At 41.1% G+C, this 263,700-nt stretch overlaps 8 protein-coding genes and 1 non-coding gene across 16 annotated transcripts; 3 read left to right on the top strand and 6 right to left on the bottom strand.

Annotated features, from left to right (window-relative positions):
• Positions 1-5,069: 5,069 nt before the first annotated feature.
• LOC130019801 (putative tRNA (cytidine(32)/guanosine(34)-2'-O)-methyltransferase) lies at positions 5,070-6,046 on the bottom strand. Its single transcript, XM_056110473.1, is given in 2 exon segments — positions 5,070-5,137; positions 5,140-6,046. Coding segments are annotated over 2 exon segments (975 nt in total).
• Positions 6,047-23,730: 17,684 nt separating this feature from the next.
• Positions 23,731-44,994, bottom strand: KLHL23 (kelch like family member 23). The gene is made up of 3 exons (XM_056110294.1): positions 43,674-44,994; positions 39,938-40,090; positions 23,731-25,775 (listed from the first exon to the last, which is right to left on the bottom strand). Exons 1-3 carry the CDS (start codon positions 44,884-44,886, stop codon positions 25,465-25,467), a joined length of 1,677 nt encoding a protein of 558 aa, XP_055966269.1. The 5' UTR covers positions 44,887-44,994; the 3' UTR covers positions 23,731-25,464.
• An 18,757-nt stretch (positions 44,995-63,751) lies between these two features.
• PHOSPHO2 (phosphatase, orphan 2) lies at positions 63,752-71,912 on the bottom strand. Of its 3 annotated transcripts, none has more exons than XM_056110298.1 (4): positions 71,760-71,912; positions 71,179-71,212; positions 69,158-69,333; positions 63,752-64,512 (listed from the first exon to the last, which is right to left on the bottom strand). In XM_056110298.1, exon 4 carries the CDS (start codon positions 64,486-64,488, stop codon positions 63,763-63,765), a length of 726 nt encoding a protein of 241 aa, XP_055966273.1. In that variant the 5' UTR covers positions 64,489-64,512; positions 69,158-69,333; positions 71,179-71,212; positions 71,760-71,912; the 3' UTR covers positions 63,752-63,762. The 3 variants fall into 3 exon arrangements, with proteins under 3 accessions (XP_055966273.1, XP_055966275.1, XP_055966274.1); XM_056110300.1 differs by lacking the exon at positions 71,760-71,912 and adding an exon at positions 71,711-71,731; XM_056110299.1 differs by lacking the exon at positions 71,760-71,912 and adding an exon at positions 71,677-71,697.
• Positions 71,913-72,153: 241 nt separating this feature from the next.
• CFAP210 (cilia and flagella associated protein 210) lies at positions 72,154-102,819 on the top strand. The gene is made up of 9 exons (XM_056110296.1): positions 72,154-72,217; positions 76,222-76,442; positions 79,420-79,593; positions 80,574-80,767; positions 81,527-81,683; positions 86,434-86,573; positions 92,527-92,719; positions 94,114-94,278; positions 102,388-102,819. Exons 1-9 carry the CDS (start codon positions 72,154-72,156, stop codon positions 102,727-102,729), a joined length of 1,650 nt encoding a protein of 549 aa, XP_055966271.1. The 3' UTR covers positions 102,730-102,819.
• An 8,838-nt stretch (positions 102,820-111,657) lies between these two features.
• On the bottom strand, positions 111,658-155,953 carry PPIG (peptidylprolyl isomerase G). 4 transcript variants are annotated; one of them, XM_056110288.1, is made up of 13 exons: positions 155,825-155,953; positions 141,629-141,739; positions 141,460-141,534; positions 140,955-141,062; positions 139,454-139,498; positions 135,254-135,341; positions 127,941-127,970; positions 127,709-127,848; positions 120,864-121,077; positions 117,445-117,612; positions 115,886-115,973; positions 113,166-113,302; positions 111,658-112,998 (listed from the first exon to the last, which is right to left on the bottom strand). In XM_056110288.1, the coding sequence occupies exons 2-13, from the start codon at positions 141,687-141,689 to the stop codon at positions 111,894-111,896; spliced, it is 2,259 nt and encodes a 752-aa protein (XP_055966263.1). In that variant the 5' UTR covers positions 141,690-141,739; positions 155,825-155,953; the 3' UTR covers positions 111,658-111,893. The 4 variants fall into 4 exon arrangements, with proteins under 4 accessions (XP_055966263.1, XP_055966265.1, XP_055966264.1 ...); XM_056110290.1 differs by having other exon boundaries at positions 141,629-141,707; XM_056110289.1 differs by lacking the exon at positions 155,825-155,953 and adding an exon at positions 155,433-155,583.
• An 8,322-nt stretch (positions 155,954-164,275) lies between these two features.
• FASTKD1 (FAST kinase domains 1) lies at positions 164,276-199,632 on the top strand. 2 transcript variants are annotated; one of them, XM_056110314.1, is made up of 14 exons: positions 164,276-164,643; positions 168,052-168,120; positions 170,002-170,127; positions 171,905-172,303; positions 176,152-176,262; positions 177,817-177,948; positions 183,469-183,955; positions 186,278-186,392; positions 190,783-190,911; positions 192,498-192,629; positions 194,267-194,380; positions 196,827-196,965; positions 197,555-197,669; positions 198,902-199,632. In XM_056110314.1, exons 1-14 carry the CDS (start codon positions 164,309-164,311, stop codon positions 199,001-199,003), a joined length of 2,505 nt encoding a protein of 834 aa, XP_055966289.1. In that variant the 5' UTR covers positions 164,276-164,308; the 3' UTR covers positions 199,004-199,632. The 2 variants fall into 2 exon arrangements, with proteins under 2 accessions (XP_055966289.1, XP_055966290.1); XM_056110315.1 differs by lacking the exon at positions 192,498-192,629.
• Positions 170,819-170,940, top strand: LOC130019839 (small nucleolar RNA SNORA40). The gene has a single exon (XR_008791907.1). It is a non-coding gene; the product is annotated as a small nucleolar RNA SNORA40 (small nucleolar RNA).
• Positions 199,633-199,680: 48 nt separating the features above from the next.
• Positions 199,681-217,969, bottom strand: KLHL41 (kelch like family member 41). The gene is made up of 6 exons (XM_056110311.1): positions 216,700-217,969; positions 212,241-212,398; positions 212,017-212,124; positions 207,132-207,317; positions 205,718-205,864; positions 199,681-200,305 (listed from the first exon to the last, which is right to left on the bottom strand). Exons 1-6 carry the CDS (start codon positions 217,807-217,809, stop codon positions 200,194-200,196), a joined length of 1,821 nt encoding a protein of 606 aa, XP_055966286.1. The 5' UTR covers positions 217,810-217,969; the 3' UTR covers positions 199,681-200,193.
• A 3,218-nt stretch (positions 217,970-221,187) lies between these two features.
• On the bottom strand, positions 221,188-249,389 carry BBS5 (Bardet-Biedl syndrome 5). Of its 2 annotated transcripts, XM_056110313.1 has the most exons (13): positions 249,290-249,389; positions 247,433-247,526; positions 247,237-247,319; positions 242,499-242,564; positions 241,452-241,501; positions 241,163-241,290; positions 236,529-236,664; positions 232,598-232,693; positions 227,798-227,860; positions 225,711-225,845; positions 222,612-222,695; positions 221,728-221,751; positions 221,188-221,574 (listed from the first exon to the last, which is right to left on the bottom strand). In XM_056110313.1, exons 3-13 carry the CDS (start codon positions 247,313-247,315, stop codon positions 221,473-221,475), a joined length of 963 nt encoding a protein of 320 aa, XP_055966288.1. In that variant the 5' UTR covers positions 247,316-247,319; positions 247,433-247,526; positions 249,290-249,389; the 3' UTR covers positions 221,188-221,472. The 2 variants fall into 2 exon arrangements, with proteins under 2 accessions (XP_055966288.1, XP_055966287.1); XM_056110312.1 differs by lacking the exon at positions 247,433-247,526 and having other exon boundaries at positions 249,290-249,383.
• Positions 249,390-263,700: the final 14,311 nt, after the last annotated feature.

The raw sequence follows: 263,700 nt of genomic DNA, 5'->3' as shown, positions 1-263,700 counted from the left end.
GTGAAGATAGATGGTCGGCAACTACACCACCTCCGCTTTGCTGATGACATTGTTTTAATAACACCAAACATCAGCCAAGCGGCACAAATGCTGGCCGACTTTGACCGTGAGTGTGGAAAGGTAGGACTACAGCTGAATCTTACAAAGACAATGTTTATGAGAAACAGCCTTGTTCCTGACGCCCCATTCGCTCTCAATGGAACGACCATCTCCGAGTGCAACAGCTATGTGTACCTAGGTAGAGAGGTCAACATGACAAATGACCTGGCACCCGAGCTGCGCAGGAGAAAGAGAGCGGCTTGGAACGCCTTCAAGAACGTCGGAAAAATAGCTAAGAGGACGAAGAACCTCCGGCTCCGGGCACATCTCTTTGATTCCACTGTTCTTCCTGCATTAACATATGCCTCAGAGACCTGGGCCCTACGCAAACAAGATGAGAACGCTATTCAGGTCTCCCAAAGAAGAATAGAAAGAGCTATGCTTGGAATATCACGTTTCACTCAAATGAGAGAAAGAATCCGAAGTTCTGATATCCGTCGACGATCAAGGATCAGGGACGCTGTCTCATTTGCCAAGGTGTCGAAAATCAGATGGGCTGGTCACGTAATGAGATTTAAAGATGACCATTGGACTAGAGCTGTTACTGACTGGATTCCATGGGATGTCAAAAGACCGCGTGGCCGCCCACCTACCAGATGGTCAGACTTCTTCGTCAAGATCATGAACGATCGGTTTGAGGCCCTTCATGTTCCCGGAGCGAACAGATGCCATTGGGCTACACTAGCACGCGACAGGGACAAATGGAGACGTTACTGGCGCCCGCTCGAGCAAATCGCCGACTAACGGGAAGTTAAGTGATTAAGTGATTAAGTGAGGGGGCTAAGGGGACTGGCCAGTGGGGGGAGCAATAATGGTGGAGGAAGATCTTGACACACAAGTAGAGGGATTGGTGTAGCAGCTCTGCAAGTATGACACAATCATTGTAGACTATGATACCTCAATAGAAATTCTTTAAATATAAAAAGTATAATTAGAAATAATTAATTACAAAAGTGAATATTTAAAATGTGAAAAGAAATCACAACAAACTACTATGGACTTGAAAATTCAGTTATTATTACTGCTATCATGGTCTTCTAAGATCTTTTTTCCTGAGATTTTGATTGTGTTTGAAGGGCACACCTAGAGGTGCTCAGGAGTTAGTTACTCCCCAGTCTGGGTTTAGGGATCATTCCTGGCATTGCTGGGGATTGAACCCTGGTCAGTCATGTGCAAAGCAAGTGCCCTACCCACTGTACTATCTCTTCAACACTCTAAGATTTCTTTGTTAAAAGAGTTTGCCAGTTTCAGCCCTTTTGGAAAACAGTATGGATTATTCTCAAAAAATTAGAAATTGAGCTCCCATTTGACCCAGCAATACCACTCCTGGGAATATATCCTGGAGAGGAAAAAAAAGTACAGTCAAAATAACATCTGCATGTCTATGTTCATTGCTGCACTGTTTACAATAGCCAAAATCTGGAAAAAACCTGAGTGCCCGAGAACAGATGTCTGGTTAAAGAAACTTTGGTACATCTACACAATAGAATACTATCCAGCTGTTAGAAAAGATGAAGTCATGAAATTTACATACAAGTGGTTCTACATGGAAAGTATCATGCTAAGTGAAATGAGAGGGACAGACATAGAAAGATTGCACTCATCTCTGTGGAATATAAAGTAGCAGAACGGGAGATGAACACCCAAGAATAGTTGAGATAATTGAGATCTGGTCCATGGCTTGGAAGCCGGCAGCACATGCTGGGGGAAAAGGCAGCTCAGATAGAGAAGAGAACACCAAGTAAAGGGTATTTGGAGGACCCACTCAAGATGGGGGATGCACGCTGAAAGTAGACTATAGACCGAACACGATGGCCATTCAATACCTCTATTGCAAACCACAGCACCATACAGGAAAGAGAGAGCAAAAGGGAATGCCCTGCCACAGAGGGGGGGTAGGGTGGGGGGAATGGGATGTGGGGTGGGAGAGCTACTGAGATCATTGGTGGTGGAGAATGGGCACTGGTGGAGGGATGGGTACTTGATCATTGTATAACTGAAACCCAAACACGAAAGTTTGTCTACAACTGTACCTCATGGTATTTTCCTAATGGAAAAAAAAAAAAGAGTTTACCAGAAATCCTCCTGGAAGAATGTATAGTGGCTGCAATCTGGCTGTCACTTAACATGTAGAACATACTATGTTAGCAATTCCACATCTTCCCTGGAACATTGTGAGAAATCTGACTTTGCATTTTATATATTGATTTGATTACTTGAAAGCAAAGCTGTGTCATCTCTCTTCACAGCTTTATGCCCAGTGTCCCCAAATGATGCTCAGCGCAGAGGGTTTTATTCTACGTGCTTACTGCATTTTGTTCCTCACAAGAATTTAATTTCGAAAAAAAAATACACTCTTAAAGTAGCCACTGTGTTCTCTTAAATGCTGATTTGTTTTATTTTCAGAACTATTGCTTTTTTAAAAAATGTTTCTTGGAGCAGGGGAGCTTTTGCTTTTTGGGGGGTCCTGGCGATGCACTGAGGTTACTCCTGGATCTGCACTCAGAAATTACTCCTGGCAGTGCTCAAGGGACCATATGGGATGCTGGGAATCGAACCCAGGTCAGCCAAGTGGAAGGCAAATGCCCTACCAGCTGTGCTATCACTCTAGCCCGGAGCAGGGGAGCTTTTTTAGCCACACCTGCACTGCTCCTGGCCGTGCTTGGTGGATCATATAGTGCCAGGGATCAACCTAGGCCTCCCACGTGCAAACCATGTGCTTAAGCTGTTGAGATAACTCTCGGCTCAAGCATTATCACTATCACAATTTCCCCTTCACTTTTAATTTACATACCTTTGAATAATAAAGTTTCAGGCATTCAATGTTCCAACACTATATCAGAGTGATCAATGTCCTTCCACCATGTCTCAATGTCGTCTGCCATCCCCACCACCCACTCCAGCCCCCTTCATAAATTAATTTTTTGTTGTTGAAACCCCAGCAACAAACACACATATAGATACAACAATACAAATAAATAAACAATAGCTTATTGGGCTGGAGATGTGACTCCCTGGGTTTACTATTCCATACTGTAGGGCTTCCCTCTCGCCCAGCACAGCTGAGTGTGACCCTGGTGGGCCGCAAGCACCACGAGATATGGCTCCCACAACAATTAGAATGGATACCCCCCCCCCCCCCCCGCCGCCTTCTTGCTTGCTGATCACTGTGTCTGCTCCACCAGCAGAGACTCTCGAAAGAATAGGAGGGGCTGGAGAGATAGTACAGCAGGGAGGGAGTAACGCATGAGTAGCACCAGTTGTGGGACCCCTTTCTCCCCCTGGCCCCCCAAAAGAACAGAAGTATGTCCACTCCCTGCTCCCTCTGTTTTCAAATTCAGAGAGAGCCTAGAACAGAGGAAGTTCTCAATGAAGAGTTTCCTAATAAATGAAAGCAAGCAGATTTGTGGGTACTTAGGCAACTGGGCCATACCAGGAAGGGCTCAGAGAAGTCGTGGTACTCGGGGTTCAGTTGTGGGATCAAACAAGGGCAGTCGCTTGTAAGGCAAGCTTCTTAATCTCTGTGCTAGCTCTTTGGCTCAAAACTCAAAAAAAAATTTTTTTTTGTTTGTGGGGGGGACTTACTCCTGGCTCTGTGTTCAGGAATCACTACTGGTAGGGCACAGGGGACCATATGGAATGCCAGATTGAACCTTGATCTGCCACATGCACGGGAAACACCCAACCCTCCAAAATCTTTTTGTTTGTTTTAAAGAAAGTAGAAAAGTTTATTGGACAGTAGAGGAAAAAGAAAAAGGAACTCCCCACGTGGGGAGTAACTTAGTATAGGTCTAAATGACCCCAAACCTTTTTTAGCTTTCTTTTTTTTTCAATGCAAGGGAAAGTGCAAACACAGTACCCCACTACCACCAACTATGCAGTGAAGTTTCCCACATGCAGAGAAACCCCAGGAGTTAGCACATTTGTGGGAGTGCTCACCCTGGGAAAACCACCTTTATGACCATGGTACGCCCCCACCCCCACCTGCCAGGGAAGGATATAAAGCACTACTCACAATGACAATGGATGCATATTTCAGTACTTAGTGCTTTTATTCTATTTACTGGAAACTTTCATTTCACTAACTAGAGTCTGACTACTCAGATGCAAGTTAAGCTTTAAAAAAAAAGTCAAATTCTAATCATCTTCGCAATTTACATGGCTAAATTCACATGCCTAAATTTACATTTATTCTGATGAACTAATCCATTGTTTAACTTATAACCCATCTACAGGTTTGAAAGAGATATTCACTCCTAGTTTGAATTGTATTATTTCTTTAAAATTTGTCTTTGTCTGTTATATTTCTGAACTTAGGACAGACAAATTCAAATCATGTAATAAGGTCCCCAATTCTTTGTATTTCTTCCTGAAGTATTTTATAAATTCACAAGAAAATATATGACTTTTCTTTCTGTATGAATTTTTTCTATGACTCACATTGTTGGGGGAAAACTAAATTTTAGTTCTATCAGTAAAAATAAAGATGTAATATTTTCCTTTGTCAAATTCTCAGATACCTGATTCTCATCCAGGTGAATAATTTCTACCGACGGTGAAAATCCTGGACATAATGAGGGCACCCTTTGAAGGGTTGAGAGAAGAAGGAAAGTCTCACTCAGCAATTCCTGTAGCACAGACATTCTGTGATAGTCGTTGCAGATTCCTACTCAGGGCTGGAATGTCTGGACCACATGATGAGTTTAATACTTAATAAGTTCACCGTCAGGAATGATGTAGAGTGGGTAAGATGCTTGCCTAGCACCCCAGTTCGATTCCCAGCATCACATATGGTCCCCCCGAGCCCTACTAGGAGCGATCCCTACAAGTAGCCCTGAACACCGACGAGTGTGACTCCAAAAACCCCAATGTCCTCCCCTCCGCAAAAAAAAAAAAAACAAAAAAAACCAACAAGTTCATCCACACAAAATCTCACTTTTCGGAGTGCCGACAACTTCTGAATCTCTTATTTAATGTGTTAGGTTGAACAAATTCATTTCACTGTCTTCCAACTCCAAGGATGGCAAGGTGTGGGTAGTGGGGCAGCGGGGGGTTGGGTCAACGTGCCCGCTGCGCTGGGTGGGAGGGCCAGTCTGGAGGACTCGACGGCATGACCGCCTGCCCCTCCTTCACCGTGCAGGTCTCGGTGAGCAGAGCAGCTGTGTGGCTGGCTGTACTCGTGCTCAGAGCTAGCCGCCGAGTCTCGGGGGTTACCTGGGTCCAAATCATAGGGGCTCAGGTCCCCACAGGTAACAAATGGCACAAGGATGCGGCTAGGGCCGCTTAACTGGCTGAAAGAAAGATAGGGCAGAGGTGTGGTCAGATCCGGCAAGGGGCCCGGCGGGGGGTCGTAATGCTTACAGACCAAGAAGGCTTCGATGCTGGACGGGCGGCTGCTCCTGGGCTTGGCCCAGACCACGCTGGGGAAGAAGACGCGCAGCTGGCTGTGCATCAGCGTCGCATCCCGGCCTCGGAAGATCTTGGCCACGAAGCAGCCGCCGGGCTTCAAGACGTGTGTGGCGATGTTGAGCGCGGCCAGGAGGAGCTGGGCCTGCAGGAACTCATCCACGTCGTGGAGGCCGGTGACATCCGGGGCCCCGTCGCACACCACGAGGTCGGCGGGGCAGCCCTGGAAGTGCTGGATGATCTCCTGGGCTGTGGACATCTGGGTAATGTCCCCTTGGATCTGTAGCACGCCCGGCACCGGGGCCATGGCCTGAACATCCACGGCCACCACGTGGCCCAAGCCCGGGGCCCCAAGCTTGCGGCTCAGCACCTGGCTCCAGCTTCCTGGCGCCGCACACAGGTCCACCGCCCTGCTTACGCCCTGGAACAGCTGGAACTCCTCGTCCAGCTGCAGCAGCTTGAAGGCACTGCGCGCCCGCCAGCCCTTCTCCTTCGCCAGGCGGTAGTAGCCGTCCCGTTTGTCCTTGGTCGTGCGGCCCATGGCGCACAGCTCTTGGCCCAGGGAACTGCCAACCGGAAGCGTTCCTCCCGCCTCCACCCCCACCCTAGCTTGGTTTCCGGTTCTTATTCAATGAATAGTATGAGTCCTGGGGTTTGTCCAACACTGGGGTTTGTTTTCTAATTGTTTCTTAATTTTTTTTTAGATTTTATTATTATTTATTTATTTATTTATTTTGCATTTTGGGTCACACGCAGCGATGCTCAAGGGTTACTCCTGGCTCTGCACTCAAAAATTACTCCTGGTGGTGCTTGGGGGACCATATGGGATGCTGGGGATTGAACTCAGGTGGGCCGCGTGCAAAGCAAACGCTCTACCCGCTGTAGTATGGCTCCGGCACCCTTGTTTCTTAATCTTAAGCACTCTTGAGTCTTGGTTTGGCATTACAGCTATCTAGTATTCCATTGTACAGTGGAATTTAAATAAAAAAAAAACTAGACACGAACATTTAGATTACTCTAATTTTTTTTTTAACTACTGGGGCATCCTGCACTCCAGAGTTTGGAGGTCAAACATGGCTCAAAGAGCCACCAGGCCCCTGGCACCCCCATACCTACAATGTATGTGCTCCAGCCCTTGGAACTATGGCCCCGTCCTGATTTGGCTTTTTACTCTTACACTGCAGCAAAAGGAGTGTTGGTACCCATTTTATGTCATGCATATGTAAGTATATCTGTAAGATAAATTCCTAGATCTATCTTTGGATCTTAGAGCAATAGATCCTCATACAACTTCCGAGATAACTGGAAAATAAGACAAAGGAATTGGGTAGGTGTGTGTTCAGATATGGTATTTGTTTGATGATCAATGTGAGATATTAGCTTGTTTTTTCAAATGAGAGGATACCCTATATTTGTATTTCATTTAATCATAGAGAGTGTTGGCATGCTCTAGAGACTCCCAGAGCAGATTTTAGGCAGAGTGGAGTCTTCCCAATTTATTTATTTTCTTTTGTTTTTTGCTTTTTGGAACATACCCAGCGATGCACAGGGGTTTCTCCTGGCTCTGCACTCAGGAATTATTCCTGGTGATACTTGTGGGACCATATGGGATGCTGGGGATTGAACCCCAGCAAATGCCCTACCTGCTGTACTATAGCTCCAGCCTCGGTCTTTCCAATTTATTCCTTTAAAATTTAATAATAAAAAGCTATCCCTCCTCTAAGGATCAGCCAGAGAGGTCTGAGATATTTGTTAATTCCAGCAATTCCTCACCCTTGTTTATATATTCTGTATTATCACCACCACCACCACCACCACCACCACCACCACCACCACCACCACCATTTTAGCCTCTTTTGCCATCTGGTTGCCTGTGCCCTATTTCAATGAGGTACCAGAATCTGACTGATTTTAAAATTAGGACCAATCAGCACTGCAGCACTGTAGCACTGTCCTCCCGTTGTTCATCGATTTTCTCGAGTGGGCCCAATAACGTCTCCATTGTGAGACTTCTTGTTACTGTGTTTGGCATATAGAATACACCACGGGTAGCTTGCCAGGCTTTGCTGTGCGGGTGAGATACTCTAGGTAGCTTGCCAAGCTCTCCGAGAGGGGTGGAGAAATCAAACCCGGCTCCACTGGGCCGGCCACACACAAGGTAAATGCCCTACCAACCACTGTGCTATCGCTCCAGTCCAATCAGACTCCCAGCAAGTACCACCCAGATAGTAAATTTAGGGGTGCCTTCCTCACTTCCATTGTAAAAGAGCCACTTCCTCTTTAGACGATATCTCAAAAGACGCAAGGAAGTATTTTCCCCCTAACGAAGTTCAGATCCAAAAGACTTTTTCATTAGTAATCTTGACATATTTCTCTCAGTTGTCCTCAGAAATGTCGCAGCAAGTTGAGGAGGTAGGGCACCCCAGAACTGGGCAGGTGGCTTTCTATTCCCTCATCCTAATTCCTCTAAATACCTAAGTTTTACAGAAAGGGAAGGAGTGTGATGAGAACTTTCCTGATCCTGTATTTATAAGACAGGATGCTCTACTGCCACACATATTTTGTTACATTTTTGCAGTTGTTTTCTCATAAAACTTTGATCTTCCTCCCTAAAAAAAAATTGACTCACCCATTGCAATGACTAAGAACATCTTTATTTATAATTTATAGAATGAAAACAGAGGTTCAAAGAAGGTGGATGTGACTATGGAAAAATGCCCAGTCAGAACTATTCAAAATATTATAGATAGGCAAGATGAAAAACTCAAAGACACAAAATGTAATTGAAGACTGAAGTCCTTCCAACCAAGAGAATAATGATCACTTTTAGTACATACAATTTGTGTTTTAATTTTCTACTAATTTCACAGACTAAGTATGAAGTTGTGATAGAATAGTTGGGATTTTGGAGAGACCCAGTAAATATTTAGACTTGGGGCTTCCGAACGATATGTAATCTCTGCCCCAAACCATCATAGAGAAGTTTCCTAACTTATTTTGTAGGCAGAGATTGGAATGGGAAAAAGAAAAAAAGATGTAGAGGCCAAGGAGGGGCTGGAGCAATAGCACAGAGGGTATGGCATTTGCCTTGCACGCAGCCAACATGGCCGACCTGAGTTCGATTCCTCTGCCCCTCTCGGAGAGCCTGGCAAGCTACCAAGAGTATCTCGCCTGCATGGCAAAGCCTGACAAGCTACCCATATTGACGTATTCAATATGCCAAACACAGTAACAACAAGTCTCACAATGGAGACGTTACTGGGCCAGCTCGAGAAAATTGATGAACAACAGGAGGACAGTGACAGAGGCCAAGGAGATAACTTAAGGGTTTAGAGCACATGGCTTGCATGTGAGAAGCTCCCAGTAGAATCCCTGATACCACATGTCACCTGCTCCAACACTGGCAGGCCCTAGCAGCACAGTGTCAGGGCCAAACACCAAACTAATCTTCCCTGACATTAAGAACCAAATATCACCAAGAGGGGCCCTCAGTCTGTTCATTGCCCTCCCAGGGAAATGTAATTTGGAAGAGCCTTCTATAAATTCTTGGCGAAGTCTTCAAGAATAAAGGCCTAATATGAGAAACTGGAGGGTGGAAATCAGAAGGAAGTCTTTTCAAAGACTGTTTCAAAGAAATATGTTAAGAATACTGAAGAAGGGGCTGGAGTGATAGTACAGTGGGTAGGGCGTTTGCCTTTCACACTGCTGACCCGGGTTCAAGTCCCAGCATCCCATATGGTCCCCTGAGCACCGCCAGCGGTGATTCCTGAGTGCAGAGCCAGGAGTAACCCCTGTGCATCACCAGGTGTGACCCAAAAAGCCAAAAAAAAAATATATTGAAGAAAATACTCTAAACTTCCTAACTTTCAAAACTATGTTTATGTTTAGAGTTTCTTGTTTGAATTCATTATCATTCTTTCCTCTGTCTAAAAACCATGATCTTTGGTGGTATTTGGCCAGTTTCAATCTGTCTCCTCTGCTTTCTATTCAGATTCATTTATTGATTTTTGTGGAGCCATCGATCAAAGCAAGGCTTCACATACTGGCATGCATATATTCTAAACCTGCCAGACCTTTTTCAGAATTTTGAAGAATTCCATAATTGTTGAACATTTATAATCAACTGACTGCCTATTAGTATATTTATTCTGAGAATGATGTGTGAAAGATAAATATGCAAATTAGTTATCTATAATGTTATAATTCTAATAAAGTTACAATTTTATTATGCCAACTGACTTAAGATCTGGTACCACAATGAACACTACTGTAACACTATTACCTGCCTTGCATGCTTAAGGTTAAGACACGGTCACAGTCCTCCCATTGTTCATCGATTTGCTCGAGCGGGCCCAGTAACGTCTCCATCATGAGACTTGTTGTTACTGTGTTTGGCATATCGAATACGTCACGGGGAGCTTGCCAGGCTCTGTCGCGCGGGTGAGATACTCTCAGGAGCTTGCCAGGCTCTCCGAGAGGGGCGGAGGAATCGAACCCGGGTCGGCCATGTTGGCTGCGTGCAAGGCAAACGCCCTACCCGAAAATACAATAAAAATAAATAGAGCTCTTAGTCAAACAAACAAATAAAACTACAATACTATTTTTTATGAAAGATAGACATCAGGCTAGAAGAGGTTAGGTATACCCCTGAAGTATTTTTACCACTTCCCTGACAAAGCTAGGGACACAGGAACAACAAGTCTCATAATGGAGATGTTACTGGGCCATGTGCATATAAATTCATGACACAGTAACACATAGTAACAACAAGTAAGTAACAACAAGTCTGGTAATGGAGAAATTACTGGGCTGCTGGAGCAAATAGATGAACAATGGGAAGATAGTGCAGTGCTACTATATGGTACTATATGGTCCAATTGTTTCAATGCTGGATATATATATATATATATATGTGTGTGTGTGTGTGTGTGTGTGTGTATACACTTTTAACTCTAATCACCCCTCTTTTGTCTTTGTGTTATTGTAATTGGGCTGGAGTGATAGCACAGTGGTAGGGTGTTTGCCTTGCACACAGCCAACATGGCCAACCTGAGTTCGATTCCTCCACCCCTCTCGGAGAGCCCGGCAAGCTACCGAGAGTATCTCGCCCACACGGCAGAGCCTGGCAAGCCACCCGTGATGTATTCAATATGCCAAACACAGTAACAACAAAGTCTCCAATGGAGACGTTACTGGGCCCACTCCAGGAAATCGATGAACAACAGGAGGACAGTGACAGTTATTGTAATTATGTGTTTTGATTTTTGGTATAGCAACAACAAGCAACCCAATAGTATAAGCATCACTAACACCCAGACTATAGTCTTGAAATATTATTTCTCACTAAGAGAAACCAGGTTGGAGAAATGCTGATTTTAGGTTTGTGGCAAGAAAATGGGTGAGATGAGACAGGAGTGTCTTGTCATACTGGTTGGCAAAAAAAGCTACCAAAAATCATTGGGGCTGTTCCTATAGGGATTGGAAAAGAATCTGGAGGCTCCTGCTGACTCAAGATGGAATAAATTAACCTTCAATAAAAGTAACAGTATGAACTGACACAAGCCATGTGCATATAAATCCATGAAACTGAATGCTTTTTGTTTATTTTAGTTTTTCAGTACCAAGAAAAAGACCCAGTTCCTCACACATGCATGGCAGGTAGAAATTTTACCACTGAGCCATGACCCCAGTCCCCAAATTTACAGTTTTGTGATTTAATTTTACAGTGGGGGATAGTTTGGGTCACATTCAGCAATGCTCACGGGTTACTCCTGGCCCTGCACTCAGGAATTACTCCTGGAGAGGCTTTGGGGGACCATATAGGATGCTGGGGATGGAACCTGGGTCAGCTGCATGCAAGGCAAACACCCTGCCCATTTCACTATCTCTCCAGCTCTTTTTGTTATTATTTTAATTGAAAGAACCCTTGTATACAGTGGTAGGAATGCAAATTGGAAAGATTAGTTTGAACTTTAAAAATTAAGAAATACCATATATACGCCCCTCTCGGAGAGCCTGGCAAGCTACCGAGAGTATCTCACCCGCACGGCAAAGCCTGGCAAGCTATGCGTGACATATTCGATATGCCAAACACAGTAACAACAAGTCTCATAATGGAGATGTTACTGGGCCCACTCGAGCAAATCGATGAACAACAGGAGGACAATGCAGTGCAGTACTACCATATGGTCCAATTGTTTCAATGCTGCATATATATTTGAAGAACACACACACAAGATCCCCCCACCAATTAATATTTATATGTACTCCATGTTCATCTCAGCATTATTCACAATAAAAAAATAAGTGCCATTGATAGTTACACTGATAGAAAATATATGGTAAGATGAAATCCTGCTGTTTGCAACCACTTAATTGTAACGAGGTGATTTTTATGACTAAAATCAGTCAAATAGAAAAAGTCAAATACCATATGATTTCACTCACATATGATATATAAAGAAATAACTGAATGAACAGAAAAAAACCTACAAGAATAAAATAGTGGTTATTGGAAAAGAACTACGAAGTGTGGGTTAGTAGGGTTAAAATACACATTATGCAGGGTCTGAGTACAGTGGGTAGTGTTCTTGCCTTGCATGTGACTAACCAGGTTCTATTTCTGGCAAAACATATGGTCCCCTGAGCTCTGGTAGGGGTGATCTCTAATCAAAGAGCCACGAATAGCCCGGAACACTTTGGGTGTGATCCAAAAAAGACAACCAACCAAACAAAACAACATTGTGTAGCTGAACTTTTGCGTTAATTTTAATTCTTCAGCTAGATACTTAAAAATTGGGTTATTAGATCATATAGCAGTTCTAGCTTTCCCTTAAGAAAGTTCCATGGCATTTTCCAAATGGTTACATCATTTACAGTTCCATCAACAATGTGGGAGCATTTATTTCCCCCCACACCCTCTTCCATACTTGTTACTGTGAATTTTTCATTATCACCTTGGAGGTGATATCTTGCTGTGAGCTTAATTTGCATTTTTCTGATAAATAGTGATGATCATTTTTCCTCATTTACCTAATGTCTGTAAAATGGTAATGGGTGTGACACCCAGTGCCAGGATTGCTGCCCTGTAAATGCAGGTGCTGCCACGCCGCTCACTCCCTTTTGTCCCGGAAGTGGGGCAGGTCCTCCCCTCTCACTCCTTCCCAGTCTTGCCTTTCCCCGCACAGAGCTGCTGTGGACTGCAGCTGCCAACTGCTGGGACAGCTCCATGGGGTGGAGCAGGGAGGGCAAGGCCCTTTAGGATGGGCTCAGCTGGTGCTCCCAGCTCTGGAGGTCAGCGACCCCCGCTGGACCAGCCCCAGGTTAGCTTGGTTCCTCTGGGAGCTCTTGCGAACCTCAATCTGGAGGTGTTGCTGCCCCCAGAACCTTGCCTCTTAATGTCTGGATTTTGCCACATGGTCTCAGTACTTCCTGGCTCAGCCCCTCCTGCTTACTCTTAGGTCTGTCGTCTTACAGAAGGGTTCCTGTAGAGGCTTGTGGGGTACAGGACAGTCTATTCCCAACTGCTATTTCCTTTACTAATAAGTCAGGTCTATGAACAATTGGCTGGAGCGATAGCTCAGCAGGTGGGGCGTTTGCCTTGCACGTGGTGAATCCGGGTTCGATTCCTCCGCCCCTCTAGGAGAGCCCGGCAAGCTACCCGTGAGGTATTCGATATGCCAAAAACAGTAACAACAAGTCTCACAATTTGTTGTGAGACGTTACTGGTGCCCGCTTGAGCAAATCGATAAACAACAGGAGGACAGTGCTACAGTGCTACCTAATGTCTACATTCCTACATTCTCTTTGGAAAAGTGCCTACTTAAGTCTTCGGTATATTTATTGATCAATCTTTTTTACACGTTTTTTCCTTTTTTTGTTTTGGGGCCACACCTAGGGGTGCTCAGGGATTACTCTTAACTCTGGACTCAGGAATCATGTATAAATTTGGAAGGCGGGTATAGGCCAAACACAGTGTGGGTTATTCCTGGTGGTGCTCAAGGGACTCTGTGGTGCTGGGGTTCTAACCTGGACCTCCTGCATGCAAAGTAAGTACTCTGTCCTTTGAACTATTTCCCAAGCCCTGAATAAATTTTTATATTTTTCAAATATGATCAATGTATTATGTACAAATATCTTCTTCCATTCAATAGTCATTTTTTGCTTGTTTATAATTTCTCTTTTAAAATTGAAAAGTTTTTAAATTTAATGCAATGCTAGTTGTTTATCTTTTATTTTCCTTGTTGGGTTGAACCCAAAGACAGCTCTAATAATAAAGTCATGCAGTGCTTCACCGATGCTTTTTGTTTTCATTTTCTATGTTCATTATGATTTCAGGTCTTATTACTGAAGTTTTTAATCCAGTTTTGAATTTGTTTTTACATGTGGGTTAAAGAGCTGTCTAGCTTTGTTCTTTTGCATGTGACTGTCCAGTTGTCCCAGCATCACTTTTTGAAGAAACTCTCCTATCTCCGTTGCATAATCTTAGATCTTTTGTTATAAAATAAAGAGTGCTACATTTTTGGGCTTTCAGTTCTAGCCCACTGATACTTGTCTACTTTTATTCCAATAAAATGTAGTTTAATAACTGACACATTGGGAGAGGGGACGGGAAAGAAACTGGGGACGTTTGTGCTGGGAAATCTACACTGGTGAAGGGACAGGTGTTGGAATGTAATATATAATTAAAACCTAATCATGAACAACCTTGTCATTGTGTATTTCTGTGACTCAATAAAAAAATTAAAAACAAAACAAAACTGTCACACTGTAGTATAATGGCTCCATTTTTACTTTTCTTCCTCAGGATTACCTAAGCAAGTTCAGATCTTGTGTTACTCCATATCAGGCTGTGTATGACTGTATAAATTTTAATATCTTTGTTTTAGTTCCTTTAAAACTGTCATTGAAATTTTATAGGTACTGCATTAAATCTATCACTTTTTGGAAGAATGGACATTTTTTATTATATTAATTCTTCCTATCTATGTACATAGAATGTTTTTTTCCTTCTAATATGTCTTTTTTTGTTTGCTGGTGTTTGTTTTGGAGACACACCCAATGATGCTCAGAGGTTACTTCTGGCTCTGCACTCAGGGACCATTCCTGGCAGTAGTCAAGGGACCTTATGACATTCTGGGGATGGAATCTGAGCTAGCTGCATGCTAGGCAAGTATTTTACCCGGTTGTACTCTCACTCCAGCCCCCTTTGCCTTATGTCTTGTTCTGTCTTTTACCTGTGCCTTGTAGTTTTTGCTACACAAATCTTTCATCTCTTTTGTTACATGTATCCCTAGGTACTTGATTCTTTATCATTCAATTACAAATGGAATTGCTTTCTTAATTTTTCTTGTTATTTGCATATAGGAATGCAACAAATCCTATGCATTGATTTGTTACCTGCCACTTCGTTGTAGTTTTTATTTCAAATAGATTTGGGAAGGTGGTGCTTGGGCCATCCTGGTATTGCTTAGACGTGACCCAAAGAGGTGCTTAGGGAACTATCTGTGGCCCCATGAATTCAAAAGGTCACAACCACCACAACTGCATGTAGGGCAAGTGCCTTACCTTCAGTGCTATCTCTCCAGTCCCTCTGAGGTTTTTTAACTTAAAATTTTTTAATCCCTCCTCCCCGGCCCTTCATTACTGTTGCTGTTGCTGTGATGACTGGGGATTGCATACAAGCCTCACCGTGCTTTTCTTGCACATTTTTAGCTGTAGTGCTTGCCGTGACTTGCTTGCCCTCCTTTTGTTGAGGTGCCTCCCTCAGACACACAAGTTGTCTTTGTGATATTTGCTAGGGGTCGCTGCGGTGCTCATGCAAAAGCATTGCTTCTCAGGCTCATACTTCTGGATGGGGCATTTGCTTATCTTTCTTGTTGTGATATTTGCTGGGGGCCACAGTCCTTTTTTTTGTAGTGCTCCCACATCCCTAGTTGTGGTGCAGCTAGAAATCACTTGAGGTGCTGGGGATCTCAGACAGCAGAGTTCTGAGGCTTAAAGAGCAGAGCTACCAGGTCTGTGCTTGGCACAGGTAGGTCATCAAAGATTTGAACTTGTGACCACATGCTTGCAAAGCAGGACTGTAAACATCTGCACTATTCCTCTGGGCGCCTCTAATAGCTTTTGGAAAAAGTCTTTGTGGTTGCTACAAATATTAATTATATCACTTATAAATAATGATTATTTCATTTTATCTTTTCTGATCTGAGGCCCTTATATTTCTTGTTTTTCTCATTTCTCTGGCTAAGATCTCCAATATTAAATTAAACAGAAGTGGCAGTAGATGGCCTTGTCTGTTCCTAGTGTGTGTGTGTGTGTGTGTGTGTGTGTGTGTGTGTGTGTGTGTAATGTTTGAACCACACCTGGGAGTACTCAGAACCTACTCCCAATTCTGTGCTTGGGGACTGTTCCTGGTGATGCTCAGGAGACCGTGCAGTGCCAGGGACTTTCTGCCTGAAAAATATGCATTCAATCCATTGATTACCTCCTCAGCCCTTGTTCCAATTTTCACAGAAAGGCTTTCAGTCTAGCATATGTGTGTCAGGGGGTGGGGGTGGGGCCAAAGGCACATGCAGAGCACATGTTTTGTATGTGCAACCCTGCGTTTGATACTGTGGCACCACAATGATGGTACACTAGCACTGCTGGATGTAACCTCATAACAAGAGCAATGACAAATATATTTATATATATGTTTTCTATTTTCTACCAGTAAATATAATATCTGTGGGTTTATAGTATCACTTGTATCACTTGTCAGCCCGTTGGTCTTCAATTTGCTCGAGCGGGCACCAGTAACGTCTCTATTTGTCCCTGTCGCATGCTAGTGTAAGCCCAATGGCATCTGCTCACTCCAGGAACACGAAGAACCTCAAACCGTTTGTTCAGGGTTTTGACAAGAAGTCTGACCATTTCGTAGGTGGGTGGCCAGGCGTCTTTTTGATGTAGCATGGAATCTAGTCGGTAACAGCTCTAGTTCAGCGGTTGTCTCTAAATTGCATTACATGTCCAGCCCATCTGATTTTCAATGCCTTGGCAAATGGAACAGTGTCCCCGATTCTTGATCGTCAACAGAGGTCAGAACTCTGGATTCATTCTCTCACTTGAGTGAAATGTGATATTCCAAGCATAGCTCTTTCAATTCCTCTTTGGGAGACCGGAATAGTGTTCTTGTACTGTTTTCATAGGGCCCAGGTCTCTGAGGCTATGTTAGTACAGGAAGAACGGTGGAGTCGAAAAGATGTGCCCGGAGCCAGAGGTTCTTCATCCTCTTAACAACTCTTCAATGCTCTTGAAGGCATTCCATGCCGGTCTCTTCCTTCTGCGCAGTTCTGGCGCCACGCGGTTCCTCATGTTGATTTCTCAACCCAGGTACACATAGCTCTGCATTCGGAGATGTTCATTCTGTTGAGAGCAAATGGAACATCAGGGACTAGTTCGTTTTTCATGAACATTGTTTTGGTGAGATTCAGCTGCAGTTCGACCTTTTCATACAGTCGAAGTCAGCCAGCATTTGTGCCGCTTGGCTAATGTTTGGTGTTATTAGAACGATGTCATCAGCAAAGTGGAGGTGGTGTAGTTGCCGACCATCTATCTTCACTCCCATTCCAGTCATCGCATGATGTTCTCGAGGGTGGCACTGAAGAGTTTCGGTTAAATGATATCATCCTGCCAAAGCCCTCTCTTTATGTTGATGATCATTTCCTTGTAGAATGGTGAGCTCCTGGTGGTGAATCTGTAATACAGCTCGCAGAGGATCCTGATGTATTGAGTTTGAATGCCCTGTTTGGGTAGGGCTTTGATGACCACTTCAGTTTCAACACGATGAAAGGCCTTCTTTAAATCGATGAACATTAGACAGAGCGGCATCTTGAACTCCTAAGAAACCTCAATAAGGTTGGTTATCGTGTGGATATGGTCGATTGTGGTGAATCCTTTTCAGAACCCAGCTTGCTCGCATGGTTGTCCTTTATCTAGTGTTCTGCTAATTCTATTCAGGATGACTCGAGTGGACAAATTGTGGACGATGGACAGCAGGCAGATCGGGCGATAGTTGCCAATGTTGTGGATGTCTTCCTTCTTGTACAACAGAACGGTCCTGCTGGTTTTCCATTGGGACGGAACCTTGCATTCAGACAGGTATGTTGTGAAGAGCCAAGCCAGTGTATTGACGAGTGATTGACGATAGATTCTTCAGGTGACTGATGGCAGATTCTTCAGGTGTTCGGGTCTGACTTTATCTGGGCCAGGTGCTGTTCACTTCTTCACCGATGAAATGACGTGTCGGATTTTGGAAGGGAGAATGTTGGGAATGACCTATCCATCCTGTGGAATTTGGTATGTGGGCAGGTGGACGTGGCTATTGAAGAGATCTGAGTAGAAGTCATGGATAATCTTCTCCATTGCCCTCCTGGAAGATGTGATAGATCCATCAGGACATCAGAGGGTAGTCATCTCGGTCTTGTAGTTGGTGAAGGACAGGTGGGCATTTCGAATGCTTTTCCCGGCTTCTGCGGCATCAGCCCGCACTGTTACTCTTCTCTCTTTGAGGTCTTCCTTTATGGCTTTTCTGCACTATTTTGCAAGCTCGGGTGTTAGCTTGTGATTGCCTGAGGCTCACACCAAACCATGTTGGCAAATGAGCTCAAGAGTTTCCAAAGACAACGTCTGTTTGTGGATTTCCCATGCTCGGCATTCCTCGTACAGTCATGGAGGTGCTGAACCAGTTGATCATATTCCTTGTCGATGTTGTCAATGATGGCATCTTCCCACGGTGCCGCAATAGTGCCAATAAGGTTTACTATACCCCCCCTTTTGCTGGTTTATAGTAAATGGCATTTATTATGCTGAGATGTTTCTCTATCCCCATTTCTGAGCTTTTAAAATGGATGCCAAATCTTGTCAAATGCTTTCATTGCCATTGTTGCTATTCTATTTTTTTAATTTTCCTTTTATTGATATTGTATATTACATTGAATCGCATGTGTTGAACTGGTCTCTTGTAACTGCAGAAACCCCACTCTATGCCCTTGATCTCTGCCCTTTTAATGCATTGCTCAATTAACTTTCCTAGTATTTTTGTTAAGAAATTTTGCATCTGTATTCATCTGGGCTGTCTGATTTTTAGCTGTACTCCTATCTGGCTTTATCAGGGTAACATCAGTCTCATAAATGCATTTTTATTGTGTCCTATTTACTAGCTTTTCAATTTATTTTCTAGTTATTTTAACTGCAAATTATTTGTCATTTTCTTGTATCCTTATAAAGGAAAATTATTTGTCATTTTCTTGTACCTTTGTATCACTATTAACTTCCCTCTTAGGCTTCATCCCATAGGTTCTGGTAACTTTTGTTTTCATTTGTTTCCTGGTGTCTTAAAAATTTCGGTTTAACTGCCTGTTGACTTAGTGGTTAATGAGAAGTATATTATTTCTCTTCAGAAGTTTGAGGTTTTTCTTATATTCTTTTTGTGACTGTGTTCTAATTTTATACCATGGTAATCAGAAAAAATTATAATTTTAATCTTCGTAAGTCTACTAATACATTTTTGTGTCCTTGTTATGATCTATTCTTGAAAACGTTGAGTGCACTTCAAAAAATGTAAATTTGGGGGGGATATGTGGGATGTTTTGCACTGTTTGGGATGAACTGTTCTAGAAATGCCTGTAAAACTCATTTGTTGCCGCCAGACCCCTCACTAGGCTGTTTCACTCAAAGTGCCCTTGAGGGAGGCAGGTGAGACCCCTTCCCTGCCCCAAGGGACCCAGCGCCAGCAGCCAAAAATCTCCAGAACTCAACTGCCACCATGCTCGTGGCCACTCTCCACACACTTGGGCCAAGTCTCACCCATGAGTGAACTTTTTCTACCCATACTCCAAGAGTACTGCACCACATTTGATGGGATTCAAAGTAGGAAGCAACCAACCTTAGAGGAAAATATTATATTATTTTGGTTCTGCTTTGGGGCAAGGATTGGGATTCGGGATGGAAAGACATGAAATATGGTGGTGGGAAGGTGTAATGGTGGTGGGATTGGTGTTTGAATATTAAATGTAATAAAATATTGTAAACTACTTTATAAAATAAAAAATTTTAAAAACTCATTTGTTCTAGTTCATCATTTAAGGCTATTAATCCCTTATCTTAGTTGATGTGTCCATAGCTATAAATGTGGTTTTAAAATACCCTGATGTTGGGGCTGGAGTGATAGCACAGTGGGTAGGGCATTTGCTTTGCACGCGGCTGACTCGGGTTCGATTCCCAACATCCCATATGGTCCCCTGAGCACCGCCAGGAGTAACTCTTGAGTGCAGGAGTAACCCCTGTGCATCGCCAAGTGTGATCCAAAAAGCAAAAATAAAATAAAATATCCTGATGTTACTGTCAATATCACTTTCTATCAATAATTGCTTGATGTGTTTTGGTACTTCATTAAGTATATTTAGATTAATATATGATTATATAACAGGAAGTAAAATTTTCTTGTACTACATTATTTTTTAAAAAAATTTGTTTTGTTTTAGTTTGGGGGCCACACCTGGCAAATGCTCCTTGTTCTGTACTCAGGGATCACTCCTGGCGATGCTCAGGGGAACATTTGGGATGCCAGGATTGAACCCTGGTCGGTTGTGTGCAAGCCAAATGCCCTATCCACTGTACTAATGCTCTGGCTCCCCAAATTCTTAATCATTATATAATGTTCATCTCCACTTATTATCTTAGTTGGGAATTTATTCTTTTAAGTATAGATGCCTAACGATTGGATTGACTGATTGGATCACGTCTGGGTGTGCTCTATTCAGGGTACCTGACTACCTATAGCCCTAGTTTTAACACTCTGAGTGGGATGAGATGCTCTAATGGTGTGAGTGTCCCAAAGGCAGGAAATTAGGGTGGCAGTACAGACAAGGTTTCTGGGAACATCAGCATAAGCAAGCCCAGGCTGAATCTATCATGACCTAAGAAAAGAGACTGTATTTATAGCAGCTCAGTCATCACCAGAATAACAAGACAGGTGCTTCGTCTAACTTTCTATGTGTGTGATGGGGTTGGGAGACAGATTGTTTACTACTGTCTGATTCAGTCCTGGCACTGTATCAGAGAAAGGACTAGCTCCTTTGCAGGCTAGATGAGTCAGCTCAGGCTGCCATAACTCATAGATTGGGTGACCTGAACTACAGAAATGAATTTCCATATAGTTCTGAAAGTCAGAATTCTAAGATCAGGATACCCATATGGATGGGTGCAGAGCACTTTCTGGCTTGCAGATGACTTCTTTACTGTGTTTCCCGTGTGGACACAAAGTTCTCTGGTGTCTCTTACAAGGACATACATCCTACCAGATCAGAGTTCTAAATTTATAAACTCAAGTTTCCCTTATTTCCACAAAGGGCACTAAAGCTTCCAGGACAGTCACACTGGAGTTGAGAACTTCAACCTGTCAGTATGGTGAGGAGGGGGAGGAAGGGGACATGGACACTCAAACCGTAACAAGCAGCACATATTTACTGTCCTCCCGTTGTTCATTGATTTGCTCGCGCGGGCCCAGTAATGTCTCCATTGTGAGACTTGTTACTGTGTTTGGCATATCTAATACGTCAGGGGTAGCTTGCCAGGCTTCGCCCTGCAGGCGAAATACTCTGGTAGCTTGCCAGGCTCTCTAAGAGGGGCGGAGGAATCGAACCTGTTTCTGCCGGGCCAGAGGCTTGCAAGGCAAATGCCCTACCGCTGTGTGCTATCGCTTCGGCTGCAGTAGTGGTCACGTGATTTTGAAATTATGAAATTTTAACAATTAAATCTGGAGGGATTTCTGCCAAAACCTGCTTGGTTCCAAGATTTGTTCCTGAATCTCTGGGATCATGGCCATTAAGCAGCTTGATCAGGAGCCAGAGAGCCATTCATGGGCGGCAACTCGGGGTCTTGTTGGGACGGGGAGGAAAGGGCCAGCTCCACCCCCATCCCATGAGGCCCCGCGTGTCTTGTCACTGAGGGCCCAAACCTGACTGTCCAATGGCCTCTGAAGGATGGCGGCCACCATGCTGCCAGGGGGAACAGGCCAAGGCACGAAACCTATTCCCACATATTTACAAGAATCTGAAAATAAAGGTCAATGTTTCTTTATGCAAGAACCCGATATTGAGCCTATATCCGCTGCAAATCAAAACAAATATAAGTAGAGCAGGAGACATACACAGGATCAAAGCACTTATCCTTGCATAGCTAGAGAGATAGCACAGTGGGTAGGATGCTTGTTTTGCCTGTGGCCAACCCAGGTTTGCTCTCTGGCATCCAATATTATCTATCCTCAAGCCCTGCCAAGAGTGATTCCTGAGCATAGAGCCAGGATTAAATCTTGAGCACCACTGGGTAAAAAAAGCCTCAACTGTAATTGATGGGGCTGGAGAAATAGTACAGCAAGGAAGGCACTTGCCTTACACATGGTTAACCTAGATTCAACCCTTAGCATGTCATATGGTCCCATAAACTCTGCCAGGAATCATCCCTGAGTGCAGAGTCAGAAGTCAGCCTTGAGAACCACCTGATGTGTGGCCCAAAAGTAAAAGAAAAAAAAAGTACAGTGTTTGCATTCCCAAAGAAATGCTTGCATCCAACTATAATAAAGTAATTAAAATTCATAACTTGGGCTGGAGCGATAGCACAGCATTTGCCTTGCATGTGGCTGACCCGTGTTCTATCCCCAGCATCCCATATGGTCCCCCGAGCACTGCCAGGAGTGATTCCTGAGTGCATGAGCCAAGAGTAACCCCTGTGCATCACTGGGTATAACCCAAAAAGCAATAAATAAATAAAATTCATAAGTATAGTAATTTGGAACTTTGGGAATTTTGAGTAATTCTGATGGAAATGGTTTTCTTCTGTAATCCTTTCTTGTGTACATAAAAGACAATTTTTACAGAAAGAAGAAACTACAAATTAAGTCTCAAATCACAAACTGGTCTCAAGACCCCTCAAACACTTGTGGAAATTTTTATTTTAATATAAATAATAGCATGACCCTTAAGCGAAAGTATACTAGATATCTTAGTAAGGCCGGAGACCTTGAACCTATTAAGAATAAGATAGTTTCCATGATCTCAGTCAAGAGACAGTGTGTGTATTTAAATGCTAAATTCTTGAAATGTGACAGAGGGCATTATGTTGTAGTTACAGAGTCAGGCACTAACTCCTAGAGGTTGGAGTTTAGTTAGAATTTTATAGAATCTAAATAGGCTAAAAGAAGGGGAAGATGATTGGAATTGTCCTTCTCTACTTCAAAAAACAGATCCCTAATGCTGCAGCACTCAGTACAATGCTGCAGCACTCAGTACAATAGTTAAGATTAGGAATTAACATACATGTCCAAAACCAGACGTGGATCATTTATACAAGTAAATATACACAATGGAGTATGACATGGCTCTAAGGATTGATGAAACTATGCAATCTGCAGCAACATGGAATGAACTGGAAGATACTAAATGAAGCCAGAAAAAGGACTAACACAGAATGGTATCATTTAGATGTGGCATTTAGAGTAACTAAATGATGAAATGCAATGATTTAAAGGGGGAATGTCTAGGTTACCCTTAGCCCCAGAGTGTAGGAAGAGGAAGAAAAGAAATAAGGTATGAGCAAAAGAGATAGATGAGAAGCAACAGGGGCAGTGTCAAGGGGATTCAGGTACACTGGTGGTGTTAAGGAATAATAGAGCTAAGTACTCTAACCACAGAGTCAATAATACTGAAATCATGAGATTCAAACTTTAATAATCACCAAACACAAAAGGTGTCTTTTAAGACATCTGGCTGGGGCTGGAGTGGGGGGTGGAGGGCAGGAGAGGGAATCTGAGAACACTGATGGAGGGTAGTTAATATCAATGGTGGGATCAATGAAGGAGCACTGTATGTCTAAAAACCAACTATGAATAGCTTTGTAATTCACAGTGCTTTTTTTTTTATTTTGTAGGATTACTGCTATTTATTCAGCCACTGATTAGCTGATTGAATTGAAATTCACAGTGCTTTAAGAAAATAAAATTTGGGAAAAAGGTAAAGCACTATGATGCAACATGCTTTTGGTTTAACATTAATTGCTAAAATGTTCCTGAGTGTAATAAAATAGTCTATAATTCAACTACAGCTTGAAATAGTTCAGTTTAATTCTGTCACTAATTCTGACATCCTTCATATTGATTAGCCCAAAATCAAACAGCTTCACCATGTATACAGTGACTTGTTTATTTTTATTGAAAACACAAAGTAATACTAAGGAAAAATGTGTAAATAAATTAAAAAGCATTCCATGTCCCAGTACACTAACAGTGAATTTTTGTTTTGCCTGTTACCTTTCACATGCACAAGGATTTTACAAAGTCACAATCAGTGTGTGCATGCCATTTGGTTTTGCAGTTATTTTACTCACCACAACACATCTATATTTCTAGTCTTCCAAATTTTAACAGCAATATAGTATCTCACTATACTTATTAACTCACTTTCTCCCATGACATGCACAATTATTTCCATTTTTCTACTATAAATGTAGACATAAACATCCTCATGCATTTATACACTTTTAAAATGTTTCATTTTTATATTATTCTTTAGGTTGCAAATCGCTAAAGTAGAATTTATGGGGCAAAGACACAGTCATTTTAATGGCTCTATGTAGTACCATACTGCATTCCCCAAAGAGTGTGCCTATTTAAAGTGACACCTTAGAACTGCATTAGACCATTTAAATAATTAAAAAAAAAATCAAAGCCTTAGGTAGTATTAAATATCAGTATTGAAAGTTAAAGATAATTACTGTATGTACTTTTTAAAATAAAGAATGTAGTAAATAGATAATCTAACAAGTCAGGAAACATTTAGATGAATTTAACAATGCTTCCCAACTTTCCTCAAATGGAAAATGATCCTGCAGATACACTGAAGAAGATGGATGGAGGTTTTCTGATCCAGAAGGTCCAGCTACCCAGGGCATCTCTGCCTACCCCAAGAAATACTGGGACCACCATATGTGGGTACCGTTGTGACCCAAAAGTACCAGTGTCAGGGAGTTCTGATTATGGGAGGTCAAGGGACTCCATCCACGCCATAAGTTCCACTTAGTGGCAGAGAAGGGATGAGTGCCTATTTCTTCTCATCAGTGTATTTTCTACTACATCACAACTCTTCTTACATGCTTACTGGCTCTAAAATTTAATTTTATATGTAGATGTATATCTATACTTCAGTAATAAAGAGAATTTCCTAACATGCGTAAACTAAAGATAGCTAAACTAGCATTTTATATCACAGCCCAAAAGGATCAGCAAATAGGTCAGCAAATGTTTTGACAGTTTTCTCTGAAAAATTTCAGATTTGTCATCCTTTTAAATCGTAAACCCCGAACATTAATAATCCTTCGCACGTATCATCGTATCTCTCTGATAGACAGCAAAGAATAATAAATTACACATACTACAAAGGAAAGAGATTTATAGTAGAACTACAATCTAAATAATTAAAAAAGTCAAAAAAAAGTAGTGTTGATTTTGTAGAGGTAGAGATTTCCTCCTCTAAACTTTGAATTCCTGCTAGCTGACATACCATGATTTTTACATTACAAGGTCATGAGAGACATTTCATTTCACAGAACAACTCTTACTTAAAACCAGTGTTGATGCTACCAAGAGAAAAAAATTCCATTATTTTACCTTTTATCAAGTATTCAACATTATCAGCTCAGAAAAGCAGAGACTACTGGTGTTAACTCCACTGATTCAACTGCAGATTTACTAAGAATTTTCTTGACCATTAATCATTGTATCTAGGAGTTCGGGGGAGTGGGGCAGTGATAAAGAATGAGAATTTACCTGTTATGTACCAAAGCACAGTAACAAGAACTCCAAACTCCACATTCCTGATGACTACTTCCTGGACAATAATTATTTGGTCATTTTCATCGATATAATCAAACATTATACACACAAACACATCCATGGGACCGCATGGCACTAGGAAGATTCCCCACAATTTCCCACTTATTGAGATCTGGATCGTATTTCTCAATGCTTTGAAGGTATGTTCCCTTCGAGTATGAGTAGCCGCCGGTGACATAGATACAGCCATTCATGATGACGGCCCCACACTCCATCCTCCTTTCCATCATGGAAGCGATCTCTCGCCATTCGTTTTGCTCAGGGTCATAGCATTCCGTGATTGTAGTTTGTCCACCAACGAGATAGAGTTTATTTTCAAACGGAACAGAACATAAGCCGTATTCTATTAAGATCAAAAAAGCAGAGAACAAAATGTTATTAGGATGATGAGAGAGCTCAGCATGGCGATGCAATAATATCTTTCACAATTCATCAAACTGAAGCAAAGCAGAGGTGGTATTCTGACTCTAGCACTGAGCAACAATGAGCTTTCTCCAGATACCGTAGCTGGAGCTAGATGGGAAAGTGCCTGTCTGCTTTCCCTGGATACTGCCCCTATGTGTGCAACCCCAGACATTCCAACAGCCACGACAGCCAAAGAGAGGAAACATTTCTGTCCTCCCTCACCTGACTCAGGTGATATGTCATTCTTTCTCAGTTCACCTGAAGCTGCACTACCGGATGCCAGGGAGAAGCTCATTCCTAGACCACTACCTTTCGGGGAACTCCTGGTACAGATGCCTTTTATTCCACATGCTTGTGCAAGATGGCCGCAGTGGAGTCTGACGGGAAAACCCATGCAGGAACTTCTGTAGGTTACTTCAAATCTTTGCCGCTCTGAGTACTGGAGGCTCAAATGTCAACTGCGCCACACAACATTACTTGCCCATCTCTCTGCTTCCCGGGCAGGTTAAAGAAACGAGATATTTAAGAAACACATCCCCAGACTGTGGGGAACTCAGTCTATGAACCTAAGGAACTTGGAGGGCATCCAAAGGCTCCTGTGAGTCTGCAGTCGCCCTGTGGGGGCTCTCTGCGAAGTGCTTTCAGCTGTTCTGCCTTTCACCTGTTGCCCTCCTTTGCAAACCTGCTGGCTCCTAAGGCACCGGAATCTTGTGCAACACCCCATTTTACTCCCCCTTCCAGGCAAGACTTCCAGGCATCCAGAGGCCAGGGTCAGGAGGGGCTCTATAAGGGACAACATGAGAGGCGCCAATTGGTGTTTTGGTTTGGTGCCCACACATGTCCCTCGCCTTCTCTTATTCTCAACTGGTTTCTTCTCACATCCTATTTCTTTTATTCTTCTTTTTTCCCACAACATATTTCTTTTTAAATTTAGTTAAGTTTTTGGGGGGCCACACTCAGCAGTGCTCAGGGATCACTCCTGGTGAGGCTCGGGAATTATATGGTAGAATGGGGAGGGAACCTGGGTTGTCTGCATATAAAGCAAAGTGCCTACCCACTGTACTCTCTCTCCAGCCCACACCCCATCTCACGCCTAAAATGTTCATTCTTTGGGACTATCAGCCACAAAGTTAGGCTTGCAGGTACAGACTGGAGGAGAAGACCCAACAGGGCACTTCTCTGACTGCAAATAAATAAGCATTTCACTTGCTGTCCCTTGGTCGTTCTATCTGCTTGAATCTCTTCTTTGCCAAATCTTTCACATCTTCCTCTTCTTTGTCACTCAGGTCTCATACTACGGTCATTTCCTCCACTTCTTGGACGATCCAAACAGAAGTAGCCAGCCAAGTATCTCCATCATACACCACTTAATTTAATTCTCCCCAGAGAAATTTTCCAATACAAAATATGTATCTTGGTTACTGTCCCTCTCCCACTTCAAACAGTTCAAGAACTCTGTCCTACCCACTACTGTTTCTAGCTGGAGAATGACAAGTGGCTGCTGCCTTGGAAGGACTCAAGAGGTATTTGCTGGATTTTGTACCCTTTGCGTCCCAGGGTCCCAAGATAACATCTGCATCCCATGTGTGAGGCCTTTAGTTCGACCCTTGGCACCATAGGGCTGGAGCGATATGTGTCCCATTAATGTGGGAAAGGAAGCTCATAATCTCCTCTTTAATGTGATCCCATTTAAGAACTGAAGAGAGAGCCAGGGAGCTAGCTTAAAGGGTTAAAGCACATGCTTCGCATACAGGAGCCCCAGTTTTATTGTTTGTGCTTTGGGGTCACACACTACTGAGTACTCCTGGCTCTGCACTAAGGTGTAATTACTGGCAGTGTTTGGGACCAGATAGGATTTCAGGTATCAATCCCAGGTCAGGTGAGTGCAAGGCAAGTGTCTTACCTGCTTTAACATCTCTACAGTCCCAAGGAGTCCCAGTTTGACCTCTTGTTACATATGATCCCCTATCCAGCACTAAGAGTAGTTTTCTGAACACCACCAGCTGTGACCTCAAAACCAAAAAGCAAGATAACATCTGCATCCCATGTGTGAGGCCTTTAGTTCGACCCTTGGCACCATAGGGCTGGAGCGATAGCACAGCGGGTAGGGCATTCGCCTTACAAGCGGCCAACATGGCCGACCCAAGTTCGATTCCTCTGCCCCTCTCGGAGAGCCTGGCAAGCTACCGAGAGTATTCGGTATGCCAGACACAGTAACAACAAAGTCACCAATGGAGACGTTACTGGGCCCGCTCGAGCAAATCGACGATCAACGGGAGGGCCTTTACCTTTTACCTTTACCTTGGCACCATATGCCCTCGTCTTCTGTCCAGGATTGTTCTGTGTGGCCCTAGTAGCTGCCAGCACCTCTGAGCCTGAGGCAAACCATTCAGGCTGCAATGCCAGGAGTGCTTCTCCTCTCAAAAATATTTCTTTTGAGGGGGTATGGTGCCACCAGCAGGTCAGTGGATACCTGTGAGGCGAGTATATCAGCAGCCTCATGGCACCTTCAGACTTCCAAATACCCCAAAATTGCTGCCGTGCCTTTGGCCAGACCCCAAAAGCTTGGGCCAATGTTTACCAAGAAAGTAAACGGCCAAAAGTTAGGTATGTGGGAGACACACCCACAAACCACCTCTGGCTCAGCTATATAATTGGAGGCATGGCCTCTCTGGTTCCTGATAGAACTGCTTAATGGCCATGATCCTAGAGACTCAGGAACAAATCTCAAAACCCAACAGCTTTTGGCAGAAATGCATCCAGTCCCTGCAGTAGGTTACCAGCACCGGGCCACCCCAGGTGGGAATAGGTTTTGTGCCTTGGCCTGTTCCCCCTGGCGGCCTGGTGGCCGTCATCCTCCAGAGGCCACTGGACAGTCAGGTTTGGGCCCACAGTGACGAGACAAGAGGGACCTCATGTGATGGGGGTGGAACCGACCCTTTTCTTTTCATCCCAATGAGACCCCGAGTTGCTGCCCACGAATGACCTCTCTGGTTCCTGATCAAGCTGCTTAACAACCACAATCCCAGAGATTCAGAAACAAATCTCGGAATGCAGCAGGTTTTGGCAAGAAATCCCTCCAGATTTAATTGTTAAAATTTCAGAGTTTCAAAATTGTGCGGCCACTACTGCAGCTGCATGACATATGTTATTCATAACCAGCAAAAGAAAACAAATTGTCTACTGTTGCCTTTTTGGCAGATCTGAGTGTTGGGATAAAATCCCAAATAATAATGATGGGTCTGGTGTCAAAATATTGAATGTAATCAAAGTAGAGAGAGAGTAATGTGGAAATCATCTGCCCCACAGGTAGGGGGAGGGTGTGGGATGGGGGTATTCTGGGGCATTTGGGGGTGGAGAATGGGCATTGGTGAAGGGACGGGTGTTTCACTGAATGACCAAGACTTAAACCCAAAAGCTTTGTAACTGCTTTCATGGTGATTCAATAAAAAAATTATAAAAAATGGAAAAAAATACAGTGGAGTTCATGCAGAATTCAATCAGCTAATCAGTGGCTGAATAAATAGCAATACTCCTACATGAAAAAAATTCTTTTGAAAAAATATTATTATTATTACCTTTTAGGTTGTTACAAGATTGCTATAGTACCAGAGAAATTCTTTTATGTTTCTCTTCTGGGCCACACCAAGTGGTGCTCAGGGCTTACCCCTGGCCCTGCACAGGGATCACTCCCAGTGGGTCTCAGGGAACTATGTATGGTACAGTGGACATAGGCAAGGCAAGCACCTTAATCCCTACACTACATCTCTTGTCCCCAAAGGTGAAACTCTTATCAGTAAAATTCTTGCTATTAGGCTCTGAAGGCTAAGAAAGATCTCACAAGATGGGCATTTTTCCCTTTAAATCCAATTCTATGCATGTAGAATTTTTATAGGATTTAACAATCTTCAATACCATGAAATATTGCCTTTATGAATTATCTGAATATTTCCATCAAATGTTTGTGAACATTAGTAATGATTCAAAATTGTTTCTCAATTTGTATGATTCGGTAATGGGCTTACAAATGATACCAAAAAAAAATTTTAGGGGCTGGAGTGATAGTACAGTGGGCAGGGTGTTTGCCTTGCACACAGCTGATCCTGGTTCAATCCTGGATCCCATATGGTCCTCCGAGCAACACTAGGAGCAATTCCTGAGCACAGAGCCAGTAGAAACCCCTGAGCATTGCTGGGTGTCCCCCCAAAAAAAATTTTAATAGGGGCCACCCTCAGCTGTTCCTGGGGGCAGGGGCAGTGCCAAGGCCAGGTTGTGTGAGCCTGATAGTTTGCTGCTCAGGGCCACACGCATCAGCACTGGGAAAAAGGGAGTGGGTGGCACGCAGTGCTAGGAATTGTAGAAAAAGACATGCTGGACCAGCATTCTTCACCTTTTCTGTACATGCAGACCTGCATGACTCCACTGATCAGTGGCTGAAGACCCCTTTACTAGACCACTTGAACTCTCTCTGGCTCACTTCTATTCTTAAAAGGGAAATCACTTTATTTTTTTGACTTACAAACTTTTGTGGGTTGGAGTGATAGCACAGCGGTAGATCATTTGCCTTGTGCACAGCCATCTTGGCTGAGCCGGGTTCGATTACTTCGCCCCTCTCGGAGAGCCTGGCAAGCTACCGAGAGTATCTCGCCCGCACAGCAGAGCCTGGCAAGCTACCCGTGACATATTTGATATGCCAAACACAGTAAAAATTGTCACAATGGAGACGTTACTGAACAAAATCAATGAACAACGGGAGGACAATGACAATGACAAACTTTCATGTTTGGGTTTCAGTTATACAATGATCAAGTACGCTTCCCTCTACCAGTGCCCATTCTCCACCACCAATGAATCCAGTTGCTCTTCCACCCCCCCAACTCCTCCCCATCCCACCCCCACCCCACCTGTATGGCAGGGCATTCCCTTTTGCTCTCTCTGGGAAATCACTTTTCTGAGCATATCGAAGCTTTCTTAAATTATTCAAAGTTTACAAGTAATCATTTATTTGATTTAGGATTCTCATACTAAGTATCAAAATCTTCACACAGCAGTCAAAAAAAAGAGCTTAAAATACATTGATTCTTGGGGCTGGAGCAATAGCACAGCGGGTAGGGCCTTTGCCTTGCACTCAGCCGACCTGGGTTCGATTCCCAGCATCCCATATGGTCTCCTGAGCACTGCCAGGAGTAACTCCTGAGTGTAGAGCCAAGAGTAACCCCTGTGCATCGCCAGTTGTGACCCAAAAAGCAAAATAATAATAATAATAATAATAAAATAAAAAGTTCTTAAAAAAATAAAATACATTGATTTGTTGATTATTTTTCCAAATCATTGAACAACACAATGTTCTTTTATTGCTGATACAATTTTTCCCCCTCTACTGTAAGGGCTTTTCCCATGTTGGTTACGTTGGGAAACTACTGAGGCAAAGGGACCATATCTTACTTATTAAGCTCCTAGCTCAACACAGTAAGAGAGAATACTCAGAAAGATCTGGCAAATGAATGTGCGAACACTTTTAAACCAAGCACAGGAATGACACCATCTGTCATGGGTCAGAGTTTACCCACAAGTATTCCACATAAAGACTTGGAAGTGGCCCCCCCACGAGCAGCTCTCCAGTACGGCCATGGCTGCAAAGGCAAAAGGACTTAATCTAGAGCCCAGCAGCTTGCGGCAGAAAAGTCAATGGACCATGCGTTAAACTACAGTGCTATGCCTGCCTGGGAGGGAAAAGGTGTTGCTCCCTTCAACGGTGGTGCTCCCTTCAACCTTCCCTCCCTCTTCCCCACCTCCCCCCCAGCAAGGTAGCCACTGCCTCAGAGCTTATTGGAAAGCCAGGTATGAGCCGGCGGTGATGGGGCAACTGCAGTCTCATGGGAAGGAGGATGGTATCGGCTTGTCCTTCACGCCCTACCGAGGTAACGAGCTGCCCCCCACGAGCGGCGGCTCTCTGGCACAGCCATAACACCAGACGCACAGAAACCAATCTCGTAATTATCTGGCTCTCTGCAGAAATCCCTCCAGACTTACCTTGGAAAATATCAGAAATCCAAAATCATATGGTTCTCATAACCAGCTATAGAAAACAAATTATTTCACAATGCCTTTTCAGCAATTCTGATTGTTGGGGGGAAATTCTAAACAATAATGGTGCATCTTTTGTCGAAACAATGAATGTAGTCAAAGTAGAGAGAGTTAAGTAGAAACCATCTGCCTCATAGGCATTGGGAGGAGTGGGAGGGGGGTATATTGGGGTTCTTGGTGGTGAAAAGTAAGTACTGGTGAAGGGAAAGGTGTTTGATCATTGTATGACCGAGAATTAATCTTGAAAGTGTTGTAACTTGTCCCACAGTGATTCAATTAAAAAAAAAAAAAGGAAAGAAAGAAAAAAAAAGATTTGGAAGCCTGTATTCAGTGTTACAGGAGTGAAGAACAAAGCCATGGAAGGACTGAAGGACAATCATAATATTTTCAGGTTTCAACATCCATGAAAATGATTTCCATTTTTCTTTTTCAAGGATGTGGTTCAGTGATAGAGTACATGTACCTCCCATATGAGACCCAGGGTTCTAGCCTCAGAAAAAACACTTTTTTCCTAAGATTTTTCTTGTTTAAAGACAGTAGTGGGTAGGAGAGATAGTACAGGGGATAAGGCACTTCCCTGCACAGAACTGTTTCAATTCCTGACACAGTACATGGTGCCTGAGCACTGTTGGGCTCACCCCTGAGCACCTGGCTTTGAGCTAATACTACCCTTTCCCACCTCAATCTCACTTCCAAAAAGAAAGGACTATAAAGCTTATCTAACTGTCCCTCATTTTACTAGAAAATAAGAACCAAAAGCTTAAACCACTTACAAAGATGAGGTATGTAAATAAAGGCAAGGGCCAATAGTCAACTCCCTCTCCCACCTGACACAGGACTTTCTCCTTGATGACTTACTGTTTTTTCAAACTGTTTCATGCCCTCAGTTCATCTCTTCTCTAAAGCTGTTTCCTAAAATTCTGCCTCTAACAGCATTATTGGCCCTACAATCCAAGGTATCTCTTCAGTGCATCCTCACAGCCATCCTCTAAGCAAACAATTCCCCAGGCATCTCTCCTGCATCATCCAACCAGCCCTTCACACTGAAATGCACAACGAACTCATGGGGCCAGAATGTGGTGAGAGCAGAGTGCATGTATTCCATGTATGAGGCTGAGTTCGATTCCTGGCACCCACAGTTCCATAAGTGACTCTGGGGATGACGCCACAACAATTAAGAAACAAACAAACTGAGCTCATCATCTCTCCTCTCCTTTCTTCCAACCAGCTTCTCCTCCTGTGCTCCCCTCTTTCCAGTCAGTTAAAGCTGAACGACTGTCAACTCCTTTCTTTCCTTTATTTATAGCCAAACAACACAGCCATCATACAATACTATTAATGTTGTGTCTCTAATAATCTCTCCTATCCCATTTTCTACTACAACCACTTCCTTGGGTTTCAGCATCTCTCCTGGTTCATTACATTAGCATCAGCAGATCTCCCTGTCCCCATCTCTCTCCCAGTGTATTCCACTTCACTTCTTTACAAAAGTAAACTTTCTATTGACGTGTGATTAACACTGATCATTACATTAATTTCAGTTGTACACAAAATTGATGCATTATTTATATACATCTGTGAAATAATCTAGAATCGATGACCCATCCTTCCTTTGCTCTGAAACTTCTGTGATAGTTCTCCAATTAAAATATTCTCCAGAGCTCTAGGAGACTGCACAACCGTTAGTATACATGGTAGGTCTAGACCTGGGTACAATCCCTGGCACCACATGGTCTCCTAAGGTTGGCACAAGAGGGACTCAAGTTTTGAACTGCAGGCCTAGTTGGCCAAGTATCACTGGCTGTGGTCACCAGAACTCCTGAATGCTGCCTGGGAATCCCCAAATAAAAAGTTCTTCAAACTGCCACTTAAATCCCTCCATATGTTCTCATGGAATTCTACCATTCACCCTTTCACATCTCATTCATATAGTCTCCTCTTCTGCCAGAAAATCCTTTCTCAAAACGACTTTGCTTAATTATAGCCATTCTTTAAGGCTTAAATAATTAACAACCTACTTCTGGAAACCTTTAATGATTACCATATTCCACTTAATTACACACAAGCTTTTTCTGCCCTCAATTTCAATAGCACTTATTTTCAAGACTGTCCAGCATATTCCTGTTATGTAAACATATTCGCTACTAATTTGGAACTTCTGTGGTAACTGAGATGTGCTCTTAATTATTTTGCGTCAGAAAATAATTGGAATGGTAATTTACCCAGATAAGATTTTACTAAATGTTATTATTAATTTAATTATTATATAGTATTATCTAATGGAATATCAGTACCTTATTTTTCAACTATATAAAATTACCTCACCTAAAGTTATAAGAAAGAAGATAACATTAAATTCTCTTCACTTCCAGGGTGAGATACAACTATTTTCACACACTTTTTTTTTTTGGCCTTTTGGGTCACACCTGGTGATGCACAGGGGTTACTCCTGGCTCTGCACTCAGGAGTCACTCCTGGTGGTGCTCAGGGGACCACATGGGATGCTGGGAATCAAACCTGGGTCGGCCGCGTGCAAGGCAAACGCCCTACCCGCTGTGCTACTGCTCCAGCCCCCACACACTTTTTTTAAGGAAATTGTTTTGGATCACTTTTAGCAGATTAGTCATAACAAGAAATACAAAAAAATTACTTAGCACCTGCTTTAGGGGCAGATTTGGGTGATGGTGGTGGTGGTGGTGGTGGTGGTGGGAAAATTCTACATAATGGTGGTGGAAAGGTGTAATGGTGGTTGGATCGTTGTTGGAATATTGAATGTAATAAATTATTGTGAACAACTTTTTAAAAATAAAATTAAAAAACAAAGAAACAAAAATTGCTCTAGAAAATACAAAACTGTGCTTAATAATGCTGGCACTACATTTTTTTAATTTGTTAAATAAATTAAAATTTCTTTATACTTTAAAATAAATAAAAAAATAAAAATGAAATAAATTCTCTTCACAAATAATAATCATTTCTACAGCTAAAATCATAGTCAATGATGAAAAACTGAGAGGTCAGGAACAAGGACAGGATGCCCACTCACCGCTGTTACTCAAGACAGTATATTATGTCAGAGCAGTTAGAAAAAGGCAGTTAAAAGCATTCAAATTGTAAAGAAGTAAAAGTTACAATTTGTGCATAACATACATAAGAAACCTTAAAGAATACACTAAAAAACTGTCACTGTCACTGTCCTCCCGTTGTTCATCAATTTGCTCGAGTGGGCCCAGTAACACTGTGAGACTTGCTACTGTGTTAGGTATATCGAATATGTCACGAGTAGCTTGCCAGGCTTTGCCTTGCGGGTGAGATACTCTCGGTAGCTTGCCGGGCTCTCTGAGAGGGGTGGAGGAATCGAACTTGCCGGGCTCTCTGAGAGGGGCGGAGGAATCGAACTTGGGTCGGCCGTGTCGGCCACGTGCAAGGCAAACGCCCTATCCGCTATGCTATTGCTCCAGCATAACTAAAAAAAAAAAAAAAAAAAAAAAAAAGGAAAATCCAATTTACAATTGAATCAAAGGGTATAAAATATCTGGGAATAAATTTAAGTAAGGAAGTAAAGACCAAACACCAAAAGCTATAACGTATTGCTGAAAGAAACTGAAGAAGACACAAAGAAATGGCAAGACATTGTGTTTATCTGGACTGGAAGAATAAATATTCTTAAGAGTTTTGCCTGTAACTGTTCTGCAAATTCAAAGTATCCTCCTCAGAGCACCAAAATTTATTTTTACAGAAGTAAAATTTTAAAAAATCCTAAAATTTTAGGGCTGGAGCTATAGTACAGCAGGTAAGGCATTTGCCTTGCATGCGGCCAACCCAGGTTCGATCCCTGGCATCCTGTATGATCTCCCGAGCACCAAGAGGAGTAATTCCTGAGTGCAGAGCCAGGAGTAAGCCCTGTGCTGGGTGTGACCCAAAAAAGCACGCACAAAAATAAATTCTAAAATTCGTATGACCCCCCCACACACACCTCCCCCCATACCCCACAAATAGTCAAAGTAATGCTGAGAAAAAAGACAAAAAAATGGAGGAGTCTGGGGGCTGTCCTCTGTGTTTGTCCCTTCATATGCTGCCTATCTATTACACTACTTACTCTAAACAGTATATTTCATCCAAGTGCAGTAATACAAAAGTCACTTTTTCTGAACTGTTGGCCTATTTTATTTCTTTTATATAAATGTGATTTTTCAGAAGTTGCTTTTAAAGCAACTAGTCCTATTCTGCATGTAGTAACTTTAATAAAAACTTCCAATTGTTACAAATAAAAAGGAGGTATCAGGTTCTCCAACTTTAAATTATACTATGAAAATAATCACAACATCATGGTACTGGAATAAAAAAGACATATTATCAGTGGAACTGATAACGGATGGCAGAAATTAATGCACGTTGTATAGAAAACTAATTTATGATAATGAAGCCAAGATCATATAATGGAGAAAGAAACATCTCTGAATAAATGCTGCTGAGAAAACGTGGATAACCTGTAAAAGAGTGTAACTAGACTACTACCTATACCATCACAAAAATTAATACAGAGGCTGGAGCAACAGTACAGTGGGTAGGGCGTTTGCCTTGCACACATCCCAGATGATCCCCTGAGCACCACCAGGAGTGATTACTGAGTACAGAGCAAGGAGTAACCACTGGGAATCACCGAGTGTGACCCCAAAAGCACAATAATAATAATAATAACAACAATAATAATAATACAAAAAGGATTAGAGAATTGAATGTAAGACCTAAAGCTATGGAATACAAAGAGGAAAACATTAAGTGGGAAGTTTCTCAACGTCAGCCTTAGCAATGTTACTTGTGGATTTAACTCCAATGGTCAAAAATAACAAACAGGGCTATATAAAACTAAAACATTTCTATTAAGCAAAAGAAACCATCATTAAGAGCTGGAAAGTGTACGGCACGTCAAATGCCTGCTGGCACATGGGTGACCTGGGTTTGAACTCCAAGCATCACACTTGGTTCCACAGTGATCCCTGTCCACAGAGCTAAAAGTAAGATTTGAGCACATCCAAACGTGGCACAAAAACCAAAAACAAACAATAAAAGAAACCATCATCAAAATTAAAAGACAATTTATGAAATGGGAGAAGATAACTTCTAAATCACACCTTGTCAAGAGGCAAAAAATATTCAAAACTTCAAAATACAATTGATTCTTAAATAACATGGAAGTCTAAGGCAGGGACCCACACACAATTGAAAATATTTGTACAACTTATAGTGGCACTCTTAAGTTCCGATCTGTGTATTCAACCTATTTACACATGAAAGTGGTTAATTCTGTGAGCATGGAATCCTTAGACAGAAAAAACAAATTCTGCATGTTTATGTACCTACTGGAGCAACAGCATAGCGGGTAGGGTGTTTGCCTTGCACGCAGATGACCTGGGTTGAATTCATCCTCCCCTCTCAGAGAGCCCAGCAAGCTACCCTGAAGTATTCGATATGCCAAAACTAGTAACAACAAGTTTCACAATGGAGACGTTACTGGTGCCCGCTCAAGCAAACCGATGAACAATAGAAGGACAGTGCTACAGTGTATGTACCTGTGAAATTCAAACCTATGTTGCTCAAGAGTCAATTGCCTATAAGTACAGCGGGGAGGGCATTTGCCTTGCACGTGGCAGATCCCAGTTCAACCCCCGGCAACCCTGAAGGTCCCCCAAGCACCACCAGGAGTAATTCCTGAGTGCAGAGCCAGGAAGTAACCCCTTGAGAATCGCAGGGTGTGACCCAAAAAGAAAAAAAAAAGTCAATTGCCCATAAAAAATACTTACACCAACAACAGAGAAGACCACCAGGCTCAATGAGTCAACATGATAACACCAACACTAATGTCAGACTTTAGGAACATCATTATGAGATATAGCAATTGTCACAAATTGACTCATATTCATCTAAGCTTCGATAATTCTATTTGTGTTTGTGTTGTAAAAACAAAGTGAAGTAGATTTATTTGTGCCTGTTAAGGGGCAGGCTGGGGTGGTGGGTAGAGAGCTGGAGGACACTGGTGGAGGGAAGGGCACATTGGTGGCGGGATTGGTGTTGGAACAGTTAATGCTTGAAACAACTGTATTATGAACAACTTGGTAAATAACAATGTTATAATAAAAATTGTTAAAAAAAAAGATAAAAAGATCATGGGGTCTCAGCCTGGCTATGTCTGGCTATGAAACTAATTTCTAACAGCACCAACCTTGGGCAGCCCTATTTACTCCCTCTGCACCTCCGTGACCTGTAAAATAAGAAGCAATCAACTCAGGATTGCTGCAAGATTTAAACAGACTAATATACATTCACTGGAATAGTTAGTGCCTGGCACATACTGATTGGATAAAAGCTAGCTGTTACTCACTATGAGCCGTTATCACTGCTTTTCATTATAACATCATTACTCATAGCAAGAAAGGCGGTAGTGTTTGGGCAAAGACATCTGGGCAACTATTCCAAGATGTCTTCAGAGCCAGGACAGCCAGCAGCTCAACTGTCCGTTATGCTAGCCCATGGCACATGGAGTTGCACCATCATATCCAGCTGTTCACCCACTGAACCAGGAGACCAGACAGATGACATATGGAGAGAGTACTAAAGCAGGCGGGCTGCACCCAGAAGGTGAGGCAGAATGCTTAGACTTTATAGTACAAGTTGTACAATCAGATGGTCTAAATTTGAACCCTGGTCTACCACTCTGAGACCTTAAGACAACTTACTCTCCTTTCTAAGTTTTCATTTCAAAATATGGGGGAAAATATGCAAATAATACCTATTTAAGAGTTGTAGTTAGAATACAAGTTGCAATATCTAATCTATTGCAAGTGCTCAAGAAAGTTACTTACTTTACTATTATTTCTAGATGGATCACATTTTGTGAATTTCAATTACACTCTCTAGTGAACTATATAGCTGATCTTATATGGGAAAATGTTTTGAAGCAGTATGGTGACATGAATCTCGCCTAATGAAAAAACTTAAACACATGATATAACTATAACAAGATATAATGTATGCTTTCCCCTGAGCTCCTGACAAAGAGACAAGTCAAAGACAAAAGACAACACAGAAATAGGTTTTTCCATGTGGGCAGACAAAATGTCATTTATGACTGCTATGTTAAGGCCAGCACAGGGCTCTGCACATCGTAGGAGGGAGTACTCAACTGTTATTGAAATCAGAAAGAACATGCTTCTAAAAGAAGAAACCACCTCCTGATCTGAATTAACAGGTACCCTTCTCAATTATTGATATACTAGTGCTGTTTACCTACTTCTAAATAATTGTGTTTTATATTATGCACACAGTAAATGAAAAAAAACAAAGTAAGTGAAAAGGAAACACATGAAAAGAATCAACAAAGAATCAGAGGCTTAAAAGGTATGTTACAGAAAGATAACACGGCAAGTATTTGTAGATGTCACTGTCCTCCTGTTGTTCATCGATTTGCTCGAGCGGACCCAGTAACGTCTCCATTTTGAGACCTGTTATTACTGTGTTTGGCATGTTGAATATGTCACGGGTGTGGGCTAAATATTCTTGGTAGCTTGCCGGGCTCTCCGAGAGGGGCGGAGGAATCGAACCCGGCTTGGCCGGGCTGGCTGCGCGCAAGGCAAATGCCCTACCGCTGTGCTATCGCTCCAGCCCCATTTGTAGATGTAACCAGAATAAACTGATTATTATTAAATTTCTTTTTTGGTTTTTGGGTCACATCCAGTGGTACTCAGGGCTTACTCCTGGCTCTGTGCTCAGAAAATCACTCCTGGAGGTGCTGGGGGACCATATGGGATGCCTGGGATCAAACCCAAGTTGGCCACATGCTGTATAATCTCTCCAACCCCACATAAATATGTACTATTTTGAGACTCCTAACTACAATCCATATTAGACTATTATATATTTAGCATTTTCTATTTCCAGTACATTTTTTAACCATCTTTTTATGTTGATGGTCTATACCACAAACATGTCCTAATTACGACAGCATTTTGTTACCTGGATGTGGGCTAGAAGTGATAAGGCTCCACTCATTGATGTCCGAATTGTAGCTCTGGACTTTGTCATAGGTGCAGCTTCCTCTGTAGCCACAGTGACCGCCAATGACATAGATGACTTCATGTAAGACACAGGCAGTAGCATTCCCCACACCTGTGTGTTCATTAAAAACCACATCTTTAAGAGATCTTTCATTTTGCAGTAAATATTGGGTCTTACAGCAGATGTAAGGTACTAACAGACAAGAACAACAAAAATACATGCTTCTTTTGGGAGGACCACAGTCATCACTCCTGGTGGCACTTTGTGAAACATGTCAGGCCACAGACCAAATCCAAGCCTTCTGCATGCCAAACAGGTACTTCAGCCCTTTGAGCTATCTTCCCAGCCATACTTGTACTTTTTTAAAAGAGGGTAAGACATTCACACAAGTAATTAGAACACTGAGTACGGAATGGAAGCACTGTAAGAAAGGAATAAATGAACTACTGTGCATTTCACAGCAAGGAAAAATTGTTTTCTATTAGAGAACTCATGGCAGAAGTAAAAAAATTTAACCTAGACCTTCACAGAAGGATGCTAGGAGGTAAAGGTGAGGGTGACATCCTAAGGACAGGGCAAGGCAAGGCCAAGGGTAGGTTGCCCAGTTGGATTCCAGCACCTCTAGAGTTGCTGTAGGGGAATCAAACTTGGCAGAGAAAAACTTAAGACACGTGGCTAAGATTCCTGATGCCCAACTAAGAAATCTGGAATGAAGTCAGTCAGATTTTTTAAATTCTTTAACAAAGAAGGGGAGGCACTACAAAGAAGAAAGGTAAAACCGGCTCCACTGCCAAGTATTGAAGGTCAGATGCAGACGAGGACTTGAAAGGGAAGGGCATGGAGACACAGTTTAAAAGGACAGGTTTCCATAACTGAGTTGGAGACAAACAAGAACTTATTCTAAGGTTCTGAGATCAGAAAACTGGAAAATACTGGGGCTGGAGAGATAGTACAGCTGATAGTACCAAGATTCTATCCCCCAGCACCCATATGGTACCCTGAGCCCTGCAAGAGTTATCTGTGAGTGTAGAGCCCTGAGTACCACTGTGTGTGGCTTAAAATACCAAAGCCAAAATCCAGAAAACTGGGAAATAATGATGTGGGAGGAGGAGGAAGAGGAGGAGGAAGAGGAGGGACTCAGAGGAAAAGAGAGGAAGGAAGATGAAGTTTTTTTTAGCTGAAAAGGTAGATTTGGCCTTTCAACCAACTTTTACTCAACAGTGTTCTGTCTGTGTGCAGTTCAATGCCTTTGCTCTTTTTTTTTTTGCTTTTTGGATCATACCCAGCGATGCACAGGTGTTACACCTGGCGCTGCACTCAGGAATTATTCCTGGTGGTGCCTGGGGGACCGCCATACGGGATGCTGGGGATTGAACTCTGGTCAGCCACATGCAAGGCAAATACCCTACCCACTGTACTATATAGCTCCAGCCTCAACCCTTGCTCATTTCTATGCCAAAATAAAAGTGAATTTATTTGCAAAGCAGTTATATTAGTGGGGCAGGAGTTTCTAAAGAGTCAAGTACATATTTATTTCTTTTCTATATATTATTAAACCTACAAAGGAAATGAATCTGAAATTTAACTATACCCAATTCAAGATCTCTGTATCAAACGAGGTAGTTGCTTCACTACATGAGGACAAATTAAACAACTGGAGAAATGTCCCTTCTCCAGATGTCCTTTCTAAAGGAGTTTACAACATGTCCTTTCTCAAAGTTCTGCACAAGGCCGGTCACTAGAAGTAGGATTCTCCAAACGAACCAAGAGGGAGTCTCCCAGAGCCTACAGAGGCCTTTGGCACTTCAGACTTGGTTGTGGGAGGGATGGCCTCTGGGCAAGGAGGCTTCTCCTCCACTCAAGGCCACAGAATCATCCTAGGTGCTTCTTTCCAGCCCACAGGCATACACCTCCATCCTGAAAGAAGTCCTTAAGGTTACAAAGCCACCTGAAACTCGTTTCACAACTAAGAAATGGAAGCAGGGACTGGAGCAATAGCACAGCGGGTAGGACATTTGCCTTGCACGTGGCTGACCCTGGTTCGATTCCCAGCAACCCATATGGTCCCCCGAGCACTGCCAGGGGTGATTCCTGAGTGCATGAACCAGGAGTAACTCCTGTGCATTGCTGGGAATGACTCCCCCCCCCCCCCAAAAAAAGGAATAAAAAAAAAAAGAAATGCAAGCAGCAGTGTCTTCATGTTTATAACAGCTGTAGAATCACTGGAACTAACCTTATTCCCTTTGTAGTCAGGAGATTCAGAATCATCCTGGGGAGGGAAGTAAAGGCAGGGGCAGAGCTCTAAGACACCCACTTCCAACCACTGCTGGACTTTGGGGGCATAATGAGAGCTGGAAAAGATATTTCTGGTATAACAAGGCTGATGTATTCTTCTCTCAGGATGCTCCTGACAATTAATTCCTAACACCGACTGACTGATTACTCTGTTTTAAGTGTTTCACGTGCACAAATTCAGTGAATACTCTCCAAACCCTAAGCTGCAAACTGTCATCTGCAGTGTACAGGGGGAAAAACTGGAAATGAAACAAAATCGTCCTGGTCAGCAGCAAGGAAGTGGGACACTGGATTTGGCCCCCAGCAGCGCGCCTGATCACAAGGCCCCTCTGCTTCTCTGGCTTCCTGCTTCCTGCGAGTTGTCCAAGGATCATACCAGGTCAGATTCCCAGGCCAGGTCAAATTCCCACACTCTCACTAGGATTAAAAAAGCAACAGAGAGGCCTGGGAAGAAACACTTGGGGTAAAATGACACAAATTTGGTAACAACCTACCAGTTGTTTTTTTGTGCAACTCTCCAGCACCAAAGAATAAATGTAATTTAATAGGATTCCAGTTTAAAGTTTCTTTCCCATTGGGAGACAAGAATAGGCCGACCCAGCATTGACCACAGCAGTAAATACAGTGTTTAAGTGTTTATCAGACAGATAGAGGGAATCAAAAGTGTTCTGTGGGATCCTACGCCGGAGGGTATGGAATGTGCCCTTCTCCTTTACCCGATGAAACAAGCCTTAAACCACAAAAGGCCCAGGCTTTTCAGTTACTGTCTTCGGTTACTGAGGGTATGTAATTTGTTATACCCTATAAGGCTCAAATCTCTTTTTGGGGGGCAATGAGTGAAGAGTGAGACAGAAAATTTGATGTCAGGGATTAAACTCCAGTCTTCATACATGCAAGGCCTGGGTGTTCAGATAAGCTGGGGATGTTCTACTCTGTTGTTGAAATAGTCTGGGAAAGACTTATTTTCATAAGCCACTCCAAAGACAACACTAGATAAGACTCCAGAGTGCTAAAGCCCTTTGTGACAACATGGAAGGACCTTGAGGGAAGCAAGCCACGTGATATAAATCAGAGAAAGACAAACAGCACAGATTTCACTGTTGTGGCAGATAAAGTAATCCAAACAAAATCCAAACCCTTAGATTCTGACTAGGGTAAGGTAGGTACCAAGCAGGGAGAGGTTTGAAGGTGGAGAAAGCAGGTTGAAGTGTCAATCGTGCAGTGGTGGACCTTAACTAGATTTTTCTGTGGATGTTGACAATGAGATACATACAGATATAAAATTGTAAACCTGACAGACAATATTATCCACAAGTTTTTTAAAAAATGCAAGAATAGTAATTTTTCTGGCTTAACTGGAAACATCTACAAATGCAGAATTGACATAATCTGTACTCACCTTTTATCATGTTGGCAATTGGAATCCACTTCTCTTTTAAGGGATCATAGAACTCAGCCTCTTCGGCTGGAGCCCCTTTCCTGTAACCACCTAGAGCATAGACACAGCCACCCAAGGTGACAGCACAGTGGTAATACCTGGCATTGAGCATCGGCAAACCTTCTGTCCATTCGTCATTTTCACTGTTGTAGATCCACACCGTGTCAAGTGCTTCGATATTATCTGTCCTGTAACCCCCGGTCACATAAATGTTGGGTCCCAGACATGTGACACCATAGCTCTCCCTAGTATAATCTGGTATTTCTGCTCCCTGAATCCAAACATTTGTCATAGGGTCCCAAATGTGGACCTCTGATAAAGGATGCCAGTAATAGCCCCCAATTATATACATTGTGGCTGTGGACCTCTGGGAAATCTCCTTATGCATAGGATTCAAAGCATTGTATATGAGTGAGCGTATCTTATTTTCAGTGAGTAAGCAGCTTCTTTGAAGGCTTAAAGCTGTTTTTAAATACACTGGATCTACATCCATATTGATATAGCTTAGTAGATTATAAAGGCATTCAATTCGATTTTCTATATCATGAGCTGTCCATTTAATAACTGGCTCTATGATCGCTTCTTCTTTCCAAACACTGAGATTCTTTCTGGATAAGATAAAGAGAAACTTTTCAAGGTTGATTTCTAGAAATTCTTCTTGTTGCCATACTTCCTTAAACCTTGAACACAGAATTCGTCGGGATTCCTTCTCTAGCTCAGGGCATACATGAAACTCTGCAAAGGAGTGCATGCCAATACAATTATCAATATCCAGGTGCCTTACCAAAAACTGCTCGCAAGCTTTCTTTACCGAAAGGAACTGGAGCAGATCAGCTGCTTCAAGCAGGCTTTGAACATTTCTTTTAGTTATTTCGATTTGGGAAGTGTATGCATAATTTACCAGGGCTTCCAAAATATCATGGTGGATGCCAGAGATTTTTATTTTATTTTTAAATTTTTCTTTCATGTCAGCTGTGAACATTGCCTTAAAATAATTGCTGCAAGCAGCTAAAACTGCTCGGTGGCAATGGAAGATGATGCCGGAAGGACACTGAAGGGTAATATCAGTAAATAATCCATCCAAGTAAAATGTTCTGAAGGCATCCAGAAAATCCACTGGATGCGCTGAATCCTTGAAAAGATAAATATAGTCTTCTTGTCCTTTTAGAGCCATGGCTGCAATAAACACGAAACAATAAGGTTTTCAATTTTGCATGGGACCTCAATGGCACATACTCCAATCATGGCAACTGATTGGTAACGGATCTGCTTCAAAGCTAGACTACATTCAGCCCTTTACGATTTTAAAAAAACAAACAAACAAAAAACAGGAGCCGTGGAAGGGCTGAATAATTAATAAAGCAATCAATTTAAATTCCGCGTGGCTCAGCATCTAAGACGAGGCCCCCAGAGAGTCCTCTGCAGAACCCACGGTGCCTTGCACCCCCACTCGCACCCGCCTCCGCGGCGTGCCCGGGACGAGACCCCCCTCCCCCCACTCCCCCGCCAACTCGGCAAACCGAGAGTTCGAGGGGGTCGCCCCGCTCCGGGCCCGGCTCGGGTGGGGCCGGCGGGGGGGGGGGTCCCAGTTCTCTCTTCCTCCCCCCCCCCCCCCCCCGCTCCCGTTTCCACGCAGATGCCAAGAAAGCGAGGAGAGCGACCCGGCGGGCGAGAAGGCACCTGGGAGAAGGGCCGCCTCGTGCCTGTCCGCGTGGGGCCGGCGGGCTCGGACCACCCGCCCCCCCCACACACACACACACCCCACCACCACCACCGCGGCCCGCGCCTCGGTCCCCAGCGGCCGCCGCAGGCTGTGGGCGCTGCGCGCCGGGCCCGGGGCCGCCTTCCCGCCCGAAGAGCGCCCCGCCCCGCGGCCTGGCGCGGGGACCCTGCGGGAGGGCGGTCGGGCCGCCTCGCCCCGGGGTGGGGGGAGGGGGGTCGCCGCGCTCCGCGCAGGTGTGGTGGGGGGCGGCGGAGCGCCGCGGAACGCCCCGCGCTCAGCTCGGCCCCGGAGCGGCGCGGCCCCGGCCCCCGGGTGTCCGCGCCTCCTCCGCGGCGGGCGGGCGGGCGGGCGGCGCGGCCTCGCCTTCCCGCCCCCGGCCTCGCGGACGGTCGGCCGGTGCCCGCGGGCGGCGGGGCGGCCCGGCACCTACCTCGGGCGGCAGCGGCGGCGGCGGCGGCGCGGGGCGCGGGCGCGGGGGGCGGGCGCGCGGGCTAGCGGCGGGCGGGCGCGGGGGCGGGGGCGCCTCCGGACCCTCTGACCATCTTTGGAAGCGGCGCGGCGGAGGCTGCCCGGAGTGCGGCTCCAGCCCCCCTGCGGCTCCTATTTTGGTGGCCCGGCGGCTCCCCGCCTCCACGGCAACGGCCCCCCACGCGTCCCCGGCGGGGGCGGCTCGCGGTAAGCGCGGGCGGTGGGAGCGCGCGGCGGGCGGCCCCTCCCCGGACGCGCCCCCGCAGCAGGTGGGACGGCTTTCCCCGGGTGAAGCCGCCGGGAACCCCCACGCTCCACACCCCCCAGCGTGCCCGGGACCTCGTGTGTGTGTGTGTGTCACTCGCTCCCTCTCACACATACACCACACACCCGCCTCCGCTCTCTGGAGTATGAGTGTGTGGCGCTCTCTCTCTCTCTCCCCCTCTCTCTCACACACACACATCCGCCTCTGCTCTCGAATATGAGTGTGTGGGTCGCTCACACACACACACACACACACACACACACACACATAACCTGCCTCTCCTCTCTGCAGTGTGTGTTGCTCTCTCTCACACACACCCGCCGCTGCTCTCTGGAGTATAAGTATGTTTCGCTCATTCTCTCACACACGCCTCTGCTCTCTGGAATATGAATGTGTATGTGGGGGAGGGGCTTTCTCTCACACCCCCACCTCTGCTCCCTGGAGTAGAAGTGTGTGTGTTGCTCTCTCTCACACACCTGTCTCTGATCTCTGGAATGTGAGTGTGTGTCACACACACACACACACACCTACCTGCCTCTGCTCTCTGCAGTGTGTGTTGCTCTCTCTCACACCCCCACCTCTGCTCTCTGGAATATGAGTGTGTCGCACACACACACACACACACACACCTACTTGCCCCTCTTTGCTGCTGTGTGTGTGTGTGTGTTGCTCTCTCACACACCTGCCTCTGCTCTCTGGAATATGAGTGTGTGTGTTTGTGTGTGTGTGTGCGCGCGCGTGTGCACGCGTCAGAGAGAGAGAGAGAGAGAGAGAGCGCTGCTCTTACACACCCCCAATCCCCCACCCCTCTTTGCTCTCTGGTGCATGTGTTTGTGTGTAACAAGCAAGGGCATGGGTCTGCTCTCTGGAGTGTGTGTGTGTGTATGTGTGTGTGTGTGAATCTCTTTCAAACACACCATCTTCCACCACAAATACCCCTTAGTGTCTGTTCTTTGGAGTGTGTGTGCGTGTGTGTGCGTTTGTGCATGTTTATGTGAATCCCTCTCTCACATACCCTGTACATTTTCTCTCTGGACTAAGTGCTCATGTGTGTGTCCTAAAGTGTGTTTGTGTGTGGGAATCCTCTGTAAACCAAGTGTATACGTGTAAGGGGGTAGGAAAGATGGATATGTGTGTGTGTGTGTATATATGCTACTTCCCTCATCCCTATTCCTTGCAAAATTGTACGTGATTGTGTTTGTTTGCTTGTGCACAATGCTTTTCCCTCCTTAGATATCACTCAGCAGAAAGACTGCCTTTAGCGTTGCCTTCAGAGTGTTAGAAGTTGCCCAGTATGGTTTTCCCAGAATCCCTAGCTGATGAGGACAGGAGGGGACTTGGGGCCCTTAGGCAACTTAGTCTTGACTGGCTGCTTGAGCACAATTTAACACAACTGGGAGCACTCCAGCCCCAGATTCAGGTTACAACAGGGAAAGTCAAGTAACTGGATGGAGAAGCCTTCAACCGTTCTTTTATGTGACAGCCAATCATAAAAAGAGATTTGCACAAAAAACCATGTGCAACACTAGAAAGTCCTCTCCCCACCCCAAAGAGAGTATCAAATAAGTTTATTTTTATTTTATTTTATTTTATTTTTTTGCTTTTTGGGTCACACCCAACGATACACAGCGGTCACTCCTGGCTCTGCGCTCAGGAATTACCCCTGGCGGTGCTCAGGGGACCATATGGGATGCTGGGAATCGAACCCGGGTCGGCTGTATGCAAGGCAAAGCCTTACCCGCTGTGCTATTGCTCCAGCCCCTCAAATTAGTTTATTGGGACCTGACCGATAAATGCAGTTGGGGGAAGGGTTCTCACCTTGCAGGCAGCAGACCTGGGTTTGATCTACAGATGAGTAGCACCACGTATATTTTTCCCCTACACATTGCCAAAAGTGATTCCTGAGCAGAGCCCTGAGCACTGCCAAGTGTAGTCACCCATCCCCCCGCCAAAAAAAAAGAAAAGAAAAACAATCTGGATAAAATAGTAAGTAAGTCCATCATTTGTTCATTTGCAAGATATAGGAACTGGTAATAGAATGGTGAGATTCATAGTCTCGTGGAGTTTACAATTAATTCACATTATGAGAGAAAAGATGCCCAGGAGGGACTCAGCACCAGAGACTCAAGCCAAAGAAATGAAAAATGGCCAGACAGTGTAACACAATAGAATTCTGCACCAGCTAAGAAGCCCCAGGGAGTCAAACCATAACCCTTGCAGCAGTTGGAACAGAACCATCAAGACATGGTCAAGTGACTACCAGTTTCCTACTTCTAACCTTGCTCTAACCCTACTTTCAACTCAGCACCAACCAGAGAAAGCCAAATATGTTCCCCAAACCAATCACATAAAATACCCTCTAATTCTAATAACCCACCTCCAGTTTTTCCAGCCAACATTAAGAGCTCTGGACTCCTCTTCACTCTCCACCACTCCAATTTTTTTTTAGCTTTTGAAAATCTTTCCCTCCAACCACTGTCAAAGAAAACTAACATGACTGATTCTCCTGCCATAACAAGAGCTGAAAAAAAGAGCATCGGTCTGTTCTCAGTTGGTGGTTTGGTTCCACTTGTTGGAACATCTCAATTAAATGATCTGGGATGCTGCTTATGAAGCAACCCCCCAAAAAACTAATACCACCCATACTTCTCTGGGGTGGAGACTTTCCGATCTAGTTTTATCAAAGGCATCAGGTACGGAAGGAAAGAAGGAAGGAAGGAAGGAAGGAAGGAAGGAAGGAAGGAAGGAAGGAAGAAAGGAAGGAAGGAAGGAAGGAAGGAGAAAGTAAAAATTGTGTGTGTCAGTGTATATCAGACAGGTTCACAGTGCCAAGAACCAAGCAGGTCCTGAAGGGCACTGCCAGGCCAGTTCCTCTTTGCCACTCTTTATCGATTTGATGCACTCAGAAACCTATGATTAACATTCATAAATTAAATCAATTAATGACACTGCTCAAGACAGCATGTGCCATCTGTGAATCCAAGTCCTAGGGAAATAAAGAGCCTCCACAGAGATGAAACATAAATGACTCTTGGCAGATACTGTGCTTGGCATGGACTTAGACGTCTTGTTGCCATAACACTTTGCCTTTCAAAGGACTCTTGGTTTCTAAAATTAATAATTTCCTTTATTATCTTTATCTTACTAGAACATCTTTCCACTGTTGTGGTCTTTCTATGCTTGATATGTCAACAGTGATATCATTTTTAATGTGTGTTCCTGGTAGATATATTGAAATTTTATATCCTTCACTTACATACTGGATATAAAGTCACTCTTGAGGCCAGAGAGATAGAATAGAGGGCGAAGTGCATGTCTTGCATGCAGCTGACCTTGGTTTGATCTCTGATCTCCAAGGTCCCTATGGTCCTCAAATGTTGCTGAGTGCAGTCGCGGAGACCCCTGAGAACTAGCAAGAGTGTCACTGGAGACCTGAAGCAGCTGTTAGGAAAAATGAAGTCATGAAGTTTGCTTATACATGGAGAGTATCATGCTGAGTGAAATGAGTCAGAGGGAGAGGGACAGTCATAGAATGATTTCACTTATTTGCAGAATATTTTTTTAAAATCCACAGTATGTGAGTAATATCCAAAGTCAGTAGAAACATAGACCAGGAGGACTGGTCTATGATAGGAAGCTCGCCACAAAAGGGGAGGGGAGTCCAGGTAGAGAGAGAAGGGACCACTGACAATGATAGTTTGAAATGATCACAATGGACAAAAACTGAGTGCTGAAATGAGGTAAAGTGATATGCATGATACCCTTTTGGTAACAGTTTAACAGTACTTCAAAGCACAGGGCTGAAAAGGAAAATGACAGAGAGAGAGACAGACAGACAGACAGACAGAAGAAGAAGAAAAGTGTCTTCTATAGAGCAGGCTGTGGGGTTGGGGAGTGGGGATGGGCAGGAATGAAACAGGACATTGGTGGTGGGAAATGTGCACCAGTAAAGGAATAAGTTTTGGAACACTGAATGACCGAAACTCAGTCATAAACGACTTTGCAACTATAAACTATGTCTCATAGTGAGTCGATAAAATAAGAACTGAATCTTCTAAAATGTCAAAAGAGCATCTTGCATTCTACCTTCCACCCAGTTCCAGACATAACAATGCTTAGCACACCAGGGTTTGTGGGAGATACCATCTATCCAGTCATATCGCCTAAAACAGTCACAAGTTAGGGGGAACACAAGTATTAACAGACAGACAGGGTGTCCTCTGACCACAGATAAGCCACAGTGTAAGTGGTGCCTTACAGGAGGGCAGAAGAAAGGTCTGGGACCAAGTAAAGGCTTCCAACCCTTAAGTTGACCTAAAGTTTTAAGAGATTTGTACAATTTTTGGTGACATGTGGTGAGATCTTGCTGATGAAGGATAAATATGTACATGCATACAAAGCTGAAAAAAATAAGAGTACAATGAATCTACGTAAGTCTATTGTTTACCTCCCCCCCACCCCACAGACACCCCAGAGCATGTTTACATAACTGCAAAGTTATGAGAAGCTTTTTGGAGACAGACTCTCCTGGAGAACCTGACAGGAGCAGCCTGCTGCAGATCCCAGAGTATGATGATAGCATTCAATGATGCATACCGTTACAGCCCACTTCCAAAGAAACCATCATTTTCTGAGCAAAATCCTTAGAGCACGGTGCCAAGATATCTGGTCAGTTTTCAAAACAAGGATTCAGGCCTCAAGTGACAGTCCTTGGTGTTTCAACAGCAATGATGGGTATATTGGTGATTGGTGTGGGGCTGGAATTTTATCCGTGAAAAAACCATTATTAATAGTATTGTAAACCAAAATTTAATTTGAAAAAAAAAAAACCAGAAGCTGGTCTTCAAATAAAGAAACAACACCAGGAAAAGGAAAAGTTTCTGGAAAACATAGATTCATTTAACAATTAATTGAAAGGATTGTGCAGTTTGAAAGTACAAGTGGATATGTAAAAATTGCAGCTGAGATTGCACCAGCAGAGGAACAGGCTCACAGAAAGCATGGGGAAAGGCAGTAGAATAAGTCATCATCTCTTTTTGTTATGATTATGGTTGGTTTTGGTTGGAACTACCTCTGGTGGAGCACAGTAACTACTCCCAGCTCTGTGCTAGAGGGGGTTGCTCCAAGAGATGTGCAGGGGACTAGAAGGTACTGGGGATGAAACCCAGGCCTCCCCCATGCAAAGCATACACTTTTTAAAATGTAATGGTATGACACAGAAAAATTAAAGGATAGTTTTAAATTAAAAAAATAGCCTTTTCATTTTTGGCTTTGTGGCATACCTTGTGGTGCTTGGGGATTACTCCTGGCTTTGCTGTCAGGGACTATTCCTGATGGGGAGTGGAGTACCAATATGGGGTACCAGAGATCGAACTTGTGATGGTCATGTGCAAGGCAAGCGCCCTACTCACAGTACTCTCAATCCCCATAAAAATAGCACTTTTAAGGAGACTAAAGTATCACCATTGAAAAGCAAAGAAATAAGATAAAGTAGCTGAGATACAATTCAAAAATTATTCAACAAAAATATTAGGAGAGAGAGGGAGAAAGCTCAAAGGACTGCAACATGTCAGAGGCCTGGGTTCTATCCCCAGAACCACAAAGCTTCTCTAGTACCACCAGGAACAACCCCTGAGCCCCAAGTCAGAAGTAGCCCCCTGAACACAACTAGTGTGGTCCAAAAACAAATAAAAGAAGAATCAGGATGATAGGAACCATTTTCAAAAGGAAAGACCAACCTGAATTGTAACAAATGCTGAAAGAAATAATTCTGGTATCTACTATGGCTGGGCTGGAGTGATAGCACAGCAGGTAGGGCATTTGCCTTGCACACAGCTGACCAGGCTGACCCGTGTTCGATTCCTCCGCCCCTCTTGGAGAGCCGGGCAAGCTACCGAGAGTATTTTGCCTGCATGGCAAAGCCTGGCAAGCTACCCGTGACTCTATATGCCAAACATGGTAACAAGAAGTCTCGAAATGGAGATGTTACTGAGCCCACTTGAGCAAATCAATGAACAACGAGAGGACAGTGCTACAGTGCAGTGCTACTATGGCTACATTTACTGATTATGGGAAGGAAAATATACTAATAGCAAGTGAATATATGTGAAATGTCAGCAGAAAATAAGATCTATTTCAAAAGAACCAAATAAAAATGATAGAACTGAAAAATGCTTCTGAAATTTAAAATTCTCTAAGTTAACAGAATGGATGCAATAAAAAATCTGTAAACTTGAAAATTATTGGTCACCATTATTAATCTCTTTATGTCATAGAAATCCTGCAACTGGGAGTTCTTGCCCTTTTTTTGAAAAAAAATCATGCAACATGGCAGGGACACAGGAAAGCTGGTTTATTTCTTTCAAGCTTAGATGGAACAGTTGAATGGGGAAACCCAGACCTACTGTTGGTTTCCAAGATGGAGGCACCACAGCAGGTCTCTGGAGCTTTCTGGATCTGGGTCTCGGTGCAGGCAATGACATGGATCTTGGTTTGATGCCTTGTTCTCACAAGGGCCTACAGAGGAATGAGGAAACGGGAAGAGAAGGGGTTAGACTTTGAAAAACCTTCATTAGTTTTCCCACTCTATGGGGAAGGGAGTAATGGTTCATTAGAAAATCTCCATTAGCTCAGCCCTGGTGTCTGACTGATGCATCCTAGCACTGTAGCTATAGCAGAAACTGTAACCATCGAAAAGGATCCACCCCCTTCTCTCTCTCTCTTTCTCTCTCTCTCTATTTCTCTCTCTCTCTCTCTCTCTCTCTCTCTCTCTCTCACACACACACACACACATATACACGCACACAGGCACACATTTGATACTTTCACTTATTCATCAGCTGTTATCAAGATCACTGCTTGTAGACATGCTCACAAGGCCCGAGTATTCACTGACCACCTACACATGAAAGTACTGGGCACTGGCAGTCTCCCCGGGTCTCTCTGAGAAGTCCCAAAGAGTGCTCAGGAGGCGCAGAGGCCACTCCAGACCCACTCAGTTAAGGACTAAATGGTCCAATGCTGAGTCCCGAAGTGCTAGGGCCACCAGGGTCACACCTGGCCATGCTCAGGGGACTCCAAGGTTCACTCAAATTGTGTTTGGGGCCCTGCAGTATTGGGGATTGACCATGGGTCCTTGAACATGAAAGGCAAGCACCTGATCTATCCCCCAGGTCCTCAAATATAAATCCTTTGATGGGTACCCTTCTTTGCTAAGCATAGTATTACACTTCTTAGACTTCTACAGCTTTCTGTTTTGTTTTGATGTGATTGTTTATACATAGTATGTACCCCCAAATATTTGTTTAATGAAACATCTTAACTCCCAAATTGTGAAATAGAATAAATCTGGAAAAAAATGTTCATTCATATTGAATTGAAGATAAAAAATATCTGTTGGTCATATAATGAAGAAAGCTGTGATCTGAACATATAGAAAAATCTGGAGTGTTGTAGAATGGTAGAGAAATGTGAATGAGAAAGGTCTTCATTTTGTTCTGATTATAAAATCCCATGCAGTAAATGATATTTAGTTAAGTCGTAAATATTTTTTGCTAGTTGTTTAGTTTCATGTCAGAAAATTTATTATTTCATTATAATAGACTACTCTTTTGCTAAGTAACATCTTCTGTAAATAAAAAAGTTTCTGAAAATTCCTGTGTTAGGAAACATGTTAATATTTTGTTTCCATATGAACCATCATCACACAGACATCAGTTTATCCAACACAAACAAATAGGACAGATTTAGCTTTTGGCCTAGACTATATAAGCCCTTAGTGAGAACATCAAAAATATATCTTCAAAAGAAATTTCACTGTCAACAAGAAAAGAAGAAACCCAACGGAGAACATAAAAATGATAGGTTATGAGGTAAAGAGTTTGGTAAATATAAATATTGTTTATACATTCTCTAAAACTGGCATCATCTGAAAATACACTATAGGTCACCAGGTCAGTGAAAGAACATTTATCTTATGGCCTGAGAAAAAGCACATCTGATGCTGGGGATAGGAAGTGCCTATAAACTCCATCCCACTCACACTACAGACAGAGATGCTCTGCTCCACCCAGTTGCCATAGCTACCTACTGTTGTCCGTTGAGACAGTGTCCTCTGAGCCTGTAAAGGAGAATCTTCTTGAACTTTCTTTCAGATCTGTTATAAGCTTATATATAGCTAGAAAAAAAAGCACCCTTCTAGGACTGGAGCAATAGCTCAGCGGGTAGGGCTTTTGCCTTGCATGTGGGTGACCCGGGTTTGATTCCCAGCATCCCATATGGTCTCCTGAGCATTGCCAGGAGTAATTCCTGAGTGAAGAGCCAGGAGTAACCCCTGTGCATTGCCGGGTTTGACCCAAAAAGCAAAAAAAAAAAAAAAGCACCCTTCCCCCCAAAATATTTTTATATTTTTGAAATATTAGAAAATTAGACTATCAGTTCCTTGATGGAGTGAATAGCCATGTTTGTTTTGTATGCTACGTAAAAAATTAACAAAAGTATAGTAGCTTACAAATATTTATCATTCAGGCCCAAGAAATAGTTTAACAGGCTGGTGTGAACGTCTTGTATGCCAGAGGCCTGGGTTTGATCCCTGACATCACATATTCTGGACTGACAATAGCTCCTGGACACCACCAGATTTGGCCCCCAAAACAAAAACATGTATGACCTGACTGTTTCTGCAGGCCTGAATTTTGAGAATTATGTGAATTAATTCCCTTCTCTGGAACTCTCTAAATAAAATAAATAAAACTCTAAATAAAACTCTCTAAAAAAGTGTCAGCCTGGTCTTTATTTGTCATCTGGGGCTCGGGTCTCCTTTCAAAGTCACACGGCTGTTAGCAAAATTAATTCCTTTGCAGTTGATATAAAGTGGATATAAAGTTTTTGGGTTTGTAGGTTGTTAGCTAGAGGTTGGGATGAATGGAGACGTTACTGGTGCCCACTCAAGCAAATTGATGAGTAATGGGGATGTCAAGAGATCAAGTATCAAGCTAGAGACTACTTTTAGCTCATCGAGGCTTCCCTTACCACACGCTTCCATCCATCTTTATTTTTATTCATCTATTCTTGTTTGGGGGGCCACACAGGTGATGCTCGTCTTACTCCTGGTTCTGTGCTCACAGATCACTCCTGGTGGTGTTCAGGAGGCAATATAGGGTGCCAGGGATCGAATCTGGGACAGCTGTGTGTAAGGCAAGCGTCCTACCTGCTGTACTATTGCTCCAGCCCCTAGGTGTTTACATTTGAAGATGAGGACCAGATTATTTAGAAATAATACAACACAGAAGTTTAACATAGTATGAGTAATATTTGTCACAAACATAGCAAGCATCAGTTATTCTGAAAGACAGATAAGCAAAAAAGAAGGCCCTAGAAAGTGGCAAATACAGACATTTGAAAAATGAAAATAAGGCTCAGGGATATAGCTCACCGATAGGATACATTTTATTTGTTTACTTTTTGCTTTTTAAAAAAATTTTATTTTATAAGGTTGTTCACAATATTTGGTTACGTTTAATATTCAAACACCAGTCCCACCATATTTACATCCCAAGGTGTAAACCTTCCTACCACCATATTTCGAATGTTTCCTTCCGAAACCCCAATTCCTGTCTCAAAACCGAACGCAGAACCGAAATAATATATATTGTATTGTTTGTTATGAAAAACCACTGAAAATGCTACAAAAAAGTATCCTTGGGGGAAAGAGTGTGAAAATTGTTTTATTTCTTTTTTTTTTTAATTTTTATTAGTGAAACACCATGAGGTACAGTTGTAGACTTAGAAATTTTTGTGCTTGGGTTTCAATTATACAATGATCAAGTGCCCATCCCTCCACCATTGCACATTTTTCCACCACCACGGATCCCAGTATCCCTCCCCTCCATCCCCCCCCCACCCACCACCACCATATTGCCTCTGTGGCAGGGCATTCCCTTTTGTTCTCTCTCTCCTTTTGAGTGCTGTGGTTTTCAAAAGAGGCATTGAGGGGCAATCATGTTCAGACTATAGTCTACTTTCAGCATGCTTCTCCCATCCTGGAAGGATCCTCCCAACACCCTTTATTTGGTGCTCCCCTCTCTATCTGAGCTGCCTTTACCCCTAGTATGTGTGGCTGGCCTCCAAGCCATGGAGTAAACCTCCTGGTACTTATCTCGGCTATTCTTGGGTGTTAGTCTCCTATTTTGTTACTCTATGTTCCCCAGATGAATGCAATCTTTCTATGTCTGTCCCTCTCTTTCTGATTCATTTCGATTAGCTTGATACTTTCCATGTAGTACCACTTGTACGTAAATTTCATGACTTCATCTTTTCTAACAGCTAAATAGTACTCCACTGTGTAGATGTACCAAAGTTTCTTTAACCAGTCATCTGTTCTTGGGCACTCAGGTTTTTTCCAGATTCTGGCTATTGTAAACAGTGCTGCAATGAACAAACAGGTGCAGCTGTCACTTCAACTATACTTTTTTGCCTCTCTGGGAGATATTCCCAGGAGTGGTATTGCTAGGTCAAATGGGAGCTCAATTACTAATTTTTTGAGAATCGGATAGGACACATTTTGAATGTGTGAGGTTCTGGGTTCAGTCTTTGGTACCATCACAACAAAAATTAATAGAGAAAGTGAAGTGACTAAGATGACAGTGGCTAGCAGTTACTGAATACACAGTAAGTATGTGAGGTGCTGGCACATATGTATTGTGCTACTGTTTAGTTATAGGGACTACTGTGTTTGTAGTCAGCATCACTCTGCTGATTGACGCTTCTGCTCTGACTGATTAGTACCTATGCTAGAGAGTCTACTGAATATATCGGATATTGTCATTGAGGATACCCTATTTGTTACAGTGCAGTAGGCTGAATAAGGGGGCCAAGATATCAGGTCCTAATCCCTGGAACCTCTAAGTGCTCCAAGGAAATGAATCTGTGTAGCTATGATTAAGTTAAGGATATTTTGCGGTAAGGCCGTACCCAGCAGTGCTCGGGGGACCATTTTGATGCATAAAATCAAATCCTGTGCTCCCTCATGCAAATCATATGCTCCAGCCCTATGAGTCTTCTCCCAGGCTCCTAAATTAAGAAATTATTTGGTTTATTTTGATCCACACTTTTAAGTGCTGAGGGGATACTCCCTCCGTGTTCAGAGGTAACTCCTAGTGGTGCTGAAGAACCAGGCAGCCCTTGGATCAACTGAACCTGGGCCTCTGGCATGTAAAGCATATGCTCTAGACCACTGAGCTACATTTCAAGTCCCTAAATTAAGGATTTTAAGGTTGCCCTGGATTATCTGAGTGGAGACTATATGCAATCACTGTGTCCTTATGAGAAAGGCAGGAAGGGAAATTTGATACAGACAGAAGAGGAATTAATGAGACCATGAAGACAGAGAGAGTATTATGCAGCCACAGCCAGAGAGTATTAGACGTTGGATGACGCTGGAAGAGACAAGGAAGAGATTTGCTCCTATATCCTCTGGTGGAAATTAGCCTTGTGATCATCTTGATTTCAGTGAAGCTGTTCTGACATTTAGAACTGTGAGATAACAAATCTCTATTGTTTTAGTCACGTAACTTGTTACAGCTGTCACTGTCACTGTCCTCCCGTTGTTCATCGATTTGCTTGAGCGGGCCCAGTAATGTCTCCATTGGAGACTTTGTTGTTACTGTGTTTGGCATATCGAATACATCATGGGTAGCTTGCCAGGCTCTGCTGTGCAGGAGAGATACTCTCAGTAGCTTGCTGGGTTCTCCGAGAGGGGTGGAGGAATCGAACTCGGGTCGGCCATGTTGGCTGCGTGCAAGGCGAACGCTCTACCGCTGTGCTATGGCTCCAACTTGTTACAGCAGTAAACTTAATGCAATATCCTATTATTCAGCAACTCTTTACAACAATCTTAGGAGGTAGGTGCTATTATCTTCATTTAGGAGATAAATTGAGGTATTGAGCGGTTAATAGTTCATCTCTCCAGGGCTGTAATTCACATTTAGACCTATCTACTAGAGAGCATAGTTTTGTTTTGTTTTTGTTTTCACTGCTATATTGCAGGTGGAATACAAAACGAGAAGTTCTAATATTTACTTCCAGAAGGCCTGGGACCTCCCACAGTAAACAAGAAGCAAATTGGATAACGTCTATGAAATAACAAGTTTTCAGGAAGTGGGACCACAGACTGTGCAGAGCAATGATTCCTTACAGAAGGTAACTGTTTCTGTCTGGAGACACCAGCTGTAAGAGCAGCCAGGGGAATGGCATGCTTAACATTATGATCTCAGTGGAGGTGATGGAACTCACTCGCCGGGAGCACAAATTGGGTACTCAGCGGTGCAGAGTATACAATTCTGTTCCGATTCCAGATGGGAAAGAACTGAATTGGAATTTCAGTCTGTAGTGGTGATGTTCCCTTGGGTCTGAGTTTGAATACTATGTCACACATCAATAGGGCAAAACTTCCTAAGTTTAGGCACAGACTGACCTTAGGAAGTATGAAATGAAATTATTCCTTAAGTTCATATAAAGCTGGAAGACTTTTGAATTCCAACTCGATTTCAAATTTAAAATCCAATCAGTTCCGGAACTAGTTTTCAAGACTTCTTGGTTTCCTCTTTGTCCTTTCTCTTGTATTGCTAAGTTGATAGAAAATCATGTCCTTTTTTTTTTTTTTCTGGAGGAGGGAAGGTTCGGCCATACCCAGCATGCTCAGTGATTTCTCCTGGCTGTGTGCTCAGGAATCACTCCTGGTTGAATTGTGGGAACCATATGGGGTGCAAGGGGTCCAACCAGGGTACTGTGTGAGACTCAACCAGGATAAGCATTTAAATCCTTGTTCTATCTCTCCAGTCTTAGAAATAATGACTTTGTGACATTCAATAAACTTTTTGAAGAGGCTGATCTAGTTGAAAATTAAGACCGCTTGTCAACAGCCAGCAATAAACTGAGATTTCCTGATAGCAATCAGTGAGAACCTGAGGCTTCTAACAAAAGCCCTGTGAGTGAACCACCTTCAGATAGATCACTCAGTCTCCATCAGACTTCTGTGACTACACCCATAGCCCATATCTTGACCCATTTGAGAATCAAAATTACTAGAATTAAATACTAGAATCAAAACTACCCAGCTCAGCCCTCCTGAAGTCCTGACCAACAGAAATTCAAGGAAAGTAATGAAGCTTACTCAAAAAACAAACCGAACAAGCAAAAAACAATTAAAAAAAAACCCCTCAAGACTAAATAGCCCTATAACTTAGATAAATTGAATTGGTAAAACTCTTAGGAGACAGAAATGTAGATCTGAGGTATTGCGCATACTTTACATATGAGGCTCTATGTTCAATCCCTGGCACCAAAATACCAAACCAAATATACAAACCCCTCCAGCAAAGAAAAATCCAGGTCTAAATGAACCCACTGTTGAATTCTTTATTTGTTGTCTTTTTTTTTTCCCTGAGGGAAGGGGTCACACCTGGAAGTGCCCAGGGCTTACTCCTGGTCTTTCACTCAGAAATTACTACTGACGTTGCTCAGGGTGACCATATGGGATCCTGGGAATCGAATAATCCAGGTCAGCCATGTACAAGGCAAGTACCCTACCCGCTGTACTCTCTCCAGACCCACACAGTTGAATTCTATCAAACATTCAAGGAAGAACACAATGCCTTCTTTTGGGTTTGTTGCTCCTTTCAAAATAATCTTTTCTAATTTGGCTGTTTTATACTTTTTTTCATCTTTGGTTATCAGCAGTTTACAATGTGAATTACATTGTGAATTCATTTGATTATTTATATTGTTTGTTGTTCCTAAGTGCTCTTGACTCTGGCTTGAAGTTTTCCCACAATTTTGTAGTTCAGCCATTATCTCTTAAAATGCTGCTCATTTCATTTTCTTTCTTCTCTCCTTCAGAGACCCCACTTTCCTACAAGGATCTTTCATCTCTCTTAACTGCTATATTTTCATTGTTTTATCTCACTGCATCATTTTGCATATTTTTTGCGGTGTTCACTCCTCTCTCTTCAGCTATGCTTATTTTAGTGTCAAATCTATCCATCAAGATTCTGTCATGGTAATCTTTAGATTTAGTATTCCTCTATTGTTTATATAAAAATTTCCTTTGGGGAGAGGGCATACCCAGCAATACTCAGGACTTACTCCTGGCTCTGAACTCAGGAATTACTCCTAGTGTTGCTCGGGGGACCATGTGGGACGCAGGGGATAAAATCGGGTTGGCTGTGTGCAAGGCAACTGCCCTACTCTCTGTACTACCACTCTAGCCCTGTTTTTCAACTTTTCCAAAATTCTCATGAATTTAGTTTATATCACAATACTCCAATATATGTAAGTCCTAAAGGTCTGTTTTGAATAAGAGCTCCTAGTGGGATTTGTTCATATTTTTTGTTGTTTTTTAATTGTGTGCTCTACAATGTACTTGCAAAACTGTTCACAGATTTATTTTGAAACCTACTGATTTAGCTTTCTGCTGCAACACAGAATCATTATCACAAATTTAGCATCTTAAACCGCACACATTTATTATCTCAAGGGTTTTCTGGGGCAGGAGTTTAAATACAGCTCAGCTGGGACTCGTGTGACAAGGCTGCAATCAGAGTATCAGTCCAAGTTAAGGTCTTAGCTGAGGTTCCATTAACAAAGGATCACTGGGGCCAAGTACACAACAGTGCAGTGGGTATGGCATTTGCCCTGCATGTGGCCGACCTGGGTTTGATTCTTGGAACCCTAAGTCACATGAGCCCTGCCAGAAGTACACTGAGCACCATTGATTGCTGAGCACCATCAGGTATGACCCAAAAACAATGAAAAAAAATCAATTTCCAAGTTCACACTGTGACAGAACTTAGTTCCTTGCAGACTGAGAGACCAGGAAAAAAATCTTAGAGCTGCTGGCCTTTGGTATTTTCTAGAGGTCATTTCCCGAAGCGGCAACTTGCTTCTTCAAAATCAATGAGAGACTTCCTAAACAAGACCTGTATCAGACCTGGTATAGCTATGTTCATATAGTCACATACATCCTATTATCTTTGCAGCATTAGATTACTTTATATATATATATCTCACACACAAACACACACAAAGACTATTAGGACACAGGAACAAGGGTTGCCATTGTAGAGTCTTATTACCATAGTGAGTATGTTAACTTCCTAAGAGAATTTACATTTGTTTCTACCAGTACTTATATTTATCTTCAGCTTGAGCTAGTCTGATGACTCTTTTTTGTTTTGTTTTGGAGCCATACTTGGGATTGCTTGGGGGTTACTCCTGGCTCTACTCTCAGAAATCACTTCTGGTGGTGCTCAGGGGACCCTACTGGATGACAGGATCAAATCAGGTTCGTCCTGTATAAAACAAGCACCCTACTGGTTATACTATCACTCTGATCTCTTTAGGCTCATTCTTATAGAAGACTATTTACATGGTCTACCATAATTTTACTTTAATCATTGTTTTTCCATAATTTGTTACTGGCCTCAATATGTACAGAAATAATCAACTATTTAAAAAATGTGCTTCAACTTAATATAACCTATTGAATAAAATTTATTTTTTCAACTTGGAAAAATTTTTCCTGTTAAATTGTGTTGAATATTTCTGGAGGTTTTGCATAATTAAAAAAATTCTAATTTTTTGGTGTTTCTGGTGATTGAACCCAAGCCCTCATATATGAGACATATGCTCTATCTCTGAGCTATATCCCTCATTCCCCTGATATATATATATATATATATAAAGCAATATATATATTTATATATATATTGCTTTTTGGGTCACACCCGGCAATGCACAGGGGTCACTACTGGCTCTGCGCTCAGGAATTACCCCTGGCGGTGCTCAGGGGACCATATGGGATGCTGGGAATCGAACCCAGGTCAGCCACGTGCAAGGCAAATGCCCTACCCGCTGTGCTATCGCTCCAGCCCCTCCCCTGATATTTTTATATAATAGAAACATGAGACTCAGATATTAAAGAGTCTAGAAATTAGCATGAAATTATATGCATTTGCATTTTGTAAATATCCTTGTCTCTTAAATGTCACATATCCTTATGAATTACATATTATATCATTCGAGACTGTCCTGCCAAGTAGAATTAAAACATGCATTCAACTACCAACTACCAAACTGGAAGTTAGAGTCTGTGATGCTAGTAAAAATTTTAAAAAGAACATTTAAATTTTCCTTTTTAAAAGTGAAGTTTAGGGGCTGGAGCGATAGCACAGCGGGTAGGGCGTTTGCTTTGCACGCAGCCAACATGACCGACACAGGTTCAATTCCCAGCACCCCATATGGTCCCCTGAGCACCGCCAGGAGCAATTCCTGAATGCATGAGCCAGGAGTAACCCCTGAGCATCACCAGGTGTGACCCAAAACGCAAAAAAAAAAAAAAAAAAAAAAAAAAAGTGAAGTTTAAAATTGATCAAGAAACGTAGATAAAAATTAAATCCTCTCCACCCCCCTCCCATTCTTTCTGTTTGGGTCACATCCATAGATGTTCAAGGGTTACTCCTGGCTCTGCACTCCTGGCAGTGCTTGGGAGACCATCTGGGATGCTAGGGATAGAATCTGGGTCGACCGCATGAAAGGTAAATAAATGCTCTACCCAGTGTACTTTCATTCTGCCCCCATATGGTAGTTTATGTACTATCACAAACGCCTCCAAATCCTTTTTTTTAAGGTATTTTCTTTAAGGTATTTTAAGCACTGATTTGGGGAGTAGGATATGACATGCATTTGGGAACTTTTTAGAATGTGAATAAAGCATGCAGATAATTTTTAATATCTGTAACTACTGTACACAGTAGTTATAGTTACTAGTTATATACAGACTATTAATTAAACATATAACTTATAATTAAGAAAAATGACTACTTTTTCTATAATTTTAATTAAAAATATAATTTAAAAATTTATCTTTAAAAAAAGTACTTGGGATCAAACCAAGGTCTCATGCATGGGAGACAGAGATTTGTCACTGAGCCACATTTCAAACTCTTGGCCAGAATATTGATGTGAGGGACAAAGCCTTAACAGCATTTTGGATCATGAGGAAGGATGAAGTGCTTAATAGCAAAGCTATATAGCAGTTTTGAGATACTTCTATTAGTCTTTCAGGCAAGGACAAAAATCTTTTCTTTTTTTTTTTATAGCTGTAAGCTGATGGATGCTAACTAAACATACTGCAGTAATAATTTCACAGTATACATAAGTCATTATTTTGTAGGCCTCAAACTTACACAGTGCTCGTATGTGAATTACATCTCAATAAAGCCAGAAATGGAGGTTATTATTTTTTTTAAAGTCTTTGCTTAAAGCCAATGGTATTTAGGGCTTTAGATTTTTGTGTGAATTTTGGAGGGACCACACCCAGTGGTTCTTAGGGACTACTCAATGCTATGTACTTGGGAGCTGATCTTGTAAGTGCTGAAGGTGACACAGGTGGGGGGTGAGGACCATGTGGTGCTGGCATTAAAACCAGGTCAGCTGCATGCACTTCAGCCAGCTGAGCTATCTCTCTGGCCTTTGAATTTTAGTTCTAAGCTGCTGCATTTAATTTTAACTGATAAGACATTTAAGTTGTTGGCATATTATTCCTTTATTAGAAATTGTAAATGAGAAATTATTTCAACACCCGAAGACCAAGTTTCAACAGAATATTCCATAGGTTCAAGATTTTGAGACATCATGGTAAGAGTTTTCTGTAGGGTATATCCTCTCCGTGGCATGGCAATATCATTCTTCTTTAAAAAGGTTACCGGACAGACATCATTTCCACCATCTCCTATATAAACAATGTGGGTATAATTCACTCCCTGTCTTAACTGTTCACCTACAAATTCTTCCAAAACTACATTTTTGCAGAGATTCTTTGGGCACCTTTTGCAAGAATGAGCATGATAATTTTCCACAATGAGATAACCATTACTATCAAAAGCTGCTGGATTTGTAAATACTTTATCAAACACATCAAGAAAAACTGCAGCTTCTAAAACCCAATCTATGAAGACTGAATTCGAATCTGAAATAATGATGCAGTCAAATTTATCCTTATTTTTTCTTATAAAGTTAAAAAGTTCCACCATTCCCGGAGTGAAAGACATTGATGTCACTGCTCTTTTCATTTCTTCTTCTCTTATACCTTGATCTCCCAAATATTTAAAGACTCTACCCATAAATTCTGTCCAAAATCCCTTTTTATAAGAATTCTGTAGGTCATTAGGAAGTTTTTTCTCTGGAGCACACTGTATAATCCAGGTGTCACTGTTTTCATCTATGATTGTATTGTCAAAATCAAAAACCAGCAAAATTTTCATGGTTCCAGAAAGATTTGAGTTACCCTGAAAAAAGAAGAAATATTATTCCCTAAACATATTGTGTTTTATATATCTACTTTCCTAAACAACAGTAATGTACGTTAAAATAATTAAGCATTTTTACGGGCAAGGGATATGGCTCATTGGTAGAATGCATGCCTTGTGTGCTAGAGATTTGAAGACCGAGGTTGATCCCCAGAATAAAAACAGACTTGGGTTTGATCCCTGGAGTGATCCCCTGAGCCAGGAGTAAGCCATTTTTTTGGCCACACCCAGTGGTGCTCAGTGGTGCAGAGTTTACTACTGGCTCTGTACTCAGGAATTACTCCTGGCGGTGCTGGGGGACCATATGGGGAGGTGGGAATTGAGACCTAGTCGACCCACTAGACTATCTCCTCACCCCACCAGGAGTTAAGCCTTGAGTACCTTTGGGTATTGCCTCCAAACAAAAACAAACAAAAAAAAGACTACAACTTAATTAAGCACTGTACCCTGGAAGCAAAGTTCATTTTGAGTACTTTAGGTAAATGGAAAACAGGATATTCACAATATTATTTTATTACTGAGAAGATAAGTCCTTGACTATTGGGCTATCCAGTGAGAGAAGTACTGAAACAATAATTTTTCTACATTCTCATTTGGAATACAACAAAATTTTTAAAAAGCTAATCATTTAATTATCTTCAAATTGTCAACCATAACCACTTATAATGATAAGATTAAATAAGTCCATCATTTACAACATAAAGCTTCCGTGTATTAACCAAAATTAGCTAAATCTAACATGAGACAAAATCTTGAAAAATTTAAGATTTTTAAAAAATAGCGTCAGGGCCAGAGCAATGATACAGAGGGTAGGGTCCTACCCTTTTACACAGCCAAACTGGATTTGACTGGGTCCCGTGAGCATCATCAGGAATAATTCCCAAGTTCAGAACTAGGATTAACTTTGAGCATTGCCAGGTATGGCTCAAAAAAACCAAAATAAATAAATAAGAGTAGTTAGCACAGCGGGTAGGGCGTTCGCCTTATAAGCGACCAACATGGCCGACCCGAGTTCGATTCCTCCGCCCCTCTCGGAGAGCCCGGCAAGCTACCGAGAGTATTCGATATGCCAGACACAGTAACAACAAAGTCTCCAATGGAGACGTTACTGGGCCCGCTCGAGCAAATCGACGATCAACGGGAGGGCCTTTACCTTTACCTTTACCTTTTAGTCTAAATTTATAATGCTAGTGCTAATTTAGAATTAAGTGATTACTTTATGATATACCTATCAATTAATTTCTACCAAAAAGTCAATTTATTTCTACCAAAAGTAATTTTGTTAACAATTTTCACATTTCTATTTTCTCTAGTTTATTCTGCAGTGCCACATAATCTGGAGATAAATATAAATACATGTAATCACATATTATAGGTCTGTTACAGGTTTGTTTTCATTCAAAGATAATGAAGATCATTAATTATCAATTAACAGTAGAGGCGAAAGTAACATGTGAAAAATAGAGAAGTAATGTGACTGGAGCAATGATACAGCAGGCAGGGCACCTACCTCGCATGCAGTCAACCTGAATTCCATTTCTGGCATCCCATATGGTCCCCCGAGCACTGCTAGGAGTTACTCCTGAATGCAGAACCAGGAGTAACCCCTGAGCATAACCGACTGTGGCCCAAAATCAAACCAAGACAGACAAAAAAAACCCAGAATTATATAAGTAGGACAAGTTATAAGTATGTATAGCACTGCACTGTAGCAGTGTCTTCCCATTGTTCATTGATTCGCTCGAGTGGGCACCAGTAACATCTCCATCGTGAGACTTGTTGTTACTGTTTTTGGATATCGAATACACCATGGGGAGCTTGCCAGGCTCTGCTGTGTGGGCAGGATACTCTCGGCAGCTTGCTGGGCTCTCTGAGAGGGACGCAGGAATCGAACCAGGTTGGCTGCGTGCAAGGCAAATGCCCTACCTACAGTGCTATCGCTCCAGCCCATAAATATGTATACACAGAATTCTTTCGCTCCTCTCCGAGAGCCTGGCAAGCTACTGAGAATATCTCGCCCGCACGGCAAAGCCTGGCAAGCTACCTGTGATGTATTCGATATGCCAAAAACAGTAACAAGTCTCACAATGTTACTGGGCCCGCTTAATTTTTAAGAGAATAAATTTTTTAAAGATCCCTAGTATTGGGGCTGGAGTGACAGTACAGCAACTAGAGCATTTACCTTGCATGTGGCTGACCCAGGTTTGACTCCCTTGTATCCTATGTGGTCCACTGAGCACTGACAGAAGTAATTCCTGAGTAAAGAGCCAGGAGTAATCCCTGAGCATCATCAGGTATGCTTCTCCACCACACCAAAATAAACTGGTAGAGCTAGTAGAGGTCACTCCTGAGCACAGAGCCAGGAATAATAGCTCTTGAGCACTGCCAGGTATGGCTCAAAAACAAAAAAAAATAATATTCAATTTTAAACAGTTGAGTTGGGAAGAGAGTAAAGTGGGTTAAAAAAGCAAAAGAAGTGGCAGAGCTATGCAAGGGAGACAACTAAAAGGGTTGGCATACCTGCCTTCCATTGGCTCAACTGATTAAGATTCCTGAATACAAGAAATTTGCAATGAATAGATGCAAAATGCACAATGAACAGATGCAAAAGCACATCCATGGTCATAAGGTGTGACCCAAGGGAGCATAATAATTAGCATGTGCACAGACACCAAAATAAGAGGAATACAACCTGTATGCAGCCAAGTAAGCAAGCACAGCAAAAAAATATGTGACTCCCAGTATGTACCAACACCAAACAATGTGGGAACACTAAAGGCATGTGTGTGTTTGTCACTGCATTGACAATACCTGAAAATATTAATTAATCTCATCAGAGTATGCACTAACAACAGAGCATCGATGAGTTCTATCTTTTAACTACTCTGTGGTTCTAAGGAAAGTCCAAAAAAGAACCCTACCAATAAGAAAAAAGAACGTGGGACAGGAGATAGTATGGAGGTTAAGGCACTTGCTTTGTACATGGCCATCCCCAGTCTGATCCCTGGTACCACATAGAGGTCCTGAGCACTGCTAGGAATGAGTCCTGAGCTAGAGCTATGTATGTCCTCAAAACAAAGAAAAGTAAAAGAGATCAAATAAAAATGGAAAATATGGTTTTTAAATTACATGTACCATCTGGCTTATAATAATACTTAGTACTTGAAGGATGAGAACAAGGCTGTGACTCATATAAAAATATTCTCAGTGCATTTTCTGTTGCCCATAACATAACCTACCAAGTGCGCTTTCAGTGGTAGAGCACTTTTGTTTTATCTGTGTGGGGTAGATGGCTGTGTGCTTGGAATGAGTGGCCCTTACCCCCTTTGGCTCAGTCACTGTGTTGCTCAGGCCCAGGATGCTTGGGGCCACTGGGGCAAGTTACACCATGTGGCTCTCAGGGGTATATGTGGTGCTAGGAATTAACCGTATCTTGTCCATGCCAAATATGTGCTCCAACCCTTCGTTCTACTTCCCAGGCAACATTAAGCATATTTTTTTTCTCTGCCAGGGATTGAATCCAGGACCTTACAAATGCCAGGCAAGTTAAGGGGCTATAATACAGTGGGCAAGGCACTTGCCTTGCATGAGGCCAACATGGGTTTGATCCCCTACATACCATATGGTTCCCTGAACATTGCCAAACGCAATCTCTGAGTGCAGAGCAAGGAGTAACCTCTGAGCTTCGCCTGGTGTAGTCCACATACAAAAAAACAAAAAGTGCTCTACCACTGAGCTCTATTTCTACCCCTCTAAGGCATATTTTATTTTTAAAATTGTTTTGTGTTGGGGTCACACCAGTGATGCTCAGGACTTATTCCTGGCGTTGCATTCACTGATCTGTCCTGGCGGGCTTGGGTGACCGTATATGGTGTTGGGAATTGAACCCAAATCTGCTACATGCAAGGCAACTGCTCTAGTCACTGTACTATTGCTCTCGTCCTTAAGCACATTTTAAATTAAACATGCTTTTCAATGATTTTAAATTCATGCATAACTGGGGAGGGCTCAATCGTAGCTCAGTAGCAGAGTTCATACTTAATATGTATGAGGCTCTAAGTTTTAGCCATATCAGCCAAAAATAAATGAATTAAAAATATGACTTTTTTAAAAAATATAACTACCAAAATCTACTTTGAAACTTGTTTAACAAAATCTCAAACTTGTTTAACAAAATCTCAAAATAGTTATTAACTATTGCCTACAACTATCTAAAAGCTAGACAATTAACCACATACTTCCAAAATTTCTAAACAATTAACCTCAAAATAAGATGTATCATAATCACAAGTGTGATCTCAGGTGCCGCAACAATAAAACAATGTACCATGATCTAGAAGTTAGTTTCATAGCTGGCTATTAATTTCTATTCTAAAGTTTTATTTAGGTCTGAGTGATAGTACAGCTTGCCTTGCATAAGGCGAACCAAGGTTTGATCTCTGGCACCCCATACAGGTCCCTGAGTAGGCCAAGAGGGATCCCTGAGTCCAGAGCCAGGAGAAAGATCTGAACACTTCTGAATGTGGTCCAAAAATCAGAAACAAAAAGAAATACTTAATTTCAGGTGTTTGTCTATTAGTTTTTACCCCCTTAGCGCTCAATATTAATCTACTGAAATACTTACCCAGTTTTCGTATCTGCACAATAATTGAGCTTACTTCAGCATAGAGATAAGGTTAAACTGTTATAAAAATCTTCAGTTTTAAACACAAGCCAATTTCTAAACAACATTACTCTCAGTCTATATGCAGGGAACAAAATCTTCTGGTTTGGAGTAAAGCACTGTAGACTTCTTAACTCCTAAAATTAATAAAAGTAAAATATTTTAAAACTTTTAAATAGTTTTCTAGTTATGTTATTTTTTTTTATCAGAATAGCATCTATTATATGGAAAGCATTACTGGTTATCAGAGGGGAAATGTTCTGGGAGGGGTAAATGAATCAAGAGGATCAACTGTATGAAAGGAAACAAGAATTTTGGCAGTACTGATGATGTGGTCTACCCAGTATCAAATTATAATGTGGTTCACCTGAAACATACACTATCAGTAATACTGGAATAAAAATTTATACGTCTGAGTTATTGAACAGCAGGTAGGGCACTTGCCTTACATGCAGCCAGCCAACCCAGATTCAATTTCTGGGATTACATGTGGTCCGCCAGCCCTGAGCACTCTCAAGTGTGGTCCCCAAACAAAGACAAAAATCTATATATAAAATTATTAAAAAGGAAAATTTCTAGTGGAATAAAATCTTCACTGGAAAAAAATGCCATTAACTATAAAATAAGGAATACATGGGAATAGTTTTTATCCAGAGGATAATCAAAGTGACTTTTTTGGCTTTTTGGGTGACACCCGGCATTACTCAGGGGTTACTCCTGGCAGTGGTCGTGGGATGATATGGGATGTCAAGAATCAAACCAGTGTTGGCCCAATGCAAGGCAAAAGCCCTACCCACTGTACTATTGCTCCGGCCCTATTTTTTTTTTTAAATTGTGAACAACAAATGCGATTGTTGTCAATAAACATTCAAAAATTTGAAATAAAATCCTCAACAAATAATGGTGTGTTTTAAGTGTGAATCTACTTCAAAACCAGTTAAAATCTCCAAAGCAGTTATTAGCTATTGTCTACAAAAGTGAGAGCAATGCAATTCCTCTTTTGCAAACCAAGCACCCCAAAGGAGAGAGAGAACAAAAGGGAATGCCCTGCCACAGAAGCAGGGTGGGATGGGGGGGATGGGGGATGGGAAGGATACTGGAATTAGTGGTGGTGGAGAATGGGCACTGGTGGAGGGATGGGTACTCCATCACTGTATACCTGAAACCCAAGCACAAACATTTGTAAGTCTACAACTGTACAAATGATGGTGCCATCCAAGAACGTAGACTTGGTTAGGTAAAGAGGTCAGTGATAGGGGGCCACGCTGGTAAAGTGCTAAATTTACAGTCAGCTGATGCAGGTTCAACCCCCTCTCCTCCCAATATGGTTCTGCCAGTGGGTCAGGAGAGTTCCCTCCTGAGCACACAGCCAGGAGTAAGCCTAGGCTCTATTGGTTGTGCCAAAAATACCAGGGGGTAGGGTAGGGCAGAAAGGCAAGTATGTGATAGCCATACTGTGATAGCCAATGGAGTATTTATTTAGCTAGTAAAAGATGCTCCGTTCAAATAAGCAAGCAAGGCACTAACCACAGCATAAAACTGTGTGTGTGTGTGTGAAAACCCAGAATCTTTTTGTTTTTTAAAAATAAACACCTATGTGCACTCTGGTATGAGTGTGGATCTTGTGGATGTTTCCACTGTCCTTTTCTTTTCCCACCTGGATGTTATTACAAAACGTGTTTCCCCAGTCACATAAGCTGTTTCCTTTCAAAGTGTCTACTACCTTCTTCAATTCACAGCTTAAAGGGGGAAAAAGGAGCTAAGATCGGCCAAGGTTCCCCAAGCTCACCCGGAGTGGCTGGGCTCAGTCACTGTCTAACCACCACGTCCAACCGGCAGGTCAGGGAGGGAAGCAACACCCGTTTCCAAAAAAAAAAAAAAAAATCCGTAAAAAACAAACAAATAAAACCCCATCAAAGTCGCCAAACACTTCAAACACTTATTTCTGCCAAAGATTATCTTGTGAATCCTTTCTCGCTTACCAGCATTATGGCAGTGGAACATCTGATGGAAAACCTGGGGGAGGGAAACAGCACAACGAGGTGTTAGAACATCCGGGATGAGGCGGGAGCCCAAGACTTCGCGCCCTTCCGTTCGGAGCCAGGCCGAGCCCGGGCCGAAAGCGTGCGGAGGGGGGGGGGGGGGGGGGGGGCGGCGGTCCCGCCACCGAATCGTCCCCGCGGGGCTGCGTGAGCCCTGGGGGCAGGAGTCAGGGGGAAGGCGGGGATCCTGAAGGCGAGGCCGCCGCCGCCGCCCCCGCGCACATTTCCGATTCCGCGCCCGTCTCGTGGGGAGGGAGGGGGGTCCCCAAAACACTGTCCGCTGCAGCTACAGAACCCGACGGCTACAACGTCTCCAAGCCTTCTGACTGGGTTCTGGGGCATTCCTAGTTTCAGAAAACGAAGCCCTCGAGCCCGAAGTATCCAAAAAATAAATAAATAAAAATAAAGTGTTGCTGTCCCTGGACGGCGACGGCTCACCGCGGACCGCGCCCTTCACCGTCCACCCGCGCACAGCTCTGAGGGCCGCAAACGGCCGGCCGAGGCCGCGTTCTTCCACACACCTGCCGGGTTCGCCCCCAAGTGGGGAGAGGGGGAATGCCGGGACCCAGTTGGGGGTCGTCCCCTCTGAGAAGCGCCTGGGGCGAGGCGATAGGGCCCCCCGATCGGGGCCAGGTCCGGGGACTCCTCACGGACCCAGGAGAGGCATCGGCAGCCGAGCCGGGCGTAGCACGCGTGGACTCGGCGCCAGCCCCGTCAACGTCCCGTGCTTAAACGCCGGCCTCCGCTTTCGCGCAGGCGCAGTGTCCGGCCTCCAGCGCCCGGGCCGACGGCGACGCCGTCCTCGTTCCTCGGCGACCGCGGGCGTCATTTCCGGTGCTGTTGCTAAGCGACCGCGCGTTGCGGGGCAAACCTTCCGCGGGCTCCTTGGCTGAGCTCTGACCTTTCCGCAGTGCAATGGGCTCGTCAGCTACGCAGGTGCGATTCGGAAGGCGCTGCGGGCAGGCGAAGGAAGGCACGGGTGAGCTCGGCGAGCCGTGCGAGGAGTACAGGGACTGGTTCTGGCCTTTGGGTGTAGGGAGCGAGTCGAGCAGAGACCACGTGAGAGCTTCAGTTGCATTTTGAAATGGGCCGCCTCCAGCCTAAAGCAGACCCTATCTAGGCTTTGTGCAAATTAGACAACCCTGTATTCAGGTGAAAGAGTGGAAAGTGGAAAGGGAAGGTAGGAGTGGGTGGGGAAATTTTACAAAAAATGGGAGTGGAGAAAAGAAGTCACAAACTCCCAGATGATCAACTGGTCCAATCCGAGTGCAGTTCCCAGCCTAGTGTTCACTGATATTCTCGAGCTGTTGAGCTTTGTGAGTTTAATCTTTGGGAAATATTAATCATCTCTAGAGTCGTGGCTCTTATCTAAGCAGGTGGTCTTGGAAAAGGTCCTGAAGTTGTAGCAGACACAGGCGCTCAGGTTCTCGTCTTCAGGCAGTCAAGATTGAGAACCAGCGATCAGAGATCCAATGGACACATTCAGGAAAGACTAAGGGAAGGGAAAAGAAGGTAAAGAAATGCAGGGAAGCTTCCAGGTTATGGGAAGGGCCTCTTAAAGGATTCCATAGAAAGGCAGGAGTCATTTTCCCTTTTATAACTTTTTCACAAAGGGAGTTGGGGGTGGGGGTGGGGGTTGTGAGCATTTCTTTGTTGTGTTCCAAGCATGTGGGCCATTAAAACAAGGGAGAAGGACTGGAGCAATAGCACAGGTGCTAGGGCGCTTTCCTTGCATGGAGGCCAACACAGATTAGAACCCTGACACCACATATGATCCCCTGAACCCTGCCAGGAGTGATTCCCTAAGCCAGAAATAAGATCTGAGCATCACCAGGTGTGAGCCAAAAAGCAAACAAACAAACAAAAAAAACATACGAAAAACTAAGGGAGAGGATGCTGAGATGATTATTTTCTAGGGTTCAGTCATATAGATTATCAGAGCCTAGGTCATCCAGGTTATCAATCACCATCTAGGCCTCCCTTGTGACATTCCATTCACTAGTTCTCTCTCTTTTAGGGTCACATTCCTAATCTTCTCCTGCCTGCTTCCTCCTTTGTTCCTATCAAAGTCTGAACTTTCTGAAAAAAAGTTTCTAAATTCTCAATTTTCTCACTTCTGAAGTGGAGATTAGGTCTCTCATCTCTCCCTATTGTAGATTCTTCGAGTGTGCATAATGTATTGTAACTTAGATGACCTGGTATAAAATTTTCGGTTATTTTGTTTTGTTTTGCTCAGTGGTTACTTTTGGCTCTTCAATCAGGAATTACTCCTCTAATGTTCGGGATAGAACCCGGGTTGGTGGCATACAAGGCAAGCTCCCTTCCCACTGTACTATCACTCCAGCCCATGGTTTTGGAATAGGAATAAAATTGGGATGGGATATCTCAAGGGTTCTATCAGTTTCAATCATTTTTGTTTAGAACTACACATTCCCAGATAATGTTGCCATGGTGACAGCTGGGATTTCGTACTATCTTCACGTTCCTGCCCCATCTTCTGGAGCAATAAAATCCCTTGAACTTGAAGCATAGTAAACATAGAAACAGATCATAGTGAAAATGGAAGCCAGCCATTTTTCCATCAGTAGACACAACAGAGATTTGTAGAAAGGGGGGAGACTGAGATAGGAGCACAGGCTCCCAGTAGGTGGCTTACAGACTAAATGCTCCCATCTTATAGTTATGAGGTCATGACTTTGATCCCCAGAGCCCACATATTCCATTTGTGGCCCCAGTGACTCTATGGTCCAGAACCCCCAACAACAGCAATGTGTGTTCTCTGAAGAACCACATCAAGATAGATGTGTGAGAGCACCACAAATGAAATATGCAGACCCCGCCAATTACTGGTTAAAAGGATATTTAAGCATTGCAACTAGGAATGTGAGCTCCATCAAGCATTGCAGAAACACCACAGCACTCACTGTGAGCACTGAAGACTTGGCTAGATTAAGATTGCCTATTTATAATAAAGAACTTCTGTTTGAGGGACTGGATCAATAGTATAGTGGATAGGGCGTTTGCCTAGCATGCAGCCACCAGGCTTAATTCCTGACACCCCAGATGGTCTCCCCAAACATCACCAGAAGTGATCCCTGAGTGCAGATCCAGGAATAATTCTTAAGCACCACTGTGTGTGGCCCAAAAGCAAAAATATCAATGGAAGCAAAAGAACTTTAAGGGGTAGAAGCATTCTTAAAGAAGAGCTCTTATGAGGTTGGCTATGTAAGTTGGGATGGTTTTGAAGTCATATAATGGAGACCCAATTCAACATGTTTTAAAATATGTAAATTTGCTCAAGCCACAGCACAATTGGTAGAGCGCTTGCACCACCAGGACTGATTCCTGAGTGCAGAGCCAGGAGTAATCCCTGAGCATTTCTGAGGGTGGCCCAAAACCAAAAATTTAAATTTGATCCGGGGGGACAATACAGGGATAAGGGATTTTGTCTTGAATGCACATGACCTGGCTTGGATTCCCAGACCACATGGCTTCTTGAGCACCACCAGGTGTGACCCAGGAGGCCCACAAACACTGCCAGAATTGCTCTGCTGATTCCCAGCACTGCAAGACAAGAGCCACACTGAATCTTTGGGCCTCAAAATTCAGCCTGTTTAGTTGCTTATTCAACAGAAACTCCAGACTTTGTGGTGGACTGATCTAATAACATCAATGAAACCATAATGAAACATCCCTGTTTCAGGTTCTGTTTTCATTTCTTCTTTGCAGTTCACAGTAATGTCATCCTAAGGTTGCTTCTTCTTGTGGTTACACATTGGCTACCTACCTGGCCTTTATGCTTCTCATATGTAGTTTGAAGACACACTTAGATGTCTCAGACAAGAGAATAAAAGAGACCTTTCCTTAAAATCCCCCTTTTTTACTTTTGCAGGGGTAGAGGTCATGCCTGGCAATGCTCAGGGGTTACTTTTGGCTCTGCAATCAGGAATTACTCCTGGCAGTGCTCAAGGAACCATATGAGATTCCAGGGTTCGAATGTGGGTGGGCTGCGTGCAAGCCAAATGCCCTATCCCGCTATACTATTGCTCCAGTCCCCTTCCCCCATCTCCCACCCCCGCTTAAAATCTCAAGTAGGTATTTTCTCCTGTCATTTTATTATGGAAATAATTATTAGCAATTAAAATGAGATTATTAAACTAATAAGGTTTTTCCTGGAATTAGCCTTCCAAATTATGTTGCTATTGCTTAATTAGAAAGAATTTATTTATATGCCTTACCTGGTTGTGATTAGGGTTTACTCCTGGCTTTGAACTCAGGGACCACTCCTGGAAGTGCTGGGGATCGACTGTGTAGTGCTGGAGATTGAACTGGGTTCAGCCATATGCAGGGCCTTTTCCCCCTGTACTATCTCTCTGGCCCAAGGAAGGGGTTTTAAAGGAGTTATTCTTAATGACTAAAATATGTATATCCCCAAAGTTATCCATTTATTAATGGCCATTGGCTAACTTTGAAAAGTCCCTTTATAACAACTGATTGTAGTATTACCAGTAATATCATCAGTCTTAGTTTTAAAAATGAAGGTACCAAGGTGCCAAGAATTTAAATCACTTGCCTAAATTTACCTGTAAAGAAATGAACCAAGACAAGATTCATAGCTATCATTTTATTTTAAGGTCTATATTTTTCACCTAATCCAAGCTAGTCTTTTTTTTTTTCTTCTTTTTGGATCACAGCCAGCGATGCACAGGGGTTACTCCTGGCTCTTCACTCAGGAATTACCCCTGGCGGTGCTCAGGGAACAATATGGGATGCTGGGAATCAAACCCGGGTTGGCCGCGTGCAAGGCAAACGCCCTATTTTGTGCTATTGCTCCAGCTCCCATCCAAGTTATTCTTAATAACAAGAGTAAAATTATTTTTATTATTATTTGAAACAATTTCTGATATCATGTCATATAGATATATCTGAGAAAAATTTAACCTGTCCTTGAACATCTCTGAATTTGTTTTTAAATTTTATTAGCAGTAAAGAACCATGAAGATCAAGTTTGTTACCCATCTCTATCTAACAAAGTAGATCTCCAGCAGATCACTGTAATTCCACATGATGAGTGGAAGAGGATTCGAGACAGCCTTGATAGTTTGACAAGAGAAGCAGCTCGCCTTCGTGCAGAAAGAAAAGCAAAAAAACAATTGCATATTCGATCGCAAGAAGTTGTAAGACATTGGACTAATACATCTGCAGTAAGTATCAACTCAATAGAATACCCAGCATGCTTAGGGCTTTCACCTGGTTCTGTGCTTAGGGATCACTCCCAGTGGTGCCGTTGGGGTTGGGGGGGACCATATCGCCATCGGGGTTGAGGGGGGGACCATATATAGTGTGGGGGAGTCAGCCAGGGCCACAGAGCAAGTACCTTAAACTGTGTTTTTCTATCTCTTTAGTCCCAGGAAATTGTGTCTTTGTGGCATACAGTGACTAGAGCACATACTTGACTGTGGTGTTCCCCCACTTGATATCATGCTTTCCAGGGGTCATACAATTTATTTATTTTGGTTCTTGGACCATGCCTGGTGATGCTCAGGGGTTACTTCTGTCTCTGTACTCTGGTGGTACGCAGGTGGAAGTATGGACCATATGGAATGCCAGGGATTGAACCCAGGTTGGCTCTGTGCAAGGCAAATATTGACTGCACTACTACTCCAACCATGGGCTCATACACCTTTTTTTTTCTTTTTTAAAAAATTTTATTTTTATTTTCTTTTTAAATTTTATTTTTATAAAATTGTTCACATTGATTTATTACATTCAATATTCCAACACCAATCCCACCACCTTTACACCTTCCCACCCTAATAGAAGGCCCTGAATGATTTATTTTGTATTGCTTGTTATGATTAATTCACTAAAAATGATCAAAACAGATTTCCTTAAAAGAAACTGTGAAGGGCTGGAGTGATAGCACAGCGGGTCGGGCGTTTGCCTTGCATGCAGCCAACCCAGGTTTGATTCCCAGCATCCCATATGGTCCCCCTGAGCACCGCCAGGAGTAATTCCTGAGTGCAGAAGCAGGAGTAACCCCTGAGCATCGGCTGGGTGTGACCCAAAAAGCAAAAAAAAAAAAAAGGAAGTGTGAAGATTGTATTTCAACCTGGAGTCATTAAGCTCTTGTATAAAACAGTTAACCTGTTGTTTACAGGTTAAGCCTTGTTTACAGGTTGCCTTCTACTTTACATCTCGTCCAATGTGTTATGCTGCTCCTGATATGTCAGTGATGTGGATTATGAGATGTCGCACAGCTATGAAAGTGGCTGTGCGCTTCAAAATTCTAAAATTTTGATGGGGCGATACAATTGGGGTTGAATTATTAACTGGATGGTAACTTTGGACTCTAGAAGCATCTCTGCAGCTCTCTTTTCTCTTTGAGATTTATTTATGAGTCTCTGGATCATGGCCAATTAATGAGCTTATTTGGTGCATGCTGGAGGCAGTTCATGGGCGTGACAACCAGGATCTTGAGAGAACAAGGGAAGGGGTGGGGTGGGGGAAGGTCACCCATCCTCGACTATATTTAAGCCTGGAGATTTCGGTCACAAAACCCGCATACCTGAGTTTTTCAACAGATGTTTTCATGCAAGAGGCTCACCCAAGCCTGTGGGGTCCAGCAATGAGCATGGCAGTGATTGGGTTCTGGAGGTTTTCAGCTGCCAGGCTTCTGCTGGAGGGAGTGGAGGGGGGGACTCACCCTCTCCTCCCCTTCACTTTAGTTGCTGTGCTTGCACATACTTTGTTGCGATATGCCAGAAATCACATTCTCTATTTTGCCTCTTGAGGATCACAAATGGCAGTCTGATGGGATTGCACTTGGTATGTGGGGTGATGCTGGGGACTGATTTTTTATTTCATGCCCGAAAGGCAGGCACTCTGCCACTGAGCGATACCAGCAAGTATTTCTGTTTTTGAACATTGCTTGTTTCCTCACTATATGTTTATCTTTGGCAAGGGACATAGAAAACTTGTGGTACTTTGCTTTAAGACTCAGTATTTCTTAGTTTTTTCTATTTTTCTAGATGAGGGAAGAATTATATCATGACTGACACCATAGATATGTAATAATATAACATTCTGAAAAAGTCTAAACTATAGGAAGAGAAAACAGTTCAAGTGGGATTAGGGGTTTTAGTTAATGATAATAGAGTGAATTTTTTGAAAATAAAATGTTTTATATGTGACTAAATATTGTAAAAATGTACACTTAGAAGAGTGTATATAACTTATACTCCAAAAACCTTGATTTTTAAATAAGAGAGGGGGAGGAGTGGAATCTTTTTCCTCTCCCTTTTTACACAGAAATTATTTATAGACCTACAATAAAGAGTAAAGTTATGTAGGTAAAGTAGAATATCTTCAGGACTTCTGAGTAAGAACATTACTTAAGATCTGAAAGTATGACCTGTAAAGGAAGACAAATCTCCATACTGTGAAGTACTAGATAGATCCTTCAAGATAGATCCTTCTAATCTGGCAATTAGAAGAAAAAATAGTATGTTTTTGATTTGGGGTCACACCGACTGTCAATATCTTACTCCTGAATCTGCATCTATGGATCACCCTGACAATCTCAGGGACCATATGGGGTGCCAAGGATTGAACCTGGGTCAGCTACATGCAGGGCAAGCGTCCTACCCGCTGTACTATTGCTCTGGTCCAGAAAAAAAAAATAGTATGTTTTTGCAAGTATAGAAAATAATTATGAAGGTAGATGAAAGAAACCAATATTATTGATTATTTTAGAGATTGTAGATAGGAATTAGGATTATAGGGAGAGATTCACTGTATAATAATATAAATTTTATAATTTGGGGGATTTTCGACCAAGTTAATATGTTACTTGCCTTAAAATTCAATAGAAACTTGTAAATATATTGGAACTCAAGCGATAGTCCAAAGAATAGGGCATTTCAATCCCAGGCATCCCATATCGTCCTTCAAGCATAGCCAGGAGTAATTTCTGAGTTCAGAGCCAGGAGTAACCTCTGAGTACTGCCAGGTGTGACTCAAAAGCCAAAACCAAAACCAAAAAAAAATTCTTATATTTTATTAATGACATAATAAAATGGAATTCCTATTAATGAAAGCCCAAATTACCATGTTATAATGTTAAATTTGGTAAAATTAAATTTCAAAGTGAAAATAGATGACTATTTTTTCCTTTTACAGGGAATTAGAGATCAGAATCTTAAAGCCAAAAAGAAGCGTGCTGAAGAATTAGAGGCAGAAGGAAAACTTCTTGATTTGGAAGATGAAATTTACCAACAAGGCGAAAGGAAAAAAGCCATTGAACTTGCAAAACAATATCAATTTTACCAGACAGAAAGAGTGAAAAAACTTCATGTACTATTTGTATTTTCTTTTTTTAATGTTATTTTTATAAAGTTGTTCACAATAATTTATTTCATTCAATATTCCAGCATCAATCCCACCACCATTATACCTTCCCACCACTATTATTTCAAAATTTCCCACCACCATCCAAGGCTACCCCAAAGGCAGATCCTAAATAATTTATTTTGTATTACTTGTTATGAATAATCTACCAAAAATGATGCAAAGAGGAAAGTGTGTGAAGATTATTGTATCTCACCTTGGAACCATTAAGCCCTTATGTGAGGAGATTACTAACGTTGTTACAAGTTGGACTTTGTGTGCTAATACATATATTTTTTGATTGAGATCGTTTGCCTTCTACTTTACACCCCATCAAATGGGTGTGCTACTCTTGGTATATTAATGTGGTAGAGTATGAGATATCACTCCAGGAATTCTAAAATTTTAAATAGGGTGATAGAGCTAGAGTTAAGTTTTTAACTGGATGGTGACCCTGGGATCCAGAGGATTCTCTGCATCTTGTTGCTCTCTTCCAAGATTTATTTGTGATTCTCTGAATCATGGCCATTAGTGACCTTATATGGTGCCGGAGGCAGTGCGTGCATATAACTGCCTTGCTCCCAGAAGAAACGGAAGATGGTGGGAGGTTGCCCATTCCCAACTCCATGCAAGCCTGGAGATTTTAGTCACAAAATCCGCATACCTGAGTTTTTCAGCAGACTCATTCTCATGTGTGAAAGGATTTTCCTGAGCTTATGGGATCTGGCCATGAGCATGGCAGTGTTTGGGTTCTGGAGGTTTTTGGCTGCTGCAGCTCTGTTGGGGTGGGCATTGTGTTCACCTGTTCCACTCTGGGGTACCCCAGATGGATTCAGCCTGGCACAGGGTGTGGAGGTACCTCTTGGATTTTCTTATATATTTGTACATATTATATATACATATATAATTTGACTATTTTCATAAAATATTGCAATTTTTTTTTTTAGTCAGGACTTCTTCTTAGTAGAGTTTTGAAAGAGCGGGATGCACAGATTGAATTCAAAAAGAGCAACATAAAATCAGATAAAAAATGGGAGGAACAATTGAAACTCAACAGTGAAAAAGCTTTTAAAGAAGAAAAAGAAAGAGAAGAAAAACGACGAAGAGATAGCATGGCTCTGGCCCTTGATCAATTAAAACAGTATGTATAAACAAATTACATTTTAAAATATTTATTCATTTTTGTTCATATTTATTCATTTCAAAATATACACATAGACTGATGAGAGATAGTACAGTGGGTGAGGCACTTGCCTTGCACAAAGGCAAACCAGGTTTGATCCTTGGCATCCCACATGGTCCTCCAAGCACTGCTAGAAATTATTCCTGTGTGCAGAGCCAAGAGTAACAATGATGTTTGCTGGGTGTGGCCCCAAAACCAAGTTAAAAAAAGAAGAGAGGCTGGAGTGATATCACAGCAGGTAGGGCATTTGCCTTGCACGTGGTCAACCCGGGTTCGATTCCCAGCATCCCATATGGTCCCCTGAGTACCACCAGGAGTAATTCCTGATTGCAGAGCCAGCAGTAACCCCTGTACATCACTGGGTGTGACCCAAAAAGAAAAAACTAAAAGAAGACTATGGAACCAGGAGATAATATAGTGGTTAGAGCATATGCCTAGCATACCCTGAGCCAGTTTTGATCCCCAGCAGTACATGGTCCCCCAATTATTGTTGGGTACAGCCCTGGTGGCCCCATCACTGCCAGGGTGTCCTGAGTTTCTCACCAGCATGGCAGTGCCCGAGCAATATTGCATCATTAGACCACTGGCTTCATTGACTGAGAAATGCTGGTGAGTGCCCCCTGCCTCTCCCCACGACCTCCTTGGTTTGGGAGGTCCCACAATAGAATATAACCTGGGTTTTTGTTTGTTTTCAGTTTTAATGATGTTTTGCTTTAGAATTAGAGAACGTGAAGAGGAAGAAGAAGTAAGAAGAAAATATGAAGAAAAGGAAGCTGAGGAAATAAAGCGGCAGCATGTATTATATGAAATAGAAATAGAGAAAAATAAAGAAAAGAAAAAAGAAAAGATCGCTGAGAACAGGAGACTGCTTTTTGTAAGTTAAAAATCAGCATTTCTACAAAGAAAGGTCAAAGTACCTAACTTTGGCTTTTTTTTTTAGTAAGCTCATTCCTGGGCTTACTCCTGGCCCTGTACTCAGGGACCACTCCTGGTGGACTCAGGAAACCATGAAAGGCATACATACAATAGTATCTGTTGTACTATCTCTCTGGTCCTGATTTTGATTTTTATATTGATAGACATAATGTGGTTTCCATGTTCCCGTATTATAGTTTTGAAATTATAGTGCTTCCTTAACACTCCCACCTAAGGAGTCTGTTAGTGCCTAACTTTTTAGTGGTCTTTTTTGTTTTGGTTGTTTTGTTTTTGGTTTAGAAATAAGAGTAAAGTAGAAAATTAATAACTACTAAGTTTTTTATTTCTAAGAGACTACACATTTGGGGGAGCTACAGTTTTTCGTGAATGTGATCTTATGCATGAACAGGAAAAAATGAAGACAATGAGAACCCAGAGAGATAATACAATGGGTAATGTTCTTGAACTCAGGTATCACTCCTGGTGGACTTACGGGAACATGTAGGTGCTAAGGATCAAACTCAGATAAGTGCCTTATCAGCTATATTCTGGTTCTGTACCCCTTAAATACGGTTTTATTTAAGTAATATGTGCACAGTTAAAATATCAAATAGCACCAAAAACCTTTATTCCACCCCTTCTACTTCATAGAGCCAACCACTTCTAAGTCATTTTAGCTTGCTCTTCTGTTATACAATGAAAATGTAAATAATCTAAAGTTTATAATTAAAAATACATGTTGAATTTTAAAGATCTATATCTTGATTTTTTAGTTCTAGACTTTTTGTTTTGGTTTGGTTTGGGGGCCACACCCAGTGATGCTCAGGTCTTACTCTTAATCCTGAGTAATGCTTCCCATATGCTCAGGGGACCATATGGGATGCCAGGAATTGAATGATATCAGCCCCACACAAGGTAAATATATTCCTTCCTGTAGTCTCTCTTTCTCTCTCAATTCTAGACAATATATATATATATATATATATATATATATATATTTTGCTTTTTGGGTCACACCCAGCGATGCTCAGGAGTTACTCCTGGCTTTGCACTCAGGAATCACTCCTGGCGGTGCTCGGGGGACCATATGAGATGCTGGGAGTCGAACCCGGGTTGGCTGCATGCAAAGCAAACGCCCTACCTGCTGTGCTATTGCTCCAGCCCTGACATTTTATATCTTTTTGCACTGCAGTTGAAGATTTGGCTCTTTTCTGACAGTCACTTTTTCATCTTTTCTTCCTCCAAAATAATTGTCATCATTTTTGTTATATCACTAGGATTATATTTGTATATTATTCTATGGATTGCTGAGCAATATATTATGATTGTTACTGTGTCTGGCATATCGAATACTCTTGGTAGCTTGCTGGGCTCTCCGAGAGGGGCGGAGGAATCAAACTTGGGTCGGCCATGTTGACCGCGTATAAGGCAAATGCCCTACCCGCTGTGCTATCGCGGTAGGGCGTTTGCCTTGCACGCAGCCAACATGGCCGACCCGAGTTCTATTCCTCCGCCGCTCTCGGAGAGCCCGGCAAGCTACCGAGAGTATCTCGCCCGCACGGCAGAGCCTGGCAAGCTCCCCGTGACGTATTCGAAATGCCAAACACAGTAACAACAAAGTCTCCAATGGAGACGTTACTGGGCCGGCTCGAGCAAATCGATGATCAACGGGAGGGTCTTTACTTCTTTGCATGTGTAATTGTTTTATGGTTTAAAAAAAGTCCTTTCATTTGCTTTGATGACTGTACACCTCATTTACCCCATATGTTCCATCAGTCACTCAAGTATAAAAGCTACTAATATAAAAGTATAAGTATAAAAGCTACTAGTTTTTAAAATTTCAGTCAAGAAGTGGGAGGGATAGTACTGCAGTAGGGTGTTTGCCTTGCATGAAGCCTACCCAGGACCCAGGTTCCATCTCAGGCATCCCATATGGTTCCCTGAGCATCGCCAGGAGTAATTCCTGAGTGCAGAGCCAGGAGTAACTGAGCATCGCTAGGTGTGTCCCAGAAACTCCACCCCCCCCAAAAAAGAAAAAACAATAAAATTTCAATCAAATAATATGAAACTGGTCTCTGTAACTGGTTTTCTTAGTTTCCACCCATACTGGAATCTTCCATCCTTCTCTCCTTCTGGACTGCTTGTGGTCTCTAGACTGCTTCTCGGCTGTCATTCTGGAATGTTCCTGTGCCACTAGCCTGAGGGGGCAGTGCCTCTTTACTGAATGTGATGTCTTCTTCCTTCTTGGTTTAGTCCTTAATCTTGCCGCAGGACGTGTTTGAGTAACTTCCTAAGAATGATTTTACAGGAGGTAATTTTTTTTATTTCTTACCTAAAGTCATTGTCACCTAAGATTAATAGTTTTACTGTATATAAAATTCTGAGCTTACAAATCTGCATTCTTTATTCATGCTTCAGTCAGAATCCTCTGCTTCCAATATTACAACTGAGAAATAATGGTGTTGCTTATGGTTTTCATCTTTTCTATTTGATCTGTTGGTGATTTCGCCCTTCATTTGTCTCTGTTCATTTGCATATCATTTGCATATAGCAAGGGGTGGAGGGGGCCCTAATCACTACCTGGAGTGATGAGTAATGCCTGAACAGAACCCTGAGCACTACCAGATGTAGTCCAGCCTTACCCCCAAATATTGGGGAATTAAATGTTTCGTATAGTAACTTTCATGTTGAATCGGATTCCACTTACAGTAATAAAATAAATCAATATATTGATTTTTGTGTTTATTTACTTTGAAGTAAAATAGTCTTATTTAGGAAATAAGAGAAGAGAGAGGGGTATGAATAAAAGGGAATTAGATATGCCAGCCTGTCTAAAGTTACCAATTTTTTTCCAGTGGAGGGGCGCACTCAGACTGTGCTCAGGAGGCCCAAGGGCTCCTCCCAGCAATTCTTAACCAACCAGGCTGTAGTTCAAAGCTAGGGTACAACGATGTGTTGTTCCTTGATCCCTGCAGAACTGAGAATTGCCTGGGCCACTTCAGCGGTGCTTGAGATCCTCCAGGGCCACAGCTGATGATGACCATGTCAGGGATAAAACCAGGGTTGGCTGTGTGCTAAGTCTGGTGGTCTCATTGAGTGTATGCTAATATGAGAAAATTTTTGTATTTTGCTTTAAAAAATAATTAAGTACTTAATCAAGACATATCTATACATTCTAATGTAAATATACAAAAAGAAAATCTGGATAAAGAACAAGTTTTACAGCAGTTAAGCTCAGTGGAGAAAATTAGTAATAGGCATATAGGGCATAGAATAGGCAGGACCTTAAAAAAATTTTTTTATTGAATATCCGTGAGATAGACCATTACAAAACTGTTCATGATTGGGTTTCAGTCATACAGTAATCCAACACCCATCCCTCCACTAGTGTATCTTTCCCATCACCAATGTCCCATCCCCCTGCCTCCCCTGTTTTCCTCCCACCATCCTCCAACTCCACCCCCCACCCCCAGTCTACCTCTATGGCAGGCACTTTTCTTCTTTCTCTCTCTTTTTTGGGGGCATGATGGTTTGCAATACAGGTACTAAGAGGTCATTGTGTTTGTTCAGTGTGTTCAGTATTTTCATTGGGAAGGTAAGGCTGGAGTAGCTTTTTTAACTGGGTGACAGCTTTTGAGTGTGGATGTGACTGGAAGTACAGGGAAGTGGGGAGGTAGCTCGCCCCGACCCTGAGAAAGCCTGGAGATTTCAGTCACAAAATCTGCATACCCAAATTTTCAGCAGATAATATCCCAGGTTTGGGCAGAGACATGGTGGCGATTTTGGATTGTGGAAGCAAGTGGCTGTCAGGGGCTCTACTTGGACAGGCACCAGACAGACTCTAGCAGGATATTTCACGTAAAGTATATATTTTAAATATTTTTTGATTTGTGTCTCTAAACTATTCTAATACTTAATGAAACGGTATGGCTTAATGTATTTTTCTTATTATTTCTATTTATAAAGAAATGAGATCTTTGAAAAGAAATACAGAAAACATTAAGAATATATAAAATCCACCCAATAATCACATACCTCAGAGGTAGCTACTGTTAAAATTTTGTATGTTTTCTGGGGCTGGAAAGATAGTATAGCATGTAGGACACTTGCCTTGTACCCAGATTCAACCCACGAAGAGTGATTCCTGAGTGCAGAGCCAAGGGTAACCCTTGAGCATTGCCAGGTATGGCCACTCCACCAAAGAAAAATTTAGTATTTCTTCCAGAAAACTGGAATATGCTATGTATATTTTCATATATTATTTGTATCTTACTATGTCAGTTAGAGTTTAATCAGTTCTCCATTATTGTATATTTAGAGATAGTTTTTATTTTTTTTGTAAAGGTAAAGGTAAAGGCCCTCCCGTTGATCGTCGATTTGCTCGAGCGGGCCCAGTAACGTCTCCATTGGAGACTTTGTTGTTACTGTGTCTGGCATATTGAATACTCTCGGTAGCTTGCCGGGCTCTCCGAGAGGGGCGGAGGAATTGAACTCGGGTCGGCCATGTTGGCCGCTTGTAAGGCGAACGCCCTACCCGCTGTGCTTATGAGATGAAGCATCTATACATAAAAAAAAGCACATTTGGATTATCACAATGGGATAAATTTCCAAGAGAAAAATAAGCTTGTCCATTTGGCAAGTTCTTATTAGATACTTGTATGCTAAAAGGTATTTTTGTCTGTGTGATCAATACACATTCTCTCCTCCAGGAGCATATAAATGATAAAAATAACATTAAAGCTCTAGAACAACAGCAGAAGGAAGATGAAGAAGAAAAGATTAGAAGATTTATCAAAACAAAAAAATATCTTGCAAAAGTAGGGTTAGAAAAAGAAATTGAAAAACAAAGGTAAGCCTTTAAAACAATACATGTAACTAAAAATATACTGTCTTAAAATGGTGTTTTATAAATCATAAATTGTGGTTTCACTCACTTCACTTCACTAAAGACTAAGAGTGAAATTCATTTTTATGTATGAAGTCCTGGGTCTGAGCCCTAGCATAACTAAATAAATCAGAAATTAAATGAGAGCTGCCGTGAGAATTAAAGGCTCATTTTATATGTGAATGGGACAGTTTACTAACATGATTTAAGTTTAGGACACGTGAGTTGGGATTCCCTTGGAATAACTAGGGCATCTATCTGGTAGATGGCTGGCAATACTGTAACTCTCTGCTCTAGAAGAAGGATATGGAGTGGTGATGGCTTTATTCACAAATTCATGTGTAGGTAGAAGCTGTGGATATGGGTGAACTAATCTCGAGTGGGTAGGTAAGAAATGAAGGTGGCATAGTCCTGAGGGAAGTCTATGTGTAAGGGTCAAATGAAGAAAGAAGGTAATGTGAAAATCAAAGAATCGTATACTAAGATTGGAGGAAAACCAGAGAAATAGAAAGGGAGCAGAGTTTCAGAAAGAGGAGAGTAGTCATCAGGTCTTTCTACCCCAGCTACAGTGAAAGCTCCATGAGGATTTTGTTTTGTTCTCTCATATGTCCCCAGGAACTAGTAGCCAGACAATAGCACTACTAAAGTACTAAAATAAAGATAAATTGTTACATTTTCTAGAAGACTTCCTTTTTCTCCCCCCCCCCATCACTTTTTAACTCTCCATGGCATATATCATCCTTTGCTTGTTTAATTTGTTTGCAGAAATATCCTTTCTCCATTTTAGATTCTGATTTCCTTAGGGTTACTTACCATAAACTTTCTCATGGTTTTGCTCTCACCTTGCTTTGCCAAGTCACTCCATAAATTAGTGAAGTTTCTACAACTAATTTTAAAAGAAGCTTTGGACCCAATTTTCCAAATAAAAATGCCCTTCAAAAATTCCCTTGATCTGGGCTGGAGCGATAGCACAGCGGGTCATTTGTCATGTTGAGTTCTCGACCTAGGTACACATAACTGTTGCATTTGGAGATGTTTGTTCCATTGAGAGCAAATGGAACATCAGGAATGAGACCGTTTCTCATAAACATTTGTGAGATTCAGTTGTAATCCGACCTTTCCACACTCACAGTTGAAGTCAGCTAGCATTTGTGCTGCTTGGCTAATGTTTGGTGTTATTAGAACAGTGTCATCAGTGAAGCGGAGGTGGTGTAGTTGCCAACCGTCTATCTTCACTCCCATTCCTTTCTATTCCAGTCGTTGCATAACGTTCTCGAGGGTGGTACTGAAGAGTTTTGGTGAAATGGTATCACCCTGCTGAACCCCTCTCTTTACGTCGTAGTTCCACATGGAGCTGGAGAAGTTCTATAAAGAAGACCACACCTTCTACAAGATCAGTTTCAGTTATTTTAATGTCAAGATAGGACCAAGAAGATCAGCCGTTGAGCTCCCATTTGATCCAGCAATACCACTCCTGGGAATATATCCCAGAGAGGCAAAAAAGTATAGTCGAAGTGACATCTGCAATTGTCTGTTCATTGCAGCACTCTTTACAATAGCCAGAATCTGGAAAAAACCTGAGTGCCCGAGAACAGATGACTGGTTAAAGAAACTTTGGTACATTTACACAATGGAGTACTATGTAGCTGTCAGAAAAGACGAAGTCATGAAATTTACATACAAGTGGTACTACATGGAAAGTATGTTAAGCGAAATGACTCAGAAAGAAAGGGATAGACATAGAAAGATTGCATTCATCTGGGGAACATAAAGTAACAAAATAGGAGACTAACACCCAAGAATGGCCGAGATTAGTACCAGGAATTTTACTCCATGGCTTGGAGGCCAACCACACATGCTAAGGGAAAAGGGAGCTCAGATATAGAAGGGAACACCAAATAAAGGTGTTGGGAGGATCCTCCCAGGATGGGAAAAGCATGTGGAAAGTAGACTATAGACTAAACATAATTGTCACCCATTGCCTCTTTTGCAAACCACAACACCCAATAAGAGAGAGAACAAAAGGGAATGCCCTGCCACAGAGGCAGTGTAGGATGGGGGGATGGGGGGTGGGAGGGATCCTGGGATCCGTGGTGGTGGGAAATGGGCACTGGTGGAGGGATGGGTATTTGATCATTGTATAATTGAAACCCAAGCACAAAAATGTGTAAGTCTGCAACTGTACTTCATGATGTCTCACTATTAAAAAATTTTTAATAAAAAACAAAAGATCAGCTGAAGAACACCACATCGGGCCCCCTGGCCTAGAATGGAATGAATAGGGTGAGAGACTGTCTGAGTTCATCATATCGGCCAAGACCATCCATGGTAACTCACAGTTCCAGAAGGCCGGATCTAAACGTTGGACGTGGGAGTCTCCCGGTGGATGGTTCCACAAAAAAATTGACATCATATTCAATCGGCCCCGGAACCCGCGTGGCTTTGTCCCTCTGCCAGTACCTTCATGTGTGCGGAGAGTGGTCTCAGCATGGTGGTGGCTGGTCCTGGAGGTCTTCGGCTGCCATCTTGGGCCCGAGAACTCCAAGCCTACTCGAATTGGAGTCGAGCATCTTCCACCCAGGTCCTCCAAATTCCAGTAGGCGGGGGTCACACCCACCACCTGGCCCCCTGGCGCCGTGTAATCCCATCAGCGGCCAAGACTCAGAGACTATAAAATCCAGATCCCGGACGAGAACAGTGCAGTCTCTGCCCCCGCGCCTGGGTGTTCCTTCCCGGAGTCCCTTGGAGGGGAGCGGGTTGAGCTTTCCTCCCCGCCCCGACCAGGGCTACGGCAGCCGAAGACCTCCATTCGCGGCCTCCATTCGCGGCAGCGCGACATCTTATTACCTCATTCCTACTTTGGACAAACTTGCAGGCTATCCGAATGTAGCCTGCCCACAGGGCAGAGTCTGGCAAACTCCCCGTGGCCTACCAAATATGCCAAATACCAGTAACAATGATGGGTCTCATTCTCCTAAAGAGCCGTGAATATAATCTCAGGGCTAGGATGAAAGAGACGTTACTGGGGCCTGCTCGAGGCAATCGACGATTAACAGGATGATGAAATGAAAAAAATGAAAATATTCAATCAATAGTTTTGCCTGACCGATGTCCCTGTTGTCCCAAAATTCCAAATGGGATTGGATCACCTTCATGCAAAATTCTACTTCACAGAGCGGGGAGAAAGGGCTTCAGAGTTTAAGAAGAGAACTCTCAGAATGACCACCAACTGCGAGCTCTTTGACACTATTGTGGCAACATAGGAAGATGCCATCATTGACAACATTGACAAAGAATATTATTGACAATATTGACAAAGACTGGTCCAGCACCTTCGTGATTGTGAGAGGAACGCTGAGAGAGAGAGATAGCCACAGAGAGACGCCTGTCTTTGAAAACTCTCAAGCTCATTCGTCAATGAGGCTTGGTGCAAGCCGCTGGCAACCACAAGCAAACATCCGAGCTCGCAAAGCAGTGTAGAGAAGCGATAAAGGAAGTCCTCAAAGAGAGAAGACCAGCAGTGCTGGCAGATGAGGCAGCTGGGAAAAGCATTCGCAACGCCTGCCTGTCCACCAACTATATGAACAAGATGACTGCCCTCTGATGTCCTGATGGATCTATCACATCTTCCAGAAGGGCAATGGAGAAGATTATCCATGACTTCTGCTTGGATCTCTTTGATAGCTACGTCCACCTGCCCACATTCCAAATTCCGCAGGATGGATATGTCGTTCCCAACGTTCTCCCTTCCAAAATCCGACAGGCCATTTCATCCATAATGAAGCGAACAGCACCCGACCAAGACAAGGTCAGACCCAAACACCTGAAGAACCTGCCATCAATTCTCATCAATACACTGGCTCGGCTCTTCACACGCTACCTGTCTGAATGCAAGGTTCCATCCCAATGGAAAACCAGCAGGACCGTTCTACTGTACAAGAAGGGAGATAGCCACGACATTGGCAACTATCGCCCAATCTGCATGTTGTCCGTGGAGTATCCTGAATAGGATTGGTAGAACACTAGATGAAGAACAACCAAGCTGGGTTCCGAAAAGGATTCAGCACAATCGACCCTATACACACGATAACCAAGCTCATTGAGGTTTCTCGGGAGTTCAAGATGCCACTCTGTCTAATGTTCTTTGATTTAAAGAAGGCCTTGATTCTGTTGAGACTGAAGCAGTCATCGAAGCCCTAGCCAAACATGGCGTTCAAACTCAATACATCAGGATCCTCCGTGAGCTGTATTACGGATTCATCATCAGGAGCTCACCATTCTACAAGGAAGTGATCATCGATGTAAATATGTAGTTATTACTGATGAAGTTTTAGGCCTCCATCCTTAGCTCTCGCCTTAAGAGAGGGACCTTGGGACTCATACAGTAAAGGGAAAGAGACCAATTAAATCTCTCAAGTGCCACACAAAGGGTGCATTTTTTTGGGGGGGCCATGATAATTTTTACTAGGTATTTCTGAGGTTTTATTTAAAGAAATGTCCTTGATTTGCTTTTGTAAGCTAAGTCTCCAATGTCACAGTAGGTAAAGGGAGCTAATAAGTATTTAAAACATTTTTTATTGTGGAATCTGAAAGTAAACACTTCATTTTTATGCATACACCTAACACTTCTTTTTCACATTTAACATGTACACACCCAAGATTGTATTACATGTATAGTTCCCCTTGGAGTTATAAAATACATTAAAAGTATAATATATATTTAAGAGTGTATTATTTTAAATTTTTCACTTAAGGGGCCAGAGAAATAGCTCTGCAGATGAATTGCATGCTTTGCATATAGGAGACCTAGGTTCAGTTCCTGACGCTACATGGTCAAGAGTAATACCTGAGCCCAAAGTGAGGAGTAGCCCTCAAGCACCATTGTATTTGCCATAAAACAATAATAACACAAAAAACAAAAGAACCCCCCCCCCACACACACCACCAAATTCAGTCAAGTGAGAAACCTTCATTCACTGTTGGAATGTTGTCTGGTTCAACCTCTATGAAAAGCAATATGGAAATTTCTCAAAAGTAATAATAGAGCTCCTGTATGACCCAGCAATACCACTTTTTAATATCTATTCCAAAAACACAAAACATTAACTTGAAAGAATATGTGTACCCCTGTGTTCATTGCAGTGCTTAATACAATGGCCAAGATATGGAAACAATTCAAGTGCCCAATTATGGTTGAATAATTCGGAAATTGCAGTTATATGCATGATGGAATACTATGCAGCTGCAAGAAAGGTCAAAGTCATGCAATTTGCTGCCTCATGGAAGGAACTGGAGGGTATCATGTTGAATGAAGTTAGTAAGGAAAGGGACAGATACAGAACAATTTCTCACATAGGTGAGATTTAAAGATACATAATAAGGGTGCAATATATATCAAAGCAACAGAACTGAAGAGTTGCTCCATAAAACTGAGGTGAAGGTGGGGGAAAGGTGATGAATGAGAGGAGTCTTTGAGGCCTTGGTAAAGGGAAGTGGGTACTGTGGTAGCTGTGTGATGTTGGAATACGTATGCATGAATCCATCATTAACATTATTGTAAATTATAATACTTCAATAAAGATTAAAATATAAAACAAATCATTTTAACAATCTACTTAAAACATTCAATACAGGGTTGTGTATGCATGCTTCGCACATGCTTGCGTCTGCATGTGGGCTGGAATACGTGCTTTGCATGGGAGCTACAGGAATGATTCCAGGCACTACATGGTCTCCTACACATGCATTGGGAGTGACCCCAAGCACCACAAAAATACAAAAGTCACTCAACATATATAAGGATCAATGGGGATTCTTTGAGTTTTGTAAAAGACTATGAGATTCTTTCTTAATTAACTTGTCTTGGCTTCACAATAAATCTATGAAGATTTGACAAATGATGGGTATTTTGTTACAGGCTAGAAGAAGAACGAAGAGAAAGAATAAATAACTTCCTGATTGCACGAATGAGGGAAAGACTTGACAATGAAGATTTGATTATCGCCAGAGATATTGCAGAAGCTGATGCTGAATGGGAAAAAAGAGAACGAGAAAAACAGGAACTAAGAGAAGCAGAATTAAAGGCAATTGCAGAACATAGGGATATTACAGTAAGCAATTCACTGTCACTGTCACTGTCCTCCGGTTGTTCATCGATTTGCTTGAGTAGGACCAGTAACGTCTTCATTGTGACAGTTGTTACTGTGTTTGGCACATTGAATAAGTCACGGGTAGCTTGCCAGGCTTTGCTGTGCGGGTGAGATACTCTCGGTAGCTTGCCGGTGTCTCCGAGAGGGACAGAGGAATCGAACCTGGGTCGGCTGTGTTGGATGCTTGCAAAGCAAACACCCTACCCGCTGTGCTATCGCTCCAGCCCAAGCAATTCAATAAACAAAAAACCAAAAAGAAACCTAAGCTCTTACCCCTAGTTTCCACTCCCTTTCTCACAAAAAATTAGTAGAGATTTGAAAAACAGTGACGGAATAATCTTCCTGTAGTCTTGGAAACAGTTCTGCAATTCTAACAAAGATGTGAATGTGGACTGGAGAGATAGCACAGCGGGTAGGGCGTTTGCCGTGCACGCGGCCGACCTGGGTTCAATTCCCAGCATTCCATATGGTCCCCTGAGCACTGCCAGGAGTAATTCCTGAGTGCATGAGCCAGCAGTAACCCCTGTGCATCGCCAGATGTGACCCAAAAAGGAAAAAAAGAAAGATGTAAATGTCAAATATTTATAAATGCAGAGTAATAATTTATTTCACAATAATATTAAATACAATGTTTTTTTATTCATATACTTTTGAGGGGAAGGGGTCCAAGCAGCACTCAGAGGCCATAGGAATTCTAAGTTCATGTCTAGGCTTGATGGTGCCGGGGGCCATCAGGGCCATACCCAGTGGTGCTCTGGGGGCTGTGTTGTGCTGGGATCTAAACTAGAATCCCTGTGCATATGAGACATGTGACCTAGATTCTGACTTATGTCCCTGTCCCCCATTTAATATGCTTTCCATTTAGATGCTGTTAAGACATACCAAGTGAAAGTTATATTTCTGTATTTCCATATTAGGATTTTTGTTTGTTTCTTTGTGGTACTGGGGATCAAATCCTAGGGCCTCACAGGTACAAAGCATGTATTCTACTGCTTAACCATATCTCTGCTTCCCATTTCCATATTTCTTTGTCCTTCAAAATTTATCTACACGAGTGCAGCTCTAACATTTCAATTGAATAGTTTCACAAATATTGTTAGCCAGTTTTACTTTCAAAGATTTTCCTGCCTTAAGATGTTCTTTTTTTTTCTTCCTGTATTTTCCTTTTAAGACCAATAACATTTTACTTGCATTTTTATTAGGTGTTTCCTGATCTTCAGAAAATAGAAAAAAAAAAGTACACTGCCTCCTTTGGGACTGTGCTGGTCTTGCTCCTGTCTGATTGTGTGCATCATAAGGAAACATGGTTGCTAAAAACTGGTTTTAGTTCTCTTCTTTGCTTTTTAATCATCTAGATGAAAAATAAAGAGGAACAAGAAAGACTAAGAAAAATAGAGAATAAAGAACATCTGCTAGCCATGAAGAAAGCAGATCAGATTTTCCATGAGCATGAAAAGGAGAAAATACTCAAAGCTGCCAAAGAACGTAGAGATATTCAAGAGGCCCATATTCAGCACATTGTAAGTATCTTTAAATATTTCAACCTGATTCAACACCAAATAATGTAATGGAGAACTCCTCTTTCCCAAGCAGTTGCCCTGGTTGACAAAGTTTAGTTTTTATGATTATCAGATAGTTTTTATGATTATGACACAAGAAGATATATTAAAAATATGATTACCTAGTCTATATTTTTTATCAGTATCGGAGTCCTCATGGCATATTTGTCACTTTTCACAACGAATTATCTTTAGTGTAGATTGTGCTTTAGGAGACATTAAGGAAAATACAAATGCACGTGGGTAGGTCATGATGTTCATTGCACTTCTCTTTAAAATTTTAAACCACAAATTATCTTACCTGGTGAATCACGTATTCAGCAGCTTTGGGGTGAGGATGTCAGTTTTCAGAATACAGTCTGGCAGAACTGGGATCCAGTCAGCTCTATCTTAAACCTGTTTTCCAAGCAGCTGTGCCATGACCCGTTCCCAGCAATAGTGCACACAGGGACACAGGCCTCCACTCCCTTGTTTCCTCTTGAAATTGCTGCCCCCCTCACTGGCATGGGCTAGTGCTGTGGTATCAGACCTCTTGACAAGTATTCAACAGGTTAATTAAAAACTTAACTAAAAAATTCCAAGCTTATTGTGTTTCTTCCTTCCCTTCCCTTTGTAGTTTTGTTGTTGTTGCCAAGTCCCAGGTTTGCGTCCCCAGATGTGGTGCCAGGATAATAGTGGCAGTGCCAGTGATCACATTCGGTGTTGCTGGGGATCCAGCTCACAGCTTTTGTGTGCAAGGGACATGGTCTACCACTGAGCCACTTACCTGGGAAACAAAAAAGGTTTCCTTATTTTTGAGCTTCAATTAATTTTGTCTATTCATTTTATTTTTATCAATTAAATTTTATGTTTTATTTATTATTAATTTTAAATAATTAATTGGTATTTCGGCCATACCCAGCGGTGCTTAGGGCTTACTCTGTCTCTGAGATCAGGAATCACTCCTGGCAGTGCTCAGGTGACCGTATAGGATGCTGGGGATCAAATTCAGGTCAGCGAAATGCAAGGCAAGCACATTGCCTCTGTTTTATTTTGTCTTATTTAGGCTTTTTTGGATCACACTCAGCAACCCTTAGGAGTGGGTCATGCCTGGTTCTTCATGCAGGAATTACTCCTGGCAGTGGTTGGGGGACCAAATGGGATGCCAAGGATTGAACCCAGGTTGACCACGTGCAAGGCAAATGCCTTCCCTGATGTACTATTGCTCTGGCTCAACCAATTTTTTTAATATGTCTAAGTGTAGCACTGTAGCATCCTAAAGTCGTTTTAGTTATTTTAAGTGTACAGTTCTTGGGGGCTAAGCTCATTCACGCAGATGTGCAGTTCTCACAATGATCCGTCTCTGTAACTTTTTCATCCTGAAACTGTACTCTTTACTTGTTCGCCCTTCCTGACCCTGGTAATCACTTTCTGTCTCTAATGATTTCATTTTTCCAAGTAGTTCATCTTATTAGAATCATACAAAATTTGTCCTTTCATGTTTGCTTTTTCTTCAGGGGGGCTCCTGTGATTGAATCCAAAGTCCCACATGTGAGGCATGCCACTGAGTCACACCCCAGCCCCTGTGTATGTCTTTTTTTTTTCTTTTTGGGTCACACCGGGCTATGCACAGGGGTTACTCCTGGCTCTACACTCAGGAGTTAGTCCTGGCGGTGCTCAGGGGACCATAGGGGATGCTGGGAATCGAACCCGGGTCGGCCGCGTGCACGGCAAACGCCCTACCCGTTGTGCTATCTCTCCAGCCCCTGTGTATGTCTTTTTTAGCATAGCATAATGTCTGCAAATATTAGAGGTGTTTTTCCTTAATGAGGCTGAATAATATTCCACTACTTGCAAATACTATATTTAACTTTCCTTATCATGTACACACATTAATAGACATTTGGGTGGTTTCCATCCTTTGCTATTGCAAATATGCCATAAAGATGCAGAACTTTCCAGTTCCTGCTTTCAGGTCTTTTGTTTATATACCCAGAGTAGGGGCTGAAGCGATAGCACAGCAGGTAGGGCATTTGCCTTGCACTCGGCCAACTGGCCAACTGGGCCAACCCGAGTTCCATTCCTCTGCCTTCGATTCCTCCGCCCTTCTCGGAGAGCCCGGCAAGCTACCGAGAGTATCTTGCCCGCACAGCAAAGCCTGGCAAGTTCCCCGTGACGTATTTGATATGCCAAACACAGTAACAAGTCTCACAATGTTACTGAGCCCGCTCTAGCAAATCAATGAACAAAGGGAGGACAGTGAGAGTGACCCAGAGTGGAAGTGCTAGATCATAGGGCATGTTTGTATTCAATTTTTTTACAACAATGCTCAGGGCCAACTCCCGGCTCTGCATTAAGAAATCACTCCCAGCAGGCTTGGGGGACCACAGGGGATGCTGGGGATCTAAACCTGGTCAGTTGTGTGCAAAGCAAACAAACACCTTACTTCCCTCTGTATATTCAATTTATTGAGAGGCCATGCATACTTCTACAGTGACTACAATGGTACCATTTCTTTAAATTCCCCTTACTTGTTTGGGGGTCTGTTACTGTTTTTTTTTACAGTAGTTATCTTAATGGATTTAAAGTGGCATTTCATTGTGGTTTTTATTACATTTCTCTAATAGTGAATTATGTTGAACAACTTTCTTTGCTTCTTGTCCATTTCTTCCCAGTCTTAAGATTTTTTTAGTATGTCTTATAGCACAATTGTGCTAGCAATTTATTTCACTTTATTTTTCTGGAAATGTCTTCATTTTTTTTTTCATCTTACTGGATATAAAAGTCATTAGGTATCATTTTTAAAGGTCTGAATATGTTATTCCATGACCTTTATGATCAGAAATATTCATCACATCGTTGATTTTCTATCTATGAGGTGCCATTTTTCTCCTTCTGATTTTAAGATTTTCTCTTTATTTTTGGCTTTCAGTGGATTAGCAAAAATGTGTTTTCCTTGTGCTTATCCTATTTGGAGATTGTGGTACTCTTGGACATTTGACTTAATAAAGACAAACGTGGGAAATTTTGCCCTGCTTTATCTTAGTGCTGCCAGGGCGTCACACTGTGGCTTTATGCATGTGAGGCTGTGCTGTAACTGCACATCTGAATTTTTTTCCTTTTCTTCCATATTCTCTCTCTCTTTCCCACTCCACACTCCCACCTGCCTCTTTCTCTTTCTGCAATGCTCAAAGATTCTTGGCTCTGCACTCAGGGACTTGGGGAAACCATGTGGGATTCTGGGGATCAAACCTGGGTCAGCCTCATGCAAGGCAGACACCTACCTGCTTTACTGCCACGCCAGCCCCTGGTCATTTATTTCTTCAAAAACAAATTCCGGCTTCTCTTTGCAGTTTTTGTTAGGGGCCAAATTTACATACACAGAGACATATTTGATATTATACTACAGATTCCTGAGGCTCTATTTATTTTTCATCAATCTTTTTTCCTGTTCAGGTGGTGCAATTTCTTTTTTAAAAATTTTTATTGGTATTGGTGTTAGTACCCCACACTCACCGGCAGAGTGCACTATTACCCTGCACACCTCGAATGCAAGGCCCTTTTCCCTCCACTTTCTCCTAGAGGCCTCAGTCCTATTTATAGAATCCCAGGCAGGGTTCATTGGTTGTAGTGTACTCCCTTGCTGTGTTCATTTTGTTTTTTTGGTTTTGGGCCTTACCCGTTGTGCTCAGGGGTTACTCCTGGATCTGTGCTGCCGGGACCATATGGGTTGCTGGGACCTATGGGGTGCCTACCCCACTGCACTACCTCTCTGTCCCCTCCCTTTCTATATTCCTTAATGCTATGCATAGGAGTAAGGTTATCCAGTATTCAGGGGCGATCATTTCTATTAATATACTTTCAAATCCTGACTGTAACATTGAACTTACTCTTCGTACATTTTGTCATTTCAATTACTGAACTTTCATATCTACAACTGTCATTGGTTTTTCCTTTAAACTTACTTTGTTTAGATTTCCTATTCACTCATTATGAGAACATTTCTTTTAACTCATTGAATATATTAAAAATAGCTGTTTTAAAATCTGATCATTCAATATATGGTTCTAGTCAGTGATCTTTTCCCCCACTGAGTTTATTTTCCCTCTGAGGATAGCATTAGAATACTTTCCTGTTACTTTGCAGGTTTTTGTTAAAAATCTGACATTGTATTGAATATGGTATAGGACAAACATATTCCAAACAGGACAAAATCTGTTTTGTCCTAAGAGTTGTTGCTGCTTCTTTTACTAGAAATTGCTTTCTCAGGACTTAAACTATAAATAACATCTTCACGGGCTGGAGTGATAGCACACCGGTAGTGTGTTTGTCTTGCGCGCAGCCAGCCCGTGGAGCCGGGTTCATTTCCTCCGCCCCTCTCGGAGAGCCCGGCAAGCTACCGAGAGCATCTCCCCCACACGGCAAAGCCTGGCAAGCTACCGTGAAGAATTCAATATGCCAAACACAGTAACAACAAGTCTCACAATGGAGACGTTACTGGGCCCGGTCGAGCAAATCAGTGAACAACGGGAGGACAGTGCAGTACAGTGCTACCACATTAGGAAGTTTCTGATAATCTCAACACATATTTTTTTATAATTCCTTTTTACATAGGGTTCCTGACCATACATATCAGCATTTGATAGTCAACCACTAATGTGGGCATAGTTGAAGTCCATGCACCCTAAACTAGTAAAGATTTTTAAAACCCCATTGCACATGCAGTTATGGGTTAAAGATGTTATCCCAAAGAACATCAAATTCACCATTTCCTCAAGGCTTTTAAACACTTGCTGAGCTCCCCTCAGGTCACCTGTGTCAATGTGTTGCAATTAGCAAGGGATTTGTACAGATATTGACTTGATTATCCTTTTTAATACTCTCATTTCTAGTAAAGTAAAAAGTAAAGGCCCTCCCGTTGACCATCGATTTGCTCGAGCGGGCCCAGTAACGTCTCCATTGGAGACTTTGTTGTTACTGTGTTTGGCATATCGAATACGTCACGGGGAGCTTGCCAGGCTCTGCCATGAGGGCGAGATACTCTCGGTAGCTTGCCGGACTCTCCGAGAGGGGCGGAGGAATCGAACTCGGGTCGGCCATGTTGGCTGCGTGCAAGGCAAACACCCTAATGCTGTGCTATCGCTCCAGCCTCATTTCTAGAAATTTCTTAAATTTCTAGTTGCTTGGTCACTCTACCCAAATGGAATTTGCCACTGTCACTGTCCTCCCATTATTCATTGATTTTGCTCAAGTGGGTCCAGTTACGTCTCCATCTTGAGACTTGTTGTTACTGTGTTTGGCATATTGAATACATCACGGGTGGCTTGCCAGGCTCTGCCGGGCGGGCGAGATACTCTCGGTAGCTTGCCGGGCTCTCCGAGAGGGGCGGAGGAATCAAACCCCGCTCGGCCAGGCTGGCTATGCTCAAGGCAAATGCCCTATCACTGTGCTATTGCTCCAGCCCAAACAAACACTGTCCTCCCGTTGTTCATCGATTTGCTCAGGTGGGCCCAGTAACATCTCCATTGTGACACTTGTTACTGTGTTTGGCATATCGAATACGTTGCCGGGCTCTCCGAGAGGGGCGGAGGAATTGAACCCGACTCGGCCGGGCTGGCTGAGCACAAGGAAAACGCCTTACCCGCTGTGCTATCGCTCCAGCCCATGGAATTTGCCATCACTATCTAATCTGTATCACCACCTGAGCTGGAAGGTTAAACTTGCACTTCTTACTAATAGCAGTCTCTCAGGAAAACAAACAAAAACACCATCCACTTCTCAGGTAATTGTTCGCACATGGTCACCTACTACTGCTCTTGAGTGCTGGGTGGGGTGGGGGTGGGGGTGTCCTGGACCACTCCTGTCAATCCTCCGGCCAGTGGTGCTGGGCCAGCCTGACAATTCTCTGCTGGTAGTGCTAGCACCAACCAGGGCAGTACTCGGTGGTCAAGGGAGCCATGTGGTTCCATGAACCAGGTTGGGCCCTCAAATATCCTGAGTCTGTGCTCCACTTCTGTGAGCTGTATCTTCAGACCTTTTAATAATTTTTAATAATAAATTTGTTTTCTTAGGTGATGAGTTCAGTGACAAAGTACTTGACTTGCATGTGTAAGGCCCTGGGTTCAATCTCTGGTAACACAAAAAAAATATGCAAATTAAAATAGAAAATATTTCACTGTCACTGTCACTGTCCTCCTGTTGTTCATAGATTTGCTCGAGTGGACCCAGTAACGTCTCCATTGTGACAATTGTTACTGTTTTGGCATATCAAATACGTCACGGTAGCTTGCCAGGCTTTACCGTGCGAACGAGATACTCTCGGTAGCTTGCCGGCCTCTCCGAGAGGGGTGGAGGAATTGAACTCGGGTCGACAATGTTGGCCACTTGCAAGGCAAATGCCCTACCCGTTAGCTTCAGCCCAGAAAATATTTAAATACACAAAATTGTTTTCTGTGGAGAACTGACCAGCCTCCTCATGGAATCATTACTATAAGAAAGATGTGTCTATTGTTTTGAAGCAAATCCCAGATAAATTTTATTGATGCATATTTTTCAAAGACTGCAGAAATTAACTTCATCAAAATTCCATGATGACACCCATAATAATTAACATTCAGTTAACATTTTAATTTCTCCCAAAGTGTCTCATGAGGGGCTGGAGAGATAGCACAGCGGGTAGAGCATTTGCCTTGCACGCAGCTAACCCAGGTTCGATTCCCAGCAATCCCATATGATCCCCTGAGCACCACCAGGAGTAACTCCTGAGTGCAGAGCCAGGAGTAACCCCTGTGCATTGCCGGGTGTGACCCAAAAAGCAAAAAAAAAAAAAAGTGTCTCATGAATGTAATTTAGAAGTTTGCTGTTTGAATCAGGCTCAAATAAGGCCTTCCTTTTCAGTTTGGTTGATAATCTTTTATTCTTTAATTCTTACAAAGTATTTAAAAGAATCTGTGTTTACCTTTTAGAATTATTAGTTTTTGCTGGTTGGGTACCTAGTTAGCACTGTTAGCACTGTCCTCCCGTTGTTCATCGATTTGCTCGAGCGGGCACCAGTAATGTCTCCATTGTGAGACTTGTTACTGTTTTTGGCATATCGAATACGCCATGGGGAGCTTGCCAGGCTCTGCTGTGTGGGCGGAATACTCTCAGTAGTTTGCCAGCCTCTCCGAGAGGGATGGAGGAATCAAACCCGGGTCGGCCGCGTGCAAGGCAAACGCCCTACCCACTGTGCTATCCCTCCAGTCCAGAGTACCTAGTTAATTTCTGTATTTCATATAAGGTCAGTTCTTGTCAGTTTCAGGTACACATTTTGGCAGGACTTTCCCTGATGTACTATTTGTATACTTTCCTTGGCATGCATGTGACTGTTGTCTCACTTTCTCTGATTGTGATGATTATTGCCTAAATTTTTTAATTCACGAAGTGACAGTGTTGATTTGGTATTTCTTCTGATGCAATAATGAAGTCTTCAGAGAACTTTTCATGATAAACTTATCGTGATAACTATATCTTATTTCCCTAAAATACCTTTTCTTTTTAGCCAAAGTCAGTATCTTATAAATTATAAAAACAGGCTTGGTCAGTTTGGTTGATTGTTTAAATGTCATGCTTGAACTGTTTTGTTTGTTGGAAGTAGTATCACATATGGCCATTAGGGGTCACTGTCACTGCCACTGTCCTCCCGTTGTTCATCGATTTGCTCGAGTGGGCCTTGTTACTTGTGAGACTTGTTACTGTGTATTGGCATATGGAATACGCTTTGCCGTACGGGCAAGATATTCTCAGTAGCTTGCCGGGCTCTCCGAGAGGGGCGGAGGAAATGAACTCGGGTTGGCCATGTTGGCTGCTTGCAAGGCAAACGCCCTATCCCCTGTGCTATCGCTCCAGCCCATTAGGAGTAGTGTCAGTGAATGGCGAGTCCGAGCCTGGCCAGAACTACTAAGTGTGGGAATTTCTGAGATACATTTTGAAGTCTGAGCTTGTACACTATCATTAAGGTTAGAAAATGATATTTAGAACTTCAGCTATTTTGTGTATTTAAGAAGTTTAACTTGTTCACTTATATAAAATTTTCTTTTCTTTCCCAAATAGGCCAAAAATAGGTTGGAATCAAAACTAGCAAAACAAGCAGAAATAGAGTACTGGCAAGATACTAATGCTCTTATGAACGAAAAGGAGAAAGAATTTCAGAATTATGCCAGAGAAGTAATTAAATCTGAGGCTGAATCAACAAATAAATATATTTACCCTCTTGTAAAAGCTGTACAAGATGGATCTGGAGGTGGCCATGGACCAATTCTTATGGACAGAGCTGGACTAAGACCCAGCTACCAGGCAAATGATGCTACTGGAGTTCAACTCCCTTTTTATAACTCTCAGGGCTCAAAATATAATTTAAAAAAATCCAAAGGAAGGCTAGGTTTTATATGGTAGAACAAGTTTAAAGATTCAGAAGACCAATTTGTAGCTAATATATGATCTACAAGTGTAAGAGAATCATATGCTTACAATTTGTTAATAAAGCTGCTCATTATTTTAATGTCTGTTCTGATTCTTCACCACCTCAAAGTTAATTCAGATTCTGTTTCTTTTTTTTCTTATTTTTTTTTGGGGGGGGGAGGCGCATTTGCATGCTGCTAAGGGTTTACTCTTGGCTCTGAGCTCAGGGATCACTCCTGGTGGTGCTCAGGGGACCATGTGTGGTGTTGATTTGAACCCGTGTCAGCTGTGGTATGCAAAATCCTATTGCCCTACCTGCTATTCTATCTCACCAGCCCTCCCTTTAATCTTGACAAAATACACTGAAAGGGAAGGAGCGAGCTCAAAGGGACTAAGTGCGTACTCTTCATGGAGGCCAGGTTTTAGTCCCAGCACCACTGGGAGTGACCCACACACTGAGCCAGGAGTAGCCTCTGGGCAACGAGTATGGTTCCAAGGCAGCAACAGATAAATATACTACATGCAATGTATGGCTTTACCTATTTAAAAGTTTTCATTGGCACCTTTGTTGTGGAAAATCATGTAACCCTTTCCCACAACTTTTCCATTGTGCCAAATAAAAATCCTGCACCTATTAAGATGTCACCCATTTCTTCCTCTCTTCATAACCATGGAAACTACTAGTCTACTTTGCTTCAATGGATTTGTCTGTTTGGGACAGTTCAGAGAAATAGAATCATACCAGGGATATGGATTTGGACTTCTAGCTTACTTCTTTCAATATTTTTTCAAGACTCATTCCCGTTGTATCAGGTATCATGAATAATATTCCAAAGCATTTTTCAGCAGAAGTTTATGTATTTGTTGCTTTATTATTCAATGCTTAACACTTTCAATTATTTTAAAAATGATTATGTAGTTTAGTACTATTTTGTGATTTATTTGATGTTATATGCAATTACCAAATATTTTACTAGTGTATGAAAATTATGTTTTAGAGGCACTTGAAATAATTCTTCCATATATAGTACTATGATTTACCTGATACATTTATTTTAAAAAAATTTTTTATTAGTGAAACACCATGAAGTGCAGTTGTAGACTTACAAATTTTTGTGCTTAGGTTTCAATGATATAATGATCGAGTACCCATCCCTCCACCAGTGCCCATTTTCCGCCACCACTGATCCCAGTATCCCTTCCACCCCCATCCCCCCTGCCTCTGTGGCAGGGCATTCCCTTTTGTTCTCTCTCCTTTTGGGCACTGTGGTTTGCATTGAGTGGCAATCATGTTTGGACTATCGTCTACTTTCAGCATGCATCTCCCATCCTGGGAGGATCCTCCCAACACCTTTATTTGGTGCTCCCCTCTCTATCTGAGCTGCCTTTCCCCCTAGCATGTGCAGCTGGCCTCCAAACCATGGAGTGAACCTCCTGGTACTTATCTCGGCTATTCTTGGGTGTTAGTCTCCTATTTTGTTACTTTACTGATACATTTACATTTTACAAATTGCATACCCCCACTTTTTTTGGATAGTGGCAGTGGTTTGGAGCACACCTGGCAGTACGCATGGGCTATTCTGGCTCTGATCTCAGGAGAACATGAGTTGCTGGGACTCATGAACCAGGGTGGGCTGCATAAGACCTTAATATCCAACCCCTACTTCTTTTAATTAAAAACTCTGTTGAAAATGCACAGCACAAATTTTACCATCATTTATATTTCTAAGTATACAAAAGTTAAAATCATATGGCATAACCAATCTCTGGTTTGTCATATTTTTCAAAACTGAGCTGCAATTGACACATGTTAATTTTAGGTATATGATACAGGCATTTGTATATGCTGCAGTGATCATCAGAAGTAGCTAACTTCTATCACTTAACAGTTACAGAAGACTATTCCCTTAGCAAACTTTTTTTGGCTTTTGGATCACACCTGGTGATGCACAGGGGTTACTCCTGGCGGTGCTCGGGGGACCATATGGGATGCTGGGAATTGAACCCGGGTCAACATAACACCCTAACCGCTGTGCTATCGCTCCAGCCCCTCTTGTAAACTTCTGATACTGTATTACTAATCATCATGCCATACATCCTCAAAGATTTAATTTATAACTGGGAGTTAATTTTGGTAAGGAGAGAAGGGTCCCGGGGGTGGGGGGAGTTGTACTTTTGGCCACACTGGCAGTGTTCAAGGACTTTTCCTGTGTGTGAGCACAGGGGTGACTCCTAGTGGTGACTGGAAAACAGGGGTTGGCCACATGCAAGGCAAGCTCCTTACTCCTGTACTACCACTACAGCCTTCAAACCCCTTATCCATGTTCTGCCCAATCATTACCCATCCTGAATGCTGGAAATTACCACTCTATTTTCTCTAAGAATTGGCTGTTGTTTTGGTTTGACTTAGGGGCACATTTGGTGGTGCTCAAGGGCTATGCCCATATTTGTGCTCAGGGATTACTCCCAGCAGTGATCAGGAACGATGAGGAGCTAACACTGAACCCAGCTGGGCTTCCTGCATGCTTAAGCAATAACTAACTTTAAGCTATCCTTCTGGCACTGAGTCTGCCTTTTAATTTTTTCAAGGACTGTGGGCTCCCACTTAGCAGTGCTTGGGGGCCACTCCTGAAGTGTGAGAAACCATGTAGTGCTAGGGATTGAATCCATGCCTATTGTACATGAAGCATGAACTTAACCCCTTGAGCCAGCTCTCTGGTCTGTGCTTGATTTTGTGCTGTTTTGGATGCCACACATTCCTTTCTCTTATTCCATTGAACATAATACCCCAAAGGTACATCCATGCTGTCACAAATGAAAAAGTTAAAAATTTTCTTGGGTTGGAGCCAGAGATCAAAACACTGTTGTGACTTATGACCAAAAGGGGATATGTGATGCTAGGGAGCAAATTCAGTCCGTGGCTCACACAGGCCACGTGCCCTGACTTGTCTCCCGAGCCCTTGCTTTCAGGTTTTCTTTGGGAAATGGCGTTTGGGCCACACTAGCTTTGTGCCCATAATCTATGAGGTGCCAGGACTGAACAGGGCTGGAAACATTTTACCACATGTAACCATCTCTCTGGTGGCTCCTTTGTTTTTTCTACATATAAATAAAAGTAGAATCGCAGGATCATGTGGCATTTTTAGCAGAACTTGGAAAGTCAGAACCCTTTGTAATCAGGCGTTTTCTTAGCAGGAAGGTGTGCACGAACACACTATTCTGCACATCACTTCAGGACTTCCGTAACAGCTCTATTAAGCTGCACAAGGCACTCTCACCCAAGCCTAAGACTGCAATTAAGAACATCTGATGGACAATTTATACCTTTGTTTTTCCATATAAGGACCACAACCAGTGTGGAGACCCATGCTTTATTGCTTGGAGAACACAAGGGATACACTCAGTATTGCTTGGGGGCAAGGGGAAGACAGTACCAAGAATCAAATTTAGGGTCTTAGATTCGAAAGCAGGTGGAGTGTGACTTGCAGATATTGACCCAGTTTCAATCCCTGGCACCCAATATGGTCCTTTGAACCACCTAGGAGTAATCCCTGAGTAAAGAGGCAGGACCAATACCTGAGCACAGATAGGTGTGGCCCCAAACACACTCAGCATATACCTTACCATTGGAGTCATATCCCTGGTTCCTTTGCATGAAATTTTTTTAAAGGCACAGGTGATTCTATAGGCAAGTCCTAATTCAAAGCAGTTAATGGAGGTCAATGTATTCCAGACTCCTGCATTAAAGGAATGTGGTTTACTATAACATCCACTCATCCAATTTCACTACTAAGCTGTTAGGATGTACCTTACATGCATTAAGCTGCTTAATAGAACTGCTAGATCAGTTTGTCACTATGTTAAAATTATTGAATACAAAGGCATAGTGGAGTCTGGGAACTTCTGCCATGTAACTTCCTTTTGAACTTGGGCTTTGTTTCTGTTTTTTTGGGTGCCATACCTAGTGGCATTTGGTCTGCTCCCAGCATTGTGTGGGGGGTCAGTCTGAGCAGTGCTGGGGAATCATGTTCAAACCTGAGTTTCCCACATGTACAACATATGCTCAACCAGTGGATTGTTGGCTCCTAATTCAGTTTTCAAAAATGTTATTATTTTTGAAATAATAACTGCTGGTTTTGTATTAAGTAATCTTTATACTATAAAATTTCTACAAACTGGCTAATTACATGTTTTAAAACCAACCTAACTCAGTAAAGGATAACATAAAAACACCAATGTTTCTCCCTTAACATATATAGTATTTTTCTTTCTATAGGCTTGGCTCCCGCCCACCCTCGAGAGTCAAGCATAGTAAAAACAAATCACAAAATAATAATGAAAAGAACCGTAGAAAAGCACAAAGTAGTGGAAACACAACAGCACTAACATTTTAAAGAAACCCACAGCTAAAATTGTAACAAACATTATCAAATGTAATTAAGACATTTCTGAGTTCAAGAAAGACTGGTGGGGGGGGGAGCTTAAACTTAATCTGCACTTAAAAATTCAGTATTAGGTTAATAAGTGTTTAGGAAAGAAACCTAAAAAGCAATGAAAAATAGAAAAAGCAAATTGATACTGAAAGTATTTTAATACACAATTCACACAGTCCATTTTTGCACATTTTACATTCTCCTGGCATTTAAGAACACTGCAGAAACTGAGTTAATATTCACCTGTTAATACATACAAACTACTGAATGGTCAGAATGAACGGTTATTACCTAAGCATCTATGTTTAGTGACTGACTTTCAAGTAGGCCCATTTTTCCCTAAATGTGTCTAAGTTAAAAGCAAAATTACTTTAAAACCAAACATAACTTCCCCAAAGTAGACAATTAGTTTTACAAAATCAATTGCTACTTATGTGGCTTTACAATGATAAGTGTCAGATTAAAATTGGCAGGCAGAAGAAGTCTTCCCAAAACTTTAAAATTTGGAGGAATTAAAAAGCAAACAGCATTCCAATATATGTTAATGCAAATTCCCAAGTGTAACTGTAAAAGTCTGCTCAGCAAAGAGTCATTTCAATTGAAAGCACTATATCTAAACATTTACACTAGAACTTCTCAAGCCTTCTGGAAATATTACTGCTAGTTAGATTCTTAAAGAAGCCCAGTATTGCTAAATTATTTAGTTTTATTCTAATATAAATAATTCTGTCTCCATGGAAAAAAGTATATTTTAGTTTATATTCATAATTTAGCCTTTAGTAAAAATGGAGATTGGAAAAACAATATTTAAAAAATACAAAACAAATTGTTTATTATAGTGTAGTTTATTTAAAACAATATTAACTATATAAAAGTTGATACAGATTTGAGGCTTAAGTTCTGTAAAATGCAGTTTGCAGAAAAGTTTAACAGTTACTAGACTGATGGTAAGAGAAGCAGCATTTTTAAACTAATTATACAATTACAACAGCTTTATTCCTAAATTTCATTAAAAAAATATACATCACAGTGACTTTAGATCTAGGAAAAGAAGTGCATTAACGTCATTTGTCTTTCCCTTCCAGAAAGAGAGCAGTCACCTTTAAAGTTCCCACACACAAATACCCAATCCACTTAGCAATCCTTCCAAGAACTATACACACACAAGAGGGGAACAAAATATACAGCATGTGCTTTTAGTAACATATCAATCTGCATTGAAAAAAAATTGCAAAAACACAATGCAAAGCCACCACTCCTGCTTGTACCTAAATAAATGAAAAACCACAATCAACTCTCTTCTCCAATCCTGCTGATGAATTTCTAGCTGATTTTTCTTTTCCCCCTTAGATTTACTTGTGTCACCCCTGCAGGCCAGCTGACATTTGCCAGAATCCTTTACAGGCAGAATAGCCCTATGATGGGCAAGTTTTTGTTAATGCTGTGTTTTCTTGAGTTTATTTTTTAAGTCAATTTTCTAACAAAACACATCTTTTGACATTAAGCAGATTATAAACCTACAATTCTTATAAAGTATATTCAACTGCAAATGTATCACTACTAAAATGAATAGTTATAATACATATGACCAAAAGGAGACATAAAATTGCCAATTTTGTTTCTTTATAATAATCAACTATATGAAATGTAAAGGGAATGATGAATGTAAAGGGAACAAGTTTCTACAGAAATCTACTATAGAAGGTTCAAAGTGGGAATAAATCACCATAGACTGAAACATTAAATTACTAAAAAAATACTAATCTGTCCCAGACACTAACTTGAGAGCAAATAAAAATTGAGTTAATACTATACTCAATATACCAGAAACCCAATGTCTTTCTGTCCATAATATAATTTTTAAAATTTTTAGTTCCAGTGGGCACAAGAATCAAAGGCAATTCAGCAAAGTCAGTAAGGATCAGTATCATACTTGCGCAAAGACAGAATTAGCAGGAAAATTATTTGATACGTGTGATTAAAGAACATAGAAACAGCATCGTTCTATGAACTCAGTAACTGTATAGTAAAAAACGTTTTCATGCAACCCTCTAAGATGTACTACTGTTGACATTAATCTCTCTGTAGAGTTCATTTCTTTTTATTTTTCTTCTTCTTTTTTTGGTTTGGGCTGTATCAGTGGTGCTCAGGGAGAAGAACTGAACCCGGATGGGTCACAGGCAAGACAAGAGCCTTACTCACTTTTACTTTCTCTCCAATCTGTAGAGTTCATTTCTATGGCAGATGGTTTACCCAGAAAGAACTTGAAATAATCATAAAAATATTCTTAGATTAATGCTCATCAAGCAGTATAAACCAACGTAAGTAACTCTGAAAGGTCACTGGGTAAAAATATTCTGAAGTAAACTGTAAGCTCAGACATAACATTATATACATATATAATACCATTTTTACAGAAAAGAAATAGTTGGCTTTTAGGAAAACAGTAATGTTCAAATAAAAACTAAGGATGGCACAACTATCTGAAATGTAATAAAAGGACTTTTTGAACCATGTGATATTCAGTTGCAAAGGCAGTTCTGAGGTACACATTAATGCTGTTTAATCTTTTTTTGAAATGTCTTTCTTGTCATCTATCACCTGAACTCCTTTTTATCTGTCCTACTACAAAAACAGTGAATGAAGCTTTATTTAAGACTATTATAATGCTTAATAGAGACTTGCTGTTTTGATAGCCCAAACAGTAAAATACTACTTACAAAAGTTACCCCTAATGCCTCCCCCTCAAGAAAACACTGTGATTGTTTATAATCCTTAGTAGATAAAGCTCTGGGATCAGACAGTAAAGTATTTGTACTTAACATGGTTTTTAGATTTTTAAAATATAATTACTACGAATCCCTTCTTAAATAGCACCTTTCTTGGAGCTCAACAGATTTACATATTAACGATTTAAAATATGCAATTCACTAAATTTAAAATAACTAGTTCAAGGATTATATAGTTTGGACACTCAAGACTGAAAAGGTGGGTTTGTAGCTGGACTCCAATCAGTCGCAATGAATTGTTATAAATATCTTTTACTGATATCATCAGGAAAAAAAAATCAGAAAGATTCCACTGTGCATAAAAGACATTCCAATTTCATCTTCTATCCTGCTCATTCTATGACAGAACACAATGCCAAATTATTATTTTATTAATCAAAAAGTATTATGTCAAGCATTGCTTTGCTCAGCAAGAAGCGTTAAGTAGTTGCTGGTAGCTTAGACACTACCTTGGTAACAGAGTTGAGGATATACTGATAAACATGAATGTACAAAAGACTCTAGAGACAACTATTATTAATTGTAATTCTGAATTTTTTTTCAAATGAGGCAAGTTTTGTGTTTGTTGGATGCTTAATATTTTATTGGGGATGAGAAATTACAGAATAAAAGGCCACATCACAAACATACAACATTCAAAATTCTAAATGTGTCCATATTCTTAGTGTTTAATTCTGTAAGCTATCAAATCTTGCAACTTTCTACTCTGTGGCAAAGTTAACACAAGCCAAGCTCAAATAATATTAACAGTAATGGCATAAAGCTACCTGATAAAATCTCATAAACATGCCATCACTTTAGTGATACATATGTAGAAAAGATGCGTTTACTTGCCATTTGAAACTCACAGATATGAGTTAGACAGTTCAAAGTTAAAAAAAAAAATTGAAAAAAACACCCGTGCACTGAACACTCAAATCTCTATGTCAGTAGCCAATAACAAACGACAAAAGAAAAACCCGGAAAAAAGAAAAAAAAAGAAAAACCTGTAAGTGAATGAATTGATAGTAACAACTTTTAGAATCCATCTAATTTAAAGACCAGCACAAGTGGTTTTAGTAAGGCTTTAAAAATTTTTTTAGAGAAAGTCAATAATACAACAGTGTTCCCCCACTCAAAACATCACCCTCCTGACTAATAGCAACAAAGAATTACAATCTGATCTCCCAAGGAATAGTTCTTGTCACTGTTGTATAATGTGTAACATCAATGCTGTATGACAGCAAGTCAAGCTCAATCAGTACATCAACTGAAAGATAACCTTGGGGGGAAAAAAAAACAACCCACAACTATTTTTATCAACAGCTAAGTAAAATGTATCTGGATAGAAAAAGTAATGACATAAGTTATGAATGAAAGATAATAAGATAACTATTTTAAAGCACAAATCACTATAAAAAGTGACTAAGATCTCAAGTTACTGGAACCCCACTTATGTGGGATTAAAAGCTGCTGCTGCAAGCTTCTGTTATAATGAAATCAGAAAATCTATGCAAGACTTCTACCTATTTGCTTCCTAAGTTACTTTAATCATGAGAAACATAAGCTTCTGTAACAGTGTATTCCAACAATCAGATATGCTCATTTCCAATTGGCTGACAACAGAAATTGGGGTGCCCAAGAGCAGGGTTTGCTGATTGTTGCAACACAAAAATGCATACATAAAATAGTTAAACACAGCACACAATATTACACCAAAGTGTTTTTCTCATTTCAAGTTTATTAAAACTTTAGCAGTACAAATTATCCAGGTTGCAGATTATCAAAAGATCAACTCAATAAAGTCCACATTTAAAAAAAAAAAAAGAAGAAAAAAGACAAAACACGAAACAACCCCAAAACAATGAAGAGGAAAACAACATAAAAGAGATTCAGCGGGCAAGTCTCTTAAAACTTAACGTTTGAGACAGAAAGGAAATAAGTTTACACAACTCACTCATCCACTTTTGTCTTCATCTGTTCCAGGGCTTGAATCATGATCAAATTTTTTATTTTTATCCTGCACTTGGTCATTTTCTTGACCCTTTGATTTTTGGTTTTCTTTTTCCACCGAGGATCTGGTCTTTTCATCCTCTACATTTTTCAATGTGGAGAACTTCAATTCATTGTCCTGACTTTGTTTTGCTTTTGAGAATGGACTTTGATCTCTATCAGCTTTTTTCCCCCTGTTATTGTTTGAGCTACTGTGATCACGATTTTTAGAGTACGTTCTTTTCTCACCTTCAGAATTTTCTCTTCTGTGTGAACTCTTACTTTCTTGGTTTCTGTACCTTTCTTTATTTCTGCTTTGACTTTCTTCTCTCTCTGAACTCCGTGAATCTCTTCTCCTCCTCCTTCTATCTTTACTTCTAGATCTTCCTGATGTTGCTCTTCTTTCACGACTCCTTGACCTTCCTCTTCGCCTGTACTCCTGCTCTCTGTATCTATGGTATTCCTTACTCCTGCTGCGATCTCGGTCATGGCTTCTAGATCGCACTCTTCTGCTCCTGTCCCTACTTCGACTTCGTTCCCTTGTTCTACTATTATAACTGTGTTTGCTTTTAGTTAAATCACGTTCTCTACTCCTAGATTGAGCGCGTCTATCCTTTTCCTTACTTTTGCTGTGATCATGCTCATTACTTTTTGATTCTAACTGTTTGGACTTCTCTTTACTTCTACTCCTTTCCTGCTCTTTTCCTTTGGAATCAGACTTTTCTTTTTCTTTCATGTTCTCATGATCCCTTTCTTTACTCCTTGACCTCCTCTTTTCTTCATGTCTATTATGCTTTGTATCTTTTTCCTTACTCTTTGATTTCTCTTTGCTCTTACTTCTACTTTTAGATTTGGCTCTTTTTTTCACCTTGTTTTTAGTATATTTATCATCTTTTTCTGAATTTCTTCTGATGTCTCTCTCTTTGCTGTTAGATTTATGATCTTTGACTTTCTTTTCCTTTTCACTTTTTCTGTTTGGGCTCTCAGACACCTGTCTGTGATCGGTTATTTTTTTCTCTTTGACTCTAACTGGGCTTCTTTGATTTTCTTTTACTTCATTTAACTCACTCCTAAAAAAAGAAAAAAAGATTTTTGAAAGTTTACTTGTGAGGAATGTGTCCATTAACAGAAAAAATAAAATCCAACTTAAGTGACTATAAAGATTTAATATACAGAAATTTTATATAAAGTACTTGTTACTACATCTGTAAGAAATAATTAAATAATTAAAGCTTACTTATCCCCTTTGATCCATCTTTCACCACTTGATACCCTCATTCTTTGAGCTCTCTGCATTTCTTGCCTCCAATGTGGAGGAGTTTCACTTCGTCTGAAACGATCCCTTGATCTGGATCTAGAAGGAGTTCGATAACGCTTGAGGGGGGAAAAAAAAACCATAAAAAACTATGACAATAGCTAAAGAGTATATATATCTAGGTTCAGAGAGAATGATTTTGTCCTCTAACAATTTAAGTAATATAGATATAATACCCCTATAAACCTCCAAGATCCAATTTGGAAGTATGCATTCTTCATATTTCAAAGCAACATTTCTCGGGGCTGGAGCGATAGCAGTGGTTAGGGCATTTGCCTTGCATGCGGCCGACCTGGGTTCGAATCCCAGCATCCTATATGGTTCCCTGAGCACTGCCAGAAGTGATTCCTGAGTGCAGAGCCAGGAATAATCCGTGAGCATCGCTGGGTGTGACCAAAAAGCAAAAAAAAAAAAAAAAAAAAAAAAAAAAAAGCAGCAATAGTTCTCATGTTATGAGGAAGACTAAGTAAACACAAATTCATTTACTCAATCCAGTATTTATTTAGCACTTTAGAAGGTGAACTACTTTACAATATACTGGAGAAACATTAGGAAGCTAAGACCTACTTAATTCTTTTCTTTTGACTTAAGATTCCACAGGGATAAGAGAACACAGAGAGGGGTTCACAATCACAGGTACTAAGCACAAAGTGTCTACAATCAAAAAGAAGGAAACAGAAATAAAAGGTGCTCAGAGACTAGGGAATAGATCTGATTTAATGTGAAAGAAAACAGAATTAAAGAATTTCTATGAACTACCTATGAAGGGTGAGAAATAGGAGGGGAAAAAAGGTAAGGATCAGATGGATAGACAAATAATCTAGGAAATAGCAAGATAAACAAGACAAAGAGAGGAAAAAACAAAATGACTCATGGGAGTTAGGTGGCATCTGTTCCCAAGACCAGAAACCAAAAATAGGATCAGGTCTGACATGGAATTTTTTATGATCAATACTATATAGAGAGTTTAAGGTGCCCATTAGGCAATAAAATAACTGCAAAGTACTGTATTTCACAGCATAAACACTGCACTTTGTTTAAAAGTAATACTGCAAACATATAAAAAGGCTTTATATAGTGGTCACACTTCAGCCAAAAAGTTTGAAAATCTATAAGAATTATGTGTAAGATGATGCAAGACTTTGGTGTCAAAGAGCAGAAAATATGTTATCATGGGGGTCAGAGAGATAGTGGGTATGGTATTTGCCTTGCATGTGGCTGACCAGAGCTTGATCCCCAGCATCCCATAAGGTTCTGCAGTCCACTGCCCACCAAAAGTCTAGAGTACTACTGAGTGTGGCCCAAAAACAAAACCAAAAAGTATTACCAGTATGCAAGTATAGAATGAGGTCATGAAAACAATGGGGCTGGCTATATACATATTAAGAAGAGTTTAAAAAAACCTGAGACAATAATTTAAAGGTCACTAGTGTAATTTAAAGGTAGAAGAATGAATTGGCACATGAAATTTAAAACAGAAGGGCAAGAAAGACAAGAAGAAAATTCAATGGAAGCAAAGGAGTATTATGTGTACTGTAAGCGAGAGATTAAGGAAGACAAAGACTAAAAAGATCCACTAGATTTTGTGTCTTGGAGCTGACCATATGGCAAGAGATATTTTCAGCAAAATGGTAGAAGCTAAAGTGGAATGACTGAGGACTGAGCAGGAAGTGAAGGATTAATTAATATACATATTAAAATATCTTAAGAATTTTTGAAACCTTAAAATCTGATGAAAATATGAAAAAGGAATCAAACAGATTCTTCAAGTTTGTGTTCTCTCTTGAACATGTACTTCTTTTTTTACCCTCATAAGTTATCCTAAATAAGTTGCAATAAAAACTATCTTGCAAAAAAAAGGGAGTAAAATATAAGAATAAAATTAATTCTCAATATTCTAAACAAGATAGAAAGTAGGAAGAGAGCACAAGAAAGCCCTTGTCTAGAGTGCATACTATGCATACAAAAGGGCCCAGGGGTCAATATCCAGATAGGTTCCCCTGAGCACACCAGGAGCAAGCTAGGAGCACTGAGCTGGGATTGCTGAAGAATGTGACAAACAAAACACACACATAACACACAAAACACACAAGCCCAACAAAACCACAAAAAGACCTTGATTTCATTTTACATGATGTTCACCCATAAATTTTCAAAGTACCGACATAGAGAAGTTACTATAAAAAATAAAGAACATGTAATTTTTTTTTCTTTTTGGGTCACACCCAGTGATGCACAGGGGTTACACTCCTGGCTCATGCACTCAGATATTACTCCTGGAGGTGCTCAGGGGACCATATGGGATGCTGGGAATCGAACCCGGATTGGCTGCAAGCAAGGCAAAGGCCCTACCTGCTGTACTACTGCTCCAGCCCCAAGAACATGTAATTCTATATCCATATCTACATTAAAATTTAGTTATGCACGGGGGTGAAGAATGGGCACTGGTGAAGGTACGGGTGTTTCATTGTATGACTGAGACTTAGACCCGAAAGCTTTGTATCTGCTCTCATGGTGATTCAATAAATAAAATTATAAAAAAAAAAATGGAAAAAAAATTTAGTTATACGCTAAGAAACATTCCAAAATTACTTCAGATAAATATAGCACTCTTCAGATACTCTGGGAAAAGAATCACCTACCCTTGGTCCTCTTCCTTTAATTTTCCTGCCAGACCTTGTAACTAAAAGTCGCCTCTGGTATGAAGCAGGCTGGGAGTTAGGTGGATTACTAAAAGGAAGCAAAGGTTAAATAAAAACAAATTATTTAATTAAAATACATCTGAAGAACCTACTTTTACTGAACTAACCTAAACATTTAAGAATATATAAAACCATTATTAAACTTTCACTGACTATATGGGCAACTGGTATTTATTGCTTACCAGTAAAGAATGCTAAAATCTTGCAATGTGTGAGAAAAACTATTTATTTCACCAATATGCCACTGTGTCCTCTTAAAAGGTACACAGGAACCCAAGGATGGCTCTCAGTAGTAAAAAGTGCCTGTCTTGCAGACATGAGGGTGTTAAGTTTGATACTCAGTGCTGCTGGTATTTGCCAAGTATGACTGTTCTTACAGCAATGCTGTCAGAAATCAGTGCTGCAAGTATATGATCGCCACAGCAATTAAAGAAGTGTCAGTACTGCAACAAGAGTATAACCCTCTGGCAAGTATGTGTCTGAGTACCACAACCATGCCCAGCCAGCACCAGAACTAAAAGAACACAAGCTCCTTAATTAAAGACTTTAAGACTCTAGTGAGAATGTGTGTAGTAGTTTGCAACTGAAGCTGAAGAGCTAGCTCAAAGGGCTGGTGTGCATACTTCGTATAAAGGAGGCTCTGGCTCAATCCCCAGCACTGCAGGGTGCCCTGAGCAACACCAGGGTCAACCCCAGAGCAATATGCCAGGAGCAGTCCTGAACAGCACTCAGTGCGGCCCTAAAATAAAGTGAAAAATAATATATGCATACAAATACCTCCAGTCAGCAAACAATATAAAAAGTTTAAGAGGGAACGAGTACTATTAAAATACACTTACACAATCATAACTAGATGAAATTAATTTGACAATGCTAAGGAAAATATTAACATAGAAGTGCCCAACATGGATTATATGCAGTACATGAAATAAATTTTAAGACAAAATATTATTAAAAACACCTTTTACATCCTATAGTTGGCGATAATAAATCTTTTTCACTGGTAAAAATATACAGTAATATGATGTCAGTTAGTAGAGACAAACTGATGCTATTAGCAAAATGTTTGTACAAAAAAGAGAAACTATTTATCCCCAATACTATGGTTCAATATTCAGTTAGGAGACTAACAATACACATGGTGATTGAACATACACAAATAATTCAGTAAGTTGACAGTCTCTTTTTTAGATGGTAGTTCTGTTCAATACTCATTTTTAAGGCAATTTTGTCTAAAATAAATTAAAAACTTTTTTTGTTTTACACTGCATTACACTAGGCTGTGCTCAAGGCATACCCCTGCCTGGCTCTGCACTCAGGGATCACTCTTAGTAGGCTCAGGAACCATATAAGGTGTCGGAGATAGAACACTATTGTCAGTTGCATGTAAGACAAGTGTCCTAACCAGCTCTATTATCACTCTAGCCCAAAATCTTTTGCTTTAAAGAAAGTCCTATGGTAAAGAGTTTTGGGAGTCTACATGATAGACATTCACTTACCACTCTCTTTCTCGCTCTCTTTCTCGGGTTTTCCTTTCTTTTTCATCAGCTTTAGGAGGACTTTTTCTCATTAGGAATCTATTTTCAGGTATAGGGGGAATCTCTTCTGGACGAACAGTAGACTGTGGCTGTGCTTCAGTATTTTCAGCCTCACTTTCACTAGATGCACTAATTTAAAAAAATCATTTGGTTATTAGCATCTACCACAAATTTCCACTAGTTGACATTTCTTTCCTTTATAAGAAATGTCACAAGTTATGAAAGCTTTATAACTCTATCTCACGGTGATTCAATTAAAAAAAAAGGTCACAAGATGTCCAGCATCCTGTTCCCCCTAAAGATGGTTAACGGAATACTCCTTCCTTTGATAAAATGACCAACCCAACACCAAACCTAAATATTTTCTGTGATCACAGTATCAAAAAACATTTTCCAACAAAATGTATTCAGAGGCTGAGGATGTAATTCAGTAGCAGAGCACACGTCTTGCATATATGAGGTCCTAGATTCAATACCTGACACCAAAATAAGTTAAAATATAAAATGAAATATGGCCAGAGAGAAATTTTATTTTATGGAGCTGGAGTGCATGCTTTGCACATTAGAACCTCAGGTTCATTTCTAGCACTGCTGGGGAGAACAGAATGAGTCAGGAGTAACTTCTTAGTATGAACAAGTGTTGAAGGAAGGAGAGAAGGAATGTAAAAGAGAAATAGGAGTTAGGGATTCAAAATATAAAATTGTGGCAATAAACCAGAAATTTTTAAATACTTTAAATACAGACCAAGAAATTTTTTTAGAGGCAATAAGTGGATACAGAGGTTTTAGCATAGATCTAAAAAAAAATTAAAAAGAAAGCAAATGTGCTGACTCATCTGCTCATATATTATTATGGCAGTAAAGGAAGTAAAGAACAAAAAAGACACGACTATAGAAGATAAGTAAAATCACTGCTGGTTTCCTATAAAACCAAACACATCATTTGAATACAGAAAAAATAAATGAAATGGTTCTGAAAAAACAGAAATACTGAAATTTAATCTATAAAGTATAGAACATAAAAAAAGGTGTTATACTTCATACAATGAAGTGTTTCTTAATATTTTAATTTTCTCAAATTATCAATAGATGTGTTTGTTAAATAGAATACAAAGCTTCTGACAAAATGACATGCCGATGGACCATGCATCAGGCTGTTTCATTCGGGATATCCCAGAGGGGGCAGGTGAGACCCCTCCCCTCCTTGAGTGACTCAGCCCTGGCAGCTGAAATCCTTCAGTACTCAAGCGCCACCATGCTCAGAGCCACTCTCCACATGCTCGGGCTAAGGCTCACCTATGAGTGAATCTGCAGAAAATCCAGGTATGCAGGACCCATGAGAGAAAACTCCGGGTTCAACGAAACCGGGAATGGGTGACCTCCTCCTCATGTTCCCCCACGTTTCTGACAACTCAGCAGTCATGCCCATAAACCACCTCAGGCTGACCATTAGTCTCATCAATGGCCATGATCCAGAGACTGTCTTTCTCTCTCGGAAGAGAGCATAAAACAATACATACCATACTACATCATTAGGGGCAGCCTGAGAGGGGTGGGTGAGGCACCTTCCCACCTCAAGGGACCCAAGGCAGCTGAAAACCTCCAGAACTCAACCCTAACCATGTTCAAGGCCAATCTCCACATGCTTGGGCCGAGTCTCACACATGAGTAAACCTATTCCTGGTGATCTATACCTCACACCACTATACTCCAAGGGTAGCACACCACATTAGATGGGGTTTAAAGTAGAAGGCAGGGGGTATGGTGCTACTAGCAGGTCAATCTGTACCTGTGAGGCGAGTGCATCAGCAGCCTGATGACGCCTTCAGACTTCCAGATACCCCCAAATTGCTGCTGTGCCTTTGGCCAGACCCCAAAAACTTGGGGCAAAGTTTACCAAGAAAGTAAACGGCCAAAAGTTAGGTATGTGGGAGACACACCCACAAACCACCTCCGGATCAGCTATGTAATTGGAGGCATGGCCTCTCTGGCTCCTGATCAAGCTGCTTAACGGCCTTGATCCCAGAGATTCAGAAACAAATCTCCAAACTCAGAGGCTTTTGGCAGAAATGTGTCCAGACCCTGCAGTAGGTTACAGTCACCGGATCACCCCAGGGGGAAAGGGTGTTGTCCCTCTGCCTGCTCCCCCTTGGCGGCTCGGTGGCCGTCCTCCTTCAGAGGCCATTGGACAGTCAGGTCTGGGCCCGCAGTGACGAGACATTTTGGGTCTCACTGGATGGGGGTGGAGCCAGCCCTTTCCTCCCTGCACCAACTGAAACCCCCGAGTTGCCACCCACAAACAGCCTCTCGGGCTCCTGATCAAGCTGCTAAACGTCCATGATCCAAGAGACTCAGGAACAAATCTTGGAATCCAGGTTTTGGCAGAAATCCCTTCAGATTCAACTGTTAAAATTTCGGAATTCCAAAATTGTGCAGCCACTACTGCAGCCGCGTGATATCGTATGTTATTCATAACCAGCAATAGAAAACAAATTATCAACTGTTGCTTTTTCGGCAGATCTGAGTGTTGGGGTAAAATCCCAAATAATAATGGTGGGGCTGGTGTCGAAATATTGAATGTAATTAAAGTAGAAAGAGTAATGTGAAAATCATTTGCCCCACAGGTAGGGGGAGGATGTGAGATGGAGGTATATACTGGGGTTCTTGGTGTTGGAAAATGGGCACTGGTGAAGGTACAAGTGTTCCATTGTTTGACCGAGACTTAAACCTGAAATCTTTGTAACTGCTCTCATGGTGATTCAATAAATAAAATTATTAAAAGGGGAAAAAATCAGCTAAAATATGTATCCCAATAGGACAAAGGCACAAAAATCTAAAATAATACTCTGTGAAAGACAAAAAATAAATAAAATTTAAAAAAAAGGAAAATTAAAGTAGAAGGCAATCAAACTTAGAGGGAAATATATTTTTACATACACACACACACACACACACACACACACAAGCACACAAGGTTCAACCTTTAACTACCTAATAGTAATCTTTTATAGAAGGGTCTAATGGCCCCTGGGTAAAATACAATAGTCTTCACACACTCTCTGCTAAGGGAAGTTTTTTGAGAGCTGTTTCAGTGGTTTATTCATAACTAATAATACAAAATAAAATTTTTTTAGCTTTGCTTTGGGGCAGGGTTTGGGGTTCGGGAGGAAACATCCAAAATATGATGGTAGGAAGGTGTAATGGTGGTGAGACTGGTGTTCGGATATTAAGTGTAATCAAATTTCGTGAACTACTTTATAAAATGAAATAAAAAGAAAAAAGTAAATGGAAAAAGAATACATAAGATATGGTCTCCAGAGAGAACTCTAATAAAATGAAAAAAAAAATACAAAGCTTCTATGCTTAAGGAAAATGAACACCTTTTCTTGCTTTTCTTTCGCTTCTTCTTTTCTTTCTTGTGTTTTCGGGAATTTTTCCTGTGCTTCTTTTTCCTCTTCTTTGATTTCTCTTCAGAAGCACTTTCAGAATCAGAAGAATCTGAAGAAGACTGAGAATCACTTGAACTATCTGAGTCACTGGACGATGATGAGGATGACGATGATGACTTATGCCTTTTTTTTTCTTCTTTCTTTGCTTTAATAAAAGATACAAATTGGTCTTGATCAATACTTTCACATAAACTTTAAAAGTGGAAATTTAGATTTTTCTGCAGATGCTCATTTAGTCTAAAAATAATTCATTCAGCTATTTGAACTGAGGGATACAAATCCCTAGGCTCGTGGATCAGAGGTATATTTATAAATAAAGAAAATTTAGGGAAGTAATCGCTAAGTTTAACATGGTAACAAGAATTAATTAAAAAAAAAAACTCATCTGGATAACAGTTCAAAACCACATGGGGGGGGGGGGGGGTTGGTTGGTAGTTTGAGCCACACAAGCAGTGCTCAGGGGTTACTCTGTACCCTGTACTTTGCACTCAGTAATCTACTCCTTGCAGAGCTTGAGGGACCATAACGGATGCTGGGGATCAAACTCAGGTCAGCCATGTGGAAGGAAAGCGTCCTACCTGCTATACTATCTCTCTGACCCCTAAAGATATCGTTTTGTTTTTTGGATCACACCAGCGATGGATAGGGGTTACTCCTGGCTAATGCAATCAGGAATTACTTCTGGCGGTGCTTGAGAATCAAATGGGATGCTAGGAATCAAACCCGGGTCGGCTGTGTGCAGGGCAAATGCCCTACCCATTGTGCTACTGCTCCAGCCCCTAAAAGTTACTTTTAAAAGTAATAATATTTAAGAGTTCCAGATTCTAATCTTTTAGTCTTTGACTTTTTCTCCAGTATGAAGACGATGTAGAACTAAAGGAAAGAAATAACAGAATATATGAAGCTGTCATTGTCACTGTCCTCCTGTTGTTCATTGATTTACTCGAGCAAGCCCAGTAACAGTGTGAGACTTGTTACTGTGTTTGGCATATTGAATACATCATGGGTAGCTTGCCAGGCTTTGCCGTGTGGGCAAGATACTCTCGGTAGCTTGCTGGGTCACAATTCCATTGGTATGAACTGATGCTTCAATACTTGGCATTCCTCTAATGATTAAGGAACATGGCTTTAGGAGTTGGACTTTATGCTGAAGAAACTTGCAACTCAAGTTTCTGCTAGGCAGACCTTTTTAAAGCCCCAAGAAAAAAGCCTATTCCCCCCAAAGGTCAAGGAAAAGGATGATTTGCAATGTCACAAGCAGTGACACCCACCCCACTCAAGCAAATATCAAGCGGGAAAAAAGTTTCACCTTTTCCTCATGACTACATCAGCAAAAACAAAGTAGAGAACTGAGATCTCCACTATTAAATCTCTCCAACACATCATCCTGTAACAGCAAGTATGCTTTCTTCCTTCCTATGTCAGTGAGATTAATGTCAGTGGAGAGAAAATGGGAATCCTGAGCTCTGACACAAAGTTCCATAATGTAAGAATTATACAGCAAATGCAAAAGAATCACCAAGGTTAACACCTCTTGGGTCATTTCTGATTGTATTTTAGATTATTTGATTTGCTCATCACTATGCAAAACTTTTCCCAAAGCTGTTCACTGGATTCAGGGAGGGTGTGGTATAATTCTACTAATTAGCTACTGATTTCTGATTTAATATTAAAATTGAAAAGCAAATGTAAGAACATCTCACTTGTAAAATATCTGAAGTGTTGCTAAGTTTTTCAGGATCTATAGATTTCTGTTGTAATTCCACATGACTCCTTAATACTGAAAGACATTTCAAGAGCATCTATATAAAGTTTGAAATAAATACTCTAACTATTCCAAATAATAGTTCTCCAGTTATTTTCACCTCTAACTAGTATCCCCTTTTAAATTTAAGTGCCTTTGTCATGTCTCTTAATTCAAGAATAAAAACACTGAACCTATTACAGAAATGAGTTGGTGGATTGTGTCTTCTCTACTGTATAGATGGCCCATTCTAATCAAAACTAATGTTTTGTGAGTAATGTTACCCACCATAAAATGCAAAATTTTTTCTCATATAACTGATTACTATCATATCCTGGCATTTGTATTCCTAAATACTGTTATACCAATGGCCCATCTTGCTACATGATTGTGGCATGGCATCTGTTATTTCTAAATACTGTTATACCAATGGTCCATCTTGCTACATGATCGTGGCAGAGACCTTCACTGAACTCTGCAAAGACCAGCAATGACCCCGATACCATGCCAACTCCTTAAAAAAAAAAGGTAGTGATTTCATTCTCTAATCTGAACACACATTATTGTATCCTTAACAGCCTATTTAGATAAGATGCAGCTCTGTATAGCCTCTAGTGCTCTACATCTATTAGACGATTCCTTTGCTGGACTGCAAGCCTTCTCAGGCAATTCAAATAGCAAACAAAAATGCACCCCCTCCCCAAAATAAAAACCACTAGATTTTTCTAATTTTGCAACAATAAAGGAAAGGCCCAAAAAGATTGCCCAGACTCACCAAGACAGGTGGGCCAGACAGTCAGATATCTTCAGAAGTCTTTTTTGTTTTCTTTTAGGATGTTAGAAAAGAAAAAGATTCTGTATTTATTTCTTTTTATTGGGGTGAAGTCTTTCAAGCAAGGTTTCAAATTCAGTGATGATGAACACCACAGTACCTCAAAGCTTTTTGACAATTCCCAATTTTTAATTTTTATAAGGAGGCAAACTTATAAACTAAAACATAGCTCTGCCTAAGAAATAATAGCACCATTGGTCGGAGCAATAGTGGGTAGGGCATCTGTCTTGCACCCTGCTGACTTGGGTTCCATCCTGGTCATCTTACATGGTCCACGGAGACCAGGAGTGATTCCTGAATGCTGAGCCAGGAGGAACTTAACCCTGAGCATTGTTGTGCTTGACGCCCCCCCACAAAAAATTAAAAATGAAAAAAAAAAATTGCACAGATTTATGATAAAATTCACTCTGACCGATTTCTGAATGATAGCTGTACAACTATAGGGTAGCATATTAACCTACATAATCTCAAACATTAAGAGTTTCTTCTCTTTCCACAGTGTGATCCACAACAGAGTAGGCACACAAAGTGCAGTACAAAACAAATTTGACCTTTTCAGAACTCCTGGGAAGACACTAAACAAGGACCAAACCCTTCCCAACTACTAAAACTTTTAAGGACAGGGTTGGCTTGTTAGCTTAGTATGTGAATATGAAGAACACACAATAAGATGCTGTGAAATTTCAGCACAACTTCCAGCCACAATGGCACAGGCAAAAGCTGCATTTTTCTCATTCAGGTAGAAATACATTATAAAGACATAAATTTTAATAAAAATAATAGCCATTAACTTCCTCATTCTTTTAGAAAACATTTAAGTACTGATGTTTTACTAGCAGAACAATTTTCAAACCAAATTTAATAATCATTTTTTTTATTTTATTATTTTTTTTAATCACAGTATCACATGTTTTATTGTTCTGCATGAAAAAAAATACCATCAGTGAATATAGACATATCTACTATCCAGCAAGAAACCTTTAACGCTACGTTTAAAGATCATGTGTACACTTTCCTGGCTTCATTCCCTCTGTGTTCCTTTCAGGTACCTGCTGACTTGTTTCTTTTTTTCCCCTTCATAGAAAGTTTACCCTCCCTCACTCCACCTTCCAAAACATACATATCCCTCAATTTTTTGTTGCTCTGTTAGTTTCTATTACTTGTCTGTTCTATTGCTTGTTAATAGTCTTCCTAGGCTACCCCAGATGTCAACTTTCTCTGTTTACCAGCTCTACAATGTACTTTCTTGTTCTCAAGGTCTTTGTTTCATTTATATCACTTTCTTCACACCTGTGTCACTCAGTACACGAAAATCAAGAAAATGCCCCCCCAAACATCTTGATTAACTATATTTTATTTATTAATAATCATTTTATGACTATTTATGGTTTGAAAATGCAAGCTTTGTCAGGCCAAAGAAATAATAATGGATAAGGTACTTGCCTTGCACAGAGCCAAGCCAGGTTTGAGCCCCACAACCACATCTGGTCCCCTGAGCCCCCCCACCCGCCTCAGTGATACCTGATTATAGAGCTAGGAGCAAGCCCTGAACAGAGATGTGTGTGGCTCCAATCCTACCCAGAAGCATTTTTACTGAACACATAAACCATGAAACATCCATAACTTTTAAAAAGAATAGATTTGGTGGAGGGATGGGTATTTGATCATTGTATAATCAAAACCCAAGCACAAAAAATTGTAAATCTACAACTGTACCTCATGGTGTTTCACTAATAAAATAAATAATAAAAAGAATAGATTAGAACAAGACTGCTGCTCCTGAAGACAGCAAAGTAAATGAGAAAGAAATACGTAGAGAATAAAAGATGAGGGCTGGAGCGATAGCACAGCGGTAGGGTGTTTGCCTTGAGTGCAGCCAGCCTGGCTGAGCCGGGTTCGATTCTTCTGCCCCTCTCAGAGAGGCCGGCAAGCTACCAAGAGTATCTCGCCTGCACGGCAAAGCCTGGCAAGCTACCTGTAACGTATTCAATATGCCAAACACAGTAACAACATGTCTCAAAATGGAGACGCTACTGTGCCCACTCGAGCAAATCGATGAACAACAGGAGGACAGTGACAGTGATTTCCCAGATGATGTGGGCAAAAGAATGCCTTCAACCAAAACATTTCTATTATACTAACAATACTCTGAAAACCTAAACCTACTTAACATTTAAGTACATATATGTAGTCTAAAATCTGCAAGCATTAATATAGACTATTTTCTATTAAAGAAAAAAGTATTCAATATTACATTCTTGACTTCATAAAAACAAAGCACACAACATAGCTATTATTATAAATAAGTAAAGATACTTAAACTCATGAACACCAAGAAATTTATGTAAATAGTCCTATCATGAGCAACCACTTACAAAATGTACATATCTAACGGGACAGAGAATAAAATAAATTCATGAGAATCAAGTGGGAAGCAATTATGGAAAACTTTAAAAAGAACCCTTCTCTAGGACCATCTTGGGTTTTAAAAAAAGCAAAAAAAAAAAAAATTTAACAAAGCAAAAATACGTATATTTCTCAATATTGTAGACCAAATCAGTATACTTAAAACTTGAATACAGGGGCTGGAGCGATGGTATAGCAATGATAGTACAGCAGTGATAGTATATGTATGTGGCAGACCTAGATTTGATCCCTGGCATCCCATATGGTTCTCTGAGCACTGCCAGGAGTGATCCCTGAGCAGAGAGCTGGGAATTACTCCTGAGCACTGCTGGGTATGGGAAAAAAAAAAAACATATAACTGTTTCAAAAAACAAAAATCAAACCCGAGAACAGAATGTTCTCCTTAGAGAAATTCCGAAAGGATTAAAGACATTTAAATGTCAATGATTTAGCTACACAAAGTGATAGAATCTCTAGACTGAAGCCAACCACAGGGTTGGAGGCCTAGTTCCTTGAAGAATTAAACAACCCCCTTTACTATCATTACCTATAATAAAGTGAAGGAAATAATATTTTAGGGTTAACCTGAGCATCAGAAATTACAGGTGACACTAATAATTTAACCTATTAGCTAAGGTTCAACACTATTACCTCAAGATTAGTAAAAATAGAAAGGGGCCAGAGTCATAGTACAGTGGGTAAGGTGTTTGCCCTGCACTCAGCCGACCCAGGTTGATTCCCGGCACTCTATGTGCTCCTTCAACCCCACCAGGAATGATCCTGGAGCTCAGAGTTAGGACTAAACCCTAAGCACTGCCTGATGGTGACTCAACCCCCATTCCCACAACAATAAAAATAGAAAAAAAGAGTTTGTTATTGCTTTCTAAACAATTTTGAAGATAATCTTACCCACTACTTTTAAATTACCAGACCCAATGTATTTACTAAATGCTACCAGTTACATATCTCAAGGGAGACAGTATGGGAGCTAAAGGATTCTGTCTTAAATGGCACCACCTGTTCTATTACTGGCACAACACATGGTCTCCCAACACTGCCAGGTGTTCCTTTGTGAGAACAGAATAAATAAGAGCCTTGCGGCCATGAGCACTACCAGGTGAGGCTTCTAAACCACACCCACAAAAGATTTAAATATTTACTTAAAATTGTTTCAGATAAAAAAAATTGTTTCAGATAATAATCTTCTAAAAGTTTTAGTTATGTTAACTTCAAATTTTCTGGTATAAGTTTCTCATACTTGACATGCTTCTGAATCTAAAGTATGTATGAAAAAAATTAACTCATTTCCCTAAAGTTTCTATTATTTTTATATCTTCCCTCCAATGCCTGTTTCCCTATCAGAGTATCTATTTGCTGAGCTAAATAGACAACTCCAGTTTCAAAAACAATAACAAGAATACAGAAGGATCAATTAATAAAGAAAAAAAAAGCAATTCTATGGTAAAGTACAAAAATCCCATAAATATTGGGGGTAGATATATAGTATAGGGGTAAGGTGCTTGTCTTGCTTGGGATGGATACCAGTTCAATCCTTTATTGCCTACCATGCCCTGAGCAACACCAGGAGTGATCCCTGAGCACAGATCCAGAATAAGCTCTGAGCATACTAAGTATGATCCCCAAACCAAATCAAACAAACCTCCTGAAAGAAGTCCCCTCAGTCACAACCTCATATCCATATTTTTATTAGTGTGGACTACAAGCCAACTATTTAGTATATGACTGTGCTTATTTTTTAGATAAAAATTATGAGAAATATATACTTGCCCTTACCTTTAGATTTGGGAATTAGCTCTCCACAACTGAGTATCCGCACTTCAGCAAATGGCTTGCTAGCTGCATCTGTTTTCTGATTTTCAATCTCTCTTACAACTTCTTGACCAGAAATCACTTGTCCAAAAACAACATGATGCCTAGAGTCAAGAGAAAGTTATTAAATAAAAGCTTCTTGATTAATTGCACATTAATTTTAAATGGGGCATAAAATAAATAAAATAATCTTTACCCGTCTAAATGAGGAGTTGGTTTCGTTGTTCTTTCGAAAGTCATCAGATAGAAGAATAAAAACAAAGTCAGAGAAAAACAAAGTTAGCATCTCTAAAAAGGAAAAAAAAATAACTGCATTGGAAACAAGGTTGCAAACAAATCATGTTATCTTAACATAACAGTATCTGAATTTTAAGTAGAACAGAATTTAAGATGTTTTCCTTGTATGATGTGTTTTGAAAAAGGAATTCTGGGGCTGGACAGTACAGGAAGTACGGTACTTACCTTGCACTCAGTGGACCAAAGTTTCATCCCTGGCACTGTATATGTTCCCTCAAGCACTGCCAAGAGTGACCCCTCAGCACAGATGCAAAAGTAAGCAGAGAGCACAGCCTCATGCGGCACAAACAATAATCCCCCTCAGCCCGCAAATAAATGGAGAAAAGCCTATTCTGATTGTGAAATACCAACTCATAACTGAAAACTTAGATAAAATTCAAGATGAAATTTTTGGTGTTATTTCTATCCACCCGTGTTTCTTCGATATTCATTGGTTATATATAAACTGCATGGACATTAAGACTTACTGGATTACCCCACCAGTTAATAAGTTTAACAATAGGGCATTACTGTGTGTGTTTGTTTGGAGGGTCCACACCCACTGGCGTTCAGGGCTTACTCCTGGCATATGCTCAGGGATCACTCTTGGCAGTGTTCAGGGGACTATGTGTGGTGTTGGGGATTGAAAGCGGTCGGCAACATGAAAGGTGGGCGTCCTACCCACCGTACTTATTGTTCAAGTCCCAACAATAAGATTTTTTTCAAATTAACAATTTATACAGCAAAAGTGCAGGTCTTTTGATGAGCTTCAAACATTTCTTAAAAGCTCACCAGAAATTATATATAGTTTATAAATATTAAAATCAGCTGCCAACATTTAAATTTTTGAATACTTCTAGATTTTAGACCTTTCTAGAAACCAAGATGTGGCACATGGCAATGAAAGGTCAAGAGAAGGATCGGTATCTCCATCTCCCCTTTACTACAGGGATTGATTCTTTAGGTATTTTTGTCCTAGCAGACTTATTTGCTTACAAGATAGCATCGATTTTTAGTTTGTGAGTCCTGACATAAACTTTACATTTAAGAGAAAGATGTGTACTAAGCCTAGATAATAAAAATTTATTTTGGTTAAAGCCTACACAATACTGGAAAAAATTCTAACACACAAGTACATATATTTTTTCACATCAATGTGCTTCTTAAAACATTCACCTGACTTTAATAGCCTATTATTGCTGCCTTAATATTGCAGTTAAGCTCATAAGAACTTTCTAAAATCAACTATGTGAGTTTACAAACACACACTTATCATTTGCAACTGGCTGGTCCTCAGGCACAGAACATTCAGACAATGGACTAATGTGTAGTTATCAAAATATTATTGACACGAAAAAGAAGACTATGGTGTATATGTAACTTTTATTGCACAAAGATACTGGGGGTGGATTTTTTTCCTGTATTCTAATTTTTCTACAACAAAACACGCAACAAATTTTTCATTTAAAAACTCAAAGACCTATATAATGGCCATTGGTGAAATAAAAGCCTATATATGTACACACACACACACACACACACACACACACACACACACACACTAGAGTATTCTATAGCTGCAAGAAAGTATAAGAAAGATTGCCGTTAGCTGCAAGAGTATAATTTCCAGAACGCAATGCTAATTGTAAAGAGCAAAATTTATATGATAGTATGTAAGAAAGGAAAAATTTGTGATTATGTTTGAAAAAACAAATACAAGAAGATAAATCAGATACTCAAGAAGTTACTTATATGGATGGACAGGAATGGGTTAAAAAAACTTATCAGAACAGAGTCAAGAGTCAGGCTGGAGTATAGCACAGCGGGTAGGGCGTTTGTTTTTCTTGCACACTGCTAACCCAGGTTCGATTCCCCAGCATCCCATATGGTCCCCTGAGCACCACCAGGAGTAATTCTGGAGAGCAGAGCTAGGAGTAACCCCTGTGCATCGCCGGATGTGACCCAAAAACCAAAAAAAAAAAAAAAAAAAAAAGAGTTAGGCTGGAGTGGCTCTTCAAGAGTACAAGTGCATTCTCTTTTATATGACTTGTGGAATCATGTTTTTTAAAAAATGTATTTTTTACTGAATCACCCAGAGATAGACCATTACAAAGCTGTCCATGATTAGGTTTCAATCATACAACGTTTTAACACGCATCCCTCCACCGGTGAACATTTCACACCACCAATATCCCCAGCTTCCCTCCCACCAGTGCCCCCATAACCCTCACCAGCCTCATTCCCACTTTCCTTTCCACTCTCTTCTCCCGTCCCTTTTTTTGGGGTGTGTACAATAAAGTATTAAGTTGTCATCATGTTTATTCAGGGAGTTCGGTATTTCTGGCAGGAAGGTACAGCTGGAGTTGCCTTTCCAACAGGATGGCAGTTTTGGGGTATGGATGTGACTGCCAGGGCTTCCTGAAGTACAGGGAGGTAGGAGGAGGTAGCCCATTGCAACTCCGATAAAGCGAGGTGTGCCTAACCCTCCTCCTACCAAAGTAAAGTAAAGTAAAGTAAAGTAAAGGCCCTCCCGTTGATCATCGATTTGCTCGAGCGGGCCCAGTAACGTCTCCATTGGAGACTTTGTTGTTACTGTGTCTGGCATATCGAATACTCTCGGTAGCTTGCCGGGCTCTCCGAGAGGGGAGGAGGAATCGAACTCGGGTCGGCCATGTTGGCTGCGTGCAAGGCAAACGCCCTACCCGCTGTGCTATTGCTCCAGCCATTTTTAAGTTTTCTTTCATTGAAGCATTACACACAGCCACAGAGATGCTAAGAGTATTGAAAGAGAAAGAAATTAATCATGAAACAGCATATTTCTTCCATTAATGGAACAGACTTTTATAGGTACTCTGCATTAAGATCTCTTCCTGATTTGTTGTTGTGTCAACTAGCATGGTTATAGTTTAATAAAGGCCCTCCCGTTGATCGTCGATTTGCTCGAGCGGGCCCAGTAACGTCTCCATTGGAGACTTTGTTGTTACTGTGTCTGGCATATCGAATACGTCACGGGGAGCTTGCCAGGCTCTGCCGTGCGGGTGAGATACTCTCGGTAGCTTGCCGGGCTCTCAGAGAGGGGTGGAGGAATCGAACTCTGGTCGGCCATGTTGGCTGCTTGCAAGGCAAACGCCCTACCCGCTGTGCTATCGGGCGTTTGCCTTGCACGCAGCCAACATGGTCGACCTCCTACCAAAATAAACAAAAATTCAAAAACAAAGTAAGAGGGAAAACAAAATGAAATAAAGCCAGCAACAAATGATCCTAATGTATTCTGCCTCACAGACCACACAAATATAAATGGTAAATTCTAGTCAGTAGATCACTTTTCAGTGGTAGAAGATGGTAATTTTTCATCCTATGATTCCAACAAAGTGGGAGTGCTTGGGAAGAAAATGTGAGTCAGGTTTCCTACTACTAAAGAAGTAAAAACGCAGATCAGAAAAGCACTAGAATAGCCTACATGGCATCAACAAGATAAGTTCTTGGGAGACCAAGAAAGTTTAAAGCTATTGAAAAAGGAAAGCAAATTTGCTCTTATAATAAAAAACAAAGTGGCAGGCTATAAAATAAATACCCAAAAATCCATGGCTTTCCTATATGCAAATAGTGAAAGAGAAGAAAGTGACATGAAGAAAACAATCCCATTCACAATCGTGCCCCAGAAAATCAAGTACCTAGGAATCAGCTTAACTAAGGAAGGAAAAGACCTGTACAAAGAAAACTATAAAACGCTACTTCAGGAAATAAAAGAGGACACGAGGAAATGGAAAAATATCCCCTGCTCATGGATAGGGAGAATTAACATTGTCAAAATGGCAATACTTCCCAAAGCACTGTACAAATTCAATGCGATCCCTATAAGGATACCCATGACATTCTTCAAAGAATTGGAGCAAATACTCCTGAAATTTATATGGAACAATAAGCCACCACGAATAGCTAAAGCAATTCTTGGGAAAAAGAAAATGGGAGGAATCAACCTCCCTAACTTCAAGCTCTACTACAAAGTAGTAATACTTAAAACAGCATGGTACTGGAACAAAGGCAGAACTGTAGACCAATGGAACAGCGTTGAATATACTGACATCTCCTCCCAAGCATATGATCATCTAATCTTCGATAAGGGGGCAAGAAAAGTGAAGTGGAGCAGGGAAAGCCTCTTTAATAAATTTTGCTGGCAAAACTGGACGGCTACATGAAAAAAAAAAAAGGCTCAGATGTCTGCCTAACACCATGTACAAAAGTAAGATCAAAATAGATTAAAGACCTCAACATCAGACCATAATCCATAAGGTACACTGAAGACAAAGTTGGCAAAACCCTCCATGACATTGAAGCTAATGGTGTCTTCAAAGATGTCACACCGCTGGCCAAGCAAGTAAAAACAGAGATAGACAAATGGGACTATCTAAAACTAAGAAGCTTCTGCACCTCAAAAGAAACAGTGACCAAAATACAAAGACAGTCTACAGAATGGGAAAGGATATTTGCCAAATACACATCCGACAAGGGGTTGATATCAAGGATATACAAGGTACTAGTTGAACTCCATAAGAAAACACCCAACCCCATCAAAAAATGGGGCAAGGAAATGAACAGAAAATTTCGCAAAGAAGAAATCTGAATGGCTAAAAGGCACATGAGAAAATGCTCCACATCATTAATCATCAGGGAGATGCAGATCAAACCAACAATGAGATATCATTTCACACCACAGAGACTGGCCCACATCCACAAGAACAAAAGCAACCAGTGCTGGCGTGGATGTGGCGAGAAAGGGACCCTCCTTCACTGCTGGTGGGAATGCCGACTGGTTCAGCCCTTTTGGAAAACAGTATGGACCATTCTCAAGAAATTAGAAATTGAGCTCCCATTTGACCCAGCAATACCTCTCCTGGGAATACATCCCAGAGAGGCAAAAAAGTATAGTCGAAGTGACATCTGCACTTGTTTGTTTATTGCAGCACTCTTTATGATAGCCAGAATCTGGAAAAAAACTGAGTGCCTGAGAACAGATGACTGGTTAAAGAAACTCTGGTACATTTACACAATGGAGTACTATGTAGCTGTTAGAAAAGATGAAGTCATGAAATTTACATACAAGTGGTACTACATGGAAAGTATCATGCTAAGCAAAATGAGTCAGAAAGAGAGGGATAGACACAGAAAGATTGCATTCATCTGGGGAACATAAAGTAACAAAATGGGAGACTAACAACCAGGAGTGACCGAGATTAGTACCAGGAATTTTGCTCCATGACTTGGAGGCCAGCCACACATGCTAGGGGAAAAGGAAGCTCAGATAGAGAAGGGAACACCAAATAAAGGGTGTGGGGAGGACCCTCTCAGGATGGGAGAAGCATGCTGAAAGTAGACTATAGACCAAATATGATTGCCATTCAATGCCTCTCTTGCAAACCACAGGATCCAAAAGGAGAGATAGAGAACAAAGGGGAATGCCCTGTCACAGAGGCAGGGTGGGATGGGGGAAGGGGGGGGGGGAAGTGCTGGGACTTGCGGTGGTGGAGGATGGGCACCAGTGGAGGGATGGGTACTTGATCATTGTATAACTGAAACCCAAGCACAAAAATTTGTAAGTCTATAACTGTACCTCATGGTGTTTCAGTAAAAAAAAAAACAAAACCCAAAACAAAAAAAAACACATACACTGTTAAGCTGGGAATTATCTCAAAAGGCTGCAGTGCAGGCTTTATATCAGCCCTTGAGTACCACCAGGTGCAGTCCAAAACCTTCAAAAAATAAAACTAGGAGCCGGAGCGATAGCACATCGGGTAGGACGTTTGCCTTGCACGTGGCTGACCCAGGTTCAATCCCCAGCATCCCATATAGTCCCCAAGCACTGTCAGGAGTAATTCCTGAGTGCAGAGTCAGGAGTGACCTCTGAGCATTGCTGGGTATGACCCAAAAGGGGTAAAAAAAAAAAAAACAGGCAAAAAAAACTCCTCCCTGTAATTTGTACCTAGAGATCAGAGGCACATGACTCTAGTTTAGTATCTGGCACCACATGGTTCTGTAACACCTAATAATCATGGAGGCCCCCTAAGTATTGCTAGGTATGGCCCTTGGTGGTCCCAAAGCACCAAAGCCAGGGGACATAGCCTCAGGCCCTAGGTCCTAGGATTGAACCATCCTACCCAATTGGCTGAGTTATAGCTGGGAGTCACCTGGACCCTTGGGCACTGTCTCAAAGAGTTTTCCCCTCCCCTCCATCAGATACATATACATATACACATACACATGTATATGTATATATATATGACAAAAGCCTTGGTCACATCTTTTGTAATCAGAACTTGAAAATATTGGCACTATTAACATTGATTTCATAAAAATTTTAGTGAATAAGTAAATTTATAAATTCATAGTCTGCGAACGATTTCACTATACTTTGTACTTAAATATTTTTGGAGATAATCTATGTAAACATCCTGTTTCCTAAAGAAACGTGTTCCTTACATTTACTACAGAGGCAGAAAATAGAGAACACAGGGGTGAAGGCACTTGCTCTGCATGCAATTGGTCCTGGCTCACTCCCCAGTACCACATATCCTGAGCACCACCGAGAATGACCCTGGAGCACAGAGCCAGGAGAAGACTTAGTACTGCCAGGGTGTGCCCCCACGTTATTTGCTACCCACAGATGACGTTTCCCGGATTTAATTATTACTGTGATGACTGCAAAATGGTGACTTTAATTCCATTTAGATTAGCTGCAAGGAAAGCTTTACTTCTTGTCATTCATTTCTATATGGACTAAATGTATTTTAAAGATTTTTTTTTTCTTCCTTTGGTGGTTTTTGGGTCACACAAAATTGTGCTAAGAACTACTCCTGGCTCTGTGCTGGGAGGACTATTTAGCGCCAGGGATTCGAACCTGGGTCTCTTGCATGAAATATATGAGCTTAGTCCACTGAGCAATCTTGCTTGCTTTTACAATGTTGGCTTTTTTGATACTCTACTACTGTATTTATTTTGATGCTCACTCTCTCCTGACTCAGAATTTAGAACCTCACACTACCCTGTGTCCTCTTAACAAGTGTTCATCACTTAATACTTAGCAGCGCAGTTTAATACCTTTTTTACAATTTCCCACTCATCCGCAATCTTTTGTTTTCGCTTCTTCAAATACTGTCTCCTATGTCCATTGCCTATTTTTTAAGTAATCAATGGCAGACATAGAAAACAGTAAATTATCAGATCACAAATACTTACATGAAGAACTGTGAGCCATTTGTATCCTTCCCTCTGTTGGCCATTGACAAGAGAAATTCTTTGTTGTGTTTAACAGCAAAACTCTCATCTATAGAGAAGCAAAGTTTTAAGCTACATTAGCTATAATTCCCGAAAAAATGCCATTTTCACTCCTCTTCATATCTTGTGTTCATATTCTGTTTAGTGCCAGACAAAATTTAGATAAAAATCAGGTTACGAGAAAAGAATTAAATATTAACCAGTAGTCTTTATCTTTTTAGCTTCTCTTATGCGAAGCATTAATACCAGTCCCCTTTCTTCCCTGTTTCTCCTTAGGTATTTGAAAAACAACAACAACAACAACAACAACAAAAAACGCTTTTTTTGGGGGGTCACACCCGGTGATGTACAGGGGTTACTCCTGGTGGTGCACAGGGGACCATATGGGATGCTGGGAATTGAACCTGGGTCAGCCGTGTGCAAGGCAAAAGCCCTAACAGCTGTGCTATCTCTCCAGCCCCTGCAATTTTCCTTCTTTAAACAAAAATAATTGAACTTTTCTTTAGGAAAAGAAAGTAAACAGAGCTAGACATCTGACTCAATGTCTAGTACATGCAAGGTCCTAGTTTTGGTACCAGCTCTCACAGCCCTACCTCCTAGCACTACAGGGAGGTCCAAGATCCCCAAACACTGCTTGAAATATCCCAAATAAAAGTACAGAAAAATCCAAATAGGTTCTTTTAGTTTTGTATAATTATCTATTATTCTGAGCAAAGACAGTCAGTCATTAACTTTCCCTGTGTCTGTCACAGTACCATTTATTACTAAGAAAGCAACTTGTCCCCCTCCCATTCACCTTTTTTTTTCTAGGATGAAAACTAGGCAAGGGGAAATCAAAATAAAACTGTAACAAAACTTGGATGTAAAGTATGAAAACTACTGAATTATTTTCATGTTACATCTTTCAAGTGGCCAATCAAAAAAACTATAGAAAGAAAAATTACAGAAGATGGGTGTGTTCTAGGGCCACACCTGGCAGTGTTCAGGAACTACTTGTGGTTCTCTGACCACAGGTAAGGCAAGCATCTTAACATCCTATATTATCTCTTCAACTGGAGAGAAAATCTTAGGAAAAAAACCAAACATTTAGCATACATAGGGGAAAAAATTTAATAATCATAGAAAAGTCAGGATGGTAGTTGCTCAGTGGTACAGCTCTTCCCCTACATGGACGAGGCCCTAAATTTAATCCCTGCCATCCTACTCTCCCAAAACAATCCTGAAGAAAAAAAGGACCCACTGAAAATATGAAGTTATAAAACATACCTCAAATTCCCATATAAAGCAATGTACATTTTTATTCTAGCACTACAACTGCTGAGAGTGTATTAAAGATTTATCTCGTGATACCTGTAGACCAGGTATTCACGGACTAAGACAAAAAGAAAACATTATCTTTAATATTTAATATTTCTTGGGTTTCCTAAGAAATTCTCAGGGGACCCAGGAGCCACTCAGGTATACTCAACCACCAGGGCCACACTCAGCAGTGTGGGTGTGGGAGGGTATGTAGGGGGCTGCATACACGGGTATGGTGTAGTGCTAGACTCAGGTCAAAGTGCACACAAAGCATGAACCCTGGCAACTGAACGATATCCCTGGCCCCAATATATTAGTTTTAAAAATCTAATACTATAAAATGAGGATACTCATTTTCTGGGTAATAATTAAAGATTTGTTCTGATATCCTTAAGTAATATTTATTGTAATGAACACAACCTTCCAGCTGATAATAAAAAATTCTTGCAAAAATGTAAACATCTATTATCTTCCACTTGAATGCAACTATCCCCAAGAGACTTGAACATATTTATCTATTTCTTGGCATAAAAATATTTGTGCGACTCCCTTAAAGATCTCTTGACAAAGCTAAAAAAAGCATATATGCAAAATTAACCATCATTCATTCCTCATAGAACAAAGTCTTTTCAAGGAGATTTTCACTCTCGAAGAAACTGCTTTACTGCCCTCAGTTTGACATGGTATGAAGGAACTATCCTAACAAATGCCTCCCTTTTTCTAACATGTTATCTGGAGTTCACACTCTTACACAGTATTATGAATAGTTTGAAATTTTATAGTTTGATTACAAATTTAATTTTTTGATCTTCACCACAAAATTCATGACAATAATTAGTTTATTTGAAAGTTTCTTCGCAGCTAGGTGCTCCCAGTGGATCACACAGAGAATAGATACAATTTCTGGATGATCATATACTTTTGCTTTCACAATCACACCTGGACAATGTTCAGTCCTGATTGCAGCATCAGACATATACATTTCAAATACTCATCAAGAACACTAAAAAATCAATGCTAATGGCTCATTCAGGTAAGTTAGGGTAGCAAAAAATTCTTCCGAGATCTTTATCCTCATGAAGAAAAGTAGAAAAGCATGATTATTTACATCAGTTGGCCTGTCAAGTGGAACAAAATATCTTCATCTAGTGCCTCTACATCTTATTCTTCTTTATCACAGTGGCCCAGTCAATAATTTTCTTCATGGTGCAGTCCCAAGTGATCTAGCCTACAATTTGTAGCAGCCTGAGGATCAAAATTTCCTGGGTAACATTTAAGATAAAGGCCACCAACAGTAAACATTTTGTTGGTTTTAGATATCCAAAAAGCAACTAAATAAGACACCTGAAGCACAAACTTACTGCTAGTTGTCATGTCTGTTAGACTTCTCTATCTTCTGTGCAATCTTTCTCCAAAATGGAGTGACCTATATATCTGTGAGATCACTATGCTTTGAACACAAGTAATAATCAAATTTGGAAGGATTTAAAACATCAATTAGGGGCTGGAGAGATAGCACAGCGAGCGGGTAAGGCATTTGCCTTGCACGCGCCCAACTCGGGTTCGATTCCCTGCATCCCATATGGTCCCCTGAGCACTGCCAGGGGTGACCCAAAAAGCAAAAAATAAATAAATAAATAAAACATCAATTAATAGAATTTTGGGACATATTACATACTAGGGAGTGACAATAATCACTGCAGAACTACAATTAAACCACGCTTTAGGTACTCACTGTTGGTGTCTAACAAATTTGTTTCCTTTTTTTTGTTCGTTTTCTGTCAAACATTCTGAACTATCAACACACACATTTCTTTGTCCCTGTTTCTTTAGAACTTAAGCAGCAGAAATTAAAAAAAAAAATTATCACTACTTTTCTCTTAACATTGTGTGTTCTTTTTTGGGGGCTTAGAGAGTGGGGTTTCATACCTGCTGATGCTCAGGTACAACTTCAGGTCTGTACTCAGGGGTCCTGACAACGTGTGAGACCACGGGGTGCTAAGAATTGAACTAGGATGGGCTGCATGCACGGCACATGCCTTCACCCCTGTACTATCCCTCTAGTCCTTATTTATTCCTTTTTGGTTTTTTGGGTTGCACCAGTCTATATTCTTACTCCTGGCTCTGTGTTCAAGGATCACTCCTGGAAGGCTCGGGGGACCATATGAGGTGCTGGGGATCGAACATAGGCCAGCCGCGTGCAAGGCAAGTGCCATACTCACGGTGGCCCTATAGTTCTTGATTTTGCTTTTAAAGTTTAAAAGTTACTACTCTTTGATTTTTTGTTTTTGTGGGGAAAAGGAAATGGTGCTACATTTTATAGTGTAGTGACACAAAATAATTTGATTCCCAATATACCAAACACAGGGTTAAGCAAACAACATACATAAGTACAGCGAGTTTAAGAGTTTTCAGGGATAGAGGGTGCATAAAATGCCAACTAAGACATGTTGTCTACAGGTAAGTTGACATTATGCACACTGACAAAACAATGTACGTATATACACCAATACTTATAACCTCTCCTTGAGTAGAGCTATCCTGCTCTACTTTGCTACATGATCCATATGCACTAGTTGCAAAAACATTTTTGGAACTGCAAAGAAGTTTCTGCAGACTAGCAACTGAAAACCATTGCTAAGTATCACTGAAATCTTTCAAATAATGCTATATACAAATGTTCAAAAGACAGAAAACCCCTACCTTGAGAAAGATCTATCATGTAGATACTTCACAAGAAAATTAACCTCTATATTCAGTGCATAGCTGGCTTCTCGTATTCTGTTCAATAAATAACCCTACTGATTCATCAAAGATCAAACTAGCAAGACATTAAAAATAATTTAAATGTAAACATTTTACCTTCAAAAAATCCTCCATAAATAGATTCCCCTCCTCTTCCATTTCCTAAAAATGAAAAATATGTACTCTTAAGACAGTAATATACTTGAGGGTACCACCTATAAAAAATTCCTAAAAAGCAGGTGCAAAATTATTGTAGAATTCTCTTTAATATTTCTTTGCATTTAATTTGCTGGGTGAGGGTTCCCTTTAACTGTTGTTTGTCTAAAAAGCTTTTTAAATCACTCTTAATAAATGGTATTTATAAAAAATAAATTTAAAATATCTGCACAATAAAAAAAAAGTAGGTGCGTGGATGACTTTGAATCAACAGCAGCCAAAGATTTACAGCAAATCATAAAAAATATTAAAGACAATACTGACATGATCCCAAATCACTAATTCTCTCCTCTGAGATACTGGTAAGAAAGTTTCAGAAGCTATTAAAGCGTGGCTAAGAAGGTCTTTCATCAGAAATTACCATTTTTTAAAATGTCTTTAAAAATAGTCTGCTTTTAGACCCCGGCAGCTTGGAGCAGAAAAGTGAACGGACTATGCGTTAATCCAGGCCATCAGGTCTGTCCGGAGGGGAAAGGGTGTAGCCCCAGTCGCCTTCTCCTCTCTGGAAAGAAAGATGGCGGCCGCATGGGAGCCTTGTGGACAGCAGGTATGAGCCGGGGGACTGGGGGCGACTAAAACCTCATGGGAAGGGGGGCCTTCCGGTCCGTCCTTCACGTCCTACGAAGGTCACCAGTTGCCCCCCCATGAGCGGCTCCCCAGCACGGCCACAGCCCCAGAAGCACAAGGACTTAATGCAGAAACCAGCAGCTTGGAGCAGAAAAGTGAAAGGACTATGCGTTAATCCAGGCCATCAGGTCTGTCCGGAGGGGAAAGGGTGTTGCCCCATTCGCCCTCTCCTCTCTGGAAAGAAAGATGGCGGCCGCATGGGAGCCTTGTGGACAGCAAGTATGAGCCGGGGGGTGTGGGGGCGACTAAAACCTCATGGGAAGGGGGGCGTTTCGGTCTGCCCTTCACGCCCTACCGAGGCCACCAGTTGCCCCCCACTAGCGGCTCTCCAGCACGGCCACGACTCCAGAGCACAGAAACCAATTTCTTAACTATCTGACTTTCAGTAGAAATACTTCCAGGGTCAATAAGTAAAATAGCAGAAATCCAAAACCAACATATAATTCTTGAACCCAGCTGTAGAAAGCAAATCACTTCACAATGCTTTGTCAGCATGTCTGATTTGGGGGGGGGGGGGGCGGTAAACTCTAAATAAATAGTGGTGAATCTTTTATTGAAACAATGAATCTAATCAAAGCAAAAAAAAAAATAAATAAAATAGTCTGCTTTTACAATAATCATAGGTAAACATTACATAATTACCAGGTATGACCAAATCAAGTACATATATTAAAAGGCTACTAAGAAATTACTATGCTGTTGTATAATTTGATCAAAAAGATTTGCCTAATGTTATTCAAAAAGAACATTAAAAACATAATTTTCTCAGTCTTACCTTCACTGAAGTCACCACCTTGGACCATAAAATCCTTAACAACTCTGTGAAAGAGGCAACTCTTATAATGTAATGGTTTTTGAGTTGATTTTCCTGTTCCCTTTTCACCTATACAGAAGGAAAATTTGTGGGCCATTTAGCAAGAATAAAATGAAGGAAGTAGTATAAAGCAAAATTAATGGAGACTACTGTCCTTATAAGACATACCTCTCTTGAAATACACACACACACACACACACACACACACACACACACACTTTAAACTACAGAATTTTCACTGTCATAGTTTTTAATTCATTTTTAAAAATAACCCATGCTTTCCTGGAGAGTATACAAGTCAATTTCAGATAAAATCCCATTACAACTAATATTTCTAAAAACCATTTCATCCTGTAGTTAATGACTCATAATCTGCATGTTAACATGCATGGAGAAATCTAAAATATGTTAAATCAAAAGTAAAAGCAATCTATAATCAAATGGGCAGCTGAAAATGTCAACTAACCTGTACAGAGACAACGAAAGTTCTCGCATGTTTTTGGACACACATCAGAAAATAGCTCAAAGACAACTCTTCCAGCTGAAAAAGACAGGAGTTGGTTTAAACATATTTACTTATTTAAAATATTAAATATTGGTTTATAAATGTTAAATAGGAACAGTGATTTTCTTACCAGGTTGATTATTAATGGCGATGTCAAAAAAACAGCGAGGACGCTGCACTTTTATTCCCATGACTCCAAAATTTCCAGTCTATGAGTAAAATACAGTTTCAGGCAACCAGACTAAAAAGGCAAAGATGTTTTATAAATCTCTGTAAAATATACGCTAGAAATTTAGCTTCATTATATATACATATACACATGTATGTATGTATATGTAGTCTCTCAATGACATAAATCACACAGGGGTTTTATTTAATTTTTGCATTGCCACAGGTGTAATCGAGGTCATCATAAATATTATATGAGGCATATGTACTATCACTGTTCCTCTAGTCCAGTATTTTCTTTTAGATAACAGCTTATATTTTGTGGGTAAAATAGAAGTCAATAGAAGGGCTTAGGGCTGAGGAGACAGTTCAAAAGACTGAGTGCATAAAAAAAAAAAGACTGAGCGCATGGCTTGCAAGTGGGAAGCCTGGGTTTCAATCCCTGGCACATGAGTATCACTTATGGCAGCCCTTGTGCAAAAATGGTAATAGACCCTAGTAGCCACAAGTCTGAGAGAGAGAGAAAGAGAGAGAGAGAGAGAATAAAAAGTCTAGTAATTTGCCAATCAAATCTAGATTACTCTAGCATACAATACGATATTAAGTTTATGTGATTAGTGAACAGGCAAATTACCTTCAAATAGAGGGGGAAAAAAAAAATAAAACAAGGGCAAACAGATCCAATCCTCCCCTTTCTAGAAAATAGAAATTTTGATTAGTGTTTTAAAAAGATTCAAATTCCTAAATGCACAAAACAAACCATCAATAAAAAAGTGGGATCTTTAACAACAGTAACATTGTAGAATTACATATGGAGTAAAAACATAACATTATTTACATACAAGGTTTCTCCAGGGCTCAAAAATTGTCTCCTTCAAGCAAAGCATGAGCTCCAGTCCTTAGAGTGGCTTCCCAAGCCCTTGAGGCTACTTTTTGATCATGAGCCATAGCCATACTTGTTATGTTAGTGTAGCACCATATATTACTAGTACTGAGATACTGTTAACAGTTTTGTTTACATAAAAGATAGCTAATATTTAACATTCTTTTAATAAGGGCTGGAGTGATAGCACAGCAGGGTAAGGCATTTGCCTTGCACGTGGCAGTCCTGGGTCTGATTTCTCCGTCCCTCTTGGAGAGCCTGGCAAGCTCCCTGTGGCATATTTGATATACCAAAAACAGTAATAAGTCTCACAATGAAGACGTTACTGGTGCCAGCTCAAGCAAACTGATGACCAACGGGAGGACAGCGCTACAGTGCAGTGCTCAGAAGGTGTTTAATTTTTTTGAAAGTTTAAACATTCTTAATGTTTAAAATTAAAGTTTAAATTATAACGGTCACTGTCACTGTCCTCCAGTTGTTCATCGATTTGCTCAAGTGGGCGCCAGTAACGTCTCACGGGTAGCTTGCCAGGCTTTGCTGTGCGGGTGAGATACTCTCGGAAATGATAAAAGTGAGAAAGCAGGCTGAACAGTTGGGAATATGGCTCAGATGGTAAGCATATGATTTGCACGTATAATGCCCTGAGTTTAGTTTTCAGTACTGCGTGTGTAGGAGCACTGCCAGGTGTGGTTCTTTTTTTTTTGCTTTTTGGGTCACACCCGGCAATGCACAGGGGTTACTCCTGGCTCTGCGCTCAGGAATTACCCCTGGCGGTGCTCAGGGGACCATATGGGATGCTGGGAATCGAACCCGGATAGGCCACATGCATGGCAAACGCCCTACCCGCTGTGGTTCTTAAAACCAAAAAAAGAAGACACAACAACAAAAATTTCTAAAACAGCAAGCAAATAACAAATGTGAAAGTTACATCTGCTCATAAGAGACTAAAATGTAAATGTTTTTCTGAAATTTAGATATTTGTGAAAATCTAAATTTCAAACAGTATACGTATAACTAGGTATATCGAGCTCTGAAAGATCTCTATGATTTACGGAAGGGTTCCTTCCCTTATCAATTTTGTGTTTGTTTTTAGGCCACTCTTGGTGACGCTCAGGGGACCATATGGGATGCCAAGTATTGAACCTGGGTTGGCTGCATGCAAGGTAAGAGCCTACCCGCTATACTATCTTTCCAGCTCCCCATTATCAATTATTATTAGTAGAAAAATTTTATTCAGACGGCCAGAGTGACAGTACAGTGGATAGGGCATTTGCCTTACACAGGGTCGACCCATGTATGACCTCAAAGGATCCCCTGAACACCAGCAGGAGTAATTCCTGAGCTAGGAATAACCCTTAAGCACTGCCCGCTGTGCCCCCCCTCCCCTGCAAGAGAAAAAAGCAAAATTTTATTCACAGGCAGTTGTAAAAATAAATTTGGACTTTATTCAGTTACCAATACTAATTTTATACAAAATGACTTTAATAGCACACTTGAATCATAAAAACCTAACAGTATTGATGCAATCCACTTATTCTATTTACATGCTCAGTTTTACTTGTACTCATCTCTATTTCCACACAATTAAATCATCTACAGGTTCATGTGTCTACCACCGTAACATATCAATTTTCATATACCCCACAAATCACAAGTCAGAACACTCAAAACAAATGCTCAAACTGCCCATAATTTATATGTATTGCTTCATCTCTTCAGTGTTAATCAACTTTAACACCTACACATGTGAATTAAAGATTAAATTATATATAGATCATGTTGCCTTCAAATTTTTCCCCACTCGCCATTTAAGTGCATTAACAGTTATGATCCAGAGACACACAAGTGAATCTTGGAAGAGAGCAGCATGCTGCAGATATGCCTTCGGACCCCAATTATTTAAAATTTTAGAATTCCAGGAACACATGGCTGTGACATCTCATACTATTCATAACAAGCAATACAAAATAAATTATTAGCATCTGCCTGTGGGACGACTTGAGTGGTAGTGGGAAAATTCTAAATAATGGTGGTGTGAAGGTATAATGGTGGTGGGACTAGTGTTGAAATATTGAATGTAATCAATTATTGTGAATAACTTTAAGAAAATAAAATTGTGGGGCTGGAGCGATAGCACAGTGGGTAGGGTGTTTGCCTTGCATGCAGCCGACCCGGGTTCAATTCCCAGCATCCCATATGGTCCCTCGAGCACTGCCAGGAGTAATTCCTGAGTGCAGAGCCAGGAATAACCCCTGTGCATCGCCGGGTGTGACCCAAAAAGAAAAAAAAAAAGAAAAGAAAATTAAAAAATTTGAAAAAACTTGCAGGTAAACAAAAAACAAAAACAAATCTAGCCCCAATATTGGTATGCTCATTGTTGCATGGAAAAGGAGTGTGTGTGTGTGGGGGGGGGGGGGGGGGGGGAGGGATGACAGCATTGTCTCATAACTTCTCTATTTTGTATTTCTAAACAATATAACTAGTGTAATAATGGCTTTATTTCCCGGAAACAAAGCAAAATTAATTATCGATCCTCTAGAATATAGGTACAAGTTTCCTTAAAATAACAAAATACTAGCAACCTCGATACCCTGCCATATTTGTCACATCATGAGTTAGTTACTTTATTACATGGTTGTAAGGTGAAACACTTTTTTTTCATCACAAATTAAAGGTTTATGGCAACCCTCCATCAAACAGTGTACAAGGACGCATATACTCTCACCATTTCAATTAAACACTGTACTAGAATTTCTAACCATTGAACCAAAACAATAAAGATCTAGAATGAAGGGGAAAAAACAACAATTTCACAGAAAACTGTGTACAAAATAAGTCTCTCATTTTATAAGGGAATTTAGCAAAATTACAGTTATTTCATAAACAGGCAAACTGATTTTTTTTATCAATTGACAATACGGTGTGGCAACGCTGCTTCTGGTATGTCTATCTGCAAATTTTCAACTGCATGTGTTCAATCACATCTCCATCATATTTTTATAATTCACATAATTCACATATTTCAAAACTTTTTATTAAATGATAAAATGAGACTAGACTGTATTATATTATGGGGATCTGTGACACGTGATCTTTGAAGTCAGTGACCAAATTTGGGTGCTATTGGGGCTGGAGAGATAGCACAGCGGGTAGGGCGTTTGCCTTGCACGCGGCCAACCCGGGTTCGATTCCCAGCATCCCATATGGTCCCCTGAGCACCGCCAGGAGTAACTCCTGAGTGCAGAGCCAGGAGTAACCCTTGTGCATCGCCAGGTGTGACCCAAAAAGAAAAAAATAAATTGGGTGCTATGAACATTTATACACAATAAAGATTTTCATCAATATTTTGACTGCCCTATCAGTCCATTATTCCCTTAATTTCCTTCCCCCTACTAAGGCCCTCCTATTCCTTGTGACTTATTCAGAAACTTACAACGGCGTCTAACATCTCAAATAAAGGAAGAATCACACAACTCTCACTTTAAATTAGAAGCTAGAAATAATTAAGCTTACTAAGGAAGCATGTGGAAAGGCAGGCTGCAAACTAGACCTCTTAGCCACTAAGCAGTAAGTCAAGTTGTGAATGCAGAAAGTTCTTGAAGAAAAAGGGCTACTCCAATGAGTATACAATAACTTAAAAATAAAAAAGCTTTGGGGCCAGAAGTGATAATCACTAGTATCCCATATGGTCCCCCAGCTCCACCAGGAGTGCAGAGGCAGGAGTAACCCCTGAGCATGGGGGGGGATGGGAATGGGATGTAGTCATCCCCCCATCACCCAATAAAAGCTTTACTACCAATACAGATAAAGTTTTAGCTGTCTGAAGAGATCAAACCAACCTAACCTTCCATTTCCTTCCCTTCAGCAAAACCTAATTCAGGACAAGGACTTCCTTGTTTTTCATTCCACAAAGGCTGAGAAGTGAGGAAAAAAGGTTTAAAAAGTAGCAGAGACTGGGGCCAAAGAGGTAACACAACAGGTAAGGCATCTGGGCAATCATAGACATCCTTTACCACCCACAACTCTCCCCCTCCCCCCACCGCCCAATCGGAGCAATATCTGAGTGCAAAGACAGGAATAAAATAAGCCCTGAGTACAGATGGGTGGCCCACCCCTCCCCCTAAAAAAACACAAGGGCATAAGAGCATAAAAGATTTATATGAGATTTGTAAGAAGTGTGCAAGGTTAAAGAGATAGGATGAACATTTGCTAAGAGATCTAGCTAAGATAACAGATAAAGGTTATTTCAATGTAGATAAAATTGCCTTTAAAAGATACCATTATGACTTCTTTAGCTGTCTTATGTTTTTCTTTTCTCCATCTTAATACCATGGATTAAAGTTATTCATGATTTGTTACACGCAACACCAACCACACTAGCACTATCATTTTCCCCTCCACAACTGTCTTCGTTTTACCAACCACCCCTCAAGCCTGCCCCATAGAAAGCCAACAATAATTTATTTTGTATTGTTTGTTACAACTAAATGGCAAATGGAATGATTGAAAAATATTTTAGAAGAAGAAAACATGTGAAAACTTCTATCTCACCATATGGAATGCCAGGGATTGAACCTGGGTTGATTGCTACGCAAAGTTGTCTTTTCCCTTTTTTTGCTTTTTGGGTCACACCCACCGATGCACAGGGGTTACTCCTGGCTCTGCACTCAGGAATTACTCCTGGTGGTTTTGGAGGACCATTCGGGATGCTGGGACTCGAACCTGGGTTGGCTGTGTGCAAGGCAAACACCCTACCTGCTATGCTATCACTCTAGCCCCAAAGCAGTTGTCTTATCCACATTTTTTTCTCTTTAGTGCCAAAGGGGGGAAATTTTTTTTTCTAAATTGAAAGTGTAAGCAGCATGAACAATTCTGCTAATGTGGACATCATGTTCAAGAAATATTTATTCTTTCCTTTAGCACTTTATTAACTCAATCTCCTGGAATCTCTCTAAAAGGTCATTTTCCAGGAGGTATGGTGCTGCCAGTAGGTCAATCTATACCTGTGAGGCAAGTGCATCAGCAGCCTGATGGCACCGTCAGGCTTTCAGATACCCCAAAATTGCCGCTGTGCCTTTGGCCAGACCCAAAAAAACTTGGGGCAAAGTTTACCAAGAAAGTAAACAGCCAAAAGTTAGGTATGTGGGAGATACACCCACAAACCACCTCGGGTTCAGTTATATAATTGGAGGCATGGCCTCTCTGGTTCCTGATCGAACTGCTTAATGGCCATGATCCCAGACGCACAGAAACGAATCTCGGAACCCAAAGGCTTTTGGCAGAAATGCGTCCTGTTCCTGCAGTAGGTTACTGGCGCTGGGCCACTCCAGGTGGGAATAGGTTTCATGCCTTGGCCTGCTCCCCTTGACAGCCTGGTGACTGTCATCCTCCAGAAGCAATTGGACAATCAGGTTTGGGCCTGCAGTGACAAGACACACGGGGCCTCACCAGATGGGGGCGGAACAGGCCCTTTCCTCCCCATCCCAGGGAGACCTTGAGTCGCCACCTACAAATAGCCTCTCTGGCTCCTGATCAAACTGATTAATGGCCATGATTCCAGAGACTCAGAAACAAATCTCAAAACCCAGTGGCTTTTGGCAGAAATGCATCTGGACCGCACAGACAGCCATGGCTCCAGAGGCAAAACAACTTAATCCAGAGCATGGCAGCTTGCGGCAGAAAAGCGAATGGACCAGGCGTTAAACTATGTCACCATGCCTCCCTGGGAGGGAAAGGGTGTTGCTCCCTTCCGCCCCCCCCCCTCCCCACAGCAAGGCGGCCGCTGCCTCAGAGATTATTGGAAAGCCAGGTATGAGCCAGTGGTGACAGGGCAACTGCAGTCTCATGGGAAGGGGGGGGCAGTACCGGCTCATCCTTCACACCCTACCAAAGTCACGAGTTGCCCCCCACGAGTGGCTCTCCGGCATGGCCATAACACCAGACTCACAGAAACCAATCTCATAATTATCTGGCTCTTTGCAGAAATCCAAAATTGCGTGGCCGCAATAGCGGCCGCACAACATTATATAATTGTCTTAACCAGCTATAGAAAACAAAGTATTTCACAATGCCTTTTCAGCAATTCTGATTATTGGGGGGGGAATTCTAAACAATAATGGTGCATCTTTTGTCGAAATAATGAATGTAATCAATGTAGAGAAGAGTTAAGTGGAAATCATCTGCCTCACAGGAATTGGGAGGGGTGGGAGGGGGGTATATTGGGGTTCTTGGTGGGGAAAAATGAGTACTGGTAAAGGGAGAGGTGCCTGATCATTGTATGACCGAGACTAAACCTGAAAGCTTAGTAACTTTCCTCACAGTGATTCAATAAATAAATATAAGACAATAAATAAATAAAACTATGAAAAAAGCTAAAAAATAAAAATTTTTCTATAAAAAAATAAAAGGTCACTTTCCATTTTAAGTAAAGTTTTCAACAATTAGGAGTGACCAGAAAAAACCTAAACTGTCCAACACAATAGTTAAATTAGAAAATATTCAGAAGATAGACTATTATACTGTCTAGAAAATTATAAGTCTCAGGACCCAGCTATAGATCCTGAACACATGTTCTGTTTGCAGGAGTCTAACTGAATCCCTGGCACTACATGATCTTCCTGAGTATTACAGGCAGCAACCTCTGAACACTGTCAGGGCAGCCCCTGCATTTAAATTGCTTCTTGTGCAACTCTAAGATTATCTGGCCCAGAAATATTTGTGGCCTAAGATAACTGTGGGAAATAAAAGCTGGTTAGAAAAAGCAGTGGTTTAGCTGAAAACATATAGGTCTCTAAAGTTATAAAATTGAACATAAAATTTACATTGTCTATCAAAATCAGCTTGTGTTATCTAAACAGAAAAGCAACTGATTTGACCATTAGTTGGAGTTTTGGATTTTGGGGGCCACACCTGACTGTGCTTAAGTCTTACCCCTGGTAATGCTCTGGGCTGAACCTGGGTTGGCAGTGTGCAAGGCAAGCACCCTACCTGCTATAGTATCACTCTGGCCCTTGACTTTACAAGTTTTTCCTAGTAATGAAGGTAAAAGCTGCTGTACTAATGGTTACACATCATATTGAGAGGTAAAGAATTAAAATAGGGGCTTGGAGCAATAGCACAGAGGGTAGGACATTTGCCTTGCACACAGCCAACTTGGGTTCGATTCTCAGCATCCCAGATGGTCTCCCAAGCACTGTCAGAAGTAATTCCTGAGTGCATGAGCCAGGAATAACCCCTGTGCATCACCGGGTGTGACCCCCCCCCCCCAAGAATAAAAGGTAAAGGTAAAGGCCCTCCCGTTGATCGTCGATTTGCTCGAGTGGGCCCAGTAACGTCTCCATTGGAGACTGTTGTTACTGTGTTTGGCATATTGAATACTCTCGGTAGCTTGCAGGACTCTCCGAGAGGGGCGGAGGAATCGAACTCGGGTCGGCCATGTTGGCCGCTTGTAAGGCAAACGCCCTACCGCTGTGCTATCGCTCCCCCGCCAAGAATAATAAAATAAAATAAATGTTAGAAATATCTTGTCTCTAAAGTTTTTGGTAACTTAAATTTTTAATGTTTCCAGATCAAGGATTATTTAAATTAGATGTATGTTTTAAGGGGAAAAAAAAAGTTAATAATAGAAATCTCTGTTAACAAATATATACCAGGGGCTTATGGTTCTGCAGTTTTTTATGTCTTAAAGTCCAGACAGGGGCTGGAGAGATAGCACAGCGGGTAGGACATTTGCCTTGCACGCGGCCGACCCGGGTTCGATTCCCAGCATCCCATATGGTCCCCTGAGCACCGCCAGGAGTAACTCCTGAGTGCAGAGCCAGAAGTAACCCCTGTGCATCGCCGTGTGTAACCCAAAAAGCAAAAAAGTCCAGACATTATATAAAAAATCAGGTCAATTTAGTATACTAGAGTTTTATGGGAAACATTATCATTTAAAAATATTTAGTCTGCTCACCTGTATAACAAACCATAACCCTCAAAAGGAGAGAGAGTAAAAGGTACGGTGCCTACCACAGAGGCAGGGGGCGGGGGTATGGGGTGGAGGTGGCGGGAGAGTCACTGGGAACATTGGTAGTGGAGAATGGGCATTGGTGGAGGGAAGGGTACTCGATCATTGTATGACTGAAACATAATCACAAAGGTTTTTAAGTCTATCTCACGGTGATTCATTAAAAAAAATACAACCGTGATTCATTAAAAAAAAAATTGCAGAACTGTTCCAATGCTTTTGTTCAAATGAATGTGTGGGGAAAGGGTCTTAGAACAATGCTCAAGGGTACAGACTCATCCTAGAAGCACTGTCACTTAAAATGTCAGGCCTTATCAATATGCATATGAAGTTATATGTTGTATTTAATGCAGACACTTCAAGTTGTTGTTGTTTTTTTTTTTTTTTGCTTTTTGGGTCACACCCAGCAATGCTCAAGGGTTACAACTGGCTCTGCACTCAGGAATTACTCCTGGCGGTGCTTGGGGGACCATATGGAATGCTGGGAATCGAACCCTGGGTCGGATGAGTGCAAGGCAAACGCCCCACCCACTGTGCTACAGCTCCAGCCCCCTTTAAGATCCAGATTTTGGGGACCAGAGTGATAGTACAGTGGGCAGTTTTTGCCTTACACATGGCAGACTTGGGTTCAATCCCTTGGCACTCCATATGGTCCCCTGAACCCAACCAAGAGTGATCCCTGAGCAGAGAGTAAGGAGTAAGCTCTCCACAAAGCTGGGTATGGCTCCAAAACCTAAATAAATAAAAAGAAACATTTTTTTCCCCACAGAAAACAAGAAAGACCATGCATACTGTCTGTACTGCTTAAACGTTACATGTTTTGAGGCCAGCGCGTCAGTATATCAAGTAGGGAGCTTGCCCTCCATGAGGCTAACCCAGGTTTGATCTCTAGCACAGGAGTGATTCTGAAGCAGAGAGCCAGGGCTAACACCTGAGAACCACTGGGGATGTCCCCAAAACAAACTAACAAAAATAATGTATGTTTTAATAATTTGTCCATTAACATCGGTAGCTTGCCAGGCTCTCCGAGAGGGGCGGAGGAATCGAACTCGGGTGCATGCAAGGCTAACGCCCTACTGCTGTGCTATCGCTCCAGCTAGCAAGCTACTGAGAGTATCTCACCTGCATGGCAAAGCCTGGCAAGCTACCCATGAGGTATTCGATATGACAAACACAGTAACAAGTCTCACAATGTGAGTGGGCCCGTTCAAGCAAATCGATGAACAATGGGGAAGACAGTGACAGTTCATTAACCTATGACCCACAACAAACTGATAAACTGCATCTTACCATAAGTAGAAAGAAATAATTTTCTTTTCTCTATCCTTGACACCTTTAGTATGTTTTCTAGATATTCTATGCAGTATCTTATTTATACAGAAACAGGAAAACAGGTAAGTTACAAAAGGGTAAGAAAGTAGCCATGTGAATACTTAAAAACTTAAGCAGAAGCGCTGGAGAGAGAGCACAGCGGGTAGGGCATTTTGCCTTGCACGCAGTTGGCCTGGGTTTGATTCCCAGCATCCCATATGGTCCCCTGAGCACCGCCAGGAGTAACTCCTGAGTGCAGAGCCAGGAGTAACCCCTGTGCACCGCCAGGTGTGGACCCCCCCCCAAAAAAAAAACTTAAGCAGAGGGGCCTGAGCCATAGTACAGAAGGGAGGGCATTCGCCTTGAGCAACTGAGGTTCCATCCTCTGCATTCCATAGGAGCACCACCAGGAGTAGCCCCTGAGGACTGCTTGGTGTGACCCAAAAATGCAAAGCAAAAAAAAAAAAAAAAAAAACCACTTAAGCAGAAAGTGATGAGTCCAAAATATAGGTGTTGAAAATGGATTCTGGGATCCTATAATGTCCTGTGCATCTGTCATACTAACTTAACTTGGGGCCTTATTTGTCCTGTAATTCTGGCATTAGCTAATACTCATAATGACTTCCACAAAGGAACTCAGATTAAACTGAGGCAGGCACAAAAGCCATTCCAACTATGAGAATGGGAGAGCCTTAGGGCTCAATAGGCACATTGGTGCAAGGGCAATCAATGTCTCAAAGAGATGGCCTCTAACCAGAAGAAAATGGCCCTTTCATGCCTCCTTCAAGATCAGAAGCAAACTCTAGTATTAGGGAACTAAAACAGAGACCTGTAGTTGAAAAACATGATCAAATGCTCCCTGGAAAAAAGTCACCTTGCTCTAATTTAACCCAGATCTAAAGTTAGAAGTTATTACCTCAATACTTACTGTACCTATGCAAAATAATCACCATTTTTTAACTAGGAACAAACTTAATCTACTATAGTAATTGTAAGGATGGAGAGAAAACCACATTTCATTTCAGAGACATGCCTATTTATAGAAAAAACAAATTCTAGTCCCACTGAGAGATACAAAGAATTACATTTAAAATCCAAAATAGAATCAGCTATATTCTTTTGAAACACAAAGTGAGTCTGGCCCTGGTACTCTGGTTTTGGTTAAGAATTAAACAAAGGTCTTACTTATCTATAACCACTTCTTCACTAAAAAGAACTCCTAAAAGACAAGGATAGCCTCTCATGCACCTCTACCCCCTCCGCCCCTCTCTGTCCAAAGACATATCCTTTGTTTCCCTCTCTGAAACATTTGTAAAAGAAGTAGATATTCTAACTACTGGGTCTGCCCTGACCAATCAAGGGACCAAACCGATTCCAAAATCCACTTTAAGGACTTGGGGAGAAAGGCATCAGTGAACTCTCAGGTCTTTCAATTTCTTACCCACATTCAAATATTTAGACCAGCTCTCTCAAACACTTTACAAAACTTGTCTCATTCAAAATCTTTCAAGTTATAGATGCTGATGCAGAACGGAATGTACATTCCACTTGATGTCTACAGACAGTCCTGGACAGATCTATTGGGTGGGTGGGGGAAATGTGCTCACCTGCAATCCGCACTTCCATTTCCAGCAGGAAGTAGCTAAAAGACCCCCACCTGAAATTCCCTTCAGAAACTGAAGCCCAATTCCAACCTCCCAGTAAAAAAAGGGAAAATGACATCAAGACAGGAGAGAAAATGGGCAGAGATTACAAAGGGGGAGGGGGTAGGACTTGTACCCAGGATGTGAAGATAATCCCCTCAAACATTCAGCTCTTTGTTTTCCCATCTTGCATATTTTAAACCCAATGCAAAGTGATCATCCATCCATCCCCTTAGTTTAGAAGATATAAAGGGTTTTCACCTTTCCCCTGCAACCTTCTTAAGGGGCTGCTCCACCTTTCTTTCCTTTCCCTCCCTCCACCCCCACTCCTCCAGTTTTATGGGCCTTACAGGCAGCGGTGCTAAGGGCTTACTGCTTTCTGGCTCTGAGCTCAGGGATCACTCCTGGAGCAATGGGGGAAAGAAGTAGGGAGAACGGGGTGCCGGAGCTCAAACCAGGGCCGGCCATTTTTGTAGAGCAAATACCCTACTTGCTGTACTATCCCTCCAGTGCTGCTGTCCTTCTCCTTTCCTCAAACAAAGTTTCTATTGAGGGGCAGGAGTGACAGTACAGCAGGTATGGCGTTTGCCTTGCACACACAATCGACCTCAGCACATAATCACGGCTTACCGTGACCCCCCCACCCACCCCCACCCCATGAGTGATCCCCGAATGCAGAGCCAGGAGTAAGCCCTGAGCACAGTCGGGTGTGGCCAAAACCACAAATAAATTAGATTAAAAAGTTTATACTGATTTCATCCATTTCAACCTTTACTTTCAATTTTGACTATCTGAGCGCGCTTCATGATGATTTTAAGACAACCTTGATGTCAACCCTACAGAGACCGATCAAAAATCCAAAAATCTTAAAAATTGGGGGCACATACACCCAGAATCCTCAGGATCTGAAGGTAACAATTCTGAATCATTAAACGTCAAACAGAGCACGATTATTTCAGACATGCAATTTACTACAGAAAGAACCCCACCTCAAACGGTTAAAAGGAAGAGGGGGAGGGTACGCTAAACAACAGCCACGTTTTCGGGTGCATAAAAACTATGAATGAGGGAAGCAGCCATTCTAGTCGTCTGCGCCTCTTCTAGAGCGTACGGGCAAAGATTTCAAAGCGGTTCTCACCCTCCCCCGCCGTTACCAACCCGTCAATCTGCGGCTCAAAGTTGACGAGCCCCTCCATTGCGGAAACACATCATTATTCCTTGCACTTATCTGTGTCCACGGACGCCCAAACTTGGGGCTCTGCACGGTCAAGTCCAGTTGGCGGAGAGAAATGGCAATCAACTGCACAAAATGGAGCTCTGATCGCAGTCCCCAAACGACGGGACATCCTCCATTTCCACTCCGCACCTCTACTTAGTTCCTCGAAAATACCATCGCGGTGGGGGCGGGGGGCCGGCCCCCACGCTTCCCCCTCCGGCACATGGAGCTCCATTACCTTCCTCCTCGGGAACAATCCTTTCCTCCCCAAAGGCCTGCCCTGCGCCCCGCTTCTCCGAAACGTGGGGGTGGGTGGAAAAGGTATGTTGTGGAAGGGGAAAACTTGGGGTCAGCTCGGCCGGGCACCGGGAAAGAGCCCGGGCAGAAGTTTCCGGAGAAAGCGTTAAGGGAATGGCCTGGGGCCGCTCCATGGCACTGCACGGCCGCCGCGGTGTGCGCGAAGGTCGGGGCCGGCGTGGGGGGACGGGGTCTGTGTGTGTGTGTATGTGTGTGTATGGGGGGGAGGGGAGCCTGTGTTCAGTCCGCTCTGAACCAACCCTAGAGATGGGGGGGGGGAAACGATTGCTGGGGAGGGGAGTTGCTCGGCGGCCACTGTCCACCCTAACCCGACAGGCACCAGGCTACACCTCCTTCTTTCCCGCCAATCGCGCCCACCCCGTACTCGGCAAGAAGGCTCAATCTTACGATCGGGAAGCATCAGAAAGCACCCGGGCTCCCCAGAGTTCAGGCCGCCGCCGCTGCCGCCATATTACAGCTTGTGCGGCAAAATGCGTCAGGGAGGGCGGCGTGCGCCCGAGCGCAGAGGGCGGGGGCTGGCCCGGGGAGGACCGTTTCCACCGCCCGGAGGACGGCTGCAAGCGGCGCCGCAACCCACGGCGGATCCTTGGGGAGCTGAGGGTCGGTGGTGAGGGGGGAAACACAGCGGCTTTCCAGACCCGGAGGGGAAAACGGTTACTTCGGGCCAGGCCTACCGCGCCGGCTCCGCCCCTCTTCACGGCGCCCCTTCCCGCTCGCAGACACCGGGCCCGCGGCTGCAGACGCGTCCAGCGAAACGGCACGGGTCCCTCGCCACCTACCTGCGCCCGCACCGCTCTCCTCTTCCCAGGGTCTGGCTCTTGGAAGCGCTTCAAATCTACCGCCGCCAGAAAAGGCGCTAAAGCCCACTAACCGCCTCCCTCCCCCCACAAGCCAGCCCCGGCGTGGAGGGGAAAAGCGTCGCGCCGGAAGTGCGTCACGCCTCGGTTGACGGCGGGGCTTGGCATTTCCTTCCCCGCCTCCCGACTGGCCCTGCTGCTAGTTCGAGGAGCGGGCTGCGTAGTGGCTACCGAATTCACCGCTAGTGTGATGGGAAAGTTCGTGATCGTCAGGAACTTTCAAGAAACCCAAGTAGTTTCATTTGGGAAACGTGGATCCATCCTCTCTGCCAGGATTCCGAGAAGGAAGCTGTACCTTCTGGGAGCTCCCAAATCGACTTTCAGTTAACTGTGGCACAAGTTTACGCAAATGGGTGTGAACAGAATTTCCCATGGAGGAACGGAGGAGATTATAAAGGACTTGGAGGTTCTTAGGTGTCGTTTTCCAAGTGATCTCACAGCTACCTCACTCTAAAGGTTGTGGAATAAAATTGCAGAGAATTTGCAGAGGTTTTTTTAGTCAATAATGGAAGAAAAGCTGTTCCATTCTAAACTAAAAAGTGCTGTGATCCTTCAAGCCATTAACACTCTGATCTCAGCTACAATTAAACCTAGGGAACAGACCACCATACCTGTCAAGACTGAACCAAATGTCCACCTGAGCAAACAAAAATCTTTTCATACTGTTTTCTTCTCTTTTCATTTCATACACTAAAATGGTTTCTGTCTTAGAGATAAGTACCCCTAGTGTTAAAAATAAATCTTGCATGTTCAGCCAGAATGTTAGGAATTACCATATGCTTTTAGAGATAATTTCTTTTTGTTACTTTATAATTGGTTGATATAGGTTCCAGAAAGAGCAAAGCGAGAAAGGCACTTGCCTTGGATGTGGCCAACTGGGATTCAATCCGAGGCATCCCATATGGTCCTCTGAGCATTGCCAGGAGTGATCCCTGAGCTCAGAACCTGGAGTAACCCTTGGGCATCTCTGGGTGTGGCCCAAAATCAAAAAGCGTGTGTAGGGGGTGTTCTTGGGAGAGATCTTAAAGGGCTGGAGCACACCTGGCATGAACAGAGGCCCTGCCTTTGATTCCCATGCCCCACCACCACCTGCACTACTGGGTTGACTCTCATGACCATAAAATGGATGGGTCTGATTAACACCACATCACCAGGCCCAGCATTAAACCTTGACCATCAGAATCCTGGCAGAAGATGAATCCATGTTTACCAAACAAAGTACTTGGTTTCTTAAAAGATTCTAATGATTACAGACTTTCCCAATCACACAATAACGAAGTTTGTTGTAGCTAGGTATATAACAGGAAGTGAATTCCTTAAACTCTAAGGAGGGCCTTCATGAGGCCAAAGAGAGTCTTAGAAGTCTGCAGTGCCTAGTACTTTCATCTGTCAGTGGTCAGTGGGCATGCTTGAGATGACACCATCTGATGATTGTGTGTGTGTGTGAGTGTGTGTGTGTGTGTGTGTGTGTGTGTAAGAAAGGGAGAGAGACAGAGCTCACACTGCACACAGACACGAGGGCTGGAACTAATGGAGATTTTCAAACTTGAACTATTTCCCCCATCCCCACAGAGTGGGTAAACTAATGAGGGGATTTCAAAGTCGAACCTCTCCTCTCCCCCAGTTTCCTCATTCCTCTGCAGGCCCTGATAGACTTAGCTTTTTAAGAACAGGCATCGAACCAATATCCATGTTGCAGCCTGGAACCGAACCCAGACCCAGAAAGCTCTAAAGACCTGCTGTGGTGCTACCGTCTTGGGAACCAACAGTTGCTGCTCTCATGGTCTGGGTTTTTCCACTCAACTGTTCCCTCTTAGCTTGGAGAAATACGGCTGCTTTCCTGTGCCCCAGTTATGTTGCATGGCTTTTTTTTTTCCACACAAAGGGCAAGAACCCCCCAATTGTTGAATTTCCTGCTTACATAAAGAGAATAATAACAGGGACCTATAATTTTTTTTCTTCTCAACAACTATATTTTATTTATTTATTTTTATTTATTTATTTTCTAATAGTGAGGCACCATGAGGTACAGTTGTAGACTTACACATTTTTGTGCTTGGGTTTCGATTATACAATGATCAAACACCCATCCCTCCACCAGTGCGCATTTCCCACCACCACGGATCCCAGCATCCCCTTCCCCCCGCAGCCTCCATCCCACCCTGCCTCTGTGGCAGGGCATTTCCCTCTCTCTCCTTTTGAGTGCCATGGTCTGGAAAAGAGGCATTGAGTGGCAATCATGCTTGGTCGACAGTCTACCCTCAGCATGCTCTCCCATCGTGGGCGGATCCTCCCAACACCCTTTATTTGGTGTTCCCTTCTCTTTCTGAGCTCCCCCTTCCCCTAACATGTGTGGTTGTCCTCCGGGTCATTGAGTAAAATTCCTGGTACTAATCTCTGCCATACTTGGGTGTTAGTTTCCTATTTTGTTACTTTATGTTCCCCAGATGAATGCAATATTTCTATGTCTATCCCTTTCTTTCTGAGTCATTTCACTTAACATGATACTTTCCATGTAGTACCACTTGTATGTAAACTTTATGACTTTGTCTTTTCTAATAGCTACATAGTACTCCATTGTGTAAATGTGCCAGAGTTTCTTCAACCAGTCATCTGTTCTCGGGCACTCAGGTTTTTTCCAGATTCTGGCTATTGTAAAGAGTGCTGCAGTAAACAGACAATTGCAGATGTCACTTCGGCTATACTTTTTTGCCTCTCTGGGATATATTCCCAGGAGTGGTATTGCTGGGTCAAATGGGAGCTCAATTTCTAGTTTTTTGAGAATCATCCATACTGTTTTCCAGAAGGGCTGAACTAGTCGGCATTCCCACCAACAGTAAGGGACCTATAATTTTTAAGCTTACTGATTCTTCGTTATACCAGTTCGGTTAAGTTGAGAATTTAAAATTTCAGATGTTGTATTTTTCAGTTCTAACATATATATTTGGTTCTTTTGAAGTGTATCTTAGTTCTATGCTGGTATTTTATATCTTCATTTATTATCAACACATTTCTATTCCATCATCAATAAATGTAGTTATAGTAGACATTTGATATTATTTTGTTCAACACGTGACTCAAATAAGTACTGGATTTTTCTTTTGAAAATGGATCATGTGGTCCTAATTCTTGTTTTTGTTGTTGATAGTAGTTTTTGGGTCACATTTGTTGTTGTTTGGAAGAAACTCTCTACTCAGCACTTGAGTACTTGAAGGACCATGTGGTGCTAGGGATTGAACCCGGAGTCCCTGGATGCCCAAATATTTTATATGATTATCCTGAGTCTCTGTATCTTATCTTCTGCCTGGAAAAAAAAATTATCTAAGTACCAGGTCATGGAGATAGCACAGGACTCAGGGACACAGACTTTTCCTGGTCAGCACTCCAGGTTGATCTCCAGTCTCGAAGGACCCACTCGCTAAAGACTTCCAAGTATAATTCTGGAGATCCTCATGCACTACTTCGTGTGGACTTGGTACCCTGGTGGCCCTTAATTGTCATCCAGAAATAATGTTTATTGGATGGCTTTGACTACGTTAGATAGACACATGCAAGTTAAAACCATCATTTTTGGATATTTTACTATTTAATTGATTAGTCCCACTTTCCCCTTACTTCTATTGCTAGTGGTGTTGCAATGATGGGTTGTTGTGTTTATAGTCTCAGCTGTGGTGCTTGATTGAGGGTTACTGTTTTTACTTGTGGTGCTCATGCAATTTCTAGTTACAGTACTGTCTGGGGTCACATAATTTCATTGTGGTATTCACACAAGTGCTTGATGGAGGTCACACCCCTAATTATGGTGCTTACACATCCTGTTTTGTTTTGGGGGGTCCACATCCAGCAATGCTTAGAGGTCAATCCTGATTCTGCACTCAGAAATGATCTCTTGTGGTGCTTGGTGGATCATAAGGGATGTTGGAGATCAAACCTTGGTCGGTTATATGCAAGACAAGTGCCCTGTGCAATGTACTATCGCGTTGGCCCTGCTTACACATACTTTTGGTTTCTGTTTTTACTGGGGAACACCCACTAGCAGTTTTGGAAATTGTTTTCAGAGCTGTGGATCACCAACAACAAAGCTGTCTGACTGTGCTTAATACACAGGAGGAATAGGGGTCAAATAGGATTCCATTGGAGGCCTCACTCTGGCAAGGCAGATGCTCAATCCATCTCTTGGCATTAGGTAGCATACACAGTTTTATTTATTTATTTATTTAATTTTTGGGTCACACTTGGTAATGCTCAGATGTTACTCCTGGCTCTGCACTCAGGAATTACTGCTGGCATTGCTCTGGGGACCATATGGGATGCAAGGGATTGAACCCGGTTGGCCACGTGCAAAGGCAAATGTCCTACCTGCAGTACTATTGCTCCAGCCCTCCCCCCCAAAAGTTTTTTTTTATTAGCATAATTTCTCCATGTTAATTAGTGGGAAAACACAGAGATGGAAGAGAAAGATTCTCTGATGTTGGGGAAATGAATTGAATGCTCATAGCTAAGTCCCAATGTTACTGAAAAATGCTGTGTGATAGAACCCAGGGCCTCACACATGAGAGGTATGTACTATGTCACAGAACTACATCCCATCCTTTTAATGTTTTTCAAACTCATCTGACACACGCTTGAAATCTATTGTCTGTTAAACATAGTTTCAAAGAACATTGGTATTATGTATGCAACATTATAGTTTCACATAGTTTCAAAGAACATTGTTGCACACAAAATTCCAAAGATTCCCCTCTCATTTAAGGAGTGAACTCCTTTACCAATTACTGCTTCTGTACTACTTTCACTATGATTTAAATTTATTAGTGTGCTCCATCATACAATTGCCTGGCTTTCTGACAACACCAAAAAACAAGAAAACCTCTTCTTCATTAGTTCCTTAGTAAATTTACCGGACAAAATCCATATTAAGATCTTTCCCATACATGTTTAATGGCTGTCCCAATGGTTTACCTGGAGCTGTGCATTACTCAAAGCTGTTACTTTTCCCAAATTGCAAAAAAATTAATAAACTTCACCTGCTGGTTTTTGGCTATTGACAATAATTTGCTACGAAGAAATTAAAACTCGTCATTTATTAACTTTTTATTAGCTCTTATAAAATTGATGATTTAAATCATTCACAATTGATGATTTATTTATTTAGCTTTTTGGGTCACACCCAGCGATGCACAGGGGTTACTCGTGGTTCAAGCACTCAAGAATTACTCTTGTCCTTGCTCGGGGGACCATATGGGATGCTGGGAATCGAACCCGGGTCGGGCCACGTACCCACCGTGCTATCACTCCAAGCCCCCACAACTGATGATTTAAATCAGTCACTAAAATACAGAGAGGACCTATTACTTCCAAAGTTTTGCCGGGGCCCAGCCAAATTGAAAGGAGGAACTACAATACCCGGCAGGCTCCGCCGTGCGCGAGCCGCCCCATCCCACCGCCCTCTCTGCACCGCCCTCTGGGATATGTAGTGCGACCTTCCGCCGTGCATGCACGCTGTGTTCGCCGGGCAGGCAGTGCTTTCGCCCTGAGAGTTGGGGACCCGCTCCTCCGCCGGAAAGGTGATCTCCCCCAAGAAAAAGGCTCAAAGCAAAACAAACAAAACAATTCCGGGATGTAAGGGAGGGGGGAGCGAGCCAACCGAGTCTGTTCTGTCCCGTTGGGGACCAGGAATATTGCCTTGACTGCTGAGCCAAAACCTTCCCCAGGACCCTCTAGAAACATTTCCAGTCGTGAAGGGAAGATGATGCCCGCAGGTCAGAAGTGTGTGGGGGCGCAGCCGGTTTTCTTTTCCCGACCCGCCCGTTTCGGCCCGGGATTTTAGTAGACAGCTGAGGAACAGAGGTCCCCTTCCGGGGTGGGATAAAGTGAAGCGCAGAGGACCCGGGTAGCCTCCAGCAGATTCTCTGCCCGGACCCGAGACACCCTTTCCATTCATTCGTTTAGCGCCACTGTTTGCCTGGCGCGGAGCTTGCCGGTCACTTGCAACTGGTGTTACTCTGCCCACTTAGAGCTGGGTACCTATCTCATTTAGTCCCAGGACCCTTCCTTTGCTTAGCTGAGTTTTCCCAAGGTCATTTAGTGGAAAACTTGATTCCTCTGTTTGTTAGCGATGGAGCTGTGAGCAGATAAGGAATCTTGTCTTAATACGTGTGTGTTGGTATGTATTGGGCGGGCATTGCCGTGAGGTATAGTTGGTTTGTTGATGTTATGAAACTGTTCAAGCTGAGTCGAAAGAGGTGGGTAGGCACTAGTATAGTTTGTTAAACTTTTCTGAGTCTGAATTTTCCATGTGATTGTGGGAGAGGGGGAGGGAGCACACGCATGGCTGTGATCAGTGTATACTCCTGACCTTGTGCTAGGGAAATTAGGGGTGCGTGGGGGCCCTTATGCAACAAAACGAATGCCCTACCCATTGTACCACGTCTCAGACCCTGTAGGAACTTTTTGTTTTGTTTTGTTTTGGGGCCGTAGTGGTGCTCAGGGCTTACGTCTTGGGTCTGTACTCAGGAATCACTCCTAGCGGTGTTTGGGGATCATATTCAGTTTCAGGGATCTAATGAGTTTGTTAGGCATACTAGGGAAGCCCCTGACCCACTGTACTCTCTCTCCTCCCTAACCTGACTTTTCTTTTAAAAACTGATTTCTTTTTAAAAAATTTTAGGCATTGTGATTTACAATACCACAGCTTACAATACTGTTAATGATAGGGTTTCATGCATACAGCGTTCCAACACCACACCCTCCACCAGAGGCCTTTCCCCCCCACAATCTGCTCCTTCTCCCCCACTTTCTTCCCTGTAAAGTGCAGATGATGATATCTACCAGGCAGGTTAGTTGAGAGAATTTAATGGGATAATAAAACTTAAAAGACCAAGTAGAGTATTTCAAAAGAATTAGGTAATATGATTATAGTCCCAACTTTTCTTTCTTTTTTTGTTTTGTTTGATTTTTGGATCATACTCAGCAGTGCTTGGGGGACTCTCCAGTGTCAGGAATGCATCCTGGGACCCTTGCACTCTAGGCTTTCTCTCAGGCCCAGTCTACATTTGTAACCAGTGTATTTCAACTAAAACTGTAAGTATTTATAAGTAGTTTGATTATTTAATTATGTTGCAATATCCTGATACATTACTTAATTTCTGCATGTTTTCTTATTTTGAGTTTTTTTTGGCCTGCTCCCACTCTTGCTGGGGATCATTTCCAACCAACACTTCATACATGTGTGGCAAGTGATCTGCTGAGCCACATCCCTGACACTGATTTGAGGTGTTTTTTTTTTTGTGGGTGTGAGAGAGTGGGGGGATACATCCAATGATGCTCAGGGGTTACTCCTGGCTCTGAGCTCCTGGAATCTTATTGTGTGCTGGGGATTGAACCCTGGTCAACCACACGCAAGGCAAATGCCCTTCTCCCTTGTATTATGGCTCCAACCCCGTGATTTGAGTTTTAGTCACCTCTCTCGCTGGTTAAAACCTGTTCATCAGTAGTGACTAAACTGAGTTATCCGACTGGGCCTAGACTGCTGCTCCTGTGGAGTGTGTGCATTGCGGTGTGAGGGTTTCAGCCCCACGGTATGTTTGCTACAATAACAAACAAATAAACCAGAAACAGTACAAGCAGAAAAGAACAAGAAATTATTCTAGAAGCAAATATACCAGAGCCCATCCTTCTGAAAACAATTGTAAAAGTAATATGGCTTTGATTTAATGGCAGTTCCTTGTAGAAACTTAAGTGTGTGTGTGTGTGTGAGAGACAGCTTTGTGTTTTATTTTGAAAGATGATTCTAAGTTTTAGTTTTTTTTTTCATCTTTTTTCTTTCTACTTTTATGGTGAAGTTATCAAACTTTATGTAAAAAGTAAATTTAAACAACAAAATCCTGGCGGGGGAGGGATGGAGGATGCTTCCAAGTATTGTTCTGGAGAATGGGAAGTGCTGTGTGTGTGTGTGTGTGTGTGTGTGTGTGTGTGTGTTTAATGTGGTGCCAGAGAATGCTGGTACCTGGCTCCTTACTCTCAGCAGTCATCCAGCTCTTGACAAACATTTTTGCAGTGGACAAAGAAGCCCCTTTTTCTGACATTTAAATCCTGCTATCTGGTTCAGACTAGGAGTAAAGTATGTAATTAGTGCAGAAAAAGCGTCTTGTTACCTCTATTTAACTTTTGGAATTAATTTAATATTACTCATGTAATTATGTGAAACTAATTCTTTTACAGAAGCTGCATATTGAAATGGGATTTAGAGTCACAATAGAAGCAAAATACATGAAAGAAAACCAGTTATTTTTATATCAGTATAATGTACCTGACTACTAGTTGCAAATTTTTCTTTTTTTTAACCTAAGAAAATTTGTGATGTAAGTGAAAAGGTTTCTTTTTGAAAACTCGCTGCTTCCAAATATGCTTCGTTTAAAAGCTGTTTGTCAATTCTCCTGGAGGGTGTTTCGGTTTCGATCTTTCAGTTGTGAACCATTAATTAGTCAGATGAATAAATGTGAAGATGAAGAGCAGATATTTGATTTTATTGGAAGAAACAAAGCCACACTTTCAGAAAATCAAGTTGGATGTGCATTTACTATGCTTTGGGAGTTTCAAAAGCAGAAGACCAGCTTGTTAAAAAATGTTGACTTCATCAAAGACCATCCTCAGTTTGTCACTCTTTATGATATAACTGCAAAGAAAATAGAACTCATGAATGATGATACCCTGGTGAATGTGTTATATATAACACAACAGTAAGTAATGTGCTTTTAGAATCAGTGAAAGTGATTGAATTGATTGGAAGTGTTTTTATATTTTGATTTAGAAAAATCTCTTTAAATGTGGTTTTCCTTCCATAAAATTTTCCTGATAATCTATATTTATTTTTGTAAAATGTTTATAAGATATTTATAATTTAGTACTATTGCTGTTAAAGACCTAGAGTGCAATCAATTGTGAAAATAGAAATGATTAACTTTGGCTTATGTAACTAGATTATTGTGGAATTTTGTAGGAAAATGATTGGTTAGAGAAGAAGAGGATGTAATTAATAGGTAGTCAAACTTCAGATTGCAGACAACAATTAATTATTAGTATCTGACTTAAAAATTTAACACATCATACATGACCAGAGAGTATAGGGGTAAGGCACTTGTCTTGCATGCAAGCTGTACTTTTGGTGTCAAATCCAAAAACACAATTCTTTGACCAATGTTAAGAAACTTTTCTCTTAATTTTCTTCTGAGAGCTTTATGGTTTCTGGTCTTAGACACATACACACACACACACACACACACACACACACACACACATATTTGTTTTTGTTTTGGAGCCACATCCATGATGCTCAGGGGTTACTCCTGGCTCTGAGCTGAGGGATCACTTGTGGCAGTGTCAGGGGACCATATGGGATGCCAGGGATTGAATATGGGTTGACCACTGATCACGTGTGAGGCAAGTGCCTTCCCACTATCTCTCTCTTTTTTTTTTTAATTTTTATTAGTGAAACACCATGAGGTACAGTTGTAGATTTACAAATTTTTGTGCTTGGGTTTCGATTATACAATGATCAAATACCCATCCCTCTACCAGTGCCCATTTTCCACTATCATGGATCCCAGTATCCTTCCCACACCCATCCCCCCCATCCCACCCTGCCTCTGTGGCAGGGCATTCCCTTTTGTTCTCTCTCTCATTTTGGGTGTTGTGGTTTGCAAAAGAGGCATTGAGTGGCAAACATGTTCAGTCCATAGTCTACTTTCAACATGCATCTCCCCTCCTGGGAGGATCCTCCAAACACCCTTTATTTGGGGCTCCCTTCTCTATCTGAGCTGCCCTTTCCCCTAGAATGCCCGGCTGGCCTCTAAGCCATGGAGTAATCCTCCTGGCCACTATCTCTCTTGACCCCAGACTTGCATATTTATTCATTTAAATTTTTTTATTTTTTGGTTTATAATACTATTAATAATGGTTTCTCATGGACATAATTCCAATACCACACCTATCACCGGTGTACTCATTAGACTTACTTTTAAAATTCATATTGAGCTGATTTCTTTATATGTATAAATAAGAATCCAATGTCATTAGTTTTCATGTGACTGTCTAGTTTATCTACTGCCATTTATTATAAAGACTGTCCTTTTTAGGACAATCGAGATAGTGCAGAATGTAGTCAACCTGGGTTTGATACCAGGCACATCATATGGTCCCCTGTGCACTTCCACGGGTGACCCCTAAGCACAGAACCAGGAGTAAGACTGTCTTTTTCCCTGTAGGGTATTATTGGTGTCCTTGTCAGCTATTAGTGACTATATGTAAATGGATTCATTTCTGAGCACTAATCACAGTTTATGTGAAACTGCCAAATTTGCTGATTTGTTAAAGCAATCTTGAGCAAAAAGAACAAAGTTGGAGGTATCATATTTCCTAACTTCAAATTCTATTATATAGTCACAATGGTATGGTACTGGCATAAAAAGAAACATAAAATTTCTTCTCTTCTTTCTTTGCTGCTTGAAATCTCATCTTTGTATTTAAAGGTCCAGAGTTTGTCCCCATTAGATGTTAATTCCCTAATGATGTTTCTCTGTATGCCATGATGAGTGAGATCATTTGGTATTTGTCCACCCGTTGACTTATTTTGCTTAACATGATCCCCAACATTTCCATCTAAGTTGCAGCAAACCTTAAAGTTTTATCCTTTCATTATAGCTTCATAGTACTCCATTGTGAAATATACCACAATTTCTTCATTTGTCTGTCATTTGACGGTACGATTACTTACATATGTTGACTATTTCACTTATCACTGCAGTGAACATAGGTTTGAAAGTCTCTTTTCAAATGATTGGTTTTGTATTCTTGGGCTAGTACCAAAAAGTAGGATTTCAAGATCATAAGGTAATAAGGTTACAATACGGTAATAAGGTTACAATTATTTTCATATTTATAGTAAGGTGTGTTTTTTGTTGTTGTTGTTGTTGTTTGTTTGTTTTTGGACCACATTCAGTGGTGCTCAGCATTTACTCCTGGCTCTGCACTCGGGGATAATGCCTGGTGAGTTTGGGGAACTATATTTGGTGCCTGGAATGGAACCCAGGTCCGCAACATGCAAGGCAAATGCCCTACCCATTGTACTGTCTTATTGGTCCCTAATAGTATTGATGTACATAGTTATTGAATACCATCACCACTAAAGTGCCCGTGATCGTCCACCCCTGTCCCTACATGACCTTTTATTCTACCTTCCTCCCTCTCCCCATCTATCCATTATGTTTTCATTGACAGTTATGGTCTTGGCGCACACAGTTACCTGCCTTAGCTATCACCCAGGTGCTTCAGACCCTCTATCTCTGCTCCTATATTACTATATCATTCCCCTCCTCTCTCTCCACAAACCTGGCACTCTTCAGAGAAATTCTGTTATCTGAGGTTTATTATTGTTGGATAGTGTCCACACCCTTGATTTGTTTCTCTGTAAAAACAGATGAGTGCTGTCATTCTGTGTTTGTTCTTCTGCCTCTGTTTTATTTCCCACTCAGCATGAAACACTCCAGTTCCTCTCAAGTTGTCATGAACTGCATGACTTTATTTTTTCTGGCTGCATACTATTTCATCAACAGTAATCTGTTTAAATTTCTGAAATTTTCTCCTATAAGAATATGTTTATAAGGGATGGAGTGATAATACAGCAGGCTGGGAATTTGCCTTGCATGCGACTGACCCAGATTCTATCCCCGGCATCCCATATGGTTCACCGAGCACTGCCAGAGGTAATTCTTGAGTGCAGAGCCAGGAGTAACCCTTGAGCAATGTCCCAGTTGTGACCCAAAAAGCAATAATAATAATTAGTCAGAGAAAAAAATTGTTATGTGTACTTTTTAACATAACTGGTGTCATTGGACATCTTACTGTTCAGTGGAAGACATTGAAATGAGCAGATGAAAGGTTGAGAAGTTGCACAGGGGAAACTGTAGGTGTTTATTATTTTGTACCAAGAAATTGAAAACTGAAATAAGGTTGGACCAAAAAATAAAGATCAACTCTGTAAAAGTAGGTAACTCGAGTTCACTTTTACTTTAAAAGTCTTACTGGATATATTTTTCATAATTGAAAAAAAAAGTTCAAGAATGAAAACTTTTTTTTTGGTTCTTATTTAGGTTTTCTCTTGAGGCCCATGACCCACTAATTGAAGCACTAGTTACAGAAGCATGGAGAAGAATGGAAAGGCAAGTATTCTGTTTTATCATTTCAAATAAGGATTATTTTTTTCAGGGATCACACAGTAGAATATTGTGGGAAAAGAACAGGGACTATGTTTTTTTTCCTTAAGAGAAAGGAAACAGGGCTGGTTGAGATAGGGCAGGAGATAAGGTGCTTACCTTGTATCCCACTGACCCCACTTCAAATCCCTGGCACCTGATTTGGTCCCCTGGGCACCAATAGGTTTCACTCCTGAGCAAGGACTAGCCCCTGAGCACCTCCAGGTGTTACCAAAAGTAAAGAAAAACTGTTACACTGTCCGCCTGTTGTTCATCAATTCCCTCAAGAGGCACCAGTAACATCTCCATTGTGAGACTTGTTACTGTTTTTGGCATATGAATACACCACAGGGAGCTTGCCAGGCTCTGCCATGTGGGCTGGATACTCTCCGAGAGGGACGAAGGAATCGAACCTGGGTTGGTGTGTGCAAGGCCAACACCCTACCCACTGTACTATCGCTTCAGCCCAAAGAGAAACAAGAAATAAAATTATGCCCTCTTTAATTAATGACAGAGAATGTTGTATGCTTTATATGTATAACATTTATTTATATATGTCACACATAGTTTATATGTATGTAACTATATTATAGGTAAGGTGGTTTCACAACTATTTGTGATCCAGACTTTTTGTTATTTTGGTGCTAGAGATCAAACCCAGGATATATGAATGAGACAGCACTTACCACTGAATCATATTCCTAGCCTGGACTAGGCTTTTGTTGTTGTTGTTGTGTTGTTGTTGGACCATACTTGGTATTGTTCAGGGCTTACTTGTGGCTCTGTGCTCAGGGATGACGCTTGGCGGCCTCAGAGACCATGTGTGGGCCAGGGATAGAAACCTGATTGGCTGCATGGATGGCAAACATCCTACCCACTGTACTACCTCTCTGACCCCTGGACTAGGCTTTTTTGAATCTTCTTTTCTGTAAGTTACAATTCAGGAAAAAAGTATTTGTTGAGTGATAGACTGACAGTATAAACCTAGAGGTTTAGGAGCATTCAAAGAAGCAGAGAGAACCTAGCTGGTAGAGAAGAGAACTGTGTCATACTCTTAGCAGCATTTGGGGGGTGCAGTCTGCTCTCCTTCATGGAGAGGAAGTGAGCAGAGTTCCTTAATTGACCTGGAGGTTTTGGGTCCACTACTGCAAATATTATCAATTCAAATCTAATTCCTACACAGTTAAAATTTCAGCATGCGCCATTATAATCATGTAAAAAATGTGAGATTTGGGGCTGGAGCAATAGCACAGTGGGTAGGGCGTTTGCCTTGCACGCGGCCGACTCAGGTTCGATTCCCAGCATCCCATATGGTCTCCTGAGCACTGCCAGGAGTAACTCCTGAGTGCAGAGCCAGGAGTAACCCCTGTGCATCACCAGATGTGACCCAAGAAGGAAAAAAAAGTGAGATTTGTTCAGGATATTCTTCTTATGAGTATAGAGAATATATCAGTACTATATAAATTAATATATTTGTATATATCTATAAAAGCTGAGATAATAACTCATTTTGTAAATACTGAACTTTAAAAAAAAATTTAGTGATTTTTTTTTTTCTTCCTTTAAACATTTTTCAGGGCTGATGTTGTGGCTCAGTAAGTTTACCCAGTAGACACATTGCATGCCCTAGGTTGCTTTCTGAGGACACACTTAAAAAATCCAATAATGTCTGACTTTTAAACTAGCGAAATGATTTACTTTTACAATTGTAAATAATCAGCATTTTAGTAAAATTTTGATATGACTAATATATAAATAGTATTTTGATTGCTTTTTATTTTATAACTATATTATATGTTTAAATAAAAGTAAATAGTATTGATCTCTTTTTTATGTTTCTTTGAATAGGTTTGATATCAGTTTACTGTCAAAATTTTCTTCTTGCCTCGCAGATCAGCATTTATATTTTAGTCCATTAATGGGAAAAATTGCTGATATTGCAAATAGGAATTTGGAAACTATACAGGACTTAAGGTAAGTTTACTTAGGGGTTTTGAATTGTATTAGAATGGTTCTGAGCATTAGATGCACACACATGTGTAGATTTGCCATTTTTCTAGCTCTATGACTTTGATTTCTTTGAAGTTTGACACTCCCATCTATAAAGCATGCATTGTTTGGCTGGAGAGATAGCTCTGTAGGTTGAGTGTATAAAGACCTGAGTTTGATCCATGGCACTAAGCACTCTGGGAACTACCCTCAAGCATCATGTTCAGAGTAGCACTACCATGTGCTGCCCAAACACCAACAGCAAAGCAAAGCCTAACACATGAATAATAGTGCATACTTTGTAATATTCCTTTAAGAATTAGAGGTAAGGTTTTTAAAGTATATACAATATTGTTGAGATCTATGAAATATTTGAGATTTTTGTCTTATCTGCAAGCTAATAATCTTATTTGCCACCCTTTATCATGTCATTCACACTTAATTATCTTCCTAAATACTCTGTATGCAAATAGTCATTAGGGGCTAAGATTTTAACAGGAATTTAGGGGAAGAGGCTAGGCACAATTCAATTAATAGTATACAACAAGATTTATAGCAGCATTAGTTATAACTTTCAAAAGGTGTGAAACTGTGTCCATTGATTGACAACTGGACAATCAAAATGTATATATATATATACAGTCAGTGTTATTCACATAAAAAAAGGAATCAAATCAGCACCTGTGTGGGTGTTTGATATTTGGACAAAAACTGAGACAGATGCAAAACTAATCCTGCTTTGTAACCCAGAACTCACTGAATTCTTTATGAATTCTGATACAGATAAAAAGGAATACAATTTTTTTTAAAAAAAGGAATAAAATGCTACCACATGGATGAACTTTAAAGATATTATGCTGAAAGAAATTAACCTAGGCAAGAAGATATGATTCCACTTATGTGAGACATGTAGAATAATCAGGTTTAGAAAAAACAAGTAGAGTGGCCAGAGTGATAGTGTAGTGGGTGAGGTGTTTGCCTTGCACGCAACTGACCTGGGCTCAATCCTTAGTATCCATATGGTCCCTCAAGCCCCCGTCAGAAGTAATTCCTGAATGCAGAGCCAGGAGTAACCTCTGAGCATAACTGGGTGTGACCCCAAACTAAACAAACAAACAAACAAAAAAACAAACTCCCAAGTAGAATGGTACAGGAGGAGGGGGAAGGGAGAATAGGGAGTTATTCTTTAATGGGTAAGAAGTTGTAGTTTGGGGAAATTGTAAGGAATCATAGTTTGCAGTTATGTGACAGTGATGGTTGTACAGCACTGAGTATTCTTTTTATTTATTTATTTATTTGATTTTTGGGTCACACCTGGCAATGCACAGGGGTTACTCCTGGCTCTGCACTCAGGAGTTACTCCTGGCAGTGCTCAGGGGACCATATGGGATGCTGGGAATCGAACCCGGGTCAGCAGTGTCCTGACCCACTGTGCTATCTCTCTAGCCCCATGAGTCTTCTTAATACCACTAGCTGTGCACTTAAAAATATCTAATGCAGGGCTAGAGAGATAGTCCAGTGGGTAGGAAGCTTGTCTTGTGTGTGGCCGTTCTGGGTTCAATCCCTGAACTCAGTATGGTCCCCTGAGCCCCATCAGGAGTGACCCTTAAGCAAGAGCAGGAATAAGCCCTGAACACTGCTGGATGTGGCCCCCAAACTAAATGAACAACCCAAATAGTTTTCCTAGTTTCTTTCTATATCTAATGTGTTGGACCTATTCTTTATTATCCTTAACTGACTTCATTTCTTTTTTCTTTTTCAGGTCCTTGTCTGTTCTGATGGTCAACATATCTTCTTTAATATCAAAATCTTTTCAAGAACAATTAATAAAAAGAGCAGAACTTCTTTTTGACAGTGTAGAATCTTCCCAGGTCAACATTGCACGGAGATTAGTCCAATTTCTTCGAAATATTAAATACCCATATTATCCACTACTAGACAGATGCAATCAAGTGTTTATAAGCAATGTGGACCATCTTGATTTGGAATCCATTAGTAAAATCCTTAGTCTGTATCATTCTTTACAGTTTTATAGTTTTGAATTCTCTAAGCTGGCTAGAAAGAGACTAGCTGATATGATTCCTCTGTTTGATCAACCTGCTAATTTTGTAAAATTGTTTGTAGCATTGGGACCTATAGCAGGAACTGAAGAAAAAAAAAGGTAAGTTCAGCCAAAAATGCTTCACTTTTTTGTTTGTTTTTGTTTTTGTTTTTGGGTCATGTCCAGTGTTGCTCGGGGCTTACTTCTAAGCTCTGCACTTGGGATCACTCTTGGCAGGCTCAGGGGACCATATTAGGTGTCAAGGATTGAACCTGGGTCAGCCTGTAAAAATGTTTTACTCTTCATGTTGAGAATATATGGAGTGTTCAAGCTAAAATCTCCTTGTAGTTCTGGAAGGCACAAAAATGCCTTGTATTAGCTTTGGGATGGGAAAATGTCTCCCATGTTCTGCTCTTTGGTTACTTCTAGTAATTTAAACTTATACATCAGACTTTCAGTCTACTGAAAGTGGGACCAGTTACTCACTGGTGGTGGCCAACACAAGAAAGATGAGAGGAACATCATTAAGTGATTTATTATCTCTTCCAAGGCCAGGAGACTTTACATACAGCATTAAGACTTCCCCAATCTCAGAATAAGTTGTAGAATATTCAGAAGAGCCTTGCTAACAAGGATCATTTTCTCTTTTGTTATCTTCCTTTTCTCATCCAAAGCATTTGTTATACACTTTGTTTTATGTTCTGGCATTAGGTTTGAGTGAGTTTGATTGGTCTTCTAGATTTAAGAATTTCCAGTTTTGGCAGACACTGATGTAGATAGAAATGTTTGGGATATAAGTACTAACAAATATAAAGTTAATACATGATTACTAGGTAAGAGCAAACTGATAAGTATGATAAATATATCAACTATACAGCATTGCTTGGAGTTGTATAATAGAGGTATCTTCATCATGACTGTTAGTGAAAAATTCATGGTGCTTTACTTTTTAATTTAATTTAATTTAAAATTAAATCCAGTCAGCTGGCTAGATTGTTCAATGCGAGGGCCTGAGGATGTCGTGGTAGCTCAGGCCCTGTGGTGCTGGGGACTACCAGTCAACCATGGCATCCTTAGGTGTTATCAGGGCCACACCTGACAGTGGCTAGGCTCTTCCAAGGCTGTAACACGGGATGCTCTGGGGCCCATATAGTGCAGGGATGACCTGTGCTATCTCCTTCCTCCTATTTTTTATATTGTTTTAATTTTTTGTTTGTCTCTTTTTGACCACACTCAGCAGTGCTCAGGGATCCCTCTTGGCAGTGCTCTGGTGACCATCTCTGATACGGGGACTCAAACTCATTGAACTCTGTGCAAGGCAAACACCCTACTCACTGTACTATTGCTTTGTAGCTCTTTCTGTTTGTTTTTGGAGCACACCTAATGAGGCTCAAGGGCAACTCTTGACTCTGCACTCTAACAGGGCTCAGGGGACCATATGGGATGCTAGGGATTAGCAGAGTTCGCCATGTGCAAGGCAAACACCCTACCTGCTGTACCTACACACTGGTCCAAACTTTGGAGCTCTTTTTATATTTTAAACTTCTTTGGCTTTTGTGACTACACTTAGTGATACTTGAAGTTCACTTCTAGCTTAGTACTGAGGGGTCACTCTCCTCTGCTTTGGGAGACCATGTGGTGCTGGGGATTGAATCAAGACCTCTCTCATGCAAAGCATGGGTTCCAGCCCTTAGAGCTATTTCCCTGGCCTTGAATTTTATTTATTATTATTTTTTAGCTTTTGGAGGGCCACACCCAACAGCACTCAGGACTTAATTTCTGGGTTTGCACTCAAGAATCACTCCTGGCAGGTTCAGGGAACCGTAAGTGGTTCTGGGGATGGAATTTGCCATGTGCAGGGCAAGAGCCTTAACCACTGTACTATCTTTCTGCATATGCTACCCAGTACCGTCAGGGCTGAGTCCTGAGCACTGAACTAGGAATATCCCTGAGCTCTGCAGAGTGTGGCCACTCTCCTCATCCACCCCCAAACAAAACAAAGAAAAATTCTTTGAGGGCATGGGAGAGAGCTCTGGGGGCTGGAGCCCATGCTTTGCATGCAGAATCTCTGAGTTCCTTCCTGAGCACTGTGTGGTTCTGCTGTTGGCCCCAAAATACAAAACAGGTGTGGCCCCAAAATACAAAAACTAAAAAGGAATCCTTTGAACTATGTGAAAACATTTAAAGATGCTGTATCATGTACCTTAAGAGAATTGTGACAAGACACTGATTTAAAAAAAACTTATTAGAATTTTTTTTGTCACCAACATTGTTGAAATCTGTATATGCAGTTAAAACTTGAACTTAATTAGTAACCTGTCTTCAAGGAATTTATGTTTTAGTTGCAAAGATAGAAATATATGAATATGTAAATACTTGACACTAATGCAGTTTGCGATAAAAACTCATTATGCAGACAGTGCTGTGGGATTACAGAAAAATGAGAATACAAGTTAATGTGGTTGGGAAAAACTTTGGGAAGAACTGAGGTTTGAAATGTTTGATGGGTTGGTGAAAAAGGTGTCATGGTCCTATCCAGTCTGAATAGAAAAGTTAGCCTGCTATCTTCAGATTTCATATTTTAGGCATGTGTTATAAATTATTCTGAAGGACATTTGTATTTTAGATATTTTTATTACTGTGCTTTGGATGATTTACAGATAGCACAGTGAGTAGGGTGTTTGCCTTGCATGTTGCCTTGCACAGTGTGCTTCTGCTGTGCAAGTTCGATTCCTCTGTCCCTCTCAGAGAGCCTGGCAAGCTACCGAGAGTATCCTGCCCACGAGGCAAAACCTGACAAGCTCCCTGTTTTGTATTCGATATGCCAAAAACAGTAATAACAAGTCTCACAGTGGAGGCGTTACTGGTGCCCACTCTTGCAAATTGATGAACAATGGAGGACAGTGCTGCAGTGTAATAACTAGTACTTAGTATATATATGATCTCTATTCATATGCAGTGTATTGACTCCCTGGTCAGATCTTGCTTTAAACTCAGTGCCTCTTTTGCAAACCACAATACCCAAAAGGAGAGAGAGAACAAAGGGGAATGCCCTGCCACAGAGGAAGGGTGGGATGGGGGAGGATGGGAGGTGGGTGCCAGGGAACAAATTAGGGTCAGCCCCATCCAAAGCAAGTGCCTTAGCTCCTGTATTAAGATTCCTTACTCTGCCTTACCTTGTACTAGGTCGACTTATTCAATCATTCTAATTTTTTTTTTTAGTTTTTTGTTTTGTTTTGTGTTTTAATTTTTTATTAGTGAGACACCATGAGGTACAGTTGTAGACTTACATATTTTGTGCTTGGGATTCAACTATACAATGATCAAATACCCATCCCTCCACCAGTGCCCATTTCCCACCACCACGAATCCCAGTATCCCTCCTACCCCCTCACCCCCCCATCCCACCCTGCCTCTGTGACATTCCCCTTTGTTCTCTCTCTCCTTTTGGGTGTTGTGGTTTGCAAAAGAGGCATTGAGTGGCAATCATGTTTGGTCCATAGTCTACTTTCAGCATGCTTCTCCCATCCTGGGAGGATCCTCCCAACACTCTTTATTTGGTGCTCCCTTCTCTACCTGAGGTCCCTTTTCCCCTAGCATGTGTGGCTGGCCTCCAAGCCATTGAGCAAAATTCCTGGTACTAATCTCAGCCACTCTTGGGTGTTAGTCTCCTATTTTGTTACTTTATGTTCCCCAGATGAATGCAATCTTTCTATGTCTATCCCTCTCTTTCTGACTCATTCGCTTAACGTAATACTTTCCATGGAAATACTTTTTCTTTATTCAGTCATATTTTACATTGGTCCTAAATGTATTGGGAGAAAATTAGAATTTTATATTGAATTCATATATTGAATTCATTTTGTTATTTCTTTTCTATTTGTGATCTAGGAACTGTTATTTAAATATCATTTTATAAATTATCAGTTTTTTGATGTTAAGACTTTTTTTTTTCTTTGTGCCTCTAGACTTCAAGCAACTTTATTATTGATGTCAGAGGAGCTGACAAGCCAGCAAGCCCTAGCAGTGATAGGAGCAATGGAAGAGATGGAAAGCAGAAATTCACGTCTGATTAAAAAGTAGGACTTTTGATTCTGTTTGGGTGCCATACCAGGGTACTCAGGGCCTAGAGCTGACAGCAGTGCCTGGGGACAATTACAGCATTGCCTGGAGGACCACACAGTGCCAGGAATTGAATCTAAGCTTCCCTCAGGCAAAACATGTTTGGGCTATCTCCCCTCCAAAAACTGCTTTCTTGAAATTTATGGCATTCAGCTTAGTCATCACTCATTAGGAACAATATTGTTTTAGGAAAATATGTTTTTCAAATAATCTAGCTGTTGTTTTAAAGAAACCAGGAAGTAACATTTAAAGCTTTTATTTTCTCAGCACTTTGTTTTTCAAAATAGAGATTTCAAAATCCTTACAGTTTTGTGTTTCCTTTGCTCTTCCTTTCAAGCAGATTGAATAAAGTGGAGAGCATAGAACAGAACCACACATTTTTTTTTTGGTCATGCCAGAGATTGAACCCGGGGCCTCATGCATAGAAGTCCTCCATTGAGCTCCTCCCTGACCACTGGGAGCCTGCTTTTCCTTTCTTCTTTTTTTCATATTTTGTTTTTGCTCCACACTGGCAATGCTCAGGGCTTATTCCTGGCCTGTGACCAAGGATCACTCCTGGGCTCTGGGTACAATATGTGGTGCTGAGATCAAACCTTGGTACAAGATAGGCAACCTACCTGCTGTACTTTTGCTCTGGCCCCTAGGACCCTGCTTTTCAAAAGAGTACTTTTTGGATAAGCGGTAACATCTTCGGTGGACTTGAGTTTTTTCACAACACAATTGTTACCTTGAAATTATAATATACATGAACTTCTTTTGATTGTTGTTAATTTGATATTCAAAAAAATAGTTTAGATAAATATACTTAATTTTCATTATCTTAATATTTAAAAAAATATTACATCTATTCTGTTTCCTACAATGTACTGCTTCTTAGCATTTCCCATGGCTTTTAAATACCTGAGTTCAATCTCTGGCACTGCATCTGTTGCCCTGAGCATTGACAGCTTTGAAAAGAAGAAAGGAAGAAAAGAAGGAGGGAAGAAGGGAAAGAAAATCAGTTTTCCTAATTGTTAGTAATCCTTGGCAAAGATTTTGTTTTAAGGGGAAAGATGTGGAAATCAATGGCTATTTGATAAGACTTTTAATTAGGAATTAAAGCGATATGTTTTTTTCTCCTCTTTTCCTATCAATAGTAACTATTCATTCACATCTTGATAGAACTTTTTCATTGTTTTGTTTGCATTTCTGTTATCATCTTGAGACAGTTTTCAAGAATAGAAAACCTTTTCTCATTCATTGCTATTTTGCTAGCACAGAGTATAATATCTTTTGTAAAACAACTTCCGAGGGGCTGGACTGGGTAGCCTTGCACGCGGCCGACCCGGGTTCGATCCCCAGAATCCTATATGGTCCCCTGAGCACTGCCCAGGAGTGATTCCTGGGTATAGAGCCAGGAGTAACCCCTGTGCATTTCTGGGTGTGATGCAAAAAGCAAAAATAAAGAAATAAATTTATTTAAAAAAAAACTCCCAAGTGAAATCTGGCTGTAATGTTTTTTTTCTTTTTAGAATTGCTTCAACTCTGCATAAACATTTGGATAGCTATAAACCAATAGAGTTATTGAAGATAATTCGAGCATTGATTTATCTACATTTTCAAAGTAAAGAGCTTTTTATGAAACTCAGAGAATTACTGCTTAGGTAAGATTCAAAGAAAAATGTCTTTTCAATCTTTGATTTTATAATTTATAATGAATTTTATTGAATTGTGTATGGAGTTGTTAGAACTTTGAGAGATGTAATTGGATTACTTATTGTAGTAAACAATAACTTACTATTATTATTTATGGACCACACCTGCTAAGAGCTCTAGGAATCACTTGGTGGGGCTAAGGGGACCATTCAGACAGGATTGAACGCTGCTTGGCTGCATGCAGGGCAAGTGCCTTACCCGCTGTACTATCCTCAGGCTCTGGATTACTTGCTATTAAAATGTTAAAAAACCTAACTTCTTTCACCCCATTCTGCCAGTGCTTGGTATGTTTGAATAAAAATGATGCCAGTAGGGTGATGAGTTCCCTAGGGAATGAATAATCGCAAAAGCCACACTGCTTTCTCTTCTAGAAGAAGCGCAATCTAATTAAACAAGTTTAAACTAGTGTAAATGGCTTCTGAAACAATTCTGGGAATGCAAACAGTTCATGTAATAATGTTTTTGTTTGCTTATTTTCTTTTGGGGTCATACCCAGCTGTGTTCAAGGCTAACTCCTGGCTTTGTACTCTGGTATCACTCTTGATGAGGCTCGGGGGACAATATGGGATGCACAGTATAGAACCTGGGTCAGCTGCATATAAGGCAAACACCCTACCCACTATACTACCTGGCCAATAATGTGTTTTTTAAAAAACACATTAAAATAAAAACATAGATCTGTAAATGTCTAGATCTCCTCTGTCTCTCTCTATAAAATATACATAACCCCTATTCCTTCCCCACATTCTTCTCCTTAACCCTCAGAGTGTTGCAGAGACCACATCTGGGTGTCCAGGATTGAAGCCAGGACCTTGCCTGTGCAAAGCATGTGCTGTACCACTTGAGACACATCCCAGGCTCAAATTAACTTTGCTGCTGTTATTGTAAGGACTACACTCAGTGAACTCTGGGGCCATATCGATACTTTAAAAAAATTTCTGGACCATACCCAGCAATGCTCAGGGGTTACTTCTGGCTCTGCACTTAGGAATTACTCCTAACTGGCAATGCTTGGGGTACCATATGGGATTCCAGGAATTGAACCTGGTCTGCTGCCTGCAAGGCAAATGACCTACTCACTGTACTATTGTTCTGCCCCACCCCCACACCAACCCACTTTTTTAAAAAAATTTTTATTAGTGAAACACCATGAGGTATAGTTGTAGATTTACAATTTTTTGTGCTTGGGTTTAGATTACACAATGATCAAATACCCATCCCTCCACCAGTGCCCATTTTCCACCACCATGGATAATATCCCTTCCATCCCCATCCCCCCCATCCCACCCTGCCTCTATGGCAGGGCATTCCCTTTGGTTCTCTCTCTCCTTTTGGGTCCAACCCACATTTTTAATTGCCCTGTAGCACTGTCCTCCCGTTGTTCATTGATTTGCTCGAGCAGGCACCAGTGCAATATCTCCATTGTGCATTGTGAGACTTGTTGTTACTGTTTTTGGCATATCAAATATGCCATGGGGAGTTTGCTAGGCTCTGCCATGCGGGCGGGATAGTCTCGGTAACCTGCTGGGCTCTCTGAGAGGGTCGGAGGAATCGAACCTGGGTCAGCCACGTGCAAGGCAAACGCTCTACTCACTGTGCTATCACTCCAGCTCAGTATTTTTAATTACATGATTTTTTTTTTTCTGTCTTGAGTCTGCCTCTTTTTGCTCAGTTTTGTTTCTGAGATGTACCCATGCTTTTATCCTTCGTGGTGTTTTGTTGTCAGGATATATAAAAATAATTATCAGTCTAGGGGCCAGAGAGATAGCGCAGTAGATAAGGTGCTTTCTTGCATTGCACATGGCTGACCTGGGTTCTATCTACAGTATCCCATATGGTACCCTGAGTAGGGCAGGAGTGATTCCTGAGTGAGATCCAGGAGTAACCCCTGAGCATTGCCAAAACAAAACAAATGATCAGTCTACTCTTAAAAAAATTGTTTTTATTAATTCACTGTGAGATAAACAGTTACAAAGTTGTCCTTTTTAGTCATACAATGTTTCAACACACATCATCCCTTCACCTATGTACATTTCCTACCAACAATATCCCTAACTTCTCTCCTTCTATCCCCCACCCCTAGTCTGCCTCTATGGCAGATACTTTTCCTTTCTCTCTCTCTCTCTCTCTCTCTCTCTCTCTCTCTTTCTCCCTCTCTCTCTCCCTCTTTCTCCTTCCCTCTCTCCCTCTTTCTGTCTCCCTCCCTCTCTCTGTGTCTCTTTCTGTTTCTGTTTCTCTCTCTCCCTCCCTCCCTCTGTCTCTGTCTCTGTCTCTTGTCTCTGTCTCTATCTCTGTCTGTCTGTCTCTCTCTCTGCTTCCCTCCTGATTTGGTCATTATAGTTTCTGATATAGGTACATAAGGTCATCATGTATACCCCTCTACTTTCAGCATGCAATTCTTCTCCAGAGTTGTCATTGCCAACTGTTATTGTCATCATGGTCCTTTCTCTATCCCAATTTCCCTCTCCTACTTACCCGCACTTGTGACAAGCTTCCAATAGTAGGACAGTCCTCCTGGCACTCATTTACTTTTAATGAGTATTTGCTTTGTTTCCAGTTTGGGGCTACTACAGATACTGCTGTTATTAACATCTGTGTACATATCTCTCAGTAAACATCTGTACACATGTCTTGGATATTTACCAAAATCCATGATCTATGATTGTTGGTTCATAATTTATCATTTTTTATCTGTTGCTCATCGACAAAAGATAAACAGTTTTCTTATGTGGCTGTGCTCGTTAAGTGCCAGCGGGAGAATGCAAGAAATGCCTGCTGCTCCATTGGGTAGTTTTTAATTTTCTAATTTTAGCTAGGTTGCTGGGTCTATACTGGTGTTGTAAATAAACACAAGTGTCTAAGTACCTTTTGAAATTTGAAGAAGTGTCACCAGGGAAGAAAAGAGATCATGTAGAGGTTGTAGAAATTCTCCTTTTACAGAGGTTACTTTTATATAATTTAAAAATTAAAATTTGCTCTTTATTGATTTTTTAGATGGGAGGGTGTAAGGAATTTGACTTATATCGATGGGGATGTTTGACACAAGCTTGAATTCCCTTGCTTGGGCATTTTTAATTATTTTCTAGAGGGGTCTCCCCTGCAGTGCTCAGACTGCTGTGTGGGCCTGACAGTGTTTGGGATTCACAGTGCTCAGGAGTCACCAGGGCTACACTTAGCAATACAGGATCGTGGGGGCCACACAGTGTGAAGGATTGAACTCGGTCTTGTAACATGCTAGGCATGTGCTCTACTGCTAGAGATGATTCTCTCACTATTAGATGTATATGTATGTGAATTTTATGGGGGGCTGCCTGGTATTGCTTGGAAACCTGGAAACTCCTTCTGGGGATATTTCACCTGCTAATATGGGCTTGAAATTTTGGTGCTCAGGATGGCAGTGTAGCACTGCTCTAATCTGTTGGTGCTAGAGGACTCCATAGCCATATCTGGTGGTGTTGGGAGGTTGTGCAGTGGTGGGGATTGAACTCGGGGCCTTGTTCAAGCAGCACATTCTCCAGCCCTTTGAGCAATCTCTCTCTTATAAGATTGCATTTTTTCTTATAAATTTAGTAGTGTACCATGATTTCTTTAGCCATTCATCTCTTATTCAGCACATGGGTTTTCTCTAAACCTTGGCTATTGTAAATAGCACCACAGTGAACATTAGTTGTGCAAATATCTTTTTGAATTAATGGTTTTTGTGGGTTTTTTTTGTTGTTGTTTTTGTTGTTAGTAGATGCCATAAAGGTCATACCTTGCACATGTGAGACCTGGCTTAAATCCTTGGTGGTACTAAAATAAGTTAAAATAACTAGAGAATTTCAGAGATACAGCTTAATCTTTCTCACTCTTCCTCCACACACCCCCCCCCAACTTACTGCATCCACCAAAGTTCCAGTGCCATCTTACCACCTCCAAAAGACTGTCCTATCCGTTTTTCACTTCGCACTTATCCCCGTGGTTACCACAGCAGTTTTTACTGGGTAGAGGAGTTAGGTTTTTTATTTCAGTGGTACCAGGGACTGAACTCAGGTCTCTTGCACGACAGGCGTGAACTTTGCTACTGAACCGCATCCTTGGCTCAGTTTTTTCTTTTTATTGTTGTCAGTTTTTTACTTATTTCTATTCCAAAAATGAGTGAAACCACCTGGTAACTATCTTTTATTTTCTGAGTTATCTTCTCAGATTCTATGCATTTTTTTCTCATTAGAATTTGATGTTATTTAATGGAGGAGTAGTATTCCATTGGGTTTGTATATCACAGCTTCTTTGTCCAGTCAGATGTCAGTTGGCGGTATGTGTCATATGGGCATTTTGGTTGATTCTGCTTTGACTGCTTTGACTATGTTGTTAAGTACACTGTGGCACTGTAGCACTGTCCTCTCGTTGCTCATTAATTTGCTCGAGCAGGCACCAGAACACTATCTTTTTTAATTAAATGGTTCTTCATGTCCTTTGGATAACTGCCTAGGAATGCTGTTGTTGGATCTTAAGGGATTTCTGAGTTTCTGATTTTTTAAAGGAATCTCCAGAAGGAGTTTCCTTTAAGATAAATATCATAACATTGTCAAAAGCTGGGTTGGAGTGATAGTACAGCAGGTAGGGTGTTTGCCTTAGCATCACCAGGAGTAATTCCTGAGTGCAAAGCCAGAAGTAACCCCTGTGCATCACCAGGTGTGACCCAAAAAAGAAAAAAAAATTGTCAAAATTTGAGAACATTAAGGGTTTCAGCGATAGTACAGCAGGTAGGGTGCTTCCCTTGCACAAGGTTGACCTGGATTTGATCCCTGGCATTCCATATGGTTCCCCAAGCCCTACCAGGAATGATCCCTGAGTGCAGAGCCAGGAGTAAGCCCTACACACTGCTGGGTATGGCCCTAAGACAAAACAAAAATTAAAAATTAACATACAGGTGCAAAGCAAAAATTAAAAATTGATTTAACGTGCAGATTATTATATGTTCATGATCCTCAACTATGAAAGAAGGGGAAAAAATAATAAAAACATGGCAAGGCAAGTGCCTTACCCACTGTCCTCTCTGGCCCTATTTAAAAAAATTAGCATACTAATCACAATATTCAACACTAAACATTTTAGGATATAAAATGATACTCAGTTTGATATCATTAAAAAAAGAACCAACTAAGTACCTTTATAAGAAATGGGTGGGCTGAAGAGATTGTACATGGGTCGGGTGCTTGCCTTTCCCTGAGCACTGCCAGGTGTGGCCCCAAAACAAAAAAATAAAATCTTGGACTGTGCTTTAGAACATCTCAAGGCTTTCCCTCTGTAACCCTTAGTAGACCTGTAATCCTTATGTTGACCTAACCCTTTAAAAATTATCTTGTATTTTAAGCCCAACTTGCCTATTATAGCTATTATGTGTTCATATTTCATACATGTATACTGGGCCGATTGTTACTGATGTATTAATTTTGTCTTTCCATGTTTCTCCCCTTCCTTTACAGTCATTTGAAAACTAGCATTATACCAAGTGATATTTCTGCACTGGTTAGTGCTATTTCTCTGCTTCCTTCTCCTCAGCTAGATGAAGCAAGGCTGTCTCGGATTGAAGAAGTTTTACCACAGTGTGACCTCAATGATATAAATGTTTTAGCTACCTCTGTTTTAAGATGGATCCATTACGATCATATGTATTTGGATAATCTAGCTGGGAAACAACTGAAACTACTTCAAAAATTAGATCAGTATGGCCTCCAGAGACTACAAAAATGCAATGATTTGAATTTGTTGTGGGAAGAGCTTAAAACTTTAAAAGGAGACTGGTTTTCCGAGGCACTTCTTGAGGAAGCAGTGGTTACTTTAGAGCGCTTGGTAGATGAGATTAATTACACAAATGTTACAGGAATTGCAACTTTCATTTCTAGAACTAACTACCTCAGTTCTTTGCTACTTGATAAGATAGCCTCTGTGGTCACTCAGCATATTGAAAAGGTGAGATTGAAATGTGATTCATTAACTTTTGATAGTTGTCAATTTCTTTTAAAAAATCATAAACATTTAAATGTAACTCTCGGTCCATACTTTGAGAACTTGATTAGAATTTGAAATTTAAAAATTAAGGTCCAATGTTTGGTTCAGCAGTGATTGTTCCTCCCCTTAATGCCTCATCCTTCAGGACTGTAGGTTTTAGGCTATTGGATATCAACCTTGGATTCATTACAATATTGTTAAGGTCAGTAGTCAAAATTTATCAGCTTAAAGGAAATAATTAAAGCAACACTTATAGTATTAGGATTGTGGAATATTCTAGATATTATTTTTAGTATTTAAAAACAACTTATGGGGGGCAGGGAAATAGTTCAAGTTACCGAGCACATCCCTAGCATGTGTGAGATTGTGGCTTACATTTTTGATATTCCCTCCATCCCAGAATGGCTGGGTGTAATTTCAAACCATCAGGTCATGTGACTGAGCTGAGTATCCTGGTCCACCCAGTACCGCTAGGTGTAGCACCCTATAAGAAGAAAGTTAAGGATCAGAGATGATTCAGTGGACTAGAGCACATGCTTTGCATATAGGAGATACTGGTTTGAGCCCTGGCACTGCATCTTCCTTTGAGCAGAGCCAAGAGTGACCCCAAGCACTGCCAAGTGTGACCCAAAACAAAATAACAAAAGTGTGAGACAGGGCTGGGAAAATGACTCAAAGGGCTGGAATGCAGGTTAAATGCGGGAGCCTGGTGCAATCCCTGGCACCTTGTAGTCCCCTAAGAATTTCTGGGAATGAGCCCCAAGCTTTGAGAGTAGGGAGTAGCCCCTGAGCAACACTGGGTGTGGTATATAAATAAGAAAATATAAAAAAAAAAAGAAAAAGTGTGAGATAAATATGTAAACAGAAATGATCAGGTTCCATGGTCTTTCTTAGACTTATAAAATTTCTTTTATAAAAAGTTCTTTTCTAGACTTTATAAAATGCTACTTTCTGGATTATATGAGAAAAAGCTCACTGGCAAAGTTTTATTTTTATTTATTTAGTTTTGGGTGGCCATACCAAGTAGTGTCCAGGGCTTGCTCCTGGTTCAGTGCTCAGGAATCACTCCTGGTAGGCTCAGGGGACCATATATGGAGCTGGGAATCAATCTGGGTCAGCCACATGTAAGGCAGATGATTTCCCTGATATGCTATCTCTCTGACCTCCAGACAAATCTTTTAGTTAGAGATAGTATTTATCATAAATTAAAGTAAAAGTCCATTTTCTTTTGTTTGAACATGGTGTCTGGCATTTATTAACTATTGGGTAGATAATCTGTAGCACTGTAGCACTGTCCTCCTGTTGTTCATCGATTTGCTCGAGCGACCCACTAATGTCTTCATTGTGAGACTTGTTGTTACTGTGTTTGGCATATCGAATACGTCATGGATAGCTTGCCAGGCTTTGCTGTGTGGGCTAGATACTCTCGGTAGCTTGCCAGGCTCTCTGAGAGGGGCGGAGGAATCAAACTCGGGTCTGCCGGATTGGCCGCGTTCAAGGCAAACGCCCTACTGCTGTGCTATCGTTCCAACCCGGGTAGATAATCAAATAATAAAATTTAAGAAATGAATAATAGAAGAAAATCTGGGTCAGATTAATAGCTCAGTGGGCTGAGTATATGCTTCATGTGTACAGGATTTGGTTCTGAATATGACACAGATCCCCAAGCACTGGTAAGCTCTACCAAGTATGACTCCAAAACAAAAAAACAAAACAAAATTAAAAAAAAAAAGGAAAAAATAAAATTCTGACGTTACAAACTAGGACACTTTTCTTTTTATATTTTTTGATGAATCTCTGATAGTGAAAATTAGTGTTACTAATTTCTATTTATTTTATTCATTTATATTTTGGTTTTTGGTCACACTCAGTAGTGCTCAGAGCTTACTCTTGGCTCTGTGTTCAGGGATCACTATTAACAGGATTCCAAGGACCATATGGGGTACTAGGGATTGAACCTGTGTCTGCTGTGTGCTGTCTCTCCAGCCCCTAATTTCTACTCATTTTAATGACCTATATATTGTGGAATAGGATCTTACATCTCACAGAATTAGTTTGTAGATTATCTAATTAATTTATCTGTCTTAGTATTTAAATTTACTAGTAGTTGTGGGGTTAGGTGGATTTATAGTAGGTATTAATAAATGGAGTGTACATTTATCATTTAACAATAAGCATGTTCATTTATTTATAGGGATGTTAGAAAAAGATCTCTAAAAAAATATTTAGGTTAAAACTTTGTTTTACAGGGTTTGAAATTGTAATGTTGTTCTGTTTATACAGATCCATCCTTTTTCGATGCTTGCTGCTATTCTTCCATTCAGCATCTTGAACTATGACCCGCTTCAAAGGGATGAGTTTCTTGGAACTTTCATTCAACACCTTAATTCTCACTTAGGTAGGTATATTGCTTGGTAATATGTTACAGAGGTATGAGAGCTCTCACCTAAAGAGTAACTGTAATAGCCATGCATTTTAGACCAAAAAATTTTTGTATCTATTTCTTTATACAAAATGTCTTAACAGGGAGAGAATTGAAATAGAATAAGTAATACCTGCATACTTACTAGATTAAATCATTGTTAACATTTTATCATGTATGCTTTATTGTTCTTCTCTCATCATTTTAAAGTGATAGACCTATAATCCTATTTCCTTAATTACATAGACTTCTTTTACTAAGAACGATAACTTGGGGGCTGGAGCAACAGCACAGAGGGTAGGGCATTTGCCTTGCACATGGCCGACCAGGGTTTGATTTCCAGCATCCCATATGGTCCCCTGAGCACCGTCAGGAGTAATTCCTGAGTGCATGAGCCAGGAGTAACCCCTGTGCATCGCCGGTGTAACACAAAAAGCAAAAAAAAAAAAAGAAGAATGATAACTTGTCCTATATTACCATAATATGGTTAATGCACTTAAGCAAAAAATTAGTCCTCTCATATTCTTTTCATGCCCAAATCTCCTTCATTATTCCCAACATCCCTTTTACAGTAGTAATTTTTTATTGTTTTTTTGTTTTGGCACTATACTTGCTGATACAGGGGCTATTCCTGGCTGAGTGCTCAGGGGTCATTCCCAACAGTTTTTGGAGGATCATGTCGTGTTGGAGAGTGAATATAGGCCTTCAGCATGCCAACCTGGGCCTATTGAGCTGCCTCTCGGACCCTTGTAGCTATTAGTACCCAGGATCCAGCCAAGGTTTACTCATTGCATTTGGTTGTTGTCTCTAGTTCTCTTACACTCAAGCATATCCTCCAGTGTTTTTTGGTCTTTTATTTTGTTTGTTTTATTTGTTGTTGTTTTTGTTTGGCATTGACTTGGGGAAAAGATTTTTGGAATTTTTTCCCCCTTCTGACTTTTGGTTGTTACACTTTTTTTAATTATAGAGAAAAGTTGAAAGACTAATATAACAAACATCTCTATTCCCATATTATAAATTTTAAATTTTATCTTTGGGCCAGGGCTGGAGTGATAGCACAGTGGTAGGGCGTTTGCCTTGCGCACAGCCAGCCTGGCTGAGCTGGGTTCGATTCCTCCGCGCCTCTCAGAGAGCCTGGCAAGCTACCGAGAGTATCTCACCCACATGGCAAAGCCTGGCAAGCTACCTGTGATGTATTCAATATGCCAAACACAGTAACAACAAGTCTCATGATGGGCCCACTTGAGCAAATTGATGAACAACGGGAGGACAGTGACCAGATATTTTGTTTGGGCCACACCTGCTGATGCTCAGGATTCCTGGCTCTGTACTCAGGAATTACTCCTGCTGATGATTGGAAGACCATAGGGGATGCTGGGGACAAACCTAGGTCCGCTACGTGCAAGGCAAACGCCTACCTGCTATACTGTTGTTCTGCCTCCCATAGTCTACTATTGATTAGTGACTATTTTGCCACATTTTCTCTGTTTGTATGATGAACCACTTGAAATATCAGTTACAAAGCTCAGTACATTCTCATATATAATATCAGTGTTACACTTTTAAAAATAAACAATTGGGCTGGATAGCACATGCCATATGGTCCCCAACCTTGTCAAGGGTAATTCCTAAGCACACAGCTAGGAGTAACCTTTTAGCATCACCAGGTATGACCCCAAAACCTAAAAAAAAAAAAAAACCAAAATGAGCAACTACTACCTGTTATCTACTCAGTCCATAATCATATTTTCTTGTCACCAATTTTTTTGATTTTTTTAATTGAATCACCATGAGCTATAGGTAAAAAACTTTCATGTTCGAGTTATAGTCATACAATGATCCAACACCCCTCCCTCCGTAAGTGTACATTTTCCACCACCAGTGTCCCCACTATCCCTCCTCCTGTCTTTATGGCAGACAATTGTCCCCTTACTCTTTCTCTCTACTTATGGTTTGCAATACAAATTACAGATAATGAGAGGGCCATCATGTTTGGTCCTTTATCTACTTTCAGCACACATCTCCCATCCTGAGTTATCTGTCCAACCATCATTGACTTAGTGATCCCTTCTCTTTCCCTGCCGCCTTCTCACCCTACTCACAAGGCAGACTTCCAACTGTGGAATCATCTTCCTGGCCTTTGTCTCTATTGTCCTTGGGTGTTAGTCTCATATTACGATATTTTATATTCCACAAATGAGTGCAGTCATTCTATGTCTGTCCCTCTTTCTGACTCGTTTCACTTAGCACGGTACTCTCCACGGCTATCCGCTTATAAGCAAATTTCATGACTTTGTCTTTCCTAACGGCTGCATAGTATTCCATTGTGTAGATGCACCAAAGTTTCTTTTTCTTTTTTTTTTTTTTATTAGTGAAGCACCAAGGCTTACAAACTTTCATGCTTGGGTTTCAGTTATACAATGATCGAGTACCCATCCCTTCACCAGTGCCCATTCTCCACCACCAATGAACCCAGTAGCCCTCACACCCCCCCGACCCCATCCCCCCCACTCCGCCCCACCTCTGTGGAAGGGCATTCCCTTTTGCTCTCTCTTTTCTTTAGGGTGTTGTGGTTTGCAATAGAGGTATTGAGTGGCCATCATGTTCGGTCTTTAGTCTGCTTTCAGCACATATCTTGCATCTCGAGTGAGTCCTCCAAACACCCTTTACTTGGTGTTCCCTTCTCTATCTGAGCTACCTTTTCCCCCAGCATCTGCTGCCAGCTTCCAAGCCGTGGAGCAGACCTCCTGGTACTTATCTCAGCTATTCTCACCGAAGTTTCTTTAATCAGTCATCTGTTCTTGGGCACTCAGGTTGTTTCCAGATTCTGGCTATTGTGAACAGTGCTACAATGAACATACAGGTGCAGATGTCATTTCTACTGTACTTTTTGCACCCTTGGGATATATTCCCAGAGGTGGTATCGCTGGTGTCACCAATATTTTTTATAACAAAAAAACCACCAATGTTGAGTGTTATGTCATTTTCTCCTGTTTCTTTTTCTTGTGTCTATTTATTTGTTTGTTTATTTTTGGGCCACACCTGGTGATGCACAGGGATTACTTTGACTCTGCATTCAAGAATCAATCCTGGCTGTCCTTGGGAGACCATATGGAATATTGGGGTTTGAACCGTGGGACAGCCACATGCAAGGCAAACGCGCTACCCGCTGTACTATTGTTCTGGCACCTCTTTTTCCTGCTTGACATATAATTTTTTGTAAAAGAGATGACAGATTAGGGAGGAGGACCAAGGTGAAACCCAGGCTTCATAGAAATCTGTAGCTCAGCACTGAGATCCCAGTGCCTGATAGCAGCATAGACCAATGGGCCATTCTCAGGAGCTGGATTTGCACTCTCCACTGCTCACTGTGTGACACTGGGCAATTCATCCCGCTTGTCTGCAGCTTTGTGTATTCGCTCATGTACCAAATACTGAGTGAGACAGTGTACTAATGCATACTACATGCTTAGAATGGTGCATCACATGTTGTGGGTACCAATTACCTATTTGACGTAAATAAGTCACGATCACGATCATCCTGTTGTTCGTTGATTGCCTCGAGCAGGCACCAGTAATGTCTCCTTCGCCCCAGCCCTGAGATTTTAAAAAGTGCCATATTCAAGGCTCTTTCAGAGTTAGGAGAATGAGACCCATCATTGTTACTGGTATTTGGCATATTGGGTACACCACGGGGAGTTTGCCGGACTCTGCCATGTGGGCAGGTCACATTCGGTAGCCTGCCTGGTTGTCTAAAGTAAGAATGACATAAATAAGTCATCTTTCATTTTATTTATTTATTTATTTATTTTTCTTTTGGGGTCATACCTGGCAATGCACAGGGGTTACTCCTGGCTCTGCACTCAGGAGTTACCTCTGGCGGTGCTCAGGAGACCATATGGGATGCTGGGAATTGAACTCGGGTCGGCCGTGTGCAAGGCAAACACCCTACCTGCTGTGCAATCTCTCCAGCCTCCATCTTTCATTTTAATTCTACTTCTTTTCAAGGCAATTTCAAACTTTTTATAGAAATTTAATAATACAGAAATATTCACACACTTACTATATAATATTTATACAAATTGAATTACCCAAGGAATAATTTCAAGTAGAATATCACAGTACCCTTCTCGCTTCCCTCTTTCCTGCGTTATACCTAAATGTAATTAGTTCTCCACTATCCTGACTTGTAATCATATAGGTTAGTTTCATCAAAACTGTGTATCAGTTTAAAAAAAAGTTTGGTTTAACCTGAATTATGTCCTTTTTACATATGAGAAAGTTGTACAATTTAATTTTTAAAATACGTTTTCTTTTTTCTTTGACTTTACAATAATATTATAATTTTTGAAAATCTTCATTTTAGGTAAACTGGATCCTCTGGTTTTAGTATTTCTTGGTTTCTCTTTTGCCACCCTTGAATATTTTCCAGAAGATCTGCTAAAGGCAATTTTTAACATCAAATTCCTGGCCAAATTGGATTCTCAACTTGAATGTATGTATTTACATTTTAGTGTACTGTCACAGTTGAACTTTATATCCAACTTTGAGTTCTTGAGATTCCTAAGAAAGGGAGAGGGGTGAGAGCGGGGGTGAAGAGGTAGTAGGGCTTTGACATTTTGGTAGTGGTGAAGGTATAGTAACTTTAATACATCAAAATAATAAATTTTTACATTATTATAAACATATAATCTAAATTATACCACTGTACCACTGTCCACTGTACCACTGTCCTCCTGTTGTTCATCAGTTTTCTTGAACGGGCACCAGTAACGTCTCCCTTGTGAGGCTTGTTGTTTTTGGCATATCGAATACGCCATGGGGAGCTTGCCAGGCTCTGTGGTGCAGGCGGGATACTCTCGGTAGCTTGCTGGGCTCTCCTGGAGCGATAGCACAGTGAGTAGGGAGTTTGCCTTGCACCCGGCCGACCCGGGTTCGATTCCTCTCCTCCTTTCAGAGAGCCCAGCAAACTACCAAGACCTAAATTATAATAATTAAAAATGAAAAATTATTAAAATTGGAAAAAAGTTTTAGTTCTACCTATTCTGAAGCATTTAAGTACTAGTGTTTTGTTTATAAAAGTATTTCCGGATTATTGTAGAAAATCGCAAAATACAGAAAAGGGTAATGTGGAAAAGAAAGGCTTACTTATACCACAACTGAAACTCTACTTTTAATGCTTTGGAATATTTTATTTTATCTTTTTGGCCTCTTTCTTGGGGGTTGTCTTGGGGCCTCACCCAGCAGTGCTTGAGTGCTTGGAGCCTAAACCAGCTCAGTGCTTGGGGGTTGGTACAAGTGATGCTTGAGGGAGGCTGTGTAGACCTGGGGGGTCTAACCTGGGGCCCCCAGCATAAAAGTTTGTGCTCTTGCCCTTTTGGCCGTGTTTCTAGTTCTCTCTCCTATTCTTCTGTGTATATTTTTTGTTTTTTGTTTTTTTGACAGTTTTTTTTTTATTTGTTTGTTTTTGTTTTTGGGCCACACTAGGTGATGCTCAGGGCTGACTCCTGGCAGGTTTGGGGGACCATATGGGATGTCAAAGTTTGAACCTGGGTCACCTACATGCAAGGCAAATGCCCTACCTACTTTACTATTTTTCCCTCCTGTTTCTGATTTTAAAATAAAGTTAAGATTATTTATGTATTCACTTTGTATGTTGTCCTTTATCATTTTCCATGTCATTAAGTATTGTTGAAGTCTTAAGCTTTTTAGTGTTTCTGTAATGTCTACTGTTTTGTAGGTTACTTTAATTATCATCACTGTGTGCGTGAATCATTGATCTCATCTGATTCCTAAATGAGGAGAGTAATAAAAGTGAAAAGTCTTCCATGTTATTTTTTTAGAATGTAGTCGGAAAGTAACATAAGAATTGGTCCTAATCGTGCCACTGAATGTAATAAGTTTAAAATCTAAAGCATATGTGTGCAAATGAAATGATTTTATGCTAGGAGTAAAAATAATGATGGGGATAAATTTTTGTGAAAATGGACTCTTTGCTTAGTTCAGACTAACAAAATAAAAAATAGAAAAATAAAATTCACACTAGAAGAATAAAATTTGATATTTTATTTTTGATTTCAGTGTTATGTCCATCTCTGAAGATGAGGGTCCAGTTCCGTCTCATGGAACTGAATAGAGCAGTGTGTTTGGAATGCCCCGAGTATCAGATTCCCTGGTTTCATGACCGCTTCTGTCAGCAATACTATCGTAAAGGTTTGTGTTTTCTTCGGGACAGATAATGGAGTATAATTCATTTTTTTAATGATTAGTTTAATTTATTAAGAGCTTAAATATAATGTATTAAGAGCCAAAATATAGACTCTGAAGAGCCAAAAATACAAGTTCAGGGAGCCGGAGCGATAGCACAGCGGGTAGGGCGTTTGCCTTGCACTCAGCCGACCTGGGTTCAATTCCCAGCATCCCATATGGTCCCCCAAGCACCGCCAGGAGTAATTCCTGAGTGCAGAGCCAGGAGTAACCCCTGAGCATCACTGGATGTGACCCAAAAGGAAAAAAAAAATACAAGTTTATCACAAGCAACATAGAATACTCAGAATATTTGAGGAATGGCTTATTCAGCCAACCAAAACATCTTAACCCTTCAAATGTGGCCATTGAATTTAAAAACAATTATAGACTGTACAGTTTTATCTCCCTGGACCAACATATAGTATCATAAAACAAGCAAGAGTCCTGAGGGAAACCACATGCAATGCTTACTGATCCAGTTTCTACATCTTATAGATGGAAATGAACACAGCCCTGCCAATGAGGATCAAATTATACTTAAACATATAATAAATGAATAAAGCTTACATGTATATATTATACATTATTACTGTAAATACATTTTATTTAAAAGTATTATAGGTAAAACAATAAATTCCTTGCTTAAAATGCGGTCGGAACTCTTTAAATGCTGCCTCTTGTCACTACTTAACCATCTGGTCTCCTTAGCTGAAAGGTAGATTATTTTTTAATTTAATTTTCTTTTTACTTTTTAAAAAAATTTATTGAATCACTGTGAGATAGTTACAAGCTTTCATGTTTGGGTTACAATCACACAATGATCAAACACCCATCCCTCCACCAGTGCACATTCCCCATCACCAATATCCTGGTATACCCCCCTTTCCCACCCTCACCCTGCCTCCATGGCAGACATGATTCCTCATAATCTCTCTACTTTTGGGCTTTATGGTTTGCAATACAGACAATGAGAGGTTTTCATGTTTGGTCCTTTATCTACTTTCTGCGCACACCTCCCATTCCGACTGATTCCTCCAGCCATCATTTTCTTAGTGATCCCTTCTCTATTCCAGCTGTCTTCTCCTCTTTGCTCATGAAGCAGGCTTCCAGCTATGGAGCAGTCTATCTACTATCTTTATCTACTATCCTTAGGTGGCAGCCTCATGTTATATTGTTTTATACTGCACAAATGAGTGCAGTCCTTCTATGTCTGTCCCTCTCTTTCTGACTCATTTCACTTAGCATGATATTCTAGATAATGGAGTATAATTCTAAATTAAATAATTCAGTAGTACATTATTATTGTTAAATATAACCATGACACCAGAATTATCAAGAGTGCCGGGATTTATCTAATGGAACCATTCTGGGGGATAAGGGTTGTATTACAAGAATTTATCGTATTTAGGACACAAAACTTTTTGGTAGAGGGCAAAACTCTTCAACTGGATTTACTGTCAGTGTATGTGACATTGCATATAATAATTCACTTATTATGCTGAAGCTTTTGTTGGAAATATTTTCAATTGTAACTATAGAATTGGAGTGATTTTTATTTAAGACTGGTTAACTTAAATGGACTCACTTTTATTTTCATAAAGATATTGGCAGCATGAATGAAGCACAACAGCAGATATATAAAATATTAGCAGAGATACTAGGAGGAACCAGTTATGTAAAGGCCTCTGTTCTAACGCCTTATTACCACACAATAGGTAAGTTTTTGGTAGATTGGGTAGTTTTAAAAGACCAGGTTGACTTAGATAGAATAATTCCATGAATTTAAATTTTGAAAGAATGCTTTTAAAGTTACCTTGAAAAGTTCCAAATAAATGGGCCAGAATGATAGCATAGCGGGCCAGGCACTTGCTTTGCACACGGTTGATCTGGGTTCCATCCCTGGCATCTCATATGGTCTCCCAAGCACTGCCAGGAATGATATCTAAGCACAGAGCCAGGAGTAACCCATGAGTATTGCTGGGTGTGGCACCCAAATTTAAAAAGTGAAAAATAAAAACTCCAAATAGTTAAAAATAGAAAGAATGGTATAATGAATCCTCAAGTTCACAAGACCACTCGGCCACGCTACCACACGGCTGGAGCAATAGCATAGCGGGTAGGGCGTTCGCCTTACACGCGGCCAACATGGCCGACCCGAGTTCGATTCCTCCGCCCCTCTCGGAGAGCCCGGCAAGCTACCGAGAGTATTCGATATGCCAGACACAGTAACAACAAAGTCTCCAATGGAGACGTTACTGGGCCCGCTCGAGCAAATCGACGATCAACGGGGAGGGCCAAGTTCACAAGGCTCAGCTTTGATAACCAAGAGCATTTTGTGTTCTTCAAAAAAGTTTTTAAGGGGCCAGAGTGATAGTACAGCGGGATAGGGCCTTTGCCTTGCATGTGGCCAATCGAGATTCGATCCTCAGCATCCTATGTGGTCCCCCAAGCACTTCCAGGAATAATTTCTGAGTACACAGCCAGGAGAAACTACTGAGCATTGCCATATGTGATCCAAAAAGAAAAAGGAAAAAAAAAACCCAGAAAATAAAAACAGTTTTTAAGGACTTTCACCAATTGAAGTCCTAGAGTCAGATCCACTGAACATTTCTGGAGCTTCAAAAGTCCTGTCCTCTCCACTTAATTTCTTAAGTCAGGATGTTGCTTATCTCCATTGTCTGAAGTTCTTATTAGAAACGAACACTTGTTTAAGGCCCTGGGTTAAATCTCTAGCCCCACACAACACATAAACTGAAATGGAAGTTAGCTTATCAACCTGGACATGGGTTGCCATAGGTATGTACTGCATTCTAATCTGGTGGACCTTGTTTCTCAGTTATCTAGTTATAGAAGACATTGATTTAATTGCAGTTGATATATGGCAGTTAGGCTAAGCTGGTACACTGGATAACAGTACAACATTTTAAAAAAATTTGGGCTGGAGAGACAGTACAGGGGCTAAGGTACTTGCTTGGCAATACAGCCAGCCCTGGTTCTGTCCCTGGCAAGAGCCAGGAATAGTCCCTGAGTACCACTGGGTGTAGCTCCATCTTTACCCCCCCCTCAAAAAAATAACTAAATTTGGTTTGCCTAAATTCATCCTGCATTAAGGGTGACAGAATGGTAATATTCTACATTAGCATTACTTCTATATTTATTGGCTGGAATTTGTCTGAAAAGAAATTTCCCATGTAAACTACTTGCTGTGGAATTTTTATGGGAAAAATAGGTTATATGCTTGAATTTTTGTCTTTTATAGTTTTCAGATGAATTCACGTCCTCCACATGTTACCAAGAGATTGAAGGGGATTAAAATATACTCTTGAGACCATGGAGATGGCTCAGTGGTAAAGTGCATGCCTTCCACTAAGTAGACCAGGGTTTGATCTGTGATACCATTTAAAAAAAAAAAAAAGAACCAATCCTTCCCCCCAGAAAAAAATGCAACTCTAAAATACTTTAAAAGAGGGCTGGAGAGTTAGTACAGGAGGTAAGGCGCTTGCATGCAGCTGACCCCTGTTAGATCCTTGGAACCACATGTGGGCCCCCAAGCACTGCCAGATGTCACTCTTGAGCACACAGACAGGAATTAGCCCCTGAGCACTGCTGGGTATGGGCTCTAAACCCTCCAGAAACAAAACAAAAACTATTCTATGTGACTTGAACTTGCTCAGTGTTAAATATAGATTAAAATACTTTGTTGAATAATTTTGAAAGAAATGCAGAGACCCAAGATAGTATGAGATTAAGGCACTTAACCTTGTATGCAGCGAGCCATGGTTTCATCCCTGGCACTGCATGGTCTCATGAGCATTGCTGAGGCAACCCCTGAGCAAAGAACTGGGATTTGGACCCTTGGTGTCACCTAACCCTCTCCTAGCCTCCACCCCCAAATAAAAGGTGCAGTTGGACCAGATCTTTTGAGTTTATGTTTTTCTGTTTGGGGACTCCCCAGTAGTACTGGGGGGCACCTAAGCCAGCCTAAGGGCCAGATCTGATAAAGTTAGCTGGATAAGTAGGAGTATGCATCGTTCTTTTCTGTGTGCAGATGTGTCGAAGTATGTACATGTGTGTATGTATACATATTTAAAATGTTATCTTAAACTCTCACCCGTAAGAATTTACATAATTTATACTATTGATTCTTGTACTGGATTCTAGATTTTGAGTGTATTTTGGATAAGAGGAAAAAACCTCTTTCTTATGGAAGTAATAATATAACCTTGGGAAAACTATCAGAAATGCCAATGGAATCAAATACCCAAATAATGGGATCAAGACTCCCACCAGGAGCTGTGAGGTAACTGTTTTTTTGTTCTATAATTTGTTACTGAAATGTTAAATTTGGTCTACTTAATGGGCTTTTACCAAGACTTGTAGCAGTCGCATTCTACCTCTGTGCCTTTGCTTTTCCTTTGCCTTCTGTCCTTTTGTTTCACACTCTGCAGTCACTCTAACTAAAGAGTAGGCCTTCTAGTTGTCCTTAGTGGAAACAGAGTCCCTACCTCTCTGCTTTTTGATAGCACTTAGCCACTTACTATTCCTTCCAGTTTCTTATTGTATAGCACATGTTCTCTGTTTGAATATAAACTGTGTTGTTTTATAATTACGTCATTTGCAATGCCCTGGGTAATGGCAGTTGCACAATAAGTATGTACTGGACAAAGAAACAAATGGATAAAAGCTTGGGGATATTTATTATAATTTAGTGTAGTTCTGTTAGTAATAGACTTAGCTGTCATCATTTACTAAAATAGAAAAATAATGTACTCATTCATAGTCATTTGACTTTTGTTAGCTTATAAAGATACAGTCTTGTTATTGAAAGGTTTATAATTAAGTTAGTTTCTCATTTTAATCTCATAAATAAATACTTCTCTCTTATGTAGAGTTTCCTTGGAATTTTTGGATTCAAAAGCTTTTTGTAGAAATATCCCTCATTTGAAAGGAAAATCTACTATGAAAAAACGACATTTGGAAATTTTGGGTTATCATGTAATTCAGGTATGACATTCACTTTTTTTTTTAAGTAAATAGATTTTATTTGGGGGATTTTTAAGATGTGTGTGTGTGTGGGGGAGAGAGAGAGAGAGAGAGAGAGAGAGAGAGAGAGAGAGAAACAGTAACGTACTCAAGAACATGCGCTTCTCCAAGGACGGAGAGAGAGAGTCCCTACACACATCCTAGCATTAGACACAAAAGCATGAAAGTACACATCTCAAGAGGGGAGATGCGGGCAACACATGTGCTGGGGCACCACATGTGCTCGGCCACGTGGGCGCAAGCACATATGGGCTCGGGCAGCATATGCGTGCCGACATTCACTTTTTAATAAGCCAGACTGCCTCTGTATTTTATTTTAATGTGACAGTTCTAGAATTGCCTCTTTTTTCATATTAAAAAATCTTATATTAAAATATCTCTGAAGTAGAGTAACCTCCAATTTTGAAAAAAAAATAGTAAACAAAAATCATTTCTTGGGGCTGGAGCAATAGCACAGCGGGTAGGACATTTGCCTTGCACACGGCCCGACCCAGGTTCGATTCCCAGCATCCCATATGGTCCCCCAAGCACCGCCAGGAGTAGCCCCTGTGCATCACCAGATGTGACGCAAAAAACAAAACAAAACAAAACAAAAAAACCAAAAAAACAAAAATCATTTCTTTGGAGCCAGACAGATAGTACAGAAGGTCACATGCTTGCTTTGTACAAGGCTGACCCAGGTTTGATCTCCAGCATCCCATATGGTTCTCTGAGCACTTCCAGGAGTAATTTCTGAGTGCAGAGCCAGGAGGAACTACTAAATACCACTGGGTGTGGCCTCAAAAAAAAATTATCTTACTTGTCACTGCCACTGTCCTGTTGTTCATCAATTTGCTCGAGTGGTTACCAGCAACATCTCCATTGTGAGACTTGTGGTTACTGTTTTTTGCATATCTAATATGCCTTGGGGAGCTTGCCAGGCTCTGCCATGTGGGTGGGATACTCTCGGTAGCTAGACGGAAGAATCAAACCTGGGTGGGCCGCATGCAAGGTAAACGCCCTACCCGCTGAAATTTTTATTTGTATATATTTTCTGAAGCAGGAAAGGTCTCTTCAGCTTTGTCAGAAATCCAGTGTGTCCGACTTGGATTCTATAATTGGTTCAATGATTCTGCTTAGTAGTGCTTTTGAGTTTTCTCCCAAGTTATTTGTGATGCCTTCAAAGCTGTTATTTACATTTACTTATTTTACAGATCCCGCATTTTGAATGGAACTCCATGGCCCTGTCCACAAAGGATGCACGGATGGCCTACCTAAGGAACTGTATATTTGAAGAAGGAAAATCACAGTTGTAGTTTGATGAAAATTATAGTTTGATAAAGTTATCATGGTGTGTCCTTTTGAACTTGTTTAATGAAGTGGCGTAACACTGTTGAAAAATTATAGTGTCAAACTGATTTCAAAGCCAACTGAATACCTTTAAAATAAATAGATATTTGATTGAAAGTTTACAGTTCTTAATATCGACTGGAGAGATAGTATAGGTGTTATGGTGCTTGCCTTGCAACCCGCTGACCCTGGCACTACTTAGGGTCTCCCAAGTGTTTCTGGGTTACTCCTGAGCACATAGCCCCCTTCAGAGTTATTGACCCTGTGAATTCACTTTGTTCCCAGATAAAGTGGTAGGTAAAGTGCCTTGAATCTTCAGCATAGCTTTAAAATGTGTTTAATTTGGTTCAAATACTTGTTTAAAATGGCCAATTTCAGGTCCAAAGTGATAGTACAAGTAGGGTGTTTGCCTTTCATTCGGCTAACCTGCATCCTATATGGTTCCCTGGCACTGCCAGGAGTAATTATTGAGTGCAGAGCCAAGTGTAACCCCTAAGCAGAGTCAGATGTGGCTGAAAAAAACAAAATAAATAATTTTTTTTAAATGGCCAATTTCTTGTATAACCAGAGTTCAGTACCTAATGCACAAATAATATATCAGTGTCACAGAAAAAGTGGAGAAAGACAGCTTGAATTTAAGGCTATGTAGAGACTTTTCACCTTCAAATAAAGCCCATTTATTCTGTTTCTTAAATAGCATTTCAAATGTCTTAGGGTATGTAATCTTCAATACACAGGATTCTTGTATATCTTAAAACACGAGAGAACGTTTTGATATCTTAAACATTGAAAAATTTATATGTATGTATTTCATTCTCTGATAACATTGGTAATAGAAAACAAGTGTAAAATTATCCTAACAAGGCAAATGAAAGAATTAATAAACAACCCAAATTTAGAGACGCTCCCCCGCCCCCACAATCAAGTGGTATATTATGAAATAATCTGTTCACACTAATTTTTTTGTAGAAAATGTTGTTAAGCACTGGTTACCACTGATAATTCAGTGAGGTTTGGGGAACCACTGCTAACCTTCTGGATAATAACTTAGTTAATTTCTACGCTAATGTCTCTGTATAGACTTAAAAAAATAAATTAAAACCCTATTATCCAAACAGATCATCTCCCAATGCATTATTTTTTTTCCACCTCTGGTTTATAGTTTAGAAAGTTTGAAGAGGTTTAAACGTGTTGCTAAGCAACTAGCTCCAGAAGCATAGCGTATTTCTTTCAACATCCCAGCCCATTCTTTTTTATCGTCTTCATACCTAATGGAGAAAAAAGAAAATAATCGATAAGTAGTTTCAAAGTAGAAAGTTTAACAGATTGCCTTATGTTAAGCCTTTCCTAGGAAGCAAGCTTGTCCACAGCTAAGAAGTAGTGAGAGTTAATCATATACCTTTGATCTGGTAAAATAGCTGGCTCCAAGTGTGGAGGTAAACACTTAAGTTTCAGAACTGGGGGGCAGAAGATAGTACAGACATTTAGGTGCTTTCCTTGCATGTGGCCAACTCCAGTTCGATCCCTGGCATGATATATGGTTCTCTGAGCATCGCCAGGAATGATCCCTGAGCATAGCTGGTAAGTCCCCCAAACAAAACCAAAATCATCCTTCTCCTTATCTTTTATTGTCCTGTGTATATGTAGTACCCATATTCTGATGCACCTAACTTTAGGTGAGAACTGGTGTCCTCTGATTATTCAAACACAGATAAATTTAATTCCTTTGAAACATGGATCTTGGGGCCAGAGAGATTGTACAGTGGATAGGGCATTTGCTTAACACCCGGCTGACCCAGGTTCAATTCCTGGCATCCTATATGGTTCCTAGAGCACTGTCAGGAGTAATCCCTGAGCATCACTAAGTGGGGTCCAAAAACCCAAGGAAAATAATAAAACGTGGGTCTCTCCTGTCAGGAGCCAAGAATGCTCTTCTCTCTTTACTAGAGAAATTCCTAATACTGCTTTCTCTCTGAAGCCTTTCCACTTTCCTCAACTCTTATTTCCTCTTCATTTCTCACAGTTCTTTATATACTAGCAGTTCTGTCAATTAACTTTGTTCAGGCTTCTTAAGCCACAGACTGCAGTGCTGGGGTCACTTTTGACAGTGCTAGGTGACTATGCTGCTTGAGAGACGGAATCTGGGCCTCCAGTATACAAAGCCTGTGCTCAGCCCACTGAGCTCTCCCTTCCCTATTGCGGTGATTATATTCAAATTCTATTTCTATTATGTCAGGCTTGTTAAAAACAAATAATTTAATATCTTTGTTCCTCAGAGGTTAATGTCAATTCTTGACACATAGATAATATCCAGAATCATTTTGTAATGAATGAGGGAAAAAAGTAATGTTTTAAAAGTAATCAATAACTGGAAGCCAGAGTGATGGTACAGTGGGTAGGGCATTAGCCTTGCACACGGCCAACCTGGGTTCAATCTCCAGCATCCCATCTCGTCCCCTAAGCACCGCCAGGAGTAATTCCTGAGCACAGAACCAGGAGTAACCCCAGAGCATTGCTGGGTGTGACCCAAAAAGAAAAATAAATAAATAAAGTAATAATTGTGTAAGATAAGTGTTAAATGATTGAATTTCACCAGTGGTCCATATCTACTTCTCAGAAATGCACTGTGCAACAAGTGTTTCTTGTGTATGAAAATGTAGGTTAAAAAAAATACTTTGTCCCAAGAACTGGGGAATTGGTACAAAGAGCTGGAGGGTGTGCCTGGTACCTTCACAGATAGGTGTAGTCAGTATGACATCTAGTCCAAGCCTAGCCTTAAAATGTTTTGAAAATTAAGGGACTGGAGAAATAGTACAGCGGTTAAGGCTCTTGCTTTGTATGCACCTAACTCACATTTGCTCCCCAGCATCCCATATGGTCCCCTAAGCACCACCAGAAGTAGTTCCTCGGTGCAGTCGGTTGTGACCCCTGAGTATCGCTGAGTGGGACCCAAAACAAAACAAGACAAACGTTTTGTTTCATTTTCCATGTTCCTTTCCTTCATTGTTTTGGATACTGTTATGCTGACTGGACATACTATTTGCACCTGGCTCTGAAACTCACATAGTTTCAGGCAGGGTGCTCACCAGGGGCTGCTCTCTTAGTTGAGCTATACAAGATCTGTTGTGGACCTCCTGGTGGGATTCACACAATGTGGCTGCTTCCTGACTGTGGTGATCACACATCATTTTGGTTCTGGTTCTCACTAGGGGTCACCCTGCCCCACATTTATTTTGTGGCCACATCTCGTTGATACTCAGGACTTACATCTGGTTCAGTGCTCAGGAATCACTCCTGGAGGTGCTTTGGAGACCCTCTGCATTGCTGGGGATTGAACTGGATTTGATGATACGCAAGGCAAATACCTTAACCCCTGTCCTATCTCTGGCCAATTATACCCCAATTTGTGGGGTTTAAGACATTTGGCTCTAGAGTGGCTAGAAATCACTAATAGGACTAGGAATTGAAGACAGCACACGTGCCAGGATTGTGTGTGGCACGTGTGGCAAATGAAGGATTTAAACTTCTAATCACATCCTCACATCCTTGCAAAGCAGGGGGCTCCCAGCATGAGTTTTTAAAATTCCCTGAGTGATTCTAATGTGCAGAAAGGTGTGAGAGTCATGTCTTTCGATTTACTTAACTGGATGGTAAGTATCAGGACCAAAATTAATTCTGCAGCCGAACAGGTAATATTGAAGGCCTATCTTGCCTCTCCTCAGGTCAGCGGTTTCCAAAATTGTCTGCACATTAGAGTCATCTTAGGACCTTTTGAAAGTCCATTTCAGGCACCACATCAATTAAATCATAGTCAATAGACGTGGGATGGAGCATCAGTACTTTTTAAAAAGCTCCCTGATAATTCCCGTCACCAGTCATGTGAAAGAACTGCTCAGAAATTTTATTTCAGCCCAGAAATAAAACAGAATCAGAGGCTCCCTCCCCCAAGCTCCCCTCAGAACTATGAGGACTACTTCTAGCAGAGGGTATTGTTTGTTTCCTACAGCACTGCCTATGGACCACTATTAGGAAGCGGAGCAGTGGGCGGTGCTCAGGGGAGCATGTGATGTCAGGGATCAAATCAGTCGGCTGCATGCAAGGCAAGTGCTTTAATCCAGATCCTATCTTTCCAGCACAGCATCAGTGGTTTTTGATGTTACATTCTGTCCTCCCAAGCATTGTTCAGGGGGTGATACTCCGTCAGATGCTGCTTAGATCCAGCAATGCTGGAGGCCACCAGGGCCACTGTGGTAGCACTTAGGGGACCACGAAGTGCCAGGAATGTAACCTGGGATCTCCAAACACCAGGCCTGTGCATGAGCTCACTGAGTTCTCTCTCTAACCCAACATCAGTGTTTTTCCATAGCTGTTTCATTCACTAGCATCACCTGGTTTTTGACAACTAGTGAAGCTAGTCTCCCTCCCCACAGTAATGGTATACATTAAGGCCAGGCTATAGTATATATTAAAAATCATCATAGCCAGGGCCGGACAGAGAGTATAGGAGGTAAGGTGCTTACTTTGCATGCAACCAACCCCAGTTTGATTCCCTGTACTGTGTATGGTCTCCTGAGCACAGAGCCAGGGGGTCACTCATGAGAACAGAATAGTCCAAGCACTGTGTGACCCAAAAGCTAAATAAATAAATAGAAACATCACAGGCAATTGTCATGCGCAGTTTGGGCTGAGAATCATTACCAATTCATTCTTGGTATAGTCCCCCCCACACACACTCCCCCCAAAACCTTAACCTCCCTGCCAATCATTGTTTCATCCTTTTATTCAGCTGCTTTCAGCCTTTCCCTGGCTCACCCTCTTGCTAAGCTTTGCCTTAATTTTTTGTTTTTGTCTGTTTGGGGGCCACACCAAACGATGTTCAGGGCTTACTCCTCAAAATGCTCAGGGACCACATGCGGTGCCAGGATTGAACCTAGGTTGGCTGCATGCAGGTAACTGTCTGACGTGTTATACTCTGGCCGTGCCTTGCCTTTTTCTTTCCCTAATAATCTTCTTGGTTTCTCCCCCATCCTTCCTTGTTTGGGGGTGATGAGGAGTGAGGAGTGAGGGAAGAGTTAACTTCCTTTCTATGGCCACTTTATTTTTTCTTCTGCATCAATAGTTCCTGTTACAACCTAAGGAAATTATGTCTGATACACACAAGTGCTTGATGAAGCCACTGGCCTTTCACTCTTCCAGTTCACCAGCTGAGAATGAAGAATCTGCTGTTTTGGGTAGAAAACAAATAGAATCCACTTCCCAGTATTAAGCCTAGCTGTGCTTTCACTCATTACTTTGTGAAGTGTGCCACTGAGCTAAGTTCTCAAAGTCATCTGGAATCTAGCTCAAGTACAGCTTCTGATTGAGTAGGTTTGAGGTGAGGCCTGGGATTCTCCCTTTACCCCAGTCTCTCCTAGAAATTGTCAACTGAGGGGCCAGAAAAATAGTATAGCAGGTAGGGTATTTGCCGTGCACATGACTGAACGGGGTTCAATTCCTGGCAACCCATATGAGCCCTGAGCCCACTAGGAGTGATCTCTGAGTTGTCCTCTGACAACATTTCCATGCTGCCACCAGCCAGGAAAGGGAATCCCACCTTGGGCATGGGGATTGGTCTTTAAGATGAGAGGGAAAGCAAGAGTTGGACAGTTTCTGGAGGAAGTTGCCGTGTGGACTCACTGATGCTCACATCAGGCATCAGAGTTGTACCTCAATGAGGAAGCAGAGCACTGGACTGAGGGCAGCAAACACGGCTGGGCTGGCGTGAGGTATCCTAATAGTGACCAGACATTCACACACTCCATCCCACCCCTGACTATAGAACTCTTCAGCTGTTCCCAGACTTCCTGCATACACTTTGGTTTCTAAGTTTACCTTCAACTCGCAAGAAAATTTGGTATAATCCTTTGATAAAATTGCATTTTAGTCGTAACTGTACAAAAATGTAATAGAGTACTCAATGCTGGTGTTGTACTTGGGAGACTTGCCCACTACTGCTCTGGGAGGTAAAATAAATGACTCCTTAAAAAAGAAATTTTGTAACTGAATTATTAAATAATTGAAAACTTATTTAAATTAGATTCATAATGGACTGAATGAACCAGGGAAAACTCTGGAGGTTAAATATTCAGAATGATTTTCTTAGGAAATAAAGTACTCTCTGGTGGAGAGTAAGTGGTTTGGAAATAGCCTTTACTGGCTGCCAAGAAAACTAGACTTTAGAGCCGGAATGAAGCTTAACAGATCAGCAGTCCAACTTTTACTGGTTCAGAAACAGCCCAGACACATTCCTTCCTAGGCTCGTGAAAAATGAGCAGCAGTACTTGGTCAAGTACCTGCCAGGGCTGGAGGATAGTACAGGAAGCAGGATGCTTGCCTTGTACATGGCCACCCAGATTTGATCCCTGGCACTACATATGGTCCCTGAGCCCTCCAGGACTGATCTCTGAGTGTCAGCCAGGACTAAGCCCTGAACACCACTGGGTGTGACCCAAAAACAAAACAACCAAAAAGTAGGTGCCAGATGCACTAGTTCATCAGGTTCCCTGCTGAAAGAAGAGTTTAGTAGACTTAAAATAGCCTGTGTTAGGAACCCAGCTCACTTTGCATTTCAAAACTGTTTTCTTTTTCCTTTTTATCAATGTTCAATATTTGGTTTGTGAAATAGGGTGGAGAAAACTTACTTCCATATGTCATTGACTTCAGTGGGTGCAAACTCTTTAGTTTCCAGTTGGATCATGGCAAATCCTCCAATGGCGTACAGGGATCCAGCCAGGCTGACTAGACTGATAGAACTTCTTTCTTGGGGAAATTCGGGCATTACTTCCCATCTAGGAATTATTGAAAACATAATCAATGCAAAATCTAGAGAAATGCTTGTGTATTTTTTAATTATAGGAAATTATAATGAAATTCAAGGAATTAAGGTAATAAAATGAGGTGGTTTGCTATTGGAAGATATATAAAATATTCCTTTATTTGAAAGATGTTAACATACTAAGCTAGCTAGAAAGTTCAATATTTCAATCCTAGACTATTTCACTTTTTTTTTAAATGTCTTCAAATTATGCTTTTAGTGGTATGTCAGGGGTGAGGAAAGATGGGGGTTGTGGCCATTTTATGGTTTCTAGGTTAGATTTCATTTGAATTCTAATATGAAAACCTTAAACTCTGATCTTTATCATTTCTCAAGAAATATCCAAGTGCTTGGAGATAAAAATTTATGAAAGGACTTTATAGGAACTAGGGATGTAGATTTTATGAATTTCTAGTTAGTTAGGAAGACTAACCTGGCCTGAGGACTGCTGTCTGGAATACATAGTGAGATATCCTCAGGAAGAACCAAACCTTAAGTTCATATATCTCTTACTATGCTCATACAGAATGACATTGCTAGAAATATTAGAAGTAGACTACAATTAATTAAGTAGATTACTAGCTGAGGAAAGAAGAAAGTGACACACCCTGGATGGGATCCCGCCCTTAGGGGATCTCTTAATAATCTGGAGTGATCTCTTTGGATGAGATTTTATCCTTGAGTTAATCTCCTGGAGGAGTGGTTTTACTTCTCTTTGTTGATTTTTTAATGTTCAACCCACCTTTGTATCACCACCCTATGTGATTGCTATATAAACCAAGACTGTAAGCTCAGAAGAGCTTAGGCTCCAGAAGTCTGGGTCAGGATCCAGGGAAGAAGAAGCAGAGAAAGGAAAAAGAAGCAGAAGCAGAGGCAGAGGCAGATGCAGAATCCAGAGAGAGAGAGAGAGAGAGAGAGAGAGAGAGAGAGAGAGAGAGAGAAGCAGAAGCGCTGCAGAGAGAGAGATAGAGATCGGAAGAAACCAGAGGAGACACTACAGAGACAGAGTCGAAATAGAGAGACAGAAGAGAGCACAGCGGCACACACAGACGCAGAGCACAAAGGAGAAGCAATCCCAATCCGGTCCCTACACAGCGGCTCCAGAGCACTGAATGCAGGCAGTGAGAGAGAGCCGTTCGGAGAGCCTGCCAACACACACATCATCATCATCCCTACTCCTCGCACGATTATATATTTTTTACAGTGATTGATATGTTATAGGTAGGATGTAACCAACTTACTTATTAGTTGTGAGGTCAAATGCTTCAACTGAAGCAGCAAGGCCATCTTCAGTGACACCCCCTGCGACCACAATTTTGCCTTTATGGATCGCCACACCAAACATCGACCGAGGTGTTTTCATTGGAGCCAGGTCTTTCCAATCTCCTTTTTTGGGGTTATAGATAAACATCCTGTTTGTACACTTTCTGCAAGTGTAAAAGACAAGAAAACAGTCCTTTAGAACCCTCACTTTTTTTGGCAGTGGGACACACCTGGAGTCACTGGCAGGGGCAATGGATTACTCCATGCTCCATGCTCAGCTATCCTTTGGGGGGCGCTGCAGCTTTCCTATTGTATCTCCAGCCTGCCTTCCCTTTTGGAAAGAATTATTTCTAAGTCATTATTTGTATAAAATAGCAGAGGATCAGAAAAACTCCCAAAGTATTTTGTATTTTTTATTTTTTCTCTTTAGGTCACACCCAGTGATGCTCAGGGGTTACTCCTGGCTCTGCACTCAGGAATTACTCCTGGCGGTGCTTGAGGGACCATATATGATGTCAGGGATCCAACCCAGGTTGACTGTGTGCAAGGCAAACGCCCTGCCTGCTGTACTATCACTTCGGCCCCCAAAGTATTCTTATTCTGAACATATGCTACCAAACAAAGGACAGTTTCACGTAAGAGGACTGAAGTGTTGTTTGAGAACTTTTTTAATTATCAATTTTACTAAAGTTTGGACTGGAGCGATACCACAACGGGTTAGGGCGTTTGCCTTGCACGCAGCCAACATGGCCGACCCGAGTTCGATTTCTCTGGCCCTCTCTGAGAGCCTGGCAAGTTACCAAGAGTATCTCGCGGGCACGACAAAGCCTGGCAAGCTCCCCGTGATGTATGCCAAACACAGTAACCACAAAGTTTCACAATGGAGATGTTACTGGACCCACTCAATCAAATCGATGAACAATGGGAGGACAGTGACAGTGACAGTGATTAAAGTTTAGATAACAAAGGGAGAATAGTGATCATTTTCATGTTCTTGAAGTACAAGATTATTGCAATTTCACTGACTAATTGTACAACTAGATAGGAAGGCACTTTTCCTTTTAGCAACTGCTCAGAGGCTCAGGAGAGAGTGGATTTAATCCTAGCGACTGCAAAATTCAATAAATGTATAAATAGAAAAAATCATAAATGCTTTGTTATGCTTCAGTAACAAAAATGTTAAATTTATTCATTATCTAAATATCCTAGGATGAGTCAATAACTTAAAAATAATTAGGTATAAATATTTAAAAATTGAAGAGGCTCGAGTGATATCATATATGGTCCTCCAAGTCCTGCCAGGAGTGATCCCTGAGTACAGAACCAGGAGTAAGTGCTGAGCAATGCTGGGTGTGGCCTCCCCCCACCAATAAAAATACCCCAAAGTAAATAAAATTTTAAAAATAAAATTATTTGATATGATGACTTTTTCTTTTCCTTTTTTTTTCTTTCCTTTTCTTGCTACACCCAGAGATGTTCAGGGTTTACTCCTGGATCTGCACTCATATCTGCCACATACAAAGAAAGCACCCTACCCTCTGTACCATCTCTCCAGTCCCTCATATTATTTTAATCCACCAATATATTTTAAGAAACTATAGATTAGACAACTAGTCATTAGAATTGATAAATAATGAGAATATGCTAATTGTACTAGAAAAACTTGGATTCATCTGAATTATTATTCTGTGTTCCTTAAAGAGATCCATAATATTCTGATGGGGGTTCAGAATTTCAAATAATTAATTTGGTATATTTGGTAAAGTCAAAGGCAAAAAAAACTATCTGTTGATCATTTTTAATTTAATGTTGTAGTAGATCTAATAGAAGCAGTTCTCCTAATGTTTGACTATTACTTTAAAACTTCTTGGGAGTAGTATGATACCAAATCATGTTCCTCAAATACCCTGGTGATAACCTAATGCAATTCAGTGATCCCTTTTAGATGATGACTCAGTTCAGAGTTCCTGGCTTTGGCATTTGTCAAGCAATATTATCTTGGTTAGTCATATTCTGCAAATTAATATGTTCTTACTGACAGGACTTGTATGCTTCTTACTGATGTTTCAGAGTTACTAGTAGGAATTGAAGATAAGGTAAAGGTAAAGGTAAAGGCCCTCCCGTTGATCGTCGATTTGCTCGAGCGGGCCCAGTAACGTCTCCATTGGAGACTTTTGTTGTTACTGTTTCTGGCATATCGAATACTCTCGGTAGCTTGCCGGGTTCTCCAAGAGGGGCAGAGGAATCGAACTTGGGTCGGCCATGTTGGCCGCTTGTAAGGCGAACGCCCTACCACTGTGCTATCGCTCCAGGAAACAATAAAATCACTTGGTAGAATCTATTTCTTAAATCAGAATACTTCTTTTTTTTTTCTTTTTGGGTCACACCCAGCAATGCCCTTCAGGGGTTACTCCTGGCTCTGAACTCAGGAATTACTCCTGGCGGTGCCCAGGGGACCATACGAGATGCTGGGAATCGAACCCGGGTTGGACATGTGCAAGGCAAATGCCCTACCCGCTGTGCTATTGCTCCAGCCCCCTAAATCAGAACTCTTCTTAATATAACTTTCCATTGGGGGAAAATACCCATAATTGATTTTTCACTCAGTGGATTTATAATAAGTACTTCTTTTAAATAATCCTGGTGGATATAACTGGAATTAAGGATGATTAAAGAAATTAGAATTAAGTTAACTTTGAACACAGATTGTATAAAAACCCATTGAGTTTTGGGGTTGTGGTGTTCCAATGGTGCTCAGGAGTAGCTCCTAGAGGGTTGCTTGGGGTTATTCTCACCACCTCTGTCCAGCTGTTAGGCTGCAGAGACAGTAAAGGAAGTGAAGTGCTTGCTTTGCCAGGGCAGACATTGGTTAAAGACCCAGCACTGCCAGGAGTGTAGTTGAGCATAGCCAAGTGTGATCCCCAAACCAAACCAACCAACTAACCAGTAAAACAAACAAAAATTTTTTAAAAAAGAAGTTAAAATATTACTGAGGTTCAGTCATATTCAATCATAATCAGTGACTGAATAAATATCAGTACTCCTACATTGCCAGGCTCTCTGAGAGGGATGGAGGAATTGAACCCAGGTGGCTGTGTGCAAGGAAAACGCCCTACCCGCTGTGCTAGATATGCCAAAAACAATAACAACAAGTCTCACAATGGTGCCTGCTTGAGCAAATCGATGAACAACGGGAGACAGTGCTACAGTGCTACTCCTACATAAAAAAAAAATATATATATATATATATTACTGAGGAAGTAACGTTCCTCTATTCAGTTACCATGTATTTCCGTTCCATGTATTCCCTGATTCATCAGGGTCTGTTTTATGAACATAAAGCCCAAATCCATGATCTTTTTATAGTACAAACATATGCTGATTTTTAATGAGCCACACATAAAATTTATATAATTCAATGTTAATTCAGTAATTAAGAATAAGAATAAAGTTAGTCTAAGGATGCAGCAGTGATAGCACATGCCTCAGCTGTGTGAACCCCCAGATTCAATCCCCAGTCACACAAACACACACACACAAACATGTGTACGCATAAAAATGCACATATACACATGCACACACACATATACACAAATTGTCATAAACATATGTAGAAAAATTCATCTTATTTTTATGCATGATTGTTTTAATCTTATATTTAAAATTATATTTTAATATGACATTTTAGAGATATACCTAATTGTGTGTGTGTGTGTGTGTGTGTTTTGGCCACACTTGGGGATGGTGATCAGAGGTAACTCCTGGCTCTGTGCTCAGGGATCATTCTTGAAAGGAAGGTACCATGTATGCTGTCAGGGATAAAACATGTGACAGTTGCATGCAAGGCAAGCTGCTTAGCTGCTGTACTATCTTTCCAGCTCCTACACCTAGCTTTTATCTACTTATGACAAGTATTAGAATAAATAACAAGAAAGCTCACGTGTTTTAATGTAGTAAAGTACAATCTTAAATAACCTAAGTGGGAAGACGTCATTATTTTACTAAATATTGTTTGACACTGTGACGGTGCTACTGATGGAGATACTGTGCCAGTATGCTTAGCACCTACAAGTTTACTTTAACAATTTTAGTTTCGGTGTTTTTTGGGTTACACCTGGAGATGCTCAGGGGTTACTACTACCTCTGCGTTTAGGTGGGCTGGAGCAATAGCACAGCAGGTAGGGCATTTGCCTTGCAAGTGGCCAACATGGCCGACCTGAGTTCGATTCCTCCGCCCCTCTCGGAGAGCCCGGCAAGCTACCGAGAGTATCTCGCCCCCACGGCAAAGCCTGGCAAGCTACCCATGACATACTCGATAGCCAAACACAGTAACAAGAAGTCTCAAAATGGAGACGTTACCGGGCCCGCTCGAGCAAATCGATGAACAACGGGAGGTCAGTGATGGGATTCCAGGGTTAGTTGCATGCAACGCAAACGCCCTACCCACTGTACTATTGCTCCAGCCCCATCAATTTTATTTATTTTTTCAAGGCTACTTTCAGATTGCTGTTTTGAGGTTGCTCCTGGCAGCATTCAGGGGGCCACGTGGATGCCAGGGTGCTAGCAGAGAAGGCACTACAGCCCTTTGTGCTATCTTTCAATCCCACTGTAGCAATTAAAAGAATTTTATACAGTGACCTTTGGAAATAAATTATAACATCCTGAGACAACTTCTCAATTTTTTAATTTTAAAATTTCACTTCAAAAATATTATGCATGAGAACCAGGTTTCATTTTAATGTAAAGATTAAAATGTAGAAAGGAACCAATGTGATAAAAAAAAAGTCATTTGGAACTAATGATTACATTTTACATTTGGAACAAATGTTAAAAGGAACACAAAGATGACTTCAGGGTACTTACTTATCATCTGTCTTTCCTCCTAGGCAATAGATCATTCCCTTATGTGAAATCACATTATGGCCATAGACTTTGATAGGAAGTTTTTTCACTTCATTCCATTTTGAAGTTCTAAAATCAGAAGACAAAACCGATAAGCTTTCAGTAAATCTCAGTTTCTAAAAATAGAAATACATTACATACATTCATTTATATGCCTTAATGCTTAGAAGGGAATACCAACTTACACAGGATCGTAGCATAATACTGAATCCAGCGAAGCCTCTGTTTGAAGGTCTTTGCCAGCAATTACATAGATCTTGTCATCTACTTCTCCCAGACCAAACAGACACCTGGCTGAAGGCAGAGGTGGAAGTCCAACCCATTCAGATGATACACTATCAAGCTGAAAGGAAAAAGTATATCAGCAACTGTGGGGCTTGTTGGAAAAAAGTTAGAGGCCATCACTCAAATGCTTACTCTGTTTAGAATTTATTGAGATAGTAAAGAATCTTATAGATAAAATAAAACTGTAGTCCAAAGGTCTCATATTTTACTTTCAAATTGCCAAAAACTGAGAAAATTCACTTGGCCTGCCAAAACTGCTAAAAGTACCAAAATGGAAGGACTTCAATGAAAGGGTATAGAAAGGTCACCAGAAATCAGTTTAAAACTGTGAAGTTTCCTGAGTGCCCAAGAACAGATGACTGGTTAAAGAAATTTTGGTACATCTACACAATGGAGTACTATGTAGCTGTTAGAAAAGATGAAGTCATGAAATTTACATACAAGTGGTACTACAGAAAGTATCATGCTAAGCGAAATGAGTCAGAAAGAGAGGGACAGACATAGAAAGATTGCATTTATTTGGGGAACATAGAGTAAGAAAATAGAAGACTAACACCAAATAGCCGAGATAAGTACCAGAAGGTTTACTCCATGGCTTGGAGGCCAGCCGCACATGCTAGGGGAAAAGGCAGCTCAGATAGAGAAGGGAGCACCAAATAAAGGGTGTTGGGAGGATCCTCCCAGGATGGGAGATGCATGTTGAAAGTAGACTATAGACTGAACATGATTGCCACTCAATGCCTCTTTTGCAAACCATAGCACCCAAAAAGAGAGAGAGAACAAAAGGGAATGCCCTGCCATAGAGGCAGGGTGGGATGGGGGATATGGGGGGTGGGAGCAATACTGGGATCAGTGGTGGTAGAGAATGGGCACTGGTGGAGGGATGGGTACTCGATCATTGTATAACTGAAACCCAAGCACAAAAATTTGTAAGTCTACAACTGTACTTCATGGTGTTTCACTAATAAAAATTAAAAAAAAACTGTGAGGTTTCTTGTTAAATGTTCTCCCTCTGTTTCCATAGACAGGTTTAATGTAAGGAATCCATACTTTTAGGACAGTGGGGTGAGAGAGGTCATCACTGTGGTGTGAGTGAACTCTGCCTTGCCTGCGAGCTATATTTATCAGGCTCCCCAAGAGGTACCTGGGACAGCTGGACCTGTCACTCAGTGTGTCTATGTCACTCCCATAGACAAATGGAAATTTTGGCAAGACCTTTTTTCTTTTCTTTTCTCTCTTTCTTTCTTTCTTTCTTTCTTTCTTTCTTTCTTTCTTTCTTTCTTTCTTATTTTATGGTTTTACTGTTTGCTTTACTACCATTGTAGGGGTTAATGTTTCTTAGATTTTTGTTTGAAATCATTTAAAATATTCTTTCTTTGATTTATCCTCTCCCTTCCATATACATATGTAGATCTTCTCAGATAGAGAAGGGAGCACCAAAAGGGAGCACTAGGGAAATAGCTTTGCTTGTTTTGGCTTCCACCCCTTCTGCAAGCTAAGATGACCCTCCTAGTGTTCAGGATCTGGGCACGAGGTGCTGGTGCTTCTGTTGTGACTGGCATGGTCCCAGCACTCTTGTTGGTCCTTTTAAGATTGTGCACTTTGCATTTACCAAGGCACAAGAAAACTGCCTCCAGAAGGGATTGCAGTTTCAGATGTCCTGGTCTGCTTGTGCTACTTTCAGAGACATAGGCAGAGAACTGAATCAAGCTCGGAAAGCCTAGCCAGACTAGACAGAGATTTAAGGATGTGGGGCAGCAAAGGCTCTCTGTAACCACAGGGCAAGGCAAGTTCTAATCAAGTCTAGAGACAATGAAGAGCTTAGTCCCTTATGTGCACTGTTAGCTTTGCATTCACTGATGTCAACATCTAGGCTTTGATACTCCCTAATTTTTCCCCTAATTTTAATTAAAAAAAACCTCTTTTGTTCAGAAAAGTGGGGAGTGGTCTGCTTGAAATAACAATGGACATCTGAGGAGTTTTAACTCTGTGATGGGCTTCCCACCTCATAATTTTACACAGGCAATCTCATTGTGTCCTCCAGGTTAGGCACCTGTATCTTCAATTTGCAAAGGAGCAACAGAAAGCCTAAATAATTTGCTTAAATTCATGAGCATTTAAGACACAGACTTGCATAGTATGTTTTTTGAAGTGGGGCAGGCTGTCATCATTAAACCGAGGGCTACTACCCACATTGTACAGTATCTTCCTCCCCAGACCACCCGAGAGGGTAACTTCTCACAGCAGGTACAATAACAGACTGCCTGCCAGGCTTTGAAGAAGTGAGCTGTCAAGCTGCCCAACTTTTCTGGCTTGGTATAAGTAAGCTATTTATAGTATACAACCAAAGATTGTATTACTCCTAAATTAATACCTTTTAAACAAATGTGACCAGCAGAAAGAGGAAAAACCTGAAATGCTCATACATATGTTTTCATGTGTTACAGTCTTTTATGATTGGGTGTTTTAATCCTGCTATTCATATTCACTTATTTTATTATTTGTGCATTTAAATTTTAATTTATTTATTTTGTCTGTTTTTTGGTCACATCCAGTAGTTCTCAGGGCTTACTCCTGGTATTGTGATCAAAGATAACTCCTGACAGTGGTTTGAGGAACTGGATATTGAACAACCAGGATCAGCCATCTGCAAAACAAGTGCCTTGACTTCTGTACTATATTTTCAGTTCATACTTGTGCATTTTAAAAATAGAAAAGTCCTGGGCAATATAGAAAATGGACCCTTTAAGCTATGCATAGATATTTTATAGTCATAAAAACAAGCAGTTTTCTCGAGCCAAAAATGAGAGATCTACCAACAGAATGGGGGGTAACATAATGAAACAGACTAAGGAGAAGGCCAGGAGTATTCCACGGAGCTATGATTTATAGGTTTCTGTATGTCCTGTATTTAATGAAACTTTTACTTATTAAGTATAATTGTTACCTATTTAACTGAACTTGTCCTCTCTGAAATGTATCTGAATTGAAAATTAGGGTTTAAGACAGTTTTTGTGGTCTGCCTTTAAATACTTATGATTACAACTTTGATTTTATTTTGGTACTCCTTATATAATGTTTCAGTGGACCTCTGAAAATAAGGAACGTGATTAACATAAAGTGTATTATTACAAGAACATTTTCCAGACTAGAAAAAAAACAGTAAAGGGTAGTATTTTATGAATGCACAGTATGTCATATGTCACACACTTGGAGAGCTTGCATCGACTCTGGTATGACATTCTACACTCATTTATCTTTGGTTTTTCCAATGTTAGTGCCCAAAGTCCTAGCCCATGAAGGAGCTATGACTGAACACACCCTTTTGAGATATCTTTAGGCTATAAGTTATGATATTGGCATTATTAAAGGTAAAAGTTAAGCCACTAATTTCTTCATAAAGTGATGAAATATAATGCAGTACTCATATGGAACCAACTCCCTTTAAACAAATAAGGAGTTAAATATAGGAGTTTAACTCTTTTAAACTGTTATTTAGGAGGATTTAAAACTTCTGTGGTTTCACATAGTAAGTTAAGCTGTAACACTAAATTTGCATAGAAATAAATATAATTATCATATATAACAATTTCTAAATATAATCAATTGAGGTGAGTGACACTTGTATAAATAGCTTTTTCCTAAAAGGTACTCCGAAGTAGACAAGATATGTGCACAAGTTTTTTGAAAATGCTACCTCCAAAACCTTCAAATTAGCTCAAGGAAGTGGGTAAAGGTAGAAAGTTCATTAATTTAATTGAAATTAAATTACTTTGACTTTAGGAAATACATTAAGTTTTCAGGAAAGATAACACAAACAAGAATAACTCTAGTTTTGTTGTTATTGTTTTGGGGGGCTATTCAGCAGTGCACAGGCTTTGTGTTCAGGAAACATTCTTGGTGGGGCACAGGGGACCATATGAGGTACCTGAGAGGAACCTGGGTTCTACCGTGTACAAGGTAAGTATCCTAACCCTGTTCTACTTCTCCAACTCAAAGAGTCAATTTAATTCTTACTAAAAAAATTCTAAGAAACTTACTAAAAAACTTTTTCACTTTTAGTGAAAAACACTGCTTATAGTTACTGTCAGCTATAAAGATGATATTTTGGATAGAAGATTGTAAAGGAAATCTTGAATCATCGATTAAATATTAGGACCTCATTCTTTATAAACCTCTTATTAAATATTAACACTATCAATTGGACTGTTCTAAATATTTGTCAGTCTTCTAAGTAACAATAAGTCCAAAACATTAGAAGAAACCATCAATTAGAACAGAATGCAAGCAACCTAGAAAATTGACAAATTCTGGGTGACTGGCTCCTTTTTATGCCATTATTTCTAGCATCTTCCTTACCTGGAAGAAGTATGACTGCAGAGGTTGATCCTTATTTTCTTCATCCACGTACAGACCTCCTACCACAAAGACCTGGTTTTGCTGGGTAACAATGCTGGAATGGTTTCGGGGTATCTGTTCTGCTAGTGCAGTTAGGTAGCATTCGTTCTCAGTGGGATCATAGGCCACGGCAGCTGTGTCATTTACCAAGAGGATGAGATCTTTGACAAACATCCCATGCCTGGGAATGTCATTCAGATAACCCGGGAGTAAGTCTTCATCGCCCACATCACCATTCACCTCCGCGCCCTCAGCCTTCTCTGCCGTTTTGCCAACTTCTGGGAGTTTCCCTGCAAAGGCGTCTTTGAGAACTTTCATTTTTTTCTGGAGATCGGGGTTGCTTTTAATGATATCGTCTTTCTCGACATGATCTTTAAAATATTTTTCTGCCATAAGGCGAAAACGAATGCAATCGAACACTTCATTAAGGCTCTTTACCCTGTTTTCTTTGTCTGTTCGCACCCACTTCATCACTGCTTCAAATACGGCTTCTTCCTTTTCTACGTTAAGGCTGTCGTTTGAAATGACTGAGATCAATTCCTGTGCTGACAGCTGCATAAAGTCCTCTTCCTTACAAATCTGTAAAAAGCGATCTGACACAAATTCCCGGGCTGAGATGGCAAGTCTGGGGCAGTCCAGAAGAAGTCCTAATCTCAGGATGGCTAGGCAGTTTCCAGGAGCAAGTCTTTTCTGAAGGTACGAAACACACACAGTGAACACCGAGGGGATCTGGAAGCGGCTGGCCAAAGCGAAAATATCTTGCACATTCCCGTCATTGAGGTCGATACTGGCAGAGTACAGGTACTTGATGATTAAATCCAGAACTGCGGGATCCACATTATCTAGGACGACCTCCTTTTTTTTCTCCTCCTCAATTTCAGATAAAAAATACTCACGGAAGTAAGGGCTACAAGCGGACAGAATCAATCGGTGGCAAGGCAGGCCTTTGTCACCTGCTTTCAGGGTGCAATCGATGAATTTGTTCTCATCCAGGAGATCTTTTAGACCGTCCTGAAGAAGAGTAGATTGGTAAAGCCGCAGTTCCTCTGTGAGTTCCCGCTGGGAATCCATTCTGTGCGTCACCTGGGTAAGGAAGGGGGACACTGAAGGCTTTAGCTCCTCTCTGCACACAGGTCTAGCTGTTAAAAAGGCAGATCAGTGTGCTTTGCCCAGCTTGAAGTCTTTGCACTTTAATCCCACCAGCTAAATATAGGTACCAGCTCTAACAACCGGAATTTAGGAGAGCTAGTTTGGAAAGAAGAGTTATTCTTGCAGCTGTTACAGATTGAAAGGAACAACTGGAACTTTTTGTCAAGAAGGAAACAGTTAAACGAGATTTAAATGTTGGGGAAAAACTTGAAATAACAAAAAACATGGCGAGATAATAAAGACTTCAGCAAGAAAATGTTTATTGAGGGAACCCCACCACTCCTTGCCCAGAAAAAAAAGTCACAAAATGAGTCAGTCTACTAAAAACAGTCTAGTGGCAAAGCCATTTGGCTCTCTGAGTTAATGATGAAAAGGTTAAGAATGTGACGCAAATTTATTTGCCTTCTCATAAGCAAGATTCTCTTTCCAATAACTGTTACACACAAATTCTATCATCTATTTAAAACAGAAGTGAACTTATAGGTTTTTTTTTAAGATGTGGGCAATGTAATTTTCTATTATCTACTGTAATTATAGGCTTTCAAAGAAACCTTTAAAATAACATCTCCAGCATATTAGAAACAATAAATGCAGAAATATTAATTTCAAAGACATTCTAACTCTTTATTCTTAAAAAAATTAGCATTGAATTACAAATTATTCACATGGTCTATCTCTATAAAGGATTTGATGTGACAAAACACTAATAATAAAAACTAAAAGTTAAAAGGCATCATCAAGACCAGAAAATACGTAAAATAAAGTCAAGAAGAAAAAAATTCACACACATACAATGTGATCACTAAAGATACTATGCGATTATGCAATTTCTTTCTCCCTTTTTTGACTTTTGGGCCATACCTGGCAGTGCTCAGATTTTACTCCTGGCTCTGTACTCAGGTATCATTCTTCGCAGTCCTTGGAGGACCATAGGCCATGTAGGGGATGGAACCCTGGTCAGCTGCATGCAAGACAAAGGTCTTAAACTCTGTACTTTCCTTCCCACACCTCTCTTTGTGTGGGGGGGAGGGGGCAACTGGAATCAAACCCAGGGCATCACATACTGAGCCACACTGACAGCTCAGATATTTTAAGTGTTGAAGTGATTTTAAGTGTTGAAGATCTTTAATGCAAAACTAAGAAATTGAATAGATGCTATAAACAGAAATTGAAAAACATACTGTGTAAATTGAAAAATAAAAAAATATACCACTGGAATCATAATATAAGATATTAAAACAGTATATCATGTTAATTATGAAATACTAAAGGAATTACTTATATCTAAACTTTGTGTGTATGGTGTTAGGGATCAAACTCATGGTCTTACATGCAAGTTATACACTTTACAACTAACTGGACTACATCCCCAGATTCCAAAAGTCATGCTTTGGAAGAAGATTCTTTTTTGTTTGTTTTTGTTTTTGTTCTTGGTGATAATCCTGATGATGCTCAGGATTTCTCCTGGCTCTGCACTTAGGAACTTCTGGCAGTGCTGGGGGTGGGAGGAAGGGGGGCATATGGGATACTGGGGATCAAACCCGGGTCGGCTTAAGGGAAGGCAAATGCCCTATCCACTGTACTATCACCCGATCCCTCTTTTAAAAGAATTTTTTTTCTTTGGCTTTTGGCTCACACCTGGTGATGTGCAGGGGTTACTCCTGGCTCTGCACTCAGGAATTACTCCTGGCAGTGCTTGGGGGACAGTATGGGATGCCAGGGATTGAATTCGGTTTGGCCACATGCAAGACAAACACCTTACCCACTGTACTATCACTCAGGCCCCTTAAATCTTTTTTTTTCATGAAGAAAATTCTTTCTATAAACAGAAAGCATGGTATAACTTCATGATTACATTTTGTTACAAAATTGTTACATTTTTCTCAACAAAGCAAGGCTGTGATTTTGAAGGCTGATATCCAAAGCAAACTCATTAACTCCTTTTGGTTGGGTTTGTTTGCTGCAATGGATCCAGGACCTCCTAAGTGCACCATAAATATGTCAAATGAACGAATGCCTCCAGATCTTGGAATTGTGTGCTTTTAAATCTCAAGGTCTCTATGAGTCAAAGTTTTTCCTTTTATTTTACACCACAGTGAAGTCAATGGTGCTGTCAGCTGCTAGAACAGCAGCTGAAAGAGGAGCTCATTGACTCTTTTTCCATTTATAGATGCCACTAAAGGTTTTAACATACTAGAGAAAACTAACAGCTGCACCCTGGTTTAAACAATAAATGACTCACGTCTACGTGTAACACCTAATATTTGAAAAGATCAATGAGTCAGAAGCAAACCCCATGACACGATATTTCAAATTATTCCCTACTAGTCAGCAATTTTAGTCACACTCTTTTGCTTGAGAAACTATTTAAATATTACTGATATGCATATTTTCAAACTTCTTTCCTAATGTAAAGTGTTTGTTATTTTAACACCATGCCTGAAAATGTAGAAATACTTCCATGTTTAAATGAAGTAACCAATTTTCAGCTTTTGTTTATTGACTTTTTAAAAAAATTAAACTCAGATTACTATTTGATTGTACTCTGTGCCTGTGGTCATACCTATAGTTGTGTATTATTTTAAATGTCTTTTTTACACACACTCCTTTCCCTTTAGAGCAGGGGTGGAGAACTATTTTGTTGCTAAGAGTCATTTGGATATTTATATCTAATTTGTGGGCCATTCAGTACAGACAGACAGGCTGTGGAAAACTGACTCAAGAAGCATACTATTTATCCTGTAATGTACCAAGGCCAGACTATCTGATTTTTGTGTCCCTTATATGGCCCATGGACTAGATGTTCCTCATCTCTGTACTCTATTGGCTAATTTCAGTAATTTGACAAAGGTTCCTTAGATACTGTCTTGTTGCTTTGGGTCATGCCTGGCAGGGCTTTGGGGTACTGTATGTGGAGCTATGGATCAAACCCAGGTTGGCTGAATGCAAGGCAAGTGCCCTATCCATTGTACTCTCTCAAACCCTCCTTCTCCACTTTTTTTTTTTTAAAGCATTGGTCCTTTTCATTATAACCCTCTATACATCATCCAAATAGAGTTTGAGTTGATTGAGAGTTCAAAGTATGTGTATGTATGTGTTACTGAAGACTGAACTCTACCTCAGACAAGTGAAGCATGTGCTGCACCGCTGAGCAACATCCCCTGGTCCATAATAATATATTTAAACTAGATTACTGTAACTTACTTTTACTTTTACTGTAACTTAAAAAGCAGTATTTTGATTACTCCTTAAGAAAAATGCTATTCTTTTAAATAATAATGTCAAAACATTAAATTGTGCTGCATAAATTCTTTATTAAACCCAACATGATACAATCATTTAATATCTGCAGACTAATAATTTACAAGTATTAAGTACAAAACTAATATTACAAACCAGATACATTTCAATTTAAAAACTTTTTATAAAACTGACAGTAAAATCTTAGATGAGGTTTTCTTAATTATAAAAAAAACTTCCTTAATGTTTTCTGTAGATGTAAACAACCAATTTTTTGCATTATTATAGGCAACTAGAATCTTAAATCTTGAGATACTTTAAATAGAAATCCAGCTCAACTCAAGATCAACTCATTACTTCCCAAAGTCCCTGCAGGGTGAATCCATCCTTCAATTTCTCTATTGCAAGCCCCAGTTCTTCTGAAAATACAGGTTCACGATCTTGTTGCTTTTTGGGAGATAAGAGGATGAGATCGGAATAGAGAAGGTGGCAAGGAAGAGGGGAAAAAAAACAAAAAATAGGTTTCACATAAGTTTGTGAATTCTAAATGTTGGAATATAGAAATATTTTTTCATATAATGTAGGTAAAAATATTCTTACCTTATTTCCATCAGCAAAATAAGCCTGTAAGATAAGAAAATTATATTTACACATTCCACATATAATATGTAAAATAGATTAGTAGGCTAAGAAATAGACAGTTTACAGAATAAGTCTGTAACCAAATTGATTTTTACATTCCTTGACTATGCTCCTAATTTTTTCATCTCTCTTTCCAACTAGGATCACAGGATTCACATCTGTTAATCATTACTGAGTAGAAGAATTATGCTTTAAAATCTGGAAAATTCTGCCTTGTTATTAATATATAATTTTCTTTATTAACTTGAAAGGACAGGGCCGGAGTGATAGTACAGCAGGTAGGGCATTTGTCTTGCACGCGGCCGACCTGGGTTTGATCCCTGGCATCCCATATGGTGCCCCCAGCACCGCCAGGAGTAATTCTTGAGTGCATAGACAGGAGTAACCCCTGAGCATTGCTGGGTGTGACCCAAAAAGAAAAAAACACTTGAAAGGATAATATGATTTAGAAGTTTCATTCTTATTTTTGGTTTAGAAGGTGATGCTGGCAAAACAAAAGTAATCAGTGCTTTAATCTGTGAGTAAATGCATGATGCATACCTACCATGGTCCTGATCTGAGTTCAACTCATGGTAGCACATCAACATGTTCTTCAGATAAGAACTAGGTGTAGCCCTAGGGGTCCCCAGAATGGGGTTAACACACACTTGCATGTGGCTGGTCCTCTTTCAGTGCCTGGTACCACATGGTTCCCTGAACATTCCCAGGAGTGACTTCTGAGTACTGGTGGGTATCACTCAAATCTTCCCACCCTGCCCCCCAATATCTCAAATTTTATGGTATTTCATACATTACTTAATTTGGCTATAAATCCCAAGAAATGTTTCCTTCATGATACTGACCACAAAAGCATCCGTGTGATCATCAGCATCGATTTCTACATCATCTTGAATTTGTTCAACTGTCAGAGCTTCAATGGGCTGTGGCTAAAAATCAGTACATGTTAAGGTGCATCAAAGATATGATATTAATAAACATTAATATATATTTCAAGTAAGGGGTTCTAATAATTATAAATACAAAAGTATGACAAAATTAAAAGTTACTTATATAAAAGTAACTACATGGCAAAGGAGATGGCCCAAGTGATAGAGCACAAGTCTAGCATGTGTAAGGCCAGATTTGGTCTTTGAATTACTTATTCCCTGAAGTACTGCTAGGTGTAGGCCTGATGGCCCCACACAACACCGGCATGGGCATCACTGAGTATCACTGCCAACCAATGCTTAGCTCAGATCTCCCGAGAGATCTCCTATGAAAGCAATCACTCATCCCCTCAAGAAGAGATACTCTCTCAGTGTTTTACACCTGCACACAGCTAGGTGACCACGTGCAAACCTACCTCTCAGTCTCCTTCACTGTGAGTAATAATAGGAATGCTACACTTCATAATGTTAGTGAAAGAGTTTAATACTGTGATACATAGAAAGGTCTTAGAGTAGTGAGTGGCAGACAGGCAAACAGGAGATGTCGCAACACGGTCACTTAATTGACAATATTCACCAAGAGCACACTGTGTGCTGGTTGTGATTGCTGGAGATACGGTAGTTAAAGAAAACAAAAATTCCTGATTTCATGGAGATGGTGCATTGTGGAGGAGACTGGTGCGTGTAACAAAAATTAAAGCAAGCAAGCAACAAGCAGAATCAGGGATAAGAAGTGGGGGAGGCTTCTGTGTGGCTGAACAGTCTGGAGAGAGCTCCCTGAAGAGGCAACTTGGAGCTGGGTGCTACAGGAGGTGACCATGAGTTCTTGCTGGCCGGCATCTATGCACACTGGGAACTGAAGAAGGGAAAGGGAGGTGAAGTGAAAGACAGAGACAATGAACAGAACTGACAGACTGATGATTCCTTGTGCCAGGATTAATAGCTTTGTGAGAGAAATTTCTTTCATTATTTTAAGAGTCCCATGCTCAGCAAACAGTGCTAGCTTTATTTTTGGGGGGAAGGGGGGCATACCCAGCAAAACTCAAGAGTTACTCCTGGCTCTCAGGAATTACTTTTGGTGTTTGGGGGACCATATGGGATGCAGGGGATCAAATCCGGGTCAGCTGCCTGCATGATAAGTTGACAAGTATACCCTACCCACTATACTATCTCTCAGGCTCCTACTCTTCTATTTTTAAATGATAAAACTGAAGTTCAGATTTGTCTTGGGTCACAAATAAATGTTGAAATTATTACCAGATTCAGTTTTTCAGGTTCGAAGGTCTATGCTTATTCTATAATATTCTATAATCAAAAGTAATAGCCAGGGAGGGAAGAGTGATGGAGCAGCCTGAGAGGGCACCAGGGAGAAAGCTTCTGGCAACAGTGCCACTGATGGGGGTTAACAGCAGGTGCTAAAGTAGGGGCTGATAACACCAGTAACAGGAATGCCAAGGGAAGAGGCTGAAAAGTTTAAAACAGAGTCAGGTGGCTGGGGATCAGAGTACAGATCTCAGTAACTGCAGCTTAAATGGAAAGAAAGAGGTAGAAATAGGGAATGGACTGGAATGGAGAAAATGTGTACAAATAGGAAAATGGGAAAAATAAAACAGAAAAAAAAGGTTTTATACATACTTAAAAATAAGTTAAATAAAAATCAGCAGGATGTTGCTTTTCAGCAAACAAGACGTGACCATTTTAGGTCTGCCAAATTTGAGATGTTTAACGAAATCCTCGCATGTTTTACTTACAATCTTTTCCCTCCTTTTGCTGGTAGATACAAACCAGTAGGTGCTCTACCACTGAGCCATGTCCCTGGCTTAGACAGACACTTTAAACTATAAATATGAGCTTGGGAATGAGAAATTCAACTTGTCATTTGGAATGCTCATCTACATGAAAACAGTCAAGAATACTAGGAACCACAATAAGTTTTGTTAATTAAGGCCAGAAAGATAGACCCAAGAGTTCTACAGAAACACAAGCTGAAGGGCCACCGCAGAGGCGGTTATTACTGAAGAATATACAGAGATGGCAGAGTGAAAGGGAGAACAGTGAATGAAGTGCAGGTTGGGAAGAAAACACAAAAGTATGATTAAAGACAAAATACATAGGATTATACATAGTAACACAGTGTCAACAACTCAGTGCGCTGGAAGGCAACAAGAACCTGGCTGAAATCAGAATGTGTGAAGGTGTGCTCCACCCCCAACACTGCTGCCTGAACTCTGGTCACATCCTTGTATCCCAAGAGCAAGAGAAGCGATATCGATAAGGCTCAACATTCAACATTCTCAGTCCCTGACGGGACACTGATGAAATGGTAGACATCCAGGGGTCAGCCAAAGGCCAGACAGCCAGGGAGGGAACAGCCCGATGGAACAGCCCGAGAGGGCACCAGGGAGAATGCTGCTGGCAAGAGTGCCACTGATGGGGTGGACAGCAGGGAGAGTGCAATAGTAGGGGGTTGGTAGGCACACCAGGGACAGGAGGACCAAGGCGAAAGGCTGAAATGTTTAAAACAGTCAGGTGCTGGGGATCAGGGTACAGAAATGAGAAAATCAACAGGAAGGCCAAGAGCAGATATATGGGGATGATGTTAAAATCTTTCATGGCTGCTATGGCTGTGTGGACACAGGCCAGCTGACTCCTGGAGTTGTAAACCTGGGGGAGCCTGGAGAAGGAGGATGGAGGATGTACGGTTTGTCCAGGCTAATGGAAAGATGAAGGAAAGTGAAAATAAAGCTGACAGAGTGGGGGCCTAAAGTGTGCGTGTTGCAGAGGGACCTTGCGCATGTATTCTTAGGGTTGACTGCTCCCTTAGAAGAGCAGACCTGGATGATGATACAGCTGGTGAAAGAGAGGAAGCAGGCCCCGTGAGGAGAGCCAGGGGCAGGCTCAGAGCAGAGTCTGCTTAAGCATCTTTTCAAACAGTTTAAATCATAATTCAGGCGTTCATTTTCAAGTGTGTAAAAGCAACTCAGCCCACTGTGTTTCTCATGCTGAATAAATTACCTTCTCTTCCATCTCATAATCAACTCCAAATATTGGACTGGCAGAATAGACTTTGTGAAGTGAATTGATTTCCTTCACAGATTCTTGTAGTTTTTCCACAGGATCTATTTTAAAGCCAAGCACATATCCTCCACTCTTTAAGAAAAAAAAAATAAAGAAAAACCAAAGAAGGAAGCCTGCAAGTCTTGTTTTTAGTACATGATACACTATAGCTTTACTTATCCTTATTTTCGAGAATAACAAGGATTTCACATGATTTTATCTGTAAATACCAAATCAGTTAAGATTTAAAACTAAACAGAAAAAGCCAGAGAGATAGTACAGCAGGTAGTGTTTGCCTTGCATGTGGCTGACCTGGGTGTGATTTCGGGCATCCCATATGGTCCTGAGCCCAACAGGAGTGATTGCTGAGTGCAGAGCCAGGAGGGAGCCCAGAACACTGCATGTGGTCTCCAAACCAAACCAAACCAAACTAAACACAAATACCTAGGAGACAGGCTATGGGAACTAATTTTTTTTTCCCTGAAAAGTAATAGATCAGAGTCTGAAGAGATAGTGTAGTGAGCAGGGCACTTGCCTTGCACACAGCCAACCTGGGTTCAATCCCCAATATCCTATATGGTCTGAGGACTGCCAGGAGTAATTCCTGAGTCAGAGTCAGGAGTAACCCCTGTGTGTTAACTGAGTGCATCTCCCCAACAACCATTCCCCTCCCCCCAACACACACACCAAATAAATACAATAATAGGAAGAAAGGGAGCAGCATATCTTATGCCACCTCTTTAAAGGAGAAGGGAGATAATTTACCACAACAGGTTTTAGTAGACGGTTGTTAAAAAATTTAAGTAGCGTATTATAATAATTAGAATATATACTTTGGATTGAAAGCAAATCCTTTTGGGATTAAATTCTGGTTTTATAAATATTTCCAGATGATATCAGAAAACTTAATTTCTGTAGTCTATACCTTGCTTTTCTAACCTTTCCAGTGACTGACTTGTTATGTTAAATTAGATTATATGATACTTAGCACCAGTTTCTAGAATTTAATAAGCCTTTAATAAATGGCAATATTAATCTCTAGGCCCAGGTAAGGAGCAAGTAGATGCTGGTACTTATACTTGGAAATGTTTATATAAATAAGTGTTCATGTAAATATTTGATTTAGTTGTATTTCTGCCCAACCTGGCATATTAGTTTGCATACAGATATAGTGTAATCTGTGTATAAAATCTCAGGTGTGTGTGGGAGATGACATTTGTAAATCTGTATTTCTCACAGACATTCGTCTGAAATCAAAATCCAGGCAAACATTTCTAACTTCTCCAAGACTTAATTTCCTCTACTGGAAAATAGGGGGGGGTGGGGGATACTAATTATGTTATACACTGTGTGAAGTGAGGTAATGCTTGACAACAGTAACATGACTGTTATTCAAAATAATGGAGAGGCTGGAGATAGGAAGTAAGGCACTTGCCTGCTTGAAGCTGCCCTGTCGGATTTCTGGTACTACATATGGCCCCCTGCAAACACTGCCAGGGGTCACTGCTGAGCACAGAGTCAACAATAGCTGTTTGTGGCTCCAGTGCTCCTTCTCCTCAAATATGAAATGTAAGGCAGCTCTCCCTATAGCTACCTGGGCTTAGTCAAAATCAACAGGGTTGAAAATATTGGATGACATACTGCTTTTCTGCGGATGTTTAATGACAGAAAGTTCATTGCTATGCAGTTTTATTCAAGAAAACAACAGCATCATTGCACAATTCTTGATGGCAATATATTCGAATAATTAAAATTTCTTTGTTTTGATTTTGGGGGGCCACAGCTGCTGCTCAGGGCTTACTCTAGGTTCTGCGCTCAGGTTCATTCCTGGTGGGGCTTGGGAAACCAAGTGCAGCGTCAGGGATCAAACCAGGTTGGCCACATGCAATACAAGCACCTTAACTATCTCTCTGGCTCCAAATTAAAATTCTTAATTTCATATTACAAGTTGCTATTCTTCAGTGTGAACTTGTTACCATATATATTAACAATATATAAACTGGAAGTTTAAAATATATTAAATATTAATAAATAGAGTAACTTACCTGCTGAGAACTTTCTATGACAAGAGCTAAACCAAATTTTGAATCTCTAATCTTTATTGACCTCTAGATATAAAAGGAAAAAAACAGGTTTTAATCATTTGATAGCAGTGATTCCTTAACACAAGATTTTCATCTTATACATGTAACTACTTTCATAATCTAAGAAAAATAATCCTCTCTAATAGCTTCATTACATTTCCAAGTCAATGAGATCAATTCAATGAAAAATTTCATACTGGGGGCCCTGGAACAATGGTACAGTGGTAGGGTGTTTGCCTTGCACACAGCTGATACAGGTTTGATTCCTAGAATCCCATATGATCCTCCAAGCACTACCAAGAGTGGTTCCTGAGTGCAGAGCCAGGAGTTACCTCTGAGCATTACCAGGTTTGACCCCCAAACAACCAACCAATCAAAAAAAAAACCCTAAAATAATTTCATACTGGATTAAGAAATCTAACTTGTGAGACAATACAAAAATGCACCTCTGAAATATGTTAAATCTCTGGCTCAAATATGCCTCACTTCTAGAATCATCAGTTCTCAATATTTTTAAGATTTTCATTATTAAAATCCCCCACCCCCTTCACTGAAAACCCCAGTCTTTCTAGGGGTAGTCAGAATCACCTAGGTGCATGTGAGGTAACAGGGATTAGGTTCAGGACCTCACACTTGCCCTAGCACTTTCCAAGCTGCTGAGTCATCTTCTAGGCCCTTCTCACGGGGGATCACAAACATGACGGCCTGATTACCTCCTTCAGGGCAGATGGCAGCATTTGGCGCCTGAGCTCATAACCCTGCACTTGCTCGGCAAGTAAGCCCCTTAAGTCACTGAATCAATTCTGAATATTTTAAACTAAAGGAAAGAAATTTAAAAAATAATGTTCTCCTTTCTAAGTATCTCAGACAGTGGGGTTCCCAGGTTACCTTGGTTCTAACAGTGGCTGAGATTTAAGCAACTGGCCTCACACACTTGCCTTTACTTCCTGCTTTAAATCACCGAACCATTTTCTGAGCCCTTCTAGCCAGGGTCCTTCTTTCCAAACAACAGATCTGTCAGGATTGCCTTAGCACATGCAGGAGATACTGTGATTTGATCTTGTTGCCTCAGGCTTGCCTTGAAGGTATGGTAAGCTATTAAGCCATCTCTGGGGTCCCAGGGTAGTCTTTCAAGTTACAGAGCCGTGTCTTTTGTGGTTCCCAAGAAAGGATTAATTTTTAAATCTCACATGCCTCTTACTTCTTAAAACACAGGTGTTCTCTAAGAATTGATATTCTATTTATTTTTAAATAGGTTAGAGGCTCTCTGGATATAAAAGAAGGCCACAATGAGTCAAATGTAAATATAAATAGGTCCGAGGGGAGGGGAGTGGTCAGGGGACCTTGGGGCAGCAGTGGAAGAATGCTGGTGGAGGGTTATAGTAGTAGCACTATGACTGTAAAACAATGACTTTCATACCGTTGGAAACTATGATATCTCAATGAAAGCACATTAATTAAAAAATTAATAGGTAAATGGGACACGAGAGTGACACCAGTGGTATGGGAGAAGGAAAAAGGGGCAGAATGACAAAGGCAGGGGGGACCTGTAGAAGGTGGCACACAAGAAAAGATCCTGCTGAAGAGGTTATGAGAACCACAGAGCATCTGACATCACAACCGACCTGCTGACCAAAAGCCTGATAAGGAGCATCCGAGGTTGCTTCTGGGCATGTCTCACCTCCCAGACAGATGGAGAGAAAGTGAGAAAGGCACATAGACAGACACACTGTTTGAGGTGGCTGGGTTGAGTTAAAATTATATTTGTCATGAAAACCTGAGATTTCACAACGCAGTTGTATTCAGAGTCCCTGTAAAGAGCCATAATACATGGACGGGTGCCCTCACTGTAAACAGGTATCCGACCAGCTGAGTAAGGGCAGCATAGGCTCAGATAGAAACTGGCAAGAAGACGTGAGTATATAATGAGTGAGGTCAGGGGCTGTGGCTGAGGCTGAAGTTAGAACATGACTGCTGCAGTGACAGACTGTGAAGGTGTCGGGTTGCAAGTTATTTGGGTCAGGCAGAATCTGTTCCAGGGGCCATATTTGGCAATTGTATTATTAAATAACAAAAAGTTATTTTAAAAGTCTTGTCTGATTATATGACTGAAACCTAATTATGAAAAGCTTTGTAAGGATCTAGCTCACAGTGAATCAATAAAAAAAAAATTGAAGAAAAAAAAAAGGCCTGTCTGAGGCTAGAGAGACAGTTTAGGGATGAATGTGTTTTGTATTGAATGTAGCTGACCCTGGTATGATAACTAGCACCTTCTATGGTCTCCTGAGTACTGCCAGTAGTGACCCCTGAGCACAGAGCTGGGAATAAGCCCTGAGCACCATAAGTATAGTTCCCCCAGAAACAAAAAGAAAATCCTATCTGAAGTATGCTTGCTGCTGAAAGCACAAGGCTGTTTACTATTTAGTAATTATTTAGCACAAAAGAGGTTTAGTTAGTTTACATACATACAATATAGAAACTGCATATGAACCTAAATGAACAACACAATTCAACAAACATCTATGTTATGCAGACAGTCATATCTTCACAGCCATAACTGTTAAGTTGCTCTTTAGATGGCTGAAAATAATTTTCTTCCTATCAGGCTCTATGATTTTGTTTATTGTGTTGCTTTTCTATATTAGAGTGAAAAATCCTTGATAGCAGATGCTGTGTATTGGCTCATTAACTTTACTGTTTTTTTTTTTTGGTGTGTGTGTGTGTGTGTGTGTGTGTGTGTGTGTGTGTGTATGGGGGGGGTCACACCCACTGGTGCTCAGGACTTTTTCCTGGCTCAGAAAGCATACCTGGTGGGGCATGGGGGACTGTATGTGGTGCTGGAGATCAAACTCGGGACAACCACATGCAAGGCAAGAGCCTTAACCTCTGTACTATCTCTCCACCCCCTGGTTCATAATTTTCATGATTATTTATCTGCAACGAACACAGAGTAGGAACTCAATATTTGGCAAATGCTCAGATATTTTAAAATAACTTAGAAATAAAATGATTCGACAAAAGATATGTTTGGAAATATTTTGCAAATATTTCAAGGAATTATCTTCATCTTCTAAGAAGACACATCAAGAAATGACATCTGGGGCTGGAGCAATAGCACAGCGGGTAGGGTGTTTGCCTTGCATGTGGCCAACCCGGGTTCGATTACCAGCATCCCATATGGTCCCCTGAGCACTGCCAGGAGTAATTCCTGTGTGCATGAGCCAGGAGTAACCCCTGTGCAATGCCGGGTGTGAACCAAAAAGCCAAAGAGAAAAAAAAAAAAGAAAAAAAAAAGAAATGATATCTAAATGTCATACACATTGTATTTACTCAATAATCATTTATTAAACTGCTCAATCATTATCACCTTACATCCTACTGTTAAGGGTGATTATCACTGTACAATCTTCCTGTTTTTAGGAATTATTTTAATTTAGAATCCTAGAAGTAGTTTATGTAAAATAAAATTCTTCAGTTTTATTATTTGTTTAATTATGTCACTGAATCACATATTTTTTGTAGCATCAGCAGTAGCAAGAAATATGTTTTTGCCTTTATTTTTTTTCTTTTTGGGTCATACCCAGTGATGCACAAGGGTTACTCCTGGCTTTGTACTCAAGAATTACTCCCGGAGGTGCTCAGGGGACCATATGGGATGCTGGGAATCAAATTTGGGTCGGCCACGTGCAATGCAAATGTCCTACCTGCTGTACTATTGCTCCAGCTCCGCAAGAAATATTTTTATCTATTCCCAAAACAAACTGGTCTCAATTATAAGTAAACAACTTTAATAGCTTCTACTGAATTTAGTTAAAACTTCATGCCTAAATAGTGATTAAGCTGCTTAACAGCCATGATCCCTGACACACGACAATGAATCTTGGAACCCAGTGGCCTTTGCCAGAAATCCCTCTAGATTTAATTATTAAAATTTCAGAGTTCTAAAATCACACGGCCACTATTGCGGCCATGCAACATCATATGCTATTCATAATCAGCAACAGAAAACAAATTGTCTAATGCTGCCTTTTCGGCAGGTCTGAGTGTTGGGGGAAAAATCCCAAATAATAATGGTGGGTCTGGTGTCAAAATATTGAATGTAATCAAATTAGAGAGAGAGAGTAATATGGAAATCATCTGCCAAACAGGTAGGGAGGGGGTATGGGATGGGGGGGGCAGATACTGGGGGTTTGGGTGGAAGAAAATGTACACTGATGAAGAGACGGTCATCATTGTATGACCGAGCCTTAATCCGAAAGCTTTGTAACTGTTCTCATGGTGATTCAATAAATAAATTTATAAAAACAAAAACTTAACACCCAAGAATGGCCGAGATTAGTACCAGAAATTTTACTCCATGGCTTGGAGGCCAACAACACACGCTAGGGGAAAAGGGAGCTCAGATAGAGAAGGGAACACCAAATAAAGGGTGTTGGGAGGATCTTCCCAGGATGGGAGAAGCATGCTGAAAGTAGACTATAGACAAACATGATTGTCACCCATTGCCTCTTTTGCAAACCACAACACCTAATAAGAGAGAGACAGAACAAAAGGGAATGCCCTGCCACAGAGGCAGGGTGGGATGGGAGGATGGGGGGTGGGAAGGATACTTGGATCCGTGGTGGTGGGAAATGGGCACTGGTGGAGGGATGGGTATTTGATTATTGTATAATTGAAACCCAAGCACAAAAATTTGTAAGTCTACAACTGTACCTCATGGTGTCTCACTAATAAAAATTAAAAAAAAATGTATGCACTTACAATTTGCAGATATGGTATACTGACATTGAAACTGTCATTCATATTTGCATGCCACACAATTCTCACATTGGTAATAAAAAAGGTTCCCAAATTTCCCTGTAAAAGAGAGTAAGGAGAGACATACAAACAATTATTTACTTGAATGCTTATTCTTAAATATTTTCTAAACACTGGAATAATTCTGGTCATTACAGCAGAAGAAAGTATCATAACTGAGTACTGTGAGGTATTAATGACTTTTCAGTAGCTAATTAAGGGCATGGACTCAGGATTAGACCTAATCAATTACTCTCAATATATCTAATCAATATACCAGGCCATTTGTCAGACCATGGGCAAATTTAATCTTGGTATATTGTTTCAAATGAAAGGTGGAAATCTGAGTAAATAGCATAACAGCACTGTGTCTGGCACACAGTGAGCATCTTACAAATATTAAATCTTATTATTAGCCAAGACCAGGGATAAGTCAAGATAAGAGAGTTGTGAGAGTCCAAACATATTTGATAATGCATTCAGTTCACAAGAGATATTTGCAAGACTTCCTTATCAACTTCAGACTAAAACTGTTCTTTAAGGCACCCAAAATGGTCCCTTAGCATCTTATCTATACTAGTAGATGGATCCTTACCTAATTGGTTTAGAAAAGTATCCCAGACCTAGTAACATGGCATCAAGATTATCTGCCACTACTGATCTATTTCTCCCTCATTACCTCTACCTTCCCTATTACATATATTCAGAGGATTATTCTTTATTTTATTCTATGAAGGTGATCATGAAATAATAACTCTTAACTCCCAAATCAAGGGCCAAGTTTGGTGGTGGGGACTGACAGAAAGCTGTATTTTATTTTAATTCATTTGGGGGGATATTGGACTATACCTGGGAGTGCTCAGAGATTACTTCTGACTCTGTGCTCAGAGATCATTCCCAGTGGAACTTGGGGACCATATGTAGTGCTGGGAATTGAATGGAGTCGGCCATGTGCAAGGCAAGTGCCTTAACCCCTGTACTCTCTGGCCCAGGAGGGCACATTTTAATTGTTCTTTTTCCATAAACATATCATGCTGACAAAAGCATCCATATTTTCTATGAAATATTATATCTGATAATATATCCTAATTAATTAGAAGTGCCAAAGAGCCAGAAAGTATAGTATAGCAGGTAGGGTACTGGCTTTGCATGTAACCTGGGTTGAAATCTATGGCACCACACATGATTTTCTGTGCATTAGGACTAATTCCTGAACAAAGTCAGGAATGGGCCCTGTGTACCAACAGGTGTGGCCCAAAAACTGGAGGAGGGGGGAAAGGAGGGAGGGAGAAGGAGGAAAAAAAGGAAATGTCAAATTTTCTGTTAGGTAGGTAGTTATGTATCTAATTACGAACAGAGTTAACTCCTGTCCTACCCTTCTAAGACCCACATTCTAATATGGGGGCACAGGCAAGCTCTGCATTTCACAGTAGTAATAATTTGGAGTGATAAATAGGTATATGCTCTGTAAGTAACACACAGAAAGCTTTTTTGTGAAAGTGACAGCCAAGCTTTGACCTAAAGCAGTGGTCATAAGCTATGGCTCATAGCCCAATTTGGCCTGCAACCTCATTTTGTACTGCCCACAAGGAAGAATAACTTTCACATATTTTAAAAGGTTGGAATAAGATAAAAAAATAACATCTCATGATACATGAATCTGGCATGAAATTCAAATTTCAGTGTCACTAGTTTTATTGAGCCAGCTATATTCCTGTTTACATTTTGTCTGTGACTTTGTCACACTACAAAGGCAGAATTGAGAAGGCAAAGACTGTATAACTGCAAAGGTTGAAACACCTAACCCTCTGCAGAAAGAAATTTGCTCCCTCCCAGGAGAAGCCATTCAGATAGGAGTTTTTTATAGCCTATGGAAACTAAAATGATTCAAATCCAGTTTCCTCACAATGTATGATTCAATATTTAGCATTAAGTTCTTCACTCAAATACTAAAGCTTTAATAATACAGTAGTCAACATTCGTATCTAGGTTGTAACACACACAAAAGATGGACATATTTTTAGCAAGAGACAAATTTCCCCTAGAAATGAGTGTGCTACTGTTCCAACTATTAGACGCTGATGTGACTCAACTTGCCATAATTTTAAGAGCAAACTGAAAAATTAAAAGTATGGACATAAGAAGAATATAGGCAAGGTTTATGTTTCATTCCCTTAAAAATAAACAAAAACCCAAATGGATTAAAATCTTCACTGGCTATTTACTCCATGGCTCTCCTCCTTTTGCATATAGTATAAAGATATGAGGATTATTTTTAAAAAATGTGAAAGTTAGGTTAAAGGGATGGATGATAGTACAGCCGGTAGGGCATTGGTCTTGCATGCAGCCGACCTGGGTTTGATCGCCAGCATCCCATATGGTCCCCCATGCACCGCCAAGAGTGATTCCTGAGCACAGAGCCAGGAGTAAACCCTGAGCATTGCCAGGTGTGCCCCCAAAAGAAGGGGAAAAAAAAGAAAGGTAGGCTGGAGAGATAGTACAAAGATTAAGGCATGTGCCTCACTCACAAGCTGACCTAGTTCAATCCCTCGTGCCACCATATTGTTGCTTAGACACTTCTCTCACCCCCAACACACACACACACACACACACACACACACAAAGATGTGGAGGGTAGTAAAGAATATGGTTTTGGAAAATATCATGTGAGGTCCTTTAACTCACTGGGGCCTGAGTTTTGTTTATCTGTGTAAAGGGACTGAACTATTGCAGCACTAAATTCTATACAGAACAAAGTTGCTATTAAGACCAGGAAAACATGAAGACAAAAATATTTTAGAGATCTTTACAGCACACAGCAGCAGAGAAGAAGGGCTGCGTGGGGGGGGGGGGGGGGGGCTCTACAGCTCCCGGAGAAGACACCAGGTTCCAAAAAGAGCCGAGATCACGGGGAAGTCCCAGATGGGGTAGGTGCCGCATCCTGCCTCCTCCAGATGGAACCCCGGTGACCAGAAGCCTCTACAAGCATAGCTTGAGTATGCGGGAACTAGGACTTTTCCTCCAAACCGCGCGGCCGCGTAATCTCTGTTTATACAAAGTGATCAATGGAAAGTAAATCATCCAACATTTCTCCCTGAAAATCAGGCTTAACTCTTATAGCACAGCGGGTAGGGCGTTCGCCTTACAAGCAGCCAACATGGCCGACCCGAGTTCGATTCCTCCGCCCCTCTCGGAGAGCCCGGCAAGCTACCGAGAGTATTCAAGATGCCAGACACAGTAACAACAAAGTCTCCAATGGAGACGTTACTGGGCCCGCTCGAGCAAAACTCTTATACAAACCACAACACCCAATAGGAGAGAAAGAACAAAAGTGAATGCCCTGCCACAGAGACAGGGTGGTTTGGGGAGGATGGGGGGTGGGAGGGATACTGGGATCCGTGGTGGTGGGAAATGGTTGCTGGTGGAGGGATGGGTATTCAAAATAAATAAATAAATAAATAAATAAATATTTTAGAGCCTAAGGATGTAGCTCGGCAGTAGAGCACTTGCCAAGCATGTGTGGCCCTGAGTTTGATCTCTAGCACTGCAAAAAAATAAAATTATAGGAACCAGAGCAAGGTAGGGCACTTGTCTTGCATGTGGCTGACCTTGGTTCAATCCCTGGCACCACTTATATCCCCCTGAACCCACCAAGAGTGATCCCAAAGTGCAGAGATGAGAGTAAACCCTGATAACTGCGGGGTGTGGCCCTCCCCCCAAAACAAAACAAATGTATATGTATATCTTATATAATTTGATATTAAGACCTATAATGCTAACTTACCAACAATTATAAAGTTAATCTTAACAGGGTTAAATGAACATATAAGCTCAATGAATGAAAAAAATAATACCAGTGCACTGTCCTTAAATGGCTCCTTTCTTTCCACAATACCTGATCACTGGATAGATTCCATACGCCGCTGATTTTATCATACAGATGTTCTTGTGGTAATAATCTTAGTTGTTTATTTCTAATTAGTGCACCTCTCAATTTAAAATCACGATACATTTTAGATGTTTCATATGCTCTATAAAAAAGAACAAAAAAAATTAAATGTATATATACCCAAATATAAAAATAGTTTCCTTTTCAATAAATTTTGATGGTTCTAGTTTCTAAAAAATAAAATTTTAATATGGTAACATTGGTTTAAATATTATGTAAGCTTCAAATATAATGCATTATAATTCACATCTTATTCACTGTGTAATATATAATGATCACCACTAAAAGTCCTTTTCTTTCAAAATTATTTCCCATTCCCTGCTTGCACTGCTTGCTCACACTTGGTCAGAGAGAGCTAGCAATGACACACCTGTTGTGGTGTCAGGGATCTTGGTGGCATTGTTGCCAGGCTCACATCAGTGATGTGGGTAGAACTGGGATTAGAATCGTGGCCTCATGCCTACAGGGCAGGTGTTCTACCACTGTGCCATATACCTGCATTCTAAAAGTCTACTATCTTTCCCATATCATGCATCCCCTAGAACCATTTTCATTCACCGCACACAGCCTTTCCTTACTGATAACCCTCAATCTGTTTTAATTTAAGTTTGTTTTAACTTGGTGTCTTCTTTCTTTATATTCTACATATCTGACTTAGTTCATTCAGCATAATAGCCTCTAGTTCTATTCACTGTTACATATAGCAAGCTTCATCTTTAATAAGAGCTGAGTAATATACCATTTTATGTGTACACATGTGTGTGTAAACAACAGAGATTACAATTTTTTTGTCATTTGGTTTAGTATTTAAACTTCTTTTTTTTTTTTTTTTGGTTGAGGGAATCACACTCAATAGTGGTGCTCATTTACTCCTGGCTCTGTGCTCAGGAATTACTCCTGGTGCTGCTTGGGAACCATATGAGATGCTGGAGATTGAACCCAGATCAAGGCAAATGTCCTACCTGTTGTACTACTGCTCTGGCCCCACAATTTATCTTCTCAGATTTTTCAGATGTCTTTGTCTTTCTTTGGTGGGGGCGGGGGGGGGGTGAGTATGGAAGCTCAGGCCACACTTGGCTTACTTTTGGCTCAGAGCTCAGGAGTAACTTCTGAAGGGATCAGGGTAACATGTTATGCTGTGGATCATATACATGCAAGACAAGTGCCCTACCTGCTGTATTTTTCTGGTCACTGTCTGAATCTTTTTTTTTCTGGGGAGTACAGCTAGGTTTGTTCTGGAGTGACTACAGTTAGGTACTCAGGAGACTAAGCAGTGCCAGCAATCGAATCCAGTGCCTTATTCATACAAGGCAAGTTCTCTGCCACTAAGCCATACCCCAACACAGATGTCTAATTACCTCTTATTTTTTTTGGGGGGGGGGGCAGGGGAGTTTGTGGTCACACATGGCAGTGCTCAGTGGCTATTACTGGTTTTGCTTCTGTGCTCAAGAGTGACCCCTGGTGTTATATGAAGGACCATACATGATATTGAGGATTGAACTAGGGTGGGCTAAACTGACTTGTTCTATATGTACTATCTCTCCAGCCCAGATGTTTGATTCTTAAGACAAAGTCATATAGCACAAAGCTAGGAAACATTAATCTCTAAAATGGAAAATAATGCTTGCCTGTATTAGACAAAAAAATTAATTGCTTAGGGGGGCTAGAGAGAGTACAATGGGTAGGGCAATTGTCTTGCATGTGGCTAACCTCGGTTTGATCCCAGGCATCCTATATGGGCCCCTGAGCACCAAGAAAAGTAATTCCTGATGCAGAGCCAGGAGTAACCCCTGAGCATCACCAAGTGTGGCCCAAAACTCAAACCAAAATTAATTGCTCAAAATACTTCATTTCTGTTTTGGTCAAAGACACCATTATCCTTTTGAAGTCCAATTATTTTTCTCAGTGCAATCTGAAAAGATTATCCTCACAAATTTTTACTTTTTTTTTTTTTGGCTTTTTGGCTCACACCCGGCAATGCACAGGGGTTACTCCTGGCTCTGCACTCAGGAGTTACTCCTGGCAGTGCTCAGGGGACCATATGGGATGCTGGGAATCGAACCCGGGTTGGCCACGTGCAAGGCAAATGCCCTACTCGCTGTGCTATCTCTCCAGCCCCCTCACATTTACCTTTATGACAGAAAATTAGAACAATTACAAAAGGGACACTAGGATTATTGTATTTGTGTCTACATATAAAAAAATTCCTGGGGCCGGTGTGATAGCACAGCGGGCAGGGCGTTTGCCTTGCACGTGGCCAACCTGGGTTTGAACCCCGGCAACTCATATGGTCCCCCAAGCACCACCAGGGGTAATTCCTGAGTGCAGAGCCAGGAATAACCCCTGAGCATCGCTGGGTGTGACCCAAAAAAAAGTAAAAAAAAATTCCTGTAACTGTTTTCTTTCCATTCTTCCCTACTGAAAATAACAAACACAAAAAAGCTTTTTGATTGCAAAAGAAATTTACACTAAATCAAGAAAAAAATTCTATTAATGGAAGAAAATATACACGTACACGTACCTACAGCTTATAAAGGGCTAATATCCTGTATATAAAAAATATTCACAAAACTCGGTTTAAAAAAATTTAAAAACAGGGAAGAGGGGACAGAGAGATAGGATAGAGGTTGAGGCACTTGCCATGCAGGTGGCCACTCCCAGTTCAATCCCTACGCTAATGGTGGTCCCTGAGCACCACCAGTAGTGACTCCTTAGTACAGAGCCAGGGAACAGATTCTAACCACTAACAGGTATGGCCCTAAAACAAAACAACAAAAGAGGTTGGTGAAATAAGAACTGACAGACATTTCTCCAAAGACAATATATATATAAATGAACATGAAAAAATGTTGATTGTCACTGACTCTCAGGAAGTATAAATCAAAATGGCAACAAGATATCACCATATGTCAGTAGTGAGAATGGCCTATATCAAAAAGTCCAGACACAACAAATACATTCAGGGATTTGGAGAAAAAGGAACCCTCATTTAGTGTTGGTGAGACTGCAAACTAGTATGGCCTCGTGAAAAACGGTACAGAGATTCCTCAAAAAGTTAAAAACAGAACTACCATATGATCCAATAATTCCACTCCTAAATAGCTACCCAAAGAACACTTATCTATCCTTGAACTGATTCAAGGATAAAAAAGTTGTGTTAAACATACACAACAGAATGCTACTACGCAGTTATAAGATGAAGTCTTTCTTCTGCTGCAACATGAATGGAATTGAAGGTTTTTATGTTAAATTAGAAGGAGAAGGGCAAATAGCAGATGATCTCACTCAAATAAATGAAAAATATCGAACTGGAGTGATAGTATAGTGTGTAAGGTGCTACCTTTGTATGCAGCGACCCAAATTTGATCTCCAGCATGCCATGTGCAGCGCCAGGACTAATCACCCCTGAGCATCGTCAGGTGTGGACCCAAAACAAACAAACAAAAACCTATTCCCATTTCCAAATAACATAAATACATGCTTCCATTTGAGCAGTTGCATAGGTTCATTTTCTACATTTAAAACACTACTTTGGAAATATTTGGGTTTAAGATAAAAAAGAAAAAATTCACAATAAATTTTATGTACTATTTTTAAATAATCCCAAAATTTCTTACCAATATTTTTAATAACTTAAAATTTATATATATAAATTTATAAATGTGTACACGTTATACATATATGTGTATATATATAATATATAATTTTTGGGAGGGTCACCCATGGCATTGCTCAGGGAGTAAGTACAGACACTGCTGGATGTGACCCCAATATAAAACGAAACAAAAATGTTGATACCAGCGTGAAAAGAGAAGACTTCAGGAACCATCCAACCAACTACAAAACAATTGAAAGATTCTATAAAAAAAATCCAAATCTGGGGCTGGAGTAATAGCACAGCAAGCAGGGCATTTGCCTTGCACGCGGCTGACCCAGGTTCGATTCCCAGCATCCCATATGATTCCCCGAGCACCGCCAGGAGTAATTTCTGAGTGCATGAACCAGGAGTAACTGGGTATGTGACCCAAAAAGAAAAAAAAAATTCAAATCTGCCTTGTACAATTGGAAAAAAAGACCTTTGATTTAATTAACAAAATGATCCACATTGGTTATCTAAAAATGAATGAATTTCTCTTTTACTATTACTGTTTTGGCAGCTGGCTTAAGAATATCCAGCAGAAATATTTATGAATTTTCAGTAGACTTATGTTTTAAAAACTTTATCCTTCAAAGTATTTTTTAATAATTGTATGTTCTGAATATCTTTGGAATATTTGTAATAGAGATTAGAGGAACCTGCATAATACTTTATTTTTATTTTTTTGCTTTTTGGGTCACACCCAGAGGTGCTCAAGGGCTACTCCTGGCTCTACACTCAGGAATTAGTCCTGGTGGTGCTCAGGGGGACCATATGGGATGCGAGGGGGAATGAACTCGGGGTGGCCACATGTAAGGCAAATGCCCTACCTGCTGCACTGTTGCTCTAGCCCAGCATCATACATTTAAACTTATCCTCTAAACCTTTATATATCATAGTATTACTTTAAAAATATTTAACAATCCATAAAGTATTACCTTACCTATGCACTGCGATCACTGAAGTAAAAAGTCTAGGGCTTCCAGGAACTAAATTTGTAAATATAAACTCAAAACGAGTACTGTTACATTTTGTTAGTATGTAAAGAGCTTCCGTCTGGCCTCGTAATTTCTGTAAGGGCAAATTTATTTATTTATGGATTTATTCTTTAAAAGCTCAGAGAAAATAATTTAAAAGGTCAAAGCAAATTCCTCATTCATGTTGAGAACAAACATCAGCCTCAAATAGTTGTTTCATCACATGTATATTTCAGTAAGATTTTTTAAACTTACAGAGTTGGCAGTCCTTGTTGTAATACTCAATACGCAGTTATAACCGATAGCTAAAATTAAAAAGCAAAGATTTTAAAGACTATGATACAATAAATGGAGGAGTAAAATCTATACAGAACTTTACCAAGTTAAGATCTTAAACATATAAAACTAAAACTTATGAATTTTTATGAATAATTACAAATTTAAGTTAAGTCACTAAAACTGGAGAGCCAATTCTGTCTGTAAGCAAACAAAAAGCATACAGAACATCAAACAAAGGAAGTTTACTTTTCTAAAAGCTCCATGGTATTATTAACTAAAAGTTTAACACAGCTATACCAAGAAGAAAAGTCTGTAAGTCAAAATAGTCTTTTAAAATACATGAAAATATATGAGACAGGGATGGAGTGATAGGACAGAAGGAACGGCTCTTGCCTTCCATGCAGCTGGCCAAGGTTCGATCCTTAGCATTCCATATGGTTCCCTGAGCCCTGCCAGAAATAATTCCTGAGTGCAGAGCCAGGAGTAATCCCTGAACACTACAAGGTATAGCCCCAAAACCAAAATTTTGAAATAAGTGAGACAAAGTTTAACAAACAACGAAAGCCCGTACAGGAGTTTTGATCAGTGCTTCTCAACTAGGGGTCATCTGACTCCTGTGTACCTCCAGGATATTCCAAGAGGCTACAGATGAATCACATAAATAGAGGGTGACAGCAGGAAACTAAGAGACTAACTGGTAGGACAGGGGGCCACAGAAAGGAAACAACACAAACAGAAGGGAGCCACAACTGATGAAGAAAAGTTGCCAAAGATAAACAAAAACTAAAAATCAATATAAAAGTACTAATCTCTTATGTTTCCAAAAGGTATAATAGAAAGATTGAAAAACACTTCTTTTGCATTTGTACATAGTCAGTCTCAGGTTAGTACAGGGTTTCTGAAGTTTAATCACTATCAGTTTTCCACATATTCCTGGTATAGCATTTTTGAAATCAAAAGCCACTACGTAAATTCACATAACAAGGAGTCTTTAATTATGTGTTACCTGACAAAACTACTTACAGAGATTGACTCTGGGTAGAGACAAAGAGTGCCAGATAATTCTTAAATTTGTTACCAAGAGTCTACCTAAATCAAAGTAAAACACAGAAAATCAAAAGAAGTTAACTCAAGGACCCATTTTTGTAGTACAGAATAAAGTGGACATGGAACTTCTGACCTAGTATCAGAAGCAAGCACAGTTTAAATAAATATGTATATATGTAATATGTATATGCTTATTAACTGAAAATATTCATTGCCTTCATTTGCCCTGTTAGACATAAAATGTGATTTAGAATACCAAGGGAAAAAATGTGAGGGGATATAAGTATTCACTGACAACAGTTTGGTTTGACTCAAAGAAATGGAGAAAACTGTGTGCTGATAAATTCATTTGTAACTGTACTTCTCAGTGAATTCTCATAAGCTCATTAATATGAATGTTCTTAAGCAATTCTATCATATAAGTGCTCTTAGCAATTCTTGTTTAAATGAACTATACAATTATATACCAAATTTTACACACTGGTGAGCAGCAAACTATTTTGCTGATATTGTGTTTTGTTTTTTTTTTTTTTTTTTGCTTTTTGGGTCACACCTGGCTATCCACAGGGGTTACTCCTGGCTCTGCACTCAGGAATCACCCCTGGCAGTGCTCAGGGCACCATATGGGATGCTGGGAATCGAACCCAGGTTGGCTGCATGCAAGGCAAATACCCTACCCACTGTGCTATTGCTCCAGCCCCTTGTTTGTGTTTTTCTTTCTTAGCATCAACTGATGTTCTTACACTGAAATATAAACTTAAATGTTGCTTCTCAAAGTGTTGCATGTGGAATAGTAGTTCCTAGAAATACTCCAAGAAAAAAAGTAAAATAATCTGAGACTGGTAAACCATGTCTTAGAAATTTAGAGTGCCCTGATACAGGGATTGGAGCAATAGTATAGTACAGCACAGGAAGGGTAACTGCCTTGCACATGGCCGACCCGTATTCCATTCCTGGTGTCACATATAGTCCCCTGAGTCCAACCAGGAATGATTCCTGAATGCAGAGGCAGGAGTAAGACCTGAGCATCACTGGGTGTGGCCCAAAAACAAATGAAAAAAAAAAAAGAAAAAACCATGAGAAACCATGAAATTTTACATGCTTTGTTTGACTAATACTAAGAATCTAGAACCTTTTGAGTGGTCTAGACAGGACATCTTCTCAGGGTCAGGGGTAAAAGGGGAGGAAAAGGAGGGACAAACTGAAGACAGTAATAAGTAATTCAGGCAAGAGAGGTTGCCTGTATTACTGTCAGACTTTGATCTGATAGCAACAGAAGCAGAGGCGTTAGGTGGGCTTAGTATTGAGTCTGGTGAGAAATCAACATTTCTGAGATGATAATAATGCTTGACCCCGCAGTTCAGAAAGCCAACATAGACAGTTTAGCTATCACCTGGTAATTTGTAACTCTAGAAAAGTTGATTTCTCTCTCTCTCTCTCTCTCTCTCTCTCTGTCTCTCTCTCTCTGTCTTTCTCCCTCTGTCTCTGTTTCTCTCTCTCTCTCTCCCTAAGAGAGAGAGGGAGAAAAAATTTAGGACTTCCCCAATGTACAGCATGTACTGTACTAATTGAGTGAAGTTTCTTTTTAACTGCTCCTTCTTTAGTTTCTGTCTGAAAAAGAGAACAACCTGCTTCAGTTATGTTTTATAATTAGTTTTTTTATTAAATACGATTATATAAGAAAGTCCCAGAACAGTTACTGGCAAATAATAATAAAAATGTTAACTATTATTATTAGAATTTTTAGTATTTAATTATTTTGTGGGGGGATTGTTTGAACCACACCCAATGGTATTGAGGGCTACTCCTGGCTCTGTACTTGGGAGTAAGTGATGATCCTGATGATGCTCAAGGGACAGACAATGCTGGGGATCAAACCCAGGGACAAGTACATACAAAGGGTCAAGTACATTTGATCTCTCTCCCTTTAATTCTTTACAAATTTGTTTTTATGACTTGTTACTGTGGGCTGGAGCGATAGCACTGCGGGTAGGGCGTTTGCATTGCAAGCAGCCAACATGGCCGACCCGAGTTCAATTCCTCCGCCCCTCTCGGAGAGCCCGGCAAGCTACCGAGAGTATCTCGCCTGCACGGCAAAGCCTGGCAAGCTCCCCGTGACGTATTCGATATGCCAAACACAGCAACAATTGTCACAATGGAGACGTTACTGGGCCCACTCAAGCAAATCAATGAACAACGGGAGGGCAGTGACAGTGACAGTGACTTGTTACTGTAGATAGACATTTATATTTTCCTTATGCCATTTCACCTTGGTAACATTATTCCTAACAACTGGGCTACTGGGTTCAGGACACCCAGTTGTTCTTTTTATTTGTTTGTTGCTTTGTGGGGTTTTTGAGAAGCCATACCCTGCAATGCTCAGGAGTGACTTCTGACTCTGCTCTCAGGAATTATTCTTGGTGGTGCTTGGAGAACCATAAAAGATACTGGGGATTAAACCCAGGTTGGTCACATGCAAGGAAAGCACCCACTATACTACTTCTCCGGCCCCAATTATTCTTTTAAAATAATTTTTTGAATGGGGTTGGAGTGATAGCACAGCGGGTAGGGCGTTTGCCTTGCACGCGGCCGACCCGGGTTTGATTCCCAGCATCCCATATGGTCCTCCGAGCACCACGAGGAGTAATTCCTGAGTGTCTGAGTCAGGAGTGACCTCTGGGCATTGCCAGTTGTGACCCCTACCCCCCAAAATGTATACATATATATATCTGTGTGTGTGTGTGTGTGTGAGTGTGTGTGTGTGTGTGTGTGTGTGTGTGTGTGTGTGTGTGGCCACACCTGGCTGTGCTCAGGGATTACTCCTGGTTTTGTACTCAGGGATCACTGGCGGCAGACTAAGGGACTGTACATGGTAACAGAAACTGAACCTGGGTCAGCTGTGTGCAAGTGTCCTATCTGTGGTACTAGATCTCTGGCCCATTGATTCTTTTAATCACTGTCACTGTCCTCCCGTTGTTCATCGAGTCTTTTAATATTTTCTATTATAAGTTTCCTAGAATTTATGAAGTGGGAAGAATTTACCTTATAAAACCATTGACTTTGGGCCAAAGAGGTAGTAGTTTAATGAGCTGAGAGCATGCCCGGCATGCAGGAGAATTGGGTTTGATCCCGGGCACCACATGCTCCCTTGGGCACTGCCAGGAGTAACCCTTGAGCATCAGCCTGGAGTAGTCTCTGAACACTTGTAGGTGTGGCCACCCCCCCCCATAAAACCAAAGCAACCAAACAACAACAACAAAAAATAACAACACCCCCCTCTCACCGAAAAACCCCACTGACCAACCTATATACCTGCTTTCCTGCCTTTAGTACATCTCTGAAATGTAACAGCATTCTTGTGCTTCTCTCTTCTGCTAAAAAACCCTACCCTTTTGCCCCAAACCAAACCTAGTACTCATGCATGAATTTTTTTGCCCTGCCCTCTCAGACACCAAAACATAATTCTCTTTCTCTTTCTTCTACCTCCTATCGCTAATCTGATCATTTCAAGTCAGGATACTTACAGTTGAAGTGGATTAAATGTGTTAATCTTTTGGGATATTTATAAATAGGAGGATCTCCTCCTGGACTTGGCACTGCCTTAACTTGTTAATTTTCAAGCTGCTGAAAGGCAAGGAGATGGCTAGAAGCAAGGTTCATCCCATTTCCGACCTTATTAATCAGCAGTTCTGCATATGCTTACAAAGAGCCTCAACAAAGGTTTCTTTTCTTTTTCTGTTTTTTTTTTTTTGGGGGGGGTAGGCAGGGGAGCCATACCTGGTGGTACTCAGCAACTACTCTCGGCTGGCTGTGCATTCAGGAATGCAATTCCGCATTGTGGAGAGGGAAGTGTTTTGCTCTTCCTACTCCAAAGTACCAGTAAAGAATTATTTACTCAATATTTGAAAATTCGAAAAACAAAAAGTCTTATACCATAGTCTATAATTGATGAAAGGACATTAAGGTTCTTGTCAATCTAAGGACCACCAAACTTTCTTGTGGTTTCCTCAAGTTAATTTAATTTAGATTTTTGTCAAGAAACAGTCATCTGAGGGAAATGGTCATTCTGGGAGCTGAAAGAAGGTATAAGTGATATGCATGATACCCTCTCAGTAACAATATTGCAAACTACAGTTTCTGAAAGGAAAACAGAAAAGAAAAAAAGTACCTACCAAAGATGCATGCTGGGGGACAGAAGGGAAAGAGGATATTGATGAAGGGAAGGGGATAATGGTGAAGGGTTTGTACTGGAACACTGTATGCCTAAAACTTTGAATAATTTTGTACTAATGTGATTCAATAAATTAAAAAAAATAGTTATCTATCTTGAGATACTTAGTCATCAAAGGCACAAACTTAAAACTTTTTGTTTGCTCCTAGATCTTTGTTCCTCTCTCTCACCTGGGCTTGGCTAATACTAGAAAGCATTCCAAAATGTGACTCAAATAATTTTTCAAAGATGGGCCTTATGTCAAAATCAGGACTTACGACAGGGCTAGAGTTCTAAGGGAGAACCCGTATTCCCTAGCAAAAGGCTTAGTACTCAATTTTCCATTTATACCAAATAAAAGTCTTATGTGAATTAAACTCTCCCACTCTCACAATTACATGTGGATACAATGCTGTTTCATATCTTACTCCCCAGATAATATCATCTTTATAAACATTTATAAACTAAATCAGAAACATAAAATACATTAGAAAGTTAACTCACCTCTATCCCCATTATTTCCTTTAGTGTCTTCAATTGAATCTAAACAATCAATAAGGGCTTCTCCAGGTCTCGTTTTCATTTGTCTGAAATAAACACAGATGCTTTAATTTTACTGCTACAACTACACCTACTTAGAATCAATTTAGAAATGACATATGTTCATTTAAAACAGGCAATTGTATAGAAGATATAATACCAACTGCTCATGAGGTCTTCAAGAACACAGAGAAGAAATCTGTAGTTATTGGGAATACAAAGAATAAAACAGAACCAGAAAGAAGTCATAGGAGCTGGAAAAGAGGGAGACTGGTTAAAGATAAGAAAAAAGAAAGGATGGGGCTGGAGAGATAGATAGGTAAGAAGGAATCAGATTATGGAGAAAGTTGAATACCAAATGGAAAAACAGACCCTTTATTCTGTGGATACTTGAGAAAAACCCAGATTTATTTTATTTTATTTTTTTAATTAAATCACCTTGAGATATAGTTACTAAGCTTTTATGTTTGAGTTTTAATCATACAATGATCAAACACCCATCTCTCCACCAGTGCAAATTCTCCACCATCAATGTCCCCATGATACCCCCACTTTCCAACCCTCCCCCTGCCTCCTTGGCAGACAATTTCCCTTATACTCTCTACTTTTGGGCATTAGAAAAATCCAGGTTTTTAAGTAGAAGAAACAAGGTCCAACAGTTATGAAGGGAACAGGATAAAGCACCTGTGCAGAATCAAGACTTACAAAATAATCACCTGAAGGAAATAAAAGTAAATCATAGTTTTATTTTATTTTTAGTTTTTTTGGGTCACACCTGATGATACACAGGGGTTACTCCTGGCTCTGCACTCAAGAATCACTCCTGACAGGGGACCATATGGGACGCTGGAGATCAAACCGGATAGTGCAAGACACTGCAGTACCATCTGTACTATCTCTACAGTCCCTAAATCATAGTTTGAAGACAATACATTCTAGAGCATCAAAACAACTAGCAGTTTACAACTGTGAATAGGATCATTTTTAAACTCTCTTGCTGCTCTCTTTTACTATTTACATATAGGAAGGCACCTGCTACTAATTCTTAAGATATCTGAAACCAAGTTAGGATTAGGAATCTAGCACAACTCAATCTAAAAACTCAAATCAGTATTTCCCGGGGCATCTAAACACATTCTCAACATAAGGAATCATAAGAAGTGACTAAGAAGCTCCATACCATTAAGTCAGGAACCTTAGTTTTACGATTTTCCAACATGTAACCGTCCAACATAGTTTGTGGAGAGGCTACTCCAGGTCAGGCTGCCCGAGGTGGTGCTGGGTGTTAGTGCTGGGGCTGGATGTAGTGCTGAGGGTGAAGGGGTACAGTAGTCCAGAAGGTGCCGGGATCTAGAACCCTGCCAGCTCGCAGCGTTTGCTGCCCTCCCCCCACCACCACCAACTTCCAGGCGGTAGGCGGCAAAAAACAATACTCCTGGCTTTTCGGTGTCGGGAATTGAACCCAGGGTCGCACTCACAAGCAAAGCGAGCGCTCTACCACTGAGCTACACCCCTGGTCCTCGTCTCCTTCCTAAAAGCAATCCCAGAAAGTCCAAAACGAAGGGCTCCAAACGAGGGCTCTTTTTGCCTGCGGGTGATTAATATGAACAACAGACGGGACCGAACTCCGAACGGGGTTGCCGGGTTAGGAATTTTGGAGAACGCCCCCTCCCGCCTTCCTTCCCTCACTAGACAGAGGATGCTCACAAAGGCGAAGTGATGGGTCTCCGGGCCCACGCGCGCGTCACTCCGGTTCTCCCTGGAGTGGAGCCGGTGGCCGCGGAGTCTCTACTCTCAGTTCCCTTCACAGCACAGAACCAACAGCTCGGGGTCACCCGAGGCTCGCGCAGCCCAGGGGAATCCTCCGTGTCCGAGCTCATTAGCCTAGCCTAGCCGCTCAGGCCTCACGCTACCAGGGCCGCGAGCTGCCGCGGCGCTGCGCCCCTCCCGCGGGCCGGCATCGCCCCGCCGCGCCTTCTGCAGGCCCCCGGGCTGCTAGGCAATCTCAGAGACTCACTGCGAGGACACGTCGAAACGCACATCGCGGTCCTCCCAAAGCGCGTCCAGTACCGACATGGTGACTGATGGCCGAGGCCGGAGGTCTACGCGGGGCTAAAGGACGGGCGGCGTCGTATCGGCTCCATGGCAACGGGCACGACGTCTACGGCGAGCAAAGAGGCCCAACCTTCCTTGAGAGCGCGCGCACTTTTTTTTTTTTTTTTGGCACTGTTGCATCATTGAACGGACGTGGGACGTGCTAGGGGGTCTGAAGATTCGAAGAAGTCAAGGTGGCCCGGGGCCCAGGAGCATGTGTTTGATGCCTGGGCAGCCTTTTCCCAAACAAGTCCTTCAGGCATCCATTTCCTTCATATTTCTTTACGAAAAAACACTAAATCAATCCCTGCCTGGGTCCCGCCTTATTTCTTCATGTCCATTTCCTCGTCTCCTGCCAAGCTCCCTCCTTCCTGCACTTCGCACAGAGACTCTGAGCCTCCGCACCGTCCGACCTCACTTTTGTCCCCTCCCCATCCCCACCCCCGCGGGCCCACTGCCCCAAACTCCATTCTCTCTATACGCTCTGCCCCTTTGTCATTTAAGTCTCAGTTCTTAAGTCAGCTGAGATGGTCCCTGATTTCCCCCCTGCGGTTCTACTGTAAGCACCCCAAGGTCAGGACCACATCAGTATAGTTAGCTTTCAGCAGTGCCCAGATCACAGGTACTGAATAATCACTTTTTTGGTTTGCTGTTCTGATTTTTGGCATTTGGGTCACACCTTGAGTCGTTCAGGATCTATTCAAGGGTGTTGCCGAAATAACCATGTGGTGCCATGCATTGAACTGGGGCTTCCACCAGGGGACTGTGTCCTCCAGACCTGCCAGTTACTGTCTCACCTCCATAAATACTTCTTGAGTCAAAGTATTGTTTCTGTTCAGTGTAAAATGTTAGCAGTGAAGTATGCAAGGGAGATCAATTCCAGATTTGGGGAGAAATGGGAAGGCTAGAGCAGAGAGGAAAGGCTATGTACTTCTACTGTCTTCCTATCAAAATACCCATTTCTGTACTAGATGCAGTGCCTGCTTTTGATGCTGCAAGTAAAGTGAAGAAACAGACCTCTTCTTTTCCCAATGTCAACAGCCCTCCAATCATTTCAATTTGGAAATCAATTACTGTTCAAAGTAAACTAACGTAATTCCATTCACTTTACATCAGCATTTCTTAACCTTTATAAGGTTTAATTCTCTTCATATCTTTATAGTTCACAGTCCACAGTCCTCCCGTTTTTCATCGATTTGCTCGAGCAGGCCCAGTAACGTTTCCATCATGAGACTTCTTGTTACTGTGTTTAGCATATCGAGTACGTCATGGGTAGCTTGCCAGGCTCTGCCGATCTTTATAGTTAAGATAATATAAATATATCATTTTTATATAAATTAATAAATACATAATCTACATAACATAGCACTGTAGCACTGTCCTCCCATTGTTCATCTATTTGCTCAAGTGGGCCCAGTAACGTCTCCATCGTGAGACTTGTTGTTACTGTGTTTGGCATATCAAATACCTCACAGGTAGCTTGTAAAACCATATTATATCATTTATTTCACTCTCACTGTCACTGTCATCCCGTTGTTCATCGATTTACTCCTGTGGGTGCCAGTAATTTTCCATTTGTCCCAGCCCTGAGATTTTACTAGCCCCTCTTTACTTGTCTTTCCCAACGCTGCCGTATTGAAGGCTCTTTCAGTGTCAGGGGAATGAGACCTGTTATTGTTACTGTTTTTGGCATATAAAATATGCCATGGTAGTTTGCCAGGTTCGCCGTGTGGGTGGGATACTCTCGGTACTCTTGCCAGGCTCTCCAAGAGATGGTCACGGTCACGGTCCTCCCGTTGTTCATTGATTTGCTCGAGCAGGCCCAGTAACATCTCCATCGTGAGACTTGTTACTGTGTTTGGCATATTGAATACTTCACGGGTAGCTTGCCAGGCTTTGCCGTGCGGGGGAGATACTCTCGGTAGCTTGCCGGGCTCTCCGAGAGGGGCGGAGGAATCGAACTTGGGTTGGCCATCTTGGCCGCCTGCAAGGCAAACACCTTACCAGGTGTGCTATCGCTCCAACCCCTCCAAGATATATATATGTATATATATGTATATAAATCCCTTTATGATTGGTTGTCTACTGTCTGAACCCCATCAAATATGGTGTGGTAATTATGGACAATGGGTAGGGAGTATCTTATGATGTGTCCAGGAATATGTTCACTCATATGTGAGGCTCATATTATAATATATATAATATATGTTATCACTGTCACTGTCACTGTCCTCCTGTTGTTCATCGATTTGCTCAAGCGGGCCCAGTAACATTGTGAGACTTGTCACTGTGTTTGACATATTGAATACGTCACGGTTAGCTTGGCAGTCTTTGCCATGCGGGCGAGATACTCTCGGTAGCTTGCCGGGCTCTCTGAGAGGTGCGAAGGAATTGAACCTGGTTCGGCCATGTGCAAGGCAAACGCTCTACCACTGTGCTATCACTCCAGCCCATACATATAGGGCCCGCTCGAGCAAATCGACGATCAACGGGAGGGCCTTTACCTTATATATTATATACTTATATATAAATAAATTATAATCTAGATAATATAAAGCTATATTATCTAGAATTTCTATCTATATTATATAGAACACTATTTCACACTGTTTACTCGTGGCCAGACAGTCTGAATTATCAAACTCCCTATTTTCAGTATATACTTGTACTTTTCTTTTTTGAGAAGGATCTCTTCAGGGCTGGGAGCCATTCCCTGCAATTCTTAGGAATGGTGGTAGAACTTTGGACCGAAGGAAGCGCCTCATGAATATAAAGCATACACTCTGTACTTTGAGTTATCTCCCCAAAGTTACTTGCTTGCTTATGTTATCTACTCTCCTCTTGAAAGAAACCTATCAGACATATATATTTCAAAACCAATACTGACAATAGTAGAAATTTATGCTATTATTCATTATAAATTTATAAAATGATTTTTAAAAATAATATTTATTCAAAATTTATATATGTGGAGAGTGGATTTGTGCCACATATAGCTGCACTCAGAAACTATCCCTGGATCTGGTGCAGAAGTGGTCTCTAGTGGTACTCAGTACTTAGGGGACCATATAAAATAGTGAAAATTCAAACCTGAGTTGATGAAATGCAAGACAAGTGCCTTAACCCCTGTACTATCTCTCCAGTCCTATATCCACATTGTATACATTGTACTACTTGTATTACAAACATTATATAGCCTTGAGCTAATTGATGTGTGCCATAGGCCAGTGAATCTTTTGAATAAAAAAAGAGCAAGGAAAGTGTCTATTTGTTTGTATTTCATAGTTATTTTAAAATATAAATTTTCAACCAATACCTCCAAAATAGATGTTCTGGGGTGTCCTAAATTATTTTAATAGCATGCCATTAATAGTATATAGTAACACATTTAGGAGGTTATTGTTTTGTCTTACAATATGATTTGTGTGCTGAAATTGAGTTTCGAAGCTCAATGGGCTGGTAAAATTGCAACACTTTACAGCATTAAACATAAACATTATAAATGGAATCAGTTTAATTGTTATTGTTCTTTCATGCAAATCCCAAACACAAAAACAGTCTGATGATGTTGGAACTATTTACAGTACATTAACCATCAGGTTAAATTTTAAACATTAAAGAGGTTATTGAATGAATAAAAAAAAGTTACTCTCTATTTCTTAGAATTTCCATTGTGTATTGATTGTAACATATGTAGTAGAGTTTAGAAAATCCATTTTGGGGGTTGAAGAAATAGTACATCAGTAGGACACTAACTTTGCATGTGGTCTACCTGGTTTTGATCCCTGGCACCACAGATTGTCCCCTGAACACCATTAGTAGTGATGCCTGAGCAGAGCCAGGAGTAAGCCCTGAGCATATCTGGGTATAGCCCCAAAACCAGAAAGAAAGAAAAAAAAGACTAAAGTTCAACAAAGACATTTGACATTTTCCCTCCTGTTCTATATTATTTCTGCATATATTGACATGTGAACAAGCCGGGTTCCGAAAAGGATTCAGTACCATCGACCATATATATCCACATGATTACTAAGCTCATTGAGGTTTCTCAGGAGTTCAAGATGCTGCTCTGTCTAACGTTCATTGATTTAAAGAAGGACTTTGATTCTGTTGAAACGGAAGCGGTCATAGAAACCCTAGCCAATCAGGGCGTACAAACTCAATACATCAGGATCCTTTGTGAGCTCTATTACGGATTCACTACCAGGATCTCACCATTCTACAAAGAAGTAATCATTGATGTCAAGAGAGGGGTTCGGCAGGGTGATACCATTTCACCGAAACTCTTCAGTGCCACCCTCGAGAACATCATGCGACGACTGGAATGGGAAGGAATGGGAGTGAAGATAGACGGTCGGCAACTACACCACCTCCGCTTTGCTGATGACATTGTTCTAATAACACCAAACATCAGCCAAGTGGCACAAATGCTGACAGACTTCGACCATGAGTGTGGAAAGGTCGGACTACAGCTGAATCTTACGAAGACAATGTTTATGAGAAACAGCCTCGTTCCTGACGCTCCATTCGCTCTCAACGGAACCACCATCTCCGAATGCAAGAGTTATATATACCTAGGTCAAGAAATCAACATGATGAATGACCTGGCACCTGAGTTGTGCAGGAGGAAGAGAGTGGCTTGGAATGCCTTCAAGAGTGTTGAAGAAATAACTAAGAGGACAAAGAAACTCCAGCTATGAGCACATCTCTTCGATTCCACTATTCTTCATGCATTAACATATGCCTCAGAGACCTGGGCCCTACGAAAACAGGATGAGAACGCTATTCGGGTCTCTCAAAGAGGACTCGAAAGAGCTATCCTTGGAATATGATGATTCACTCAAATGAGAGATAGAGTTCGGAGTTCTGATTTCTGTCAACGCTCAAGAATCAGGGACGCTGTCTCATTTGCCAAGGCATCAAAAATCACATGGGCTGGACACGTAATGAGGCTTACAGACAACCGCTGGACTAGAGCCATTACTGACTGGATTCCACGGGACGTCAAAAGATCGCGTGGACGCCCACCTACAAGATGGTCAGACTTCTTTGTCAAGACCCTGAATGATAGGTTTGAGGCTCTGCATGTTCCTAGAATGAACAGATGCCATTGGGCTACGCTAGCACACAACAGGGATGAATGGAGACGTTACTGGCACCCGCTCAAGTAAATCGATGAATAACGGGGGATCAAGTGATATTGACATACACATCTTTATTTTATTTTATTTTATTTTTGCTTTTTTTGGGGGTCACACCCGGTGATTCATGGGGATTATTCCTGGTTCATGCACTCAGGAATTATTCCTGGCGGTGCTCGGGGCACCAGTGGAATGCTGGGAATCAAACCCAGGTAGGCTGTGTGCAAGGCTTGCAGCCCTACCCGCTAGCACAGCAGTAGGGCATTTGCCTTACAAGCGGCCAACATGGCCAACCCGAGTTCGATTCCTCCGCCCCTCTAGGAGAGCCCGGCAAGCTACCGAGAGTCTCTCACCCTCACGGCAGAGCCTGGCTACCTACCCGTGGTGTATTCGATATGCCAAACACAGTAACAACAAGTCTCATGATGGAGACTTTACTGGGCCCGCTCGAGCAAATCGATGAACAACGGGAGGACTGACCGATCGACTGTTGCTTTTTATTTGGAGCCGGGGGTCACACCCAGCAATGCACAGGGGTTACTCCTGGCTCTGCACTCAGGAATTACTCCTAGCGGTGCTCAGGGGACCATATGGGATGCTGGGAACTGAACCTGGGTTGGCTGCGTGCAGGGCAAATGCCCTACCTGCTCCAGCCCCCTACATACACATCTTTAAATAAAGCAAATGATAACAAAATAAAAGGAATCATACTATGCATGTTGTTCTGCAATGTAGGTATTAAATTAGTAGCACATGATAGCAGCATGACCTTACTGATTAAGTCAGCCTTAATCACTTGTTTAAGGTGGTGTTGGTCCCTGATTTTTTAGCAGCAGGGTTAACTATTTTCCTATCTTTTCTATTTCTCTTTTGGACCAACCTGGTTGTACTCAGGGCTTACTACTAACTATGCTCAGGGGTAATTTCCGTTGGTACTCATGTTGTATCAGGGACTGGAATTGGCTGTGCACAAGTCAAGCTCTTTGTCCCCATCCTATCTTTGGCCCTATCTTTCTTTCTTTCTTTCTTTCTTTCTTTCTTTCTTTCTTTCTTTCTTTCTTTCTTCTTCTTCTTCTTCTTCTTCTTCTTCTTCTTCTTCTTCTTCTTCTTCTTCTTTTTGGCATTTTTGAGTCACATCCAGTGATACTCAGGGTTACTCCTGATTCTGCACTGAGGAATAACTCCTGCCGGTGCTGGGGGACCATATGGGATGCTGGGGATTGAACCCAGCTCTGCTGAATGCAAAGCAAAAGCCCTACCTGCTGTATTATTGCTCCAGCCCAACCCTAGTTTTCTTTTTCTATGCTCTTTTCTTTGGAAGTGAGTCACTCAGTCCAATCCATGCAAAAGGGGGAACAATTAATCTCCATAACCTGGAGGGTGAAATATCTATACCTACATTACTTGGAATTCTGGCGAGATCAGGCATGTTCAGGGTGGTATGACCGTAAGTAACTTTATTTGGAATTCTGAAAGGAATACTTCTCTTTTCTTGCATTTATTTAATCATTTATTTATCTGTGGATGTCCCCACCAAAATAGGATTTCTAATCATCCAATCTAATTTTATTAACTCCAATAAAAGTAGCCTTACCTTGACTTTGATCACTTTGTGTCAAATCATACACATAACACACAAAAAATGTATTGATAAGGCTTCCAATTAATAGTAAATTTTAGGAGTTAATTTGGGGGACAATAAAATTATGTATGGATTTTGAGTGGGAGCCGATGTTTTAAGGGCTCTTAAAACTACTTTTATAGAATGTGAATGTGATATTTTTAGATTATACGAAAGCACTACTATGTTACTATTATGAATTTAGAAGTAGTATCTTTTATTTTATTGAAAAGTATTCCCTCCCCTCTTGCTTCACTGTTGCTGTGATGGGGTGGCTCACGTGTCTGGCTGTTCTCAGACATTTTTGGCTGTGGTGTCCACTAGGTTGCTACTGAGATGCTTCTTAATTGTGGTGCTCAGCATCATGCTTGCTAAGGAGTCGAATTGTCTGGGTGTGGCCCCAAACAAAACAGGAGAAATGACATTAGGTACAAAGGTCATATCCCTCCTTACTTTCTTCTCCCTACAGACATCAGTTTTTAAAATGAAGGTTAGGGAATGGGAGTAGAGGGTTGAGTCTGAAGAGGAATTATGTAAGCTTTTCTCTAGAACTATAGTGACACCCTGTGGCTAGTTGTTGAACAGAATGGGTTTAGATCCCCTACTTGAACTCACAAAGAACTATTAACCTCATTAATCAGACCAGATTAAATGAGAATTTATTGAGTGTACTTAATATACGTAATACTGTCCTCCCATTGTTCATCCATTTGCTCTAGTGGACACCAGCAACATCTCACAATAAATTGTGAGACTTGTTACTGTTTTTGGCATATCAAATACGTCACAGGTAGCTTGCAAGGCTTTGCCGTGAGGGCGAGATACTCTCGGTAGCTTGCTGGTACTTAATATATACAGAGGAATTTTGTTACTACGTAAATAGATACAATATTTCATAAAAAAGATACAATATATTTATATTACTTTACGTTCCTCCTGATAACCACGTGCCAATCTAATTCTGCATATACCTATGTTATGGAGCAGTTGTGAGATCTGTAATCCCTAAAATTTTATGAGAAGTGCATATATGTGCATATGAATTTATACTTATTTTTAGCTATGACAATATCCTTCTGTAGGTTCCATGCTCTCACAACTCTTCATATTAGAGTAGGTTTCTAACTTCTTTCTGGAGCTACTTTGGATGACCCTCATCAGCTTCTTTTTCTGTGGAAGTTGTCATTTCTCTGACAAACTGTGTTTACCTTAGGTTAGAAATTTTTTTTTAAAAAAAAAAGACCTCACTGATAAAAGTAAACAAATCCAAAGAAAATGAAAAGGCTAGAGGAATAGGATTAGCTAACAGTGCAACATTGTGCATGAAAGGACCATTGGAATATAAATCGCTTCTGAATATGTTATTTCTGCTTATCTGAACTCAGTGAAATTAGTCTTTGAGTCCTCTCACTATCTTCAAAATGAAGATAACGATATCAAATAGTTATTGCCATAATTAACTGAAGGAGATGAGTTTTAATCACAAGTACAACCCATGAAAGGGCCAGGGAGGTAGCTCAAGTGGTAGAACTTAGTTTCATACACTGGGTCATATGTGAAGGACATAAAAATTGGCAAAAGTAAAAGGTTTCTGAATGTGCATGGACTGTGTAGTGGCTGGGGAGCCCCTGACGGCTCTCTCCCTCACCACCTGCGCTGGGTGGACTGTGTTCAAACATGAAGACAATTCATAGTCAGAAAATATTTGAAAAATACAAATCTCTGTAAAGGAGTTGTATTCAAAATATGAAGAAAACATAATGAATAGAATAATAATAACATTGTACAAACACTTATTTTTACTTTACCGTACTATCTAGAGAAGAGTCTATGGTGTTGTTTTGAGTTCCCATCATAACTTAAAGGGAAACGTCCACGATGTTTGGAGTCCTGAAAATTAACTATAAGAATATCTTCAAACTCCTTGCAGCAGGTACTCACCAGGGTGACACTAACCTTGACCTCCAAATGGATCAGCAAGTATACCTCTATAAAAGGGTAAAGTGATACATCTACACCCTCACTTTGCTGAGAATCTGGGAGGAGCTCCTTTGTGCAGCTGGTGCCATTCTGCCATTGAAAACTGAGTGGATGGGCTCGAGAGACAGTACGGTGGATAGGGCACTTGCCTTGCACGTAGCCAAACTAGGTTCAGTCTTTTTACACGCCAGATGGTCACCCAAGCACTGCCAGGAGTGATCACTGAGTGCAGAGTTAGGAGTAACCCCTGAGCATAGCTGGGTGTGGACCCCCAAACAAGCAAACAAAGAAACAAACAAAAAAAAAACCCAAGAAAACTGAGTTGATGTCCATATGATTTCACCTAGGAAAACTGGACAGCCAACTGTGCTGACGGTTTTCCACAAGAGCCACTCCTCTTACTCCTATTTACTCCTGGAACTTTCACCAACCAAACCAGGCAGATTTCTGGGAGTCGAGACTTCCATTGGTTGCTAATTCCTGGGCTCATCTTTTCCAGATGTGTCTTATGTTAACCTGTCTCCCAGGATTCTGTATAACACAGATTCCCCTCCATGCGATGCGGTCATCGCTATTCCTGCAATAGCTAGGGCACTCACTAGGTGGCGCGCATGGGGTGCGTATTGGCCTGTGCAGTTCTACACATGCCGCACACCATCTCCCAGAAGCACCCAGGGAGATCAGGCCGAATTTTTCCTTGAACAGAGATCCTGTAGTGATGGAAAAAAAGAACACGCTGTCGCTGAGAAGGCTGGGACCCAGGGGGGATTTCAGGGTGAACGCACTGCCCTAGATCCAGAGTAGGCCCCACTCAGGCTGAGGTTGCAGAGGGTTCTGACTGGATGCAGTTGATGTCTGAGCTCTGAGCTGATGAAGCAGGTCATTGCTGAAGCCTGGAGCAGGTCTTCAGCTTCTCTCTTTTAAAAAGAATTTTTTTTTAAAATCGAACCACTGTGAGTTACAGTTACAAAGCTTTCATGATTGGGTTTCAGTCATACAGTGTTCCAGCACCCATCCCTCCACCAGCGTACATTTCTCATCACCAATGTCCCCAGTATCCTTCCTGCTACCCCACCCCATTCTTCCCTCTCCCCTGCCCTGCCTCTGTGGCAGGCATTTTTAGGGCGTTCGCCTTACAAGCGGCCAACATGGCCGACCCGAGTTCGATTCCTCCGCCCCTCTCGGAGAGCCCGGCAAGCTACCGAGAGTATTCGATATGCCAGACACAGTAACAACAAAGTCTCCAATGGAGACGTTACTGGGCCCGCTCGAGCAAATCGACGATCAACGGGAGGGCCTCCTTTTTGCAGCTCCCTCTCTTTAAGTCACTGAATGGGGAGGAGCGATTCCTGTTCAGCTGTCCTTTCCACAGATTCTAACGTAGATTGAAATGGGAGTAAGGCTGACAGAAAACACTTTCTAAAAACGGAAACAAACCAAATAAAACAATCTGCATTTAAAAAGTAGCACAACACGTATCTTGATTATAAAATAATATTAAATCACCAAAGAGAGTCAGGTGAATGAGACCAGTTGTAGTTACTGGTAATCACTCTCTTTCACTTAAGTGATTAAGTGAAAGAGAGTCAGGAGTCAGAGAGATAGTATAGAGGCTAAGGAATTTGCCTTTCATGTGGCTGACCCCAGTTCTATCCCTGGTACCACATATGGTGCCCTGAGCACCACCAGGAGTAAGCACCACTGCGTGTGATGCCTTCTTACCAAGTAATAATACTACTCAATCAGTACTATTGATTAGATAAAATGATAAAGAAAAAAATCAGTACGAGATTAAAGAATAAAGGGAAAAATTCAAATTTATGCCTTAGCTTAGCAATAATAAAAACTTTGATGTAGTTCTTTCCCTTTTTTCTAAACATACATAAACATAAGAAGTGATATTATTAATTGATCTTTAAAGACATCCTGTTTCTTTAGCCTCTGAGGGCCCAGATTTCTGCTGTGAGAAGAAATTCTATTCTTTTCCATCATGGAGGCATAGAATGTCAGATCCTGCTTTTAGAGTGACTTCAGCCAATTCCTGAAACTATACCTGGGCTGAGCTGGAAAAGAAGCTTGTTCTTGCAGAGGGTGCGTGCTGAGAAATCCTGCTTCTGGGCATATACTATCTGTGTTTGGATGTGTGACCTTGTTGGAATGAGTGTGTGGGAGTGGAAGCATGCATGTGCAAGGTAAGAATGAATGAAAGGGTGGAGGCCAGGGCAGAGGAAGAGAGAGTGCAACACCCACGAGAGGTAGAGCAGGACACCCACTAGCATCCTGGGGTGCGTATTGGCCTGTGCTGTTCTACACATGCCGCACACCATCTCCCAGGAGCACCCTAAGTAAGTAAGTAAGTAAAGGCCCTCCCGTTGATCATCGATTTGCTCAAGCGGGCCCAGTAACGTCTCCGTTGGAGACTTTGTTGTTACTGTGTCTGGCATATCGAATACGTCACGGGGAGCTTGCCAGGCTCTGCGGTGCGGGCGAGATACTCTCGGTAGCTTGCCTCTCCGAGAGGGACGGAGGAATCGAACTCGGGTCGGCCATGTTGACTGCGTGCAAGGCAAACGCCCTACCACTGTGCTATCGCTCTAGCCCTAAATCCTAAAATTAAATTAGGATTTATTTTTACCTTTGGAATGTTTTTGTTGAAGAACAACCTAGATATAAAAAGTGTGCAATGGGATATGGAGAGAGGTCAAAATAGGCTGAGCTCATGCATCACATGCAGAAAACATGGGTTCAATCCCCAGCACTGCATGGTTCCTTGAGCACCACCAGGACTGATCCCTGAGCACAGAGATAGAAGTAACCCCCAGGAACCACTAGCTAAAATCAATGCAAAACTAAACAAAACATAGTAGAGAAAAGAGGACAATTGAAACAGAATGCACCTAATTGAGAAATATGGTTTGGACTCCTAAACGATCAGTCTCCTCCAGTGAGGGTGACCTGACTTTAAATATGATAAATTAATTTTGTTTGTTAAGTGGATTTTTTAATTCAGTAAACCCAATAAAGGGAACTATGATAGTTTAATGAACATGCTGAAAAAAAGGAAAGATGCGTCTGATGTAAATAATTTGGAAGTATTCCACCAAGTGAATGAAGACAATGAGGTAGGCAGGTAGACTATGATTCTGGGGTCCACATCTTTAAGGCCTTGGACAGGATTGTTCAAGTCAATTCTCGTGGAATCACTGGGGCCCACATCACCTCTGATTGAAGACCTGTCTAACTCATGCCTAGTCAGCTTTTTATCTTACTCTTCCAGGACCTGAGAGATAGCTTAGTGGGCTGACCACATGCTTTGCATAGTAGAGGCCCAGGTTTGGGTCCTAGTATCACCTGGTCCCTCAAGCACTGCCTGGAGCGACAGCTAAACTTGGAGCCAATTGTAGCCTCCAGCCCCCTCCACCCTGCTAAGCCAAACCAACCAACCAAATAAATCTTGCCCTTCCAACTTTCCAGTTTAAGATACATCAATACTGACCAGTTTCCTCTGCCTTGGATCCTGACAGTTAAAATTCATCTCCATAGCCTATTTCTTGACACAGTTCTGGCTGCCTTGATGCCTTCTAAGCCTGCTGCCTGCTCTGATTCTGCTCACTCTGGCCTTACATAGATACCCTTGCTCATTTGTTGCTAGACTTTTGAAAGATATAGGTCTAAATAATTCACACTGAGAAAACTAGACAGTGCCATGTAAAGAATAAGATTCACAGAATTGAAAAGGATAGGAAAGAATAAGGCCATTTTGAGGCCAGAGAGATAATACAGTAGGGCATTTGCCTTCTCATGACTGACATGGGTTTGATCCCTGGCATGCCATATGGTTTGCTAACCACCACCAGAGGTGACCCCTGACACATGAGTAAGCCTTGAGCACCACTAGGTGTGGTCCAAAAACAAACAACAACGAAGTAGAATAGGGCAATTAATTTTTGTCTCTTGATAATTTTAAAAGCACAGAATTTCTTTTTTGTTTGTTTGTTTTTTGCTTTTTGGGTCACACCCGGCAATGCACAGGGGTTACTCCTGACTCTGCGCTCAGGAATTACCCCTGGCGGTGCTCAGGGGACCATATGGGATGCTGGGAATTGAACCCAGGTTGGCCGCGTGCAAGGCAAACGCCCTACCCGCTGTGCTATTGCTGCAGCCCCCAAAAGCACAGAATTTCTTAGTTGCCTTGTCTAGATTTGAGGAAAGACAAGGTCAAGGGAAGTCAGATAGGCATCAGGTTTCATATTAGATCATTATTAGGATTATGCAGTAGTTCATAAAACATATAATGGAGCCACATATTTACTATATAGGGACTCCGGGAGAGCTCAGGAGTCAAGTGCCATTTCAGGCATGAGGTCAAGGATTTGATCTCCACTGCTGCCTAGGTGTGCTGAGCTCTGCTGTCCCTGGCCCCTGACACAGTGTGTGAACTCCTACATCCTTCAACCAGGTGTGTGTGAGCACCACCACAACATGTGTGATTCCTGGCCAGCACCACAATAAAGTGGGTGTGTGTAAGATGAAGAGAGCAAGAGAGAGCACCTTGCAACAGCCACAGCAAAGAGAAGGGGAGATATTTTATTTTCTCTTCTTATTAGAAGTTATCTATTTATTCCCCCTAAATTTTTTTTCTTCTTTTGGGTCTCCCACATGGTGTTCTCAGGAGGCCCAAGGCTCTTCCCAGTGATTCTTGCTTAACCAGGCCAGTGGTATAATGCAAGAGTCTGAAGATGTGATGCTCAGTCCTGTGGGGCTGAGTTTACCTGGGTCACCCTAGAAGAGCTTGGGGGCTTCCAGGACTTGAGGAACTGTGTGGTGCTGGAGATAGAATTGAAGGTCTGCTGCATGCAAAGCAATCACCTTAACCCTAGCATTATCCCTTTGGCCCCTTTATACATTTTAAGTTTTTTTGCATATCCTGCATATCTTTGCCATTGTTGAGTAGGAATAAAAACTATAACACAGAGGGCTGTTTGGGGATGGTTAGTGGATAGAGGATTTTGTAAGCACTTAGGGAGATGGAGATATGCACAGGGTGGGGGTGATTTACAACCTCCTTTGTAATTTAGAGTACAGGAGGTAGAGTAGGAAGAGACCTCAGAGGTTAAAGAGATCAGTCTCCTACTCAGTAGAGTAATCCCTTTGACAATAACCTTGATAGATGGTTATGGAAGGTCTCAGAAACATTTTTTGTGATTTCCAATTCTGAGGAGTGAAATGCTTTTCTTGGTAGGTTATTTTGTTTATTCCCAGCTATTATTATCAGAGAGCTTTCTCTAGAGTGATTTGAAATAGAGTGTTTTTGACAACAACATCTCAGGGAACCCAGACAGCTCATTTTTTTTCTCAAGAGGAATATAGAATAAGTTTTAGTAAACTGCTGGATAATTTTTCTGCTAATAAACAGAGGATTAACTATGTCATTCATACTCTTCTCTGGGTTAACTATCTCAAGTGTTTCTATCATCCTCTAACCATAGGAAAATCCTCTCTAACCTCTTTTTCTGCCAAGAGTCATTCTGATATTTAGAGCAACAACAGGACATAGAATACAGGCAAACAATGAGCTGTGGGCAGCTGATG

The sequence above is a fragment of the Sorex fumeus genome, unplaced genomic scaffold (genome assembly GCF_029834395.1).
Source record: "Sorex fumeus unplaced genomic scaffold, SorFum_2.1 ptg000009l, whole genome shotgun sequence".
NCBI lineage: Eukaryota > Metazoa > Chordata > Mammalia > Eulipotyphla > Soricidae > Sorex > Sorex fumeus.
This window is presented reverse-complemented; position numbering and strand designations above follow the sequence as displayed.

Bases quoted from the DNA above. Each gene is read 5' to 3' on its own strand.
- KLHL23 (XM_056110294.1), bottom strand. From the start codon at position 44,886: ATGGCTCTAAAAGGACAAGAAGACTATATTTATCTTTTCAAGGATTCA. The intron at 40,091-43,673 runs GTGAGTACAGAT...ATGAACACACAG, and splicing joins AATTGCCAACATGATAAAAG to GTGTGGGGAATGCTACTGCC. The intron at 25,776-39,937 runs GTAACAAAATGC...TGATCTTAATAG, and splicing joins CACTTCTAGCCCACATCCAG to AATACGGCTTATGTTCTGTT.
- PHOSPHO2 (XM_056110298.1), bottom strand. From the start codon at position 64,488: ATGAAAATTTTGCTGGTTTTTGATTTTGACAATACAATCATAGATGAA.
- CFAP210 (XM_056110296.1), top strand. From the start codon at position 72,154: ATGGGCTCGTCAGCTACGCAGGTGCGATTCGGAAGGCGCTGCGGGCAG. The intron at 79,594-80,573 runs GTACTATTTGTA...TTTTTTTTTTAG, and splicing joins AAAGAGTGAAAAAACTTCAT to TCAGGACTTCTTCTTAGTAG. The intron at 86,574-92,526 runs GTAAGCCTTTAA...ATTTTGTTACAG, and splicing joins AAAGAAATTGAAAAACAAAG to GCTAGAAGAAGAACGAAGAG.
- PPIG (XM_056110288.1), bottom strand. From the start codon at position 141,689: ATGGGAATAAAAGTGCAGCGTCCTCGCTGTTTTTTTGACATCGCCATT. The intron at 141,535-141,628 runs GTAAGAAAATCA...TGTCTTTTTCAG, and splicing joins CGCCATTAATAATCAACCTG to CTGGAAGAGTTGTCTTTGAG. The intron at 141,063-141,459 runs GTTAGTTGACAT...CCTTCTGTATAG, and splicing joins CTTTCGTTGTCTCTGTACAG to GTGAAAAGGGAACAGGAAAA.
- FASTKD1 (XM_056110314.1), top strand. From the start codon at position 164,309: ATGCTTCGTTTAAAAGCTGTTTGTCAATTCTCCTGGAGGGTGTTTCGG. The intron at 172,304-176,151 runs GTAAGTTCAGCC...TTGTGCCTCTAG, and splicing joins GGAACTGAAGAAAAAAAAAG to ACTTCAAGCAACTTTATTAT. The intron at 196,966-197,554 runs GTAACTGTTTTT...TCTCTTATGTAG, and splicing joins CTCCCACCAGGAGCTGTGAG to AGTTTCCTTGGAATTTTTGG.
- KLHL41 (XM_056110311.1), bottom strand. From the start codon at position 217,809: ATGGATTCCCAGCGGGAACTCACAGAGGAACTGCGGCTTTACCAATCT. The intron at 212,125-212,240 runs GTAAGTTGGTAT...TTCTGATTTTAG, and splicing joins GTATTATGCTACGATCCTGT to AACTTCAAAATGGAATGAAG. The intron at 200,306-205,717 runs GTAAGTTTTCTC...TTTCTCCATTAG, and splicing joins GAAGTCAATGACATATGGAA to GTATGAAGACGATAAAAAAG.
- BBS5 (XM_056110312.1), bottom strand. From the start codon at position 249,348: ATGTCGGTACTGGACGCGCTTTGGGAGGACCGCGATGTGCGTTTCGAC. The intron at 242,565-247,236 runs GTGAGTTAACTT...ACTTTGATTTAG, and splicing joins AGGAAATAATGGGGATAGAG to GTAGACTCTTGGTAACAAAT. The intron at 222,696-225,710 runs GTAATTTATTCA...ACTGATTTTTAG, and splicing joins ATTATGAGATGGAAGAGAAG to CCACAGCCCATTGAAGCTCT.